Source organism: Pteronotus mesoamericanus, unplaced genomic scaffold (assembly GCF_021234165.1).
Source record: "Pteronotus mesoamericanus isolate MK-2021 breed Mesoamerican mustached bat unplaced genomic scaffold, CSHL_Meso_final contig_94, whole genome shotgun sequence".
In the NCBI taxonomy this organism is placed as follows: Eukaryota; Metazoa; Chordata; class Mammalia; order Chiroptera; family Mormoopidae; genus Pteronotus; species Pteronotus mesoamericanus.
In genome coordinates, this window is record NW_026555285.1 from 44,282,357 (window position 1) to 44,539,029 (window position 256,673).

A 256,673-nucleotide genomic window follows, 5' to 3' on the forward strand; every position below is an offset into this window, starting at 1 on the left:
ATAGAATATAAAATGGTGGAAAGAAGGACTCTGTGTATGTGAATGTGGATACCTCTTGGTTTAAAATTCTCAATTTGATGAGGAGCAGCATGTCCATTAAAATACATACATCATGTTTTGTGGAAATTAACCCAGGAATTGATTGCATTTCTTGAGGAAACGTATCACTATTTTTCAGTCTGTCTGCTTGTGGAATAATGTAGTTCATAACTCCTGTTACTTTTGGAATAGAATTTTTTTTTTTGATACATTCCATTTTCAATAGATGAACTTTGGAGAATTAGGTTATTTGGTAACTAAACTATATTGACCATAAACATGGCTTTTGGATCTTTTTCTTTGTTTTAATTTGAACTTCCTCAGTTTTCTTCATTCCAAGTGAAAAGATTCCTTCCCCATCATTCCTTTTAATCAAATATAAGCATGTCCGTTCCCTAAACTACCATTGGGGAATGACAAGGAAGGTTTTTACTTGAGATGTGGGGTCCAGAATGTCATACAGTTTTCTAGGTAAAGGTGAATGCTGAAAACTGTCCGAAACAGAAGTGGCTATGGGAAGTGACTTACACATTCAGGCACTAAGTCTCACGCGCTTCATAGCAACAGATTCTGAACATCTTGAACATCTTGAACAATGAACTTTTCAGAATTAGATAAGAAACAAATATTGAGGTTTGAGGGAAGGGGTTTCTAGCATCTCCAAACCATTAGAAAGAAAAACACTGATTTCATCAGCTTACATAGATACAAGTTAACATGTCGATAAATTAACAGTTAACTCATTCAATTGCCACAATACTTAGTAAGTCTAATTCACAGCCTCATTGAATTGGTTTAAACTGTTTCTTTACAACCCACCCACCATTTAGGGCGTTATCAAAAGCATTTAGCATTAGATTTTTGTTTGTATCTCATTCATACTAATGGAAATACAAAGGAGTATAAGAGGAAACTTTTGGAGGTGATGCATAAGTTTATTGCATAGATTGCGGTGGTTACATGGGTATACACTTACCTTCAAACACATCAAGTTGTAGACATTAAATATGTGCAGTTTTTGTATGTCAATCATACCTTAATAAAGTGGCTTTAGAAATTGGCACTCAGAAAATCCGTATTGCGCCTTGTTTTGGTACTTATTCTGGAATTGGAGAGGAAGTGTGACTCATTTGATTAATCAGTTGGAAAAAACAGAGACCCTGAGCCCTCCTGTACCAAATGCTTCACAAGCAGCCATTTGCTCTGGACCACAAGACAACTCACAAATATACTCATATTTTACTCCGAAATTATGTCCCAGGTACCGATTAGTCCATTTTAGATGATTAAGCCTCTGAATTTGAGGAAGATTCTAAAAGAAAAGCAGGCTGATAACTTTGTTTTTAGTTAACTCAGTTGTGAAGTATAACCTGCAACAGAGAAGTGCAGCAAATAAACAAAGAGTCCATTGCTGTTCTCATTGCCATCCAGCCCCACCAAAAAGAACGCTTTACGCACCCCGGAACTGCGTCTTTCCTTTCACCCAATTGCCACCACCTTCCACCTTCCCCAGGTGAAGAACTATTCTGACTTTGAACACTGTAGTTTAGGCATGACTATGTTTAAACTTTGTATAAATAGAATCATAAATATTCTTTGGGTCTGGCTTAAGTTCCTGAGAGTCACCTGTGTCGTTGATGTAATTTAATGACTTTCATTGCTTTGGAGCTTCTATTACATCACAGTTCATTTTCTTTCTGTTGTTGATGAGCATTTCGATTATTTCCAGTTTGGCGCTATTAGAAATGATGTTTCCAGGAATATCCTTGAACACAACATCTCTTGGAGCACATGTTTATGCATTTGGAGTAGAATTAATGGATCACAGGATATATATCTTGAGTAAATATTGTCCAACTGTCTTCAAAAGTCATTTTCCCAAAATATACTTTTTATACACACAGTAGTGCATAAGAGTTCCCACTGCACACTGGCCTTTCTAATGTTAGCCATTCTAGCGGGCGTCTAGGGGTATCTCATCGTGGTTTTAATTTGCGTTTTCCTGGTAACTAACAAGAGTGAGCACTTTTCCAGTTATTGGCCATTTGGATATTCTCTTTTGTGAAGTGCCCCTTGAAGTCTATTTCTCTAATTGGGTTTTCTGTGTTTTAATGAATGTTAGGAGTCCTTCAGATTCTGAGCACTGGTTCTCAGACTTCAGTCTGCATCAGAACCACTCCTTTTGGGTTTATTAAGACACTGGTCCCCACCCCCTAAGTTTCTGATTCAGTCAATATGAAGAAACAAGAATCTGCGTTTCTGACAAGGTCCAGGTGACGCTAATGCTGATGGCCCAGGGACCAAACTCTGAGAATCCATGTTCTGCAGTCCTTTTTTTTTAAAAAAAAAAAATTATTTTTAAATCATGTTTATTCTATTACAGCTGTCTCAGGTTTTTCCCCCTTTGCCCTCCTCCATCCATCCCACCCCGCCCCCACTCCCACAGTCAATTCCCACTGTGTTGTCCATGTCCATGGGTCATTCATACCTGTTCTTTGTCTAGTCCCTTCTCCTTCCCACCACTGTCCTCCTTCCCCAGCTCCTCTGGTCACTTTCAGTCTGCTCCTTGTTTCCGTGCCTATGGTTTATTTTGTTTGTTAGTTTATTTTGTTGAATAGATTCCACTTATAGGTGAGATCATATGGTATTTGTCTTTCACCAACTGACTTTATTTCACTTAGCATAATATTCTCCAGTTCCATCCATGATGTCGCAAAAGGTAGGAGTTCCTTCTTTCTTTTTTTAATATGCAGATTTTATTTATTTATTTATTTATTTATTTATTTATTTAAATGTAAGATCCAGCAGTGTTTTAAATGGAGCAGCAAAAGATGTTTCTTTTTCGTCCAGGGCAAAGCCACCTTTCAGAACACAAAAACCTCAACAATTTAATGCTTGTCCAAGCACAGGGCATAAGCTAATACTCTCTCCTTTTTCCCGGAAGTGGTCCAATTGGGTTTGCTTCAATAGCAACTATGTTAACCTGCCTGAAAACAGCCTATCTGCTTAGAACATTTGGTCCACCTGATGAATTCATCGGGAGAACCTGTCAGTCATGGGAGATATTTTTACGATCTCAGGAAAAGTCAGTGACTTTCAACACAGCAAGGACATGAGTCAGCAATCCCTCTAAGAACAAAAGTACAGAACTCTAAATGGAGATAAGCAATGTCATTTATTTCAACTGAATTTTGTTTCATTAAAAACTCCATGACAACAGTAACACAGAAATAAAAGACACATTTTTAAACTGTCTTTAACCTCTAAAGACAAACTAAATACACATACATTTCCAATATTCCCATTGTTTTAACAAACCTCACTATTACCATTGTTGTCATTTCAGTTTCGGGAAGTACTAACCTTGACTATTAAACAACTGACTGGTTCACTGGACTAGACATTAACTATGACACTTCTAGATATAAAATGTTCAACAGCTACTGCACTCAACTTATTTTGGTAGTTGGCTGTGTGTGCATGTTTTAAGGCTTGATTTTACAAAACATTTGTTCCTGGTGAACAGTCCGAAACCCTGCTCTATGAAGGCATATAGGTTAATATATGCAACTTGAGGGTGGCTGTCCCTTAGTCTGAGAGGTTATAAGAGTCCGCTTAAAACCAAGACTGTAGAACATTTAGCAACTTGACCTCAACGTACCATAGCCATCACCACCAAGAAAAACTAAAGACCCACATTCAAAGAAAGTATAGCAGGCTCTGGGATGTAGTGTGGTTTGTTCATTTACTCATCAGAAAGACCTAAACAAACTGCTATTTGTGGTCAAAAGTACACTAACCTGGGTAGGCTCATACACGTGAACCTTCTGGATGCACCATGAGACCACACTGTGTAATCACAAAGTCCACAATGATTTCCATTTTTGTGCACCATCACAGGACAGCCTGTGCATGCAATTTAGAGGGAAGTTCAATAAAGGCTACAGCAAAAGGTTTATAGTCAACCGAAGGCTAGCCAGCAGTGAACCAGAACCCTGAATAAGAGCACTACTACCTATTCAGGAATTACTGTTAGCAGTTCGGCTTTTCTTGACATCACCGTGCTGAGTCTAAAACCACAACAGTGCCCGTGTCAAAGTCGTAGAAATTTAAAGATGATCAATGGCCACACTTGTGTCCTTCGTTATCGAATCATCTCTCACGGCTTCTATTTTGAGAAAGCATTACTTTTCTCTTCCTTTTCTTTTGGAACATATAATTAAATATTGCCTTTCTGTATGTTAACTATATATAGCAGCTTGTCTGGGGGGTGGGGTGGGGGAGCAGACGTTCCCTATTATAATGCCACGTATACTGAAGTGTATTTTCTGGTTTTCCGACTAGTTTCATCTGTGCTATTTGCACCAGAGGCCTGTGAGGGGAAATAACGGATCCTAGGTGTGTAAGGAAAGTGGTAAGACAACAGGGTGACTTCAGACAGTTTTTCAAGTAAATAGAATCCCTGATAGAACTGGGGGGTAGTAAAAAAAAAAAAATCTCTTACAACTTCGTCTCATAGCTCACAAAATGAGCTTTGGCTCCGAGTCTCTTAAGGCACAAAACCTGGTAGACAGCTTTTATTGGTGGCCTGCACTTTTGATTTGGATAAGAAAAAAAAAAATACTATAACATATAAATATAAATAATAAGTAACTTTGTTAGAGCTTAAAATCATTGGGTGAAGTTGGAGGAAAAATGCAAATAAACTAACATCTTGTATGTGTCGATATTTGGTGCTCGTGTTAAAAAAAGTATGGTGTCGTTCAGACAGTGCAAAAGCTACTGGAAAAATGACTTCAGAATAGGCCTGACGTTGCAGTGGAATCACAGGGCTGTCTCAAAAATAGTGAAGGCCGCAGGCTGTACATTAGACGTGGTTGTCACCACAGGGCCATTCTGGGTAATATCTGGATAATTCCTTTTGAAGTACACCTGTAATGAAAAAAAAAAAAAGAAGACAGGCATAAAAAGAACATGTTTAAAGTTTTAAAGTCCTTCTCCCTAAGGCAATGCATTTCTATGTCCACTTCTTCCTGTGAAGCAAACTCATATCACTCATAGAAGCACAATTAAAAAAAAAAAAAATACAGGGATGCATTTATTCTATAAAGGAAGTAGCCCCATTAAAAACCCTCAGTGGGGCCAGGCTTAATGCCAAACAACCTGTAGATCCACTTCAGGTCTGATCGTTCTGATCCACAGATAGGTTTTATCACTACATTACACTGATAAGCAGAATCATTTTACTGAGTCAAAACCTGGAGATAAATTAAAAACAGGGTGACAAAGAGGCTGGGAAATCTAGCGTCTGCATGAGGGTTTCTCATTTTCACACACAAAATGAGCACAATAGATTTGGATGTTAATATCAGGTTGTAATCCCTGTATTTTTTAAACTCTGATTGACAAGTATTGAAACGGTGTCGTATATGTATGAAATATCCCGGCGTTTAATTTGTGCAGCAAAGCAGTTCCAGGGCCCATAGAAATGTGATCTGTGGACAGTGGGCACCGTAATGAAAAGAGAAGCAAAAGCCTTAACAATGACTCAACCAAGCAACTTCTCTAAAATGTAAGATGATACCAAATAATAGGGCAGTTCTTTGCCAGGCCTTTGAGTTCCTGAATTCTACCAATTTCTAGCTGAACTAGAAGAGATACGGGCTTTCTGATAAATGTATAATCAGCACATAAAGGAAATGAAATGCTGTCAAGTTCCTCTGTTCCGCAATCATCGGTTTTTAGTGGCTGTATCGTATCTTGGTTCCCTGACAGATGCACATAACAAAATGAAATAATGTCACGACTTGGGAGCTCTTATCTCAAAATGTGTTTGGGTGAAAAAGGCCTTCAAATGTAATTTTTTTTTTTTCAAAGACGAATGTGAAAAGTTTTGTGTGAGTCTTTAAAACAGAAAATGCACCGTCTGTCTGAGGCTGACAAGTGTCATGAGCTGGGTCTCTTAGTCATACGATTCCGGGTCTCTTTTAGAAAGCCAGGCTCCAAATATATTTGTGAGTGCTGTCAACAAAGTTATCATGGAGATAATGGCCTCCACGTACGAAAATGAAAAGCGCTGAGACGGCCACCTGCCTATGAAGTGTACCCTTTCTCTTGTTGCTTACATACCTACTCTTCCCAAAACGTCACTGTGTATGAAATACTATATGCTGTCACTTAAGGAGAAAAAGAAGAAATCCTTCAATAATGCTTGGACCCTACTGGGCAAACTCTGAGGCTGTTTCCATTAAAATGCGTGTATTCAAAAATAAGGCCTCTACTGGAGGCTCATTTATATCTTCTCCCTCCTCCACGTTTTAAAGATGGCCATATTTTGTGTGGTTATAGTTTATGTACCCGAAAAAAAAAAAACAAACCCAAAACCCATTTCTTGGTGAAATTACCAACAGCCAGAAGGCCTTTCTCACTCCCAGGCCACCTTGGCAGCTGCCCTTGGTGGGGGGGGGCCACCCCGCACCTAAGGCAGGCAGCTGGTGGCTGCAAAGAAGACAGAAGGATCACTGGAGTCGACCAACTCGAGGCTACGACTTGTTTTGAGAAACGGAAAGTGCGTGCTGGGGAGCCAGCAGACTCTGGGGATGATGAGACGAGGCAAAGCGAGGCTGGTCATCCTCGCCAACCACTGTCCCACCCCGAGGACATCTGAGGTAGAGTACAAGGCCACGTTGGCCAAGCCTGAGGTCCGCCACCACCACCATGGCCATGAGACTGCACTGGGCACAGCGTGAGGACGGCAATGATCACTGGCCCGCGTGACCGTGCCATCGCTAGAAGGGCGCCACACGGCCGGTGGGAAGCAGACGCTGCAGTGTCTTTGATACAACGGGCTGGAGCTTGGTTTAGAGAAAATAAATAAAAATAAATAAAAACAGCCCAAAGAACAAATGGAAAGTCATTTCATTTTCTGCTGCTCGAGTGTCCTCCCCAAATAAGCCAATTCCTTTCCTCATAACCCTCTTAATGTAACATATTGAATAAAGACTTTGCTATTATTAGCTACTGTTCACTAAAGCGGTCTTAGCTTCATGGCCTGAAATGCTAGAAACTGAATACTGAAAACGGGCTTCCTGTGTACAAAATCCTTTATTTGACCTTCCCTTTTCTCATCTGGTGCCAAGTCTCTCAATACAGCCTGCCCGCCAGGAGAGGTGCCAGAAGGCGGCTTGTTCATGGTGCAGGCTGTGCAGGGAGCTGGGGTGACCGAACGCTTGTTAGCGGGGTCCTTGTGTGCAGGCTAAGCCTACGGAGGGCGCCAGTCTCAGCTCTCTGTTCTGGGACTCGCTGCTGGTCCCAGAAAAATCACCTCTCTCCATGCTGGCTGCCTCATCTGTGAAATGAGACAATGACTTACCTCATAGGAACTAATTAATGGCTACAAACTGCAGGTTGAAAACCCGCCGAGCTAAGTGCTGGGTGTGGTTATGATGCTGCTCAGGAGGAGCGGCCCCCTCAGCCCACAGAAAGAAGCAGCATCGCCTCGCGTGAATGGTGAAGACAAAGCATCTGGGAGGCCCGGGTGGATCTTTTGATATTGTCCTCATGGAGCCCCAGTGTTGTCGCGGAGACACATTTAACCCGGTGAATGGGGTCAATCGGGAGCCAGAAAGGTAGTTAAAAGATTATGGAAGTTGGAGTACTGACTGGTGACCCTGAGCAGTAACTTAGTTAGGCTCTCCTGCCATTTGTCAAAAAGGGATGATGCCGACTCAGAACAGTTTGTGAAGATTAAAGGAGACAATGCCATAAAAGTTCAAGTTCAGGGCCAGAAGGAAGTTAGACCAGTGATTGTTTAGCTTCTTGTCCCTCTTCCCCTCCTTCTCTTGGGTTTGATTCATTGTAATTTCTCTAATACAGGCTGAACTTACACGGAGTGTTTAAAGCATAAATTGTCAATAAAGCTACCATCATGGAATGAGAGCTTATAAAATGCAGAAGGACAACAAAGCTCCCATGAATGGATAATGGCGAGTGTTTTTGTTAACATCATATCCATAGGGCGCTATTCAACATGTTGAATTCTGGCTCAAGACTCTGCCAGTTCGGTCTCCCTGAACTGTGTGGCCCAAGCTCAGTGCCAATACCCCTCAAACCAGTCTTTAGAACAGGGCTGATTTTGGCATACATGTTGGCATGCATATTGTCGAAGTTAAAGAATCCTGGAGAGTTAGGGAGGACTTCTGCTTTTAAGAGATCAGAAATAGATTTCCTCTCCCCATATACCCTCAGAAATCACCCTAAACAATAAGGATACTGTGAAGTTTATTTTTAAAGCCCATCTTTGATGAAATCAGGAGTCACCTGAAATCCCAAATGGCGAAATATTTGGAAGAGCTGCCTCTGCAACCGCACCCAATGGGGCTATGATGAGACAGGGAGAGGGCACTTAGGGGAGCGGACCTCAGGAATCACTCTCCTACCCACTGGCCAATTCTAAGGTGTGTCCATGAAGAATCACAGAGAATCACTGTCTTCCCCTGAAACATGTGTGCTGGTAAGCTCCTAGGAGAAGAGAGATTCTCAGATGCAAGGGGCGTCATAACTGCCCATCTCTGCAGCTAGGGAGGAGGGCCGGCTATGTGAATACACACTCAATTTTCCTCTTGCTCACACACACACATATTCTTTTTCTGAATCACAGGGAGCTTCCATGTTGAGTAGGGAGAACCCTCTTTACTCTAAAATAATGCCCTAGCCATAACTACCCTGCAAATATATGGTCTAGGAAAAACTCACTTAATTCAAAGGCCAGTAGTAGGACCCTTATAATAATAATGCAAAAGAAGTAGTACAGGATCTGTAAAATACACAAATAAAAAGTGAGGAAAAGGAACGAGGCAAGCACATGACAGATGAATACTTACTGAACAGGTGAAGATTATGAAGACTATATGTGATACAGTCAAAGAAAATATAGTAGAATAACCAATCTGTTGACAATTGAGATCTGGCTGTACAAGAAAATATGGCACAGCAACAGAAGATAATGAAATACGAGTTGAGAGAGGCCAAAGGTGAAATGGGAAAGAAAACTGAAAACATCAAAAAAATGGAAGTTTTACTGAAGGCAGCACAAAGAAGGTTAGCCGCTGGTGGGGGGTTGGGGGGAGGAATGAAACATGGAGGACAGGATTGAGAAAGCAAGAAAAATAACAGGAAATTAATTAAGAATCAAGGAGAAAACAACTTTATAAAACAGACAAAAGACAGATAACATATACATGTTACAGAAGAGAATCAAATAAAAAATTCAAAGACATAGTTCAGATAAACTTCCAGAAATAAAAGAAGACTTGAATCTGAAGACCAAAAGTGCACTGATATCCTAGGAAAAACTACCTTAAAAATTGAGGAAAGACATTCTTTGGATACCTAGGAAAGAGCAAATTACATCTAACTTGGCCATATACTTCTCTATATGAATAAACAATTCTGGAAGACCTTAGAACAAAGATGACCTGGAAATTTTATAACCAGAAAATTTAAATTAGAAATGTAGCCCTGGCTGGTATGGCTCAGTGGACTGAGCACCAGCTTGCAAACCAAAGGGTCGCTGGTTCAATTCTCAGTCAGGGCACATGCCCGGGTTGTGGGCCAGGTCTCCTGTAGTGGGCATGTAAGAGGCAACCACACATTGCTGCTTCTCTCCCTCTCTTTCTCCCACCCTTTCCCTTTCTCTAAAGATAAATAAAACCTTTTTTAAAAAATGCAGCAGGCACATATTTCATATATATGTTAAGCCAAGGATTCTAACCCCAGTGAACCTTCCTGTAAGCTGGTAAAGTACATTGTTATTCAGCCTTTTATTTTTACTGTCACCACAATATTAATTTCATTTCACTTTACATTGAGACTCAGTATGAATATCCATATTAACTGCACTGAAAGGAGTTTCACAAAATATTTACTATTACTATGAAAGATGCATTGCTATTTTTCTCCTATTCCATTCTTTTCTATTTCGTTTCTTAAACCACCCTGGTCATGACTGACTAAATGGATTTTGCAGCCCTGCTGATGGATCACCACCCAGAGTTTAGCCAACTAAGAGACGGTGAAAGTATTATTTAAATCAAGTAAAATAATAGAGATTTGAGTAAATTTAAAGATTTGAAAGTAAATAGAAGAAAACTAAACAACTAAAATTTGGTGATAAAACAAAGAGAGGGAAGATATGTTGTCACTGTTTATCAGGGGAGTCAAATAATAAAAAAGAAATAAAGTATTCCTAAAAGAAATGAAAAGAACATACATAAAGCAATAAGCAAAACCTCCAAATCACAGGCTACAAATTAAAAACTTAAAAAAAAAAAACCCACTAAAAACTGAAAGTATAACATGATAGAACTAAGAATGTACCTATAATCTCAATAAATGTAAATGGACTAATCTCATCTGTCTAAAAAAAGGCTAAGTAAGATTCAGTCTCAGAACTAAGCCTAACTACATGCCATTAACAGAAGATACATCTATGGTTTCATATTAAAAGATAATCAAAGACATACCTGACAAATGAAAAAAGTGACAGCAGGAGACTCCACTTTAGTTTTAAACCAGCTTGGATTCAGAGCCAGGAGCATTAAATGAATCCAAGAAAGGCACTTTAAAGTAGCAGAAAATAAAAAAAAAGTAGAAAACAGAATTCATAGTGAAAACACAAAACTGAAAATCATAGCACAAAATTACCAAAACAGAAACGACAGGCACTATATTAGGACTTGTTATAATCCATCTAAGTCCAACTCACATCAAATGGACCTAAATCAATACAGACAGAGAAGATCTAAATAACGTGATTAATTAAGTAGATCTAATTAAAGTTATTAAACTCTTTAAACAGACAGTAGCCCTACTTTTTAAATGACCAAAGAATATTAATAAAATTGCTTATATACTCAGTATAAAAAGTATTAATATTATACATATTGTTTTTGAATGGAAAGAGTACAGACAACATTTTTTGATCCCAAGGCAATTAAAGTCAACACTGATGAGTAAAATAGGAAACAAACATAAAGGTCCCTATTCACCAGAAAATTTCAAAGACCTCCTCCTCAAATAATTCTTGGGTCAAAGAGGAAATCAAAACCAAGTTGCAGTATCTCTACATAAAAACTACAACAAAAGCACCATACACCAGAGCCTGTAAGACGTAATGGGAATGATGTTCAAAGAACAGTTCATAGCCTTGAAATATTTGTATTAATAAATAAGAAAAAAGAAGGAAAACAAATGCATTTAGGAAGGAAATGACAATAAAATAAACCAAAGAAGGAAGGAATGAATAAAGATAGACACAGAACTGATAAACTATAAAACAGAATACAAAAACAAGTAAATCTGAGAGCTCCTTCTTTGGGAAAAAACACAAAAATCTTAACAGTTAATTAGAAGGAAAAAATGGGGAACAGGGAAGGAGGAAACATACATACTGTATTTTGCCATCTATAATGTGCACTCTTTTGCCCAATTTTGAGGGAAAACTAAGGATGCACATAATCTGGGTAGTACCTGAAATACCTTGTCTCTGCTCTTGTGTTTTGTAATCATTTGTTACATAAAATTTCTTGTACCATAATACGTTCACAAATAAATGCTAAAATTCCTTTATAATACAAAAAACAAGTATCTAAATATAAATACATACATACAAAATTGAATTAAAAAATTAAAACAACAGATTTTTTTTCCCTGAAAGTCTGGGCCAAAAACATGAGTGCGCATTATACGTGGCAAAGTATGGCACTAACTAGTCATTGAAAAGAGTGAGGTAACTATATGCATGGGTATAATCTGACATCTAATATTAAATTTAAAAAATAGAGAATAGCTTATCATTTGTACTTAACAGCCAGAGCGTCCACGCAGGCACAAGTTCTGGCCAATGTGCAGAATAACAGCAAAAGAACCGCCCCGGTGCCAGGGCTCCATTCTGGGCAGGCGCCATGAGGATGGGAGTGGCAGGGTGACTTGTTTTTTGAAAAAAACTAATTAAAAATGCCCTGGCTGGTGTGGCTTAGTGGACTGAGTGCCAGCCTGCAGACCAAAAAGTCACTGGTTCGATTCCCAGTCTGGGCACATGCCTGGGTTGAGGGCCAGATCCCCAACTGGGGGCATGTGAGAAGCAACCAATCTATGTTTCTTTTGCATATAGATGTTTCTCTCCTCTTTCTCCCTTCCTTCCCCTCTCTCTAAAAAGAAATAATAAAGTCTTTTTAAAAAAACTAATTAAAAAGATTTTGAATTTTGTAGCATTCAATGTATTATTTGTTAAAAAGCTAGTCGTTATACATAAATTTTAATCATTTAGTGTCTTTAAAGCTACTTAGAACTTTGGATACTTCTTTTGTGATTAGAGAGGGGAAAGAGTTCAATGCACAATCTTTAAAAAAAAAAAAAAGATCCAACTTTTATCATCGACAGGGAGCCTCCTTTTACATTTGGGAAGTGCTCTATCTTCTTCGAAGCACTAGAGCATACCGTCTCTTACCCGATCCTGGTCAGAACAGTGCAAAGAAGCTGGGCAGCTGAGGGCTACAGGTGAGGGGCAGCTGAGGGCAGCTTAGCGCTACAGGTGAGGACCCCAGGGCTCAGAGATGTTGGGTAACATATCGGCCCACCTGGCTCCTAAGGGAGGGCCTCTTTCTGCTGGTCTAGACTTCCAGAATCTAGGACCGGGGGATTTTACTTTCGGGTTGTATCTGGTGATGTCACGAAGAGATAAAATAGCATCTCTGCCACACGCTGGGGACTAAAGAACTCCAGAAACCTCAGTTCAGGTCTGCTTCGTCACAGAAGAGAGTGAATGACAGGCCTTCATCCTTTGTTACGGGCTGAACGGTGTCCCTCAAAATGTACCTGTGGACGTCCTGACCCTCCAATACTTCGGAATGCAACTGTATTCGGAGACAGGGTCCTTTAGGTTAAAAGGAAGTCATACTGGTGGGCCCCAATCCAATAATGACAGGTGTCCTTGTAAGAGAAGATTAGGACACAGACACACTGAGAGGAAAAACGATGTAAAGACACGGAGTGCCAGCCATGTATAAGCCAAGGAGAGCGGCCTCCAGCTTCCAGAGCGTGAAGAAAGAAATTTATTGTTTAATCAACTTATCCATGGCACTTTGTTATTGTAGCCCTAGAAAATTAACGTACCCTTCCACTTTACGTCTCCAAAATGTACGTTCTCTACAATGTCATGGTCTCATAAGACGGTCCACTGGAGAGTGATTCCGCGCCCGCACCGACATTTTCTCTGGAGCAACTATGTGCTCCAGAAAGTGTGACTTAGAGGTTAACTTTTCCCAGATGTTGAGTTTTCTTTTCAAACAAATGAATTCTAATCTGTTAGAGTGAAAAGCTCGCTGATTTAGCTAATAATCCTCTTGGTATTACAGTTTTAAACGATGCACTGATAGTGGATGCTTGCACATTTAGTTGACAGTCTGGCGGTTTGTTCTCTCAAGAGGACCAAACATACACAGAAATAATGCCAAGATGTTCGACTGGGATGAAAATCAAGATAAATATTTCCTCATGTCTTTTTGTGGGGGTGACCTGAGCCAGTGTAGGACTGACATCCAAGAGTCAGGATCTGCCACCATGGAAACTTGAGAGACTGGTTCCACCTTAGAAGCCACAAGAGACAAGGGGCAGCCTTTTCAAACTGGTCACAGTACGCAGAACCCAGGGCAGCTGCCGACAATTCCCTGCTGCTCTCCACTGACCGGCTCTGTGACCCAATCTCCTCATCCATGAAGTGGGATAAGAAAGAACCACCGTGTGGATTAAGTGGAATCGTGCATGTGAGAACCATGTGAAATAAATCGTCAAGAACTACACAAATGTCATTTACCATCAATACTGTTAAATTAGGTCTAAGATTACTGGACCAGGAATCAGGAGATTCCTAATTCTACAACCTATGTGCTTTTCTCTATGTATGCTACACTTGAATTAAAACATTTACCCAAACAACAGATTTCTATTGATAATTCTGTGTTTGCTACAAACTAGGGTAGTTTGCATATATATATATATGGCACCACTTTCCTTCTAAGGGGCCTTAGTTTTCTCATTTGTAAAATAAGAGTGTTGAACTATATTATCTGGGCCTATCTAAAATTCTATCACCTTTTCTCATTACTTAACACCTTGATAATATATAACAAATTTTCCAAATGGAGACTCTGATGCTTAGGCAGGGACATACCTTTTTGATGTAAAATGCCTGACATCAAAGAACAAAAGGGTTTGTGAGACTAGATTATACAGGGAATCCCAAAGGATCAATCGAGTCTTATGAGGGAAGCTTTGACTGGGAGACAATGTCGTAAATGAAGGCACTGTGAATTTCAGGAATTAAAAATAACAGTGTTCCAAGCGTAGCTTCCCCACATTCACATGCACTGTAGGTACTTGGGAAAAGTTCAGAACACAGACTTCGTCACCCGTAAACCTAAGGCTTAACTCCAATTCTGCCGATGATCCAGCTAGCGACAAAACCCCGGGCAACTTCCTTTCCTCCTCAAAGTCTCAGCCTCTCAAATGGGCACAATAGCAGAACCTGGTACCACAGTGCACAGCACACAAGTGTCAGGGTCTCCCCCTCCTTGCTCATCGTAGTAATTGGTCACCGAAGAAACTGAGTATCTCTGCTCTTCTCCATTTTTCCCTTAATACTGTCAACGATTAGAGCATGCCTACCATTTCCCTGGTAGATCTTTCTAGACCCAGTGAACAATAGTCCGCGTTTTTGTCCCCCAAACTTGTCAATTTCCCAGAGGTACCTTGACAGCATTTGCATCTCAAATGTGCCAAGCACCAATGAGAATGAAAGGCAACAGATCTGTAGAATGTGAGTGTTCTGCGCTGTATGACACTCTGCGCCCAAGGAGTCCAAGGGTACGAAAAGCCCAATCCGAAATCTCTCTCTCAGGCACATGTGAGCACGCACACAGCCCACACCCCTCCCCGACCACGTCTGCCGCTTCTCAGCAGACCTGACTTCAACCTGGGACGTGTTGTTAAGACCCAGCCATGAAGCTGTGTCTCTGGAGGCTTATAATTGAAAAGGGCACAGAGTACTCGTTACTGTAGCCTGTGGTGCCAGAGTGCGAGGAGGGAACCGTGGAGACGAACGCTAATTACAGCTCCCCGCGGTGCACTCACCTGTTTGGCTGTTTCGGTGAGGGCAGCAGCTTCTGCCTTGCCCAGTTGTTGTACCATCTTGTAAAAGAGGCTCTCTTTATTCTGCAGCAAAACATAGGGCTCATCATATTCCTTCAGTCTTCCTGAATCCAAAACCTGTTCATCAGCAGAAAGGACCCATTAGCACACAATGTTTGGCAGTAACATATTATAACTCAGACAATATTTCGGAAAGGGGCAGGAGAGGGAGAATAGAGAGAATCTATTTGGGTGGTAGGCCTGGCGGGTGTTTAAATGGTTTGATTACCCTGTTTTACTAGGCAGACAAAGGCCTGACCCGACCTTTTATTATTATAATGTTATAGGAAAGGGAGAAACTGAGAGTTTCAGGCTATGATTACCTGCACTCAGCAGCCCTGTGGCATTTCATATTCTGCCAACAGCATTTCGGGTTGTTGTCAGGAGTTAGAGTGGTTAGCTCTCAGACTCTGAGCTTTGGGGGCCATTTCTACCTACATTCAGAATTGCGAAGTTTCCTGATTTAAGAAAATCAAACTCAATTTATCTAAACAGTGGGACGACATCATACAAACCAGACGGTGGTGACCTGGCGGCAGGCAAAAGAATTGCCGAGCTGGCTTGACGGAATCCAAGCAATATTTGGAAAAGAAGCAAATGCCTGCGGGGTCCCTGGCCGCCAAGATGAAGGTGCTTCTTGCAGTTGGCTCTGGTTGCAGTTTATTATTCTGAGAGTGAAAGGCTACCCAAAGAGCTGCTACCGAAGCAGCTTGAGCCTAATGGCTCTCTGCACAGAAGAACTCTCTAGAAATCCAATTTTCTCTTTGGATAAGACTAAAGAAGCAGTTAAGAAACTGAGCTCCAAATTCCACTGATCGCGGCCCACGTAGCGCGCGGGGGCAGCCCTGCCTGAGCAGCCGCGGAGCCGACGGTCTGGTTTCACAGTTATCTTTCCCTGCTTCGCCATCCCCTGTGCGACAGCTGCTGCCTTCCGGCCGTTGCATCGCTCATTAGTGTGTCCACTGGACACTGAAAGGGAGAGGAAGCGGCTCTTTGTGCTGCATTTCTGCTTATTAGGGGCTTTGGTTAATGGCTTCAGAAGCGGGGGGGCGGGGGGGGGCGGGGGGGAGAAGAGTCTGAAGCAAGTGGCTCCAATGAGGTACCTAGGGAGGCGGTTCTGATGTGAAGTGGCACTTAGTTCTTCATTTAGGCCACATTTAGAGTGAATTCATCTTAAGAGAATATGCTGAAAATCTAAGCAGGACATAGGCTCTTTTTCCACATCGAGGTAGTACAGTTAATTCTGTCCTATTTCTTTAAAAAAAAAAAAATGAAAAACTTTTTAAACTTATTTTTAGAGAGAAGAGAACAGAGGGAGAAAGAGAGGGGATGGAGGGGGTGGGGGAAGAGAGAGAGGAGGGGGGAGAGAGAGAGAGAGTGTGAAACACTAATTTACAGCCTCTCACATGTGCCCTATGCTCCAAACCCACATCCCGGGCGTGTGCCCTGACTGGGAATCAAACCTGCGACCTTTCACTTTGTGGGATGACGCTCAACCAAATGAGCCACACGGGTCAGGGCTGTCCTGTGGTAGTACATGGAAAGTATTTATTAAGTATCTTATAAAGAGCATTTTCCTGTTACTCTTTTGTTTACTACTGTGAATCACTGCTAAGGGCAGCTTTCTCAAAAGAGTTCAGGAATAATTGAATCTGTCACATCCCCATAATAATTAAAATGTCCTATAATTTGGCATGACAATTTAGATGCCCTGAATGTGTAATTTACTTAAGCATAGTATTATAGAGAATAACCACTCCTCCTGATGTGGAAGGAAAAAAACCCGCAGTTTTAAAATACACGTCTCCCTCGTGCTAAAGGCTAAGTAAATAAGTGAATCGAATTACTTCATACAATGAAAAACTTTATATTCTGCAAAAGCAACAAGTGAGCTTTAAAAAATCACCACTTCACCCATATACCATTGGTGGAAAATGGGTTCTCTGGCTATTAAAGACTTCACATAATTTTTAATGGAGGTATTACTGATATTTTCTCTTTGTCCGACTTCCTATGTAATCAAATATGAGGGAATGGCAAATCTTTCCATTCTCTTGCATGTTTTCTGAAAACACAGGGATGCCACCTAGACGAGGTGTCCTCAGAACTGGCCAGTAGGAAAACCAGCAGAGCCAGAGGAAAAAAAAAAAAACAACAAATGCTCTCGCAAAGCAATAGCATTAACAACATAAATGACGGAAAGATCATGTCGGCCAAAATCTTTGGAGCCTTATACACGTCAGCAATTTAATAGCCGTACATTATACTCCACGAGGGGAGTTTCCAATCTTGCAGTGGGACACAGAACGGTGGCAATTTGTTCTAAGCTTGGTGGTTCACTTTTGACTTCTGTGAGAAATGCTTTAAAAATGTAACACAAACATACCTCTTTAATACCCTTTCACTATGCATTAAAACAAAATACTGTATCTTAACATGAACTGCATTAGCATAGCCCCACATGGAGGAATTCTCAGGACCTGAGGGGTGAGATGCCCCGGCACACAGACGCAGCGTAACAAAGGGCATGGCCTCCTTAAGGGAATGGAATCACCCATTACAAACACAGCAGCCTTGCGAATTTGAAGAGGAAAATAAAAATAGACATGGGTTGAACATTCGCTGTGCCACATGCTTTACACTCGTCACTGTTAATTCTAAAAACAGAGTAGACAAACACAACATAAAATTTCCTTCCTCCCATCCTCCCTTCCCCGCATCCAGTCAGTATTGAGTGAGTACCTAATACCACAGCACTGTTTTAGGAATGGGGGACTCAAAGACAAGCGTGACAAACGCTCGCAGCCAGAGACAAAGGCCGAGGTGTGGTTCAGTTAAAAAACTGGCTGAGGCTGCAGCATCAGTAGAGGGTAAGAGCTGGGATTTGAACCCAGGCCTGAACCTGTATTCTTTCCTTTCCATGTGTGTACCCAGAGGAAGACACTGTTTATTATCAAAAGTAAAATATTTGTTTATTTTTAGTATCAGGAGTACAATAAGGTAAGAATTTTAACATTTCAATTTTCTAAGATACCTTTCCACGTGGATGCTATCTTATATTAACTTTGCATAATTTAAGAAAATATGCCTACAAACATAAACATTTCCCCTCTCTGCTTTCCACTGCAATTTTATTATCGTCAGGGCTCCAATGATTTACTGTGTGCCCAAAATATGCTCACAGAAAAAGAACACCGATTTTATTAAACTATCACAATTAATCAAGAGCAAGGAACACACGGCCATAACACGTTTGAGGAAAATTTAAGTAAACTTTCATTAACTCTTGAATTTATCTGGCAAACATGCATTGCATACTGAACCGCAGTCACGTCAACCTGCTGGCCTGCTGTGGGCGGGGCAGAGGTATATAAGTCGCAACCCCTGCCCTTAGGGAGCCTACCACTGAAAGGACAGAGAGAAAAAAGTATCCCCAGTGTCTACACTGCAAGAAAAAAAAGCACAACAGAAGAGCGTTAGCCGCAGAAGAAATGACTTCCAGCCAGAGGCTGTGAGGACAAGCTTCAAGAAGGAGAGCAGGGAACTGGGCCATGAAGAATGGAGAGACTCGAACATACAGAAAGCGGGGTAGGTGGGGAGGGGTCGCTCCAGGCACAGGGGACAACATGGGCCAGAGGGCTGGAGGTGAGCATGCCAGCTCCTTAAGGGCAGGGTTAGGTGGTTTTCCTTGTTCACGGTGGCCTCTCTGGGTCCTGGCATTGTACATGACAAGTAACAAGCGCCCAGCACATGCTGGCTGAAAGTCACATACAAAGGAAACGAAATTCAGGGCATGACTGGGTGACTGCCCAGCGGTGTCGTTTGCCAAGAATACAGGGCGAGGTGCGGTGAAGGGCGGAAATGGCGTAGCTGTCTAACGCAGCATGATATAGGGATCATAGGGCAGTAGATACGGACTCGGAGGACCACGTGCCCCAGGTTGATGGCCATGGGCAAGAGGGAGAGGAAAAGTGGAGGGAGAGACAGACCGCGGTGGAGGACGGAGGCTGACACTCACTGATATCAAACCATCGGAAAAGAGAAAGAAGTCAGTGCCGCAGAGGCGAGCTCCAGAAACTGCGGGGGCCGCCTGGGGTTCCCCTGAAACAAGGCCAGCAACAGCCTTTTACCCACTTCACCTTTGCTCACTGGTTTGAGCAAAGATTCTAGCCCTTTTGGAACAAGTAAGCACAACACAACTCTCACTTTCCTTTTTGTACAGGTAAAGAGGTATAACTTTGAATTTTAATTTTTGCCCCCTTTAACACCTATAAGAAAAGGCCCCTGAAATCTCCCGCTGTGTCTCCATTCTCCCCAGAACCCCAGCTAAGCTGCAGCCTGAACCGCACACGCATGTCAGCGCGGAAGCAATCCCTTGGCTCCGGGATTTCTCCAGGAACGCCAACCCCAGATTGCTTGCCGCTCTCTGGAAGGTTAAGGAAAAACACATTATGGTGCATGAGTCAGTCAGTTACATAAGCTCAGTGAAGATGTGTTTATCGGGCCTGTGTATCTGCAAATATTCCAAGCAGCTGTCCTAGATATAAAAATTAAATGGGCCCATTGCAAAACAATTTAATCCATTTTAATTGGCAGGATGCCCTCAGTGATAGTGCGGTGGCTGCGGGGAGAGGTGGAGGGCCGTTCAGGGCGGAGGAAGCGCCTGGTGCTGGGAAAGAGGTGCCCGGGACAGCTTTCCACATGGTGACCGGCAATCGAGGGAGATCCCACGGGGCACCAGGCAGAGTGGGGCGGGGGAGGGTCTCAGCCTCAGAGGCCTGCTCCTGGCTGCCAGAGGACAAAGGGGCACAGGGACGGTTACCCGGCCTCGCAAGCTGAGTCCCTTGATGGGTAAAAGAGGCGCCCGTGATTTCCTCAGTGGCAAGGCAGTGTGGCAAGTTTTACTGAAAGTCCTTTCTTAGGCCTGAACATGGAAGTCGCTCTTCTCACCTGGGGAGGACGAAGACGAGGTCACAGTGGCCCCCGCAGCGGCTCCCCCCACCACCCGTGCTCCTGCGGGCGCCTGCGTGCCCCCCTCCCCCGGGAAGTAGTCTTCCTCCCAGACTGCATTTCCTGGGTTCACGTTAGTCATTCTTCCCTCTCTGAAAAAGTGGACAAAAATCTCCTGGCCTATTTTTGAAGGGGCTTTTCTCTACCGCAACGTTCTTACTGCAGCCGTGTAGGCTTATTAAAGAAAAGTGCCAAGAAGATGATAATTAGAATTTGAGTGCAACTCTGACTAGCTCGGAGTTGCTCTTGTCCTTCTCCAGGCAGGCACGTTAAACGGCCTCCAGTTTTGATTTCTACAGGGAAAACGACTAAGAAAAGGTCTGCGTCTGGGAGGAGCGGCGAAGGCTGCAAAACCACAAGATGGGCTACAAGCGGAGGAGGAGGACTCTGAGGTCTCGTAGCCCTGGCTGTGATTCTCTGGAGTCCATTCCCAAAGCGTTCTCAAAGGACTGGCGGTGGAAGCAGGGACCATGGACAACAACGCTGGGAGCGCAGCTACAGGTTTTCACGGGCTTCTTTTGCTCATGTGACCAGGGAGAGTCCCGGGGTGATATAAAGACTGGGGTGAGTGTGGGTTGGAGGAAAAGGCTGCGCTCTGGGCCAAAAGCAGGTCACAAGCAACCAGCTAATCCTAGAAACGACAGCGGAGAAGCTGTCTTGCATGCAGAGAGGGTGCTGAGTATTAGGAGAAAGAGGATTTCTAATGCGTCTGTCTTGCTCCACTGTTTTGTGGCAACTGAGCAAACGAGGGAGATTAAATTAGCTGTCATTACAACTACATCATGTTTAATAAAGTTAAAACTGAAGGAACATCTTTGTAAAATAGAATTCTAAGCCTAATACATTAATGACGCTTAATGAACCAAAACTGGGTAAATCCCTTTGGAGAGCCAACACATAAACAAAGCTATTAATTAGGTCACAGTTGTTTCCCAACAAGGCTTTTGTTTGATTTACTTACAGTAAACAAAACCATATGCATCCGTCTTTGTGCCGAAGTATTCACGGGGGCAACGAAATGTAATTATTACACCTTAAGCACTTGCAATTACACGACTTTGGGATGACAACACTGTTGGCTATGCCCCTCATTAGCATCTGTCACTTCCCCAGCCACTCCCAGGCTGGCCGCCGCCCTCAGCGGCAGTAGGCTTTGCAGCCCATTGACTTGTCTTTAAGTCCTTAAACCTTTCAAAATAACAGAAGAGACAGATCACTTGTTTCCTGGAAAGGAAATGGGTATTTCTAAAGAAAGCAAGAAAAACAAATTGCTTCAAAACTCAAAGGTTCTAGAAGGAACATTATATTCGTGGCACTTCCCCCTACTGAAGGCCGAATCGGTACTCAGAAGCTCTAGAATGAAACACGGGGTTTCCCCCGGGGGTGGATGGGGCAGAGGGAACAATCCCTCCACTCTGAAGCTAGGGAACGGATGTCTCGAGTCCCCTGGGTCTGATCCTGCCACCCCCCTATAGAGGAGTCAGCAACAGAAACCAGCTCTGACCGAAGTGCACATAAGTAGCCATGTCGACATCTCCTGGTGGGCTCCCCGCACACCCCAAACATCACGGAGGGCCTCGTGGCCAGAGAGTCCTAAACTAAAGGTCTCCCAAGACTGGAGTCGTGAGTGGGAAGGGCAGCTGCATGGAGAAGTGCAAGGGCCACCACAGAAACCAAGATCAGTCATCATGACGGTCATGCGCTCTTGAGAGAGCCCTTGCATGCCCTGTCTCCAAGTCGACTTCTCCTTCACTCTAGCCCGCTGGCCCTGCACCTAGAAGCCAGCACTGATTCCTCTCGCTTCCCTCGTACCCCACGTTGAGCACATCACACAGTCCGCTTGGTTTTACCTCATCCACCCCAAGGCCAACCACCTCCCTATCTCCACTGCTAGCACCTTGGTTGAAGCCACCGACATGTGGTGGGGATGGAGGGTGCAGCTGTCACAGCGAGAGTGAGCAGTGCCTTTGAAGAGTGGAAAGTTGAACACCATGATTTTAACTACAGAGAGGAAAATGGGACAGGCTGGAGAGGTAGGGAGGGGCCAGGCTATAAATCACTTTTGTAAAACCATGTTAAGGATTTGAATAGATATTGATCAAAAGAGAAAAAAATGGGAGGTTCTTGAAATTTAACTGGTAAGCACAGTATTAAACAAATGGATGCATTTTGATAATCGCAACAAAACTGACAGGTTAAGAGTCCATGGATCAAGTTCTGATGGATAAGTTTTAGGAGTGACCAGCTAAGAAGTCTGCCAAATTCTGTCCTCCTTTGCTACTTCCCTAGCTGACTGTACCTTCCACAGATGCTATTTCTAAGCACCAAATAATAAAAGGAAGCTGCTAACATCAATATTGTAACACTAAAACCCAGAAAATAAATCTATATGGTACATTAAGGAGCAGAGATTCTATTTGAAGGGGCCCCCAGCTGAGCTGGAGAGGAAGCCATCTTTCTGCATCTAAAGCGTGACAGTGACCGAAACGTCACAACATCATTCATTTACTGGGGGAGAAGGATGCCACAGCGGACAGTCCAAGAAATACAGTGCTAGAGAGGAGGACAACAAAGCAACAGGTAAACCAGAAAGGCAGAAATGAAAGGTTATTTTTTGAGTTGCATTCAAGAACACAAAACAAAGGATGCTGGAAGTTAAACACTGTTACTGGAATCTAACAGGTCCCGGGGCTGTGATGTTGGAAGGTCACACGGCCACTCACAGAGTCTGCTGGGGTGGCCTACCTCCTGCTGCGACGCTCCAGTCCAGATGACCAGCCGCGCTGCTTGGCGCGTAAAACATCCTTTTGGCCCTGACCGGTGTCACTCAGTTGGTTGGGCGTCAACCCGCCAAGTGAAAGGTCACTGCTTCGATTCCGGCTGGGGCACGTGTCTGGGCTGCATGTTTGGGGCCCCAGCTGGGGTGCATATGAGAGGCAACCAATCGATGTTTCTCTCTCACATTGATGTTCCTCTCCCTCTCTTTCTCCCTCCCCTCCCCTCTCTCTAAAAATAAATAAATAAATGAAAATCGTTAAAAAAAAAAAAAAGAAAACATCCTGTTGGTTGGAATCCCCCACTCCTGGGGTATATGCGGTCAGAGCTCACTCTTCTACGTGTCCAGCTCTGGGGGGTGATAAGGTGAGAGGCATCACTTCGACGCCGACAGTCTGGTGCCTTCCCAAGGCCCCTACTGATGATCCCAGCTGGCGATGCACGCGAAGCAGGGTGGGAGGCAGTGTTCCGGAGGCCACCCAGGAAGTCAGAAGAGAGAGCTCTATTACCACTGGACAGACATAAGGAAGTTTGGCTCGTAATGCTCATTTATTACTGATCATTGAACCGCTTTTGTACGGAGCATAAAAGTCGCTGGTTAACTTCATCTGCTGCCTCTCATGCACTGTGCGGGCCTTCTTTATCTGTTTACTTGTTCATTACTAACCAGAGCATCGCTGGACACAGGTGTCTAGTGACAACAGATAGACAGAAAGCTGTCCGTTGCCACAGGCTGGGGTTAACCTGAATGAAATAGCTTGCATTCTTTGGGCTTGTTTGCAGCTAACGGTTTCTTCTTGGAGGGGTGATTTCCTTTTCCTTTTAAAGCCACATTTGGAGGTCTACGAAAAGTGGGCAAGCAACGGGGAAAAAGAGAAAGAGAGGAGGAAAAAGAAGGGAGAGAAGGAGAGAGAAAAGGGAGGAACAAAGGAGATGCAAATAAGGAAAGAAAAGACTCAGTTACTAAGGAAGAAAGAGCCAACCATACCGGGGAGAAGATAGTAAACATATCCGGAGACTGAAGCTCAGAACCTGCCACGGTGCAGTACCCGGCTCTACCGTGGAAGGGACTTGCTGGCTGTTTGCCTGCACTCTCTCAGCCCCCAGCCTAGCCTCATCTGTGATACTGCAGCTGGGCCTCGGCACATTTCAGTTGCTCTTCGTTAGGCTCTGCCAGGAGGGCGCAGGAGAAGGAGACCGAAGGTGGGACAGAGAACACATGGTCCACCTAGTTCCTGCCATCTGGGCCAGCTTTGCCCCAGCAGCAGGACCTGGGTCCAGCCTCCACCTTCCATCGGCACACTGAGAACCAGCCTCCTGGGCTCCTTCCCGCACAAATGTGACCAGCAGCCGTGGCCCCTTCTCGGATGTCCGAGCTTCGACCCTTTGGGGCTCCCCTCCCAGCTCCCAGGTCTGGAGGTCCATGGGCGGGCATGGCAGCTGCTCTCTAAAATCATCACCTTGGTATTTCCTTTCCCTCTTCCAGCTTTCAAGTCTATGTATCAAATTTCCTATATTAAATCCTTCCTGTTGAAATACGTTGCTTTTCTGACTAGGCCCTTTCTCCCCAAAGACTCCCCTTTGACAACACAGCTTGTGATTATCCCAACAACTGAGAAATTCTGCAGCCATGCAGTCCAAGTGGAAGGCTCCATTTTTGATTAAGGGAATCTACGCTGCTGCAACAACAGGGACACAGCAGCACCGACTATGTTCTGTCGCTATGTAACATGAAGCTATCTCCTGGATTTGGAATATCTTCACGGTTGGCCATCTTACACAAAAATGACAGTACGAACAGTACAAATAAGCTTTCACTAGGAAAATGCAAAAGTAGCGGGTATAGTATTTTATAGCACATTCTAAACTAATGTATAGTTGAGTATGTGAGTTATTGTCAAGAATGGGAGGAAAACTTAACAGAAAATTAATTTTGTAGACTTCTATCCAGCTTAACAAGAAAGGATAAATGGAGAGGATGAACATACACAGGAACAAGAGGAATCCCAAAGGGGAGGCCTCACCATAATCTTGTCACTGTCGATAATGGTGTTCAGCCTGTGCGCGATGGTCAGCACGGTGCACTGGGCAAATTTCTCACGGATCTTTTTCTGTATTAACTCATCAGTTCTGGAATCAAAGAAGTGGAATTGGGTTCAGTAAAGACAGACTAAGACTTAAAGAGGTCATATGACAGTTTTATAATGATTTTAAAGATCAATACTTTAAGCAAGAGCTTGTTCTTTAAAATCTAAGAAAGTCTACTTAGAAATTTACTATTTTTCATTTAAAAAAACGAGATATTCTTCCCCTCAAATTGCTTGAAACTAGGAGGAGCTGAATTTAGGAATCCAGCCCTCTTTCGATGCTTAATAATATCATTAACACCATGTGACATGTTTTGGTTTCTTCCTCTGCCTACCAGAGTTAATGTTATCAAGGGATACCCTGGCGGCAAAGAGAGCACTTAGAAAAAACGCCTCACCGTCGCTAAATGTTTCTCATTTTACCACATTCAAAATTTGGATTCCAGGTTACAGGGAACTGAGCTCCGTACCTTAGATCCACATTTGCTGTCGCTTCGTCAATGATCAATATCCGATTTTTCCTGAGGAGAGCTCTGGCGAGGCACACCAGCTGTCTCTGTCCAACACTGAAGTTCGACCCGGATTCTGCTAATTCCGTATCCATTTTGCCAGGAAGCTCTTCGATGGTTTCCTTAAGTTGTACCTGCAGATACAGAACAAAGAATGCCATTTTCCTAAGCACACAGCTATTGAGGTAGACATCAGAGCTTTGAAATCCCTGGAACTTCTTCCGCGTCTTGCACGTATGGCCACGCAACAAGGACAGTTACTTCCAATTACTGTTCACTGAGAAAGATGGTGGAGTCAACTCAGGACAGAAATATTCTGACTTAAGGGCACAAACCGAATGGGAGTCAACACCCTTCCTGGTCGCCTGGTCGTCTGCTCATGTCCTGTCACTTTCATTAAGATGTATACAGCATGCTAAGTAAAATCATTCCTAAGGTAACATATAGCAATTTTAAAAATGTTCCTTTTTAAGTTTTCATCAAAATTTAACTACAAGCATTTACAGAGACAAAATCGTAGACCAATGATTGCCTAGAGAGGGTGAGCTGTAAAGGACACAGGGAGCTTTGCGGGGGTGAGAAAAATGTTCTAAAACTGGAGGGTTGTGATGGCTGTAGGGACCAGACATTCACCAGAATCACCGAGTCCCGCGAACCAGGTGGCAATATGTGGGCACGTAAACCATTCCTCAATCAATAAAGATGGAGCAATCCGCTCTACGCCCCCACCCGACACAACACCCGCCAGGAACCCTCCCCAGGGATTCGCAAAGGGAGTCTCTGAAAACTTGAAGGCATTTCTCCCAATGCAGTCGAAGCAGAAGAGTTGAAAAGATCTTATGGTTGAGTCAAGTTTCCCAAAGTCCATTTTGCACAGGAATTAGTACATTCATGGAAAAAAAAAGAAAAATCTTTTTTTTAATTATGGCAGGAAGTATGGCTCTTTAAAGATACAATCTTACCAGTACCTTGCTCTTTCGGAAGATTTTAAAATTTGAAAAATACGAATTCACACATTGGCACACTGCACTTCACACATCAGTAAATATGGAGTCTGTTTTGGCAATGGTTCTTTTCCCAAATTTAATCTCATATTATAGACCAGTCAGGTGCGCTTACTTCAACCTCATAAATGTCTTGCAGTGAATGAAAACTCATGAAAAACAGGGTGCAGCATAACATCTTACTTCCCCCACACTATGGAGGTAGATGGCGTTTATATTAATCTATCTCAAAAAAATTGTAAGTTTAAAAAAAAACCCTCTTAATCACCAAAGATAACCTGAAACTCTACAGAGCTCAGTTCAATGGATATTTGTTTTGGAGAAATTTTATAGAGCAAACTCAGGCTATCCTTGAGAGTTAATGAAGAAAAGTAAATACTCTTCAAGTTAAGAGATTAACAGATTGATGAGTGGAGGCCAATAAGCAGCAACACAGAATGATCATGTCAAATAGCAAATACCAAGGGCAAGTGGGCAATGTTTTCAAGGTATCCTCAACGCTGAGGCACTTCTGTGAACGCGGTCTGGAATTGCACTCACGATGGAAGTCCAGTCTCAGCAAATGGAAATTCCAAGTTAGGATTAACTATGGTATTGGTGTTTAGCATTAGCACGAAAGGTCCACAAAATCTAAACGTTAAGTTTTGAATTGTGGCGCAATGACTTGTACTGAAAATTACAAAATGAAGATGCCAACTTCATCAGCCCCCTTCCATTGTAAGGAAGAGTACTCACCGAGTATCTTTTTATGACACATACTATGCAGAGATCCACACCCCAGGTGACAGAACCCATCAAAAGTATGACAGTGGCAATGACTTTATGAGCTTTTCCTGCTGCATTGACTTCGGTAACACTTACGCATGCAAACTGGTCTTTCTTAAGACATATCCTGGCTGTGAAGAAAGAATCTCACCCCTGCCCCACACTGATCCCATCTTGTCACTAGCCGGGTTCGGACCATCTTTCAGGCCCTCCATATCTGCCTGACGAGGAAGAAGGGCTCTTCGGTGAAGAACAACAGCCATGTGACCCAGAAAACACTTTTCTGAGACTCTGTCTTCACTTAACACAAACGTGAAGGTTCTCTGTTAATGTTATTCCACGTCCATGTTATAGTTACGTCTCCGGAACCAGAAAAAGAGACCTAAGTAACATAGTAACTGGGAGTTGTAACTGGAGAATTTGAAAACATTGGATAATAGCATAACATTGCTAGGAAATTTCTTGAGTGAGATGACTATATATAAGAGAATGTTCTTGTTTTGATGAGGTATATATTTAAGGACGAGCATATAAAAGGGTGAATTGGGGCATTTAACGAAAACTCCTGCAACATACTTTCAAACAGTTCCACAAAATATAGATTGTAGATGGGAGAAACGGGAGAAAGTAAATGTGGCAAAATATTAACGACGAGTGAATTTAGGTGAAGGGCGTATGTGTGCTCATGAGCCAATTCCTTCGACTTCCCTATGATCTGGAAACTTGCAGATGAAACACTGGGACCTTGAGGCCAGGCTGCCTGGGCACGAGGCTCACCTGGTTCTGCCAACTGGGCAAGTTCCTGAGCATTTGCTGCATACGCTACCTAACCTATAAATAATACTGTAATATTATAATATTATTATAATATTATAGTAATACATAATACTGTAATATTATAATCATAAAGGTGCCTACCTCCTAACATTGTTGGAGTATAAAATTACCATGTGCCAAGTTTACAACAGTGCCTGATACAAAGCAAGAGATCAACAGATATTGACTATTATTAATAATGCTGTCTGCTAGCCTCTCTCTGTGTCCTGCTACATTTTTCCTCTTTGCATTTACCAGAACTAAAACTATATGCATATATAGGTATATATAAAATATAGTTTTGCATGTTTGGGCCTTTCACTGATAAACTGCTCCATCTTTAGCTGTTTCTTATGCTATATTTATAGAGCTGCCGTTTCTTTTTAGGTGCCCCAATCAGCACTAATTTCTAATGAACTTCCTTCAGTTTACAGATGGTGATTTTTCAGTATATATATATGAAAAATGTATTTTCTGCATGATTTTTAAAATAGCCAAGATGAGATGGGCAACATCTGTCAAGCTCTCTCCTTCTGAAAGTCCATCTCCACCAAGGAAGAAGGAGGAGGCAGAACAAAGAGGACTTAAGGGGGGGAGGGAAAAAAAAAGAAGCATCTTTTCCTTTTATGTGAATTCTAAAAGAGGAAAAACGTAGCACCCTTTTATTGACTCTTGAGACAACTCTGTGAGTTTGGGTTCCCATTTCCAGTTTGGCATCTCTCATAATCCAGCTGATGAGGGTTTTTAGTTCTCCTAAAATATGACTTCATTGCTTTCTGTGTTTTTCAATGAAAGATTTGGTAAATTTTCTAACAATCAGGATACCAACTCTTTCATTGAAAAATATACAAAAGAGAAGCACAGAGCTGGAGAGACTTCTCATACCAGGAGGTACCACTGAGTGCACAGGGCGATTCCAGGAGCAAGACACAGAAACCACTGGCTTCAAATTGTGAAATAAAAAATCACGCTTATTTTTATTCACAGAATGTTCCAAATGTAGCTTAAATAAAGGCAGGTCTTAGTATTATCCACCACTTCCACCTCATCACTTTTATAATTCTGAGAAGCTTCTAAATTTTGTTTAAATTTTGGCTCCTAGAGATGAAATAAATTTCAGCCAAGTTCTCAGGTAGTTTTTGACAGGGTTTGTCTCCCAATTAACATTTCTTCACTGTCTAGGGAACAATGTGTTTCTAGAGTGATTTTAATATCATCTGAGAATCTGTGAAGACAGCTCTCAAGCTCTGAAATAAATAGAAAAATAATTTACCAGTCAATCCTGTTTGTTTTTTAAGGCGTGTCACAATTTCACCATTAAACGTGCCCTGAGAGTTCGAGAGAGATAATCGCCCTACCTGTCTTTCTAGGTGATGGGAGACTGTTCTCCCCACCTCTGCTTTTCTAGAGTTTCACTGTGGAAAGACTCACCAACTCAAATGAAGTCAGAGGGCCCTTGCTGTTCACGCAGGAGAAGGCGTCGGGGTCGGCCCGATATAGGAAAGGAAAATCCCCACGGGTGCTGGGGAGCAAGGTGGGTGTGTGAGGACTCAGTGCCGACATGCCTTCGGAAACCAGAATTACTGGCAGGAAATTGTCGGGCATCCAAATACGCTTGCTCATAGTCAAAGCTCATCTATAAATTAAAGATTCCAGAGCTATCCCTGGAAGGGGGACATGAAATGGCAAACACGCAGATTCAGAGCAACAACTCCGTGAGCAAATGACGACGGGGTCTTGCATGTTTTTTGTTCTGTTTTGTTTTGCTTTGCTTTTTTTAAAGAAATGAGCTGAGCCCCACTTCTCTGAGATGAAGAGAATGTTAATAAACACTCAGTACATGTTTATTAAGTGCTTACTTTTTAAAAGCAAAAGACTGAGCTAGGTCCTCCGAGGGACGAGAAGTCTGTCTACGCTTTACAGGTCTAGATATGGCTCGTGCCATCCAGTAGCTTGGAATCAATTTGTAGAAGAACTAGGGCAGATACACAAAATAATTAGTATTAAATGGTACAACAGAGCAAGCCCCGTGAAAATAGGACTAAGAGGATTTCCAATGTTTTAATAATCTTGCACTGGGTTTTATTTATTAAATGCCAGTCAGCATCACCAACTTTCCATGCATCCTCATAAAACTTCAAAAGAAGTCTTCACTTCTATGTGATATATGACTAGCATAATTACAAAAAAGTAAAATGCATTTAAATACGTCCAATGTTTAATCAGATACAATCAAGAAAAATTTAATCAATGAGCTGAATAAAGATGCTGATGAAAGTTGTATATAAATATTTGAAATTAATGCTGCTTTTAAAATATATTTCAACATAAATAAAAATCCTGTGAGCAAAAAAAAAAAACAAAAACAAAAACAAGAAAACTACAAACCAACAACACCTTAACAGTCAAAACCATTTCATGCAAGGGAGAGGAAATTCAAAGAGGTAGTCCAAAGGAAAACACTACACGAATAACAGAAAATACTCTAGAAATGAACACTTTCCATATGAAAACACAGCAAAAGCTCCAGGGTTCTGTTATCTGCACTCACTCTGCAACATCAGAACATGTTTGTTAATAAATAATTATTACCACATGCTAACTGAATAGTTTCCCTTTATAAACACTTTTTTTTTTTAATACAACTTCAACGTATTTTCTTAGTATGGCCTCATTTGTCTTTCAGTTAATAATGAAAAGCTATCATTGTCTCCAGTTAGTAATTGTTCCCTAAGACCAGGGGAGTGAAACAAACGGGAGCCACTAGGTCACTAGTAGAAGCTGAACCCACAATCGTGACTTCTAGCTTCGTGCTCTGCTGTGGACAAGATAATGTATCCAATTGCTCTGGGTTCTAGGAAAAAGGTTAAAATGAAAACATGAGCCGCTGTATTTTTGGTTTTCATCATCATCAATATACACGTTTTACATGTATCCACGTCATCGATGTTCTCCCATGTGGTGAACGAGGTCAGTTAAACCAAAAAGCTCCCCCTTAAATACGTGCGATGCAATCAAGGATGTCTGCTGGGGCTAACAAGTTAATTACGTTTTCTGAATTACCTCTTGTAAGGCATTCCACAGTTCCTCATCTGTATGCTCATTAAAGGGATCCAGATTTTTCCTCATTGTTCCGGTGAATAAAACAGGTTCCTAAACACCGCAAAAACAGTGAAGGTTATTACTGTGGCCTCCTTTCCTTTGATTACAATGTGAACTTTCTGAACAGAATGGAAATTCAAAAAACCAAAAATTCACTATAATCATGAGTTATAAGGTTGCAAATGCTTGTTTACAGAACAGTCTCTCTATTATTAATAATATTCCATTGTACCGGGCACAGTCCAAAATATCTTCTGGGCCATTGAACATTAACAAAAGAAACTGCTCAAGTGTGTCATCTTAAAAAAGTGAAAAAGGAAGGTTTGATTTTTAATACGCCTTTCTGGTAGTGATACCTGCTCAAACAGGATAAAATAAGGATACAATGATTTGAGGAAGTTTACATTGAGAGCGCTCTATAAATTAATTGCCAATCCTGGTGTGATACTGGAAAAATACCAAGAGCATGACTAGCTGAAATTTGTGCCTCAAAGCAAAACTGTTAACTATTTTCACATTTGCATTGAAGATTAAACAAGGATATTTTCTCCATTGGTCAAGTGATCTTCTGGGATTGGGAATCTCTTCACGTGTCTGAATGGGACAACCTGTTTCTCGACCAAAGAGAATGTAAATTAATGGGGCCACTGGCACCTCTATTCCCAAAGGGATCACCTCCGATTTGCACCAGCTAATCCCCACGTTATCTTGTCTGTGCATCAGGGTTACAAGACGCACGGAACCTTGTTATTAACTGCAAGGGCTGGAAAACCTGAAACCCATTGCGACATGCGTCACACTGAAATTGTTTTCACTGAAATAGCTCTCCCTATTCATCTGCATTGGGAAAAACCACAATTAAATTACTCTTGAAATCCATGCCTCCTTCTGGGTTTCAAGAGACTCTTGTACCTGCGCTCGAGCAGGCGGTTTAAGTTTTCTTCCAAGAGGCCCTCGTAACCCAAGCTAGGAGGACAGGGGCAGCAGCGCAGGCCTGACCGGCCGTTTGCAATGAAGGTAGTAGAACAATGAGATGCAGAGCTCCGTGGACAAGAGGAGACCGGTCTCTTCCACTGGTGCTGGACTCAGGGCAACCACCAGCCTTCACTCTGGCCTGGCCTCGGGGCTGGGCTATTCACTTCTCAAAAGCCCCTGAGCGGAGAGGTTGAGAAGGTAGACTTTCTCTAGCTGTGAAGGAGAAACGACGCTCAGATAGCCCCCCAGACCCTCTCCTTTCCCTCCTGGCTCAGTTTCAAGACTGGTGAGGGGAAAATGGAGACAGAAGACAGATGGTGTGCCAGCAAAAAACATGTAGCCCTAAGCAAAATCCTAAATTAAAAAAAGATGCTACAAAGGGCGTTTTATTCGCACAAAGTTGATAAAGTGGTCCATGTGCCCCCAAAGTGTGGCAAATGACTGGTCGTGAGTCATTTCAAAATGATCGCTGGGTTGAACTGAAAAAATCCAGAGACCTTCCTTAAAACTACCAAAATTTAGGATCAAAGACGAAACCCTCTAAGCAATGGGTCAGAGTTCCCTGTCGGGAGCAACCATCATTGCACTTCAGATTTAAAGGGAAAAAGAAACTTCTACTCCAGGGAGTTGTCAGTGTTCAGATTCCAGCAACCTAGGCAATTTCTCTTCCTTTAGGTGTTTCCATGGGGTTTACAGAAGCGATGCGGCAGGGCTGGGCAGGGGCGGGGCGAGGTGGAGGCGCTGGCTGGAACCCCTCACTCCTTGCTCTGCTCTGAGTCCCGTTCCGCACGCCCACAGCGCCCTGCCCTGTCAGCAGTATTCCACTCTGGGGCCCAAGCCGAGAGACTGCAGGGACCAGTGTTTGCGGAGAAAAGGGGGCCGAGAGAGGGCAGGTGAAGGAATCAGCTGTGACCCTACTGGGCAAAGCGACAGATGGTCCCTTTGCTCACATTAAAGACAAGACAGGACAGGGTCCTGGTCCATCTCCGCTATATGACCTGAAAATCTTTCCCCTTGGGTTCCTCGCAGAGCAAATTCATAGTTGGTGAGAGGTCCAGGGTTTTATAAAGTACCCACCTGGTTTTTAAAGTACACTCTAGAGAGGGATTGCCAAACCTAACTGCAAAAAAGCTGCTTTGTTTTCATTTTTTAAATTTTCTACACAACTTATTGTGAGGTGATCAACATTCAATAACATATCCGTGTTCATCATTTGCTTCAATTCATGTCTTGACCAATTTTTTGTTTTTCTTTCCAAAATGTCGCATGCCACACCTGAGGCCGCGAAGAATTTTTAAACGACGGACCTTTCTTCCTTCGTCAGGCAAACACGGGACTCATGGCACAGCACGGGCACATTTGGGAATGGCGGTTTTGGTGGCTCAAGAGAACAGGCACGGGGACAGACGTTTAAAGTCCAACTATCTACTCCATCATCAGGGTCTGTCTCTTGTCACTTCCCCCGCCTTCTTCTCTTTAGGAAGCCCCTTGAAGTGGAAGAATCTCTCCAGAGATTGGGGGATTAAAGTGAGGTCCTTCGCAGGAAGGAGAGCCACTCACTTAGCCCCTGACCAACGCCCACAGCCTCCTTAGGCGGGGCCTGAAACAGAGGCCTCGGGTGCTCGGTGGGCTTTGCGGAGGTTCTGCCAGTCATCACCAAACCCCTGATGACCGTCACAAAAACAGAGAAATTAAGCTTAAGCATTTCCCAATGCAAAAGGGTCCCCACTTAACTCTTTAAGTCAGTCTAAAAGAGTATAGTAGGCAATTACTCATGTTAATTTAGCAGTATGAGATAGGGGAACATCGCTCAGTACATAAGAGTAATTATCTTTGTTAAGAGATGCCAAATATATATTCCAAAGTGAGTAAAATTTCAATCAAAACCTGTTCAATAAAAAGAATGATTTATTAAAACATTAACAGACTGAAGCTATGTTTTTCTTTAAAACCAACAGGCAATTCGTTAACAATGTCTGCTTCGCTGTGCGGATGTGTTTCATGCGCAGTGTTCATTTTGGTTTCTGCTCATTCTACATGCACCCACTTGCCAAATAAGAAACCATTCTACTATCTCCAAAAGGTAATAAAAGTGCTCACAGCAGACACTACTGCAAGAGCAGATAAGGGTCAGGTTAATTATCATTTCTGATAGATAGATATTATTACTTAAAGTTCCCACCTCCAAGCAATGAAGTTAATAAACTAATTTTATAAATAAGTGTTGTAAAAATGTTTGTAGGCAGAACATTTTAGGGTAGACACTGATGGTAGGACCCACAGCCTTCATGAAAATATACACTAAATTTATTAGGCAAAGTACTATATTTTTCCTGAAGGTACACAATTAAACCTCATCTAGTGAGAGTTAGCTGGCACAGTACAGTTAGAAAAGCAAATGCTTGCGTTCAACGTAGTATTTTAAATGGAGCATTTGTACCAAGCCTGTTTTTCATCTTGGTGTAAAGTGCACAGCTTTTTTCTCCTTTGTACCCTATTCAGTAGTAATTTTTTCCTTTGTTACGAACATAACACAAGTTCATATTAGGGGTGCGACCCCAAAATGGCCACTCTGAATCAAAGCATTTAGTGCCGTAAACTGATAGTCTCCTGACCCAACTGCACGACTGAAAATGACAATCCTACTCAACCTTTTGTACGTGCGACTGGAAGACAAGCCCGTCATTATCCTAAAAAGAAACCCTACCCGCTAACCTTCAGATACTTAAAACGACCTGGGACCGAGACAGAAACACGGACAAGTGGTTACAAACTAGGCAGATAAAGCACAACACTTTGCTTTACCTGCATCGTCTCAGTCCCAAACCAGGAAACTGCCCCCCATTAAAATATACCCTCAAGGGCGGCGCCTGCCGCTGTCCCCTCCAATCCGAGGGGCTACCTTTTCATTTCTAATCTAAGGACCTTTATTAAGGGCAGCTCATCTCCCTGTTTCCAGAACATTATCTTGGGTTCCCTTTTTTTTTTTTAAATCCCGTAGCCTCTGAATGAACCGATCATCACCCATATTCAGAAGAAAAGAACATTGTTCGCCAACAAAGGAAAAAGAATTTAAGTCGTGTAAAGTCCTCTTTCGATACAGAAAGGTCAGGGGCGCCGGGAGCAGCTCCACGGGCTTTAATGAAGACTTCAGTGTCCGAAACAAAGGCCCCACTGCATTAGGCTGGAATCCAGTTGTATTTCTTTACTAGTAACAGCATACCCACCTCTTCTCTCTTTGAGTTGTGTTCCCAACAGGAAAAAAAGAAGGGAAAGAAAACCAGGTAATAAAGAAGTCTTAAAGAGACAGCTCTGGCTCACCTTTTTCAGTCTGCTGAAGACAGCCCTGGCAATGCAAAGCCCACCAGAGCAGGACGGGCTGTGTAAAACACCTAGCTTTCGCTTTGTTTTAAAAGTCTAATAAATATTTTTTAAAAATGAATCTGTTTAATCATATAAAGATGATAGCGGTCCATCTGTGCCAATGGAATCCCTCTTTAACTGAAAACATTTTTTTATGCCCACCGGATGGGGGCTCAAAAGATAGAGAATCCATCCAAAGAAGTTTAGAAATATGTTTTTCCAGATCCTCTCAGATAAGCAAGCTACTCTCTGAATATAACCTTGGTGTTCTCTTCAGGGAACTTTAACTATTTCGGATTGTGGGCACAAAGGCCGCATATATTTTGGCTACCTGTTTTGTGTAAAAAAATTACTTAGGAACAGTACCTGCTTGAGAGTTCCCTCCAGGCCTAGTCCGACTGTTCGTATGGCACCTCGGCTCCTGTGGAGGTCTTTGCTGCTATCACGCCTCTCCCCATTCTGACTTGCTCACAGTGGAGTCAAGAGTGATGGGGATGAGGCTGGAAGAGGGAGACCAGCACAGAAGCTCACGGCTGGGCCCAGGATCACAGACCACAGCCAGCACGGAGCCAGGGAAGACCACGTGGGCCCAGCTCTCACACCTGTAAACAAGGCAACAGCACCGGGCCCTGCCTTTGCCAAGTCTGCTCGAAACCTCTTCAGTTCCCTACATCAGGCTCCTGAGACACAAGCGACACTGCTTCCTATTCGTCTCAGGACAAGTGGGACTTAAGTTTGCTGCGGCCACTGGGCCATGGCCGGGAGGGAGGGCTCTTAGCTCTGGCAAGGTGAGATTTTGAGTATCTTCTCCTGACCCTGACCAGCCCATGACATGTTAGGGGTAAGCCCATTTCCAAACTGATTTTCTTTTAGTGGCGAGTGCAACCTGAGTTTTAAGAGAAGTGAACAATTCAGTTTTTCAAAACCACCGAACGATCCAAATGAGGGACATAGCACTAGGAGAAACAGCTTTCAGGGTCGCGCTGTATTTATTTGTTTTTGTTATAGTTTAGGGGAATTCTCTGTGAGCAGGGTGGGAGGAAAAATGGGTAAACTATCTGATGAGAACATCATTTCATTCAACGAGCACCTACTGACAAGTACATAGAGAGAGAGAGATTTGGAGTTGATCAGTCCTGAGTTCTGAACCTACTGCGTGTTAGCTGTTTGAGTAGGGGCATGTTACTCGCCTCCCCACAATGCCAGGTCCTCAGTTCCTCCCTGGCAATGCGGTTAACCTTGCAGGACCACTGTGAGAATCCGGAAGGTCCATGAAGCCGGAGCCCGACCGCACAGGGGGACGGCGAGGGGTAGTCTCTATCAAGCTGCGCTTGAAGCCAGCGGATCATGAAATCAATTTTGTGCCTTGTGATCATCCTTCTGTCTTTTATATAAATGAGCACAGAATGAATATAACAGAAGATACAGTGCAGAGCACAGAGCAATATTATTTTGGGGAATTTTAGTCTGTGTGTGTGTGTGTGGGCGCACACAGGCATGAGAGCGACACAGAGCGGGTGTGCTGTGGACCGCAGTCGGCAGGGGCCCTCGTCCCCGACGGGTGGCAGGCGCAAGAGCCGGGGGGTCCTGTTGGGAAACTTGAACCCTGGCTCTGGGGCTTGCTTGTTAAGGGGGTTATGGTCACTTCCTGTGCCTCAGTTTTTCAATCGTGCACATGAGGAAAGAGGCCAAACCATGTTAAAGATTCCACAGGTGATAGGCATTATTATTCATACTTGTGTAACTTGGTCAGGAACTGCAAAAAGACCGCGGCCACGAAACAGAGACAGCAAACGTGTCAGGGGCCCTACAGGGGACTGCGCTGTATGAGACGGGTTCAGAGCGGTGCTCAGGAAAGGGTGGGAGGGCGGCCAGAAAACAAGACAAAAACAAGGGCCAGGCTTTGGTGTTCCTGTTGTGCCTTGTGGGACAAACATTGGACAGCTTTCTCCTCACCCGAGGACGCCTTTTCTTCTCTCTCTCTTGCTCTCTCTCTCTCTTTCATTTATTTTTTTATTTATTTAGGCTTCGCTCTTTAAATTTTTTTTTTTACATAAATTTTTCAATTTTTTGCTTCACTGTTTAAGTGTATATACACAATGGGATTTATGTTATAAATAATCAATGTAAAATCACCAGGGGACCACAAAAACGTAAGTAGAAATTAAACAGCAAAGTCCATCCAAAATGTTTTACTATTTTTACTTATGTAGCAATAAAAGCCAGTACCCCGCCCCCCGCCCCCATCCTTAATAATCATAGTTACGCTTTACTGAGTAGTGCTAAGATCCAGGCACAGGCCCCCACATATTTTCTCATCCAGTTCAACCTTCACAACTCCAGAAGACGGTAATTACGAGAGCGGGTGTCATGACAAGGACAGTGAACCTCGGAGGCCCTGCGAGTTCGTCGAGGCCACGAACCCCTAATGAGGCAGAGGCAGACGGGGTCTCCACTCCAGAGGTGCCTGCCTCCTGGGTGATATTCCGGGACCCTGTACACACTGCAGTCTCTTCTGACTCTCTCTCTTTAATCAACAAACACTGTGCCTTGGAGGCAAAGGCATATAAAGTGAAAAAAAAAAAAAAAGGTTCTGTGTTTACAATGGTTGGTGATCGTTATCTGCATGGATACAAAGCTCGGCACTGTTTTGTAAGCACGCGCTCTGGAGAACGTATAGAGAGCATGCTCAAAAGTAGGGTGGAAACTGATGGAACAGAACCAAAACCTGGTGATGTCAAGGTATATTTAGTCTTTGCTCAGATGTGCTTCCAAAACATTACTGGAAGAGCCAAGAGCCATCTAACGTTATTTCTTTATTTATACAGTTCTTTTATGTACACAAGCCTACAACCATTTCTTATGAAGGAGCATTAAAAGTAACACAGGACACGTTTCTAGATCCTTTCATCCAAGGATATGAAAGCATTTTCTAGACACGCCCTTTGTTTCTGCTGTGTAGATCTCTTTGGCCCATTTCAGAGATGGGTACAACCAAAACGTAAAACCTGGGAACTGAGACTCATATTTTACACTGGAATCACTAAGTCATGAACCTGAGAGCCAGAGGGACTCTTTCAATGTGCAGGGATTTCTTTCCGTTTTTCCTGAAAGGGATATCTTTAAAATGATTTTAAAAAATTCTGCTAAAATACACATAAAAGGTACTACCTTCACCACTTGAAGTGTACAGTTCAGAGGGGTTAGGCGCGCCGAGCGCTGTTGCGCAGCCTTTGCCATGCCCCACGCACAGAGCTCCTCCCATCGCACAACTGAGACTGCACTCCTTGACCAGCCTCCGTCTCCCCTCCCTGTCTCTATGGATTGGACCACACTAGGCCTCTCAGAGAAGTGGAGTCACATGGTACTATCCTATGGTGACTGTCTTATTTCACTCATCACGATGTCCTCGGGGCTCATCCATGTTGTAGCATGTGTCCAGATTTCCTTCCTTTTCAAAGGTGGAATATACTCCACCGCATGGATAGCTCACATCTTGTTTAAGCATTCATCCATGCATGAGCAAGGAGAATGCGTCCACCATATTGTGGATATGGTTCGGGTTTACGGACATCTCTTCAATCCTTTTGGGTTTATGCCCGAAGCAGAACTGCTGGGTCGTATGGTAAGTCTATTTTTAATTGCGTGAGGAACCTCTATCCTGCTTCCACGGTGGCTGCACCATCTTACATTCCCACCACCCATGCACAAGGGTTCCAATTTCTCTAATTTCCAACACTTGTTATTTTATTTTTTTTTTTTTTAATATACTAGTCAACGTAATGGGTGTGAGTTGGCATGTGATTGTAGTTCTGAAAAGAATATCTAGATTTCAAAATTGCTTGGAGCAATTCCAATTTTTTTAGAGGCCAGTGGTAGTTAGCAATCACCATACTCTCATAAGATACAAGTCCCCCTTCTCCTTCTCTTTGGGGACCATGTTCTATAGGCTTCCATACAAACAGGCATTTAAGAGCTCTTTATATCCACATTCACCTTGTCTCTAGAGGATATGTGTCTTTTCTCAGTTTCCCTTGATGGCCAGATGACTATACAGCATAAAACAAAACAAAACACCCTGCATTTAGAAACAATCAGCAAGTCTGGAGCTGCATGTGTCTCAGGGCCAGGGAAGAGGGCAGGATGGGCGATGCGAGGCCAGGGGCCAGGGGGCAGAGGGCCTCTGGTGCCCGTGGCTACACACCTGGAGGACAGTAATTGCTCCATAAATGTTTTCTGACCTTTTTTTAAAATCCTCACCTGAGAATATTTTTATTGATTTTCAGGAAGAGAAGAAGGGGGAGAGAGAGAGAAACATGGGCGGGCTGGCTGCCTCGTACAAGTATGTGCCCCGGCTAGGGATCAAACCCACAGCCCCGATGTGTGTCCTGGCTGGGGACTGCACCAACAACCGTTTTTGGTGTATGGGACGACACTCCAAACAACGGAGCCACCTGGCTAGGGCTGCGTTTCCTGAATTTATGTTGAGTGGATGAACCACAGGAAGGACAGGAGCTCTTCTCGTGCATATAAGCCAGTCTCCAGACCACTTCCTGAAAGTCATGCTTCTATTAAGCAGAAGAATAAAAGAAAATAAAATCAGAGCCCTGGAAGAGAAGGTGGATTTGGCCCTCCACCATCACAGCACGCGACGCTGCCCACATGCACTTACCTATTTAGCCCTAACGACAGGTTTTGGAGTTTGTATTTGCTAGCTGCTTTGTACCGGAGAGAAAAATGAGGTGCAGAGAGATGGAATTCCCTGTCTCACGTCCTTTCTCACTATTCTCTGCTGTCTCCCTGCTCTATATCTCTAACTAGTGGCTAGAGTTCAAAAGGGCTCCCCAATTCCCACAGGTGCACTCCACAACCCTCAAAGCTGCACAGTGTCCCCGAAAAGCCTTCATGGAGATAACTGCCTTCGAAAAGGCAGCTTCATTGCCTACAGCAAAATACCATCGTTAAGTCGCTTAAATCTATGTTTTCCTAGAGAAATCTCTCAAGTGCGACATGAACCATTTATCATTTTGTTCTCAGAATTCTCTGGTTATCGGCAGGTAAAACGGGGTACTTGGGGAAGTTTGAGTCCAGAAATCTATTTTGTTATTAAATCTGTTTCCCTCTTTCTCTCTCTCTCCCCGTTTCTCTCTCTCACACACGCACACATCCCCCGCCCCCCCAACAACAGAAGAACAAACAAACGAACAAAACCTGGCATCTGATGAAAATCTCTGTTGAAAATGCCTGCTGTTAAAAATACATTCTACTGGGAAAATGGATCACCCCTTTAATTTACTTTTAAAAAGCAATAAAATTAAAGGCAATTAAACTTGGGTTCCCTATAAAAAGAACGTGTGAGAGTGCTCTGACTTGCATACCTGAGGTATGATTGACATTTTCTTCCTTAAATCATGAAGTCCAATTTCAGTTGTCAAGATTTTATCAATCCAAATTTTACCTTCGGGTTCTGACAACCTAAAAAGGGCTGAGATGAGGGAACTTTTTCCAGCTCCTGTTCTTCCCACAATGCCAACCTGTAAAGAGATCCAAGAGAGATTAAGAAAAAAACAATACACAGCAGACCCAGGAGAAACCTTGGCTGCTGAAGATGAATTAAGGACGTTCTACACTCGATGTAGTCCGCGTTTCTCGTCTTTGACACTGCTGACATTTTGGGCCAGGTAACTCCTCATTGTGTGTGTATGGAGGCTGTCCTGTGCACTGTAGGGTGTTTGCCCGTCTCCCAGGGTCCTATCTACCAGATGCCAGTAGCACCCCCAAATTGTGGCAACCCAAAGTGTCAGATGCTGACAAATGTCCCTTGGGTGGGCAAGCTGTCCCTGGTTGAAATTCACTCTGTCTAAAGAAAAGTTAAAAACAAGAGAATCAATCTCCTGGCAGTGAAAAGCCAGCTGTCTTGTATGTGGTCAATGAGAAGCCAGCTTTTAAATTCGCTTTATACCTGTGGCTGGGTATTTCGAACCTTGAAATTTCTTGAGTAATTTTATTGATATGTCCAAAAGTCAAGTCAGAATGTTATACATAAACATCTGACTCGAATTCATTTCCCAGAATTCTAGCTTTTAAGAGGACTTGTTGTTTGGTAAAGAAACTAAATCACTTTTGGATGTTCAATATCTGGTTATGTTCTATCTTGAAAGGGTACACCTTAAAATTCTAAAATGTAGGTCTCAGTGTCTTAAAAGACAACGAGTAGCCAAAATTCACATACTGGAATCAACAACAACATAAGTAACATTTGTTATTTATATGAGGCCTTTCATCTGAGCAGTTCAAAAGGCATTTTACAAACCAATTAATAGTTATAAATTTCTCCTTGGGAAAGAAACGTGTCAAGTATCAGTCTAGTTATTAAAACTAAAGCATAGAGAAATTAAGTGCAATCACAATAAGATCAAAGAATCAATATAAAGCCTGTAAAATGCTGGTCAGGAATGAAACAGTATTGTAAAACCTGGCTGTTAGCCGTGTACCTTTAAATCTGTATGCAGAAACTGGCTTTTTTTTTTTTTTTTCTTTTTTAAACCAATGAGCTTGCTCAACTGAAAATTCCCTAGTGGGAGGTTCCCAAAGATGATATCTCTATTTAGGAATCTGGAATCAATGAGGGGGCATAAAACCTGCTTTCACTCATCTGTGAATTAATTCAGTAGCTTTCTAAAACTCAGAGCTTCCAACACAGAAGAACTAAACCTTTCCGAGCACTGATTATATGGTGGGAACTATATATATTTTCTCATTTGAATGCCTCCAAAGATTTAAAGCTTAATCTGTAAAATCAATAACAGCATTTCAAAAAAGAATTTATCTTTTTTTATATGTGAGCAAGGCAGCAAGTAACGAGGGAGGACACACATCTGCCAGTTTCCTCTGCTCCCATGCACACTCCATTGCCCCAGCAGACTTCACAAAACACATGTTCAAAGATGAAATTATTAGCAATTTCAAGATAGGGTCAGCTGGGCTTTCAACCAGGACTTTGTTGCACACCGGAGAAAAGTCAGCCCCACCTGTAATTCTTAAATGGTGTCATCGGGATTTGAACCCAAGATGCTGATTCCAGCATCTAGGCCCTGACCCACTATAAGCACACTCTCTCTTTTGACAATACTGCTTTTCTTACTGTATTAATGTTGCTTTTTCGTCTTCACCACTGCTTCCACGTCTGACTGGCTAATCACATGGCCAGCTGCTTGGGGCCAGCAGGCTGGCTGGCACTCTTTTTATCAGACTGCAATAAGCTCTCTTTCTGCCTCCTGGGTGGCTTTTCTAAACCATGTTCAAACTTCTGTAGATTTGAGTCTCCTCATTCTTACTAAAACACAATTTTTCTGTGTCCATACATCCTTTTTTTGATTGCGTATGTTGTCCAAACGATACGTCAGATTTTACTCAGCCATTTACCTGCTGCTGGAATGTAAGCCCTCTCTCATTTTCCTCTAACTCTACAACATTGCGAGGATTAGTATGCATCCCTTACTCAGGTGAAATGAACTGGCCTCCAATTTTACTGAAGAGAACAGAACATACAAGGTATGAAATCCTCCTCATCCAAATTCCCACTCCCTGTTCCTGGGCGGTTCCCCTGGAGACGCCGACTGACTCTGAGAAGGGAGTTCATTTGGGAGCGCTCTGGGCACCACCACCTGTGCAGGGAGGCGAGCGATCCTTTCTTTCCCCCTGCCCCAAATATGAGTTTAGAGAGGTTAAATATGATAAAAATGGCTTTAACTAATTTTATTATCTTTGTATTCATTTTGCACCTTAGGGTAAATCCTCCTCTGTGTTTTACGGTGGGCCACTTTCTGCTGACAGGTATGTCGCAGTGCACACGCGCATGGCTCAGGTGCTTTTCTATATGCTGGGTTGGCCAAAAAATCTGTTTAGTGTCTTCCATAAAATAAAAGACATGTTTTTCATTGTCACCAATAACGTTATTGATGCGGATATTTTGAGTATGTTGGCTCTCTCCTGCAACGTATACTGTTGATTGTTCCTCAGTTAATGTCTTGATTGGATCTCTATCAACTTCAATCGGTCCACCTGACCGTGGAGCATCATCCAGAGGAAAGTCTCTAGTACGAAACTTCACAAACCACTTTTGACCCATTGGCTCAGTCACAGCGCCTTCTCCATACGCAGCACAAATCTTTGTGTTTCAGCTGCAGTTTTACCTTTCTCGAAATAATAAAAGTACAATAGGCCAAAAATATTGCGTATTCTCTTCCCCTTCCAATATTAAAATGGCTGCATAAAAAAATTCCCCAATTTTGATAAGTGTGTCTGTTTGTTTAATGCACACTGATATGACAGCTGTCACAGTACAATCTAACAAAATTGGTTTTGAATGAAGTTAAAGACACCTAAGCACTACTAGAGCCAGCTTTTGGAAAAAAACAAATGAGCTTTTGGGCCAACCCAGTATTCCCGGTGTTCTCATATGTAAATCAACTCACATACAGACAGACAAGAAACCATGCCTCTGAGAATGTGCAGATGTTCCTGGACTGTCTATCGGCATTACTGAAACTGACCCATGTGTTCAAAGGGAAACAGCTGTAGATTTGTGGTCATTGGTCAACATGTGGCAGGGTCACTGGGGGCTGCGCACCGCTCCAGGACTGTGAGTGCCAAACTCAAGAAAGGATAGCGAGAAAAAAGAAAACCTGCCTCTATTTCTCTCTGCTGTTCACTCATCAAAACAAAGCCTGAGTCTGTCACAGGTCCCCAATGGATTTTACCAATTGTCCATGGAGAGTGGCACAGATATCAGTAAGTTTGTATTCATTGACACCAAAGGGGCACTTTGAGATAGTCCTATTTTAGCTGTTATGGAACCGCCCCTCCATGTTTTCCCAATTAGGCCAACGCTGGCCTCTGATGGCCACACCTGCATGGTAGACACTTGCCCTTGAATGGCTCTTCAGACGTCTAATTCCCCATGAGCGATACCCGATGCCCCGCCCACAACAGTCTCTTCTCCAGACTCCCCCACTTTAATCTCCTAACTTCTTGTTCAGGTTCACAGGCCCAAATTGTTTACCTTCTTCCTAGCTTTTTCCGATGCCAGCATGACCCCGAAGATTCTACTTCTGCAATGTTTCATGACCCCAGTTCTCTCATTATAACACCCGGTGATCGCCTGTGTGCAAGGCTGCATCACCGTTAAAAAATCAAAATAAAACCATCCCTTTTCTTAATCGTCATCATGGCAAGTAAATTGGAAAGTAAATGAATACTAGCAGTAACCCCAGCACTCTGATAAAACCGTTCTTAAGATGCTGATGTGTTTTCTTTCTGGGCTTGCGTGTGTGTGTGTTCTTAAAGATACTAGCTCATATATTTAAACAAAATAGGGTTGATATGTATACATTATTATAACCTGCTTTTGTTTAATATTTCATAACATTTATTTTAATGGCCACATAATATTACAGTATATGATCATTTATTCATCAAATCCCCTACTTGTAGATATTTTGCTATTACAACTCTGTGTCAAATAGCCTTAAGTTAAATCTTTGCAAACAACCTTAATTATTTCCTTAAGATACATCGCTAGATGTGAAACTGCTGAGAAACAGGTGTGAACATTTTCAAAGGCGGCTGTTAAGCACTGCCAAACTACCCTCCAGAAATATGTTATCAGTTTCCACTCCTACCCATTTCCCTGCACATTCACAAACATGGGTGTTATGATTTTGCTTTAACTGCCATAGGTTTCATTCCAAAGAGTGAACCCACTTTCCCCACTACGTCCTGCTAGGAGTGCACAATAGGGAGTGGCTTCCCGCCTCTCTCATCTTCCCACTACGGTCCATGTGCCCTCCCTTCTCAGGCTAAACTACCCAACGAAACCTCTGTGCTTCTCCATGCACCAGGAAGTCTCTTCTACAAAACTGTCCCAACTAACCGCTCCATCCTTAATCAGCTTCCTTGGAATTACTAGGTAGTTCCGAGAAGTAAAAGGGAAAATGGGTGTTATGTACCTGGTAGTCCATTTCCTTGAAGACTGAAGGTGCCTGCTCCTTCAGTCACTAACCCAGGGTGCGGGGCCTTTGCTGACGCTGGTCTCCTCGCCTGGAAAGCCTTTCACACGCATGTCCACCCACGGAAATCCTGACCACATGGCACAAATTCTATCTCAAAGGCCCAATTTCTTGGAAATGTTCTACCTGTCCCCTAACAGATGTCATCTTGTCTTCTAAACTTCCACAAAAACTGTGATCTCCTTATATCTTACCTAGCAGCCATAGTAGCAATTTTTTTTTTTTAATTCAAGAGCAGGACCTATTTCTTTCTTTTCTTTTTTTTTTTAAAAAGATTTAAAAAATTTTTCAGAGACAGGGGAAGGGAGGGAGAAAGAGACGGACAGAAATATCCCTGTGTGAAGAGAAACGTCGATCAGTTGCCTCTCACACACCCCTAGTTGGGGACCAGGCCCGCAACCCAGGCATGTGCCCTGACCAGGACTCAAACCGGCGACCCTTTAGTTCGCAGTCCAATGCTCAATCTGTAGAGCCACACCAGCCAGGGCCATAGGCGCTGTTTTGGTACTACCTTGTTTCTTCTGCTGAATGGGGTATGTTGACAGCAGAGTCTGTATTAGGCTCACTGTTGTAGCACAGGTATTACCTGTGGCCTCCTGCCCAAAAGAGGCATGTTGTTGAGGGTTGAGGAGTTTACCTCAGGCTGGAGAGATTTATGGAAAATCTGCTACCATATACTTTAGGTATATAACAAGCCAAACAGGGAAGACTTGTGTGGCAGATGGATCCCATCACCATAAATACGACTGCAAGGACCAAGCCCTGCTTGCCCATGGGGTAGACAGCCATTGCGGACGTCAGCGGAAGAGGTCAGGCTCAGTTCTCGCCGTGAGAACGAAAGTTCCCTTTGTCCAAGCGTTTCCTCTGTGCTGGTCTTGGGGCGAGCAGGCGCTTGATACGTCTTATCTTGTTTAAGGGGTATAACAGGCCTAGAGGTGACGTCCTATTACTTCCATTTTGCAAGGGAGAAGATAGAGGCTTGGTAAGATTAATTAACCTGCCTGAGATAACAGAGCCTAGAAGTGGCAGCGCTCAAACCCAGAGGTGTCTGCCTCCTGTCCGTTCTGCTCATGGCCTCCCTGTCACCTGGAAGGCCTGGCACCTGTGTCCTCCTGTGTGGCTAGAAGGGATGAAGTGCGGAGAGGTGGAGGTTAAAGGGAATGGCCTACCATGTGGACGGTGAAAGCACGAGGTCAGTGCAGGCAAGCGAAATGCGGTGGGTGGGGCAAAAGAGCAGACATCTCTGAGCAGAGAGGGAACCCGAGGTTGGACGGGCCCCCACATCCGGGGCTGGGAGAGAAAACTGCAGCTCCTGGTGCACATGGTACCTAGGAAGCGGTGCCATATGTTCCACACAGCGCCCTGCTTGAGGCAGGGAGGCTAATTTTTGAAAGGGCCCCAAGTGATATTGCTCCAGCCGGCTGCCTATGCCTCAGGCCCAGATGGGGCCCAGCCTGTCATGAAATACCTCCAGTCTCTGCAGGAGGCTGGTGCAGAGAAGGCCAGACAGAGGGGCACAAAGCTGCCCGTGATGAAGACAGCGTCTACTGAAAAGACGTAAATAAGTGCATCAGCTTGGAATCACACAGGATTAGGTAATAATGTAAAACCCCGATCTGCAGAATATACAAGTAAATAAATCAATAGGGTGGTAAGTGACACAGAACTTTCTAGAGCATCATGCTCAATCTTCGGGGTTGGGGTATTCCATGAGCTTTATTTCAAACCGCCAAAAGACATTTCGTAGAAATCATGGGCTCTAACTGGGGGTTGGGGGGGATCTTTCATGGGATTTTGAGCCGAGAGCTCGGGCGGGCCTGAGATTCTGCATTCCTAAGAAGCCCCGGGGTATGGAGGCGCTGCCAGCTCTGTCACCAAGTCTGAGCAGGAAGGAGCCAGGAGGCAGCATGGGAAGCAGGACCATCTGGGAGTGAGAGGACGGGTTTCTGAGAAAGTATTATGTAAAAAGGGACAAAATGTAGGAAACTAATATTTTTGCACATTATAGCAAGGTCTAGTACACATCTATAAAATGTATTATCCAAGTAATAGCTCTGAGCAGGAAAAAAAATAATAATAAACCAAAATCAATCTACTTCTAGAGCTGGAAAATGCTTTGAAATGGCCCAGTACTCTCTAAAATGATCAAATCAACCACAAAATCATCTAAATGAAAATGCAGCCAGTGTTTAGAATCTAACCAGGAAAGCCTAGGGTGCTATTTGCCTCATTTTGGTTCTTTATTTCCCTTGCTATTTCTTCTGTGCATTAGAATCCTGCTTAGTGCTTATTAGATTGTCTTGTTTACTACAACTTCCAGGAATCTGGACAGCAGGGGCAATAAATGAAAGGGTTTAATGAAGCGCCATTCTGCCGTGTTGACACATTCCCGTGTCCCCTGCAACGGCCTCTCCCAGTCAAACGTCCAACAGAAGGGGTGTCCCGGAATAACGGGGCTGGCACAGGTGCGGAGGCCTGGGGTCTTCCCAGGCAGAGTGAAATCAAACCATGGGTACGCCGGCTGGATGCCACCTCTGAATACACAAGTGGAGCCAAAGGTGATACTGTGAGTGGCCCGAGACACCCATCGAAGTCACGTTATCAGAGTTATGACAACTCCGTCTCCAAGTTCAATTCTCCCGCAGGCATTGTAGAATCTCAGCTAATCGTATGACTTGGGGGTTGTTTTTTAGATGGAAGAATTCAAACTTGCTAAGGTTCTAAGTTGTTACGACCAAGTTGCTTAGATAATTCATAGTGTCGGGTTTCAAGGGAAATTTAAAACGTGTGCAAATTAACAGAATTATATCTGGCCCAATAAGCCTGACGGCACATCGTCCGCCAGTGAGCAAACCCCGCTGGCGGTGCTCTGGGGGTCAGGGTCCCACCAGGAGCTGCAGTTACTGTTCTCCCGACACAGCGTCCTCACCTTCTTCCCCACCTGCAATAAGACTGGAAATAATGAGGAGCCGGCCTGTGCCACGTGACTCGCTAAAGCCGCTCCCTAGGTATCATTAGGGCATTAAGTGGAACGCTGATTCTTTCATGTCACAAGGGTATCATTCATTAAATTATGGCTATAGTCCACTAAATGGGCCTGTGGTGGGGAGAGAGCTTAAAAGAGCCGTTCTTAAGGTATTTAACACATCTAGGTAATGGGTTGTTTACAGGAGCTGTCTTGAGTGTCTGTTTGGGCTGCTGGTTGCCCGACACCTGCGTATTACTCACTCTGCCCGCCAGCAGTCCCTCGGCAGCCACTGCGTGCCCTGCAGAGTGCCATTTTCGGGGGGGACACAGGTGCAGATAAGATGCCCCCTGACCTGAATAAGCCTCAGCGTACTGTGAGCTCAGACCCCAAATGCCAAAGCATGGCATGAGTGCCATCTTTTATTTTTCTATTGTGGTAAAATACACATAACATGAAGTTGGCCAACGTAACCATTGTTTTAAGTGTACAGTTCAGTAGTGTTAAGTATACGCCCATTGTTGTGTACCAACCTCCAGAATTCTTTCTGCCTTGCAAAAAAAAAAAAAATCCTTTATTATCCACTGAACACGAATTCTGCACTCACCTCTCCTCACATCTCCCGGCAACCACCAGTCTGCTTTCTGTGTCTATGCGCCTGACTATTCTCCTAACCTCATATAAGCTGAATCACACAGTGTTTGCTCTTTTGTGCCTGGTTTATTTCATTTAGCATCATGTCCTCAAGGTTCGTCCATGTGTCAAAATTTCCTTTGTTTTTAAAGCTGAATAATATTCCATTGTATGGATCTATCACATTTTGTTTATCCATGTAATCCCTGATGGGCACTTGGGTTGCTTCCAACTTTTGGCTACTGTGACAAATCCTTCTATGAACATGGGTGCACTATAAATGTTATGTTAAAAGAATATGTAAGAAGCTATGGCAGAACTGAGGGTCTCCCAGAGGCAGATACATTAGAGTTGACTCTGAAAACAAGGGGGCTTTCACCAGCCCGCTAATGGAAGGAGAGGGTCTCAGAGGTCAAGGAGCCAGGAGGACTGGCTGCTTCGGGAGAACGTATACGCCACCCAAGTACAAGGCATGTACACACATTAGGAATCAAGGCGAAACAGGTAGGTGGGAGAAGCTTTCTACAGCCTCCTCCTTTCTGCTTTAACCACTTCTTCAGGAGCCTCTGCTGAGGGCCCCAAGTCCCATGCCTGTGGACTCAGACACTGGCAGGGCCCGGTCACACACCTCCTGTTGGTCCCCCACGTGTACCAACCCCTGCGCCCTTGGGTTTCCTTTCAGCGACTTTGGGTGAATCTCTGGGCCTTCCCTGCCTCCAGCTGGGGGCTCTGGCTTCAGAGTCCTAACGGGGTCATGGATTCTAGACTCTCCTCTAGTGGCTGAGCGCTGACCACACAGCCCCTGCTGGAGAGGACCTGGGGCCTTCTGTGGTTCCAGCAGTGGCTCGCCCAGGCCAGGAGCTGGCAGGATGACCCATAAAGATCAGATCGGTGTGTTAGAGAGAAGCAGTCTGCTGGTGGGAGGGCAGGGGAATGACAGCAAGGGATGGGTTAGAGAGGCCAGGTCTATGGAATGGGTCAAGGGACAGAGTAGGGCCAGAAGCGAAGGCTACCCTGGGGAGGAAAGAAGAGAAGGGCCTGGAAAATACAAAGAACTCAGCATCGATAGGAACTAGACATTGGAGGGCTAGTGACAAGGGGCCAGGGTTGACTTCTAAAACCTTAGGAATGAGAAATTAGATGTTGGATCGAGTGTCCTGGGTCAGGTGAAGGTCCCACACTATGGCCCAGGGCTCACCAACCAGCACAAGGCAGCGCACACCACAGGGAAAGAAATGTTTGTGTTCACATTCACCGCCAGTTTCCAGCAAAGATTTACCTATATTCACTGATCTAATCTGCATACGAGGAAGCCAAGACACAGGTGCAGCCGCTAAATCTTTGGTTGATTGACCAACGATAAAAAAAAATAAAATATTAAAGAAGCAAGATGGTTTAAACAAACCTTTTCTCTTGATTTAATGAGTGCTGTCAGGTGTTTCAATACCAGAGGCCCGTCTAAACTGTACGTGAAGTTAACATTGTCAAAGACAATCACTCCTTCATGGGGCCAGGTCGGCGGTGGGCGTTTCGGGTATTCCCACGGCGCTTCCTTCTCAAGGTCTGTATACTCCATCACCCTCTCTACCGAAATCATCTGAAAGACACGTGGCATCACACAGGTGAGGGATGGAGGGTCTTGTTGATGGATGTTCAGAGTTGCAACTGAACCACTCTATTTTCATACCTAGTTGGTTAAGGATATATCAGGTCTGAACATCCCTAAAGAAGAGAAGGAGGAGTTTGATGAAGGCTTGGATGATTTACCAACTTGTTTATCATCTTCTGACACTTTTACTTATGGCAACTTCCCTCAACGTTATATTAAAACTAAAAGAACTAGAGGCATGAATGCTAAGATGCCATTCATCCACTTTTCATGCCTGAATAAAAAACCAAGACATTTCATCAAAGGAAAGAATACTTCCAGCCACCAATCAGTAATTTATGCTACAGAAGTGCCGTCTATTATAGATGAATTAAACCAGATGATCGTCAAACCTTATTTTAATAGTCACTCTCTACTTGATGAGAAGAACAAAAGGAAAATAATTCGTTTTTATTGTTTCCTCTTTTTTAGGAGAAGTTGCGAATGTTAAGTTACATACTGACTAAGCGCTCCTAACCAAGGGTAACACGACACCTTTGACTAGCAATTCCAAAAGGGAGCTTGTCCTGCCAGAGAAATGAGACAGCAGCAAATTCAGGGGTTCAACAAGACAAGAATAAATGCTACAATGGGGCAGGGGGATACCCATTAATTAAACAAAAACACAGCCTCAAGGTACTGAAGTTTTCTTTTACCAGGAAAGAGGAATAAACCATTAAGAAACAAAAATAAACAGACTTCTAAGAAATTAGCTTGTATCCTCTCCAGAATTTCAGAACCTCTCTCCCACAGAGACATTTATGACATCTGAAGACAGCTTGTGATGAATATAAAACCTGCTGACATAGCACACACAAGGCTGAGAAAAAGATGTATATATTTTATTTTACATTAACTTTAAACAGATGGACGGAGGATCTAAAAAACTCTGTTAGCTACGATGTAAAAATAACAGTTTTAATATTTTACATAAGAAGTGCTTTTATGCTATTGAATGGCAAGGAGACTTGAAAAGGCTGAGGACGTTAAGATAAACATTACCATATTCTCAACTTCGGCGCTTTGCCTGACGCACCACTGGAACATCCCCATCAGCGTGAGGGCGTAGGACAGTGTCAGGCCAACCTGCCCAGCATCCAAAGCTAAATGAGGAAAAAGGAGGAGGATGGATAAAGTCAGTCCCTTTGTTAACCTGGAGTCTGGCTGCGTCTGTCACTTTACCAAGAAGACTCCTTCGAAATACTGAAACGTTTTGCACACAATAACGGTAAGAGCTACACTCTTAGTATCTGTTGATTGAGACCATGATATCAAAACGAACAAACAAACAAACAAGAAACCTATGAATTCACAGGCGCTACTCAATGAGTTTGTTAGTCCCAACAGAACTGACACACACTTGGCAGAATGGCACAGCGAGGAAGTCGTAATTTAGACTCTCCTCATTAGGTTTCAGGTACCATTATGCCATTTCACTTACTAGGTCCGAGGCCATGGCAGTTGGAAGCCCCTAGAAACAAAGCAATGGGTACTAAAAGCTAGTGCTTTCCAATCTAAAACATGGCTCTCATTGTTCCATCATCAAATACTGTGATGTGGTCATGCAAATCAATTCCAACCTGACACATGGCAAATGCTTCAGTACAAACTCACCAGGACCAAACAGTACACAGCATCAGACAAGGTGGCAAGAGCTTAATTTAACACTTGTAAATACACATCATAATCATGCCACAAATGGTGACTTCCCTCTGTACTTACTTTTTGCCAGAAGCAGGGACCCAAAGGTAACAACAGTGACAAAGATGGCGCAGATTGCATCCAGACGCACGGCGAACCATCGGGATGTGGTCAAAAACAAGAACCAAGCTTCTGATATGTGAACCACAGTGAGCACAACAAAAGAGCACAAAGACCACGTTAACTGCGTCGAACGAGGGGAAACGTTTGGCTCCGCTGAGCTGCTGAAGACGTCTACACAAAGGACGGCAGCAATGCTGCCCATCCAGGGAATGCGATGATTCCAGGAAGCTGAGTGTGATGTACTTAGGAATCAGCACAGTGGCTGTGTCGGGGGCGGGGGCTGAAATTTTTCAGCCCCCGGGTTATAAAGAGAAATGCAGTCGAACTACAGGACGTGGAAAAACGGCCTCAGCAGTGCACTTCTGGCAGAGCAAGGCCTCCACGGGAAGGCTGTCCGCCGCTCTCCCACAGCAGGGAGTGCAGCTCCTAGTCTGTTCCAGCACCTTCCACACCCACGACAGGGCCCCGCACCCAGTGTCAACTCCTTAGGAGCCTGTCTCTAAATGGCCATCTCACGAAAGGGATCTTGCCTGTGGCTTTCGAAGGGCCATTTTCTCTTCAAAAATACGATAAAGATTGGAAAGATAAGCCAGGATTTTACAGGCAAAGAAGCAATTCTGAAATTTCTACGTAGAAAAAAAGCTTCGTTGATTCAAATAATAATAGATGTCAAATGGGTGGCAAATCTGATCACTGAGAAACTGAGTCCCTTCTGCCACCCCGCATGCTCTGAAAAAAGAGTTGGCAACCTATGGCCTGTGGGTTAAGAATGGCCCGCCACCTGTTTCTGTAAATAAAGTTTTATTGGAACACAGCCATAGCCACTTGCTGATGTATTATCTTTGCCTATATTTGTGCTACAACGGCAAAGGTGAGTAGCTGCAACAGCACCGACATAGCACCCGGAGGCTAAAGTATTGACTCTCTGGCTCTTCACAGAAAGAATAAAGGGTGCTGAGTCCTGCCCCAAAGGGACAGAGAGTCACAGGGTCTGGTGATGGAAGGATGGCGCAAGCCAGTCAGGGGAAAGAGTGCCGTGGTGTGAATGGGGACAGGAGTCACGCCAAAGGGCAGGGGAGGAAGGGGAGGAGGTGCAGAGACAGGATGCGGGGCTGGCCTGAGGGAGAGCCCGCAAGGCCACCCGAGGGGGCGGCGAGCCTCGGAAAGCAGCATGTCCCCTGCTTTGAAACGGTTTCCAGAGACTTACGGACCTGAATGCAAATCCTGGTGGGCGTCAAACAGCTCCTGAAAGCGCTCTTCAGTTTTGTAGGCCCGGATGGTCCAGAGTCCCTGGAGAGAAGACGATAAGTGCGAAAACACCGGGCTCCGCGCTGGGGAGGCAGAGAAAGGCCAAGGTCAGAGCGAGTCAGTGGGACTCGCGCAGAGGAAAGCAGCTGCCCCCCTGCCCTGGGGTCGCACGTCCCAACAAACAGCACCGCCAGAGCATCCCAGCGGGGCTGCCCAGGGGAGAAGGGACTCCGCCACTTCTGGAGAGGACTCTCCACGTCCGCCTCAAGCCCCTGACCACACCACGCTTCCCTTTAACGGCCTGGAAATAAAAGCTGCTCCTTGAGCCTATCACTGACCAGATTCCAATCGCAGCTGGACTTAGGCAACTAAATTCCCCTTGGCTAACCCACCCATCGGGGGCCTCCGCAGACAGGGCTCCCTTCCCACTCTTCACCGACATCCCTCCGGGCGGGCATTATCGCTCACCCGTTTGTGAGTCAGCTGTGTCTGTACAGTTGATTCTCTGTTAGCACACCGCACCGAATTATGGTTAGCTATCTATGTGTCTGTCACCACCTTAGGTTATGAACTTGAGGGCTGGGACAAAGTCACTATATCCCCAAAAGTGGTAGGGTGCCCGGCCAGGCCAGGTGCACGGTAAGGAAGGTGGCTGGCCGCTCTGCTGCACCTCTGCCTCCTGGTAAATCGACGGGTGCCTGCTGGTGCTCCACCGGCCTCTGTATGGGTCACTGCATCCTGGGTATGACACTCCCCTTGTGCTCCAGCACCTGCGCAGCCAGGGTGTCTTTGAATAGTCTTAGTTTCAGCTCAAGGAGCCGGTCAATGTACCTATCTATGCAAAGCCTGGTAGGTGTCCCAGTTCTTGTAACTGCCCTGCTGGACACCTGTCCTGTGGCAATGACATCACCCTTTCACAACATGACTGGTCTTGGTGGCCATTCTCTTTTGAGTCGCTTCACGTTGGGTCTGCAGCCCGCTGTCACACGACCGGCTGTCCCCCCGAGAGCAGCCTGTGTGCGGGCCCCAGCGTCTGGCTCCTGCGTCGGGAACCAGAGGGCTGCGTGCCGCTGCGCAGGCTGTGAGCTGGGCCCTCTGTCTGCAGTGAGGAATAATCTCTGTCTTATCAACAGCAAGCGCTCACATAGAAGCTTGTTTCCTCGGCATCTCCTAGAGGAAGCCTGCTGGTAAAATCTGGGTGTGCGGAGGAAGGCGAGATCACTCATCTTATAGCAGGCAGCAGAGACTTCATGAAAGGGCAGGGAATAAGAATCAGGGAAAAACTCAAACTTGATTTGAGGGCCTCATTCCTTAGCCCGCCACCCGAGTGTCTGTCTGTGTGTCAGGTCGCTCCGTACTGACGTGCATGTGGGCACTGCACGTGCGTGCGTGCGTGCGTGTACGGGGAGCTGGGGGTGTGTTATGCCTCGTTAGCACCCACACTTCTACAAGCAAGGAGGGGGCAGGCTTCCATGTGTGACACCGGCGTGCTGGGCTCTGGGCTCTCTGACCAGCCACACGGCCTTGAGGTTCATTCCTAACTGGGGCTCCCTTGGGGCCCTAAGCTGTGACAGCGCTTAAAGGAGGAAAAAAACCCCAAAACTTCTCCAAACTCATTTTTTCTATTTATCCTACCGAGAGAGTGCTAAGAGCCCGGCATCGGACAGTGCAGAGAACTCACTAGAACCATGCTCTCTTGTGCAGAGCAAGTGTTGCAACATCAACTATTTGACCATAGACAGTTCTTCAGCTTGGACATCCTCACTTGCTTCCCTCATCAGGAGGACAAAGCGGCAGTTCATTATCCCAGAGGGTCCACTCTGTAAATCTGGGGTCATCTGGATTTGAACACCAGGGCACCCAAAGAACACGTCGCCGACTTGACCTCACACTCGAGGGCTCCAGCAGCACAGCAGGACTCCGGACCTGTGCAAAGCCACCTTCTCTCTGCCCCACCCCACCGAGGGCCAAGCGGGGAGCCGGGACGGGTGAACTGCAGCGTTTGCAAAGAAAATTCGCTGGCACAGAGGGAGGGGGGACGCTGGGGGCTCCGGCGCACCTGGCCTGCTGCCGTGGCCTCCTTCCCACCGACCAAGCTGGCCATCCTGTGACACCCACAGCGCCAGCCACCCATCCCAGGCACATGTAACCCTACATTTCACCAGACTGACAGCGGTGTTTTCCATGACCCCGAGGACCCTCTGGGACATGGAGTTGCAAATCTTCCCTGGCAAGGGGGAAGGCAGGGAACTGCGTGCAAGGACCCTGTGCTGATGGCCTCGCTGCAGGTTGTCACCAGTGCTCTGTGAGACCTGCTGGCTGTCACGTGCTCACCTGCCTCAGGTTCAAGGTTCCCATGCCTTTGGTAGAAGCCAGCAAGCACTTTTCAAGCCTCCACTCCAGTAATCCTCACAAGCACTCCAGGGGTGGGGCACTAAATCCTCAACAGAGTGAAAAACAGACGGAGGGATGAAGGTCGCTGCCCGAGATGGACTCAGTCAGCCCAAGTGTACAGTAGAGCTGAAAGACAGACCCAACTTTGGCTTCTTTCCAAGGTGGTGCTTTCAATCGCAGCCAGGGTATCTCAGAGAGCGAATAATCGGGGTGAAAGATGCCCCAATGTGACTAAGTGGACTTTTCTCCAGACTTTGCGGTTTATCTTTAGAAAACCCTAAAATCTTAATCCAACAGCCTTTCCCATTCGTGCACGTGTTAGGAAGCATCTCAGGTCGAACCAAGCGTCTAGGAGTCTGCAGGAGAACTCTGAAACAGCAGACCTGAGGATCGGGCCTTGAAAACAGGAGGCGCACGTGTTAACACCCCCCAGCGATGCCCGTGGCAGACGCTGCTGGAGGGACCTTCCAGACCCTTCCAGAAGGAACCTGAAGGTGGTGTCATCATTCAGGTATTGCTAAGTGAGTAGCGTTGGCTAGAGAAACACAACCACATGCCATCCTGCCTTTCTGCCCTTCTCTGCAACCGACCGTTGCGATGCTCACTGTTGCAAAAAACGAAAAACCACTAGGATCAACTACAGATTTGTCATTAAGACAGCTTCAGTGTCAGTCCAAGGTTCCGGAGCCAGTTAGGCAGTCATGACCCAAAAATACACCTCGGACTTGAGTGGTTCCTCAAAGCACAAGGATGAAGCAGCTTTGTGCCTTCCGGCCGTTGCAGTCGGGTGTCCCGCTTTCTGCTGGCAGCTCCAGCAGTGGTCTCAGGAGGTGCTATCAATTACTGTTTACAGGACACAGGGCAGTTGTTATTTATGGCGCAGACCACCCTGAGAGATAACAATCAACAGTTCTAATCAACTGGCCCCTACACTTGGTTACCTGGGTGCGTGGAGGAAAGAGTACCCAGATTTAACTTACTGTCCCAGTCTACTGAGGTGCAGGAAAACCCAAACATTCCATAGGGGCCACGCCAAGGTTCCCAGAGTCTCCAAATCAAACAGTGAGGAAACACTCTTACCGCCTCTTGAAAAGAGTCTCGTGCCCCTTTGCCTCCACTTCCATATGAATGGGAAGTGGCCCTGGCCCCAAGCAAAAGTCTCTCTCAAGTGTCCCTTCGGGAACACAACCTTCTTTAACGCACCGGAGACCTCCTTTGCAGCAAGACAGTTGAGTGACTCCATCTCATGAGTGGCCTCAAATCGTAACAGGACTGAAGCCTTGTTGTCTACATGAAAGAATGGTTGAAGCTTATCCCTTGCTCTGCCCTCTCCAAATCCTATCATCGCGACAAGTCATATCAACAGAATGTCATTCACATCTAGATGCCGCTGCTCCGCCATCCCATTCAAACAGCTCAGAAAACCAAACCTCACAGTAGGTTAGCTGGTTTTCTGGGTGACTGAAACGTTTTCTATAGCTTTTATGAAACTGTCACCCACTAGCCTTTATGCAAATACTTAGGACAAATGCTTCTCCAGAGTTTATCATTAAAAAAGAAACACCCATTTGCAACAACAAAAAACTCCTTTATCCTGATGAGCCTGTCTTTTTCCACTTGGTAGCCACAGAGGACCATGAGAATCAACGTTTTGCCTAGCTTCCAGAAAGCTAAGTTGGTATTAGTTTGCAGTAACTATCCATAGCTGGGGTTTCTGATACAAATATCTTCCTTCTTTATATGTTTTGGCTATCATCCTGGTAGATTTTTAAAAAATAAATTACTATCTATTCTCCTTATAATTTTTTTGTTTGAAGAATTAAATCTGTGCATCAATGAAGTAAGCTCCAAATCAGTCCATCCTCTGTGATCACCTGTAGAACAGAAGGATCAATAACAAAATACTTCCCTTTCCCTATTATACTAAAGCTAGGAAGCTGACGAGAGTACAAGACAAAACTGATCTCTCTCCTGTGTTCCTCCAAAGGGGATGATTTTCAGCACCCATTCATACGAACAGCCCAGGGGGAAAGAACGCCTCAGTGTAGCACTACACCAAACACTGGTGACCACAAAGACCGAAACGGAAAAAGACAGTGCGTATGTTTTCAAAACATTTAACAGCCACAACTTCCAGGCCATTTCCGGAGCCTGTGAAAATAATGTATTTTCCACATGTCTCTCTTCTGACACATGAGTGTACTTCTTGATGCCTCCGTTCCTTTCCCTCATCTTTTCCTTTCCTTAGTCATTTCTAGTAAATTTGGGGGTGGGGGGACATTCTCTGTTCCCCATCTATATTAGTTAAAACATAATGAAATATTTTATTATCTGAGAAAAGCATGTTTTGTCTGCTCTGTATTGGGAAGCCTGTCATGACCGGGACAGACGTGGTCCCTGCCTCAGGGTGCTCACAGTCCCGCGATTATTCCTCCACATGCATCCTCTGTTCTTGCCCTGTGCATTCAACTGAAAGCAGCACTTAGCAGGACACGAATCTATTTGCCTCAGAGGCCACGCTGACGAACGGTGGTTTTAACATTCAATTACTGGACGCTCACTGGGCGAGACACGTGGGAACGCAGTCTGCAGAGTTTAAGGAGCGCCCTCATCCTGACAAGGATGGACACGAGCTCACTTCCCTAGCCCAGCACGCAAGCCCCAGCACTCACTCGTCGATTCCAGGCGTTTGACGTCTCTTGATGTTTCTAAGAAATAGCTCCGAAGAATGAAGAAAATGATGCCAAGGGCCACCAGCGGTATCGCGATCCAAGGAATCACCGCCACCGCTACACCTATCACACCAATCACTTGTAGAAATGTCTGAAACAGCGAAAATAGAGACAGAGGTCTCCTGTGATATTGTGGTTTATAATAAAAATATATTTGGTATTTGACCCCATTTCTGGCACAGGGCTCCCAAAACCCTTGGCATTTCCTAAGTGTTGAGCGGTATCTGGGTGTGTTTTGTTACGTTAATGAAGTAACTTTAGGAAAGCACCCAAGGATCTGAACTGGTTGCCAATGAAGCCAACCTATGGTCAGAGGATTGAAACTTGGCGCCCCACCTTGATATCCAGGGAGAATAGAGGGGCTTGAGGTTGAATCAACTGCCAATGATCAATGACTTCCTCAATCATGACCATATAATGAAGCATCCATAAAACGCCTCAAAGACAGTCCCTTGCCCTTTTTTTTTTTTCAGAGAGCTTCCAAGCTGGAAAACCAGAATGCTTTGCCACTTTGATGAGCCCCAAGTTCCACAGGGACAGAAGCACCTTGAGCTTCATTTAGGACCTGGCCCTGTGTATCTCATCTGGCTATTGATTCATATCCTTAATAGGTTTTGTAATAAATCAGTGATCTAGTGAGTAAACAGGTCTTCTGAAGTTTTATGAGCTGTTCTAGCAAATTAATCAAACCCCAGGAGGGGGTCATGGGAACCTGTGATTTACAGCCAGTCAGTCAGAAACACAGGTAACAACCGGGCTTGCAACTTGAGTCTGAAGTGAAGGGTGGTCTTGTGGGACTAATCCCTTTACCTGTGGAATCAGATGCTATCTCAGGGTAGATAATGTTAGAAATGAGTTAAATTCTCAGACATCCTTCTGGCATCCAAGAATTGCTTGTTGGTGCTGGAAATGGGTCCAGGGACCCTTTTCATTTCCTTATCAAGAATTCTTGTCAAAAATAGATTTAATGAGTTGTTTTGTCAGGGTTAAATCTCTTGCTTCCAAAGAGTTGTTGCAAAAGCAGGAAATGCTTTCCCACCCAATGAAATAACAAAATCATAGGGATGGCCCTGATGATATTTACTGAATGCCCAACATGCCAATAAGAACTTTCTAGGAATTAGCCTTTTTGATACACTCAGCAGCCCCATGCCATAGGCATTGCTATTTTCCTTATTTAACAGATGAGAAAATTTGAGACTCAGAGGAGGGTTAAGACTTGAATCCCAAACTGTCATGAGTCAGTAGCTATTGCTAGGGAAATCAGCAAGTAGACCTCACAGATGAGGAATCAGGAGATTCAGCTATAAACATAAAGAAGTGGTTAACTGCAAATTTAATACTCAGAAAAGGAGGTAAAAATTAGTTTACCTTTGGAAAGGGGGTGGTCTGCTTTCTTGGTTTTCTCCCTACAGTTAATATTGACTGTGCGCTCACTGTGTATCTACCTGGCTGCACAGTAAATACTTCACACGCATTAGCACATTTAATCCTCACAATAGCCTTACTTAGTACTATTATCTCATTTGACAGATGGAGACACTGAGACACAGGAAGGGGAACTTGACCCCCACAGCAAAGCCTACGCCAGGGAGCCCATGTTGCCAGCCACTGTGATGTATGTGAGCTGACCCTAAGGTATGGCCAACTTTCTATTGCCCTGGAAAAAACCTTTTGACTTACTGGAGCCTCCTAATTTGCCTGTGATTTTCCCTGTCACACACGCTGCCTGCTGTGAAAACACGGTCGGACGGTGGGGACAGGCAGCCGCACACTGGCATGGGCCTCTGAGGTCTGACCGACTGCCCAAGGCACAGGGCACTTCAGAAGCACAGGGAAGAACACTGACGCCTGCGTAGACGGTCCTAGGAAGAAACTTATGACCAAATTTCACAGGCGTGTTTAACCAACACGGAGAGCGGCATGAGTAATTTGCAGGTGGCAATCGCCACTGATGGAACTTCTGACCGAGGAGAAGCCAGGCAGCCAAAATTCCCACAGGTTCTTTGGTGCCATCCTGGCACCGGCACCTGCATCTTCGACCTGCCAGCCCAGGGCCCTGCCCCGCGTGCCGCCTGGGGCGGCGGGCCCGGGCGCCATCTCCGAGGGAAGAACAGGCAAGGTAACCCTTTCTCACACTTAGCTTATCCTGTCACAGCTCTTCCGAATCAGTTTTCTCAGGGATCCTCACAACCACCTTGTGAATGAGCGAAGAAAGACGTGCCATTTCCATGTACCGATAAGGAACCAAGTCGCTGGGAGTGTGAGCGCGGGCCCGGCTCTCCCTGGAGGTTACTAGGTATTGTGGAGAAAGCCAGGGGCGCACAGTGCTCTTGGCCGTCTAGGAGGAGGATGGAGGATGGAGGAAACGCCCAGGGCTGAAACTCTGTGGCCAGGAGCCCTTGGAATCAAACTGCATTATCTCGATGCAGAGCCCTGTGCTTTTCCTGTTCCTTCCCGTCAGCACTGTGGCTACAGAGCCCGGAGGCAAGAGGAATGGAATTCTGAAGGCACACATTTCAGTATGACAGGGGAGGAAATGGGGCTTTCCCTGTCCTTCCTGTTAGGCCTACAGCTCAACAAGTCCTTATAGACACTGGATTAACTGATGCATCCCACCCTGCTACACCCATTAGGAAACAAGCTTCTTCCTTCCTGCTCTGGGGAGGGGACATTCCAGCCAATTCTATGTCTGGTCTTAAGGGAAGTAGCTAGGCTCGCCATCAACTTGTTACAGGGGAAGATGATAGCTGTGGCTTTTCTCTGGTTGTTCTATCTAAAGCCTATTTTGTTTGACCATGCACTTCTGAGATAAGAAGGACAAGAAACCTCAGGCGTGCTACAATGTCTGACCTCTCCGTATTTTTCTGCCCAACTCTAGGCCCTCCAAGATTGACAACCTCAGGAAACTGGAGGCAACTCAGCACTGTTTGTGAGGTTACTTTTCTTATTCCATGTCCTTTTTCTTCTTAGGAGAAAGCCTTGCTTCTTACTGAAGACATACCTGCCTTTGCTATTGCTGAGTGTTCAGGGAAGGGGAAGAAAAAAGGTGGTGGATCTCTGAAGCAATAAAGCCAAACCCAATGCCTGCCTACCAGTATTTCGTATTTGCAAAAGAGAGACGTTTTCTGTTTTGTGCATCGTGACCTGGTGTTGCTCTCCAGGGAATTACAAAAGCTCGAGTTTGCACTCCGTGGAATCTGAGGAACTTCAGCTGTGTCCACTCCAGGTTGGCCTTCCTGCTAACCAAGCATCCTGATCTGAAGTCAGGATGCCTAAGGTAGGGACCCGTCACCACCTACGCAGGGGCTGTCTAACAGGTACCTCTTATTCGCAGAAGCCTTGCTGTCCTTTGAGCAGCTGTTTGTGACAAACCACACAGGCGTCTAAATGACTATTGATAAGGAGTACAGAAGCAAAATGGGAAAGTGCTTATGAAAAATGTTAATGACTGCGGTTAAAAACCTGCCTAGTCAAAAACATTGAAAAATTGTATTGCTGTTTTATTGCTGGAGCCTAATGGTAAGTTTCCTCATAATACTGAAGCAGTCCCACAATTCTCTTAGATCGAATTGACAACCGATGAAATGTTGATTACCCTGCCCTCCCAAATGCTAAGGGTGGATAGTGTTTAATGAGGCTTCCCGTGTGTCCAACCTGTTGAGCATTTCACATGCCTTATGGAATCTCTTCCTCACATAAGATCTTCGGAGGGCTTATCTCCATTTACAAAGCAGGACACTAATGCTCAGAGAGGTTTAGTAATTTGCCCAAAGTCAGATAAATTCAGTCATTTTTGACCCCAAGCCTGTTCTTTAAATCTCTGCATAATATTATATCCCATATACATTTGTGATTCACATTTGAAAAAAATTAACATCTAAATTTGTTCCTATTTTACATTATTTTCCCTTTTTTCCTGCATTTTCTAGTTTTGTTGGGTTTCTTGTGGTTGTACTTGGTCTCTCCCATGAGGTAACCAGTCCTAGACTCCCAGTTAATTAGGGAATAATAAGTATTCTGTTCAGTTCATAGAGCAGAACTGATCATTAAACGATCTTCAAAATGTTTGCTAATAGAACACACTAACAGGTGTTAATTTAAAAGTTATTATTTAAATTTTTTTAAAAAAATTTCATAAGAGAGATGAGTTCTAAGCCCAGAAAGCAAAATGACTTGAAGGGGGTGAAAAAATAAAATAAAAAAGGTCCAAATTTAATTTTAATAAATACATAAACCCAAGGACTTAAAAGGAGGTTGAGTATTTTACATGCTCAATATCCATATTTGGATGGTGGAAAAAACATTAAAATTTCCCTGGGAAGTCTCTGCCTCTAGAATGAACATTGCATTCTAATATTACAGATTTTAACATATTCCTTTCACAAGTATAATTTTAAATACAAAGACCTGTTTGCCTGTTTGGCATTTAACTACCAAACTGCTTACAGTCCTGTAAGAATTCCTAGGTATCTACCCACAATTTACTTTAAACTTAATTCCATGGGATTCTGTTCCTGCTAGTCTTTGTGAAGCTTGTGCCAAAGAACATGTTTTCTATAAACAGCAGTAAAAATGTATTCTTCTTATTTTATGCAAATAAATATGTCATCCATACTTTTGGCTCCATTATTATTTGAACTCTTCCTTGCTTGCATACTTCTATTAGACACAAAGTAAAATATGTATTTAATCATAAGGCCACTTAATCGGTAGACAGTGCTTTTATTATTTGTTTCCAGTATTAAAAAATGAAATCAGGATCATTAAGATTGCGAACACCTCAAAGGGATTTCCAAGCTTTTAAATCTGCTGTCAGTCAGACTCTAAAGAATTCTGTTCCAAGCTGTGATAAATCCAAATCATCCAGATTGCCTTAAACTATTATTGATTTTGGAAAAGATATGACTTAAGTACAGTAAACAAAGCAAGATTCACTTCTTGGCTAGAAAACATGTCAAGATTTTCTTCTGATTCATAGAGAGAAAAAATGCCTAGCTTTTTGATCAGTAAGCTGTTTACTGATGTGGGTGTAGGAGAGATTCTTCTATCTATTTATTCTGGAAACATATAAGATAAAAAATAACCTTCAATAAAATGATTATCACAAAGATTGTGCCGTTGGCTCATACGAGATTCTTGTGGAGGCGGTGAAATTTTGTACAGGCTACACAAAATCCTAAAAGTATTAAGAAATAAAATGTAATTCCTATCAAATAATACTCCTTACCCTTCAATTACAGGATAAATAGAAGCACAGGGGAAACTATGGAAGGCTCTTAAACGTAACCTCCTAAACCTTAATGCCATCCTAGGGTTAATTTTATATCTGCAGGTGTGATAGGGCCCTTTGTCTGCTGTAGGGCGTTCAGAGACTGATTCTGGTTCCCGGAATTGATCACCTGTTTCTAAGACCTCATCCAACTCAGTTAACTCTGTTACATCACAACTTCACGAAACTTGGGTGTGTTTTATCTGTACAAAGAGATCTATACAAACACTAAGATTAAGCTTTCTAAACTCGTCATTTTCCTTGGAATACTCTCATCCTTCCTTTCACCCCTCGTCTGGCCTGGGATCTTTTCACATCCGCACCAGCTCTGGGACTTGCGTATACCTCGGGGCGTCCTCAGTCACGAGTCCTAGTTAACGCCGCCGAAGAGTGGAATGGGGGCGGGGTATGGCTTACCATTTCCTAACCAAGACAATACAGAACATTAGAGCAATGTGATGCACTTCTTCCCTCCTTTTTGATCAGCATATCTCATCGTTCGATAGCTCCCTTTCTACCTTCCTCTCAGGGGTAGAGTTTATGATGAAATTCAAGGCTGGAGTCCATCCGTAGGCTACTTTTAAAGGCACCTCTTAAAATAAGGGCACATAAAGGTAGAAGTAAAAGGCTGGAAAAATGCTCCCCTGCCCCCCAAGAAAACACTAACCAGAAGTAAGCTTTGGCGTGTCTATCTATTTGTATCACCATAAATATAGAAGCTTTAAGTTAGGAAGCATTCATAGAAACAAAGAAAAACATTTCATAAAAACAAAGGGTCACTTTATGTAGAAGATACTTTAAAAATCTAAATTTATAGAAGCTTAGTAACATAGTGACAAAATGTACACAGCAAAATCTGACAGGACCCAGTGGAAGTAGACAAAAGAGAGTTTAACCCATTTTTCTGACTGCATAAGTGACTGAACAAACAGGTAAATATCACTAGATATAGAAAAGATTCGAAAACATGATTAACAAACTTGCCCTAATTAAAACGTATACAATACTGCAGCCAATAACAATACATTCTTTTCAACTGCATGTGCTATGCAATAAAAGCACATACCAACAAAATTCAAGGGACAGGCATTGTGCAGAATGTGTTTTGACCTCAGTAGATTTAATGAGATAGTAGTAACAAAAAGGTAACTAGAAAGTCACTAAATGTTTAGAAATTCAGTGATACATTTCACTGCTAAATAACCCCTGGTTCAAAGAAATTATAATACGTTTTGAAAGTATTTTGACAGAAAAGAAAATGAATTTTACTAATATTAAAGTTGAAGAGCTCCAACTAAAGCTGTGTTTAGAGGTAAATTTATAGCTTTAAAGTTTTTTTGTTTTGTTTTTAAAGAAAGGCTACTGGTAATACATGGGAAATCTCTGTAACCTCCTTTATTTTGCTGTCAACCTAAAACTGCTCTATAAAAAAGTCTTATTAAAGAAGGCTAAAAGGGCCTATCTTAAGATAGAAAAAGAACAGCATATTAAACTAAAGTATGTAGTAGAATGGAAACCAGGTAAAAATAGACATTAATAAAACAGAAAACTAATTTCCAAGGAGAAAAATCAACAAACCCAAAATTTGGTTCTTTGAAAGCATCGATAAATAAACTCCTACCAACATTTATTGAGAAAAGAAGAGGAAAAGATTACCATTATCCTCAACTAAAAAAGGAGAAAACAAGAGATACCACATGCATTAAAAAGAGCATATAATAAACAGTGTCCTGATGAGTTAAAAATTTTTAATGCCAAATCAAATTTCTTGAATAATTACATACAAATAATGACAAAAGAAAAATAGAAAATATGGATAATTCTCTATCAATTTAAGAACCTAAATCCTTAATTTAAAAATTTCTCACAGAAAAGACTTTCAAGGCCAAGATGCCTTCACACGCAGATTATACATAAGAAGTCTTTAACAAATTCAGAGAAATGGACCCCAGCATTTTCGTGACATAAAAACCAGACAAAGACCTCAAAAGAAAGTAAAATGACAGACCTGTCTTAGGTACACTAAATAACATACCAATAAACTGAATCTAACAATAAAAAAGGATGGTACTTCACAATTGGACTTGGCTAAGCAAGTCCAAAATCTACTGGGCCGGCTATTAGAAAGGGTACGCAGGGTGCAGCTCTTGGGTGGGGGTGGACGCTGTTATTCACAAGCATGAGTTCTTTTTCTTCAAGGGAGCCTTACCCCTTAAGGCCTTTTCAACTGACTAAATCAGGCCCTCCCAGATAATCAACTGATTCTGGACTTTAATCACATCTACAAAGTCCCGACCCAGCAGCACCTAGATTACTGTTTGCTTGAGTAACTGGGAGATGCGGCCTAGCTACACTGATACTTAAAACTGACCGTCAACAAGAAGGAAACACTTCCCAACCCTTTTCAGAAGGCCAGCATAACTCTGATACCAAAAGCTGATTAGATATTTCAAGGAAAGCAAATGATGTAGCAATATCCCTCATGACCAACAGATACAAAAATTCCTGACAAAATATTAAATTGAGCAGAGTGATACCTAAACAAAGATTCTACATCATGACCAAGTGGAGTTTTTTCCAGCAACATAAGGTTAATTTAGCCTGCTAATAGGAATCACTGTAATTTTTGCCCATTTCTTAACTTCTGCATCTTCAACCCTCCTACTAGTATTAGTGTGGCTTGTTCTGAACGTCCTTCCTTATATAGAACTTTTGTTTGGCTAGCCTTCAACCTAGTCTCAAGGGGGGCTGTTCTGTGGCTTAGCTGTCATTTTGATGCAGTACTGGGGCAGATGAGCACAGCGTTTACCTCCTCTGCCATCTTGACAAAAAGTACTTCCTTGCAATTTATTTGTGGGGGCGGGGGGGGGAACCCTTGTCCTTTAGTTTTGTTTTGGAATTTGCCGATTGCCTGCCACGGTACCATTCATTTCCCATGTTCCTTTGTCCCTTGTATTTCCTATAGACTCACAGCCATGGGAAGCGTATAGAAGTGCACATGTCCAGACCCCACCCTAACGCAGTGAGCAGGACCGGTGTGGGTGCTGGGAATCTCTGCTTTTCCCCAGATCCCTGGGTGAGTCGGAGTCTGTTTGCCTCACGATGGAAACTGCCAACCCTCACTCTGCCCGTAGCCACAAGTCAGCCTCAGCCACAGGGAGCATCAGACACAGACTCCTAAGTCTCCAATCTCCAGGGGTGGGCAGTGTGTCTGTGTGGTGGGGATCACTGCAGGAAGAGGCCTTCGTTGGGCTTTGTGGGTTAGCTGAGACTCACAGCGGGAACTTTCGGGGATCCCCAGTGTGTGTGCCTTCCTCCTCTAACCCCGGTTAGGGAAACTTCTTATGTAATCAGGGCCTTCCCTGGCCTTAAGGGTATGTGTCAGGGTGGGGCAGGGAGGCTGGGGACTAGACGGCGAGCAACAGTCTTGTTGCTGTGGCCCCTGAGGACAAGTGTGCTGTCCACAGGGTGGGTGACTTCAGTCTGCGGACCACAAGCTGCTGACAGTGCCTCCTTCTGCTCTAGGCTGCTAAGGCAGAGGGGCCTGGGACACAAGCCCAAAGGCGGGGCTCTGTCCTTCTCTGCTCTTTCCCCTCCCCCACTCCTCAGGGCCAACTGTCCTCTGTCGACACATTCCACTGCCAACAGCCAGCACCGCGGTGCCACACGGCGGACAGAGAGGTCTTCCCATCGTCTTCATCAGATCGCTCTGCTACCCTGCTCTCCGCCTACCTGTGGCTCCTCATCCCCCCTTAAGAAAAGAGCCACACTCCTCCCCCTGGGGGACCAGGCCTCCGCCGCCGTCTGGCTCCTAACCTACCGCTTCCAGCACCTCCTCACTCTTTTCTCTTTCCTCCCCTCCACCCCGGCCTTCTGCCTGTCCCAGAATGGGACTGCTTCTTGCCTCAGGGTCTTTGCATTTATCACCTGGTCCTTCAGGAGCCTCGTTTGTCCTCTGGCTCCTCACGGGGCCAACCCAGCGCTCAAATCCCCACTGAAAATGCCCCTCCCCAAAGGCGCCTCCCCGGGGGACCTCCAGCGCCCTCGCATCGCTCCACCCTCTTATCCTAGTCCACTTTTCTTTACAGCAATTGGCATTATCTGAAATTATATTGTTGACTGGCTTGTCTCAGTCTTCTGCTCGTGGTTGTTTTGAGGGGAGGAGCTTCAATGTCCTTAGTTGCCAAAATATCTCAAGTGACAAGCACAGGTGTTCAATAAATATTTGAGTAAATCGACAGAGGGACGGATTCATGGATGAAAATGGCACTTTCTCTGTTCTGCCTCCACACGCGTGCACACACCCCACCCCCCAGGGAAGCACCCGTGGTTTCAGCCTGAGTCCTGCCTCAATTTGCACAGGTTTCTCTGCAGAAGTCACACAGAAGCTGCACCCAAAGGTCCTTTGGGGAGGCAGAGGGTCTTGTAGGACCAGGCACCCGACACGGGAATGTACTTCATAGGAACAGGGAGGTTTGGGGCCTCACGTTGGACACCTGGATCTCAAGTCCGACACTGGCTTTTACAGAAAATTATTGATGGCCAAGGGGCCCCACTGAGGGCGGACTGGGAATCAGAAAGTCGGTGAACCCTGGGGGGTGGGGGCTGCTGCTTCCAGGGAGCGGGACTTCCCAAGCCTCCCTGTTCTGCTCGAGACCCCAGACTGGAGGCTCCCGGAGCTCGCACACGCTGCCTCCTTCAGTTTCAAGAAGCCCAGAGCCTCCTAGTTTGCGTTGGTGCTGCTGCCAATGGCTCAGCGCAGGAGCCCGTCGGACAGACGGAGCGGGGGACCCCGCTAAGACCACTCTGCACCCTCTCTTTACTCCTGGATCCCACTTCGCTCCCAGACTTTCCTTTCTCCTTCCCGAGAAGGGACTCTAGAGGATGGAGGAGAGGAACATCTAACGTCCTGCCAGGCCGGCTTCAGCCCTGGGATGTTCAGAGCGGCCTTTCATTTCAAACCTCAGTTTCTGAGGCTCCCTACCCACGCCTGTTCAGTATGGAGGGAGGCTCCTGGCTGAGACAGACTGAGACACGGTGGCTCAGGTTGTAATTGCCCGTGGTGGGTCACGGGGCTCCCTTCAGGAAGAAGTGTCCACTGTCTTACAGGCAGTAAAAAGTCTGTCTGAGTTTTACTCAGCCAGCAAGTTTCTGTGGGGGAAGCCTTTTGCTCCAACCGCCGAATTTCAGGGCTGGACCAACCAAGGTCTTTGTCTGGTTCTTCCACGGGCAGCTTCTCCTGAGTGCTCGTCTGGGAACTGGCTTTTCTGCTTCCTCCTTTGCTAGGGCAAGCTGCTGTGGGGCCGGCTTCTTGCCATCGGGCCCCCTTCGCTGAATTTTGGATCCAGGGCAGCCAAGGTCTTCGTCAGACTCTTTCAGAGCGCTATGTCTCTTGTGTGCTAGTCTGGGGACTGGCTTGTCTGCTTCAACCTTTGCTGGGGACGCCAAAGGGCATCCGCAAAGGCCTGGTAGCCACCAGCCAGGCAGCAGGTCTCTGCGCCGGCCCGCCTGGTTTCCCTGCACCTTGGGCAGGGGATGTGGGAGTGACCAGGTGCAGAAGTCGGTGCCGCGGGGAAGAAAGTCAGAACTGATCACTCGTGCTGTGCACTGTCCTGCCAGGATGTCCGCTCTCACGCGTCTCGCCCAGGTCCTTGCTGAAGTCATATAAACTGCTCGGCATCCGAAGCACAGCCCTGGCCCGTCCCTTCTGTGAGTCCCCTCGAGAAGGGGTGTGGGCTGCAAAAGCCTCTCTGTGGGGCCTCGGACAGTAACCGCCGGGCACCCGAAACTCTCCCCAACTCCCAGAGAAAACCGAACCCGGCAGTGACTGCCATCAGGGCCCCTCCATCTCTCCCGCCACAGAGCCAAGGCTTCTTGCAGCCCCTCACTCCTGGGGCTCTAAGGAAACGCCTTCCAAGTTTTGGAAACCAGGCTGGTATAAACTGTTTCTTCGCCTGTCCCACGTTGGCCACGCCTCTCGAGTCCCCTTCATGCTGGTTTTTTCCGACCACACTGAACTCCAGCCCTCTGGTACTTTTACCCGGGTTAGAAAAAGGCCAAATGGTGAGGCAGGGTGACCAGGAGGCTCAGAGCCATGTTTTTGGATCCAAGGCTAGGCTCCCACCCGCCCAGCCTCCTGGGACCCTGCTTCCTTGGCCCTCCAGCCTCGGAGTCACCTCATCGCTCCCCGTGGTCCTTCGGTTCCTCCCAGGGATGGAGCCCTCCTCTTCCCCTAGCACTGAGCGGCTGGGCCTGGGACACGCCTGAGGGGACCCCGTGGATGTCTACAGGACAGCACAGTGAAGGTGACTGGCTGGCTTTGAAAGAGAGGTTCATGAGCCATGCTCGACGACTCTTCATCAAACTTCTCCATTTACCATTTGCCTACAAAATGCACTTGACTTTGGCAAAGGGGCCAACCACTAAAGGGTCAGGATGAAAGCTCTGCGTAGCCCGAAGGGGAATGTTACCCTGAAAAAGATAAGAGCCTTTCCAAACACTTGCTCGGGCATGGCCCTGGACGTGTCCCCAGCAGTGAGCAGCAGTGCCTTGCATCTCCGAGGGGGCCCCAGGCCACTGGCATTAAGTCTAACTAGGGTAGTTCTCAGGTGTGATGAACAAACCGAAAAGAACCATGGGGCAGCCAGGTGAGACTGTGCACACACCAGTACATCCTGTACAGAGGCCCAGCCTAGGCCTGCTGGCTGTACTGCACTTCCAGGGGACAGAGGACAGAGGACAAGTTACAGTGGATGTACAAGATCCAGTCAATCATCTCTCAGGCAACCACACAGATGGGTGCCCTGAAGAGAACTGGTAGGGAAGGTTCCCCCTGGGATACCACGTTTCCCTAGTTATGCTGCCATGCAAACCATGAGGTCATCACCACCCAGCGAGGCGACATAAGGAATCGGTGACTTCAGGCTCTCGAGGTTTTGTGGAGAGCAGGCCGGAGGCCCAGAGGCACCCTGCCCGGGCCCTCCCACCTGGGCCTCCCCACCCATGCCTTGGCCAAGCAGCCACGTGCTGTGGAGCTGGCCAGTGGGTTGGCACAGCCCTGGGAGCCACAGCAAGGCATGAGAACCCCACGTTCTGAGATTAGCACGAGAAACGGGACTGACCGAGGCTAGGTTTACGGCGCTGACCCTAAGTATCCAACAGCCAGAGAGGCAGGGGTTTGAGTGGCCTAGGGAACCGAGGGAGGCTCCTTGGCGGTGGGCCTGAGGGACAAGTGAGAGTGGGACCCATAGAGGGGAGGGAAGGCATTTCAGTTGGGAAGAGTAAAAGCAAAGACAAGCTCTTCTTGACCTTGACCTGCCTCAGATGCCAATTCATAGGACCCTCACGTTTTTAGAACGGAGGACCAAAAAACCAAGAGGTTCAGAAGCCTCCCCACAGTCAGCCAGGCAGGGGAGAGGTGTTCTGCTCAATGGCGGGGCTCTGGGTTTACAGCTGACAAGAATGTAAGGACGAGTTCATCACCTTTCACAGTGACGCCGCGAGAGGTGTCCAAGGTGCTCCAAGGCCAAGCGAGGGCTCTGAATGATTTCACAGAATGGGAATGAGGGGCCCCTACAAATATGAAACTGAAAACACGTTCATGACAGAATGACGTAACACAAAATGATAAGCCAATCCACACACTCCTTGTCCCCTCCCCAAGGAAGATAAGGACACAGACACCACCACAAATGGAGAAGAGGGGGTGCCCAGCAGCAGCCCAGGTGAGAAACTCAGGCAAAGCTGCACAGAGGTGTTGCTAAAAGACAGACAGGTGCAACTCTGCCCTTAGCACGGGCAGACCCATCGACAGAAGTCACATCTGGGGCACAAAACGGTGCAGCCAAAACCTTCCTAGCAATGAGAGACGACCTTCCCTAGGAGGGCGGCCCCTGTGGCTGACCTGTAATAAGCAAAGATGGGACACTTGTTTGCCGGGGCTGATGCAGAGGGAATGAATGCGACCGGGCGGGGTGGATCGCCTGCGCCGCCATGTCAGAAGTTGGGTAACCCCGGTTGAGAACCATCAGCACCTTCTTTCAGTCCTGAGCTGCCTGAACAGGCACGGTGCATGTTCAGACAAAGTCAGGACTCATCAGAGGCGATTACTTTTGGGGCGTGCCAGGAAGTAAAAGTGAAAGGGAGGCTCTAGAGAAGGTCTGTCCTGGCAGGTGGGCCAGCAGAAGACCACTTAAGATTCTCCAAAACTCCAGAGAGATGGCTGGTCTGGGAGCATCGCTCTGACCTGGGGGGGACACTGATACCTTCTCAGGACCTGGCTGGGCCTCTGGGGAAGGCAGAATAGCGTAGACAAATGATGGATCCACTTAAGAGGGCATGAGACTCACTTGGGGATCCATAAAACAATGTAAAAATACCTATAAGTGAATTCTTGGGCCAACCCTCAGAAGGCATCCAGACTTGGAGTGGGGCTCAGGCACCTGTACTTCTAAGAGGCTTCCTGGGCAGTTCTGACACAGTGGTCCATGGATAGGACCCAACTATGGTCTCAACTGGGCAACTTTGGAGAGTCAAAGGGGCAATATTAAAAACTGTTCCAGGTACAGGTGTGAACAGGGACTATTCAAGGAAAACAGAGGGGCACAGTTATCATAGGCATGCATCACGTTTGACACGGCCTAGCACATGCTGGTGGTGAACCCTGTGAAGAGTCACAGGCCAGAGTCCTACCTACTCACTCAGTGGTTCTGAGCAGGTCCTTCTACTCCTCAGAGCCTCAGTCTCCTCACACGGAAATGAGAGCAGTACAATGTTCTCTTTTGGCAAAGATTGTCCTGGGCCCGTTTCTGTCCTCTACAACCTTATCTTTTACAGTGTGCAAGTATTTTAAGTTGCTTTGTGGAGCATTATATTTGACTCTCAACTATTCCTTACTTTAGACAAGGCTTATATAATGTTGCGGAGCCTGGAACGGAGGAAACAGCAAGAGGACGCTACATGCCTATTTTGCCAGTTTGGTAAAACACTGTGCTCCTTTCTCCTCTTCCTGTGACACCAAGAGATGAGGGAAAAGGCAGAGGTTGAAAGTGCACACCCAGCAATACTTCTGTGTCGGTCTACTCTTTATTCTTGTGCCAGGACTTCCAGAGAGATTTCATCAAGAGCACGCAAGCGTTCCACGGACATTGTTGGTGCGGAAAATTTTTCTCTATTGCTGGTCACATCTCCATTCCCTTCTCCTGGGGGCTTAAATGATGCTTTGGGGACAGGCAACAAAATCTAAATGTTTACAAACTAAAACATCAAGCAAAAGAGGCTTTGTCCTTGGTGTGGTAGTTTGGGGTGTGAGTTTTTTCAATGCAATGAATGCTGCAAATCAAAACCACAATGTGTTATCACCTCACCTCTTTGTTAGATATCGCCTCATGCCTATTATAAAAAACAAAAACAAAAAAACAAGAAATAACAAGTATGGGCAAGAATGTGAAGAAAAAGAATCCTTGTGCACTGTTGGTGGAAGGAGTATGGAGGTTCCTCAAAACAGTAACAGAACTACAATACGATCCAGCAGTTCCACTTCTGGGTTATGTATTCAGAAAAACACGAAACACTAACTTGAAAAGATATGTGCACCTCCCTGTTCAATGTGGCATTATTAACAATAGCTATGATATATAAACAACCTCACCGCCTGTCAGTGGGTAAATGGGTAAAGGAAATGTGGTGTATACACACAATGGAATATTATTCAGCCATAAAAAAGGGAATTTTGCCATTTGTGACAACATGGACAGACTTCAAGGGCATTATGCTAAGTCAGACAGAGAAAGACAGATACTGTATGATCTCACACTCATATGTGGAAATCTAAAACAAAGCCACAAAGAAACCAAGCTCATACATACAGGGAAGAGACTGGTGGTTGGCGGAAGCAAGGGGGTAGGGGATGAAAGGGAACAAAACTTATATCCAGCTGCACGGAAGTCATGGGGATGCAATACATAGCATTGTGCTTATAGTTAACAATACTGTATTGCACATTTGGGAGTTGCTAAGAGAGTAGATCTTAACAGTACTCATCACAAGTGACAGATGTTAACTATTGTAGTGATCATTTTGCAATGTACACAAATATTAAATCATCATGTTGTACACCTAACACTAACATAATCTTGTATGTCAATTATACCTCAATCAAAAAAATTTTTTAGGAATATAAAAAGGCAAGCCGCAGACTGGAAAAATATATTCACAAAGGACTCATATTAAAAACACACACATGCGAGCACGCACACACACACATACACACATGTATAATTATATATATAAAATAAAACTATTATTACAAATATATACAACCCTGGCCAGGAGCCTCAGTCGATTGGAGCATCTTCCCATGCACCAAAAGGTTGTGGGTTCGATCCCCAGTTAGGGCACATAACTAGGTTGCAGGTTCGATCCCTGGTTGGGACACATATCGGAGGCAACCAGTCAATGTTCCTCTCTCACACTGATGTTTCTCTCTCTCCCTTCCTCCCTCTCTAAAATCAATAAACATACCCTCAAGTGAAGTTATATTTTCCTATATATCAAGTATAAAACATTTTTTTCAGTTTAAAAAAATCAGCAACCCAATTAACACACAAGAAAAAGATCTCAGTATCATTAATCATGAAGAAAATGCAAATTAAAACCACAGAGACCTGTCATACCCAGTAGAAAGGCTAAACTAAAAATAAAAAAAACTAATAATACTAAATGTTCCAAACATGTGGAGGAACTACAACTCTCATATAGTGCTGGTGGGTGTGCAAAATGGTGCAACTATCTTGAAATTTTTATATAATTTTTTTTAAGTTAACATACACCTACCTTATGACCCAGCAATTCCACTTCTAAGTATTTGATCCACTACTTAGCAGAATGAAAACATATGTCCACATAAGCACTTGGGCAGTAAAGTTTACTGCTAAAAAATGTCAACATGTCAACATCCCAAATGCCCATCAACTGGAGAACAGACCAATAAATAGTGCTATCTTCATACAATGGACTATCACTCAGAAAAAAGAAAAACCACCGAGACATGAGGCAACAACAGAGATGGCTCTCAAAACACACGCGGAGCCAAAGAAGGCGGCCACAGAAAAACATACTGCACTGGTTCCATTTATGTTTAAGTACCAAGAACAGGAAAACTTGCCTACGTGACAGAAGTCTAGGAGAAGTGTGGAAACTGACTGCGGAGGAAGAAGACGTTCCGGGAAGGCCCTTCCTCTCGTTTTGTGTGGTAGTCACTGGGGTGTACACAATTATCAAAACTCATCAAACTAAAAGAAGTTTATTTTATTGCATATAAGCTATACCTCAATAAAAATACCAATGGCTTAAAAAAATAAAGACACTGTTCCGTTCCTTGGGTCATGCTCCAGCAGGTGCTGGCAATGTATAAAATACAGTTGCAATGTCACAGGGTAGTTTTCTTGGGTACATTGTAGGGCACGTGTGAGGGCTACGGTAACCAGCCTGCATGTGCCGCCAACAAAAAATGGCTCCTGGGTCACATGTGACATACCTCCCGTAGGGTGCTGGCCCTCTGCTATGTGTACTAGTGGCTTGGAGACTCGATGCAGATAATAATCAGGGAACATGAAAGCAACCCATCTAGAGAAAGGCTGAGAGAAACAAATCAGCCACGAAGCTCACGCGCAGAAGACAACCACAAGAAAGTAGAGATGATAATTAATCACACACATTCCCATCAGATTTAAGAAATACAGCCATCCATAAAATAGCTCAAGTGCAAAGTTTTACCAAAACTGAAGCCAAGCTCTCCCAGACTACCCCCTTCTGGTTCATCTTATCAAGAAAGCCCATAGAGTAAACATAACTAAACAAACATAATCAAGAATAGCCTACTGGCGACTTAAAGGACCCCAAAGGAAGTAAATACAGGGTGGAACAAAAACAGATTTATAGTTTGTTCGTATGGAAGACAATACAATAATTAATAAATAATAATATAAGAACCAACTCCATCTTTCACGCACTCACAACTGTACCCAACTTTTGCCAACCCTCTGTTGAGCCATTTTCCTCCCCCTAGCAACAGCAGATCCTTTCGTCATTCCGAAGGACACAAGATGGCAAGGAGAGGAAGCCCCGTGAGAGGCCACCACTGTTTTGCAGTGGACACCATCCAAGAATTGCCACAATGTAAAGTCCTATGCTCTGCGCACCACCACCAAGCTTGATAAAAATGAGATCCTTATTATTTTTTGCCTTTTAGGTCTTAATTAGCTTCTTGTGTTGGACTACAAACATTATCATTGGCGCGCACATGCTGAGACAGACAAATTGGAACACTGGTTGCCAGCCTGGGAGGGTCCCCGGTGGTTAACTGTCACCATGCTGATGTGGACAGTGCTGCTGTCTAAGTGCGCTCCCCGTCACGCTGGGAAAACTCAACCAGCTCACACCTGTCATTAAAAAATAAAAAGGTAGAGGAAGCGAACGAGGGAGCTTGTGTGAATCGTATCACCCTGATCTCAGAAACCTGAGGGTCAAGTGCTTGTAAACATTTCCAGTAACCCCTATCATCAATTCTCCTTTCTAAGTAACAAGGAGACCCACTTTTAACTTGGCGGCTTGCATGAATCACTATCTCTGGGACTGGCATTTTCACGGAATAGTCCATCCCTGCAAATGCTCAGACTAAAACGCTTTTGTTGATTTTAAAAGCGTGAAAACACTGTGATTCAGTTAAAATGGCTGAGTTTACTTTTGAAGAGTCGGGTAAAACAGAGATCTTTCAAACAGGGGCAAGGCAGCCTCACTAACAATCTCTTTTGTCCCAGGGGGATTTGCGGGAGGGAGTGGGGGAAGGGGTCAACACACCATAGAAATCTCAAAATGACAAAGTCATTGTTCGGTGAAAGAGGCTGGAATGCTTTCTACACACTTTCTCTGACATCTCCACACAATGAAATGCAAGGGTCAGTGGTACTGAGACAAGTAAAGGCAGTTCCACTCTTTTGCTCCTATAAAAGCCAGTGACCCAACCTATTATGCCCGAGTCTTAAGGGCGCTTTGTTCTGCATATCCAGATGCGGCAGCTTTTTCTTTCGCGCTCTCCCTCTGGAAAGAAATAACTGAGGACACCGCCTTCCCATTTTCTTTTTCTTGGGCATTTTCACTTCATAAAGCTGCAGTCAATGTGTTTTGTGTGCAGTGAGGAGGGAATGACATGTCCCGTGGTGGTCCCCTCACTGCCTGCATTGGTGGCTCAAGTGGCCTCAGGATTATCCCTTTGTGTTCCAAGAAAGAATATGAAAAGTCAGTTATTTAAGCTCAGTCAAGCTGTTGATTTTTTTTTTTTTTTTGATGAGGCTGTGTGGGGAAGAAAGGTTTTGCAATTCAGTTTTCCTCAATAAATTACAGCATTTCTGCCGAGGGCAGCTGTGTGCAAGTTCACATGCTCAGAGCAGACCCCAATTTAAAAAAAAAAATGTTTAATGCCTAAATCCAACTTCTACATTCTAACCTTCCTTTTCACTTGCTTTGCTCATAGGAAGACTTGGCAAGGATGGTTCCAATGCCAGATTTCTGGATAATTAAGTCTCCTTATTTGATGTTATCTAGGACTGTGCAAGTTTCAGAAATTGTATGGAAATGAGAAATATTTAGTGCTTAACGGTCTGTTTTGAAAACAACCGATTTTGACTCAGCACATCTATATGGGGAAATGCCCTGTAAAATCTTAAGGGATAATACATCTAGAATCTCTGGGATGTAAACTCGTACTCTGATATCAATGGGCCACAGCGGTGGGAAATCAGGGACATCACTGGTCGCGCTTGCTTATTCCATAGTTTCTCCTGAAAACAGAAAGCAACATAGAATGACGCAGATCATCACACGCTGTTGGGTTTCCAGTAAACCTGGGGGCCCTGTAGTTGCCCCCAGTAGAGTCACAGCCCAGCAAAGCCACAGTGACACCCAGCAAGGAACAAAGTGGCCTGCTGCCCAGTGCTGAGAGGCTGATGCAGATGCTGACCGGAACCAGCAAGGGAAGAGGAAGGAGTCTTCTCCCACAAAGACCTTTTCCGGAGACCACAAACAGGAGACAAATCTAAACAGGCCAAGGTGCTCTTCAGAAGCGACTATGGGCACAGCCGGCAGCACCTACCAGGTTACTGGCCTTGCTGATTTTCAGTGAAGTCCACCAACTGGGAATAGTAACATCTTTAAAAAAGACAGACATGAACACACGTTCTTGTTTTCCCTTAAAACTACATGGTGAGCTGCCACGTACCTGCTCACAGACCGTGGATGGGGCCCACCTGTCTGTAAGTTCAACCGCAAATTCCTTAGAGGAGCTTTCGAGACCATGCAAAATGTAGACCTTGATTCACCAAAAGCCCTACGTAAACCATATGTTCCAGCCACGTGCTTTACAGCTGAAGATGTGTACCAAGCTACTTGATTCGGGAGGGTCACAGAGACAACGTAATTGGCTCCTTGAGGTCATGCATTTCTGTCCACACACGTGTACACACATATACAGATGACACTGTACTGACACGCTCTGTGGTTCAAAATCAAATTATCAGAACTTCCATTCTCACTTCACAGAAAAGAATGGTTCTGCCTACAATATAAAATCTCAGAATTGGGAGTTGAGGTTCTTTATTGATTTTCCAGAGTATTCAAATTTTACACTGTTACTTGGCCATTCGGGGGTTTTTGTTTTTTTAGAGAGAGAGGAAGGGAGGAAGAAAAAGAGGGAGAGAAACATCAGTGTGTGGCTGCTTCTAACGTGCTGCCACTGGGGACCTGGCCAGCAACGCAGGCATGAGCCCTACACGGGGAATCAAACCAGCGACCCTTTGGTTCTCAGGCCAGCACTCAAGCCACTGAGCCATGCCAGCCAGGGCCCATTCTGTTGAATTAAACTATAAGGTATATTTTTTCCATTAAAAAAATGATAGATTTATTGTATGCAATTTGTACATTTCTAGTATAGAACAATTTAATTTTTTACTTTAGCATAGCCATGCCATTTTCTATAAAGAATGCATTTCCAATTACTAGTATTAATACACTGTAGAACCACCCACTGTTCATAAAGTCTTACTATAAAGTTATGCTACTATTTTTAAACAAAATCTCAAGAAATGTGCATTTGCTTTCATCACAGGCAATTCTCCGTCTGTGTTCACACAGTACTCCTACAGAGCCATACGCATCATGCCCCAAACAAATGTGCATCAAATTATGTGTAAATATAGCCCCCCACTTCCTGAGAGTGCTGATGCTCATGCCCAAAACTTTTGTCGCAACTTCTCTGGTATTAGGGTTTGAGACCAGGCCTATCACAAAGGCAAGGGAGCGAGTTCTTGAAAAGAGAAGTTCTTAGACTAAATTTTACCAACCAGCAAAAATTTCCAAAAGCATTTCTGGAGAAGTGAAAGTAGGCCTGCACATGATGAATTAGACAGCCAGAAAAAAATAAAAGGCTGGTAGCACAATTTCAAAAAGACTTGTTTATCTCAAACACCACCGGGTCATACTATAGGGGCACTTCTATGACTTTTGCTGGGGAAAAGGCATAGATACCAGATGACCGATTATTAATGACACTCTCATTACGTGATCAAAAACCAGAAAAAAAAGCAGTCTGCTTCTCCCTAGTGTGCATAATGAGTAAAACTCAAAAATGGAAAAATAAAAGTCTCCCGTTTATCACTCACTAGCTGTGTGATCCTGGGAAAATTCTGTCGCTTCTCTGGGCCTCATTTCCCTGATCTGTGAGACCGGCACAGTAACTGTATGGACCTCATGGGGTTGCCAGGAATATGCAATAAGAGATTATACAATAAAGAACTTAAAAAAATGAGGCTGGACCCCGAGGAAGCCATCACTAAATGCTAGCTAGGGTTCCTGTTCTACGGGGTAATTTGGACTGTAAGGCTTTTTGTGCTGACTTTAGAATTCTTAGATCAGAGCAACTCCACTGTATTTAGAAAGTCAAGATATCTAAGGAGAAAAATTGAGTAAATTCAGCTTTGTGGAAAAAACCCTACATCATCTTTATTTTCACGTTGCCTCAGCCAGGTGCAGCCAGGTGCAGCCAGGTGCAGCCAGGTGTTTGGGAGCCATGTCCTAAAAAGGGAGGCTAAGACGCCCACCCTGGCTGCAGAGAAGCATTTCCCCACCTGCGTGTGAACAGTCTGCTTGGCCTCAGTGACTGAGCCGCTAAGTCCTGGTCTGCCTCGGTTTACAGAGCTGTGCTGTGGGTGAGGGGACACCACAGGAAACAGCCCCAGAGCCTTGCCTTCAAGAAACTCTGCATATATTGCTGATATAAGACACTTAAAAATTCTTTAAAGACAACCTGATGAGAAGTATCGAGTAAGTATCACACTTAGATCGCAGTGTTTGCCCACTGCTCCCAGACTGGAGCCCATACCCCCTCACCTCGGCCTGGGGAGCTCTGGGGTCCAGGCCTGCGTACGTCCGAGCCCCCACCTCCTGCACTCACTTGGCCGTCTCTGTCCCCGGGAGCATGCCACTTTGTTCCCCTCTTGGGCCCTGCACCTGCTCCAACTCCTCAGCGTGCTCCCCGCTGCCCACTGGCTGCGCCCAGATCTCTTTCGCGTGGCTGCTTCCTTCTTCTTTCTTAGACTCAAATGTCACCGTCCTCTGACCGCCATGTTTGAAGCAGTCCCCACCATCACTGCGAACACTTGCCTCTCTGTGCACCAGCGGCCACCAGAATATCATGATCGAAACCCACCAGTTTCCTACCAATCTCCTGCTGCAGACTCCCGGAAGCCAATACCCAGTTCACTGCTCTACACAGCCCGTCCTAGGAAAGTGCCTGGCGCACAGGAAGTGCTCCCTAAATACGGAGACTGGCTGGCTGGCTGGAAGTGAGGCTGAAATATGCTCAGCAGAGAACGAGACCCGTCGTTTCTAGAGTCCCTTCTTTTTGTGGAGCACAGAGCTAGTTTCAGTGCAGAACAGAATGATTCTTCACAAAGAGGGAAGAGGCCTGCTGGTCCTTAAAGGATGAAGAATTAATCTGAGGAGGAACTAAAGGAGTGCAAACACACACACACACACACACACACACACACACACACACACACACACACGAGCGCACCAACAGTCAGTCTAGCGGGCATGCAGAGTTTCCTCCCAGGAGCTGTAGAGAGAGTAAAGGGCTAGGAAATATGAATTTCACTCTCTAGGCTTCGGCTTCTTTGTAACACAGGTCACCAGCAAATGAAGCAAAGCAAATCTATTGAGACGTATAGCCTAAGACAGCGTCGCACTGCGAGAGAAGGCTGTGAGTCGCTGCTCCAGTGTGAGGGGACTGCCCTCAGCCAGCCTCGGAGGAAGTCGGAATCTGAGGATCCCCTGAAGGGTCTCCCCCACCTAAGACACATCAGAGTCTTTGGTTCAGGGGTGAAAATATACTTAAGCTCCGAAATGAGCAAGGTGTACTGGCATCTGAAAGCAAAGCACAAAGGGGCCTGCTGATCTCAGAGGATCGTGGGCATGTTAGTCTGTGCACCACAATATTCATCAGGCAAAGGCAGGGGAAACAAAGAACTAACAGAAGGCAGGCCTTTCTTACAATTATAAAATGTGAAATAAGTGATCTGGGATCCCATTTAAGGGAATGGGACGGAATAAGCTGAGGAAAAGTATATGAAATCAACACCTTAGAAGTATAAAAAATTTTTTAAATGATCAAGTATCTCTTAAGGTTTATCAAACACAGTAAAGAAAAAGCAGAATCGTGAAAAATGAGTTTGAACACACTTGGCACTAACTGTATCCTTTTCAACAAAACTGAACAACTCCCCCTTCTACCCCACTCTCAGCTGATGTCAGAACAGGGTTGTTCCCAAGTGGAAAGATGGCTTCTGGCAGCATCCGCTGTGACCTCTTCCTCTCACCTCGGATCAAAGGTCACTTCCTAGAAGCTTTTGCTGCCCTCCTGGACCAGGCGTCCTAACTGCCTGAGGTGCCCACCCCCGCTCCCCTTCCTCTGTGGCGCCCTGGCCTGCCGAACTCAGCAAGGGATCAACTTCTGGACGGCCCCCGCCCCCGCCATGAGGCTCACCGACCACTGCTTCTGAGGACCTCAGCTCGGGTCCTTGTTTACCGCAGGGAGGGTGGAGCGAGGGCCATGCCACCTGCCATCGTCACCATCACACGAACCACAAAACCCAGGGACCCAGCGACACCTCCCCAGACCCGACATTCCAAGTGGGCCCGGCCTCCGAGTCAAAGTCCTTCCAAGAGGAGTCCGCTCTCCTCTCTGCTCCCTCTGCTCCTCTCCGATCTTCAGCCTTTGCCGTCTGGCCTCCTGTCCTCAGCCTGCTCCAGCTGGCCCCTCACACCACCTAACCGCCCGATCCCACGGACAAGTGGCCGCTGACCCTGCCCTTGCATTTAGCGCCCCTCTCCTCCCTTGGTTTCCCCAGTACAGCTCCTCCTCTTGTTCTTGCTGGTCCTTCTTTATTTCCTCTGCTCGCCCCCCGCCTCTGTTTTCTCTGTAAGTAGCAAGGCTTCCATAAAGTACGATCCTGGTCCCTAAAATGCTTCCCTCTCTCTGGGCAATCGCGTCCACCCTCACAGAGTCAACGGCTCTCCGGCCGGTGGAGAACAGGCAGGCCCCACTCTCACCCCAGGCCGCTGTCCTCAACACCAGGCCCAAACCTCCAACCGCCGCCAGGAGGCTCCGCCGGGACGTCCCCACCTTCCGCAAGGGAACTAACGGGAGCTCTGCCTCCTGCTAAAGTCCATCCATTCTCCCATGCAGTCTCCTTCCTATTATGACTTTTCCCACGGCAACTCACTCTGCCCTTCTCACACAACTCACACACAGCTGACTTTCTCTCCATCTCCTCCAGGAGAGCGTGTCTCCTGGGCGATGGGGGTTAAACTTGACTCGACTCCACATCCCCAAGCCCAACACGGCAGCGCCCGGCACACAGGACAATGAATGCTTGTCAGACGGACAAAGATAAAGTCTCCGTCTTTTTCATCCCTACATCCCAGCACATAATAAAAGCTGAATATGGGAGTGGCGGGAAATGCAAAAAGGAAGATGCCACAGGAATGAGAAGAAACTGAAAGACTTACAGATCCACACATGACATATATAACAGAAATACTGTTCTCCTGTTGGGAGAAACTGCAAGATTTCTCATTATGTATCAGTTACTAATTTATTCACAAAACCACATATCTGGCCATCAAATATTACAAACAACAAACCTGTACTGTTAAAATTGTCATGAAGTTAATTTTAATCATTAATAAAATTAAATGCAAAACATGACAAATATTACATGTGTATGACAACTCTGTTCATTAACCCACCCGTTTACTATACCTGTTAATCACTGTTTAAAAAAATCGAAAACTAGATTGATGCTGCTGTGTATTGTGCTACGGTATTAGGAAGTCAGAGAAACACTTAAAAAATGCCGATTTTAAATAGTGTCTATGTGTTTCTGCTTGTTTGTTTACTCAAATACACTATTGTTGGAAGGCGAAAGTGCCAGTCAAAAAATTCCCCCAGTGGTATATCCGCAGTCTAAATAAAGATCTTTATACTACTTGTATCTTAATTCCTATTTTCATACAGATATTTATGTGAAGAACTATGCTCTAGCCTAAGTGACTTGGTTTCAGAACTACTGTTAATACTCAAAGCTGTTATGATTTTTGAAAATGCAAACAAACAAAACATGTTTGAACAACACTTTGATAAGCCAGATATGTACTGCCAGCCATTGGCTAACTTATCTGATAAGCCCAGGGCAACCCTGAGGTAACCTACAGACTGTTGCTATTTTGTATGGTATAAGTTATTTCCTATGATACATTCAAAAGCTTCCCCCATTTCTGGGCTACCCTTCCCAAATGCGTTCTCGGTCAAAAATTGGTCTTCCTGACCTTACCAGTGTGGCTCAGGTAGCTGGAGCATCGTCCCATTCACCAAAAGGTTGGGGGTTCGATCCCCAGTGAGGGCACATACCTAGGTTGCAGGTTTGATCCCTAGTCGGGGTGCGTATGAGAGGCAACCAATTGATATTTCTCTCTCACATCGATGTTTCTCACTCTAAAATCAATCAACAAACTTCAAATTTTTTTAAAAATTGGTCTTTCTACCTTCACTAGTGTTTCACGCCTGCATCAACTCAGTTACAAAACCCCATGCATTATCCCACTGTTTCTGCAGCTTCCTTGTTCGAAGGCAGGACAATAGTAAATAACACACATTTTCAAAATTAGCTGTCTCACTGTATGGTATTAGCATGGATATGAATAGTTAACTATACAAACAAAACAAAACAAACAATAAAATGCACAAATGTCTGTCCACACAAATATAAATCTTTTGTTGAAGTTCAAGGGAGACAGCTAGGTTAATAACTTTCATCTGACCAGAAAACTGGCTTGCATTTGGAAGAGGACTTTCCTGTCTCGGTCAGTCAGTCAGTGGAGCAGCAAAATCTTTCCCCACTTCTGACTTGCTCCTATAGAGTATCCCAACTCCAGCCACTATGGCACAAACTGGAGGGCTGTGTCCTCTAGTCTCTCCCCTCAATTTCTCAGCACCTAAAGGGCTAAAACACAGTGAACTTCTAATCCAATGGTCCACAGTTCTGAACTCTTACTTACAAAGCCAAAAAAAAACAAAACAAAACAAAAAAAACCCAAAATGATGACTCTTACTGAAGAAACAATCAAACATGCATGCTCTACATTAAAAAGTTCACATGAATAAATGTGACTATATTAGTTCTGTACCTACTTGATCTTAATTCTCCAGGAAAGCATGAGCCTGTGCATACTTTTAGGAAGGAAAAAAGGAAAAAAAAAAAACACATACTTTAAACAGGACAGTTTGAGTTTGAATATTCTGATAAGTGGAGGGCTTAACTCCCTCTTCACAAAGATATCTAAGCTCTGGATTTCAGTTTGCTTCCGATCTGTTACTATAAACCCTGCCAGGCTCTTCTGGCTGAAGGATACTAGATATGTGGATAGGCAAGGATCACTTTCTCCTCAAGATACCTCAAGGATGAATTCACAAGGAAATTCCCAGTTCTTGTTAAACTCAATTGTTTGCATTGCCTCCGCTGACAGGTTGAGGACTCATGTTCTGTTGAGCTGCTCGGAGCACAGGGGAGCTGCTGGTCACGAGGACGGTCACCCCAGGACTCGGACAAGAACCATTACCATTGGGGGCCTCCTGATGTCTGCAGCAAGTTTTGCTAAAGATGTTTAAAGCAAAGGCAGAGGGGCAATTTTCTACTCTCTCAACTCCGAAAGGGACTCACAAAACTCCTTAGAAGGGTCGAGGAGCTTGACAAAATCATTGCCACTTCCGATCACCAAGCCCTTGAGAGGGAGCTGTTGTTCACACAGGTGACGTCTGCGATACCTGCACATTGGACCTGACCAGTATCTCAACTTGAGACATTTATTAGCAGATTGAGACAAAGTGGGCCACATTTCCTTTAAAACACTAACATCGCACCTCCCCAGCCCCAGAAAAAACCCAAACTAGATCAACTTCTTAAGCACAGCGCTGAGGTGAGCCAAGCTGATCGTCATTTTGACCTTGCTTTGCTTTAATTCAGGAGCCTATTAAAAATGTAATAAGTAACCCTCTTCATTCGGCTCAGCTAGCAGAGCTAATAGGCTTCGAATTAATTTCCAGATGATGACTGTTAGAACTAACAGGTTTTAAACATTTGGTTGATTGGGGAAAATGAATTGAATATAATGTATTTGATTTGGGAAATTAGTTTTCATTCTATGTGCTAACCATAATAGTGTTTATTTTAAGTTTACATGATTCCATTAAGAGTCCCAGAACACCACCAGGTTGTGATCATCCTTAGAGTCCTATCCAACTTAAAAAAAAAAAAAATCAACTTACGTTTTGATTTTTGTAGGCCTTTGAGGGCAAGTGAAATTCATTTTTGTGGCTTTAATAAAAATTTTTGCTTGTTAATAAAGCAACAGGCCCCCAAACTTCAAAATATGATCCCTGCGATACCTCAAAGAAGCCTCCTCACTCACTGAAAGCAAATCCGCTGGAGAAGGGATAGGGCACAGAGTAAGATGAATCAGTTAACACATTGTTTGTGAAGTTTCACTTGATTCCTCCTGACTACCACTTAAACAATGAATGTTGGGAAATGTCCCTCAAAGAACCAACAACAATGGCAGGGATCAGAGCTTTTATATTTCGCTAATACTATTTTTAAAAGAAGTAAATATTTCTTCCTGAAGGGATTATAGGAACCCTTATTAAAGACACCTGCAAACAAAACAAGTGACATCAGATCTTTATCATAATTGATAACTGACCTATCCTTTATACGGAGCTCCTTCCTTAGAGACAATAATGTGGAGATTTACCTTTGCTGTTAGATTCAAGAAATCAGCTAATTGGGACTACTGGTATTCAACAATGATGAGATTCACCAAGATTAAGGGAGTGAATTTAAAAAAGGCCTTGCTCTCAGGTGAAATAAAAGCACAGTGAGCCTAGAATTTTTTCTCTTCAGGCTGAGAATATTTTATACTAAAATTAGGTAGCACCTATCCCTGTTTCTTCACCTGTCACGCAAAAATATGGACATGACATGTTTTCTCTATCTGCGTGCGAAGCCCAAGCCAACCCAGCTTTGGAAACTTAACCTTGGCCTCGCTTACAGTTGCAAAGAAAAGGGACCTTTCATAGACTCTTTCAGAGAGTAATTAAGAATCATGTCAAAAGGTGACACAAAGATCATGTTTTAGTGGAAGATTACTTCTTGGGGCTAAATTACATAGCTAAACCCAGCAGGACACGTTTATAAAATAAGTCTGCAGAAGGGAAAAGAAAATCAGACATGTTTGTTTGCAGTAAAAAGTATTCTGCCCGAGTCTCAGCTTCCTTCACGCTGGTCAACAGTAAATGGCCTTGCCCACTGGCTGGGCTGTTTGAAACCGGTCAGATGTCCGTTGCTGCATTTCTGTGTGACTAACAGGAGCACCTGCCATCATCGCAGGCCGACAACTGATTTTTTTGGACATAGGTAATTTTCCAAATTAGGTAATTCTGGCTCCTTTTATAGCAGTGGCTCCAGGAAGGGCAAAAAGGAGGGGGAACCATCAGGATCAAGCCGTAACTGCACACCCCAACTGCAGCATTTCGGCTGCCTGGCCTTTGGGTGAGCTCATGGTGAGAGGCCTCTAAGCTGGCACTTAGGAAACGTCGAAAAGGTTCATGAAGTGTTGGCAACAGTGGCTGCGACTTTAGAATACGTGCGGCCTTTGATTAATGCATTTCATTTCCAAAATAAACACTTGGAAATGAAGAAGAAAGTCCCCCAGCCTGAATCGCTGAAAAGGAGACAGAATTAAACAACCAAAAAAACATCCCAGATGAGCAACAACTCTGAATGAGGAGATGAGAGATGAGATGACCCAACAGTATTCTTTCAAAACCTCAAATGTACAGACAAAGCAAACACTTTATAGAAGGTATTTCTGTGGGATTGTTGGTTTTCCTTAAAAAAGACACCTTAAGACTTAGAGCAATCTACATGTGAAAGAAAAGCTGCCTAAAAAAAACAAAAGAAGACATTTTCTGAGATGACTTTGATCCTGTACTCAAATTATTATTGGCTTAATCAGATTTGCCTTTAAAGGCTTTGCATCTGCAATAACTCTCTCTATTATCCTTGTTAACAAAGTATTATTTTCACCTTATTATTACTAATCTTTTCTTTGTGAGTAACCACACCTGGTTTTATCCACAAAAAAAAAAAAAAAAAAAAACCGGTGCAGTAAATATTTTTCCTTTGTGGTAATACAATGCATAATTTAGTTAATCTAGGCTATCTTTCCGTGAGAGGTGATTGTTTCTATATTATGAAATGTGCTCACAGTAAAGTGAACTTCGCGCCAGATACCTGGAAGGCAGGTGGAGAACCACTTACCAAGCATGTAGCTGCTTTGAACCAACTCTGACAGGACTGTGTAGCCACTCCCACACACGAGGCATTACTCATGTTAACTCAGCCTCCGAGTCATCGCCTCGCCTTCCTTTGACAAACATGGCCTTTCATGAAGATAACCTGACACATCGCCAGGCGGCAAGGCCCACCCTGAGCCCCCATGAGTGAGCCCCGGAAAATGGGGAACTTCTGTTTTCCCCTGGAGAGCTGGACATTGCTGTTATGTTACCTGGGTGAAATCTAGGTATGTCAGGGGCAGCATGTCATCCATGTGTCCAATGTCTTTGGAGAAACGATTTAAAATCCTCCCTGCAAGAACAGGATATGAGAAATTACTCATTTCCCCAGATAGGTCCTTTAAGAGAAACAATTCACAAATAAATCAAAACAATATTTTAAATGCATATGTATTTAATATGTAACACATTCATATGAAATAAGCCAATGTCAGTGGTAAAGAAAAAGAAAACAGAATGATACCTAAAGAGGAACAAAAATACCACCAAATGGCAGGGGCTGGGGGCTGAAATAGGCCATGATTTTTAAAAGACGGGGGTGGGAAGGGGAATCTTGTGACAGTATCTGGAAATGTCAGTGGATTTGGGAAGGTTCCCTCCTTTTAGATCCCATCTCAGACTTCAGTCCAAGTGCTAAGTAAGTAAATAAACAATTGCATTTAAAATACATAAATTAATCCTAATTGTTACACTAATCTTGCTGTAGTTATCAGAATTAATTTTGCTAAGTGGCACTTTTTAAATAACTGTATTGATCAACTTTTTTTTTTGGTCCCCCCCCATAAAATGGTTCACAGTGCCTCACATTTTGGGAAAATCTGTAATCCTGCCATTTTCAAGCTGTGAGTTTATTTCTGGGGTAACAAGTTGTTATTTTCAGAAGTGCACTGGGTATGACAAACACAGACTGACCCTAACATCCAAGAAGACAAGAGGAATAGAGGCAGAAACACAGAAACATTTTCCAAGGATCAAAGATCATTTCTCACCACTGATTTTACTTCCCCCCTCAGAATCCAAGAAAAAAGTATATTCTAAAGGCTTCAGAATCAGAAGCTCAGAACTAATGTCTAATAAATATCTAGTCTTTCAAATGATTCAGTGCAAAAAACGTTGAAGCCCCACATACACACAGCCTATTTGGGTGTGGGCAAGTCTTGAGAAATGTGTTTCTCTAGGCTCTAAACTTCTGTAATTGATGCTGCAAGAAAACCACAAGGAGGTGAGACAGATGCAGGGCGCTCCTCCTAAAGGTGGTCAGAGGTGACTTCCTCCCAAGGCCCTTCCTACCAAGCCACCCCCTGGGCCACGCGGAGCAACAGGCTGGGAGCTGAGCTTCCACTGCTGGAGAAATGCTGACTCTGCAGTCCTCCCACAGGATGCCTGGGCTCAGCCAGAAAGCACAGGGTGTGCCTGAGCGCCAAGCCGGAGCACTGGAGGCTTTCACGCCTGGCCAGGCCACGCCTCAGCAAGCTGGGCCTCAATTTTTCTGTCCCAGGCTTCGGGATCATGGGCTCCAGAAACGGTCTTTCAGCGACACCTTTGGCAGCCCCAGTGACAACTGCTCTTTAGAGGGTAAGTCTGAGGATTAAACAGGTTCATGCATGTGAAAGAGCCCAGTTGCAATGCCAAACAGGTACTCAAAAGCAAAACAAAGAACTCAAGGTGAGGAAGTTACAGGGGTTCTACAGATGTCACCCGGAGAAGTCTCCCAGGCACCACCACATGGTCAACTGACCAAAATGCAGATTCCGATTCAGAAGCACTTGGACGGAGTTTGAGATTCAGCAGTTCTACCGGGCTCCCCGGTGATGCCCTTCTGCTGATTCCCAGACCACAGTTGGAGGGGCAAGGGATTCAGTTATTAACCAGTCAGTCGTACTTTGGGAACACTGACCTCAGATGGGCAATGCTTCCCATATTCTTTTGGATTCTGTGGCCTACCTATTTTTTAACTTCTCAAAGTATCAATAGCCAAATAAGGAAAATACGTCAAAAGAAATGTTAAAAACATAGTTTAGGTGCTTGTTATTTCTTCAGTAGAAAAATACAACTTTTTCACATACCCGGGATTCAGAAGCACTACAAGTATGGTTCAGCTTAAACAATGCTGAAAGCAATCTTCAAGTTAAAAAAAAAAAAAAGGGATAAAAAAGCTACACAGTGATGAAGAGCATGTGAAACCATCCGCTTTACCTTCTACCTGATGTGAGATCCCTCAGGTCTGAGAGAGCAGAGTTGGCAAAGAATGTAACATGCAAGGAAAACACAGCTGAGAAACACCCTCTCCCTACAAGGCCACCATCATCCCTGACCTGAATGTCAAAGACGATCAAAACTAAACTCTCATTCACCAACGAGCTGGGTATAGAAAATGCGAGATTAGAAGGTTCAGTAGTTACTTCCTTGCTCTAAGAAACAAGTATGAGAATGAATGGTGTTTGCAGAATAGTTCATGTGGCTTTGCGATAGACTGTTGTAATCAGAGCTGTGACTTCAAGTTCACAGCCTCATAGTCACAAAGTTTTCCCAAAGGTCTCCAAATTAAACCCTTACGATAAATCCCCTTCACACGCAGGCTACGCCTCTTCATTGGAGTGGCTTGTGGCCCCCGCTACAGGATCTCCAGGGATGCAGAGCCAAGGGGGGGTCCACCGTGACCAGAGGGCCCAGTCTGTTTTCTGACCGCTGGGCTAGGTCGCGCTTTCTTACATTAAGCCAACTCTTGCGTCCCGGAACACACAGCCTGTGCTGCTCATTCTATCCCTATAACCGTGTGAAGTGAATTTAATTCTTCCTGGCATGACAGTCCTTCACATACTCAAAGGAAGTTAATTATGTCCTTTCCAGACTTCTCACCACCAGCTAGTCCCTGGTGCTTTTGCTATCCCTCATAAGGCACGGTGTCCCAGTGCGGCCGATGCCTCCTGAGACAGCCTCCGATGGCCTGTCTCAGTTCATGCCTTGTGTCCAGGAATAAAATCAATTCCCCAGGTATGTGGGATCACCTTGGGGTAAAGCAGTAACACCGTCGCCCCATTCTGCACAGGATATGGCCAATCACGAAGCCCGCCATCACTGTAAGTTCCGGCGGCCAGATCACTTTTTAGACATGAACAAGTCAATAAGGTATTGTGTTATATATTTTAATTTTTCTATTATTCTTCTTCTAAAAGACTGTGCGGTACTTGTATAAAAAAGGTATAGAAGGGGAAGAGAGAATGAATGGGAAGATGGGGGGAGGGGAGGAATGGAGAGAAGGGGAAGAAGAGGATTGGAGCAAAGGGAGGAGGGGGCGGAGTATAGGAGGAGGAGAGGGGGCAGAAGGAGAGAAGGAAGGTGGGAGGGGTCTCCCTTGAAGTCAGTACTATCAGAGAACCACTCTGGGTCCTACTAACTGCCCTGGTTCCCATTCTTCTGTCCTGTCCATAAGATAGGATTTCATGAAACATTGTCATAGAACGTCTTGTCAAAACACAAATTCATTAAGTGTTCATGTTTAAGAACTGATTCCACAATTTAAGCTGGAATGAATTCTGACAACTCTTCCATATCCAGGATTCCTCCCATATCTAGAATTTCAGCTTATAAGTAAACTGTTATCTAAACCCTGGAAGTTCCCATGTCTAGTTTAAGCTCTATTCCTTTTTCTTTTCTTTTTTTTAAAGAGGTGTATCAAATATATCAAAATATTGAGGTATATGGTAAATCTCATAAAATCTGTCGATTCCAGGTGTATAACTCGATGAATTTTAGTAACTAAATGACATGGCCATCACCGTAAATCAGTTTTAAGGCATTTTTATCCCCTCATAAGATCCCCCGTACCCTTTAAAGTGACTATTTCCCACCCCCAGCCTCAGGCAACCACTGATCTACTTGTTTTCTCTGTAAATCTGCCTTTTCAAGACACATCACACACATGGAATTGTATAGTACGTGACCTTTGCCTAGCTTCTCTTGCTTATCTTAACGTCTTTGGGGTTTGTCATGACACAGCATGTTTTAGGAGTTCCTTCTGGACCCCATCCTTTAGCATGAAAGTGCTCTTAGGAACTGGCAAAAACAACCCTACGCTAGGCCACACCACTCCTGACACTGAGGGTCAGGAAGCCTTCGATACCGTGAACTTCTTTACAAGTGCCCGCATTTCGTTTCATTGATGGCTCTAGATCCCAACTCTTTTGGTAGGAATTGGCCATGGGTTTGAGGGCCCTGCAGAGTCCAAAGCTGGACTCTGGGTCCGGCGGTGGCGTGGGGAGGACAAGTCAAAGAATCCCCATCCTGCTGAGGGGCGGAACCTAACCCCAAGCAGCCCACCAGAGTCCCTCAGAAAGGGCAGAGAATGACCTGTTCCTTCCAGGCACAGTGCCACATGATGGGGCAAAGCTGCTGCAAAGGACAGCGTGTTCGGTGGAGCCCAAGAGGGCCCCTGGGCTGACAAGGACCACAGGGAGCCAAGCAGGGGGCTGAGCCAGTCTGGACTTCCGGTGTCACTCTACATCAATTACTAATTCCGCGCACCCCAGCCTGCGGGGAGGGGCAGGAGCTGCAGAAGTCTGCGAGCTCAGCAGCCCCAATGCCGCCACTGCAGCTAGAATAGGTCGGCAGTGAGGGGGCTGCTCCAGAATGTCACGAAGCTGAAAGAGCAGCAGGAATTGGGAAACCACCCCGGGAAAAACCGAAGTCCTCGTCCTCCTCCGGCACTCGGTAGCAACAGGCCTTCAGGCGACCGATCCACCCTCCACTGGGAGGCAAATCCCTTATCTGTACAACAGAGATGATAACATTTGCTTCCAATGCTTCACAGGAAAAGAAGATTATGAGGATAAAAGATATGCTTATGAAGGCGCCTTGTAAGCTGTCAAGCAGCACACCTGTGCAAGGTGTGAGTCACATTACCGTTATGGGACTGGAGAGCTTTGAGGGGCATGAAAGGTCTCCAGGCAGGGCCAGCAATTTCCAAGCTTCATCCTGCGAAGACTGAGATTTTACGAAGGTGCCTTGAAATGTGAGGCAGAAGAGGAAATGGCGGCCATGTTCGCCCAGGTCCGGAAACCCCACCCTTGTCCCTTACACTGCCTGTCTCCTCCCACCAGCCTCCTCCCAGACGGAGCCCCTTACACCCATCTGGACGTTCACACAGAGGGCTTTCCAGCCTCCCCTTGGGAACCAACGTAGGTAGGTCCCGACCCTAGCAACCCAGAAGCCTTGAGCAGAACAACCGCCAGATGTGCAAAAAAGAGATTGCTCAAGAAAGTTAGATGAATGGGTTTTATAAAGTAAATTTTCCAAATTACTAACTAGTCCTGTACGTAACAAACTCTTTATTTTAATCATTTTGGCAGAAACTTTCTCGTGTAGATACAGACTTTTGTCTTCTTAAACAAAAGACAAAGCATCAACTCACCCTATCTTGACAAATCCAGAACGAATATTTTGAGCATCAATAGTTGACCTGTTTTTAAATACGGGTCGTTTGGGGCTACTTGAGGTTACTTAAGGTGCACTCCTACACCACCCCGCCCCGGGCACTATGCCTTTATATCACTGCGCTTTGTGGCAGAAAAGCATTTTCTGCTGCCACGAGCCTGCCTCAGACCTCCAGCCTTGCTTTTAGTGATGGGGACTGAGGAGACCCTGCCACCACTAAGGGCCCAGAATAAGCCTCAATCTCCTAGACTGAGGGCCAAGAGGGAGCAATGTCATGTTTAAAGGCGCGGTTTCTCTGACTTTGATGAGAGACTGTTTCAGCTTGCTCCCTGGTCCCTGCACCCCCCCCGCCCCCCACCCCCCGTCCCCGAGACTGCTTCTCTCTCAGGACGCATCACAGTGGTTTGACTACTTTTCCTGTCTATTTGTCTTGAATTTACATCTAGATGACACACCCTTTGTAATCATGGACCACATTTCACATACGACCTAAAACAAAAAGCAAAGTGCACGGGGTCTGGGGGCCCTCAAAACAGAACTTGCTGAATACCATAATCGCAGGCTTTCCAACTTTATTTTTAACAAGGGGAAACCAGTGCAGATGGACCCAGACACAGAAACAAACAAATCTGTAAAATAAATGTTGAAAAAGCAGCTCTCACTGAAGGGAGACTAGGGACCCGGAAAGCTACTCAACGACCCTCGTCCTACAGGTCGGGGGGACAGAATGGGAAAGGTGAATTCTGATCACCACACGTCCCACTGAGGCACAGCCTTCAACCTGCAGCCACGTCTGCAAACCTTCCAGGATGCCCAGGGCTCCTGAGCACCCAGCTGGCATCAGACCAGCACGAGCCTGACACTCCCAAAAGCAGCGCTTCCCAAACTTGAACCTGGATGTGAATCTCCCAGGCATCTGGTTAAAATGCATGTTCTCAAGAGCTCTGGGTGGGGCCTGGGACTCCGTGCCTCTAACTGCTTCCTGGTGATGCCTAAGCTGCTGGTCCAGGCACCACACTGTGAGTAACAAGGAGGAATCTGGACATTTCTGATGATGGTCCCTTAGTCTTAAGAACTCATATGATAACCTTGTCACAGTTACAAATGTGTAACTACTGCCCTTTTTTCCCCCCCAAGAACTAAAGACCACTTGTCTTCTGTTTTATTCACACAAATTAAATGAGAATACAGGCAATAATTAAGGCCGCAGGGTCTGCCCCTTCCACTCACTGCTGCTTCCCCGGTGCCTGGACCAATGCCTGGTATACAGAAGGCACTAGAGCATAACTTTGAATGAATACATAAAACAAGCCCATCTGCTATACGTAACAAATGGTTTGTTTTCCAATTTCAGTCCCTACTTCCAGTGCCTGATATTTCATGCAGTCTCCTTGTGGCGGTTGTTTTCCCAATCCGGGGAAATTCATGTTGCAACATGTAGTGTCTGGTTCCTCAGACTCTCGACACTTTCCGGACGATGTTGTTGAATCGATTTCTTTGCGCTCCTTCGAAGGGCATATGATGTTTGCAGCTGCACACCGAGTTAGGTAGGGTGCAGCAATTTACAGAAGCCACCACAATGGCAGGGACACACGCATCTAAGAGAGGGGAGAATGGGGCGAGGAGCCTGTCGTCCGTAGGCGCTGGGTAGGTGGCAGCTGGCAGAGAAGACAGCAAGGAGCAGGTGTGGAGCAGACACAGATCACATGAGAATTAGAAAGCAGGCAGCAAGGGTGGATGAGAAGGACGCAGGGAAATGCAAGGCACTGACAATAACGTGATGGGTGATCAGATGCTGACGCAAAGTTCTGGCCTATCGCGGCCTAGGCTTAGAGAATTCCTCCAAAGCTGAGAAGTCCTCTTAGAGCTTAAAGGTCAAAGCACATAAGCGATGGCATTTGATTTAAATGGTAGCCCTGGCTGGTGTGGCTCAGTGGATTGAGAGCCAGCCTGAGAGCCAAAGGGTCATCGGTTCGATTCCCAGCCTAAGGCACATGCCTGGGTTGCGGGCCAGTCCCCAGTAGGGGGCGTGTGAGAGGCAACCACACATTAATGTTTCTCTCTCTTTCTCCCTCCCTTCCCCTCTCTAAAAATAAGAAAATAAATAAGTAAATAAATAAATAGCAGCCTTCAAAGGGTACAAGCTAATCCAGACCATTTTCTTAGTACCCAGGCCTGAGAGGGTAAGCTTGTCCCATGCTGAGGAAGAAGCCCACTGTGCCCTATGGACAGCACTGAAACGACCACTCTTCCCTGTCACAGCAAACAGGGGACGGAGGCACCTGCAGTTGCTGGTTTTCCTCTGGCTGCCCCACCCGCCTGCTCACACAGCAGGGGGCGCCAGCACCGAGGTCGGGGACAGGTTCCGGATGCGTCTCGGGCTTGCTACAGTGAGACAGGTCCGATGGGCAAAGAGCGGAGAAAGCCACCAGTGGGCTACCCTGAGGCACACACCTGCAGAGCGGTCCCGACAGCAGCGGTGGCCAGTTAACCACTTAACACTGTGGGCTGTTCCCGTCTCCTGGGAGTTAAGAGTCAGGACAGCAGGACATCAAGGGGGGACGGCAGGCTGTCCTCCAGCAACGCGAAAGAATGACTTTGTAGGACGGGCACGTTGTTTTCTCGAAGTCTGGTAGCCTCCTGCCTCTTCACATCATTAAGACATGCTAACAAGAGCAGTCTCAAGGTTTTATTCCATAACATAGATCATAGGCAATGAGTTTCAAAAAGACTCGTATTCTTTCCTTGTCTAATGAGATCTTTCTCATTGTTTCCCCACCTGGAAGACACCAGGAAGGGCTGCCCAGACACGATGACGCGTAAAATCCCAAACGTCCTCGAGACAAAGGGCAAGCTCACAATCTGGTCTCTACATCCAGCTATACATCGCCCTCCCTCTAGGTCACGCATTCTCTTACTTTGTACATGTTCTTCCCACTCGCCAATCAGACAAAGTATCTTTAACCCCTTGTCAGTGCTTGCTATTTACATTTTAAATTCAACCTAACTTGTTCTTTGGTGTATGCTGGGGATTATATAATCTAACATTGGTGTCAGACTAATAGTATACACATAAGTGAATACAGTACATACAGTGACGCACAGAATGCTGGGAGCACACACCTAGGTAGCACTGGACACGCACAAGGCAGGTGCCGATGAGACAGCCAGCCACGGCAACAGTGGGCGTCGCCACACGGTGTGAGTTACAGGGTTAGGCCAGGTTAGCCTAACAAGTTCTCATGGAGGAAACAATGCTTGAGAATTCGGAAGGAGGGCAGAGCCTGGGTTGACGGAGAGTGGAGAGTTTGTCCAGGTGGGAGGAATGAATGACATCTGTGAGGACTACAGAAGTGGGAAAGGACAAGAGGATGACAAATATTTGCCTAGCCGATGGAAAGAACATGACCTAGGTGTGCTAAGATTGGAGGGAACTTGGGTGCGGAATGGGAGTGGAGCGGGGCCTCCCCGAAGGGAAGAAGGAGGTCTAATTTCTCTCTTGCGTCAGTGTCTCTTCAAAGCCACGGGTGTAAGCGGGAAGCACTGAGGAGGGGCCCAGTGGAGGGAGGACGGAGGGACACCCACACATCTGAGCTAGGCTGCAGAAAGTCTGAGAGCTCCCCAGAAGGCAGCCAAGAGCAATTCCTTGTCAGCCTCCGTGCGCAGACAAGCGCATCACCGATGCACCACCACGCCGGCACCACGCACCAGAAAGCTGGGCGGGATTTTTCCTGGTGGTCGTTTTTGGCTCCCTCATGCCTGACCTCCACAGTACCACCCACCGCCACCACCACAGCACCACTGTGCCAGCAACTGTGGTAAGCACGGCATACACACCATCTCCAAATTCTGAGTGAGGTACTGTGCCCATTTCCCAAGAGGCTCAGAGACGGTAAAGAATTAACTCAAGGACACTCGGCTGTGAAGGAGCCAAGCTGGGGACTCCCACCCAGCATTGTAGAGATTCAGAAAGTTCATGTCAACACATTTAGAGCCACTTCTCTGGACACATCTGAAAGCTCTATTAAGTATCGACTAATAAGAAGAGCCAAGAAAGTTATAGGCAGAGCTGGTGTTAAGCTGGTAAGAATGGCAATAGTCAAACCAGCTCTTGACAAGCCAGGCCCTCTTCTGATTGGCTAATGCCTGCTCCACTGGATGCTCAATACTCTGTCACTTCTGGTGAGAAGAGTTTCAGGAATTCTCTCTTGGCCAACCATAATTAAAGTAAAACATTTAAAGTAACTCCACCTCAAAATTAAAATAGAGACATTACTGTAGGTTGGATGAATAAATTAATAAACAAATAAATGAGTGAAAGAACAAGGACATATGATCTATTGATTAGAAAAGTCCTGGGGCTTGAGCCCCACTGCAACCTGGGCCTTCACCCATGCTATGACCCAGCTCCTATTGGTAAGTATAGGACGGAATTAACCTTGAAGGAGGAATGAATACACCTCACAAATCGCCCCAGGACACCACTTCACTGCCTCAGCCACAAATGCTTTGCTACAGGAAGGGGTCGTTATTTAACATTTCGGAAGCACTGAAAAGAAAACAGTTGGGAAGCCAGTCCAGGCTGTGGCCTTTACCCTTGGAGCTCACACACAAACCACGCAGGATATCACACAGGATCTGGCTCACGGCTCACAGCCGTGAGTGTGGTACAGCCAGGAGTGTGCAGACCAGCGGATAGTAACAGGTAGAAGAATCTCTGGAACGCTGGCTCTGAACACAGTGGGTCTGATGAAAGCTACAGAGCATTTCCACTGGGAAATGCCCATGCATCTGTTTACTTACGATTTCAGGGGATTCCCTAAACCTTGAACCACAGGAAGTAGGGTGGCCATAGAGTTAAGTGGCCCAGACAAGAACCTCTGATTCTAAGAGAACAGGAAACCATGACAGGAATGCACCACGCTGTCTCCAAGAAAAGAATCTTTCCCTCAGCTGCCTTTCAAGCCTAGATGCACGGTCTCTATTTTACATAATCTCCAGAACCATGAGCACGAGGGACTTGAGACATCGAGCAGTCTCACCTCAGGCATGTGTTCAGAGATGGCGGCCGCCATGCCTATGTCTACAGCATTCAGCTAAGCAAAGAATCCCCACTTCCACAAAGGCGGCTGTCAGACTCCGTAACTGAGAAAACTTGGCCTGGAAATCACCATTCGGCGTGGGAAACCAACTCTTCCTACCTCCAATGCACACACCAGTTAAAAGTAATGCTCAGAAATAGGACAGCACAAACAATTTGGTGTGAGAACGTGACTAAACTTGAAGCCAATGGGCCCTCCCACTCCCCACCCTGTGGAAAGGAAGTGAAGGTGTCCCGGAGGCAGGTCAACCAACGCCCAAATCTGATCGTCAGCTCTGTCTCCAGCGTATCATTTTAATATCTGGGAACCGCCAACAGCTGTTACACAAAACCAGCTAGGCCGTGTTAAGTGTAAATGTGTGGACCTTTGTTGGGGGTGAGGGGTGGGGAGGGGAACACCATTTAAAAAAGAAGGGAAAAAAAATCATTTCCCCCTACTGTGTTACTTCTTTTCAAAATTTATGTAAAAGTTGTCAGAACTGGAAATACTTTCCTGAGGGTTATAATTCTACTTGTCGGTTATAAAAAGCGTAGGAGACACGTTACTTCCGAGCCAGGCCACTGTCTTTTTCCCACCCGGAATCCCGGCCCATTCAAATGCCCTACAACCCCTTCTGGTCCAGCTCCGGCTTCCCTCACAGTGCGCAGTACATCAGTCATCTCGTTGGCAAAACCAAAAGCCGCCTTTCCTTCCATCCTCGCTCTTTATGACTTTTTCTGTGGCAGCTCAGACTTCTATGGACACTTTTTTGAAAAAGTCACGTAAGCTGGTTTCTGAGATCTAGTTATTTCTTTTTCTTTTAAAATATGACCCTTTTCATTCCTGCTACCCTACACATTTCCTAAATACAAGGGTCTCCCCTCGTATTTCAAGGTTCTTGCCTCTCAGAACTCCATGCCTCCCACCGTGGTCATCTCATCGCTTCTCACGCTGCTGGCAGTTCTCTAAGGACAGACACCCAGCCCAGAACCGGCAAGCCCTCTGTTCTGCCCGCCTCCCACCCCATTTACTCTTCACTGTCAGCGCGTTCAGCTGGAGGGCCTCTCCCCCTGGACGTCTACTGTGCTTGTGAATGGATAACCGGAAGCTAAGGGAGCCAATCCACTGAATGAACATGTTTAATTGGCCAATAAATAACTTACAAAGGATTTCAACATTTAAAAAAAAAAAAAAAAGCTTCAATGACTTTGTCTGAGTCCCAAAGCAACTTTCTACACTTAAAAAAAAAGTAAATCCAGATTTATAGGGGTTGCTGAAGCTTTAGGGGTGCCCTGTGAGCGCTGAGCAACCACGACAGGTGGCCTGTGAGTAGCAAGGTGTAGCGGAGACCGAGCTGACTTCTTCCGTGCCAAGCAGGTTTTTTCTATCAAATAACTTCATTAGAACATAAGCTGTTCTTAGATTTTGGCAGAGGTAATTAAATAACAATTCAATGCCAATTAATCACAGTCAAATATGAGTCTGTGAGAGGACAACTCTATACTGATTGGAAGCTATTTAATGGTCAAATACTTGGCAGGATCTTAGTTCAACAATGATTCATTAAACCACACAATGGCCAGGCTGAACTCAAAGTGCAAGAATCGAAACTCTTGTTCTCCCACGGAAAGACATCAAACCTCCGTGTGATATTGTTCCCCCTCTCCCTTAGCAGGCTGCTCACCTGCGGGAAGCAGAGTGTGCTCAGCCGCTCCGAGACCACAGGCGTTCTCGCCCCCCGAGCTGGGCAACTGTTTTCTCCCCCACCGAGTAAAGGGCTGGACAGTTGGCCCCACCTACTTCAAGGGTTTCTTCACCCTGAGCAGGGAACAAAAGGAGAGACTGAGAACCTACCTCTCCCCCTAAGGAAGGGCAAGCTATGGCCATATCTCTAGCAGCGGGTGGTGACCCGCCATAAAAAGCCCTTGATCCGCACAACTGTGGGCCTGGCAAAAAACCCGTTCATCATTTTGGGTTTCCTGCACCTAACGTATCAACTTGGTTCCTTCAAATTAAATGGCCTTTATAACAGCTCCCCGTGAAAACCCAGAGGTCCACTGTAAGCGCTACTGATAATTCCTGAAGATTTTCCATCATGTTTCTCAGAAGGACTCTTTTACCTTCTTACAAGTTCATTTCTTCCTGTGGGGGAATGTATCAAGGGAAACGACACAGCTCTGTATTTGCTGGGGTTTTTTTTGTTGTTTTTTTTGTTTTTTGTTTTTTTTTTGCCTACACTAGTACTATAAGGACATCCATAGTGCCACAAATGTTGCTATTTTTAAAATGCATTATTTTTGTACTTCACTGCAGATTCAAATCTGAATTAAAGATTGTACAGTTTGGCCGAAAAAAGGCTTTATGGCATTGTACTGTGGATGCTGTCGACAATTTTATTTGCCTCTCTTTAGAGAGGGGTTCCTAGCCTGGCTTTGTTAAGTGCTGGGTCGGCACTAGTCTCATCATAGGTTTAAAAATAAAATTTTAAAAGGAAATGAATAAAATTAACTGTTGTCTCTTTTCTTGAGAACAAAATATGTACTAGGTCATTTTTTAGAACGGGAAGTCATGCTTCACTAAACAACCTTCCTCCCAAATTAAACTGATTATAATCAATCAAAGCTAAATACATATGAGACGGTTTTCATGAAAAAGAAACTTCGGGAAAAACTTACTACCAAACTATATTTCAACTTTGCTCATAAATTGGGCAACAGGAAGTAAAGGTCTAATTTCCTGGGTCTCACTGGGTACCGTGCATTAAATTCGCACGCAGGTCATAATGGGGAAGGTATGACACACTATGGATTTATTATTTCAAAAAATATATACGCTGTGAACCAAAACGGCAAAGTCTTAACATAAGGGCATACAAATAAAGCATTCAATAGCTGACTTTAATTATGAATATTAAGCCTCTTTTCGCGAGCCCCTCCGACATACGGCCCACGCTCTGGTTCACGCTGCTGCGGCTCAGTAGGGGCCCAGGAACAGCAGCCCTGCCTGACTCTCCTTCTCGGCAGCCTGCACCACATGACGCTTCTGAGACGGGGGTGGGGGATGGGGCGTCACACTGCATCTGTACACAAACACACCATAGCAAAACAAATTTTCCTGCAAATATAAGCAGTTTTACAGTCTATCAAAGTGGTGCCAAAAAGTAGATTTATTTGCATTAAGTGCTGACAGGAACGAAACGTTTCATCGGTAAATAAAGCACATTGTAACCCAATCATCAAATCAATCAAGTCATTAAAACGAGCCTGCATTCTTCAAGGAAATGGGGAGTTTAAGGGAAATAAAAAAGTCTTTGGTCGCCACGGAGAATGGATCTCCGAGGCAGCCAACAGTTACTGATCTGTCCCTCTCTTCTCCCCTGTGCCTACAAAGAAACGTCTTCGGGCTTCTTATCTTCTTCGTGTGTATTTAGCCATGTAAACGCCCCTACAGCGATTCCAGCTTCCCCACGAGCAGCCTATACATACAAATAAGAAAATAGGCCCTGTTTTTCTTTCCTCCTCCTTCGCCTCCTTCTTTTAGGCCCCAAACTGACAGAATATTATCACCTTTGTAGACTCTTGCAAATCGGCCCAGTAAGTGCAGGGCAGAAATGTGCTGAGAGTATAATATCCATTTATCTAACCTGCCAGCATGTAACGAAATTCAGGTAGGGTGCTTGCCACCTAAATTAATTTACTACTTGAAAAAGACTTCTTCTGCCAAGCCTGTCAAAAGGAAAAGAGGAAAGGAGTTAGGGAACTACAAATAAATCTAAACATGGGTTGTGTTTGATCTAATTTTCAAGTGTAGGCCAAGAAAGAGAGGACGCGTGCCAAGGAACGGGAACAGGAGAGAATAGCAACAAACCAACCTGCACTCCAAGCACGGCACCCACACACCCAGCCTTTCAGGGAAGTGGCTTTGGACGGGCCCAGGGGACCTAGCACTTGCTGCCACTGAGGGCTGGTGCCCAAAGTCACCTCCTACGATCTACTCAAGGAAATAAGGGATTCCACCAGCTGGCACTCATGAGGACTGCTACTGACAAAAACAGAGAGGAACAACAAGTGTTGGTGAGGTTGTGGAGAAGCTGGAACCCTGTGCACTGTTGGTGGGGATGCAAAACAGTGCAGCCGCTGTGGAAGACAGTATGGCAGGTCCTTGGAAAATTAAACGCAGAATGACCACAAGATCCAGCGATTCCCCTTCTGGGTGTGCACTGAGAGCAGGGTACCCATGTTCACAGCAACGTCGTTCACGTTCGCCAAAGGGTACAAGAGACCCCAAGTGTCCATCAGCGGGTTAATGGAAAGACAAAGTGTAGCATACACACACACACACACACACACTGGAGTATTCAGCCTCAAGAAAGAAAATGCTGGCACGGTGGGGCATGGGTGAACCTAGAGGACACTGCGCTAAGTGAAATTAGCCAATGACGAAAGGACAAATGCTCTATGATTCCACGTACATAGGTACCTAGAAAAGTCAAGTTCATAGAGACAGAAAGCAGCATCTTGGTTGGCAAAGGCTGGGGGGTGGGGACAGGGAGTTGGTATTTAATGGGCACAGCGTTTCGGTTCGGGAAGGTGAAAAATTCTGGAGATGGAGGGTGCTGACGGTCACACAACAAAATGAAGGTGCCTAGTGCCACTGACTGCACACGTACAAATGGTTAAGACAGTAAACTTTATGTTATGTGTATTTTACCATAATTTTTAAGGAAAAAAATTCAAACTTTATAGGCACCTTCTCTCAAACCCTATTGCAGCTGCCATGCCCATCTGCTCCATGGGGACACTTGGCACCCATGTGTCAGCACCAAAGAGGAGGCCACACCTGTTGCGGCAGCCACCTCTGTCACAATCCTGGTGTGGAAGACAAGAGGCTTGTGCATTTAGGGGGGCCAGGGAGCCCCGGAGTCCCACCCAGTTCTCCAGCGGTAGGGGAACTTTCTCTCCAGGAAAAATAGAGCAGGGCGAAGAGGAAGAAATCTGTCGGGCGGAAATGAGCAAAGGGAGCAGATGCCTGCTGACGGCAGAGACACACAAATGCCACCCACCACAGCGGGAGGGAAGGGAGAGAGGGTAGAATGAGTTAACGTGCTAGTCTGCCAAGTTTAGGCTGACCTTTAGGAAGTGCTATAGCAATTTACCTTCCTCTAAAGTGTTTTACACAATCAATGCTCTTGACCACTCTCTTGTCCACTCCCAAGACCTTGAAAAACCTTTCAAGTTAAGAGGCAAAATATGAATAAAAGTGGAATTCAGTCCTAACGGATGACATGACTAAATCAACACAAATCGAATTCATTGAAAGCCTCCCATTTTCTCTACAGTTTCAAGTCAAGGATGGACAGCCCCATCTGAACCCTGTACATAACACCCCAAAGCATGAGGAAGAGCCTTTGAGAAGAGCCTTTGCCCTCTGTGAGCAGATAATCTAAGAACGGGAAGCTAAGAGAAAACACCCAAATTAAACCAAAGTGGCCCTGGCTGGTGTGGCTCAAGGGATTGAGTACAGCCTGCAAACCAAAGCGTCACTGATTCGATTCCCAGTCAGGGCACACGCCTGGGTTGCAGGCCAGGTCCCCAGCACAGGGCGCATGAGAGGCAACCACACATTGATGATTCCCTCTCTTTCACCCTCCCTTCCCCTCTAAAAATAAATTTAAAAAATCTTTAAAAAAATAAAACAAAAGTGGATATGAATGGCAGAAGACAGGGAAGTACAGATCCTCCTCCACTTAGGATGGGATTATGTTCCAATAAACCCACCTGAAGGTGAAAATGCATTTCATACACCTAACCTACTGAACAGCATAGCCCAGCCTAGCCGACCCTAAACATGCTCAGAACACTTACACGAGCCTACAGTTGGGCATTTTGTAGACAAGACAGGAGGTCAAACACAAAACACAATACCCAAAACACCCCGGTGACACAGTACGCTGCAGAGCATCGGCAGTTTACCCCGGTGGCCGCGCAGCTGACCAGGAGCCGCGCTCACTGCCACTGTCCAGAGTGTGCACCACAAATCACTAGCCCGAAGAGCCCAATGCAAAATTCGAAGTACAGCTTCTATCGAATGCAGATCAACGTTCACACCATCGTAAAACTGAAACATCCTAAGTCGAACCACCACTAAGTCAAGGACTGTCTGCATGCACCCCCCCTCTGTACTTCCAGGGGACGTGTTTCTTGGGATGAAAAGCAAAGGTAAATGTATCCCTGGATCTAGGGAGGTGGAGATGAGACAGTATAAGTTAAACCAAGGAAAATACCACAGAATATTCTAGAAAAGAATACATAAAGTCATGTATTGAGAGAAGTGTGATCCTGAGGTCCATTGAAGTGATAGCCTGATGGGCAAGAAGATAGGAAATACACCTTCAAGTAAATGTGGGGGCAGAGGTGCAGGCAGTGGGGGCGGGGAGGAGGGGAGAGAGAGGGACAGATGGACAGAAGACAAGGAGCAAGGCAAACACCACCAAATGCCAAAGGCAATGTCACAAAGAGATTACTCCCAGGACCCTGGGGCCTCTCTTTCAGAATATATGTTACTGGTCCAGTTACGTCTGAACTTTTGTGGGGGGTGGGAGTGAGGGGGCAGGAAATGACGTGTCCAGAATAAGCAGACTCCTATCCGCAGAGGTCCTTACCCGGGAGATAGCATATGGCATCTGTTTTAATTTATACTTTTAAAGGCAATACATAAAATCATTCGCTAATGCGTTGTTTACCACAATGAAAAAACATTAGCTAACTATTTTCTCCCTGATGCAGAAACTGTCTGGAAACCCCTGGATACGCCTTAGTGGAAATTAAAGATCAAATCAAGAAACTCCTGATTCAGTCACCGATTTCCTTTAGCACTTAGCCCCCGCCAGGAGCCGCCAGCCAAATTCTGCACGTTACACTATTTTAAACTGTTTCGCGTGTGCTCGTGTGACATTTAATTTAGGCCCTTAGCAAAAGAGCCAACATAAAAGGGGACACTGGTGTCGAAGAATCAAAAAAAGTGAAATGAGAAGCAAAGAAGTGATAATTTCACAAACTCGGCCCAATGTTTCTTTCCCCAAACCCTACCTTTCAGAATCAGGTAAAATCCTATTAACGGCTATGCTTCTCACATAGAACAAACGTCAAGATGCTGCTGGCATTCTGAATGCTGAAGTGAGAAAAAGAAAATATTTTGACAATTATACTCAATTTAGCTTTTAATTTATTAGGCATAAAAACTGCCTGTATCTTGTGTGTAACTGTGGAGGTGCAATGGAGAGTGATAGCAACTGGGAGGTCTTACTTATCTCATCGGTGCAAAATATAAAAATTATATTTTAAAAAAATACCCCACTAGTTTCCAGGGCTGAAAGGATGTCAAACATTAGGTCATGAAAGCAGCTTCTATCTCTCGTTAAATGTCACCCTGTGTTTTAAAATAAAGCGAAACACAATGGGTTCTTTAAATGTTGATAAAATCATGATTTTTTTTTCAAACACAATTAAATGCAGAAAATTCATTATGCAGAAAAATGATTTGATAATTTTATAAATAGTTAAGGGACAGCAAGGCTTTGATTTTGGAGAAAGAGGCTGTTAAATAAAAAACACACAAACAGAAAGGCTAGGTAACTCCAGTTTGGACAGAGAGCACCATTTCTGAGACCACGGCCGGCACCAGTGGGCCGCGCAGAAAGCCCCGGCCAAGGTGTCTTCTTAAAGCCGCTGACCACGAAGCTGGATTCCTCAGAGGGGGTCCAGCCTCAAACTGAAGGCAAAAGGTTCCACATTGAATACGCTAACTCGGAGAAGACAGAGAGTTCTACAGCCCCCAGAACTAAACTGACCTAGCCTGAGCGCCCCTCCTTTCCCATTTCTCACCTACGGGTGGTCAACGTGCTGCCGAGAATGGAGGGGGTGGAGAATCAAACACCTGAAAATGTAATGAGTCACAGGGTGTGGCCCGGGGAGAGCCTGCGAAACGCCCAACCTGCAAACACCGTACCAGGTTCACACTGTGTCACTAAAATCGGTGCTGCTATTGTAAAAAGGTCCCCACGCTAGTGTGGAAAGCACACTTCAGCGCCAGTGAACACCAAAAGGGGCCAGGGGCCAAGGAAAGGAAAGCAGGGTCACGGTTATTATGCTCCGTATGGCTCCCTCTGGGGAGACGCCTGCACCCCTCGGGACAGGCATGAAGGCAGGCGGGGGCGGGGGGGGGTCTCTTTTCCAAGGCCCTCACTTCACACACCTACCTGCCCTGTCTTCCCCACCCTTCTCAACCCATCTCCCAGCCAGAAGTGAAGTCCTGCAGTAAGGAGCTGAAGCAAGAGACACCTATTGAGCAGGTAGCAATGGTGCGGTAATCCAAATCCATGATCCTGAAATCATCCAGGTGGGAACCTCAAGGAAGCCTGGGCGTGCCTGAGACTTCCTCACTGAGAACACAGGAGTGCTCCCACGGGGACCTGCCTAGGGCCGACTCGGCGGGGCCTCCACTGCGGAGGCCCCTTCCTCTCACAGAGTGACAGAGACACTGGTCACAGTGGCCTTCATTTGTTCCTACACAAAATCTTGCTGTTGTTTACATTATTTTAAAAGTAATCTAGAAAACGAAACCCACACTTTTAATGAGCAGCCTTTAAAAGTTCTATGTGGTAGAACTAACAATCTTGAAGGAAGATGAAGAAATAAATAATTCCTGTGTTTTAAAGGAAGAAAATAGCCCTGGCTGGTGTGGCTCAGTGGATTGAGTGCTGTCCTGCAAACCGAAGGGTTGCCGGTTCAATTCCCGGTCAGGGCACATGCCTGGGTTCCAGGCCAGGTCCCTGCTTGGGGGCGTGCTAAAGGCAACCGATCCATGCATCTGTTGCACATTGCCATTTCTCTCCCTTTCTTTCTCCTTCCCTTCCTCTCTCTCTAATAAAGTAAGTCAATAAAATCTTTAAAAAAAAAACAGTAACAGAAACATCAACAATAAAACGGGAATATCAGGGGCCAGAGATGCCCAGGGAGCTGACGTCCTTGCCCTGAAGGAGGGTTTCAGAGAGACACCCACACTCAGCAGATAGGAAGAAGAACTCCACTTCAGACAGGCTCTTCGGTCCCCATGCAGAACTTTCTTCAAAACCCGCTGTGGACAGTGAGAGCTCTTACTCGGGTCTTGTCCCATAAATCATCGGGTCTTGTCCCATAAATCATCTTAGGGACAGGCCTAAAGTGCTGCAGCGGGTTCACAAGACATGGGCCTTTGATCTTTGTGGCTTTGCCATGTATGTTTTTAAAATTCCTGGAATGCACCCAGGGAGGCAAACTGCTTGACAGAAAACACTATAAATATCCAAATAAATACATACATACAAACATCTGGAACCCTGATTAAGCACCAAAGTTTTCTTTTTTTTTTTTTTTCAGGGAAGAGGGGGGGCACCACTGAACAGCATTTTTATTTTTACAGAAAAAGGTCCCAATCTTTCCTGACGATAAACGCCCTCTGACACTAATAAAACTTCCAGAAAGCGCGAGTGTGTTCGTCTCCTGGTACAGGGACCTCCGCAGGCGCCTCCCGCGACTCAAATGCCGTTCCAGAGCCAACACGTTACTGCAGCTCACTTTTTAAACAATGGGTGGTTAGTTATGAAACTGCTAGCCATTATTTCTAACTACAAAAACAAATTAATATAAAGCAATATGCTGATCTCTCTTGGAGTTTCAAGTGAACTGTGCACGAGCAGAGATATTAACTCACATGCAATAATTTTCTGGGTTAAAGGTATAATAAAATATGTTTGTTTTCTCCTCTTTGCGAGGCACTTTGAACAGTAATAAAAAGTGAGAAAACAGAATTTGCCGCAGCTATACCTGGCTCGATTAAGTTAAAACCGAAGAATCGAATGGCCACAGACCAAGTGAACCAGGGGTCCGATAGTTACAAAACATGTGTCATGTTCAAATACCTTCGAGTTTAAAAAGAAACCCCTCCAAAATATCCTGTTCTACCCGACTATGAGGTTCTTCAATGAGCCAAAGCTCTGGCCATCACAGTCAGGCGTGTGATTAGGCAGCACACCAAACACAAAGACTGCCCACCACTCTAGGGACGGAGGTAGAAACCCTTCCCAACCCGGCATAGTCCCACCTGGCTCGGGGCCCCCTGCCCCTCACTCTTGCCAACACCCACCCCAGGCCAGCCAGCCAACCCTCCTTCCTAGCTTTCCCGGCCCTGCGCCACCCCAAACCCTGGTCAGGTCCACCAGGGGCGCTCTAACAGCGGCCCCGCCTCCCCGCCGCCCCGCCCCCGCCCCCACTCCGGCCACCTTGAACACACCTGGTCCCCTGGGCCTCTTCCTCCACGATACCCACCCTTCTCTGGGTGCTAATGGGGTGTCTAGCAGAAGACCCACAGGCTAGGATGACACTATGCCTGACCCATGATAAAGGGCTCCATGGGTGTATCTCAACAGATGGATGGAAGATTAGGTGAATGTGTTTAGAGAAAGGGGCATTTTCAGTATTTGGCCTGTTTAGACAGCAGACGTTATGGGAACTTCGTTCGGAAAACTGAGGCCAATGTGGAGACAGGCTGGCACTGACCACCCCAAGGGGCGATGAAAGAGATCACCAATGGTCAATGTCAATTAACGGGGGGGGGGGTGGTCAAATTCAAAACGAGGGAATGTTTCAGCTTATTCCTGTGGCAGCTGCAACCCAGAAACTTGGCCCTGAGACAAAAGGATGAGGGCACGCTGTGTGGGAGGTGGGCGAAAATACCCCGGCTCCAGGAGCCTCCCCTGCCTGGGCACCCCCCGGCCCATGCCAAAACTGCTTAAAACAGAAACTGTTTAAACTCAAGAAATGGAAGAATTCCTTTCTCTCTCCATCCCAAGTCCCTTCTGCGCAGCCTCAGGCTCCTCAGCCGTCCCGGCGTCGTACTCGATGGCACTTCCCCGCGCAGGTCACACCTGTGTGACTCCCTGTCATGGTTTTGGGGCAGAACGGCTGAGTGGCTAACCACGTCTATCCCACATGTGGCCACAGTGTCCCTCGGCACCACGCCGGCGGCAGCTCGGATGCCAAGCTCCTCCTGGACTCCATGCAGACCCCTGGCCTCCAGTGCTCGTTCCGCTGCCCAATCCGCTGCCCAAGTGAGGTGCAGTGTGTTGCCTCGCGTGTCCCCACACACCACCTCTCCCAAGGCCACTCAGAACAATTCCGCTTCCTCAGCTTCGCCCCAGTCTCCTTCTTCCCAAGTCTCTCCTCACCGTGATGCCAGCCCTAAATGTCTGACACATCACCGCTAGCCCAAGGCTCTCCCACCACCCCACATAACGGATCTGCCCCCTCGGCCCTGCATGTCCTCGACTGTGCCGAGGGGTTGTCTCCAGTCCCCCGTCACCCTCGGAGGGGAGGGCAGGCCTTGGACCTCCCCGTCTCTGAAGGAAAAGCAGCAAAGAGAATCTAAAGAAATAACGAGCTGGGGAAGACGCAGAGGAAAAGGAGCCCTCGTGCCCGGCTGGTGGGATTGTCAACCGGTACAGCCTCTGCGCAAAAGAGTAGGGAGGTTTCTCACAAAATGAAGCATAGAGCGACCAAGTGACCCAGCAATCCTCCTTCTGAGTATCTACCTGAAACGTGGGACCACCCTTACCCATAAAAACAGATGCACCCCTGTGTTCACTGCAGCGTCATTCACAATAGCCAGCGCTGGAAACGACCCAAGGGTCGCGTGATGGACGACCGGGTCATGAGGTTGCGGTACCTGCACAAACTGGAACACCGCTCGGACCTACCAAATGATGAGACACTGCCATGTGCAACAGCATGAATGGGTCCTGAGAGCGTCACGCTAAGGAAATAAGTCAGACAAAAAAAGCACAAGAACTATATGATCTCCCTCATATGCGGGATATAAAACAGAAAGCAACAAACAAACGAAAAACCTTGCAGGCACAAACAACAGCGAGGTGGGTGCCTGAGGGGAAGGGGGCGGGGGGAGGATGAGGAGGGTAAAAGGGGTGAAACACATGCTGACAGAAGGAGAGTCGCCTTTGGGTGGGGAGACACCAAGCAACACACAGAGGATCTATTATAAAACTATACACCTGAGATCTGTATAATGTTATTAACCAATGTTACATCAGTGAGTTTGATTTTAAAAGGACAGCCTAACACCACGCTACAGACGACCCAAGGACTTTGCAGGTGTAGTGAAACCTGACGTGGAACTGAAAGTTGCCTCCTTGCAAAAGTATACAGAACGAACAGCAAACCTTGTCAGTAGCCCAGGCTGCCAAAGACTACCCCGGTCCACAGAATAACTGCCTTTCTCGCATTCTTTCAACAATCTAAAAACTAAGGAGAGTGGTGAAGGGCTTGAAGAAGCTTTGAAATCTGTAAGGAAATCATTTAGCTGAACTTTGAAGGCAATCAGAAATCTCATTCAGAAGGATCTGCAAACGCTACCTGCCCATTACTCCTGGTAAAATCCAGCTGATGCGTTGGCAGGAATATTCTTGGCCTGGCATTTATGGATTTCCATGGCTAATTTTTGCATACTGGGTCTTCCCCCTTTTCCCTCCAAATGCATATTCTGGCCAACATTACCATCGCTCTCAGGCTATGTCTGCTATTGTCACCTACACGAACAAATATTCATCTCCTGAGAGCTCCACTGCACAGCCGTTCATGCATATTAGGGGGAAATCAGGCTTCTGCAGGACATCAAAGTCCTTTCAGACCATGACCTTAACTGTGCTCCTCACCGGCATTCGAAACGTGGTGGCATTAAATAACACCCGTGTAGGCTAGTAATGAAGCAAAAGCACGGCAGGACCCAGTCTCGGGGGCGGTCACGGGCTCCCCAGGCCTCAGACGAAATGTCCTTCCACTCAGCACAGAAACGCTTCCTTCCAGCTGAAGACGCCCACCGGTCACAAGTCTGAAATTGCTCATATCTCCTTCAGAAAGGAGCAAGAGAGCTTTAATTCACCAAGACGTTACGACTCGGAAGCAGCAAGCCGGCTGAAGGCTGCCTGCCCTGAGATGCCATCAGAACGTTAATGGGGAAAAGAGTCCAACACAGCGTTTTCCTTTCCTCAGACCAAAACTCACTGTGCCTTATCGTCGGCCTTGCTTGGTTCATTCACTCCCCGCGCCCCTCCCCCCCCACTATGTTTCTCTAACTCTGGGTGCGCTCTTAACCATCCGGGCGTTTTTGCCTAGCCTGTGTCCTCCAACTTGGCAATGAAAGCAAAGAGTTTCCAAAAAGTCGAAGAATTTAAGATGCCCCTAAGATGCAAAATTAAAAAAAGAGAACACGAGATATACCATGAATATAAAGCTCCATATACGAGCTCTCTGACTAAACTGCATAGTACACGGTTGAGACAAATGAACAATTTTTGATAAACAATCCTTAACATGTTTTAGATAATATTTGATAAGTACTTTTGGGGTGAGGCTGGGTAGGCAGAAAGGTGGGGGGGTGGGAGACCGCAGGCTGTGTGACTTCAACCCAGTGAAGGAGATGCTGGTCCAATCATCCACGGAGCCAGCCACGCCCCCAACGGCAAATGGCAGGCTTTGTTCAGGAAACCTATTTCCATGTGTGACTTTTTTTAAAAGACCATCAAAATGTAAAAGGACACCGGAAACAGGTTTCCCCACGAGCAAAGAAAACAGTGATACACTTAAATTATATACCTAAGTATACAACAAAGAACAAAAAGATGCCTACAATTAGAATTAGATCCTATGCTTATAAAGTGAACTGGCAAAAGTAACTGTCTTGTTAAAAAATATTGAGCCTTGTAGCCCTGGACAGTGTGGCTCAGTTGGCTGGAGCACCATCCCATGGACCAAAGGGTCATGGATTTGATTCCCAGTTGGACCTGCGCCTGGGCTGTGGGTTCAGCGTGTGCGGGCGAGCAGCTGATCAACGCTTCTCTCTCACATCGATGTTTCTCTCCCTCTCTTCCTCTCTCTCCATTCCCCTCTCTGAACATGCCCTAAGGTGAGGATTAAAAAAATATATATATATATATATATATATATATATATATATATATTTAGAGAGAGAGAGAGAGAGAGAGAGGCTTGCAAAGACATTAAATTTCCTAGACACTATTTTCCTGCAAATGTCCAAATATTGTTTGACTTCTATAGAGAGCAAACACAGGAAAGCAGGTAGCTGAAAAGTGAACCATGCACCAAAGCCTGGATAAACACAGAAGAAGGAGAAGTACTGTTTTCAAGCGGGACTTCATCGGGATTAACAACCTGTGGCTCCCGGCCACCACTGCCATGACCTCTAGGCCCATGGCAAGTTGGGTGCTAAGTCACCAGACACCAGTAACACGGTTCCTCTGAACTGGGCCCTCAGGAGAACTGACCCAGTCTTCCACAGAACCTCATTTCTTTAAGCCTGTACAAGAGCCAGATGGGATTCCTACAACCTCAAAAATCATTTTGCTGTTTTCCCAGCAGAAACCTTCTCAGGGCTCCATTCTGTCCACTCCAATGATTGAGACCTTGTTTGTCTCTCATGGAAAGTCTACATAAGCCCAATTAAACATTGGACTGCATTTTCAAAACAGCCTGCATAAAGGTAGTTTTGTCTTTATGCAAATGATTAAAGACATCACTGAATGGTTAACAGTATTTCTAATTGGATAGGATTTGAGATCTCTCTCTCTCTCTCTCTCTCTCTCTCTCATCTCCTCCCTCTCTCCCTCCTTCTCTTTAAGTTATAAAGTTCAGTCCCAGCCAGGACTTGAATGTCCAAGAAGAGCCCCCTACAACACTAGGATCCTACTTTATCTCTTACAGTCCTAATATACCATAAATTTCAAAGCTAGGATTTTCCTGACATATGATCAGTTATAAAACTATAAAAATTTTATTTTAAGAAGTCAAGACAATGTACTGGTGAAAAGTCTCTTTTGAGATGTGGCACCACACGAAGAGGTGAAAGTCACCATCTCATTTTCAGAAGCAGGAATCTTTCCTACAGGTGAAAGATTTTCACCTGTTCTAGGAAAACTGATGAAGGCAAGCAAGCTCACATATCGATAAAAGCTAGGTAACCGGAATGAGGGAGATGAAGACCGAAGAACCTGAAATATTTCTTACTTACTTGTTTGTGCCTCAAATTAAAACTTACAGGCCAACATACATACACACACACTCAGATACTCACATCCATCCATTGCACACACCTTGTAACACCTGTGTTATGTGATGGATTGTCCAGGTCATGCGAATGTTCTCAATTTTAGAAAATATTTCTGATTAATACGATGTCTACATTCATTTCATAGGAAATACTATACTACCCATAATCTAACCTTTACCTGCACAGCCACCATGATTGTGTAAAATATTCTAATACACAGCAATGGGTGACGTATCTTTAGAAAACGCCCATGCAGAGTTCAGAATACTGTATCTGGTTACCTTGTACAAAATTCCTAGCATGCTGGCAAATGGAGATGCTTAATAAATGTTGAGTTAAAATCTGTATGATGATTAATGATGAGGGGCAATCTGGTTTTGTTCCTTTTCGATTACAGGCACCCTATCACTGTGGCTAACCCCCCACCAAAAAAAAAACAAAACAAAACCGATGGTGACAACTACAAGAGGTTGGGTCACGGAGGAGAAAAAGGGTATGCACAGCTCTGGAGAAACGAGAGATTGCAGCAGACTTCCTGCAGCTTTGTTGCTATTGAAGATGAAATGGGACAATGGAAATGACAATGTTTTGATTAGTTTAAGCTGTCAGAAATTTATGATGTTGCCATAAAATGACAAGACATGAGGAAATATTTCAAATTTATTATACTCCGAGCTGATCTTCAGTTTGGGAACGAGATTATAACTGCCAACAGATGAAACCTCTATTATGCAACAGATCATGTGAACATTAGAGGGTACAGGAAAACTAATAGAATAATCCTCTGACATCTTTACAAACAACATGTTTTTGGTTTTCTTATGCTTTTATCTATCACATTATTTATAAGCAAGTTCTGCAGGATGATGGAACCCTTGAACTTCAGAGCGGAAGCCTCAAAGACAGTATTGAGGCTCAATACTGACTCAGGACTAGCGAGGCACTCCCTGCCTAACGACAACTAATGCAACCCCATGGCAAGTGTTAGCCCAGGAAGCTCTCTGTTTGCATTTAGGCCTCTCCACCCAAAACTACCGGTATGTATTTCTTCACATCCCACAATGCTATTCCACCCAGCCGATAATTTACAGCATTTAAATTGTCACTTTATTAATGCTAATTGGGCATATGTATAGAAGAGCTGTATTTGTTCTTTGGGGTTTAGGATTCATTTAACTGCTTTAAAAATACAATCAATAGATTGCAAGAACTAACCACAAATTTTGTTTTCTTCCCGGGCTGCTTTTAACCACACTGTGCACAAGCGTCAGGATGTTCATCTGATAGACATGCACAAGGGTTGCCCAGAATTAACTGCACTGAACAAGCCACGAAATGTCCCTCAAAACATCCCACAAATAAAACGTGAAGGCTCGACAATCTAAAACTGCCTTAGGTCAACTTTAACTTTCCCTTGTGAAATTTGCCATTTTTCATGTCTTTTGAAAAAGGTGAACACATAGAAGTTCTACATTTGACCGGTTATAGCATTTCAGGGGGGGGGGAAAAAAAAAAAGAAAGTTCCTGCTACTCCTAGGAAGTTACATCCACTTCCCTGGAATAATTCCAACATTCCATTTAAATAGAACTTATTTTATAAAAGTTCCTTAATTACACAATAGACCTGTAATAAACTTCAGCCGTATCATTTTCAAACAAAAAGTAAACCAGATGTTGGGTACTTATATGCAAAATTGAGCTCTCATTGTGAAACGAAATTAAATTAAAACGAAATCCAGGATGAAACCAAGCCCCAATGAAAACAAAAACAAAACAAGCAAACAAAAAATATGCTGTTTAATTTTGTTCTATGGCATGTTAGTCTTGGTCATTTACCTATTTTTCTTTGTGTATGAGAAAACACACATGCCCTTCCCCACTCCTCACTATTTTATCAAAATTAGCAATTTCATTTGGATTTTGTAAAAAAAAAAAAAAATGGGGACGGAGGAGGACAAAAGAAATCCCCAAATATTATCATGTCACTTAGTTAAAAATCAATCATTGCCATCTCTTTGCTAGGCACTGTTTTAAATGCTTTACATATACTAATTCTGGTTAGGACAATTAGTAGACTATCAGCCCCATTGTACGAGCAGCGCTAAGGCAGAGAGGGAGGTTAAGTAACTCAGCAAAGGTCTGTCCTGTTGTGGCAGGACTGCAATTCACTGTCAGAAGGGCTGACTCCAAAGTCTGCTGTCTTTACCACGGGGCCCCACGACCCCAAATCCCATGGTGGTTCAAAGCCACCCCTGGAAAATGAAGGGAAGCCATTCCGATTCGGTGGTGTAGGGAGTCAACTGTCACTTGATCTGCTAGTTAATTTTCTAACTATAAATTTGACATGTGTTTTAAAAAAAAAATCCAATGATATGAATCTTATTCGGTGTGACAATCTAATAAAAAGAGGTCTCTCTCATGCTCACCCCCACCCCCACCCCCCCACCCCCGCATCAATGCAGCTGAAGATAACGGTGCCTCTGCCAAGAGCCATGTTCCTGGCAGAACCAGGACTGAGCGGTGATGTCTCGACCTCTCTCTCAACCCCCTGCCCAATCATAGTTTTAAAATGTCTCTCTCAGAACATTGGCAGGAAACTCTCAGATATCCCACGCAGCAATTTTTTCACTGATATGTCTCCTAAAGCAAGGTACATAAAGGAAAGAATAAACAAGTGGGACCTCATCAAAATAAGAAGCTTCTGCATGGCGAAAGAAAACATCAGCAAAATGAAAAGGGAGCCAACCGTATGGGAAAATATATTCGCTAATGATACATCAGATAGAGGTTTGATCTCCAAGATATATAAAGAACTCACTCGACTCCACTCCAAGAAGACAAACGATCCAATCAAAAAATGGGCAAAGGACCTGGGCAGATGCTTTTCCAAGGAGGAGATACAGAGGGCCCAGAGGCATTTGAAAGGATGCTCAGCATCACTAGCCATCAGAGAAATGCAGATCAAAACCACCATGAGGTACCACCTCACACCGGTCAGAATGGCCATCATAAACAGATCCACAAACAACAGGTGCTGGCGAGGCTGTGGACAAAAGGGAACCCTAGTCCACTGTTGGTGGGAATGCAGACTGGTGCAGCCACTGTGGAAGGCAGTGTGGCATTTCCTCAGAAAGCTGAAAATGGAACTGCCTTTTGATCCAGCGATTCCCCTGCTGGGAATATACCCTAAGAACACCAAAACGCCAATACAAAAGAACCTATGCACCCCAATGTTCATAGCATCACAATTCACAATAGCCAAGTGTTGGAAGCAACCTAAGTGTCCATCAGTAGATGATTGGATCAAAAAGTAATGGTACATATACACAATGGAATACTACGCAGCAGAAAGGAAAAAAGAACTACTAAACTTTGCGACAGCATGGATGGAACTGGAGAGCATTATGCTAAGCGAAATAAGGCAGGGGGCGAAAGACAAATACCATATGATCTCACCTATAAGCAGAACCTAACCAACAACACAAAGATGCAAGGAAAATATGACCAGCAACACTGAAAGGAAAAGAAATCAACAGAGACAAGAGGGAAGAAGGGAGGGGCGGGCAGGGAAAGGGAAGGGAAGGGGAAAGTCAAGGAAGATATAGCAAGAACTCATGGACAAAACCAAAGGGGAAGAGCTGAGGGAGGGAAGGAGGGAGGGGGCAAGGGAAAGTGGTGGGGGGAGGCAGAGACAAATGTATTTAAAAATAAAGAAAGAAAGAAAAAAATAAAAATAAAATAAAATAAAATGTCTCTCAGCTGATATCAAATGAAACACAGACGTGAGCATTAAGGGGAGAGAAAGGATGAGCTATATTTTCTTAAAATATCCAGTGTTTACCCAGAACTTCAAAGGTCCTCATTTTGTCACCTACAATTTCAAACCCTAATCTTACCTCGAAAATGTATCTACTTCAATGGGTTATAAGAAGAACCAAGAGACACAGACCTGCCTGAGGGCCACAGGTCAATTAAGCCCTCAACTCCTACGGTGTCTCGTTTGTTGTGAAAGGAGAGGTGAGGGGTGGGGAAGCTGGCACCAAGGGGAATGAAGGCCTCTTCACTCAGTGTTTAGAATCTCCTAACGTTATGAGTTAACTCTGTTCGCCCGGTTTAAGGCTTGACAATTTGTTCAGCAGCAGCAGCTTATCTGATTGTACGGCAAACCACTGATTGCCCGGATTACCCGGGTGCTCCCTTTCTGTACCCTGGCTATTTATGTCAACAACTGTTTATTCAATCCTGAAGTCAAGAAAAACAGTTTTCTAGTAATGCTGATTACTCATCATCTCGAAATGTATGTTTGCTTTCCTCTCATTTACAGGACTAGGTCAAGACGAACATTGAAAAGCCAGCATCAATAAGGGGCACTGCTGTCTACAGGCTCGCTCATCGGTGGCACTCATTAAACCACATGGATTTCTTTTTGCATTTTGATGCTAAGTAAAAGGGAAAACAGAGAGAATTGATATAAGAATGAGATACAATGTTAAGATGTTAATACCATTTTATTCTCCAAAAAGCGAAGACTAATAATTTTATGGTTCCTGCCAAAGAAATAAAGTTTATGTGCCCAAGCCACTCCAACATCAGCGGGGGGTGGGGGGGGTTATATTAATAATAACTATATACAAGAGAGCAACTATTTATTTTGTAATTTATTTTTTATTATTTAAAGGGAATGAAAAAAATTAATCCATGATTCTGACATCTCAAAGCACCGCTGTTGATCTAGATATATGGAATTATATACATGCGAAGAAACAGGTTTAAGAACAAATCCGCATACACTGCGGTATCTGTTCAAATCTTTATGTAGAACAAAAAGAAGTGGGTGCCTCAAATAAATTGAAGGATGAGATCAGTCACTGCATCAAAAGAACGCTTCTAGAAACTTCCACTTGAAGTTCAGGGAGAATTCATTAACTAATTATTGACTTAAACATCCCCAAACTGGGACCTTAGGCTGAAAAATCAAGCAGGGCAGCAGCACCGGCTGCCCCAGATGTTAGCGACACCACCCAGCAGCACCTCCCTACCAGCAGCCAACCTGCATGCGGGGTTTTCCTATCCTGAGGAGCATGACCGTATTTGGAAAATGTCTGGATAAAGATTCTTAAACACGTAACAAGTCTAAAATAGATTTTCCAGGTGTTCAAGAAGTTGAAACATTTCCCCGTGTGATACAATCTATTAAAATGCAAATACAAAAAAAAAAAAAAAGAAATGAAAATATTTCCAGAACAGAGAACTTGATTTTATGATAGCTTTCCATTTAACCACCGTATTTTAATAAACTTCCACTCAAAGTGTACTTTGAAGCTTATTGTCTTTTTTTCTAGATATTAATAAGTTTCTTAGCTAAATGAAAAGGGAGTTTCTAAAAGATTAATCCCGGTTACCAAAAACAAGGACAGTGCTCAACAGTTCAACAGTTAATATCATGATAACATTACTTCTGGAGAAAATGCCATTGTACCAACTATCAAAGCACTTGTAACAACATACTTCTAAAAAGCCCAAAGAGAACTGCCAGTAGATACTTCAAGGACAACAATGAGAGGTCCCAGCTTCCCTCTCCTCTCCCTGACACTTTTCAGAGAGGAGTTCCAGCAACCAGGAAGTCCCTGATGGGTCAGGAATGGGAGGACAGCCCAGAGTCCAACAGAAATGGGGCTGTTTGGGGCAAGTTGAGAGATTCTGATCTCAAATAAAGAATCACTTACTTTTGTTTCCTAAATTCCGCTCACACTGCCCCTGCTGTGAGTTCACTTTGAAAACAACTCTTCTTGAAGTTCCAAAACACTTTTCGGAAATTGTATGAAATCCAGGCCAACTGCTTACCTAAACGGTTATGAAAAAGAAATATGCCATAGGACTATGCTTGTAAGCAAGTGTGTGTTGTGTATACGAGCACCAAGATCTCTGTTTAACATTTTGAGTCTGTATCTTTTCTACATGGAATCAGAACATTGGCACACTTTTTTTGGTGTTTGGTTTTGTAAAGAAACAACCCATTGGCTGCATTGTCTAAGTCTGCAAATATCCTGAACACAGGGACCTCCTACCTCAATGCTTGCGACCGTAACCAGCAATGAGGAGATAACCAACGAACGCTTCGCGGGCGAAAAAGCCCCGTTTTCTACCTGTTAGGAACTGGAGGCCAAGAGAAATGAAGTGGCCGGCACAGCCATTCCACAGCTGCGTTCCTAGCAGAACGGGGACACCCCAGCACCTTGACCTACATCTCAACTCCCTCTCCAGTTAACAGTTTTTAAAAGTCTGCTGGTGTTTTTAAATGGATGCAGTCCTCTCCCCATTTACTTAAGGGCATGTAGTTGATAAGGTAAAACTACAAGATACTAAACTAAACATTTAACCCACCCAGCGGCCAACATTCATCTTCAACACACAACTAAACCCCAAGGAAATGGGTTAGGTGTTCTGAGGGTTTCACCTCCTTGATCGGCAGACAACAGGACGTGGAACCCTGCCCACGACTTCCATGAACCACAGCTTCCACGATCCAATGGGTGTGGTCTTCCTCTTCAGGCCATCACGTAACAGAAAGAAGGTGTCGGCCATAAATAACCTCTTACTAATTCTACTTCTGAAAATAAATTATAGAGGAAACTCAATTTAATATGAAAACCAAGGCAAAATGACTAAATTCTCTTTCAACACTATCAAGTTCCATTGTTCTTCATGGGTGGGGGATAGAGAGATGCAAATACATTCCCGAAACTGTCCCTTCCTTCTTTCCAGCCTGCAGACACTTACTAATCAGCTACAAGGTGTCCAAGCCTGGGCTCACAGGCTTTCCTAGGAACACAACAGACATGCTCATAAAGAGCCCAAGGCTAGGACGAGAGACAGGCAGTCAACACATAATTACCTAAATTATCATTTAACTTGTAATTGTGGCAAGTACTACAAAGATGTGATTAAGAAACACAACTAAATTTTAAACTCGACGTGAAATGAAATGTCAGGCTCAATGTTGTAAATATCTGGATTTTCCCCATCATTTTCTTCACGGCAAAACAAAAAATAATGTTTAAAATAAAGGGGGTGGGGAAGAAACGACAACAGAAGAGGAAGATTTCAGTTATACAATGAAAATAAAAGTTTGCCCCATGGTCTCATAACATAGCTTCGAAATCACATCTTCTACGATGATCCAGATGAACAAATGATAAGAAGAAGAAATTCATAAAACAAAGTAGCAAATGCAAATAATCAACGGCGGTTCATTGTGGAAGGACACGAGCTTGGACTCTGAGCCCAAAAATGGAAAATGCCTGGGTCAAGAATTCAAAACTTAAAATAAACACAACAAATGCTGTTTTGGTGAAAGTGACTCATTTCACCAATTGTCCGAGACACCAACTCTTTGACGACTGTGGCTCACAGGAAGCATGACGCATCAGGGAGAAAACTGCAGAGGCCGGGACGTAGAATAAAATCCAAACCGAAGGACGCGCATCAACCAGGCATGAAAGGTCATTCACTGCCTGTGTTTGTCACAGGTAACTATTCATTGGTTTCTCTTCAGAATCTTATAATTTAAAATAGATACAAAAATAAAGTACCAGTACATTAACAGAAAAAAATCAAATCTTTCGGGGGAAGCACCTGGCATGACAACAAAACTGGACGGAATTTCAATCCAGCAAATCCGCACTGATTCCCACTTAGTGTCAGAAGACTACGCTTTCTACGTTTTGGGCTCTCGGTAATACACTTCTCAATATTTATCCATGTTGAAACTGGCCCAAAAAACTACCCCGGTTCCTCATGAAATGGTTGTTCAAAAGCAATGAACTATGTCATATGGAGGCTGATGCATTTTCTATCACAATAAAACTAAACTGCTGAAGTAATAAGGGTCGGGGGGAGGGACTCTTAAATGACAGGATTTGAATGGCTATAAATTATTTATAAAACTTGTAAGTTATTTATAAAATTATTTACTTTATAAAATACCATACATACATCACAAATCCCGTGTAACTCCATGTTAAGCAACTAACACCAGAAGCTGGGATTCACCAGAAAAGTCTCAAGCACCAAAGACTGCTCAGCACCAAGTTCTAAGATGTCAAACCAGTAAAAACCTAGGTGTTTAGGGGCATTAACGTCATAGTCACAAATATTAAAGAAGTGAACTTATGAGGTATGTATGTATCACAATACATCCATGATTGGCAAATAAAAAACAGAGGCAAAATACCATCATTACATTTTCCCGGGACAGCACATGATTACAAAAACAACCTTTGAACAAGGCACAAGCTTCCCAAATCTTATCTTTTAACATTGTATTGGATAACCACAAACACAGTGCTTTTTCTGTTACTAAGTAGTCAGTATTTCCATGTATGGTTATTATGGAGAAAAAAAAAAAACATGAAGAGTAATCAGAACATTCTAATAGATTAAAAATGTACACCAAAGTGGTGCAATATTTACCAGCCACAGACAAGTGCTCTAACAATCACCTTCATAGAGATTACTGACAAAATAACAATAGCGATCAAATATATGTAATTATGTAACTATTTAAACTCGTAACAAAGGCTTTTATGATACTATTAGCAGTAAATGAGCAACTCCCATAAAATATGACTTAATATCACTCTGATAAGAGTTTAAGTACATATAACCATTGTTATGTGAAAAAACATTATTTTTAATATGTGACAAGCCGACAGGATTTAATTACCACACCTACTTCAAACTATTAGCTGATTTCATTCAAACCTGAAAAAATAATATTTATGTGGCTATTGAGAATCATTATGATTGATGCAATCTTTTGTGTTGTTCCCTGTATAGTCACTTGCATTTGTTATTATTAACAAGGAAAAATGAAAGGGGAAATGTGTGTTTTTGTTTTGCAACAAAGCTTTTCTGATGATGACTAACTTCTTCCTTTGAACACAAAAAGCCTGTTAAACTAACTAATGCACTTATAAATATGTTCTTTACAATGAGCACTAAGCAAGAAAAGGCAGGAAAAAAAAAACAAAACCCTATAGGACTTAAGCCAGCATTAAAAGCAACCTAGGCTGGAGGAGGGCATGAAAGCTGTCGGGAGAGTTGTTATTCTTATTCTCAATTTCTTACAGCTCAGCTGCTCTCAAGGAAGAAAAGTCATAGTTTCTTTTAACCATATCCGCAAACAGATCTCACTTGAAAGGAAACACAGCGAGTGATTTGGCATGAATGGGCCCATTACCAATTTTCCAGCATCACTGCTGAATATTTATGCCGGTGACGAATGATGACACTGGCGAAATATTTTAACACGAAGCCTTGCCTTGTAAATCGTCTGAATGATGCTGTGTCAAAACAACACCTCCCATAAATCAGAGGCTTTAGGACCAGTATTTCTTGTTCGAACATGCTACCTGCTCAGCAGAATCACTTGTGTGAACAGGCATAGATTAATGTGTGCGAAGCAAAGCCATCTTACCTCCTAACTTATAGAGCTGTAATTTAACAGGTCTATTATCGTCAAGGTAATTTTGACAGTGCTGAAATATTATCCTTGTTAAAAATATGCATTTAGCACTAACTCCACTGGTCATTTGAACTGAATAGACAAATAGGTACCCTTACAATTATCTTTTTTTCTCTCCTGATGACTCTTTTCTCTGGCAAGGCAGCGGTATGTTGACATTTGATTTTATAAACAGCATAGCAGTACAGTTTTTCTGCTAGTCCAAAAAGCTCACCACGTTGCTTCTAGTTTACTTCTTCACAAGTTATTTATTTAACAACTCATAAGGATACTAAGGAGCCCATTTCCAGGTTGAAGAAACAGAGGAAAAGTTCAAGTCCTGCTCCCCACAGCCCTCAACTCCTACACAACATACATCCTAATCCAGGGTATTTTAGAGCTTTGTTCCCCACTCAGTCAAGCTGGAAATCTTAATCCTCGGGGCACTTCTAGATTTTTTATTAGGGAGGACACAAAAAAATGTCTCTCTTAAACTCCAGTGCAGCCCAGGCTGATGTGGCTCAGTGGACTGAGCACCGGCCTGCAAATCAAAGGGTCGCTGGTTCAATTCCCAGTCAGGGCACACATGCCTGGGTTGCAGATGCGGTCCCCAGGAGGGGGCGTGAGAGAGGCAACTGATTGATGTATCTCTCACACATTGATGTTTCTCTCCCTCTCATTCTCCCTCCCTTCCTCTCTCTAAAAATAAGAATAAAATATTTTTTAAAAACCCTCCAGTGCAAACATTACTTTCCCATACACTTCAATAGGTGCAAGTACCTTCCACCAGAAGACTAAAAATGGCAAAACATGTTAGCATGTTTCTTTTTCTATTTTTACAGTGTTTTAGCCCTAATTTAATTTGATCTGTAAAGAAGAAATTAAATGTATACTTTTTTTACACTGGATGAATAAATAAGCAAACACACACACATATACATACACCCTGCTCTGCAGAAAATCCAGTCCTATGAAACGAATACATGGGGTGCAGCCCAGGATTAATTTTGCCTTTCCCTGAGAGAATAAACAAACACATCACCCACCGACACTAGTGGCTCAGTTTCTTAAAGCCAAATTAACAAATTGAAAGCAAATAAACAAATATTTATCTGGAATTCATTACAATCAACACACTCGGCCAAGTGTTATGTCACCATAATGAGGCATGAAGAAAACAAGACGACTATCCACTCATCTCGTCTCCAAAACAAAGGGTGAAATTCTAGAGACGTCTGATAAGAATGCAACGTCCCTGCTGACTCTGATGGCGTGGAAGAAAACTGAAGAAACTGTGGTCCTATTTCTCCCTGAACTCAGGTTTGACTCAGGTCGTACAAATGACCATATTCTACCCTTTAGGAATTAAAACATATCCAGCAAAAATGTCAGCAGCTGCCTAGTCCAGTTACTGGATGAGAAGGTATCAGTTAAGAAATCCCAATAACCTAATTTGAAATACTAGCTATTCCAGGACAACAATGTGAGTCATTTTTTTTTTTTTTAATAAACACGAAGAGTTTAATGTTTCAAAGATGATAAACCACGACAGTGCTTTTAAAATCTCATATCGCCCCGACCAATGTGGCTCAGTTGGTTGGGCTTCATCCTGCCAAGAGGAAGGGTCGCCGGTTCTATTCCCGGGCAGAGCACATGCCTGGGTGTGGGTTCGGTCCCCGGACCGGGCACATAGGAGAGGCAATGAATCAGTGTTTCTCTCCCTCCCCCTCTCTCTAAATATAAATAAAGTATTTTTTAGTAAAATAAAATCTCATATTAACACTACAAACTACAAAGACCCAAGCTATAAAAATGGTATTTCCAAGAAAGCTCTAAAAAAAAAAAACAAAAAAAAAAAAAAAACCAACCAGGTTTTGCAATATCCCTGAAATAATGTAGATCATGCTGCCCTCTTGTGCCAGATGGAAAAAATAAAATGAATCTTGGCCCTGCTAGGAGATCAGGACTTACATTTAAAATGGATATCCTCTCTCAGTTTCTGAACGGCTTGCTGCTGATCTGGGATTTGTGTCACCTGTGTATTAAGATCTGATAGAACGGAAGTGGGGCCACAAGGACGGGTGACAGTGGCTGACTAGGAACAGGCAGACACAGCAGAGGGCACGGGGCCAGAGATGATGTCCGACTCAAGCTGCCATCAGGATGAGGAGGCGGCGTGGGGCGGCCGAAAACCGTGTGGCTCTTTAATACACACATGACACCATTATCAAAACACATCTCAGCATGTAAAAATTTAAAAAAAAAAAAATGGGTGAGAGGAAGGAAGGTTAAAAAAAAAAACAGAAAAAGGAAAAAGAAAACCAGCTTTTGCCACTCTCTAAGGCCACACACTAGTTGATTCATTTTACCCAAATAGTTAGTTTATTAGGCTATGACAGATCAGTAGACCATAAGCTTTTGCATTATAGAGACAACTAAACCAAGTAAACTTCATGCAAGCATTGCACGGGTTCAAAACGGAGACTAACATAGTCACGCAGCTTGGAGCAGCGAGACCTTCTCACCAATCAGCTCTCTGGAATGGCTACACTGCAGAGAAACTTCGCCATCGAGAGGAAACACACACCTCTCAGGTGGCCTTTGCGCTGCTCCTGAAATCCCGGTGAACGTGGGACGCCAGCAGAGCAGCCGTGGTTTCTGGACCCTGCCCTGAAGGCCTGATTCTCGGCCTCAGTGCAAAGCCTCCCCCACCGAATAACAAAGTGGGCGAAGATCTGGGAGGAAATATGGGGAGGGAGACAATTCACCTGGGGTGGGAGCACCTGCGAACGAGTGTGGAAGACATTGCTGTGGCCCAGGTCAGGGTCAAGGAGGAGATTCCGGAGGAGCGGGAACTGGAGGTGGGTGCGGACAGGAACTCCAGCAAGTCCCCCACAGACCCAAGCTGGGCCACGGTTCGGGTGGGCCCAGAGCCTCTGCCTGGTGTTTCTGGCGTCTGTGCCGCCCACTGCCCAAGTCCAGCTTGCTGGAAACTACAGGGGCCACAATGGTTGGACTTCCGGTTTTTCGACTTACTATTTTTCGTCCTTTAGAATGGGGCCAAAGCTGTACGTATTCGGTAGAATACTGAATTTTGATCTTTTCCCAGGCTGACGACGGACAGCACAATACTCTTGCATTATTGAGTCGTGAGATGCTGCTGCTGCCCAACCGTAGGCTGACGGAAGTGTGCTGAGCACGTTTAAGGTCGCGCAGGCTAAGCTCTGATGTTTGCTAGGTGAGTTATAGTAAATGCATTCTTGACTTTCAACAGTTTCAACTTATATGGGTTTATCGGACGTAATCTCTTAAATCGATAAGCATCTGTACACATTGACAAAAGGCCTATCTGTCCCCTTGGTTTTCTAAAAACTGGGAGATCATCAGGATCCTGACCTCAAAGGAAACGTGCTGACTCCTGAGTCTCCCAGAGAGCATGCTCTGGGTCACAAAGTGTTAAGAGAAAGATGGGCTTCCTGACCTCCATGCTGCTCAGAGGACCTGTGCTGTCACTCACTCATATACATTTACGGAACTTAAAAACCGAGCATGTCCACCTCTGCACTCTAGAAGAGATTTTCTAAAAATACTACATAACCTTTAAAGTCATAGAATCAACGATGTCAACTATGAGGCATAATTCATAGCTCTGGCTTGTTCTTTCCATTGGAGGAAGTACAAAAATGTTATCCAAGTGGAAATTTAAAATCAACCATACAAAAACAGTTCTTGAATCAAAAGCACCTTTTAATCTACGACTAAAAGCGTAAAGAATTCATAGCCCCCAACCATTTTGAGCACAGTAGGCCTATCTCTGGAGTACTTACTTGGGCTTCTATTTACTGGAAGGAATCAAGTCCTGACAATGGATATAGGAGGGGGAGGCAAGACAAGCGCTCCCGTGCTGCTCTAAGATTAGAAACCTTGGCGCAGATTTAGACTCGGTCCCAAATCGTTGAATAATAAATAACTCAGCACAGGAGGAAGCCCACAGTCTTGAACATGAAGAGCCCAGCTAACTGCAGTCATGAGCAGTCAGAGGCTGCGATAACGGACATTCAGTCCCACCGAACGCTCCAAACTTTGTGACTGTAGTTTTCACATTAGCTGGCAAAGTGCAGCAAGTTTACAGCCATAACGGTACATGAGTGTTCCGGTCGCTTTCTCGCTACAGCTACAGTAAGACTGTAGATTTGTGTGGGCCCCTGCCATTTACAGTTCCTTGTGCTTCGTGTAGCGTCTGGATGAAACAACATTTGTTGACTCAATCGACACAAGAGGCTTCCCAAAAGAGTTGGTTTTATCCTCCTAAAGGTCTTGTGAGGCAGGAAGGGTAGCGGCAATTGTTTGCATCTGACTTGTGAGAAGCTCTGACATGCGTCGCCACGAAAATGCATCAGTCCGTGTCCTAAGTGAGCACTGCGTTAAGCGCCGTGAATGCATCAGCCTGCTGAATTCCCACAATATCTCAAAGGGGTAGGTGCGCACTGCATTCTCGTGTCACAGATGAGGAAACCCAGACACAGAGAAACTAGGTAACTAGCACATATGTACTAATAGAACTATAACCAGCTATTACGCAGTAACTAGCACCAGGACAAAAGCCAGGCAGCTGGCTCTGGAGTCCATACTTTGAACCATGGCAACATCCTACTTGATGATTTGCCTCCCCAGCAGTACCTAGAGGCTCTGGGTCACATGGTAAGTTAATGGCCAGACCGAGGCTACTGCTGTGCTCCCTTCAACCCACCTCCCTCCCTCCAAGGGTTCTGTCAATTATTAGCTGCAAAAACAGAGCCACCCTGGGCCTTGTCACAAGTCTAGCCAACCCAACAGAATAGGGATGTAAGCCAGTGGCCTAATTCTTTCCAGGAGCCCAGGTCAGGAGGCTACTTTCAGAAATAAGACAAGCCAAAGGCTTTCGGGCGGAGGCATCAACCACGTGGAAACCACCAAGTACGCTCGTATCAACAAACTTACTACTGAAAACCCACCTGGCAGGTATGACAAGCCGCTGATAAGCAACCAAAAGTCTACTGCAAAACTATAGAGTTAACAACTTTTATTGAAGAGGATGTTTGCATTTCACTCCTCATGCATTTTAATGATTTTTCATGACCATTCTAGGTAAACCTCATAGAGCATATGCCAACAGCTCTGGTCTGGAAATGGATGGGCAATGAGAGAAGGAGGAACGCAGCTGGTCTCATGTGGAGAGATTCCTTGTAAGAAGATCCTTCCTGAAGGGTGGCCCCATTTAAAACTGTGTAATACAGCTCATGTCCAAGCAGCTAGTCAACTACATTTAAACATGTCTGCATGGAACGCACGGTGCTTCGTATGCCACAATGGATTCCTACATCATTCTGCAAAGTGAACATTCATTTATTTTTCCACACACACAAATGGGAGTGAAAGCTTGTATGGCTCTCTGTGTGGATTTCCTCTGCCAGGGAAGCTTCTGTTGGCGAGGTTTTTCATAGAAAATGGATCAACATGCCTAGCAATTGGATTCTAAGCATCGCCTCCGTTTTCAAGGCAATCAGACACTAAATGTGTGAACAAACCGTTATTTACCGAGATACTCGGTATTGGACTTACCTATTGGATTTCTATCGAAGAACAATACTGGAGCTTTCAAAATGGACTCAAACATTTTGTTGTGCAAAGTTTGTGAGGCGTTAACAAGGACGTAGAATACCCACAGAGATCTCACGATGCCAAAAATGACAGTTGCTCCAGTTAAACCTGAAACAAAGAAACGGCCCTCAGCCCAGCAGCTCGCATTTTCTCCAACAACTCTAAAGTGTGTCGGGCAGTCGAGAAGGATGTAACGCATCTTACTGCACAAGGCATCCGGAGTGTACTAAGAATTTAATGCATTTAGAAGATACACTTCTAAAGAAGAATATAAAAAAACTTTTTCCCCCAAAAAAAGAAATTACATGGGGAAAAAAAAAATCAGGTGTAAACTACAATTTCTTTGTAGTGTTTCCTAATTCAATGACAGGTTCAGAAAAAAAGACAATTCTAAAAAGTAGGTGATCTTTCCTCCTCTGTATTCCAAATCTTACTACTTACAACATGTGCCACGTCCTAAAATTGTGGTATGTTTTGATACCAGCATGTGGTATTAACAGGGAAGAAGAGGAATAATTGACCATTTCCTTGTAAAAATTGCCCAAGTCGCTTTAAAGAATATGAAAATACCATATTAAGTTGCAAGTAGAAAATCTCTTAATTGAATTGCAAGAAAATACAAATTAATTTTAACATAATGAATCTAAATGGGAAACGAATCTCTCACTGTTTTAACACAAACCAAGCATTTTAAATGAACATAATCATTTAAGATTATATATTTTACTAATGATATAAATGAATACCTACAGTGCACATAAAAATTAAAGTAGCTCTCCTAACATCTCTGAAACTCATAATGCCACATAAAGTGGGGATAACTTCCATAATAAATAATCCATTAAGTACGTTTCCCCCCCATGAGGTGACACATCACTCCTTCTTAAACTTTGAAACCTGGTCCAATTCCTAAATTCCATCAACAGGCATTTTCCTGAGCCCGCCGTCCCATGTGAGTACGACAGAGCCCTTCTCCTTCTTCCTTTAGATCTCCCATTGTCCTCCAATTCAGAAGGTAAACAGCTAATGGATTTAGATTTCTTAGCAAGGGATCAACAAAATAAATGCCAAGTTTCAATGAGTGGGTTTTGACAAACACAACTCACTCTATCTTCCAGGAAAGCCTGTATGAGTGTCTCTTGTAGGGATATTTAAAATTTCAGATGAGGATTTCCTTTGAAAGAGTATGTCCTGTTACATACATTCGAAGCGCCCTTGTGAAAACAGAGCGCTGTGTTAATATTAGTCTGGCAAGCCAGATGTCAAATTACTCGCACAGTTGGGAAGGCGATAACATTGTGATCTCAAGGTAAGAAAGAGGAGGCGGCCTAATTCCCAGACACTGGATTTCTCCCTGCTTAGCTTCCCTCTTAAGTAATTAGTGAAGCCCAAGAGATGAGCAGGAGGGGGAGGGGAGCTTTGCATACCTGTGAGGGAATAATGCTTTTCTTTGGGGGGCCTTGGAGCCAGAGGATTTCATCCAAGTTCAACAAAAGCTAGGGTTTATTCAGACAGAATTGGAACAATCCGAACCAGAGGGTGGGGATCCGTTTCTAATCCCCTTGCCCATCCATATAACAATATAAGATTTAGCGAAAGTAACCTATTAGAATAGACAATAGCCACATATTTCCAGTGGCTGATTTTCTGAATGCTCAATCCTGGTTTAACTTCCAAAATCCAGTACAGAGCAAATTAAGAGTCTTCATTGAATCTCGTTCTTCTAGTCGATTTTAAAAATAATTATTCTAATTAATTCACAGAGTAAATGCGACTCAGACTCTTAATCTGTTAAGACATTACTGAATTACTCCTGGAAGCCTAGTTACTCACACAGGCTCATTGTAAGCACCTCAGAGTCTCGTATAATAGACCCAATGATTACACTTTACCTGAATAAATTCCCAAGTACCAGTTAAGATCGAGCCTTTCAGTTTCATTTCCTTTTCCATTTACAGTGACGTTCAGGACTCTCTGTTTATTTGCCCTATGAAACAGGGAAGGAAAAAAAAATAGTAAGCTCAAGATGAAATTTAGATAAATACCAAAAAATAAACCCCCAAAACCCCACTTATCCTTGACTTGGGAGTCATGTTTGTTTAATGCTGGAAGATGACTCCCAGTTCACAGGGTCCTGGGTACGTCCACCTTATAAAAATTCAGTTTGAGCCCTGACCGGTGCAGCTCAGTGGGTTGAACATCATACAGCAAACTGAAGTGTCGCCGGTTCACTTCCTGATCAGGGCCCACGCCTGGGTTGCAGGCCAGATCCATGGTTGGGGGTGTGCAAGAGGCAACTGATTAATGCTTCTCTGGCACATCCATGTGTCTCTCCTTCCCCCCCCCCCCATCCCCTGTCTATAAAAATAAATACATAAAATCTTTAAAATGAAAAAAATTCCATTTGAACCATGCCCTTGAGTTCTCAAAATTGTCTGGGAAGACACTGCTGAGCATCAACATGAGTAGAGACACTCCACCAGCAAGAGCTTTCATTTTTCTTCAGGGAAACTGAGTGAGGATGTGAAGAGAAGGCTGAGCAAACTCCACGGGGCGCGCAGCTTTGCGGAGAGCTGAAGCTCCGTGTGACTTTTACAGCCCCTAGCGGCCAGACCAGAAATAACTCACCAGTAGGAAAGCCACCAGTCCTGAAGAACACAGAACACCTAGAGTAGGGGAAAAACACACACGTGAGTCAAACAAGAATGTTACCCGCCAACTGAAAAGCTCTCCCGCACTAAAATGGGTCATCCAAAAGCTCCAGAAAATGGAGACGGTCCTTCTAGCTCAGGTCTGGGTTCTGCCAAACCAGCATCCCAGATAGCAACAGGTCAAGTAAGTGCATATTACATATTTAAATCTTCAAAAGACATCCTTCATTTTCCCCCCCTGAGAAGTTAATGTACATGCAACACCAATTAAGCATCACTTATTTCAATCCCCACAAATAGCACGTTTCAGTACAAACTCAAATGGAGAGCAAAATACAGTAACAGAGTATAAATAAATACAGTATAAATATAAATATTACTGTAACTATCAAGCTAGAGGCACAAAAAAAAAAAACCCAAAAAAAAACAAATGTCCCGATTTACCTGAGCCATGATGTTTACTAGAACCAGGACAATGATGATAAACCAGTTAGCTCCGGCTGTGAAGTAGTTCCTATAGGCCTTGAGACCAATTTTTCCTTCAGAACGGCTCTCTTCAGGGAGTGTAACCTGTATACTCTCAACCTGGGAAGGAAAAAAGGCAGCAAGAGACAAAACTTTAAATAACCCTAAACTGTCCAAAATTCAACAAGGCACTTTATTGGCATGGCCGTGGTAAAACACGCTCATCTCACACACCGGCAGAGGTGCAGAATGGTACCTCTCCTAGGGAGAAGGGTGTGGAAATATCCAGCCATACCACCTACGCATTTACCCTGGGACCCAGCCATCCCGCCTCCAGGGATATTTAGAAGCAAGAAAACATCAGTTGCACGAGGATACTGTTGTGTGGCTTGGCTTAAAGTTGAACATCATGATTTCCGGCACAGGCCCAACACAACCAATTCACGTACAAAAGTAGAAGCGTGTTCCAAAATAGTACACAAAATGATAGGGAGCCAATGTGGCTCTCTAGACTGTTTGTGTCGCTCAGTAATGGAAACATGAAACACAGTAGGAGCTCGAACTATCAGCCAAATACAGGAAACCGAGCTGCAACAGCGACATGGAGTAATGAGAGTCTGAATACCGAGGGAAAGCACGTGATCCGAATCAGCTTGGTTCCTGAATTTTACGGAGTGATTCCTGTGTTTCACATGTAAGAGGCTCATCTGAATACGTGAACCATCCAGGCTCCTGGATTTGGGTAGCAGGGTTTGGATATGAAGGAATACCAGGAGGTATATTTAAGGGAAATCTTGTGCGTTTCTGCACTCACTATAGGTTCACAGGAGCCAAAGATGTCCCAGGTTGTGCTGCCCACAAGGGACTCAAAGACGGGTACGTTGTGGCTCCCGGTCTTGAAGGGTAAGAAAGGAAGATGGAACTCACTCTGAAGTGTCTATCGTGTGCCCGGACCTTTGCACATGCTACTTCTGGCCGACCACAAACCATCTCACCACGGGGAAAAATAATCTCCCCCGTCACCTACGGTGCCAGAACATCCTGACATAGAAGAAAAGCCACTGATTTAATGCAGCAGGATGCAGTCGGAGGGGGTCTTCCAATTAAGCCTCTGGGTGCAAAAGGGAAGCCTGGGGCCACCAGAGGAAGCTGGATTTACCTGTGATAAATTACAGGGTTCTAATAGCACCAATCAGTGTAAGCCACACACACCGAGGAATTTCCAGTGGTGTACTCACTACCGTGTCCCCAAGATCCTCCATCCCACACCCAAAGGAGGGCCCTAATCAGGCTGGCCCCCTTCATTCTGTCTGAATTCTACAAAGCCCATGGACGAAGCCCTGGGAGCCTAAGATCTACTTTGGGACAAATGGAGATGCAAAGAACGCAGCAGAATGGAGACCCACGAGGCCACCAAGGGTAGGCAGAACCAGGGCGTGTCACAAGATGGGCAACTCACAGCTTGGCTCTCGGGGCCACCGTCTTTCAGCGAGTGTCTAGAAGACTGTTGGGACCAAACCGAGGACTCTGAGAAGGTCCGATGCCGCACTCCGGGGCTTCCCAGGATGGAGGCTTGTTCGGCCTCCTCATTTTCCTTCTTTAAAAGGGCACCGAAATCTACCCTGGATTTCAGGAACTCGGTGTAAGTCCCCTTTTGCACCATTTTACCCTAAAATAAAAATAAAGAATGGGAGAGGAATACATTCTCATTTGATAATACTCATCAAGAAAAGTTAGCTGGTCTTAAAGTATGATGTTCCTAAGAAAATTATCCTTAGCCCTGGAATTCTGGCTGACAAATCTAGTTCAATTCAATTCGACACAGGCTGAACATTCTGCTTTCTGCTAAACCCCGTGTCACATGCTGGGCAACATGAAGAAACAGGTGATCATGTGTCGCAAATGGGGGTCATGATGTTAATGACCACGGTCCTTTAAGGAAGCCAAAAGTATAGTTGTCGGTAGGCGTATCAGAAGTCTTTGTAGACAAAATGGACATTGAGATAAGACTCATGTAATAAGCAGAATTTAAACTTAAAAGAACAGGGTCAATTGGGGAAGATACTCGGGGTGGGGGAGTGGAAATTGACACAGTTGGGCACACACACTCCTGCACAGGGAAGAGTCACTCATCCAGCCTTGGCCGGCCATTGTCAGAGCATCGTGTGCCCCACTGGGACTAGACCTGCGGGAACCAGCCCTGGACATGGAACCTGTAAGTGGCATCTTCATGGTCTTTCCTCTGAGACTGCCCCCAAAACTCGAGAAGTTCCCAACTATGAGTTCAACCTTCCACGTGGTACAGTAATGAAACGAGGCAGCCGTTAGACTGGGGTGGCTCTAACGCTTCAGCAGCCCGCGCAAGGAAACCAGCCCTCACCCGGGGTCAGCGTACTCAGACCTGAGAAAACGAAACTGAGGAACAATCACAAGCAGCCGCCCAGGCTTTCCCAAACCAGGCAACCGCATAAGTTACAGCCCCTCAAGTAACCGTTTTTGGATACGTGACATCCCTCATTACAGTTTCCTGTCCTTAAAAAGTTGTATTAAAAACTGCCCTGCCTGCTGTGGCTTAGTGCATTGACTGCCAGCCTGTGGACCAAAGGATCACCGGTTCAATTCCCAGTCAGGGCATATGCCTGGGTTGCAGGCCAGGTCCCCAGTAGGGGGCGCACAAGAGGCAACCACACATGGATGTTTCTCTCCCTCTTTCTCCCTCCCTTCCCTTCTCTCTAAAAATAAATAAATAAAATCTTGTTTAAAAAAGTTGTATAAAATAATGTGCAGACATTTTCACTATTTTCTCACCCTGCGGAGCAAGACTCGGATGATTTTATTCAGGGGTAAACAAACTATTAGGCAAAATCCCAGGCTGCAAAACAAATCAAAGAAGGGCAGCCCTGGGTAAGGCAGGTCGGGAGAAAAACGGCCCAGCCCCCCCGGCACCTCACTCCTCCTGTCCCCCCCAGGAGGCCCACGGACAGAAAGCCAACGAAGCTTCTGGGAACCACTTGATACTGCAGAATGAGACAATTACTTGTGATATACGGTGTCTTGTTCCACTCAGGAGACAAAAAGTCATATATCTCATTTAATGAAATTACTGCTTTCTACTTAGTTATCTGTGAGATGCACGAAGAAAGAGCTAGTGGTACAGAGATGGCAATTCCCTCAGCAGCCAAGCCCTGGCAATTCCAAGAGGGGACAAGGGGGCAGCCGACCCCTCTCTAGTGTGAGAGAGGGACCAAGTGAAGAGTAAGGATGAACCCAACTCATCCAGGGGACTCCCCAGGGCACAGATGTCTTGATAGTATTAATGTTGGGGGTGATGTCCTCAGAAGAAGCAATAAGGGGATCCCCAAAACATCTAGAAGTAGCTCAGAAGGTTATTATTCTACTGCCCTGACTCTGTGCTCACAGTATTGCCATACTAGTTTCACGCCTCTGCACAAGAACTTCATTATTCTCACGTGTGAGGAATCCGAGCTCCTTGTCCCTGGAAGAGTGATGAAGAGTCAATAGATGGAACTGCCCTTTTATATGCTTAAGGCAGAAATTCCAAGAGCCTGTTGGGACAGACAAGGGGTAAGGATGGAGGGGTGCTGAGGCACAAGGCCAACACGCCAGGCAGGGATGCGTCGACCACTAAGCCTTAACAATTCTCACTAACCTAACCTGTCCCCCACCAACCACACCAGCTGTTGTGGGTTGAATCTTGGCCCCAAGACACGTTCAAGTCCCAGACATGATCCCTGTGAATGTAACCTCATTTGGAAATAGGGTCTTTGTAGATGTAATCGAGTAGGGTGGGCCCTAAATCCAGTATGACTGATGTCCTTATAAAGAGAAGAGAAAGGAGACTCAGCTAGTGGGACACCACCACATGACAACAGAGGCAGAGACCGAAGTGCTGCATCGGCAAGCCACCAGAACACCGGAAGCGGAAAGAGGCAGGGAAGGACATTTCCCAGAGCCTTCAAGGACAGCATGGCTCTGTCAGCACCTTGACTTTGAACTGTAGCCTCCGCCAGAATGCTGACATCAAATTTCTGTGTTAAGCCACCCAGTTTGGGTGCTTCGTTAACTAGCCTAAGCCTATCCCTCCGCCTTCTGAACTTGACTAAGACTTCCAATGGTTTCTGCTGGTGCCTCTCCAGTGAACATCAAAGGGGTCTTCTAAGGTCAGGCATCAGACCACACGCTCCTCAGCTCTGGACTGTCAAGTGGCTTCCTACACACTTCCGGGCCTGCTGCCCGCCGCCCTCAGCCCATCTCTCTGCTCCCTCTGCCTGGGCCACGCTGGCTGTCCCGCCATTCCTTCCAGGGCCGTTCATTCCGCAGGACCCTGCCCCTGCAGCCCCTCCCCCAGGGGACTCAGGCCCCACCCCCACGTGGGGAGGCCGTCAAGATCTCAGCCCGTACCCTCCGTCGCTTTCATCCCATCTATCCCAAGGACGGAAGCCCTGATGGCAGGCACTTGCTTGTCTTACAGCTGCGCAGGGTCTCACACGTACCAGTGCGGTGAGTCTAGCAACCAACTACACGGGGCGCATGGGTGTCTCTAACCAGGGGGTGCTCAGTGAGGCCACCACGCCCCGTTACCAGCGGAAGACATTCTTTGGGGAAACTGCATATAACAATGAAATGGATACAAACATGTCTTCGTAGCTCTAATTTCCAAATAGCATACTTTGGCTTCAATCATGCAGGAGGAAAACAAACATTTCTAAATGAGAAAGCATTAATATTCTTAACAATTTCACTACAACAGTTACAATTTAATAACCGAGATAGCAGTTTTATATATTGTACTTTAGGGTATATGGCTTAGGATGCAATGGTGACATTTCTACGTGTCTTTGGATTCACCCTCAAAGGCACGGGCAGCAGCTCAGAGGGGAAAAAAAGAGAGAGAGATAAAAACTGAGGCGGAAGGACACAAGGAGAGTGACCTGCTGGGAGGCCTTGCCGTCAACACGCCTGAGAGCTAGGCGGCTCCACAGACTTCTAGAAATTACTTACATCTTTCAATATCAGAATCTGACTTGCAGCTTTTAGGTACTGCAACTGATGAGTCACCAAAATTGTGATCTTCTCGTGCAAGGTTTGACAAATACACCTATAAATGGAAGAGGTACAGTATGCAAAAACACATTAATGGGATGCTCTGAATAATGTACATTTTGAAAACATAAGGAGACAAAGACAACACAGTAGTCAAAGGTCTGTAGTGTAAATACTAATACTAATGCAAATTACATATAAATATAAATCAGTGAAACCAACTGGGTCCTCAAATTCACCAGCGGCAAAGTTGAGTCTAGTTCCACAAAGAAATTCTACAAAGCTGTCCTGGCAGGAGGTAGCTACTGCTGTTGTTTTTTCTGCACCAGAACTCAGCTTAACAATTTACATATTTTGTGGAGGAAAACAACTGAGCGATTCCAAGATACCACAACCTGACTGAACTGACATACTAATGACTTTATGACGGTGTAGGAATAGGAGAAAAAGAGGAAGCTAAGATATAAAAATGTGTGCATTTTTCTTAGTTTCCTAAGTGATTATTTATGATTTACAGTGTACATATAGCTAAAGAAAAAAAAAGTCTTAGATTCTCAGGAACCTTTGACAGGGTGCACTTTTTAGACACTTCTCCTAAATAATATTAGATAGAAAATAAATGTTAGTGCAGCTTCAATCAGACCCTACACTATTCCCAGTCCCATCTGGGAAGCACATCTTTTGTGAGGACTAAAAACCTGCTGAATGGGAAAACAAAAGAACAGAACCCAAATGGCCCCTATCACAGTGGAATCACCCGGTGGCTCAAAGGACACACCAATTCTCCCAGTGAAGACCCACCTCCGCGTTCAACCTTGATGTTTTCTGTGTTTTGTTGGGGTTTTTTTTTTTACAGTAACCCCCCCAAAGTACTCTACCATTTCAATGCAAACACCTAGGAACTCAGCCCCAGCTTCAACCTCCGATGGTCTGCAACCCCTTCGGGTAAGAGAGTGGCTGGTCCCGGGCCCCAGTGGCCGCAGGCAGGGCCCTGCGCACACACCCTCTGGTTGCACGAGTCACACACTTGCAAATCTCGGGAACAGGGCCCCGACTCCACTCGCGGAGGTGGGTCAGATGAAGAGCTGCAGAGGCACCCAGACTGGAGTTCAAATCCTGCCCAGCCCCGCCGCCTACTAACCCAACAGCGTCGGGCGAGCTACTCAACCTCTCGGAATCTCGGTTTGTTCATTTCAAAACACGGCTAATGCCAACTCACTGACACGCTCTGAGAAATAAAAACAACAATCCGCTCCGTGAACGCTAGCGCCATTCTCCATCTTCCTGTATCCCGTAAGTGCCCTCTGCTACGGAGTCCGGACTGAAAAGTCCTAAGGGGACACTTCTGAGACTGGGTCTGCGACCAGAAGCAAGACCTCAGGTACAGGTGCATACAGTATCACTCATTGATTAAGTCCAGAAGGATTACTTTTTTCCTGTTGACATGTCTCTGTTTGGCTCTTGTCAGGCTCACTACTGAAGCTTTTAATGGAATTCTTTCACCTTAATTCAGAATTACCTGCCACTAACCCCTGAGGGCAGATGTTCACCAAACCTGATAAGTTGCTATGTCTGAGATGGGTCAACTCAGAAGTTTTAAAACGTTCTCTTCCTAACATTCCATCATTGATTAGGTAACATAGTTACAGTGATATTGGAAGTGACTTTAAATTCTTCCTAAATTATGCTTTTTATTTAAAAAAGAGTAAAAAATTCTTCCCTGACTGATGTGGCTCAGTGGGTTGGATGTTGTCCCACAAGCCAAAAGGTAGCTGGTTCGATTCCCAGTCAGGGCACATGCCTGAGTTGCAGGCCAGGTCCCTGGTTGGGGATGCATGAGAGGCAACAGATCGATGTTTCCCTCTTACATTGCTGTTTCTCACTCCTCTCTTCCCCGTTCTCTAAAAATAGATACATAAAATCTAAATCAAATAAAACACAGAGAAACAAACTAAACTAAAACAAAAAGTAAAATAAAACAGAGTCACAGCCTTCATTTAATCAGCAAACATTTGTTGAGATGCCTGGCACTGTTCTAAGTGCTAAGGATACATCCACTGGTCAAGAAGACGCACGATACTCTGAGTCACACAGAGGAAGGCAGTATATGAGAGTAGAAAAGGCACTACAGAGTCGTGATGCGGGTTCCGAAGACAAAGCAAGGTGAGGGCTGGAGCTGGAGGTGACAGGTGGGCCAGGAGAGTATCTGGGGAAACATCATGGAAGAAGGTAGAACAGGTGCAGTGGTTCTGGATCAGAAACACACCGTGCGAAGGCGCTGTCAGGCACCCACAGCTCAGTGGGGCGTGGGCAGGCGTAAGGGTCAAGTGCAATCCCTCAAGGGATGTAGGAAGACAGGAAGCGCCCAACGCCCCCTAGAGGGACCAGAGGGACAGGGAGAAAGGCGGTGCTGGTGTCCTTCCTTTTTCTTCTTTGCCCTGGCGCTTGGACAGAAGGAGCACCATCTGCAAGGACAGACAGACAGGAGAGAGGGCTGGCCTCGTTCACAAGACTCCACGAGGGCCAGCGTGGTTGGAACTTGCACCGAGGTGGTGGGAGGAAATGCCGGAGAGGCAGACAACGGGGCGGAAGCCAAGAGCCTTGTCTGCCGTTTCAGGACTTTGAGCTGCTCCCTGAACAGGACGGGCGACGGGTCAGGAAAGGCGTGGAGCAGGGAGGGAGGTCTGATTGGACAGACCCGAGGAGCGCATGGTACAGGAGGCGGGGGTCTGGGAACAGGGGGCTTTCTACAATGCCACAGGGACCCGTGGCCGGAAAGAACTCGACTGGCCTCCTTAATCTGAGGGTCCCTACCCTCCTGTATGTGACAGGATCCGCTTACTGTCTATGACATCCACTTTGAGGACCTCACAAACCTTAATAACCTTGGGTATATAGTCATGACTCAAGTAAACTGTTAATGGCAAGTAAAAGTGTGATTCATTCACTTTTAATACAAAACACTTCCCATTACTAAGCTTCAACACGACTGCCATCTTTCATCGCATATTGTTCAATCCAATTTTCTGACTCATTGAGAACATTCTCCAGTTGCTGCTGAGTGATTTTCTAAATTGCATTCGTGTGTCCTGCCCAAAGTTTCCCTAAAGAACGTGGTTCTGATTAGCAAACAACAATTTTAACAAGCTTGCTTCTATCAAGTGAATATCCAACGTCATTAAACCCGAAAGGTGCGAGAGGACTTTATAAATACCTGTGTTCCAAGAACTTGGGAGAGCTTTTGTGATAAGCACACCGGTACTTAGCAATTAAAACCCCTCCTCTTTTCCCCCAGTGACATGAATTCAGTGGCCAGCAGAAACGGTTCCTGAGGAGACGGAAGATGTGTGCGGACCCACAAACCCGGGCGACAGACATGTGGGAGTTCAGGGCGGAGGCCCGCGGACCCCACTGGGTGTGGGGGCGGGGGGAAGGGAGGAATCCCTGTGCCGGCACCAGCACCCTGTCGCTAAGCTAGTACAAGCCACGAGGCACAGCTCGGCCTACGGGAAAATCCACTGAGTCACAGTCAGGATGGCGTGGGAGAGAGGCCAGGCCAGACGGCTAGACACAGGGCCATGCCAGGTGTCCGCTGGCCCTGCTGTCTGCACCCTGAAAAATTCAATGTACGACACACACTTTCTTTCTATTGTGATAAAACTTACGTAGAATAAAATGTACCATCTTCACCAGCACCACCATCCACCTCCAGAACTTTCCACCACGCCAGGAAATAACGCACTTTACACCTACACTCTGGTAGAAAAATGTGAGGGGACCTGCCCAGTGACCCATGCTTAGTGGGTGACCTCATATCCCAGCTCCTAGCCCTGGCTGGCGTGGCTCAGTTGGTTGGGTGTCATCCTGCAAAGCGAAAGGTCATAGGTTTGATTCCCGGTCAGGGCACAAGCCTGTGTTGTGGGCCAGGTCCCCGGTTGGGGGCCTATGATGGGCAACAAATTTTTCTCTCACACATCGATGTTTCTCTACCCTCTCCTTCTCTCTCCCTTCCCCACTCTAAAATAAATAAATTTTTTTTAAAAAAAATCCCAGCTTCTAGGGTGCTGTATCACACTGCTGACTCTGTTCAAATCTCCGTACCTCACTATTTAGGACCTGTTGTGAATAAACCGTGTGACCCTCCACCTCACCCCCAAACTCTCACGCTGATGCCGTAAGCCCCTCTACCTTAGAGTCTGGTAATGGGACCTTTAATGATTAAGTTAAAATGAGGTCGTGAGGGTCGGCCCCAATCCACTCTGACCAGTTTCCTTAAAAGAAGAGCAGATCGGGACATAAGTAGAGGGACAATAGGGGGGGTGGGGTGCAGGTGAGCAGAGCAACGACCACATGGGAACAGAGCAGGAAGACAGCCATCCACAGCTAAGGAGAGAGGCCTCCGGGGAAACCAAACCTGCAGACACCTTGGCCTTGGACTTCTAGCCTCCAGAAGGGTGAGAAAGTACGTTTCTGTCGTTTAATTCCCCTGGTCCGGGATCCTTTGTTACGGCCGCCTACTACGGGCTGCATGTTGGTGCCCTCTGAAATTCATACACTGAAACCTAGCCCCTCCCGGGGCGGTATGTGGAGGTGGGGCCTTTGGGAGGTGATCCGGTCCTGCCGGGGGAACCCCTGCGAATGGGATCCATGCGCTTAGGGAGGCAACCACAGAGAAGTGCCTTTCCCTTTGCACCACATGAGCCCACGACGGGAAGACGAGCCAGGTGGCAGGTCCTCAGACACCAACCCTGCCTTGATCTTCGACATCCCAGCCCCCGGAGCTGAGAGAAATCAATTTATGTCATTTATAAGCCACCCAGTCTATGGTGTAGGCTCCACACCCCTCCCAGCCTGCGCGACCACTGGGCATTCCCCACAAAACCCCACCCACAGAGAGCTTTCTGATCTAAGCTGAACCCCTAGAGCTGCCTGCTTCTACTTCCCTTCAGCATTTGTTACCCTTTACCAAAGCCCTTTAAGCCTCGAGGTGAGCCACGCTTTTGTCTTGACCAACTCTATGGAGAGACAAATCCCTTAGGGGCCGAAATGAGATCTCAACTTCTTGACTTCCCTCCTTTTGCCCAGTATGGATCTGTGCCCTCTCTGGCTTACTGTCCTCCTTTTGTAAACCAAGATGTGTTGTGCAGTCACGCTTGTAAGACAGCCTCTATTTCAGGGCACACAGTAGGACTTCAATACGTGCCACTGAAAGGGTTCATGGGGTTTAACAGGGTAAACAGCAGCAAGGTAACTGGGGGGCAGACGTGATACCATTCTAGCAAGAGCAAGTTCAGGATGCTCTCGAAAGGTCCGGCCTAGCAGAGGTGTCCAAACTTTTGGCATCTCCGGTCCGCACTGCAAGAAGAAGGGTTGTCTTGGGCCACACATTCAATCCATTGCAACACTGAATCACAAAAAAAAAAAAAATCTCATAATGTTTTAAGTAAATTCATGATTTTGTGTTGGGCCGCCTTCATAGACATCCTGAGCAGCATGCGGCCCATGGGCCGCAAGTTGGACACCACTGCTTAGAGGAGAAACGTCCATCAGCACACAGTAGGTTATCATATACACAGAAAAGAGATTCCGATTGTTCTAGTTCAGTGGCTCAGGGCCTAAGCAAAAGCCAAAGACAACAAATTCCAGGAACAGAAAGTGAGAGGCAGCAGTTAAGCCAGATTCTACGGCCCTGGTGTCAAATTCCAGTTAACTCTACATTGGTGGGTATTAAATGATTGAAGCCTTCCCCTGCGATGGAACAAATCATTCTTAAATTTCCAACCTACAGAATAATAAGCATAATCCAACACAGTCTTTCCATGGAAGACCAATGATGCTACTGAAAACATGACTTCTACTGCGTCCAAAACAACCATGGAGGAAAAGGACTGGCAACCAAGAACCAGGTCCCTGAGTCCCCGCTACAGATTTAAAATCTGTACGTCGTCCGTCTGGTTCTGGGATCCAGCTCCATCAACAGTGCCTTGCCTATCAACTGCAAGTGAGTTTGTGTGTGTCGGGGGCGGGGGGGGGAGCAACTTGCAAAATTTGCCGTTTATTTCTTAACTCCCTGAAGCATGTACTCCACTTGCCTCCACACACTGTAAGAGCCTTCATGTCTTTGTACATCTTGACCTCATATTTGTGCAAAATTTCTCTAAAATGGACTTTCTGTGGAGGGAAGGAAGGGGAAAGAGGGACAGCGAAGCAGAACAAGCTCAGTCTGCTGAGGCACCAGGGGTTTGCTGCGCAGGGTTCTCGGGAAGCAGAAAAGACGCAAAACACAAACAGACTCACAGCTGGAACAAGTGCTTGCCAACTTCTGCATCCACCGCGCTGAGGGGGTCATCTAGGAGGTAGATGTCTGCATCCTGATACACCGCCCTGGAATATGGAAAGAGGTATTATCAGGGAGAAGAACGTTGCCCCTGAGGCTCATCTCTGACAGTGTTCAACAGTTCAAATGCTGTTCATGCCAAAAGTCAACAAAACAATCCGAGACTAGCGTGTCGCGCAAAGCCCACGCACAGTGAGCAAGGTCTGCGTGTCCACCGTCCCTGGAAGCAGCAGAAGAGGCATGTGCAGAATGACAGCCAGAACGTGGCTTACCTGGCGAGGTTAACCCGGGCTTTCTGCCCTCCACTCAGCGTGGTTCCCCGATCTCCTATCACAGTTAGATCTCCATCCTCCAAAAGCTGCAAATCCTACACAGAAATGGGGGGGGTGCTTAAAATGTGTCCTCCCATCATTGTTCTGAACTTTTCACGCTAGTTCTTCATGCACGAATATGACCAACAAAAACGGATATATTTCATAGCGACTAAACTGTAACCGTGAAGCTTTCAAATAAACTCTCAGGGCATTTGGTTTGGTTTCATCCTGTAGTTTTTCACTGTGTTTGTGCCTTTAACCATTTTAACAGGTATCTACTGAACAGCGACTCTATGTCAGGCATTGTGGCGGGCGCCATGAATTCAGCACAGTGTAGAAAGAGCCTCTAGAGTTTAGGAAGATGATGAATGCTGGTCTAGGGGATAAAGTCAAGATTTCGGTCATGGGCAAGCTGAAATAACTGCTGCGATGCCAAGCTGCAGGCGGACATGCCCATCAGAAGGTCTGTGCTAGAGGTACAACTGTGAGCCTTGCTGGGGCACGCCTAGCTTGTAAAGGCACATGGCTTATTTTATCAAGAAACAAGCGTTTCTTGTCCTGACCAGTGTGGCTCAGTTGGTTGGGTGTCATCCCAGAAAGCGCTTTCACTTTGGTTCCATTCCCAGTCAGGGTGCATGCCCGGGTTACAGGTTCGGTCCCCCACATGGGGCGGATACGAGAGACAAGAGGCAACCGATAGAGGTTTCTCTCCCTCTCTTTCTCCCTCCCTTCCCCTCTCTCTAAAAATATGTAAATAAAATCTTTTGAAGAAAGGGAGGGAGGGAGGGTGGGTCAGTCTTAACTAGCCATTGTGCTGATCTCAGTCTCAGCTTCAGAGAAGGGATGACACTTGACCCCTGTCTTCACGTGGTACTGAAGGCACAATGACAGAGCAACAGACAAGATCTGTACAAGAAATAGAAGCAAAAAGAGCAGTCTGAGCAGGAAAAACCAAAATCCGTTCCAGGGATACTGAGCAGATCAATTGGACTTAGCAGATGCTTGTTCTACACAAGCCAGGAAAAACTCAAAGCAAAGAAAAATGAGAAGTTTTGATTTGAGAACCTGGGAAACTATCAAAAATTATATTTGAGTAACATTTAAGGAATAAATGGACAGATCAGAGCACCTAGAAAAAAAAGATGGCAAGAACATCCCCAAAATGACAGGATAACAATCACATTTAAATCATACATTAGACATTTTTAGTTAGATGACCTACAATCATTGCTAGATAGATCCTGGTATAAACAAGCATCAACCCAGAACACAGAGCAATACCTGTCTGCAAATGCAGCCACATTTCCTTCTCTCTCGGGCGAATCTGGGGGGAAAAGCAAGCGGCACATTGGCGTCTCCATGATAAACAAGCCTTTTATCTCCCTAAGTCTCATTTCCTCTCCTACAAAATGTGCTGCAGAAACAAGAACTCCTGGCTCAAGGACGCTGCAAGAATCAAAAAAGGAAGTGTATGAACAGCCTTAAGAAATGGAAAAAGGACATGAATTAATTTTTGTTACTGGTGACTGACCCATAGTTCCTGACCAAGCCAACAGTGGGGTCTCATTCACATTCTGACATGGTAGAATCATAACATGCAAAGCACGGCACCAGAAGAAGAAGAGGAACAGAGTATCAGCATGATGACCCATCTCTGACACCCACAAAGGCACAAAGGCACAAAGAGTCCCTGCATGTTCTAAGTTCACCCGGACAGCATCAAATGAAAGACAGCGATGGCTCCATCATGAAAATGCATTATTATTTCATATTATTTCTTTATTGAGCTAGGAAGTTAGAGACCATGTCTCGCTCTTGGTTTTCAGGGGGGGAAAAAAAGCAACAGTGAGCCATTTTAATATAGGTTCCCAGCCTTCTGCAAACACACACACACATGCGCGTGCACACAGAGGCAGCAACCTCGGCTTCTCTTTTACTGGGGACAACCCTGGGGAAGTGCTCTTAGTTTTTATGCCTTGATTTCACATCGTCTGGCTTCCCTTCTCAAAATAAAACCATGCTGCAGCACAGCAATCTTAGCCCTTTTCTAGAAAGGGCATGTACAAGCCACTCTTTCATTTACCACAGTGAGGAAATAAGAAATGGGCTCCCTCCGAGTCCAGGAGGACTGAGTGTGTCCATCGACTCTGCAAATGATTTATAGAGAAGCCTCCAATCAGAAAAAACACTGCAAAGACTGTGAAGGAACACCGGAGTCAGACTAATTTCCCCACCAGGGCTGTCTGATTTGGCTAGAGCAGCGACCTCCCACCAGAGAACCACGAGAATTTGTAAAACGTGCAACACCTGACCATTCAGTCCGGGGCACTGACCTCTTTTCCCTCAGACTGTCAAATAAAAAATGACAACAGCCGACACAACAACAGCCCTCTGGTATGAATGAATCAAATCTATACCTATTTTTTTGGTCAGCTCCGCACAAAATAATTTGGTGTGCCACAGGATTTTAGTGATTAGTTTATGGGTGCCATGAAGAAGAAACCGTTTGAAGGTCACTGGACTAGAGGGAAAAGCCTGACCTGAGCATATATGACACTTCTTCCAATGACTGGAAGGCATTCTTACTGTTCCCTCTAAATTAAGTGTAACCAATTATTTCATCTACAACGGCTTTCACTGAAAATCAGACACACAAGCCAGAGGAAAACCAGGCAGTGGCTATGCTGGTTAAATGTCATAGGGTCAGAAAGGCGCCCAGTGCCTTTTAGTGATGGCTGAGACTCCCAGGAGACATCCGCACGCAGGCTGCTGAGACAGTCATAAGGGCTACAGGTGAAGCCCAGGGGACGGGGCGCTGGATGCTGGGGTCCAAGAGCAGGCGCCCACGGAGCCTCTGTCCATAGCTTTCCCCCCATTTGGAACTGCCCTTCTTGTTGGTTAGAGCCTGCCCATCTCTCCAGGCCCAGCTCCAAAACCCTCTTCCAGGACCATCCCTGCATTTCCCCAGTGAGAAAGCGCGTTCTCTCTCTCTCTCTCTCTCTCTCTCTCTATCCCCCCAATTCCCTCTCTCTCTCTCTCTTTCTCTCTCCTGGTTCCTAAGGCTTCTGTTCGTACTTCTCATGAAGGACCCATCCTCTTCTGCTTCATGATCTGTACGCACACACACGCTTCTCTCCCCACCAGGCAGCTCCTGGGTGGTAAGATCTATGCGCCAAGCACTGGTCTGGATGCCTTACACTGAGTATCTCTAACCCTCACAACACGCTGCACAGTAAGTGCAGCCAGGCCTCCATACCCGCCGGTTTCATATCTGCAGATTAAATGGATCCCTGGACGGAAACAGAATTTTCCAAACATGGTTGGGAATCCACGAAGGCCCCCTGTGCACACGGTTCTACACCATTTGACAGAAGGGACCTGAGGAGCCGGGGATTTTGATATCCCGGGGGAGCAGGGGGTGGTTCCGGAACCAATACCCCACAGATACTGAGGAACATGTGTATTAGGCCCATTTCACAGATGAGGAAACTGAGACCAGGTGAGATTGCACAACTGGGCTGAGGACTCTCGGCTGTGAAAATGGAACGGCTGAAATCTGCACCCAGCTCATCTCAACTCACAGCCCATTGCTCTTTCTTCCACAACACGCTGTCCCCAGCGGTTAATGAAAAATATATTTGACTTGAAGGCCATACTCAAATAACTAAAGACTCAAAGGCCTCTCTATCTAGACACAGAAGGAGCAATAAACTTTGTCTCCGTATTTAGATTAACCTCAGGTGTCCCTTTTGTACTCATGATTTTTCATTTCCTATTACGTCATAAACGAGTGATGTATTATCCCAATTGAGAGATGAAAAATAAAGATCCAACAATAATTATTCTAATTATTAAAGCAATCTGAAAAGAAAATGTCCAAGCTGGCAGGAATGGGATGACTCTGAGAAGCAATAAGCCTGGGGACACGCCGGGGAGGTTGCAAAGACAAGGGAGCTACAAGGGAAAATATTAAACGAGAATTTACCATTGCTACATATACCTCTGAATACTGTATTTTGCCATGTACAATGCACTCCCGTGTATAATGTGCACCCACGTTTCTGGCCCAAACTTTCAGGAGGAAAAAAACTTTGGTTTTAATTTTTTTGATTCAATTATTTATTTATTTATATGTAGATACTTGTTTTCTGTGTTATAAAGGAATTTCAGCATTTATTTTTGAACATGTTATGGTATGAGAAATTTTATGTAACAAATAATTACAAAACACAAGAACAGACACAAGGTACAAGAAATTTTAAGTCCCAGTAACAAATTACTACTACCCATGTATAATGCATATCCTTATTTTTCCCTCAAAAATTTGGGCAAAACAGTGTGCATTATACACAGCAAAATACTGTAAATATTGTCTAAAAGTTTTTAAAAAGTCTTCAAGTGATAAAAGACTATATGCAAACAAATGTCACCTAATATATTGCTTGTGGTACAGTAATATACTTCTTGTTGATTAATGTAATCTACTATGTGTAGAGCACCTATATAAATATCAACTCAAATAACAGAAGTTATATAACTTAGATACCTTCTTTCTTAACATGTCACACTTTATGGATATGACTTTATCCAAAACTAGCTGCCCTTATAATTAAGAGCTAATATTTTTAACATTTTAACATTTGTAGAGTGTTTGTTATATCCCTAGCAACTGAGCACTTTGAAATCATTACTGCATTTCATCCTCCAAACCACCTTATGAGGTTGACAGTACTATTATCTCCACTTCCAGATGAAGAAACCAAGGCTTTGTAAGGGTCGAACAATTAGCCAAAATCACACACCTAATAAACAGGGAAACTGAGACTCAACCCCCGATCTGGCTGGCTCCGGAGCCCTGGGGTGACCCATCCCCCACCCCCACAGCACCTGATGTGATTGGGTTGTTCCCTAAATTACGTTCTATAACTCACCACGATGTCACCGAACGTGTCGTCTGCCTCAGTCGATGTTGATAGGCATGATTATCTCATTATCTCCCTATTTTATTACAGAAATGTTTTCAGCTCAATGAACTTAAAAGCTTACTTCAATTAAACAAATATAACACATCTAGTTGTTATTAATACTATATAAGAAATGGTATTTTTCCTCCAGGATTCGGGGGGTAACCCTAAGGAGAAACCTTCATTATACCTCTATGGAGGTATGGATATATAGAGAGAAAGGAGCTACAATAGTAACGATAGCTACCATTTACTAAAAAACTGGTGTGTTTGCATTTACAGGCATTATCTACAGGCTTTACAATACTCCTGCACCTCCCCCATTTAATAACACAGGAAACTAAGATAAAAACCTGGAGTAACTACAGGCGACCGCTCCTCTCCAAAGGCCCAGGGTTTGCTACTACCCACGCAGTCTCTGTGTCTGCGGCCCAGGGTCATCCCAGAACACCCCCAACGACCCAGGACTGGCTTATGCCACCCAGGGACACGTGGGTTCCAAAACGAGGCAAGCGAAGGACCTCACGGCTCACTAAGCGACCCCCGGCTAACCAGGGTCACAGCCGGCATTTCAGAACAGCAGCCAAGCCTCTCAGAAACCTCTGACTCAATGTCCTCATTTTGCAGCAGAAACATCAGAGGCCTAAGCAGGTAACAGGACAGGTCCAAAGGGACCATGGTCAAGTGACAAAGCCGGGGTCAGGACTCCATTCTTCACTTCTTCTCTACCCTGGGCCTCCCTTCCGACCCAAGCCCTGACTCCAAGTCCCTGTATCGTACAGAACAAGAGAACAGTCCACGTTTGCACATCAACTTATGCGCAGAAGAATCACCGTGCAGCCCAGCCCGGCAGGGACCACCCTTCCACCAGCGTCTGTGCGCCACACAGACTCCCGAGGGTGGGCAAAGCCCTAAGATGCTGCCTCAGTTACGGGTCCAGGCATCCCACATGGCGGTGGCAAAGGCATCGATCCTGGAGAAAACGCTGAATGTCAGCCACGGTTCCAACACCTGCTTTTCTCTAAAGATGCTCAAATACGCAGCTGCCCTAGGACCAGAACAGCAAGGTTCTGCAAGAAAGAGCCAGATACTGGCCTCTGTCTTTGGAGTCTGACCTGGCTATCAGGAATTGAATTTGACTGAGGTAAAGAGAAAATACCTGAGATCTTTTTATTCCACATCCCACATTCTGCCTTCATCACCCACCCAATTTTTAAAGTAGTTCTCCCTTACGTATTCTTCCTCAGTCAAGAGGCAGCACGGCACCATGGGAAAGCATAGAATCTGGTCGTGCAGACAAGAATCTGAACCTGAGCTGCAAACATTTAGGTGAACCGTTTCCTCTCTCTGAGTCTCAATTTTACCAACGATAAAATGAGGAGGAAAACACTGAAGACAGAGGCAAAATATTAAATATTCATATACCTTTGTGTGCACACATGAAAGAGAGAAATGATTAGCCTGTGAATTTGGGAGCTATTATTATTACTGCTTTACATTTGTTTCCCCTCTTTTCTCACACAGTATATATTTACTGTTTCATAAAAATCTAGCTCACTATGCTAACTTAACGTCATTTCTAAAAACACAGAAGCTCTCATTAACAGTAACCGAGGAAAAAATAAAGAAAAGCCTATTAGAACAAGCCATTATGTTTCATCTACATCGTCATAAAATGCTACTCACCTGATGCAATCTATGATTCAAGCCATTCAAGCCATTGTTCAAGCAAAATTCCTATTTCCTCACAAAGCCAGTTTGGAGCCTTCAATACCATACCTTTGAATGTCTGTCCCAGCCTTTTCCAAACAGCATAAAAGAACAGTCGGCTGTCCAGACTGCGCCGAGCACACCCCAGAGAGAGCCCTTGAACGCTACTATTCACCGATTTTTATAACCCAAAGCGAGTAACATCGTATTTATCAGTGTCTTTCTTTTTCTGGTTGCTAAATTATATTCTCCTATCAGGAAAGTTCAGTTTTTATCATTCGATCACTAATTTTTATTAAAATCTCAATGTGCAATTAAACATTTCCCCTTGCCCTTTTCTGTGGAGCTCAATGTCATTTCTGAACACAATCTCTCCCCTTGTGCAATGATGCAGTATTAAAAAGAAATTTTAAATCGTTGGGTTTTGTCTTTGTTTTCTTTTAAATACAATTCAAGTCAAAAACAAAGTGGAGTGAAAAAACCTATTGAACAAAAGAGACCCAGGAGACGAACTGACCAAGTGCAAAGTGCAGAGCCTGTGCTCAGTCTGATTCAAACTAACAGCTCACAAGATTTCTTGCCGAGATAACGAAATGAAAATGCTGACTAGAACATTGATGCTATTTAGGAATTTTGGTGATTTTTTTAGGTGTGACAGTATGATGGTGTTTTCCCCCAGGCTTTCTGATATCTTAGAGGTAACTAATGAACCATTCACAGGTGAACTAACAGGAGTCTAGGGCCTGCAGCAGGTAACCTGGGTGGGGGGCGAGGCTAGCGGAGGGCCGCAGAGACGACACTAGGCTGGTCGCCAGATTACAGGGCTGAAGCTGGGAACGGGTGCCCACACCGTCCTCTCCAGCTTTGCAAAATTGCCCATTTTAAAAAGGTTAAAAGTCAAATAAAACGTCACAAAATCAAACAAACCCAAAGGAAGAAAAGCATTCTGTGAATGTCATTATAAGATCAGGATTAAAACAGTAGCATATCCTATGTGATTAACCCTGAAGACGTATTAAATAGCATTTAGGTACCTTTGATGTTAAAAACTTTTAACAAACCTTGTAAATTAAACCAACGTTATTCTCTGAAATTCAAGCACATGCAATTCTAAAGTCACGACTCACCTTTTTCAAAGCGCACGCCTTTATCACTTGTTCATATCGTTCCTTTTCATATTTCTTTCCAAATAAAATATTACTCCTCACAGTTCCCGAAAACACCCAGGGCTGCTGAGACACATAGGCGATCCTTCCATGCACAGTGACCAGCCCCTGGCTCGGGGACAGCTCCCCCAGCACAGCACTCAACAGTGATGACTGGAAGACAGATGGCAAACACACGCAGGTTACGGCAACACTCAGGCCGAACAAGCCACTGCAGAACAGCCTCCCCCAGCCCCGGGGCTGGATAAATGGTATAGCCCTGTCATTTAAGTGGGATAAAGTACAACGCTGCAAGTTGCAATTTAAAAAAATTTAACATAACACTATTGGTCAGGGTAAACTAATGGTTAATAAGGGCTATTGATAAAATAGAGGATAGCCCTGGCCAGTGTGGCTCAGTGGGTTGGGTGCTGTCCCACAAAGCAAAGGGTCAAGGGTTCAATTCCCAATCAGGGGGCATGCCTGGGTTGTCGGTTCAGTCTCCAGTCAATGTGCGTGCCAAGAGGCAACCGATCGATATTTCTCCCTCGCACTGATGTTTCTCTCCCTCGTTTTCTCCCGCCCTTCCCCAATCCCTCGAATCAATAAAAGAAAACAAATTAATAAAATAAAATAGAGTATTAAAAAAACGCAAGTCACCCAAAAGTTTTGCTTAGCTAAAATGAATTGCTATACTCAACAAAGACAAATTAAGGATGCTTGACATTCTTAACTAACAGAGTGACCTGGAACGATAGATAGTTCATATGTCTGAGGTTTAACACAACCAGATATCCTTTACATGACAGATACTTGTTCCCTAAAAGCTATTTGTACATGATATATCCAATGCAGCAGAAAAAGACTATTGAAAGGAACTGTGAAGTAAGTCCTGTATCTGAAGAGCAAAATTCCATCGTAGACGAAAGAATCCCTATCATTGTCACAGCCTGTGTGTAGATGTCTGTGTTTTGCCATTTCAGAACACACAAGGCTAGATGCGCACGCACATTTCCTCCAAACCGGTTATGACACACAGACATGACACGTCTGTGCCTACATGAGCAGAGTGCTTACCACACGGAGCTGACATAATCTGCTTACATGTTTGTCTCACCCCATGACCAGCTTGCTTCTGGAGGTCTAAGGTGTCTGGGATCTACAGTATCTGTATCTTCCGCTCCCAGCGCCATGCCATGTGCATGGCTGCACGTTTACTAAGCATGTGCCAGTAAGACTTGGATAAGTTGGATGAGGAAATGTTTGAAGCTTTCTGGAAGAGCCTTTACAACCTCCAGACTTCCTGGAAGCCCCAAGAAGAAACAGAATAGGCTGCATCCAGATTTATTGGGCCATGCAACCCTCTTGCGAAATGAACACACCATGAAACACACTTTGAGAAATGCCATTCCAGATACACCCAATTCATGCTTATGTTACAGGCAGCTTTGGGCTCAACCCTGAGATTTTTTTTTTTTAAGATTTTATTTATTTATTTTTAGAGAGAGGGGAAGGGAGGGAGAAAGAAAGAGAAACACCAATGTGAGAGAGAAACATCAATCAACTGTTTCTCCTATGTGCCCTGACCGGGGACTGAACCTACAACCCAGACACATGCCCTGACCAGGAACCAAACCAGCGACCTTTCAGAGCGTGGGACGATGCTCCAACCCGCTGAGCCACACAGGTCACGGCTCAACCCTGAGACTTCACTATGGGATGTGGCATCGCATCGAGCTGCCAAAAGACACTCCAGCTTACCTTTCCCGCTCCTACAGGTCCAACCACAGCTAACAGCTCGCCAGGTCGGACAGTGAAGGAAAGGTCTTGCAGGGTTGGGGTTTCTGATACCTGCAAAGGAAAAGTTACAAAAAGGCGTCCATCTCAACAAAGCAACACCGATCCCTTCAACAAGTGGAGAAAATAATATCATGGTCATTGGTACGATAACCCACATCTCTCTCCTTCCCATTTTAAGATTCTGGGTCCTGGAGTCCTTTTCATCCAAGCACATCTCTTTGGGGGTTGGCACCAGCTCCCACTGCCATTAGGAAGACCAACTCTTTTAACATATAGTTCCACAGGGACATGGCTCTAGACACAGAGTACAAGTAGTAGAAGTGGCAGAGCACCTTCTCGCAAGGAAAACTTGACACGCACTCACAGCACACCTAACAGAACACTCTGTGTGGGAACTCTTCATCCTCCATAAATTGTCATAACCCTTGGTTTTACTCTTACTTCATTCATTCCCCACCAGGTGGCAGCATAAGGACACCGCAGGGCCGCATGGCACTAACAGGAAATCTCCGCCAATCCCTCTCCCTTTTCACCTGATAAAGACCAAGTCCCTTCCTGTCGTGGGTGAGAGGCCAGTCCGTGAGACCTTCCCCACCTACCTGTTGGGCAGTCTAGTGGAGCTGGTTAGAGGGCCCCTGTCTTTCTTCTCGGCTGCAACCCTTGCGCCTCAGCATCTCCCCAGGCCCCCATGTCTGTGCCCCTCCCCCTCCCCAGGGCTCTGCTACCTGACCTGGCACCCCCTAGTTATCCCCAAGCAGGCGGCATAATCCCTCCACAGACAATGCCGGCACAGCAGAACGGGGGGACCCTTAAGACAATGCGAGCTACAAAAAAGGCCTGAGAACATGTTACAATTCTTGGAAGAAGAACAAAACAGCTCATTTTACAATGTTGCATAATTGGGCACAAAAGAAATTTGGTCATGGGTCATACAAAGTGGGCGTTAGCTACCCCAGTGCTCCACCTACCTCAATGCATTCAATAGGGTGCATCTTTATAATGAATTTTCAGGGTGCTTTTTATAAACATTCTACAATGGATTATGATGAACAATGCCAAGCAGGAGGTAAATCTGACACATTTAGACAGGGCAGGTTACACAAGGCAACTTGTGCAAGCTTCCATGTGCAAAAGGAGCAATGACGTAGTTTCCTCTATCTGGGTATTGTTTTGCTGGAGATGGCAGACACTGAATTAAAACTAGGTGGCCCTGACTGGTGTGTGTTGTGGCTCAGTTGGTTGGGCGTCGTCCCACAACCCGAAAGAGTCGCTGGTTGATTCCTGGTCAGGGTGCACGCCAGGACTGCTAGCACAGCGGGATGCGGGGGGCACAACAGATTGATATTCCTCATACCAATGTTTCCCTCCCTTTTTTCCTCCCTCCCTTCCCTTCTCTCTAAATAAATAAATAAAATCTTTAAAAAAAAAAAAAAAAACACCTAGATGACCACTTTACTGGTGACATAATATTTGAAAGCCATGGGCATGAAAAGTCTCCAGCCGGGGTCCGCCAACCTGAGGGCCTCGGGCTGGTACTGGTTTGTGGCCTTTTAAGAACCAGGTTACACAGCAGGAGGTGAGCTTGCATGTAATGTGCTTGAATCGTCCTGAAACCATACCCCACCCCGCACCCCTCCCCATCCATGGAAAAGCTCTTGCCCAAAACCAGTCCCTGGTGCCAAAAAGGCCGCGGCCCACTGGTCTACAGCGTCTGGGCACCTGGACCACCAGTGAAGGGAGAGCCAGCGTGGCGGTGGGAAGGCGTGCTGGTCGGGCACTTATTTGCTCAGGCCCCAGTCGGACCTTCCCCTGCTGCCATCAGAGCTGCCAGCAGCTACCTGCCCTACAAACCTGTGAGTCAGTTCCAGCCCAGGCCTTGGACAGCACCGTCTGAGGCCAGGAGGCGGGATGGGGAGAAGCTGGGACCCACCAGCAGAACATCCGCCTGCCTCCAGCTGCCCTCCCATGACAGTCACGTCACCTCTGCAGAGCCAGCACCTACACACGGCCCTCACCCCTGGGCTCTCCTCCCCGAGTCCCTGTAGCCCCACTGGCGGGACTTGGTTTAGCTCTTGCTGTTGCTAATCTCTGGCTCCCCTCACCTGCCACCTATAGGACGAATTCCCTGCGTGGAATTCCCTCCCCTGCGGTGTGGGCTCTGTTCTCCAAGCCAACGCAGACGGGTGCAGAAGGCTGTGCCCTGGGGACCGTGGAACCAGGGAGAAGAGCCAGCCAGCTGTGGAGAAAAGGGGCTGCCCTGAGTGTGCAAGTTTGAGAACTTCCTGAGAGTGGTCCCTGGTTGTTGATTTTTTCTTTCCTCATTTGCGTAAATGTTACAAATAAACCAAGTGTTGGAAAGACCCTTGTGACTTTGCCACACACCTGCCAGCTTGCCACACACTGAAACCCTTAGCTGGGGACTCACTGGAGCCTACGATGCCCACCTGCTGCCTGCTCCCTGCTCTCGGCTGCCACCAAAGCAGCCAGCACCATGCAGCCCCTAGACTAGGGGAGCCCCCACCCCACCTCACAGCAGAGATCCAAACGGCCGCTTCATTCAGAACGTAGTAAGATGGTCTGGTGACAATCAAGATGAAAAAGGTACGCTTTACCCCTGCAAACTCTAGCATTACAAACTTAGATACTTCAGGTTCAAAATGTGGTGATACTCTGAAAGTTGTCCTCAAAATGAGATAGAAAACAACATGTCAAAAGCCTTAGGCTGATTTTATACTTAATCTCCATTAAACGCAAACCTTGTTCCTGGTTTTGAGAGGTTTCATAACGTGTTTTCAGTAAATGAGCAAGTCCCATTAGTGTAAAGTCCCCTAATTCTCTGTGAACTCTAAGCCAATTGTCTTTTAGCAGTCATGACCGTATAAGGGAGGATTTGTTACCTTATCCCAAAAAGCAGTAAAATCTTGCACATGTACTATCGCTTTACCATCTGATGGCAGCTGAGGGTCGTGCTGGTTTATCTCATCAAGCAACAGAAAGTCCTACAGAAATGGGAAAAACACAGAGTGTTTAAACTGCAGGAACAAAAACCACAAACGAAAATCAGCTTTCCTGGAGTTTGCAATAAAAAACTTTACACAGGGTACAAATCATCTTACCAACTGCATTTAAAGTGTCAGTTCACATCAGAACATACTATATAACACATAGGTCAGCCGACCATGGACAACACACATTTGTACTGTGCAGGTCCACTTATACATGGGTTATTTTTCAATAGACACTGTGAAGGTATTTATTTTCTCACCCTTATTATTTTCTCAATAACATTTTATTTTCTCTGTTATTTAACTGTAAGAATACAGCATATAATACATATATCATACAAAATATGTGTTAAATCGACTATGTTATCAGTAAGATTTCCGGTCAACTGTAGGCTATTAGTAATTAAGTCATATATTGGGTTGCCCAATAAGTTTGTTTGGTTTTTTCCATAGTATGGTTCTAGTAGTGCTTAGTTGTCTTTAACTTCATTCAAAACAATTTCAGTATTAGTATATGTAATATAATGTATAGTATATGAGTTATATAGATACAAGTTCTGGCATAAAAAATGCCCCTTTTTAATTACAAAATCAGAAGCATGTAATATCACACTCAAACACACCATAGGACATTTTAGGTGAGATGTTCAAATTAAAACTATAAATTATTACACCCATATTATTACCCTACCAACCACCCTCAAGCAGGCATTACTTTTGCCGGACCCTGTATGTTAAAGAGTTCATGGCCACAAGGCTATCTTGGAAGCTTTCTCCACAAGTGTACTAGTTCCCCTGAAGAGAAAATATGGCTCCCAACTTGCACACAGTTGGAACCTCGGCATTTTTATTGTTTTACTTCTGTGTTACTAACAGCAAACACAGGAGCGGGCAGGAAATGATTCCGTAACTATTTACTGTGCTGAGCAGCACGCGACACGCTGGGAACACCAGGGCCGGGCCGTTCCTGGGCCCTCAGGGGATCACGTGGGCCCAGGAGCGCAGGCTGGGACACGGGGCCAGCGGCCGAGGCCCCGCACGAGGGCCAGGGACCTGCTGTGGCCTTTCTCTGGGCCCTCAAGTACCCCCTGCTTCTCTCCTCACACAGTGTCAACATACCAGTGCTTGTCATTACTACCACTCAAGTTCTTGTTCTAAAGAGAAAGCATCTTACGAAGTGTCTAACACTTAAAAAGATATGTTATAAACATCTCAAAAAGGTCTTTTATAAACATCTTGTCACAACCTCTCGGCTGCAGGCATGGCCGAACAAGAGTGAGTCTGAGTCCCTGACACCATCCAGGATCACACCAGCCAGGGACTTACCGTGGAGAGAATTCTGTTCCCCCCAAAAGTTATGTTGAAGTCCTAACCACAGTTACCTCAAAATGTGGCTTCATTGGGAAGCAGGGCCATTGCAGAAGTAATCAATTAAGGGGTGGTCCTCCTGGAGCATGGTGGGCCCTAAATCCAGTGCGACTGGTCTTGTAAGAAGAGAGGGGAGGAGCAGACACAGAGCACAGGCAACAGACAGCCATGTGACAGAGATCGGAGCGACGTGCTTGTTTACAAGCCCAGGCACGCCAAGGGTCTGCAGCAACTACCCGAAGCTAGAAAAGGCAGGAATCCGCCCCCCGCAAGACTTTAGGGAGACCGTGGCCCTGTGGACACTTCGGTTGCAGGCTTCTGGCCTCCAGAACTGTGGGACAACAAATTCTTGTTGTTTTAAGCTGCCCAGGGTTGTAGCACTTCGTTCCCGCAGCCTTAGGAAACCCATCAGAACCTGGCAAGGATGTGTGCATGAGAGAAAACTAAAGTCCCTTGAGTATGCAGCTTTAACACAGACATTCTAGAACCCACAGGCAAGCCTAATCCTACCCCGTAGAGGAGGCAGCTGAAGTGAACACGTGCAAATGTTTGGGGAAGACAAAGCAGCACATAAACAAGTCACCTGCTACTCGTACAATCATAAACACCCTTAAAATGCTGGTCTATCTCCCCACAAAGCCACACATTTGATCCCAATGTTCTACTTCAAAAGAACAACTGGTTAAAAACTGGAAATGGAAACTTCTGTGTAGGAAAAAGGAAATGCGTGCCTGTGCCTTTTTCTTTCCCAGACCCAGCGAGAGGGAGGCGTGACCTGCTCCCTCCTTCTTTCACCCCCGACCCGCTGCCCGGGCTCAGGGAGAACCTGCTTGAGGGTGGGCGCTGCTACTCCTACCTGCCCAAGCCCACAGCTAGGCAGGGCGGCCAGCAGGGTAGGCTGGTGTGAGGCCCCCTCTCAGGCTTTAAACCTGTCACGGCTTGACTTCCCTCTGCACACCGCCTCCCCAGCAGTCAACCAAGCATCCACCCCTACCTGTTCTGCCACAATCCGCCCCTCTCTCCGGTGCTCCTCGCCTCTAGAAACAACATGAGTTTCAGAATCTCCCTCACTGCCGATCGTTGAACACTTGAAAGAACACTTCCTGGTTCCTTCCCCAGTGACTCGAACACCAGTGAACGGATCCCAAACAGTCCCTCCCTCCTGATCTCCTTAAAACGCCTCTGAGTATGTCCGACACGCTTACGACCTTTTAGTGACCCATCAGCACCTCAGTCCACGCTCCCAAAGTGGCCCCTGCCGTGATACCCTGAGTGCTAATCCTGCCCACCCTTCCGAGTCCATCCCAATCCTGACCCCACTAGGAAGCAGGTCGGGATGGCACCGGCTGGCAGTGCCCCCCCTGCCTCCGAATCCCCCCAGGAATTTTAAGTCCTAGAGAGAGTAGAGACTATGTCATCACACAGGGTCAACTCCAACTAATACCGTGCCTCACAGAGAGTCAGCGTATCAAGAGATCTGACCAAGGAATGAACAGACTCTATCTCGGGCTGGTTCAAAGGAGTCAAACCACTGACTTTATCACTACAGCCTTATGCAGTTAACACGCAACAAGCACAGATAATATACATGATAAATCGCACCTAAACAGAAAAAAAATTCTGATTTTGGCTTAAGCACATGACCATCACATAAAATGCAATAGTCGGTGTGCACACATTAAAGATCTCTCACTTTAAAAACAAAAAAAAAGAAGGCCTGTGTCCTGACCAGCGTGGCTAAGTTGTTTGGGCACCATCCCACAAAGCAAAAGGCCACTGGTTCAATTCCTGGCCAAGGCACATGCCTGGGTTGCAGGTTCGGTCCTAGGTCAGGACACATACGAGCGGCAACCGATTGATCTCTCTCTCTCACATTGATGTTTCGCTCCCTCTCTTTCCCCCTCCATTCTCCTCTCTCTAAAAATAAGTAAATAAAATCTTTTAAAAGAAGAAGAAAAACTACATACAAAGGAAGTAAATCTACCAGCCTACTGTAACAGGTCTGAGCGGAGAAAAAAGTCACAATCTTCCGGCTTGTAAAGGTGCCAGAAGTGCTCGGTGGATTTTTTGCCAGTACTCAGGCTGATGAAAAAGCTGAAATTAAATTGCCTTACGAGCCACGGAGTGCATACCCAGATCAGGTCATGCAGGAAAGTGTCAGACGCTGGAACTGAGCCTCAAAGATTGACTTCAAAGTGGTTGGGGGGCAAAAACCTAAGCAGAGACAAATTTTACTGGTTGTAGAAGCAGCTGAAGACTTTCAGTGCTTTGAAGTTAACACGAGATCTTTTATAATCCTATTGGATTCATTCAATGCCAAGATCATCAGTCTTCTCTCCTCAGTAAAAGAAAACTAAAACTGCCTGAGCCTGCAAGTCCCTAAGAAAGCCTTCATGTATCTGCACATGAAAGAGGAACGTGAAAAGCACGTAGGAAAAAGATGACGTGACACTATAAAGCCCACACGCAGGTTGGCCACGTGGGCGAGGATCACAGCACCATCTCCAAGGCAGAAAACTGTGGTTGAGATTCTTCTAAATATGCTCAGACTGCAAGTCCCTCAAGGAGGCCCCCGCCTCTGAGCCCCAGGCTGCAGGACACAGGGGTGCAGCGAGCGGTAAGCAGACAGCGTTTTCTCAACTGCGTGCCCGAACTCCTGGCCCACCTGCGGTCGGACCTGGCCGGGTTCTGGCGACCTATCAGTACACCCAGCAGATCCTTCTTCCTCTCCTGCTGCCATTTTCACCTTCGAATTGCATGTTAACACACCTGAGTGAGCAGCAGGGAAAGGAAGACCACTCCACACTGGCTCAGGTAATTACCCAGCAGTGCCTGCTTGCCCAAGGTTTCTCTCTCTCTCCTTTCAGTTACCCCCCAGTCAAATGCGGGCCGAAAATGTTAAGTGGAAAATTCCAGAAATAAACAATTCCTAAGTTTTAAGCGTAACTCCCTCCTACCTGGGACTTGACTCATCCCTTTATCTGGTGGTGCCCACCTCACTGTCCGCCATCACATGGGCGATGCCTCGTCTCACATCGTCGGAAGGGTGAGCACGATACAGTAAGGTATTACTACAATTGTTCTGTTGTATTGTCCGTTATTATTGTTAAGCTCTTACTTGCCTGGTTTATAAACTAGAGACCCAGAAGGGGGCGGGGGGATGTGGCATGTAACAGAAACAAGCCTCTTCCCAGAGCCGGGGTTGTGTGTTGGGAAATGCGCGCTGTGGCTAGGTGAGCTTCAAGCTCGTGTTTGTAACTTTGACTCCAGAGAAAAAGAAAGTCTACAGAGGCCTTTGGAGGAAGATTATATTGTTACAACACGTATGGAAACAGTCCACATGGCAGACGGTGCTAAGAAGGCAATGTTACAAGGGTTAAGACACCGGGGTCCTGGGCAGACTCTTAGTTCTATTACGTACAAGCTGAGGGAAGACGGGCACGCTAACTCACCTATTACAGAACATGTTTGCTCAACTCTAAGTGGGTACGCTCGTGCCTAGCTCATTCAATCGTTGTCCAGATAAATGAGACACTGCAAAAAGGCTTCTAGAGCACCCGGCCTGTGGACGCCACCAAAGGCACAGCAGCAGCAGGAAGGGAGCATTACTGCAGCACGATGTATATGCAAAGCTACCACCTGGAAAAGCTAGGCGCACCTTAATCCGTCACTGTGGTCCCAGTACCCTCCTGCACGCCCTCTTCCCAATGAGGAAGCTAGATAAAAGAACTGTTATTGAACTGCACGGAGCATCCCTTAACAAACCTGCTAGTACCTCCTGTCAGGAAAAGAAAATGATAAACGCGGGAGACCAGAACTGACCCCATATTAACTGATCTGTTTTATGGGTGATGCTTTTTTTTCTTTTTTAGTAGTATAGAAACTTCATCATTTAAAAAAAAACACAGAAAAAAAACCCTCTGCTTTTATAACAAGAACCCCCACCAGCACCAGCACCACCACCAAAAAAATACACGCCATGCTATCTGGCCTGACGAAGCATTTACTCCCGGGCATCCATCAATGAGGAGAAGCAGGAACAGAACGAGCTAGATTTCTGGTGACGCCCAGACCCTCAGGCTGGTGCCCAGACTCTCACCCGCAGGCGTCTCACCTTCGTGTTAGACCTAGTCACCAACACACGAATTCTTGATCACCTACTGCGCGCCAGGCCCTTAACCTGAGGACGCAAATCTCTGTCCCTAGCAATTTAGTGACGGTGAGCTAGTAAAAGGCAACAGCGGGCCTGGTGGAAATAAAAGAACGAATAAATAAAATTGATGGGAAGGGACCTGCTAGAAAGAAGCCGGGGCAGGAAGAGACCGTGAAAAGAGCACAGGGACAGAAAGGCAGAGCTCCGAGGGACAAGCTGAGAAGTCACAAGCCAAGCGTCCATGGAGGCAAGGGCCCATTTTCAAACAGGGAGAACTAGGGAGGGGCCAGCCTTCTTCCTGCCCACGGAGCAGGTCCCTCCTCCTCGGCGCAGAGAGGACTCCGATTCGCCGTAGGACCGCCCACAGCCCCTGCTCCACCATCCGTCCGTGCGGGACATGACCTCCGTTTCTCTGTCCTGCTCTCGCACATTTTAATCGCCCTGCGCACTATTTGTGATGCACCTACCTAGGCAAAAGGGGACAAGGGTGCATGACACTTTGGAATGCCTGCAGGTCACCTAACTGGAACACAGTGCCACTGAGTAAAGGGAGGCATGATTTTTGTCTTAAACTACAGCTTTAAAAAGTCATTTGTCACGGAACCTGGATTCTTCGGATGCTGACAATGGCCTCTGACACCTTCTCGATGGCTGTGGGGAAGAAGAGCGTGACGGTCAACCGCACAGCCCCGTAGAGTGTCACCGCCACGAACACACGGCTGGCTGTGATCACGTTGCCAAGGAGCACGTAGATGCTGAAGGTCATAAAAATGATGATCTTGCTTGAAACGAAAAATGATGCCAAATTCATTCCTCTAAGATAGGAACTCTTCAGAATCTTGGAAATTTCCTTCCTAGAAAAAGAGTAGGATGTAGGTTTTCAGGGAAGCATCAACGTCCAAGTCAGGAAATGAATCCAAGTGCGTTTGCACATGGCCTCCTTCTAAGAAGCAGACATGCTTTAAGATAACCATTCCTCAGTTCAAACCCTGGGGCTAGCTCCCCACGGGGACCACACACTCCATAACCGCTCACTCATCCAACCACCAACCAAATGAAGGCTACGGGTGCACTTCAGCATTTTGGGCCTATCGGGCTGGGTGTGAACAATCATTCACAAACACAGGTCGTGTGCCCGTACCTCGCTGAGGATGGAAAGATGCTGCCTGTCCCCTCCAGGAGCCCACGAATTCGTTACAGAAGAGAATAAGCAACCCAAAACTTGTGAGACACCAGGACATTAGACAGAAGCATCCTGCACACACCCCACGGGGGACACAGAGGAGAGGCATCTAACAGGGACAAGTGAAGTCAGGCTGAGTCACACGCACGTGGAGCCCGGGGGGCCGAGCCGGAGTTAGTAGGGGGTCAGAGAAGAACGAGAAGGAGAGGGCACTTGATTTTTTAAAACTGTGAACACAGGATGTGATATACGCAGCAAAAGCTTACCTCCTCAAGTTGGTAATAAGTTCTGCAAACGACTTTTCCCAGGCATACATTTTTATTATTCTGATGCCGGTTATAACTTCATTCATGGTTCTGATCCTGGCATCTGTGAAAGTGGCGGCCTTGCTCCTAAGGGGACAGAGGCGAGCGGTGAGCCAGGGCGACCGCCCCCTCCCTCCTCCGCAGAGGCTGCGGGCAGAGGCAGGGAGCAGGCCCCTACAGCTCGCCAGCGCTGGCGACACAGGCAGGTCCCCCTCGGAACACACACAGGCAAAGACCTCAGTTAGGGACCCAACAGTTCACCCCTGCTCAAAAGGGAATTTGGAGAACTTGCAAGAGCTGCTGAGGAAGATGTGAAATGAGCCAGATACAAACTGTCTGCTCAAGGTCATGCCGAGGTGGGTAGCGAAGGAAGAAAAAGCCCCCGAACTGAACAAGAACAGAATTGACTGCACTGTCATATACGAGGAATGAAGTGCTGGGGAGGAGAAAAGAGAGGGCTGTTTATTCCACTGGGAAAGGAAAGAGCAAAGAAGCTTCAGAATTCTGGTAGCCCTGGAACAGGCTTTGAAGGATCAGCAACACCTCTGCACGGTAACGAGCGGAAAGGATATTTCAAGCAGAGAAAAATACCAGTTACAGAGGCATAAAGGAAAGAACTCGGCGCTGCCTCCATCCACCCGACAACCTCGGCCGTGACCCACTTCCAACCCCCTGGGACCTGCCTCGGGTCTAACGCATCGCCGTCAGGCTCCCTGCCGTCAGCCGCTGTCAAGACTGCGGGACGCTATGAAGACATAAATAGTTAAGACCCACCTTGCCACCTATGAGGGCAGCTCATAACCTAATGGGAACAGCAAATTATAACAACAACAATGCACGCACTGTAAATGGCTCTTCCACAAGCCTAATAAAAGCATATGCAGCTAGAATTGGGCCCAAAAGCTCTCTACATGTATTACTGTTCAATAATTTTTAAATGACTTTGATGCGTATAAATTCTGCTTGAGTACACTCTGCTTAGGGAGGTATGGTGCCCAAAAAGCTAGCCAGGAGGAGGCTGCAAATCCCTTCGCCTTTCCTGCTCCAAGATTAGCTGTCAGCTCCAGGCTGGAGCCCCGCCCACTCAGCCTGGAGACTCTAAAACAACAGCAAAGAAGAGATCACAGAAAGTGTTTGTTTCATGTTGGAACAAAAGCATCCGGCAGTTACCAAATACATATTCCTATATTACCCATTCCCTATATACGTTGCTCTTACCGGAAGGAGGAGAAAAACTTTCCAATGCAGCTTTGCAAAGGCAGAAGAATAATCAGAACTGCCATTCCGGCAAGACAGGAGATTCCGATTTCCATCCACAGCAGGGCCGTGACCGCGATGGCCTGCAGTGGGCCTGCCCACAGAAAGTGCAAGAATATCGTTACCTGAGAAGAAAAAGTCAAAGCTTTTTTAGGACTGCTTAAAAGCAAAACCAGCGAGAGACACAGTACAAAACGATCAGCTCTGATCGGACGAAACAGACGAGACCCTAAACAGTAATGATCCCAGTGGGTTTTAAACCCGCGAAGGCAGAAAGTGAGCTCCCCTTCTGGGGCAACACAGGGCAGGCTGCAGGCACTTCTGGGGAGATCCTGACTATCCACGCTGGGAGGAAGTTCTCAACTTTGTCTTCCCCACATTTACCCTCAGGGCTTCCCCAGACTCTGCCTTACAATCACTCCCACCTCCCCGGGGCGCTCCAGCACCCAGGAAAGCCATTTACCTAACTCTCCAGTAATTACTCGTGTAATTATCTCCCTGATAGGCTGTGGCTCCCCCAGGGCAAAAGTCTTAGTCATCCTGGAAACGGAGTAGGAACCTTTGTTCACTGTTGATAAATGAATAACTGAAAGAGAAGGGACCTAGTGACAGACAGATCCGACCAGCAGCGAGAACACCCTGGGTCATGTGATATATTCCCAAGGCAAATGGCAAAGCAGGGTGTGCAGGCTGAGGAGAGGAGGCAGTTTCTCGCTGGGGACTACCCATTCGCGATTATTCATCGAAGGGTTCCTGCAGAGCAGGCACTGTGCAGGACACAGGGAGAAGACGAGTTCCTGTCCACCCGCAGATCAGCATCGGCAGGGGGAGGCAGACCACTCAGCCGGCAACCCCTGCCAAGGAGGGCCACTCCAGGCCAGCTGGACCGAGCTGGGCAGGAGCGCTACAGCCTGCCTGTTTACGACCGAATTATGCTGCGGGCGGCATCAGGAAAACAGAACACTCACCGACAGGGCAACACTGATTAAGTTGCACACAGAAGAAAGGAGAGTTCAATTTTAAAAAAAAAAAAAGTGTTTTTGTCCTCAACAGAATCCCGGCCTGCGCCAAAGGCTGGCACCTGACATTCCAAGAAGGTTAAGCCACGTAAGAAGGGTAGGGAAGGAAAAAGAACCGCTCCGGTGCAGCTCACCTGATCAAACTTGTTCACGTCATTGGACAGCAGGTTGACGATCTGGCCTGTGGTGGTCTTGCTCATGGCCACGTTACTCAGGCGAAGTGCCTGGAGGTGAGAGAGGCAAAGAGAATGACATCCCAGCGTGGCTACCAAGCCACGCTTAACGGAAACAGCTCAACGGAGCGCATGTCCATGGGGTTTTACGTGATGTTGAGACAGGCAAGATGACCCCCTGAAGGCAGGGCTCAGGGGACCCGGTTTAGCCGTCCACTCTGAGATGTGGTGGCAGCAAAGGAGTGGCGGCAGGTAGGGCAAAACCCCCCACTTCATTTTGTAATAAATGTGGACATGCCCAGTATTTTGTTTAACATTGATACTTAGAGGCCAACTAAAGTAATCTTGAGCCAGATTAGATAGATGAAAGTGAAGGAGTTGTCTAAAGGGAAAAATGTAGAGGAGTCTCAGACTGGCAACCTGGAATCGGTTATTAATTCGGAGTGTGACATCCTCTCAACACTTCCAGTCCTGGTTTCCTTGTTCTGCGGATGGAAATAACCCCTCACTCCACCTAGACCGCAGGTTTCCTACACGAGTAAGACCAGTGTGGCTCAGCTGGTTAGAGCATCGCTCTGTGACTGAAAGGAGGCAGGTTCCATTCCCTGCCAGGGCACATGCCTGGGTTGCAGGTTCAATCCCCAGTCGGGGGGCAGGCACGAGGCAGCCGATTGATGCTTCTCTCTCATATTGATGATTCATTCTCCCTCACTCTCTCCCTCTCCCTTCCCCATCTCTACATAAATCAATGGGCATGTCCTCAGATGAGGATTAAAAACAAGAGTAAAAAGACAAATATTTATTTTCTACCATGTAGAGGACATCAGTGGGACGAGATATACACGAGCACCTGTAATGCCATCGTGAACCGCACAGGAAGCGCAATGGCACAGGGGACCAGGGAAGGCTTCGCCGGGGTGGGTGGCACTGCGGGGCTCGGGGGCGGCCCTGGGACGCTGAAGGGCAGAAACAATGTGGAGAGACAAGACGGTCACCGTGGGTCCAAGGAAGAGCACGCAGAGAAGCCAGGGAAAAGCGACACATGGGAAGAACGCCCAACCTCCGGCTTGAGACGCAGGCTGGGAACCCGCTCAGGCGTTGGGAAGGCAACAAGGAAGAGCGAAAATTGGTTTTTTCTTACATTAGCGTGAGAAACTCAGCTTGAGGAAGATTAAACTGTAAATAGGCCAACAGATTCTCACAAGAAGGCAGAATTACTCCAGGCAAGATGCAACAAGTAGCAAGACAGCGCACTAGGGTTATGCGAGTGAAAGAAATGGCCAGACGTAATAAGAACACTGTGAAAAGTAAAAAATGCTACGCAGATAGAAGGGAATCGGTCACAAAACAGGAAGGAAGGAAGGAAGGCCCTACAGGAAAGAAATAGATTTTATTATGCCTTAATTACCAAACGCTATGCTGAAAATATTTTTAAAGCCAATATTCCATATAAATACATGTTAATCCCTCGTGCAGAAAACACATTATATATTTTAGAAGAGTAGATAGTTGACACCTAATTTTAACAATTAAACAAAGACAGAATGGCACATCAAACTTTTATTCTAAATTGATCGTTGTCAAAAATATCTCAAGCCACTATATCCAACTAGAACTGTCACTGACTATCACTGCTGCTGACAATAGAACTACAGGGTAATACGCTGAAGGTGACAGTTTGTGCAAAAGACAAAGTTTCCCTGGGGGCGCCGCCAGAGCTCCTTGTCACTCAGCTGTGTCTGTGACCAGGTACAGTGATGGACAAAGGGGCTCATTCTGGAGCAGACGTTGGCATAAGTTAATAATCACACTGCCGCCCACCGAGAAATTCCAGTTCTGTCCAAAGAAAATCAGTCACATTTCAAATGGGATTAAAAAAAATATCGTGGTGTATCATTAATCTTATTGAGGAAGGCAGAGCTTACACGCACACAGCGTCCACACTTCTGCTTCCCACCATGGAAGAGTAACAGGTGCCGGACTCGTGCTCCCTGTGAGCCTGTGAAACCGAACAAAACACACGGGGAGGCAGCTCCTTCCTGGCACGGAGCCAGGGCAGTGCAGGACTGCGCACCTGTGGGGAAGGGAGACACGGGCATGGAGCCCGGGCTGGCCCAGCTTTCTGCCCCAGGGGCATTTTCTGCTAAAGCAGACGGGCTGTTCCACGGAGCCCAAGAGAAGGCGGTGGCTGTTCCAAGTAGCAGGACGGCCTGGACTCTGTGGACCACAGTGGCAGAAGGGAGGCCCCAACAGGTTCGGTGGGGATGTCCCAAAGCTCCTCTCCAGGGCGTCATTGCCCACGGCCACAGCAAGACTGCCTAGGGCCACAGAGCGGGGGCTACGTGCTGGGGGGTGACTCCGGAGGTCAGCCGGTCATGCGGTGCCAGAAGACACTGGAGCTCTGCCCAACCAGAACAAAGGGAACAAAGGAGCACCTCGGACTGTCCGCTCCAACGCCACGGAGGCCACGTCTCAGTGCCGAAGATCACACTCCAGAGCAAGAGCCGTGCACTTCAACTAAATTCAAAATGGAAATGTCTACCCCAGATAGAGTAGATATATAGACAGCTAAGTATATAGATACCTAGACATCTACATAGATATGTAGACAGCTAGGCAGATACAGAGAGAGCTAGGCTAGAGTAGATATATAGATAGCTAGGCAGGCAGATATATAGGAGTAGATAGAGTAGATAGCTAGGCAGGCAGATAACCAGTAGATAAAGTAGATAGGTAAGAAGCCAGGAAAAAAGAACGAACCTAACAGACCCAATTCTGCCAGCAACTGTCTTTCAGAACTATACAGACTCTCTATAATGGAACCCTCATAACACCCAACACAGTAAAACAATTATTAGACATGCAAAGAAAATGTGATCCATAATCAAGAGGGAAAATGGCCGGCCATAGAAACAGACCCTGAGATGACGCAGGAATTAGGTGAGACGTACAAAACAACTACAATAGGTCCTCACTGTGTCATCCACAGGTTCAGTGACTTTAAGAAAAACACCGTATAATGAAAACAATTTTAGCATTGACATAAAGAACAGTTAAGTTCCTACGTTATAAAGAAATGGCACTGAATGAAACAAAATTATCCGAGGACCTGCAGTATTATAAATATGTCCAAGGAGTTAAAGGAAAATACAGTAATAACAAATGAATACATGAGTAATTTCAGGAAAGAGATGGACACAATCAAAAAGAACCAAATGTAAATTCTAGAGCCAAAAGATACAATATGCAAAATTCACTAGATAGCTTCAATAGCAGAAAATTTCCATTGATCTGTTCCAATTCATTAACCCTTTCTTCTATAGGTTACAACCTGAAGAACAAACAGTAAAATTTAAAAAAGAGAAGAAATAGAGCCTGAGTGTTCAGTAGGACAAAATCAAGCAATGAAACACATGTGTAATTGGAGATCTGGAATAAGACAACATAAAGGGAAGAAAAAAATACTTCAAGAAATAAAGGCTGAAATGTGTCCAAGTTAAAAAAACAAAACAAAACCCATATTACTTTGAATACCTAGGAATCTTAGCAAACCCCAAGAAGGATCAAAACAAAGAGACCTATGCCAAGGCACATCACAGTCAAATGCTAAAAACCAACAAGAGAAAGTCTTAGAAGCACCCCCGGAACTGACACTTTACATACAAAGGAACAGCAATACAACTGACAGCTGATTTATCAGAAACAACAGAGAGAAGAGTCTGTTCTTATCAGTTACATATTCGTTGGCGCTCCCAGTTGACTGAGTGCAAAGACCACACCATATTTATTTACGTCATTATGATCATAAAAACAGCTACCATTTATCGAGCACCTACTAACAGCCAGACACTGAGTATGAAACACTCTTACAAAGTAAGAATTATTCCTGTTTTGCAGATGAGGAAATAAGGTGGAAGTATTTCATGTCTGACAGAGGACAGGCACTCAGTCTTCTTAATAATGCAGTTAAGTTAACACTGTTTCTCAATGCAGAAAATTAAAGCTTGGTTGTACTAAAGTATGTGTGTTAAGAGTGTTTTGGTTTGTTGTTGTTTTTTAAGTTCACATCCAGTGTAGAAAAAAACAATGTGTGGATTTAATGCATCATTTTTACTAATGTTTTGTTTCCACATTTCCTTAAACTGACACGTAATAATGACCACTGTTTGGTCAAATTTGTTTTCCTCATGAAAACAAAACTGTTCCACCATGAGAACAATAAAAGGCAGACAAAACAAACTGGAATCAATACTTGCACTATATATGCCAGACCCAGGGTTAATACCGTCAATAAATCAAAAGCGCCTAAATGTCAATAAAAATAATAAAAGCCTGCCAATTAAAAAGAGAGGTGGGCTGCACACAAAGAACATGTGCAGAAAATTCATTAAGAAAAACACACATGACTAATAAAATCTGAAAATCTCAAATTCACCTACGTTAAAATAAACCGGTATTTTTTCACACAAACATTAGTGAAACTGGCAGAGATTTAAAAAAAAAAAAAAAAAAAAGTCCAATCTTGGCAAGAATGTGAGCCAGCTCATTTCATGGGAAAGAATGCAATGGAAATGAATGCACTCTAAGAACTTAAGGATGTCTTCAAAGTTTTAGCTTTAGTCACGTTCACTGCACTACTGGTAGTTTCTGTATAAAAACTGGGATTATCTCATTCTCGGTTGTATTAGCCTCCCCGTGGCCTCTGGGAACAAGCGCGTGAACTGTGGAACACAAACTCCATCAGGGCAGGGATCTGCTGACGGTTGGTCCCTCCGGTGGGTGGGCGTGAAAATTCCTCTGGAGTTCTAAGGAAACCGTGTAATCTAGGCCAAACATTCATTTCCTACAAGTTTTTTTTTTTTTTAAGTGCAACTAATAACTGTCACTCACTTGAAAAATAAACTCTTTCTCCTGTCCTCATGAGTTTAACCAGTAGAAGTAAAACACAAAATCTGAATGTGGGCAGGTAAATACCATCACCAAGGGAACCAGAAAAAAAAAAAAGAATGTTCTTTCCACAGAAGGAAGTTTTCCAGACTGGTAAAATGTGTTATCTCTTTAAGGATCCTGTCTTCATTATAATAAAAATCCTCCCAAACCCTTCTCTAATCATTCTTTCACACAAAGTTCGTCATCATCACCATCATGCAGGCTCCTCTTCACCAACACAATTTACCCAACATCAAGGACCCTCAGGGTATAGATGTCCCTCTCACAAGAGTAATCCAGATGGCCACGCCTTTGGATAAGACAAACGTTAAATATCCATGTTGTCCCTTGTTCTCCGGCTGTCCCTTCGGAAAACTCTCTCACCAATACCCATGACTACCTTGTCCCCAGACTGTCTCACCATCCTGACCCTGCTTCATAATATCTGAGGAAAAGTCAGAACAAAGAGGCTCGGGGTATGACCCTACAGGAGTGTCAGAACGAAAAACAAGTATTTGTGTCACTTATTTTGTACCTTTGGCTTACGTCCTGATTCCTGGCCCTATCCCAAATAATGTGTATCACATCAGGTGGTTTCTACGTTCACCGGGCAATGCTGCCGCAGGCAGCCATGATGAATGTGTTAAGCTCACTTGAAGCAGAAAATTGCTTGTATTTTTCCAATACTGTTGCTCAGGGTTGCCTAGCGATGCTGCCACACCTACTTTTATGACTGAGTAATTGAAAGCCCTTAATCTCCGTTTTTTGAGGGAAGGGCCCAGGGGCTGCGTAACCTCCTCCGTCCCTAAGCACAGAATGGGTGAAAACTCCCTCATCAGATCCCCTCTATGATTCCAAAGAGGTTCAAGGAAATGAAAAACAAAGTGCATACAAAACCAACTACCTGCTGCGCCCCAGAACCTGACAGCTCCACTGCCCCCTCCACTACACCCCACACCCCGATTTTCCCCAACTAGCATACCTGTGCAGAAAGCGCTCTGCAAGCCCTGATGGATTTGGCATTTACCTCCTGGGGGTGCCATCAGCTTCCTATTAACTCCATAGGCCACCTCTGTACCCTTAAACCACCATGACCTACCGAAGTCTAGAGGCCAGAAAGATGCACTCAGAGTTGACAGGTAAGCCTCCAAACACGAGAGGACTATGTGGACCCCAAGAACCACTTGCAGGGTGGGGCGGGGGGAGGGGCTACAATATTTGCTCTGAGGCCACATACTCAGGGACAGCTTCTCCACATCCTCAGACCTCATCACCTCTGAGAGCCACCAGTCCCTGAGGCTGGCTCTCCAATGCCCTGGGGACCCTAGGACTCACAGCCCTTGCAGGACGATGCACAGCCTGACCAGGCCCCCAGTGTGGAGACTGCGACACAGCGTCCCACAGTTTGCGAGTGACTATGCCATGTGTAAAACACTACTCTCCACTGTTGGGGGGGAGCCTGACATGCCCCCCAGACACTTGGGAACATTTCAGAAAATCTAAATGTTGCACTGAAAATGGGTGCCTTGGTGAGGGAGGGGGTAATCAACACGAGTTGCAGAATGAGTATAATTTAATTAATAAAGTACTAATACCTATTGCGAGGAATATGTCAGGCATTTGGACTAGTGTGTTCAAAGGGAGATCACATCCCCAGATAATGAAAGACCCTCACACTCAGACCCTCTCATCACCAATTTCTTTGTTGACAAGCTGTAAGTGACTAGTTGACCAAACAAGAGAAGGGGACAGAGAAATGAGCAACTCAGAACAGCCGTGGCAAAGGCACACTAGTTGGGCAACAGGAAGGAGGAATAATACGAGCATGAAACAGCCCACGAGAGAGAGAGAAAATAAATGAAGGATGCCCCCAACAGATGGAGAAGAAAAACAAATCTCTACCAATTTTTTTTTAAAAAATAATTTCGATCATGTATTTCTGTTTCTAAATAAAACGTTTTTTAAAAAAGTCTCATAATCTGCCGTCTCAAAAATGACATGCTTAATCATTAAAATGTACAGGTGAAGCCGTATGCTAGTCTTTTACAGCAACTAAACTTAGAACTATTCTGTCTGTAAAGAAGTTTCTAATTATTCTGCTTATGATGTGCCTCCCTTCAGAGCAGGTGTACAAGAGAGAACCAATACGCCTTCTACAAACGCACTCACTGTACATAATTTTACTGAGAATTAGTCAAAATGAGAGCATTTTACAAATGTGATTTCCCTTTTCCCTAGGGTTTTATATTTATCAAAGTACTACACCTGAGCAGGCTGGGAATGCAGCAAACCCAAAGTAATGAGTTGCATTACTCGTTGCCTTTCAAACACCACCTTAGAAGCTTTCAGAAAATGACAGTGTGTGTGCAGAAGGGAAAAATGACAAAGGTACAGGGGTGCTGTCTAAATACCTGGGCGTTCACAGCCCCCCTTGTTAGAACCAACCTTACCAACAGCAGCAATGCCTTAACTTCTATCATCAATGTGTATAAAGAAGTCAGGAGAAAAGTGCACAGAACAAGGAGGAAAACTACCTCCCAGGATGTGACCTGTCACCCTCTTTACCGAATCCCATTTTCCTAAGTCCCATATTCACCGACTCAACAGAGCAGAGCAAAAGCAGCTGGACCCCAGCAGGTGTTAGGGCAGAGAGATACTAAGGACAGAAAGAGTGACTCTATTTGTGTGTAAGCCAGTTGATAAAGGCCGAATTCTTTTTAGTGAAGTCCACAGGTTGCCTATAAAATTCTGTAGTGCCATGAATATTGACTAAATCTGTTGGTATGTCAAATTTTGGTTTTCCAGTTTTACTGGAATGTGAATTCATGTTCACAAATAGCGAGGTAGTTGAAAGAATCTAAAATGAGGCTTAAAGAGTACTGAGCACTGTCTTGCTGCAGTTCATTGTATCCAGATTCTAGGGGGGAAAAATGAGACTGGAAGCTGAAGGAAAAGAAAAAGAAAAAGAAAAGAAGAAAACATCAGCTGGCAGGTCCCAGAGGGAGGAGATGAGACCTGGGAAACACAACCAAGACCCAGCTGCTTGCTCAGAGCAGGGAGCCGCGGAGGGTAGAGCCGACTTGGCAATGCCGTCCTCTTCCTCCACAGCCAACTAACACGTTTGTCACCGCAGCTGAGGATCAGGGTGAAAGGTGACTTTTTCAAAGAATACCGAGTAAATGTATGACCCTAACCTATATGAAAAATGAAATTAACCTCGGGACATCATGCTCAGTGAAATAAGCCAGTCACCCAACGACATGTTCTGCATGACTGCACTCACATGAGGCACCCAGCTGGGCTCATTCAGGGACACCAAGTGGAGTGGAGGCTGCTGGGGCCAGGGGCGGGGGGTAAGGGGGGTTAGCTTCTAGTTGAGGGGGGCAGTTTTAGTTTCACAAGATAAAAAGGGTCCTGGAGACAGATGGTGGTGAAGGCCGCACGGTCGTGGGAACGCACCGAATGCCGCTAACCTGTACTCTCAAAAGTGGTCAACGGGGGCGATTTTATATTACGTGTACTTAACCACAATTAAAAATAAAAGACATGTTCATTTAAAAACAAAACGATGACCTTGGAAGACCTGGAAGAAAATAACGACCAACCAAAAATTCTAAACCTAGAGAAAGATCTTAAAAGAACAAAGGAGAAATAAAAACATTTCCAGACAAATAAGGAAAAAGGAGTTTTTTAATTAACCTAATCAGAACGTGAAAAACTAAATGGCAGCCACGATTTCGGCATACCTCCCAGGAAAAGGAATACAGATACTCAGGCTGCCCTTCCCTGGCCCCACCCCTGCCTGCTGGCCCCGCCCGTTCTCTAGAACAATCCCTCCGCCATCCAGGTGATAAGAATCCCTAGGGAACAGGTAAACTATGCCGATTTCCAGGCCTCTTCCTTAGAAATTCTGAGGACTACGTCTGGGGTTAGACCCAGGTCCTGGGTTTTTAATGAGCACAGGAATGACTCACGGCCAAGGCTGGTGACCCTCCTCCGCCTAGTACATGCCTGCATCCTGATCTGTCCTGCAAGGAAGAGAACAGGTGTGTCCCGCCCTGCCCTGTACTGCGCACACGCAGCTGCCCCGGCAAGTTCCACAAACCCCCAGCTGATGGAAGCTGGGACGAGACCGCCGCTCCCATCCATGGCTGAGGGACTGACAGGGGACCAGCCCCCGCCACCACCTCTGCCATCCGCAATGATACCACTGAGTTCAGGTCTCAGCTAACAGGCCACGCAAGACGGACCCCTGAGAGAAGGGACACTCACAAGGTGACCGCCGCCGCGGCCCTGGTTCTCTGCCAGGAGGCCCAATTCCAACTGCGGCCCCGAGCGGAGGAGGCAGGCGTCGGAAGCTTGGTCAGCGGATAGTGCGGAAGCAAGGCCATCAGACAGGAGTGCAGGGAGGGGGTCTTGGCAGGCGTGTGGGGGCACCTGGTACAAGGCTGGGGAGTGAGCCGCAAAGGCCTGGGTCAAGGCTGCCCAGGGCTGACCAGACGGGCGGCGCCCCGGAGACGCGAGCAAGCAGGACACAGCGACTGAGGGCTAAGCAGAGATGGGACACTGGATTCCTGAGCAGCCAGGGTGGAGAAACCTTAACAAGCCTGGCGTAAAGTTGAGACACCCCCAAAAGGCCATGTCTTAGAATTAAAGACCGTTCTGTAGGGTGGTGATTCTCACTGGGGTGATTTTGCTCCCCACCCCCGCTCCCCCGCTGATACACACCACATCATTAGTGATCAATGAAGTAAAAATCAAACCATAATGAGTGACCACATTATACCCTTATGAATAACTACACGTGTACCCAAAGGCCCCCCTCCGCTCTTCCCTAGCACACTAAAGCGCTGACAAGCTGCCCCCGCAGAAGATTGTCTTTGCGCCACCTGCACAGGCCCAAGGCAAGCTCCCATCGAATGTAAAACAGAAAAACGCAGGGAAAAAATGTGTTGCAAAGAAAGAAGTGCAAGTGTTAAACGGCGTTAAGAAGCACTGTGTTACTAGTTCACTCTAGTTCCATGAGAAGGTTAAAAAATACCGTTAGAAGAGAAAGTCCAACCAGAGTATCACATGTGTGCAGGCAGACCCTGTTTCCATAAACACCACACAGTTGCACTGTGACAATATTCTCAAGATGCTAGTACCGTGGCATTTTCAGAAAGCAAACATAACCAAACTAAAAGGCAAAATACCGCATTGAACCACATGAAATTGCTGTGTTTGCAAGCCCAAACCAGTGGAGTACCTACAATTTCACATTATCCAGCCTAAACATAAACCAAGAAAGAGTCTGTCTACATTGTAATCACTGTAGTAAAATTAGCTTTAAATAAAATCAAAACCAAGTTCTAGCTGAGACCTATGGCTATACCATCATCTGGCTGAGACACAAACAAAACTTTCTATCAGTTGCCTGTCCACCCTCCGTGGAGTTAACTCAGGGGGTGATGAAGGGGAAGGGACGGAGTGCCCGGGGGGGGGGGGGCGGGCGCCGCCGCGAGGTGACTGCTTCCCTGCTCCCCACGGGCACACTCAGAGACTGGTGAAATTCAGGCTCCGCTGGCTGCAAAAGGCTGCAGACATCACTCAGCGGAAGTCAGCAAGCCCGGCCAAGAGAAGACAGGTCTTCAGAGAAAGGCTTCAGGGAACAGGGAAGAGCCCTTCACCTGGAAAGAGGAAGAGTATCCAAATACATGAAATCTATTGTAAATGGCGTGGACACACAAGGAGCGTGCATTTTCCTCCAAAATACACAAGCCTCAAATTAGAACTATGGATGCTCCTCAACTGACCATGGGTTTATGTCCTAATAACCCCCTAGTAAGTTGGAAATATTCTAAGGCAACAATGCATCGAATACACCTACCCAACCGAATAGCCCCGTTTAGGGCCTCCTACCTTCAATGGGCTCAGAACATTCACATGAGCCTACGGATGGACAATTATCTGGAGGTTCACTTCAAAGGAACTGCCCTCCACTTCTCACCCGAACCAGAATGCACAGGTGGGCCTTTCGCAGACAGGACAGAAGGAGAAAATGGAAAACACAGCATTCAAAACCACTGGCAGCACAGGGCACTGCAGAGCAGTGCTGGCTGACTGCCGCGATGGCGTGGATGAAGGGGAGCCGCGCTCCCCGCCACTGCTCACCATCACAAAGAGTATCGTCCCGCATGCCGCTACCCAGGAAAAGATCAAAATTCAACATTGGATGCATGTTTTCTAGTGAACTCAAATGGTTTCCATACCATCGTAAAGTCGAAAAATCGTTAAACCATCTTTACGTTGGGGACCATCTGGACGTCACTTAAACAATTAGAAATGCACTCACTTAAGGTGAGTAAAAATATTTCTTTAAATAGAATATTGATCTATAGAAGGCATCCCCTTGCAATGTACTGGATAAATATCAGTAGTCGCGTCTCGGTATTCACGATAGTTATGTTCTAGAAAGTCACTGGGAACATGAGGAGTGAACATTAATTGCTCGAAGGGAAATACAGGGTTAGATCTCTGTCAGTCTATGCCAACAACATTTCCATCAACTAAGCAATACATACATACCTTGTTTCTGTTTATAGACAACTTACTTAATACATATCATTGGTTCCTAACACTGGACTCATGGCCAAAATCACTCATACGTGAACCAAACTCATCTAACACAGGTATTTCCCCATCAGGCACATCGGTCTTCCTGTGGTTAGGAATCCTGGGTAGTACTGGAGTGCTCTGCGTGGGACCACTCTAAACAGCAAAATCACCGCCCCCCCAAGAAAGCACAAAGATGCAGAGAACAGTCACGGAAGAGACCGTGAGAATGACACCTGTGTCCAGTAGGACAGCTGCAACAGGAAGGCAGGGCGTCATCTCGCTCAGCACCAGCTGGGAATGAACGAGGACTGACCGTGCAGATCTTCTCCTAAGACAGGTCTACAATGAAGGATAAAGGATGTTTGCGGGGAGTCGGCTCACCTTAGAAGTTGAAACACAGGACAAATACTCTCCCACGAGCTATCCTTCAGGTTACTCTAACAAGAGTGAAGACAAGGTCTTGGCCGAAGAAGTCTGGCCGCCCTGACTCAGCTGTACCAGGAAGTCCACCCCAGGGAACACACAGCAACAAACAGTGTCCGTGAGCTCAGTGACCGAGGGCTCTGGGTTTACCCAGCATTCAGAGCAAGCTGCTCGTCACCAGGATCCACTATGGCAGCCGCCACAGCTCTCCAATCGGGACACAAAGTCAGGGAGCCTGAGGGCCAATTAGGCCAAAGATCTTTAGGAAAAAATCTCTGTACTGCATGCATTTTATGATGAAAAAAAAAAACCAAAAAAAAACCTCTGTGAAATTGGACAAGAGCATCCTGGTTATTGAGACGGCTGTCCCGCCCCCACCTCCAGGGCTCTAGGCTGGGAAGTAGCCCTTTGAGATGTGAAGCTGGGCAGGTCCTCCTTCTCCTGTGTCCAGCTAAGAACAAAGCCAGGAAGTAAGCCACTGCCCCTGCTGTAGACGTGACGGCAGGCCATGCTGGCAACGTAGCCAGTGACTGCTGGTAACTTTTTACAGTGAGCAAGGACAGTGTTTAAAACACTATGGTGTGAGGGACTTGTTTTCTTATTGCCAATCTGCTGACTTTACGCCCCCCCCAAAAAAAAATACAGTCTGCGTTGCACAATCCCTTTATTTGGTAAAATGTTCTGACAAACGCCCTGAAGTTTGGAGGAACCTGAACAGACCACTATGAACTGTTGAAACAGACCGCCCGCTGCAACCACTGGTACAAACAAAATGTCGTATGTCATGAAAACGTTGCTTCACGTAGTCTTCAACTTAAACAGAAACATCAAACGACCAAGTGGCAATGTAAAACGATGTAGTCACTAGGGAGGACAGTACGGCAGCACCTCAAAAAATTAAACATAATATTACCGTGCAGTCCAACAACTCCACTTCTGGGGGCACACCCAGAAGAACTGCAAGCATGGGCTTGGAAAGATGTCACTGTGCACTCACGGGCACAGCAGCGTTATTCACAAGAGCCCAACGGTGGAAACAAACCACTGCCTCGGGAATGGAGAAACAATACGGGGCAGAGGCAGGCCTGCAGTGGACTCTCAGCCTTCAAAAGGAGTTACATTCCGGCACGTGCTACAATGTGAATGATCCTTGAAGACATTGTGCTACAAGACATAGGCCAGATACAAAATGACAAACGCTGTATGGTTCCACTTCTGTTAGGTACCCAGAGCAGGAGGTAGACTGCTAATGCCAGTGCGGAGAGCGGCTGGGGCGTGGGCGTTGAATGGGAACAGTTTCAGTTTGGGAAGATGAAAAAGTTCTGGCGCCCAACCGTGGTCATGGCTGCGCAACAATGGGAAATGTCCTCAGTGCCACTGAACGGTACGCTGAAGAAGGGTTAAAACGGTACATTTTACATCATGCACATTTTACCACGGTAAAAAAAAAATCAATGCTCAAAAGCCATATGTAAGTTTGCCAAAGCTGTGCCAAGGTAAACAAATGACAAATCATTTTTATATACGCTACATCCCACCAAGTCATTCAATATTGCAAACTGTGACTATGAGCTTAACAGCCATTCCATTTTTAACAGCCAACCTGATTTTCTCCCAGGGCGGGAATCTAGGAGGTAGGGCCTGAGCGGCAGCTTTAGCCCTAAGGAATCACCCCACCTGTGAGGAGGAAGTACCATATTTCTTCACCTCGGCCAGATTCTAGGTACAAGGCAGTGCATGAGGAAATCTGTCTTTCCCACATTTCTGGAATTTCAGGTTACGCCCATGGTTTAACCCAAGCAATTCTTGACTTAGTAAAGGGTCAATTCTTTTAGGCTCATCAAGCCGGCAAATGAATAACCATGGGAGACGTCTGCATGTGCCAAGTCAGATCGGCTTTCCCACAGGAGACGCTTTGTGCGGAGAGCAAGAACAGCAGGCAGACAACACCTGCGCAGCACAGGGCTTTCAGCCGCCGCCGCCACAGACCTGGCCTCCGTGTCTGAAGTCTTCACAGTCGAGTGCTAGGGAAACTTCCTATTTGTTTCGGGAGGCTAAGCCTGATCTGATCTGGAAATACTAAATCTAGATCATTCATAGAGAAATCTGAGTATTCTCCTAAATGGCAGAAAGGAATGCAGCAGAAGTAATAGAGGAGGTGATGATAACAACAATGAAGACCCCCTGACTGAGCAAAGACCCTGTGACTTGAGCGTACCAGCCCTGTGACCACTGCCACGTCACAGAAGGGGAAAGAAAAGCGGACTCCCATGCTGTGGCCTCCCACAGGCGATGAGATGCCGGGCCTCCGGAAGTCCCGCGATTCCAAGGGCATTACCATTCTGCTCAAAGGAACATGGGGAGAAGACATCTTGTGTTTTGCAAGAAGAGTAGTCACAAGAAACAGAAGCCCTATATAAGTAGCAACTAGGTAAAAGAGGCAATACTTACATTGTCGGGATTCATCTTTCAATGAGGATTTTATTTTTTTAATAAAAATTGTGTATATTCAAGATATACAGTATGATATTTTGACACACATATACATCAGGAAATGGATACTATAGTCCAACTAATTAACATATCCATCACCTTACATGGTTATCTGTTGGGGGTAAGGAGGGCATCAGAACAGTTAAGATCTACTCTTTTAAAAAAAATAGATTTTTTTTACTATTTATTTTTAGAGAGAGGGGAAGGGAGGGAAAGAGGGGGAGAAACATCAACGTGTGGTTGCCTCTCGTGAGCCCCTCACTGGGGGCCTGGCCTGCAACCCAGGCATGTGCCCTGACTGGGAATCAAACCAGCAACCCTTTGGTTTACAGGTTGACACTCAAATCCACTGAGCCACACCAGCCAAGACAAGGTCTACTCTCTTAGCAAACAGTATACCATACTGTTACATTGGGACTTATTTGGTTTTTTTGTTTCTTTGTTTTTGTTTCATTAAAGCAAACAGTCCAGGGCAAAGAAAATCTCTAGGATCAAGTTTATAAAGAGTTCTTCAGCTCCTGATACTGGTGCATCTGTGGCAACTCCTTTGTAAAGACACCTGAAATCCTCGCTCCTTTTATAAAAGTTAAGATCAGGGTAAATTAGGGGACAATTGCATGATATTTCTCAATATAGAAACAATGAACACATCAAATTGGGTCTTAATCACTAAAACTGCTATCCCGCAAAGTGAAGGAAAAGAAAATACTGTATATAATAAGCAACATAAAATAAATGAACTCATTCTTTCTCTCCAAAATTACTAAAACAATATAAAATTTAAAGTTTTACCCCAAACATCCATTTTTTTCTTTTATACTATTAAAGGCAGCCATAACTATAAAATATAGTGAGTGAGTCTATATTTGGCTTTCATTTATATTTTTCTTTAGTTAACAAAATTATATTGAACATAATTAAATGGTTCGTTTTTTAAAATATCATCATTCCCTTTCTCAAATATTCAGTACATCTTTTGTCCTAGATTTCATTTTATAGATCCAGCTTCACTGATGGTCACTTTTAAATACAACTTTGACATAAATGAAGGTGTTAACGAACAACAACAACAAAAGTTCCATAAATACACCCATGAGATTTAGGCATAAAAACTGAAAATTTGTCATGTCTAAACCAACCTGATACTCTTTCAAATTAGATTCCATTACAAATTTAGTATTTTGGCAACAGCCTGTGGTCAAATGCTATCAAAGGCAGTCCTGACTTGACCACTATAGAAAACTCACTATATATTGGTAAAGTTTGCGGAGGGGGGTGGGGGGCGGGGGGAGGCCTAATGCAAACATGAAGCTCCTCTAAGAAAGGTTTAAATGGTTCTATTTAAAAAATGTTTAGACTATGTAGAACTGTCCCCAAGTGCCTCTGATGCTTCAGGTGAGGCGCCCATTTTGATGTCAAATAACACTTACCTTCCGGTAAATCATATGGCACATGGCTACCCTTAGCCTCATGCCCGCACACTGAACGTGATAAAAGTACAGGTGATGCAGAATGGCCAAAACGAGTGTGCAGGAGCTCAGCACCGCGGCGTTGGCGTAGGCTGTGTGCAGGGCCACAGAGTCAGTGGCGTCGTTTTCAAAATAATTTATAATTTTCCCCAAAAATATAGGCTGGATTACTTTGGCGCCTTCCTAAAATTAAAAAAAAAAGGAGGGGGGACGGGGTGGAATCTTCATTAGAAATACAAGCTGTACCAGTTTTTCTTAACACAGCTCTACTATTATTAGCATATAAAAAAGGCTGCATCCATCACTATTCTAAAGGAAAACTACTTCCTTCTTCATGAGAAGCAGATAGGAGTCTCAACCTTAAGCCAAAATTAGACGTTCAAAGACAACAAAGCTTTGGTACACTGTGCTTGGTACACTGTAAGTGCTCAATAAACATTACAGCCGGTGCTTTGGAATGCATTAGCAAAATGTCAAATAAGCTATGGCCTCAGACGAATATGGAGAAAAATGACAAGAGAAGGGTGAAGAATTTGCCTACATACAGACGGCCTGGCCCGTTGCCTCTGCCCTCTCGGTGTCCCAGCCCAAAGGAAAGCCAAGACTGGGTCCCTAACAAGGGGCACACTCTTGCCACCTCCTGCTTCAAGACACTTTATGAACTAAGATAGTGGCGCAAACACAGAACAGAAGAGAGAACCCTCTGAGCGGTCCCACCCCAAATTCAACATGCCGGTCACTCAAGAGAATGACACCCAGCTTCCACCGGAATAGTAAAAAGAAAGTTTTGTTCAAGTATTAAAGGAACCAGGCCTGGGAGGTCCCAAGGCTATCAGCTCCATGGACTGTTGCTGTGATTCATCTCCAGCCTCTAGAACCTGGGATGTCCCCCCAAATTACTACCTCTTTGGAGTTAAAAATCAAACACGGTAAAAGCCAAGCTAGGAAATAACGTCATCTGTGGTTCTCTGTCAGGTACACATTGAGGGTGCTGGTTTTGAAAAATATCAATCATCTACTCCCCAAGGCAAAACTTAAACTCCTGCGCCAGTGAGTTGGGAGCCATTGGGCTTACTTCCTGTATGAGGTTTAGGGAAAGTACTTTTCTTCCCTAAGACTGAAGGCCAAGAAACAGCAAAACTTGCCCCTCCCGGGCAAATGGCCACTCCATCCCATAAACTACCAATACTTCCTCCCTTGTAAGGTGCACTTCTCCTCTATCAAAGAAAACCAAACACTCACTGCGAGTCCAAGTCACCAAAATTAAACATATAGGCCCTCGACACCATTTCCTCTGCAGACTTCTCCAAAGACAAAATGCCAAAAATTTGGAAATCTTTCAAGAACTTGAGCTGGAAACATGCATTTCCTTTTAAGCAATCCCCCCTTATTAACAGGGACATGTACACAACTGGCAGGTTTGCCTTGGATAGCTCTTTCCTACCCGTCTGAAGTGAGGAACCCATGCACAGAAGGGAGGGGGAGTCTAAAAAAATTAACAAGAAACAACAGTAACACGCCTTTTCTTCTCAACCGACTAATGGTGTCTTATCAGGATATTTATAGGAGGAAGTCCCCATCCCTCAAATGGATGTGACATTAATCCCCAACCCCACTGTCCTGCGTATGCATGTGCACACACATGTTCACAGGCTTCACCTTCCAAGAGCTCATGGAAGTTTCCATCCACCTTATAGAGGGAAGGGAACATGGTTGAGTTGAAGAATTATGAGTAAGATGATCAGATCTCAAGAACACAAAGACCCACTGTTACATTTCCAGCATGCCCTTCCATTCACCCTGAGAGGCACGAGTAATTTATGGGAGAACCTTAATACAGTGGGCCGTAAAACAGACTTTAGTAAGAGTTTACTGAGATTTAAAAAAAGCCAGAGGCTCACAAAAAAAAGAATGTCTAACTGCACGCACGGGCAGTCCCAACCCAGGTCTAGCCGGGGGCTGCCCAGGCCAGCAGCACGTGATCACGGGGTGGTCCGCCAGGAGCCCCGAGGTAACGCCAACCACCCCAAGCTTTCAAAGAACTTAGGGCTCTCTCTAGGAGTCAGTGTTGCCTGTTACTCAGCTCCTACTTACGCCTGATGTGGGTACAATTACAAGAGAATGTTGAGAATGTTGTCACCCATCATAGAGAACACTGATAATCGCAACAAGCCCCGTGCAAAAAGAGGGCGGGTCACTGCCATCTCGGCATCCTCACTCTTCTGCTGAGAGATGGAATTTAACCATCCAGTCAGGCAAGTAAGCTCACATGAGTAGTCATGGCCACACCGTCCCACTCATCTGCCCACTCTTGATCTCGATCCTCAACAAGTAAGAAACAGAACAACTGGGAAAATATGCATTATAAAACTTGAAAGTAACCAAATTAAAACCTTCTGGAAGATGATAGCTAACGCTGTTCTTTGCTATATAGGAAAGTTAAGAGTAAATCCTGAGTTCTTGTAGCAAAGACAAATTTTTTTTCCCTTTTTCTTTTGTTTTTATTGTATCTATGTGAAAAGATGTTAGCGGAACTTACTACAATAATTATTTCTTAATTATTTCTCAATAAAACTGGGGGGAGGGGGATTTTTTTTTAACTTTCCGGATAGCAGGAACAAGGTCAAGAATTATTCATGCAATCCCTTCATCTTCGAAACTAGTCTACGAACTGGTTAAAGTTCTTCCCACGAACCAACTAGAATGCAGTCCTTGTTCCTTCACAAGACTTCTCAACTGTGAAGCCATTAAGGCATTCCTAAAAGAGCCCAAATGAGCCCTGGCTAGTGTGGTTCAATGGATCGAGCACCAGCCTGAGAACCAAAAGGTCTCAATCCAGGCACACGCCTGGGTTGAGGGTCAGGTCTCCCGTTGCGAGAGGCAATGGATGAGTATTTCTTTCCCTCTCTTTCTCCTTCCCTTCCCCCCTCTCCAAACATAAAGAAAATCTTTAAAAATACAATACCATGGGCCGCAAGGCCCAAGGTTCTATAGACTCTCTGAGTCTATGAGGCAAAGAGGCAGATATTTCTTAATGGAATATTGGGTACCCAGCCTCCATAAGGCACCTGACAGGTGGGCCCGCCCCCCTGCTTCTCAGGCTAACTTACTACATGGCTGAATGCTGTGCTGAATGCTAAAACTTCCCCAGCGGGCACGGTCCTCCTCCGTGTTTCCCCATTCACTTGAAATGTTTCTTGCCCAACTTTACCACAAATGATTCCTGAGAAAAAAAATAAGACACAGGAAACAGACACAAGCTACCGCAGAGAAAATGCTTGAGCGAAACACACAGGCAGAAAAGAGTGAGCTTGTGGGGAAAAGATGTAGAGGCAGCTCATTTTTAGGCACATGGCACAGGAGACAAAGGCAGAGTTGGGAAGGATGAGAGACAAGGAGGAAAAGCAGGACGTCTCGGGAAACAGCATCAAGATGCTAGACATGCATTGCGTCCTCTTGCGACCAGTGGTTGTCCTGCGCACTGCACAGCGGCCTCGCCCTGGACGAGCCTGCAGGGAGACGCGGCTTGCGGGATGGGCAAGAAACTCACCCATCCAGCACCACCATCCTCCTCCTGCGCCACCGCGGCACCTGACAGGTTCCACAGGGATTCAGTCAGGGCTGCGCACCACAGGCCCCAAAACCCGCAGGAACCCCAAGTCCTGAGATTGAGGATGAAACTAAGACCCGACAACCTGCACAGCCGGGAAAATTAACTGTATTTACAAAATGAAAAAAAAAGTTGTTTTTAAAGCTGCCTCTAAAAGGAGAAGGGGGATAGAGTAGAAGGAACAAGAATAAAAGCTTTCTTTAAAAGCAGCCTCTTTCGTTCATTTGACTTTGGAACCAAAGAAAAAACATTACACTGAATTACAGAACAACTATGTTTTTAAGAAGCAGTTCCTAAAATGTCAGAGTAAGATGAAGCAAAGGTACCTAAATATATACCCATCCAGTTGTTGACATAACCACACAAAAAAAGTGATTAAAAGTGGTTTTAAATGAGATAATTTGAAAATACGTTCTCTATGTGATATACAGGGCTATACGACCTGCAAGAAAATCTTTTTTTTTTTTTTTTCAGAAGTCACATTATGGGTGAGAGTGTTGATACTGTAAGATAAAAAAATGAATAATTATGTTTTCATTGAGAACTGGAATTAGGCACAAGAGAGAGAACACTAGTGTCCTCATTATGGTTTGCACTGTCAATACCCAAAAGCACTCATGATTTTGTTTACCTTTTTTTTAAAAAAAGTGTATTTTAGCTTGGTCCAATCAAAGTAGAGAAACAATAACCAACCCCACAGCAATGATCTCCTCTAGCACCTGGACTATAGTCTCTACACACCATTTCCCACTAAAAGGAGCCAGGGCTACAAGGAGAAAGGGCTGATTCCAGGGCAGGGCAAGACCAGTACAAGAGCCAGAAATATCTTGTCACTCCAGAAAGCAAGGGATCTAGAAAGACTCTTAGAGTATGTGCAAGGGATTTAGGACTCCCACTGGCTAACGATGACCAAAGTTTGGCATTAGAAAAATAACTGTAATAAATTGAGGCACCTAAGAAATGCCGAAATCCATGAGCTCATACTGGTCCTCATAACACACACAACAAAAAATGCATTAACCCAGAGAAGAATGCTGGAGAACCCACTCACTATTTTGAAAACTAGTTAAAAAATTAAGAACGTTCCCTGCCCTTCCTATACGTACTGTACCTCAGAGAGACCAAAGTCTTAAAAATGGCAGTTTCTCTTTATTATGTTGCAATGAAGATAGGAAGAGTTAGAGTATCACCATTTTTGCAACCCCCTAATAAATTAATAGATCTTAAGCAATGATCACCAATAACTGTTAACATTACTTACACAAAAACGACAACGAGATGTTATGTACCTCTTCTGTAACTCATGAGGGAGGTAACACAACTCTACCTATGTAGTAATCTTGCCAAAGAGAAGGGGGAAAAACTGAGTCAGATGAAGCTTACAGATCTAACCACCAACTTAAGGTGTCAGAGACACATGGTTGGAAAGGCAGGGAGGTGAAGACAATGGTATAAATCCAGACTGTGGGCATTTCTACAAGGCAAACAACCTGGTTTCTTCAATTCAGGTAAGTAGATGATAGATATACAAAAACATAAGAACATACATATGTTCATACATAGCAGAGAGGGAAAAAGAGAGAGCTGGCAGGGAAATAGAAAAGGAACCAACATACCCTATATCAAGTAAATGTACCTTATATAGGTATGCCTTCAAACTACAATGAAAAAAGGAAAAACGACAAAGAAATGTGAATACTGTCTAGATGTTAATGATATTAAAATATCAAGACTGGTCATGAGTCAATAATACTGAAGCTGCTTACAAATACATAAGGGGGCTTGATTACCCTGCAGGGGAGGAAAGCAATTTTCCCTTTACCCTTCTGAGGTCTTGGATGAGATCTCCCATAATAAAAGATGAGATAACAAGAGAAAAACAAACAGAAGCTTATTAACCTGCATACCTCCAGTACATATGGGAGATGCCCAGAAAAACTGAGTAACTCCAAGCTACCACCTTAAATACCACCTTCAGCTAAAGACAAAAGAAAGGACAAGAGGGGCAGTTATGAGGGGTTAATAGGAAAGGCATGGTAAACAAGGGCACAGTTGGGTTTGCCTTGTGGATTTAAGTCTCTTAAGGGGCTCACCACCGATGAGACTCTCTAGTGATTTAGAGCCGCCCTTCTCCTCCCTGCATACAGGAGACCAACAGATGGAGACGCCCTTTACAAATGTAAACATCCCTTATGGAAGCATCACCCTCCCTGCCTGCATAGCTGCTCCCAGGTCTGCTGTTTCTCAAAAACTATCAGCTCAAATGGTCTTGGTGCCAAAGGGGCATATCCTGGGGCGGCATCTTCTGCTACCTGTCAATCCTATTCTACTTTTGTATGTTTGATATGTCCTTAAAAACGTAAAAGGGAAAACAAAAAACAAAAACAAAACACTGCAGGAAGCAACTGACAGAGGAGCACACAACTGTTGTCAGAAAAAACACACCCTCCCACGGTCACCGGGCCCCTGGGTGGGGCGGCGGCAGGAGAGAAAGTGTCAGGACGGAATGCAAAGGGCACTGGCCCAGGACGCAGAACGTTTTGCTTCAGGAACCAGATGGGCCTCTTCTAAGTCACAGGACCCAGAGCCTGTCCCCAGTTCTCCATGTCCTTCCCTGAGGACATACCTGCCTTGTCTCCCTGGGAGGAATCCTGGGACAACCACAGAAGCCAAGACACATAAAGTGCTCGGAAAGGGGCATAGGCTGGTTTCACAAAGGGTTCGCAGAACACACTGTTCTTCACAGGTGACCGTGGCAGAACGAGAAAATCCTGACAGAAGTTGTTCCAAAAGGCCAACTTTTCCAGACAGTAATTGGAAGTTTCACTTCTAGGCAGACTTTTATTTTAACCATTATGAACCCAATCCTTTTCAGAGGAGTCACTCACTTCTCCGACTTCTAAAGGAAAAAGGGATCAAGAAACATCACCCTTGAGGATTCGGGGTCATCACGATAGACATTGTGACGCTGATGCTGTGCACGTAGAACCAGCAGGGTGTACACAGCAGCTGCGCTCTGTGCTCTGCGGGTCTTCTGTTAGCTTTCCAGATGCTTCTTCCTTCTCTCCTTAGCTGTGTACCCCCATGGCTGCTCCCAGCGCACAGTTCCTTCAGTGGCCGCTCTTGGCCTCCTGGGTTGAACAGAAGTGAGGGACACTTGGAAGAAAGAGCTGGGAATGCCATACAAAGGCCCACAGTGGTCTCAATGAATCAGCCCTAAGTCAAAGCACTAACTCTACTCAGAGAACTTTGTTTGCCTATTTACCTCTGCCCAGGAGCTGAGTTCCAACACGAAGACTGACACAAATGTTGGCCTTCCTACAGCCTCCGCCTGGACCAAGACAGCCAACAGAAGGGGCCTCAGACAAAGGCCACGTCCATGACCAAGGCTAGCAGGTGCCTGGGCCCATTTCTTAGAGTCACTGGAATCGTCCACTCCTCCGCTCTCAGGGGAAGGGGCCTGGAGACCTCACAGCAACTCTTCGAGGCCACCCCACTGACACACCAGCCAGCAGAGACTTCCACTCTTGAAGAAAAGGCCCCAGGGCTGGGGAGGCGGCCTCTGTCCTGTTTGGCCCTAGAAAAGGCCTCAGGCTCCTACTCTTCACCCCGAGGGTTCTGGGCAGGCAGGCTGGCATATTCCCCACTGCCGTCCCCACAGAGGCGCCCACAGGAGCCGGGCGTGCCGGGGACTCACTGGCTGCTCCCTGCTAATCAGCACCTTATAAGAACAGCATGTTCACCATCAGCTGGCACCTGTTGCTCCAAGCGTCACAATCACTCCTCAATTCTCACCGGACAGAGGTTTTCACTGATTTGAGATCCTACCCTGAAAAGCCTTGCCCAGGACCAGCGTCGCCCAGGACCGGCGCCGCCCAGCGCCTCCCTGCAGCTGCCGCCGCAGCGCCTGCAGAGGCCCAGTCCACGCTCTGGGTGGTCACTGCACACCGCTCGGAAATCGTGGGGAATCCGCGTGCCTTGAGCTTTTTAGAAAATCCTACATTGACTTAAGATCATCCACTATCTAAAATACAAAGACCAACAAGCAGCACAGATAGAAGACCGCAAAATGGGAAGCTGCTTCAAGAAATCAATCATGAACCTGACATTCATTCCCTCTAACTCAGTTACTAGTTTTAATCACTGAAAACCCAAAACAGCACTTGACACTTACGAGTTCCACCCTAAGAAATAATTTCTCCCTAACGCCTCAGAAACACCAGCGGGTCAACAGGCAAGTCTTAGAAAACAGGAATATTTGTTGTGTTGGAGTTCACGCTTCTTTTGTCTGTCAGAAAGAAAAAAAAAAAAATCCAGTCTATGGCCATACGGCCCTGAACGTCTGATCTCGGAAGAAAAAAAATTCCAAGTTTACTTCTCATTGATCTCTAATGACTCTTAGTGGTCCTTGAACGCCACTGCCTCAGAACTAAGTGTTCTGCCGGTGAGTCTTCTAAACGCACAAGATCAGAATGAACATCACACGCTCGTCACCACGCTCATCTTGGGGCTCCAGGCCACTGTCTACTTTTAAACCCTAACCACCAAGATATGGGCCTGAACACAGTGTGAACGAGTGAGCACCCTCCTGGGAGAAGGCCCAGAGACTTCACGTCTGATTACCTGCTATCAGCATGGCCTGATTCCACCCAGCTGTCACCGTGAGGACCCCGGGCCTGATGCGCACCCTGCGACACCGAACAGAAATGCGGGTGACTGAGCTAGGGTTCTCGTCCTTGCTGAGCACATGAACGTCCAATCCCAGACTCGCTAAGATGCCAGCTTTCAGCAGGGAGCCAGGGGCCCTTGCTCAGTAACACCACAGAGAACGCTGAGTCCCATCCGATACCACGACCTCCCATCTCAAGGCGCCCTGAGGGTATAGATGGATGCCAACGTGGCCAGGGCAGCCACAGCTGCACCCACGTGGGGGCGGTAGTGAGTGGAAGGCGGCTTCCACAAGGCCACTGGTCCACCTGAGCGCGCCACAATGCTGCTGCTCCTGTCCACTCCCCGGCCGCGTCCAGCACCCAGGGGACGTGGCCGCCTGGGCTCCATCCCCATTCACACTCCGCCATCTGACTTCCTGCCCCGGGGAGTGTTAAGCATCTTACTTACGAGAGCCAGGCCAAGTCCAAGATGCCCTTTGTCTGAGCCTCTGAAGACACTGAACAAGCTATCAGTCATAGACATGGTCAGGCCCTGTCTCTTACGCCTTTTGTCACCCTGGGCACAATATGTAACCACTTGCCACCGTGCGTCTTTTCTAAAAGGGGCTCTCCCAGGCCTCTCCCCCTCATTGCAGCTGGCCAAAGGAATAAATGCACCATTACACGTCAAGTGTTCCTGGCAGTTTCTGACACACATTTTTCAAGCACTTACTGTTGTTGCTACACTAATAAAACCGCTGCTGCCGCCGAGGAAGCCCCTGCGGAAACTGCCACAAGCACTACCATTCCCACGTTTATGAACCGCTGCTGCTGTGGCTGCTGTTACCACGGAGGAGCACCAGTACTACTACCGCTGAGGACAAGCTCCCACGGTGGCCAGGGACGCTCCCCGCCACTTCTCCGCCATAACTACCCATCCTCCTGAAAGAGAGGCCCGGCCAGCTCTCTACCGGCGGCCTTCAGCACCCCCGTCCTAGGTGCCTGTGATCTCCCTACGGTGAGGCCTCACTGGGGCAATATCCCCTGCACCACGGAGGGGCCGATCCTCTCTCGGGGGGAACCCAGCTCCTGCGGCTCTACCTGTGTGATGGCTTCTCCCAAATTCTGCCCAGTAAAGGCCTGTAGCTCATGTGGAGCCGGGCTCTAGTCACCACCTGGGGCTGGGAGACGCCACGCCGAGGAGCCAGCAGCCCGTGACAGCAAGGAAATCTGAAGCTCGGCTCAAACCCAGGGCCATGGGCCACCCTTTGGGGGCCACCTGTCCTCAGCCTCTCCGGCACCTGGTAGCCACGGGAAACAAGAGCACCCAGAGCGGAGGGAGGCCTGCTCCAGGATTCCATTGCGCACAAGCCCCGAGGCCACTCACCCCATCCACCCACAGCCAGACACGGCGCGGGCCACAGGCCCATGCCCGAGGCCCCAGGTGTTCCTGGCAAGCAGAAGTCATGAGAGCGCTGCGGCGAGGTCCACAGTGACATTCGGTCAAGAAACGCTGCACACACAGGCCACAGTGACACCGGCCTACCACCCCGCTCATTTCAAACTGACGCGTCCACCTGTGCACGATCACCGCCAGGCTAGACAGCCTGCGGGGCTCAGCGCCCTGCCAGCCCCTGGTTGGGGCCCCCAGTTTGCACCTCCACCCCCCCTTCAGCGGGCCCCAGCAGCACCCCGGCGGTGGCAGCGGCGCCCTCTCAAAGCAGGCTCTCTGTCCACATACCTCTCTCCACCCTCTAGCACACAGGCCAACCTGCTTTTGCCATCAACAAAATCTTCAGTCTCCCAGGACCACGCAGCCTGCGAGCTGACAGACTCTTGGTTTTCTCCAGCCGTGCAGGGCAGAGCTCCCCTCCCTACTGCCTACCTGCTGCCCAGAGGGCCCTTCACCACAATGAGCCTTTTAAGCAAGAGCTCTGCCCCGCCACGTACAAATCACCTGGCCCACCCATCTGCCTCCTGTGACAACTCACCGCCCTTCTGCAGCTAAAACAACTGTTGCATAGCGAGCAACCGCGACGTCTCCCCCGACTAATCCCATGCCCACGGAGGGCCACCAACGTGCCGAGGGCAGTTCTAAGGCGCCCCACAGAGTATGAGGTAGGGGGGCAGATTTTCAGCAGGCCTCCCCAGAACAGGCAGGCTCAACACGCTGAGCCCCCAGGGAGAACAATGTCTTCCTGGAGGACCTTCATCAAGGCCCTTCAGGGGCATGGAGGTCACTGAGCCTATGGCTTTCTGCCTTCGGCCCTGCACTGCACATCCCCTTCCACACTGTTGGCCAGGCCAGGCCCCCGAGACCCCACCTTCCAACTAGCAACCAGGAACAAGGAACCAGAATGGGGGGCACACATTCTCGAGAATTCACGGTGAAGCCAGAGCGCCTGCAAAGAGCAGCGTTTGCTCATGGTACCGACCGGCTGCAACGGCGGCGGCAGCCCGAGACTGCGCTCCTGGGCGCTCCGGCCGACTCCCGCCCAGGTGCAAGGCCCCACTGCTGCCTTCCTGGAAGGGGAGAGGTGACAACACCCGCTTGGAAGAGTATTTGTCAGATTTGGCCTGGTTCACTCAACAGTTATTTGCTGAGCAGCTGCAAATGTCGTCAGTTATTCTGGATGCTGGTCCAAAGGTACTGCCTCCAAACCAGAAACACATGTTCCTTGAGGTTGAAGGATCTTCCCTCGGTCAGGGTTCACTCATTTGTATCATTTACAAGCATCAACAGTGCCTTGACCTGGTGTAGCATGTCTTTCCTTTTCACAACACTCTATTTTAATTAGTTAAAAATAACAATAATCCCTGAGGTCCAGTCACTTAAGTACTTGCCCATTCTAATGAGGAACATGGCCGACAGCTGAGCGACGTCATGTTTCCTAGACACGTCTCAGCCTCAGGCCTTCACTTGCCTCTCCCCCTCCCCTCCTCCTCCCCTCCCTCCCTCCCGCCCCATAGTTGCATCCATGGAAATGCCAGCCACACCCCCGAAAAAGTAATTCACTGCAGGTAAAAGCTTTTACCTCGATTAACGTAAAAATTCCCAAAACTAAATAGGATTTCCAGTAACACTTGATGATTGCTTTTGCTAAAGAGGGCTTCTGGGTGTCATTCTCAGCTCTCAAAACTTCTTTATCCCAGTACCTGCCAATGAGAAGCAAAGCACAGTGAGAACCAGTACCTTCTGACACAAGGCAAACTGGGGCAGGGAGTGGAGGAGGAGGGACCTGCCCGCCACCGGGCCTTGCGTGGCTGTCCCAGCAATGATGGCTGACCGTCTGCAGGACAGTGTGTGGTACAGCCCAAGACGGCAGGCAGGAGGACAGACAACTTCCCCCAGTGACAGCTCCTCCCCAGGCAGTTCTCGCCCCCAGGGCCTTTGGGGGGGCCCCTCTGCTTCCACAAATGCACAGGAAATAGGTTTCACACCCCCTCCCCCACAGCCAGCGCAGGGACAGCCTGAGGGGAAGGGAGTGTCCCATGGGGCGGCGGAGGGAGCAGACTCCCGTCCCAAAGGCAGGCAGCACCCCCTCCAAACCATTAGCCACCCACTTGAGAGGCTCTCCCTCCTCGCCCCCTCCTGCCTGCCTGCTGCCTACCTTTGCAGCTCTTCTCCAAGGTGCTTTGAGCGATCTTCTGGAAGCACTGAATACATGTCATCTTCTTCTAATCTCCGTTTGTGACCAATTTTAAACAAGGGGTTGAGCCACCTGTTGAAAATGAAGAGAGAAGGAATGACATCCCTCCAAACATACCCACAGGTCTAGTCAGGACCCTACTTTCATGAGTTTTGTTTTTTTAAAGTCTACTTCTTAAATATGTAGATGTGGGCAGGAAATGAGATGTTTCAGACACATGTTCATACACCCACACAGCACCCCCACCCCCGCCCCGTCGCCGCGAGGGCCTCGAAACGACAACATGCCCTCCAATGTCAAAGGACACTCTGTGCCCAGGTCACGGTTTTTTAACACCCTTCCTCCCATAAAGGAACCAGGGCTCCTTGAAGAAAGGACTGACTCCAAGGTTGGGCCGGTGTCGCAAGCACCTGAGAATTACTAGCTTTTTCTAACTGTAGTTTAAGTGCCTGATATTAAGCTTTTGATTGCTGAGGCATCCACTTCAAAGACATTCAACTCACACACAGGGCCAGCTACAGGACCGGATAAGAAGCCAGGCCTCCCTCCCATGACGCTCCCCTTTTCTCTTCCAGAAAACTCCGCTTGGCCTTGATAACTGACCATTTGGCTTTTCCCGTCCTGCGCTTTAATTCCCACACCTGTGTTTTAATTTAATCAATTAAGAACGAACCTGCAAAACCCCAGGCACGCCACCTGCAACCCCCATAAAGGCAGAACCCCCAGATCACACGCAAGATCTCTCCCCACCCCCCAACTCCAGGCCCTTGCTGTGTGGCCCCAGGCACGCCTTATACCCTCCAGGAATTGTGAGTCAACACCTTGACTTTCTTTTTTTCAAAGCTCCCTGGTGATCGCTGTTGAGGAGCGGCTGGCAAGCTTAAGAACCCCAAGGGCCGGCCCAGCCACAGGCCGGCTCCTAGAGGGGAAAGCCTTGAGGACTCACCTCCAGCCCAGCGGAGGCCCGGTGAGTAGTACCCCAAGCAGCCCTGGCAACGGCATCCCTGCCCGGCGACGAGACTAACACAGAACCGGCAGGGGAAGTACAAGGCGGGCCTGAAACATCTTACGCCATGAAATAAGGAAGAGCTCAAGGAGTCGTGACGGTATGCCCAAAGGACAGGGGAGCCAGGCTGCCGGGCTCCCACAACACAAATCTCGGACACACTGAGCACAGAAATAAGTAAACGGCAATGAGTCGTAACCCATTAAATAAGAAGAGTCCGTGCACAGACCCTTACTTCTATGTAAACGGGGGAGAAGGGAAAGCTCTTGCATTCTCAAATGCAACGATATATATTGAAGGAACAGTGGAGTTGGAAATTATCAATGGAAGTCAAAACCAGTGAGTGAAAATCTGATGTGGACGAGAATAGTCACATCAACTCAAATTATATCGCCACTGATTTTTTTTTAAATTTTTATTTATTTATTTTTATAGAGAGGGAAGGGAGGGGGAAAGGTAGGGAGAGAAACATCAATGTGAGAGAGAGAGACATCAACTGGTTGCCTCTTGCATGCCCCCAACTGGGGACCAACCTGCAACCCAGGCATGTGCCCTGACCAGGAATTGAACCAGTGACCTCTCAGTTCACAGGCCAATGCTCGATCCCCTGAGCCACCGCAGCCAGGGCCTGACTGCTTTTAAATTATGAAAGAAAAAGCAGTAACTTTATAAAGCACCCCCAAAACCCTAAGAAAATAACCCTATTGAATAAAAACCCTATTTTTTAAAAAAAAAGTCATTATCCATTATGCATTATTTAAATGGTAATGATTAATCTGCAGAGTCAGCCCGAAGATGAACATCATTTTCCTGCTTTTGCCAGGTAAGGAAACTTCTGAAGCCAGACAGCAACCCGTGAAAGCAGAAGTCACGTTCCTCTCTCTCATTTATCGCTCTCTCCCCAGCACAGTGCTAGATGCGGAGGAGGTGCTCAAGAGGTGTGTGTTGAACAAATGAGCATCTATGAGTCCTCTGGGGAGGAAGAAGAGAGACTGAGCTCCAGGCTGTGCAACTCGGGCAGCCTGGCACCTTGAAGGAGCCCGAAACCAGGGGCCAGAAGGCTGGATGCTGCCCCCTGCGATGGCACTGAGGACCCCTGAGTCCCCAGGGCCTCGATCACTGCCACCCCCACTTCATTTCTACAAGGTCCAGATTGTGCACCTCCACGACTTCTTGCCAGTCATTGGACATCGCCAGGTCTCAAAGTCCTTCCAAAGCAAAAGGATAAGTGGGTGAGCTTTACCCACCCCGTGTCAGGCCATTTATGATACAGCCATTCCCTGCAGACAACGTTCGGGCAGTCGGCGCCAGAACTTACCCAGGCGACGAGGCCAGCCAGCCCTGAGAGGCCCCTACCCTGTGAAGTCCCGCCTGGCCGGGAAGAGATGCTCCACATCGCTAATCATTACAGAAGCACAGATTAAAACCACAATGCAATGACCACCTCGCTCACACCCCACCTGCTCTGTGTGGACTTCCACAGCCTGCACAAAGGGCAGCCCAAACCCCAGCGGCTCTCTTGTCTTCTGGAACCTTCCTTCCTCGGGACTGTGTTGCACAGATTAGGGACGGGCTCCCAGGCCTCCACGATGCCCAATGACTGTGACCCTGCATGTGTCATCCTCACATTTATTTGGCCAGTCTGGCCCCCGCAGGCCACTGAGGTGAGGCTCAGACTAATCCCTAGGAGACACCTGTCCATCCCCTGCCATCAGATACCACCTAAATGCCCCCCAAATCCAGACCTCTGTGGCTAAGTGCCTACTCTCCATCTCCTTGCCACCAACAGGCTTTAAGGTCCGACCAAAACCGTTCTTCCCCTTCTCTGTAAATGGCTGCCCCATGAAGCCCACTGCTCCGACCAGAAACCTGGCAGTTGCCCTCAGCGCGCCCCCTCCCCTCGCCCCCCAAACTGCCACTTCCAAATTGCCGCACGCCCCCACGCACTTCCCAGCGTCTCTGCCTTCCCCGCCGAGGCCCAAGACGCCATCAGTTTCCAGTGCGGCCACAGCCTGCTATCTGGCCTGCCTGCTTCCACCCTCCGACCTCTCTATAGAAGAGCCAGAATGATCTCTTAAAATTACAAGACCATGCTGTCACCGCAGAACGCTGCCAAAGCGCCTGCCGGGGTGTCATTCATGGCCAAGTCCCTCCTAGCTCAACACCCCACGTCCTGCCCTCCCCCTGCCACGTCCTCCGACTCCCTGTCCCAGCCACGCTGGCCTGTTTCTGATTCCCTCTTCTAGGAACAAGTACGTTGCCCCGTCTCCTCCCACGACAGCACCGGCTCTGCTCCGGGTCTCAATCCAATTGTCTAGGGCCTGGGCTGTCTCGTCTAAAAGCACCAAACAGATCCTGATACCCTGATTTTATACCTTATTTCCCTCTTTGACCTTTCTTTCCCTATTTACTACAATCTGTTTTGTGAGAGAAAAAAATAATCCCCCCGTCTTTACTTTGTCCATCTCCCCTCCAGAACGAGAGCTCCCTGAAGAGAGAACGGGTTTTCTGTGCTGCAGCTGGGCCTGGCACACGGCACTCGCCCGTGACCCACCTAGTGCACTCCACACGTGCTGGCGAAGAAACGACTGGCTCTCCTCCAGCCAAGAACACTCGTGCACACAACCCTGTCTACGCCCGCAGGCAAAGGGAATATGCAGGTCAGTTAAAGTCAGCAAATCATTCAACAGATGCCCTAGCCCCACTCAAGTTAAGTCATTTACTGTTTTGAAAGGCCACTGTATTTTAAAGGACTTCTAGTGTGTATAATACACACTTTTTTGCCCAAGTGTGAGGGGGAAATTAGGGTGCGCATTATACATGGGTACGATGGTTACATGCCATGGCTATAGTAATGCCATGTATAATGCGCACAAACACACGAGTGTTGTGTTACACGAGGGAGCGCGTTATACGCAGCAAAATACGATCTGTGGTTGATTTTTTCCCCCTGGAGATTTTGCTAGCCCTGGTCACTGGAGGCTCTGTCAGGACAGGGCACCCTGGGTCAGAGCATCAGAAGGAATCCAAGAACAGGGACCGGGTGCAGGACAACGAAGAGGTGCACACGCGCAGGTCCCACCGTCCCTCGGCAGAACCTCCTTCCCCTGAGGCAGGGTTTCTCAAGCTCGGTTCCAGCGGCTGTGGGCTCGTTTGCTGTGGGGCCGCCCTGCGCACTGCACTCCATCCTTAGGGTGCCGGCACCACCTCCCAACCCCAGGCTGTGGTGACCTAACATGTCCCCAGACATTGCCAAGGTGGCAAAATCTCCTGGATCAGAAACACTGACCCGCTCATTTCATCTTGCTGGAAAAGCCACAGGACTTTACTTCAAATGCTGGCCCCAGAGAGGAGCTACAGGACCCTGGCAGCGGTCGCTTAGGCACCAAACCAAGGATCATGGCACAAACCCATTACTGCGTTCTCTGGTTCAACGGCCCTCCAGGACCTCACAGTCCAGTGGGCAAGGGACCTACGCAAAGCATTACAAAAGGTGGCCAGTGGGGTTGCGCACTATGCTCAGGATATGCTGCTTGGCTTTCTTGAGGTCTCTGTAGAGGTAAGGGATCAATACCCTGGCTTGCCAGTGACCCAGCTACTGTACAGCAGCAGTTCTCCAAGTGTGGTGCCCGAGCCCCGCCAGCATCCCCTGCCTTGTGAGCAATGCAAACTCTCAAGCCCCACCCAGAACCTCCAGGAGTGGAGCCCAACAGTCTGCTTCTCACCCAGTCATCCAGCTGATGCTGATGCGGGCCCACATGGCAGAACCTGCCGCAGGCAGAGTGTGCTTTCCAGGCCTCGCCTGGTACTTACGGCGACAGTTCCAACCCTGGCTAAACCTCAAGTCCCAACCTCAGCTCAGGGAGTCCTAAGACCAACAGGCATCTGGAGCCCCATCCCAAAGGACTGAGTCAGAGTAAGCCAGGATGCAAACCCAGCTGGAGGCCTTTTGGACTCCCACCCCCAGCCCCAGCCAGTTCTCGTCATTGGCCAGGTCTGGGGTCCATCTGCACATGGAAGAGAGGAAAACCTGTGCAGCTGCCCAGGGGTTGGGGGAGGGCTTTTCTGGAAAAGAAGCTTGAGTAAAGGCCAGAGGAATCATGGAACATCCACTGAGCGGACCAGGGAGGGGGAGAGAGAAGCTTCCCACCAAAACAGAACCGGTAGGCAAAGGCATATCGCCTGGGGGCAGTGAGTCCAGGATTGCACAGGGTTTGATGTGGTAACGGGGTAACCAAAGGTCTTGTGTTCTAAACTCAGGAATCTGGACTTTATCCTGAAGGTAAACGAGAAATAGTGAACGTGTTTAAGCCCCACTGTACATGGTGGGCTATGGAAGGCAAGGAACCCAGTTAAAAACTGAATTAGAAAGAAACCTTTAAGAAAGTGTGGCCAGGAAAATGAGCCACAGTCCTTCATACAAGTAAACTAGATCCAATTCCCTCTCCTAGACGTACTCGCTGTTAGTCACGCAAAGCTCACCTCCCCGCGCTGGTCCTCACTGTTAGACTCTACCGCTCTACCGTAAAGAGAAGCCAAGTGAACTGGAAATCAGAGTTTAAAATTCAACATCCTATTACTAATTTACTCTAGGGAGTCAAAACAAGAAAGCACTGCAACTCAAAATATCCTTTAAGAAAATACTTAGACCCTATTTAATATAAACTGAAGAAGCAACTCCATAGCAAATCCATTTAAATCTCTTAAAATTAGTATAACAGGGATATATATTAAAAACTCTGTACTTTATATACTAAATATATGAGAAATGATATTCATGAGCACTTTTGCTTACCAGCAAAATGCACATTAAATTCATTCTCATTAAAATAAGGTACTAGAAATGGATGGCTCCTTGACATACAGTAACGATGGAAATAATTGTCAGAGGAGGGAAAAAAGCTAAGATAAAGTAATAAAATTTGTATACAGATATTTTTTTAAAAATCAGAAAGTCCAACTCTAAATTGCTAAGGGCGATAAACTAGTATACAGGTGAACAATAAATAGAAAAAATCAACTGCATTACTATACCCTAATGCCCCTGAAGAGGCGGTGGCCTCTGGTGACAGCGACAGGCACCCCTCAGAGATGCTGTGGGTAGGGGCCAGGCCCCCACAGCAGAGCAAATGCTGTGGTAAATGAGGGTGCGCAGCCTTTTTTTCTGGTGGACGGTCTCGCCCTTCAGTTTGTAAAAAAGAAAACCCGCAACATCTGTGAAGCACAACAAAGCAAAGCACAGTGAAACAAGGTATTTCTGCACTTAAGAGACTAATTTCAAAGAGTCAAAAGTTTATTTTTTAATTTAATAATTAGCTCTAGAATGGAGAGACCTGGCAGACATCATTTTAACCAACTGGTAAAGGTTACCAGCCACAGTAAGGAGACAAGAGGACATCGGTTGCGTGTGGTGCACTGAACATTTACGTCTTGGTATTTCTGCTATGAGGAAGCATCAGACAAGCCCAAACTGAAGAACATTCTACAGAGGAATGATCTGCGTGGTCTTCCAAAATGTCAAGGACATGAGAGACTGCCAAGCTGTTCCATACTGAAGGACACTAAAGAGATATGACAACTAAATACTACACGTGATCCTGAGCCTAAAACAGGCGATACGGAAAAAATGGTTTTGCAGCCTGAGACGCAAATGGTAGAAATGTGTCAAAGTTAATTTCTGAATTTTGATGAGTATACGGTGATTATGCCAGAAAGTGTCCTTACTTTTAGGAAACACACTGAAATGATAAGGGTAATGGAGCAACATGTCTACAATCAACTTTCAAATACTTTGGATGAAACAGAAATAATGCAGGGGGGGGGGCAAATATGGCAGAATCTAATGTTAGGGAATCTGGGTGAAGGGTATATTGGGGTTCCAGGAACCACTTGCAATTCTTCTGTCAAGCTGAAGCTACATCAAAATAAAGACAAGACACTACCGGATTTTAAAGCATTTCATATACAGTAATCAAAACTCATGAAAAAAGAAATCACAGACATTCATACAAAGTATAAAAAAAAATTATAAAAGTAAAATGCAAAAATAAAGACAGAGAGAGAATCTTAAAACAAGAGAAAAGTAACTTCTTACACACAAGGGAACTCTGATAAGGCTATGAGCAGATTTCAGCAGCAGCTTTGCAAATCAGAAGGAAGTAGTTTGAAATATTCAAAGTGTTGAAAGAAAAAAAAAACTGCCAACCAAGAATACCCTACCCAGTGGTTGTCCTTCAGAATTGAGGGACACTTTTCCAGACAAACAAAAGCTAAAGGAGTTAATCATCATTTCACCGTCCTTACAAAAACTGCTGAAGGGAGTTCTTCAAGGTGAAATACAAGATGCTCACCTTTAGGTGAAATAGGAAAACATATGAAAGCATAAAGCTCAATGAAAAAGGCAAATACATATTTAAGTTCAGGATAACATTGTAATGCTGGTGGGTAATCCACTTCTAACTCTAGTACTAACATTTAAAGACTGAAGTGTTAAAAATAACCATAACTACAATAATCTGTTAATGTACACAGTGTAAAATGAGTTAACTGTGACATCAAAACATAAAATGTGAGAGAATATAAAAAGGTACTGTTTTTGTTGTTCAAAGTTAAGTTGGACTTGTAAATATGTTTTAGGTAAGCTTCACAGTAACCACAAAGTAAAAGCCTATGATAGATACACATCTGTCAAAGATATATCAAAGCGTGCCATTACAGAAAATCATCAAACAGCACAGTCACAAAGGAAGTGAGCTATAGAGGAAGGAACAAAACAATTACAAACAACCAGGAAACAATTAAAAATGGCAACAGTAAGTCCATAACTATAAATGATTACTTTAAACGTACATAGACTCTAATCTCTCCAATCAAAACAGAGTGGTTGAATGGATAAAAAACAAAGCGTATCTACACACTGCCTGCAAGAGACTTACTTAACACTTAGGGACACACACAGACTGAAAGTGGAAGGATAAGAAAAAGATACTCTTTCCAAATGGAAACCAAAAGGAAACAGGTGTAGCCATACTTGTATCAGACAAAATAAACTTTAAACCAAAGACTGTATGCAACAAGAGACAAAGAAGATCATTGAATAATGATAACAGGACCACTTTATTAAGAGAATACAGCGTTTGTAAATATTTTTTAAAGATTTTATTTATTTTTAAAGAGAGAGGGGAAAGGAGAAAGAGAGGGAGGGAAAACATCAATGTGCGGTTGCCTCTCACGCACCCCCTACTGGCCTGCAACCCAGGCCTGTGCCCTGACTGGGGATTGAATCAGCGACCCTTTGGTTGGCAGGCTGGCACTCAATCCACTGAGCCACACCAGCCAGTGCATGTTTGTAAGTATTTATGCATACAACATAGGAGCACCTAGGCGATTCCTTTGCACAAGTATCAGAGTGCACTTACACAAAGCTGGTGGTACCTCTTACTGCACACCAAGGCTCTAAGGTGCTCCTGGGCTAAAAACCTGCACAGCATGTTGCTATACAGGATACTGCAGGCAATTATAACATAACGGTAAGTATTTGCGCATCTAACCATAGAAAAGATACAGTAAAAAAATGGCATAAAAGATAAAAAATGGTACACCTCTACAGGGCACTTACCAGAAATGGCGCTTGCAGGACAGAAGCGGCTCTGGTTGAGCGAGTGGTGAGTGACTGTGAAGGGCAGGGACATTACTGCACACCACTGGGGACTTCATACACACTCTACAGTTAGGTTACACTAACCACATAAAAGAAGCTTTCTTTAACAATAAATTCACCTTAGTTCACTGAAACCCTATCAACTTTAGTTTTTTAACTTTCTGACTCTTCTGTAATAACACTTAGCTTAAAACACCAGCACAGTGTATAGTTATACAGAATTCTTTTCTTTCTTTATACTCGTACTCTATAAGGCTTTTTTTCTATTTAAAAATCACTTATTTTATACTTTTTTGTTAAAAACTAAAACACACACACACACACACACACACACACACACTAGCCTAGGCCGACACAGGGCCAGGCCGATCGATACCACTGTCTTCCCCCTCACGTCCTGTCCCGCCGGAAGGGCTTCGGGGGCAATAGCACGCATGGAGCTGTCACCTCCTGTGACAGCAACGCCGTCTTCTGGAAGCCCTCCTATGGGACCTGCCTGAGGCTCCCCTGGAGGAGGTGTCACTCTCTTCTGTCTGTGCTGGTCTGCTTGCTTTCTTTTTTACACCATACATCGGCTTGTAAGCAGATAATGCACCACAAACATGCCTCTCTATTACTCAAACCTTTCAAAGTGTTTAAGGAATTTGTTGAAGTCTGCAAAACCTTCTGCAAAAGCCTTCACTGAGAATTTTCTTGGGAGTTCTCCCCTTTCTCCTTCTGAAGTTGCCTTTCCTCCCACCTCTTCTTCAGTTATGCGTCCCTATTGCAGTTCCAACTCCTCATTAGTCAGTTCCTCTCATGAACCACCTCTAGGGGCTCCTCAATGTCACCCTCACCCATACCCAGGTCAAGGCCGTTGGCCATCTCAACCACAGCCTTGTTGACTTTTGCAACCTCCTCACCCTTGGCAAGTCCTCTGAAGTCAAGGACAAATCTCTTAAATGTCGTTCCCGATGCCATTCACATACTCCTTGGTGACATCACCTTACAGCCATGCAAGGTTCTTCATGCACTCACCATGTTGTCATCCTTCCAGGGTGGTGTCAGTGTCTTCTGTGTCCTCTTCAGTTGCGCCAATGGCCTACACAAAGGTCCTCCTCAGGTGCAATGCATTCACGCCATTACTACTCCTTGACCCACTGTTCGGACAAAGAGGTGGTGTTTGGGGGAAGACACACCCCTTTGACAGTGGGATTGATGTCACCAATAAAAGGAGGATGTCAAAGAGTTTTATTAACAATAAGCAAAACCTTGGAAGGTATGCAATTCTCCCACTAGTGCTTCTCCATTTCATTCGCACGGTAAACACAGAGGGCATCTTGGAAGGGCAGCTGGGTCATGCCCGACCTCTTACTGCTCCTGTAGGACACTGGCAGTGTGCTCGCTGTAGCCCGCAATGTTGCAAGCGAGGCTGTTCTCCGTCCTTAAAAGCCTTGATGCCTGGCGTTGACTTGGCCTCCTCATAGATGACAGTCCTTCCAGGCACTGTTTCCAGAACGCGGAGGTTTCATCCATACTGTTTGCTCTGGCAAGTAATTCCACACACCACCCTCCCTCCCGACTCAGCCTATCTCAAGTTTCCAAAAATTCTTCAGCTGCCTCACAGACTCACGGCTCACTCTCATATTATGTAATGAATAAGAATTCTTGAATTGTTTAAACCATACGGAGCCATCAGTCAACTCAACAGCACAGTTGGGTCCAGCCTTGTCTTTCAACATCACAAACAAACTTTTTGCTTTGGCCATGATCGTCACGGTGCTGAGAGGGACACAGTCCTGTGTCTGGTCTTCAGTCCAGGTCATTAGAAGTTCCTTCCGGTCTCACTGCCTTCAGTGCAGCAGATGCTTTAATAGCTTCCATCCCTTTGTTCTTGTTCTTCAAGATCATGGCGATGGTGCAATGGAACCTGCCTGGCTAGCAAGCAGCGGCTACCCCCGATCTTCTACTTTTGGAGTCCTTAGTCACGTTTAATTTTGTCTCCAGCTCAATCACTTGCCGTGACCTCTTACTGGCAACGTTAGAAGGGTATTCTTTATACTCAGGGGGCACGATGAACAAAACACGAGATTAAATCCAGCACAAGAGAAAACAACGTGATCAAGAGCAGCAGTGACCAGGAGGTGGCGGGGCTGCTGCCGGTGCCGCACGGCACGCTGTTAACAGCAGATGTGTTTCCATCAGAAAGAATACACTCTGGAATGAGGATGACAAGTATAGCATAGTGAATACATAAGCCAGTAACACAGTCTTTTATTGCCGGTACAAAGCACTAGGTACTGTACAGAATTACAGGAGACTACCAGCGCGGTGGGTTTGTTATACCAACATCGCCACCAACATGTGAGTGAGTCACGGCACGAAGACATGATGACGTCATGAGGCGAGGAGAATTTCTGCGCTGCCTTATAACCGTATGAAACCACCGTTGCATAGGTAGTCCTTCCTTGACCAAAATATTGTTAGGACGCGCTGAACTGTATACAGACCATTCCATCCAAGAGCAACAGATGCACATTCTTCTGAAGCGCACGGGGAACATCCTCCTGGATACACTTTGTGGTGGGCCACAAAACAGGTCTTAATAAAGTGAAGATTAAAACCATATCTAGCATCTTTTCCAATCACTTAAGAGTACGCAACTGGAAATCAATGACCAAAAAAATGAGAAAATTCACAAATACATGGAGCTCAAACAGCATGCTCCTGAACAACCAGTGGTTCAAACAAGAAATTTTTAAAAATCAAAAAACATCTTGAGACAAATAAAAATGTAGTAATTATCAAAACCACTGTGTTACAGCAAAAGCAGTTCTAGGATGGAAGTTCATAGGGACAAACACCCACATTAAAAAGAGCAAAGAATCTAACTTTATACCTCAAGGAACTACAACTTAGAAAAAGAACTAACTAAGCCCAAAAGTAATAAAAGGAAGGAAGTAACAAATATCAAAGCAGAAATAAATGAAACAGAAACTAAAAAGACAACAGAAAAGATCAATAAAACTAAGAGCTTGTGTTTTGAAAATACAAACGAAACAGACAAACCTTTTGTTGGATTTACCAAGAAAAAACTCAAGTAAAATTAGAGGACTCAGATAAAATTATAAATTAAAAAGAAAACATGACAACCATCACCACACAAATACAAAGAATCAAAGAAGATCACTACGCCCACAAACTAGACAAACCAGAAGAAATGGATACATTCCTAGAAACATATGCCCTACCAGGCCTGAATCATGAAGAAACAGAAAATCTAAACGGATCAATTACTAGTAAAAATATTCAATGAGAAATCAAAAACTGGCCAACAAACTCAAGTCTAGGATTGAATGGCTTCACTGACAAATTCTGCCAAACATTCAAAGAATTAATACCAATCCTTCTCAAACTCTTCCAAAAAAAACAGAAGAGTCGGAAACACCTCTAAAATCATGAGTGTGCAACACACACCAGATTTCGACTTCGCTGATTTTACACATGCAGCCACTATAGAAAACAGTATGTAAGTTCCTCAGAAAGGTACAAAGAACTACCAATATTGAGTATATGAAGGCAATGAAATCATTACCTCAGAGAGATATCTGTATTCACATGTTTATTGCAGCATTATTCACAATAATCAAGGTAAGGAAACAACGTATGCGCACCTCAACAAATAAATGGATAAAGAAAATGTGAGATAAATACATATACACACACGTATACACACTCACAGTGGAACATTATTCAACCTTTTAAAAGAAGGAAATCCTGTCATTTGGAACATGGATGAACCTGGAAGGCATTATGCTATGTGAAGTCAGTCAGACAAATAACTGCATGGTATCAGTTATATGTAGAATCTTTAAAAAAAGAAAAAAAAAGTCATACTCATAGAAAGAGCACAAAAGTAGTTGCCAGGGCTTGGTGGGGTTGGGGGAGATGTTTGGTAAAAGGGTAAACACTTTCAACTACACAATAAGTAAGGATTTAAGGTCTCACAGGATTACAGGGTGACTACAGTGGATAATACTGTAGTTCCTAATTGAAATTTGCTGACAATAAAACTTAAATGTACTGGCCCTAATAAAAAGGGGGGTAAAGCTGTGAAGCAGCAGAAGAGCTAATAACCTGGTGGGAGAGTGCTTTTGTTACGTGTACAGATATCACACCATCACAACGGACACTCCAAGTATCTTCCAATTTTGTCAGCTGTACCTCATACAGCTGGGGGTAAAAAACACCGGGGCTGGTGACTCCTAGGGACTTTTCCCCTGTGAGCGCGGGCCCCGATGATTCATGCTAACAAGGTGACTCACGGTGTCCCCCGAGAGTCAGTTTCTGCTAACAGATGACTCAGCCTGGGGCCGGCCCCCAGCAGAGAAGCCAATCACGTGAGTAAGAGCGATGGGCTTCTGAGCCACGGGATACCAGCCCACCCTCTGCAGAGGGGGCCAGAGATCAAGGTTGATCGCATGGCTAATGGATCAATCGATAGCACCTCCCCGGTGAAACCCCAATGGAAACTCTGAACACCAACCCCTGGGGGAGCTTCCCTGGTTGTCAACGCTCTGAGGCCTGTCACACGCTGACGTGTCAGGAGCGTGGCTCGGCCCGACTCCAGGAGGGTACGACGAAGCAGCTTCCATCCTTCCAAAACCTCTCCCTGGGCGACTCTCCCTTCGACGGCTTGGGAGTTGCTGAAATGAAACTGTAACTGTGTTCTCTGTGTCGTTCTAGTGAGTTTATTAAACCTGAGCCCGCCCAGTCTGTAGCCTTCTGGAGCGAGGATGGCATGGGGCCCCCCGACCCGCAGCTGGTGCCCAGGGGCGGGGCGCACGTGCACAGACAACAGTGCCTGTGAGGCTCAGAGCAGTCAGAACCCGGTGCCGGGTGGGGTGCGGGGGGCGCCTGCAGCTTGGGAGCGGGCACTCACGTGCCGGGCACCACCTCCTTAGCTTCCGATGGCCTGGGCCTCCACTCACCTACTTGCTCTCTGCTGACTGCCTCTTTCCCCCCACAGCGCCCCTGTGCCCCCCTCAGGTAACATAAAACTAGTCTTAGACCCGGAGGCCACCAGCCCATCGCTGTCACTTCTGCCAGCACGAAGGGAAAGGCGAGGAACGTCTTAAAAGCTGCCCCTCTCCCTGGTGGCCACGCGCTCTGACTGTAGGGTGGAGGGGTGGCAGTCTCACATTTCAATCGGCACTAAACTTGCCTGAGAGGTGCACTAAAAACCAATCCAGACCCCACCACTGGGGTCTTGATTCCATAGATTTAAGGGGGAGACGAAGAATCTGCATTTTAGACAAGTACACCTCTTGGGTTTGGCTGGGAACCACAGGCAGAATTAGGGTTCTAGAAAAGGCATGAAGGTAGGTGGTACGGGATTATTTGGTCAAAGGAAGTTGGAGCTAGGGCATACCTTTGAATATCTAGTACAGCTCCTATCCAGGACAGGAAGTAATAGGGGTAATCAGTGTTCATTATCTCTATGTATGATATGTACATTTGCATATGATTGTCATTTCCCATCATAAAAGAGAAGGGAGGGAAGGAGGAAGTCTGGGGCAAAATGCACACCCATATAGGTCTCAGATGTTTGATAAGCTTGCGGGTATTTTCCATAATAGTGACAGTCACCCAGCTACTAATACCTGTGTTATCCATCATGAGAAATAAAATTAATAGTAACTTTTTCTGTAATCAGCAATGAGTATACTTTTTTAATCTTTTAAATTTATAGCGATTAAGAAAAACGCATCAATCCTGATCCGTGTGGCTCAGTGGTTCGGGTGTCACCCTGCAACGTGAAAGGCCACTGGTTGGACTCCCGGTCAGGGCATGTGCCGAGGTTGCGGGTTCAGTGCCTGGTTGGGGCCACCAGAAGCAACCGATGGATGTTTCTCACAGCGATGTTTCTCTCCTTCTCTTTCTCCCTCCCTTTCCCTCTCTCTAAAAACAAATAAGTAAAATGTTTTTCTTTTTTTAAAAAGAAAGAAAAACAACACACGGGAAAGGAGTAGGGAAAGGAAAGGGAGATATAACACTGACCGATGCACTGCACCCCCAGCTTAGCTCACAATGCAATTCTTGGCCCATTTGTGAGTCTGGTCCTTCCTTCTCCTTTACTCCTCAGCTGTGATTTGACTGGATTACCTACACAGTTAGGTGAGACCACGCCACACTGAAGGGGCAGAGATGTGTGCCACTCGCACGGAAGACCCAGGCCTTAGAACTGTGAGCACACCTCCCCCACACTGTCCTCTTCCCAACCTGAGAACCTGGACAAGGTGGCAACCCAGCTTCAGCCAAGCAGCCCACGACCGGAGCCTGGCCTAGGTCCATGCCCACAACGCACCTGGAGATCCTGTTAACATGCAAGTTCTAACTGACTAAGTTTAGGATAGGGCCCGAGACTCTGCATTGCTCCCACAGCTGAGTGATGGCCAAGTGCCTGGTCCGCACACCACACCTGGGACAGCAAGTGTCTAGGCAGAACCACCCACCAAAGAGGGCGGTCACATGATGAGCAGTGGAAGACACCGGAAAGGACCCAAGCAGAAATAGCCGCCTGACTTTCTCACGTGACCCGTAACACAGTTTAACTTAGACCTATGATTAACTCCAGTGTTAACGTGCAGCTAGCAAACGAATGCAGGCACAGCTGCAGAAAGATTACTTAAGTGCGCACAACGTGATACGAGCTGGCTGGGTTCTACCAGAAACAGGATCTGCCACCCTGAGTCAGAGACGGGGCTATAAACAGTGATATCTCCCCAGCCAGTCACTGGCACAGCACGGAAACGGTGACGCTGGCCTAGGAGCAGAGGGCAGGAAGGTCACACGCGGGCCCTGGGTTCACACAGGCCACTGCCCACCATGCTGCTCTTCCGTGGAAGCCCATGCGGAAGTTGTTTACTCTCCCAGACCACAGGTAGGGCTAAGAGGTCATTAGTCTCTAAACCCTCGGCAAGGACTTGAATCCCCTCGGCCCTCGCTGCCCTTGCAGTCCGGTGTTTACACAGCCTGCGCACGGACAACACTGTGTTTGTCCCAGATCTGCAGGAAGCGAAGGAGACCTTGGCAGTCACCCCCAAGGACACGCAGAGACTTTCTGGTTTGCAGTGGAACTTTCTTGGGTTAAGGCTGAAGTTTACTTAATTGTATGTTCCTTTCCTATTTACATAACAGACATGAGGCCTAACAGAAACAGAGAGCTCAGTGTGACTCCGCTTCATGTGAGGCTGGATTCCCTGGGCTTCCATCCCCATGAGCCAAATGCCTGGGGAAGAGGCTGACCACCCACAAAACCCCCAGCCTCCCAAGACCGGACTGCAGGCATGGCCCGTGAACTCGAAGAAAAAGCCCCTTGACTTTGAATCCATGAGAAATCTAAACCATTGGATGTACTCACAGAGGTACAGGATGATTAAGCTCAAGCACCTGAGATGGAAAACATTCTCAAAGGCAGAGAAAAAAAGCACTTTCCAGCCCAGCCTCCACTGAAAGTACCATAAATTTCAGAGTCACACATGAAATCTGCATCAGTCCCCTCTACTTTTGGTGGACCATAAGCTCCACGACAACATGGGTTGTCTCCGCTTATTTTACTTCCCTAGAGTGCCCAGTATAATAAAAATATATGTGCTGGACAAACCTAAATACTTGCTACTTGACACAAAAATAATACATCAAGCCCTGGCCAGGTGGGTCAGTTGGTTGGAGTGTCATCCCATGCCCCAGAAAGTTGCAGGTTCGATCCCCGGTCGGGATGAGCGCAGAACACAACGAATGGATGTTTCTGTCTCATTCATTCATTCATTCTCTCTCTCTCTCTTCCCTCCCCCTCTAAAATCAATAAACATACCCTTGAGTGAGGATTGAAAATAATGAGAATGAGAATACATCAAATATGTGACTGCACTTATTTTGTACCCTCAAAACACAAAACAAAGATATTTAGCTATAAAAATTCAAGGAGATGAATCTATTGCAATCAATTCATTCTCCTCATTGAAAAGGAATTTATTCAGAACACGTCCCCGCATGTGGCATCTCCTCGCAACTTCCAAGCCTTTATTTCCAGTGTCCAAACAGAGAGCACATGTGCTACGAGTCTCGGACGTTTTCTTTTCCTGATAATCCTTTCGGCTTTGACAGTCCAGGGGAGAGAATTCCAGCGTACAGTTCCACCTTGCCCAGACTCTTTGCCACTCTGCCAACTTGGCTCAGGCCTAAGTCCTGAATAACATCCTCTGTTATTGCTTCCTCCTCTTCCTGGTCCCGTCTCTCAGGGTCAACACTCTTCGTGTCTCCCTCCCATAGTCCAGAGGTGTCTTCAACTCCCTGGAGGGGCAGGTCACTGAAAACACAGAAAGTTGACATGAAAGGCAACACTCCCCGGAAGGTAGCGCTGCTTCACTCCCTTGTGGTCCATGGAGCACTGAGGATCCAGAGACGTCGCTTTCGCCCCATGGAACGTCTTGCTTTCTCCAACGCCTCTTGCAAACGGCTCCTGGTTTTTCGCAACACGCCTGCTTCAGCTGTTCCTATTTCTCCCCAAGCTCCTCCCTCCTCTGGCCTGGCCACCAGATTTCTCTCTCTGTCCTCATACGGCAACATGATGCTCTATAGCGTCTCCTGTTACCACCATAACTTTTAACATTTAAGGTCCCACGGGAGCATTCTGACAGAGACGTCAGCTCCTGGCCAAGGACGCCCTAAGTGCCAATATTATTTTTTGGCAAATTGTGTAAGGTTCGGACGAGGTAAAGGACAGCTGGTGACACTGCTATGGTTTTACTGCGAGTAAAGGTTAAATCTGTTGAGCCGAGTCTTTCATTTAATTTTAATGATGTCACTGCCCTACATTCCTTTTTTTAAAAATATTTTATTTATTTTTAGAGAGAGGGGAAGAGAGGGAGAAAGAGAAGGAGAGAAACATCGATGTGAAAGAGAAACATCGACTGGTCACCTCTCGCATACACCCCAACTGGAGACCAAACCCACAACCCAGGCACGTGCCCTGACCAGGGATCAAACCCGCAACCTTTCACTCTGCAGGATGACAATCAACCCACTGAGCCACACCCGTCAAGGTGCCATCCTGCATTCTTAGAAGAAAAAGGCAAAAGGGTTACATTAATAAGTATGACTTGAGTCCCTATTTCTGGTAAATACCCATGAGCTAATAAATAACTGCAGTTGCTTAAGGTCCATAAACAAAGTATCCCCAAGGCCTCAGAGCCCCGAGGCAGGACTGAAGGTGTAACAGGAAACCCCCCAGCACCCCTGCTGGCCTTGAAAATAGGAAGCCATGCTTCCACACCAAATTAGTCCTTCTTTATAACCATCCCTCCCTTCTCTCTCCTAGGCAACTGGTTAGAGCCCTCAGCAGAGACTCCAGGCTTAGAATGTGGAATCTGTCAGCTACAGTCTGATGAGCAAAAAACAATTTGTACCTAAACATATAGGACCAGGATACTAAGTTTTATACACAATACTGAGAACAGCGGTTTAACATGATTAACGCCAATTTAAAATAGAATAACCTTTCTCCTGTTCTCCAAAATTAAGGAGGAAAGCTAATTCTAAGTCACACACTTTTCTAGTTGGGCAATACTATGTCCATGGGACAGAGTTTAGGAACATTCCAGCTGAACCACTTCCTTCTTTGAAGCATTAGGTCAACTGTGAACGTAGGAACCCCCAGCTTGGGTAGCTTCATGTTCAGAAAGAACAAAAACATTCTTTGAAAAGCCTCTGTACATAGTCTATTAAAGGGCTTATTCGGTCAGAAGTAAATCAAGAGAAGGAAAACTCTACCGTGCACCCTAGGACCTGTCAAAACAGCTTTCTTAATAATCTTGGTATCGTCTCCATTTGCTTTAAAAAATATTTCCTCTAACCACAAAAGCATGCAGAGGTGAAAAAATAAAATAAAAAGCAACTGCAAACAACAAATTTATATCAGACAGCAAAAAGAATGCTGCGTAGGCATGTTTTACAGATGGCCCATCCCTCCCAGCTCCATGCCTGCCTCACTCCACACAGTTTTAAACCAACGCCAGTCCCTACTGCCATTGACAGGCTCATCCAAGTCCTCCCGAAAAACCCCTCTGTTCCTCGCCCTCTGTGGAGGTCACCTCATCAGAAGGAAGAGGGAGGACGGAGGGAAGACAGACCACCCTGCACCCGCACACCCCAAAAGGGTTGCGAACAGTGAAAGGGCCACCCCCCAATATCCAGCCGTGTAACCCAAGGGCTGCCTCCTCTTTCTCCCTCCAAAGAGGCCGGAGTCAAGTGCGACCTTCCCCCCTCATCCCCGGGAAGCATCCCTCAAACACAGCATGTAACACCTTACTGATTAAAAAAAAAAAACTCAACAACAGAAATCGTAATATTCACTAGTTCAAACCAACTCATAAGCCCTTGCCCGCCACGCAACAGGAGGCAGACTCCTAGGTTCTAAGCCCAGACGGGGCGGGGGGGGGCCCTCTTTAATGGAGCTCACATTTAGGAAGGGGAGAGAGAAGACCAGCAAACTAAAAAGGCAGGTTCAAAACAAGGGTATCGACCACAGGAAATAAAGCAGGGAGACTTGGCTGACAGTGCGCGAGGCTACTGGGTACGGGGTGACGGGGCAGAGCTCCCGGACAAGGTCTGACGCAGCCCAAGACTCAGGAGCCTAGAGTGGGGTCCAGCAAAGGGAACGGCCAGTGCAGAAGGCAGACGCACTTACGGAACAACCCTGAAGTGGGAAGGCCTTCCCTCTAGATCTGCAGAGATCGCAAGGTCCTGGAGGAAAACCGCCAGCGTGGCTGACATCTTCCATCCACCCCGCAGGGCACACACCAACGTGTTCGACGGACGAATTAAAAAACTGGCTCGGGCTGGAACTGGACCGAGATCACACACTGTTCCTCGGCCACGTTGGAGCTGCCCCTCAGCCTCTGCCTAGTTTAGCAGACTCCCCTCCCCCAGCCCACCCCAAAAGCACCTGCATCCACTGATCACAACTCGCTACCGCGATGCAGCACTGGGTCATCTCGCAGCCCTTCCAGCCTCTGCACCCAGGGCGTCCCTGGATCCTGGAAAGCTCCCAGGGCCCCCCCCCCAACTCTGGCTTTCTGTGCAACTCGCTCTCCCAGCCTCACACTTCTCAAGCTGGCTCGACCCCCATCCATCTTCAAGAGACCCCTTCCGCTCGGGTCCCTCCAGCCACATGAACTGGACCACAAACGAGAGACATGCTCAGTAACTGTCACCGTTCCCCACCCCCCGCTCCCACAGCCCGGGAACCACTCAGCCCTGCCTCCCACCGCCTGGCCTTCTGGGTGCCACCCCAAGAACCACACGCTCTCCCTGTAGTTTTCACAGCCATCATCTTCCATAGAGAGCACAGGTCAGGGGTTATTTCCTGAGGACACCTGGTGAAGTGGGGGTAGTAGCAGGTGCTCACGCGCCATGACTCCCGATAAAAGCTTAGCGAATACTGACGGCACCTGCTCCACAGTTCCTGCCCCCGCTCCATGGCGGGGGGGCGTGGAGGGGGCATGGATTTATGGAATAGGAACATCAGCCCTGCCCCCCTCTATACACTAAGTTGTTTTGCTTTGGGCATGACATTTAACCTCTGTGCCTCAGTCCCCTCAGCTGGAGGCGATGCGCGTGCCCACACTTGGCAAACTGTTTATAAATGTTAATCACGGGCACGGTCACGCCCTACCTTGCTTATGGGAATTCGCTGAGAAGGTAAAAAACTGATCATGAAAGTGTCAGCAGGTCCTGGAGTGGTCAGAAAGGCTGTGCCCAAGAGGACAGGTCACTGTCTCTGACCTCAGAGAGGGAGGGGAGCTGAGGGAGAAAGAAGCGGGGAGAGGGGGCCAGGGCCTCCCCCGATGATCAACCAAAATCTTCAAAAATCCCCCAATGTCACCGTGCATGGATTTTTGTGAAACCAGCGGGGAAGGAAAAAGAAGGGGGACAGAGAAGAGAGAATTCAGAACACAGGAGACTCGGGAGGCAGAAAGAGGCCTGGGGAAGTGAGCAAGCCCAGCGCCGGCAGGAAGTGGGGGCCAGGACGGCAGCAGCCGCCTGCATTCCTGCCCTGTGGCTGCCGCCCTGGAGGGACACACTAGCTCGCTGGGGCCCACGCCGCTGCTCGCGCTCGCCCGGTCGGCCCTTCCGTATACGGGGTGCTCCATCAGTGTTCGTGCTCAGCTCTTCCTTCCTTAAAGTCCTCGCCAGGAATTCAATCTAAATATGGGAGCCGGAGGAAACCACAGAAGGGCTTTGAACCAGACCCTCGTACGACCCAGGGCTAGGCCGCTTCAGCCGGCCAGGGGCTCCGTTTTCTGCCTGTCACCAGCTCCCTGACAGCAAAACTTTTTCTAAGAGGATGAGCCTGCGGTGACAGGGAATGGGAATAGCCTGCCGGACACACTGCCTTTTCCACAGCCCCGGTCGGTAATAGCTGCTCTTTGCTCACTTTGTTCTGTCCTCTGTAGGAACGCCAGTTCCCAGAAATCAAAGGCGATGAACTGCCCTTTTCTAAGTCCCTGAGGGGGCTGCTCTTCAGGACTCCTTCCTGTTGCACCTCATCCTTCCTGGAGGGCCTCTTAGAAAATGTGCCTCCCTTACAGGAAAGAAATCCCTCCCAAGGAGCTATGCAAATGAGGTTGCAGCCTTGTGGAATTTCCCTTCCAAAAACTTCAATTCACCTTCAGAGGGGCCCTTAGGGAGCAGAAGGAGAGGGGTCCTGAGCTGCCTTACTCTGAAGGGACTAATCTTCTCTTTAAAATTTCTGCCTTAAGGAAAAATCTGAACTACAATATACGAAAAGGAAAGGAGAGTTTCAGTTTGCCTGAGAGAACAATAAAGTCACTTTTTTTTTTTTTTGCTATTAATACAGCATACACTAAGGACTTCTATGGGGTTTTCCCAAAAGCAAAATAATTTGATAAATGTGCATGCAGACTGTAAAAGAGAAAGTTCACAGGATGAGTGTGAGTTCCCTCAGAGGCTGAACGAGCAGAGCAGCCTACACTGAGCAGCCTTATGCCAAAGACGTACCGCCTGCAGCTGCGGCACCAATGGCAACCATGAGCGAGCTCCAGGGTGTGGCAGAGATACGCCCCTTTTTATTACAAAATCATAAGCACGTAATTCTGTAACAGAACACCACACTCAAGCACACCATATGCCATTTTAGAGGAAATGCTCAAATTGCTGTCCATCTCGTGCGAGACAGTCACGTACCCTACCAACCACACTCGGGCAGGCCTCACTTCTGCCGGACCGTGTATCTTCAATCGCAATGATTATAGTTGGACTGTCCAGACTGCCAGCCTAGGGAGACCACTCTCCTCCTACATAAAGCACTCTGGCTGGTTTATGGGGATGGGCTCCCCATCGAAAGGGTTTTAGGGATTCTACCTAAATTTAAAAAATAGGAGGCAGCAGGTCTTCTACGAGCAGGGCAACTAGGGGTTGAGGCTGTGGAGTCAGAATCCTTGGCAAGTGCAGTCTGAGAGCAAACTCCTATACAAAGCAGCTCTGCTCAGCGACAACCAGCAGCAGCAACTCCAGCAAAGATGTCTACCGGGCATGTGGGTGTCGCAGCTGCTGGGGCTGTGGTAACCAGGTGCTGCAGACGCTGCACTTCAACGACAGATTCATTCTCAGGGCTCTGCAGGCTGGACGTGCGAGATCCAGGTGCATGGGCGAAGGAGGGGAGATGCCGGGAGAAGCTGACTTGGGCAGCTTCAGCCACACCGCTCCGCTGCGACAACTGCTTTTGCAGGTGACTTCGGAGGAGGCAATAATACTGCCTTACAATGTTCAACGTGCTTCCACTGATAGTGACCCAGCTCTTAGTACAAATCACATTTCTCTTTGTTGCCTCCTTCTTCTTATTAGATTCTAATTTCTGCGGCAGAGTTACTAACAGGTCGCTTCCCCACTCATTCAACACTACAGTAGTTCCATGTGACCTCCCTGCTGACTTGCCCCACGTGATTGTAAGTGGGGGAGGAAAGGAAGTGGATAGGACTTTATTAGTTCATCACACTTAAAATGCAAGTTTTGGAACACACCTGAGTAGGTTTAATTTTCCCAACTTGCAGAAGAGGATCCCAAGGCCCAGAGTGATTAAGTGTCTTGCCCAAGGCCCCAACTAACCAGTGCAAGATCAAGGACTAGGCCCTGGATCTTCTGGCTCCGGTCTGACGTGCTCTCCATACTACCCAGCTTGCCCCTCTCTAAGGGGGAGGTGTCACAATTCCAAATTAGCAAAGGGGTTACTGAGAGCGTCCAAGGATGAGAATCTCCAAGGTCCCGGCACAGAGCAAGCCCCCTCCCTCGCCAGTTACCTGCCGAGTCCCCACGGGGAGGAATCAGCCCCGCTGTGCCAGCTCTTCTCCTTCTTTGAGAGGAACCTGAAAAGACTAAAGTAACAGCTTAAAATCACTGAATGCACCTACGAAGTGTGAGATGCGCAACCAGGTGCTGAGAGATCAAGATGTGAAAGACACTGGTTTCTGCCCTCACAGAGTTAACAATTTAGACTTTTAAAAAGTCACATGAACAAAGACTTAACACTTAAAAAAAAAAAAGACATAATAAAAGAGTGAATTTTGCAGTAATCCCCCATATCCATGTACTGAGGGCCAAATACACAGCAGTCAGTTACAGGTGCTCTACCAGGTAGCATCTACGAAGAACGCATCCCCTGCTTTACAGCTGACCACACTGTGCTGCTCAATGAACACTCGGAATTCATATAAATGCCACATTCAGATTCTGTGACACTGAGACCCCTCCAGGACCAGGGTAAAGTTTGAGGGCATTGATAAATCTCCTTTTTACTAATTTAAAATAGGACAGACATCTCTCCGAAGGGGAGGGGGGAGGGGGCAAAGGAGGGAGAGGGAGGGAGAGAGAGAAAGGAGGGTGCTCACTGCCTACCTGGTAATGGTGAAAGGTGACTTCAACAAGAGACATGAAAAAGAAGTAGCCAATTGGGTTTTTTATATCATCTGTCAAAATGAACAGGAATAAAAAAGGGGTTTGGGGATACACCCCAGGGACTGTGAGGTCAGTTGAATGTATGTCCAATACGACTCAACTGTCAGCATTGCTATCGATGCCCAAATTTGATCTCCAGCCCCGACTCCTTCCCTGAGCCCCTGATTCATGATCAGTTGCCACCTCAAACCCTCCAGCTGAATGTGTAGCAAGCATCTCAGATTTAACATGGTCAAAACCTAAGCCCTGGTCTTCCCTACCCGTTCCTCCTGCAGGCTCCAGCATCTCACCCAACGGTGACTCCATCCTTCCAGGTGCTTAGGCCAAACCTGAGCACGCAACTTTGACTCTCTCTTCCTCCCAAGTCCCACAGTCTGTCTAGCACCAAACACCCTCAGCTCCACCCTCAAATAAGCTCTTCCCTGAACCCAACTACTCACGACTCATCACGCCCACGTAAACAGCCTATTCCTTCACTGCCATGGCTTTTATGATAAAGACAACACATTCACTCTTTTACTCGACCAACCAACGTTCACCTGTCAGAGCTACAGCCGGGCAGACGCAGGGCTGCGAGCACCGCCGGCGTCCATGCGTGCAAGGATGTGGCTGGGACCCCAGCTGGGGCCTGCGACCTCCTAGGAATGAGGCTCCTGACAAGCCGCCCTGCCTCCCTGTGCTTGCATTTCCTCGTTTTTGAAATGAGCATTGACAGGGTGCCTCCCTCAAAGGATTGCTTGAGGACTGAGAGAGACATTCCAGGTAAAACAGTGAGCAAAATTCTGAGCCCACAGGAAGCATTCCATAGATGGCAGTGCGTATCAGCACTGTTCTCGAAATCGATCCATCTCTGAGGGCTACCGGCCTGTGTGAGTGCCCTTGAAGTGATTTAAAACACAGATCCCCACCTCCGACCCAGACCAACCACAACCAGAGTATCTGGGGGGAGGGAGGGGCGGGGGTCTGCGCCTGCGATTTTAACAGCATACCAGAAAATACTGCTGAAATAGGTAAACATGAGTTTTAACATCTGAAGAAAATACTAAGCTTACTCTCCGCTAACCTCCATTTTCAGCTATTTCTATGTACGTAATAATACGGGCATACCCAGAGATATTGTGGATTCAGCTCCAAACCACTACAATAAAGTGAGCCGTAATCTTTCGGCTGGTGGGGGGCCTTGCCTTCAATTCATAAAAAAAAAATGCACCACCACCCCGGCTGGTGTGGCTCAATGAGTTGGGCATCACCCCACAAACCGAAAGGTCACCAGTTCGAGTCCCAGGGCACAGAGCACATGCCTGGGTTGCGGGCCAGGTCCCAGGTTGGGGGCGTGCAAGAGGCAAGCAATCGCTGTTTCTCGTCTTCTGTTTCTCCCACACTCCCCCTCTCTCTAAAAATAAATAAATTAAATCTTTAAAAAATACGAAGATTTATAAATGCAACACCTGGGCAGCGCGATAAAACAGGGTATACCTGTGCAGATAAAGAGACCTTATACGGATTTATCTGTAAATGGCTCTAACACCTACCTTCCTGTCTTCAGACATCCCCTGGCCAAAGGAGGATCTGCCTCGGTCTGTGTGAGCTGCGTTCACTGTCACTGCCCGTCTTCCCATTTGAAGGCTCAGAGATCACTTGCATGGAGACACACAGTGTCTTGCAGGGCAGAAGGCAAGACCTGAGTCCATCCTCTTCCCAAGCCCAGCCTCTCCCACTGCTGCTACTGGCATCTACCTGGATGCCATTCATTGGCACAGAAACACAAAACACCTGCAGGAGCTCGGCGCTCACCCGAAGACGGGACCCACAGAAGCCTCCTCATGGTACGAGGGGCAGGGTTCCCAGGTCCCACGGAACAGTGACAAAGGGACAGTCAGGATGAAGGCTCAAGGAGCCCCTGTGCTCCGCTTCCCACAGAGCAGGTGTCCCCTGGGAGATGCACAAGGAGAGAGGGGAGCCCCCTGGAGGGGTGAGAAGGGCAAATTATCCACGTGACACATCTGAATCGTCGCTAGTTTCCACCTCCCCGGCCACCCCAATGTGGGACTATATAGACAAAATTTTAAAAATCAAGAATAAACCATAGGAGATAAAATTAGAGATTTTGTTACACTGTTTATTTCACTGCAGGGGCTTAGTAGTAAATTTTAATACACTTCTGGGGTGTTCCACATCTTCCTTGGGTTGGATTTATTGTATAAAATTGCCAAAACTCATCCAATTAAACCTTAAGAAAGCAGACCAGGCTGAGGCCAGAGAAAGAGACCTAGAAAGCTTCCCCAGCCTCAACCTACATTTGGATTTCCAACTGTTAATAAAGAACAGGCCTGACCAGTGTGGCTCAGTTGGTTGGGCTTTGTCCCTCAAAGCAAAAGGTCGTCAGTTCAATTCCCGGTCAGGGAACATGCTCGGGTTGCAGGTTCAGTCCCTTGTCGGGGCATATTTGAGAGGCAACGGATTGATGTTTCTCTCTCACATCAACGTTCCTCTCCCTCTCTTTCTCCCTCCCTTCCCCACTCTCTAAAAATAAATAAAGTCTTTTTTTTTTTTTTTTAAGAAAATAAAGAACAGCAGCAAGGAGATTCACACACGAGATATTCTGAAAAGGGTGCAAAAGTCCTAGCTTAAAAATAAACATTTCTATGCATTCATGACCAATATACAGCGGGCCAAACGCGGCCACCCTCTCCGGGCCATCCCAGCACTCAGCCGTCCGCGTTGCGTCCCCCCCATGTCATCAGCTTCCTCTGGGAAGAGTCCCCAGAGAGTGTGTCCTGACACCCGCCGCGGTTTCCACAACAGTGTCTGCCCTTCGGGGGAGCCGGTCAGGGAGGCAGGACTTAACCACTGTCGGAGGGGCCACAGGCCCCTGGCCCCAACCTCCCTGAACCCCCATCTCTGAGAACAGGTCCTTTGCTGCTAAGCCACAGCCTGCACCCCCAACCTGCTGACCTCGGGGATGAGGGTGGGCAGAGGGTTACAGAGCACAACACACACACACACACACACACACACACACACACACACACTGCCCAGCAGGAGAGATGTCACGGGGGAGAGTCTTGGGGGACATGGGCAAGCTCGTGCCCAACAGGACACAATTCACAAGCTTTGCCACTGATTTCCAATAATGGGAGAAAGGAAGAATTATTCAATAACCACGATGGGGAAATGGCCCCTTTTGGCAAAATATGAGGCCTCCCTTATATCAAACAGCACAAGAAATTCTAGCTGCCGTCATTGTTAGAAATGAAACAAGCAAGCTCAAAGAAAATACTAAAGGAGATTTAGACGGCGCTGGGATTTTTAAAAAGATACACTACAAAAGCAACAGGGGAAACCAAAAAGAAAAGCTCAGTATAATTAGTGATATATACATTTTAAAACCTCTGAACTAATTTAAGGGACAAATGAAAATCCGGAAAAATATTATAAGCCCTAGGACAAGTTATTTCGTAAGTGTCTCATAGGGGAAAAAAAAAATCCGTTAATAATTGAAAGAAATATAAATGGTCAACAGACACAAAAAAGTTCCATCACAAAAATTCAAATAAATTCAAATTAAAACACATTATTTTTAACCTTTGTACTTACAAAAAAATTTAATTCAGGTGCAAGCTGACAATGAAGTCAGCACATGAACCTCTGTTAAGAGGGGAAATTGGCCATATCCTATTGGAAAACAATTTGGACTTTCACTAGTTACTCTATTTCTAAGAATACAGAAAAAGGAAAGGCAACAAAAATATATAGACATGCATATACATTACATCATAATACATAGAAACAAACTGTTTTCAACAAAAGTGAAACTGTAAAACGGCAATCCTTAAATAGCATGTTTTGAAGATTATTTCATGCCGCATAAAGAAATGTTAACCATAGGAAATCAAGGGATCAGGATAGAAACTAGTTTCATAGAAAAAAAAAAAAAATGTGTGTGTACGCACAGGTGCACCTAAGACACCACTCCAGCATCAGCAGGTGTACTTGTGTCATAGAAACAAACCATCCTTACTCCCTTCTGCTCTGTCTGTAGTTTTCAGTTTCTTCCAGAAACAGAACAAAATATATACTCTTTTCAAAAATCCTCAACAGTTACCAAACAGCCAATAATGTACTACTCCTGTTAGACCCTCAAGTTCAAAATGTGCTGTGAAAACACCAAGACCCTAGTGAGCTAGTCACGGGCATCTTCCAGATTAAGTAGCTACCAGTTCATAAGCTTAGAAAGCAGATGAAATTTGAGAAGTTGAAGGCTCAGTCATTCTGTACAAGGTGGGCCTTGTTTCCTGGCGGCACTTCCTCCTGGCTGAGCTCATTTCCACTCTCCTGCCTGCAGCCAGAGAGGCACACGAGAAAACCACCCAGGTGTCCCAGACTTAAAAATCACTCAAACTGCAGGAGGTAAATACATACAGGATGGCAACTGTGGCCAGCCACTGACTTCACAAAGACTGGTCCCTTCTTTAAAACTGGAACACTGGAATGCCAGTGGGAGGAGTGGCTTACACTGCCAGCCAGTCTCAACTCTGTCAGAATCACCTGCCACACTGATTCAAACCACCCCCCGCCCCCCCTTCTCTAATTTTACAAAACTGATGTGGAATGGGTGGTGAACCTGCATTTCTAACAAGCTCCCTGATGACCTGTACCTGCCACACTTTGAGAACAGCTGCCCTAAGGCATGATAACAGGTGTTTCCTGTGGAGGATCTCCAACAGCGAGAGCTTTAGGAAACGCGCCAGCGGACAAGAACACAGGTGCGTTTAGAATAGCCTTCCCCATGCATTTAGGAACAGGCGTCCCAACAGAAGCAGCTCAGAACCAGGCAGCCTGGGTAGCTGCCTGTCTGGGCTTCAGTGCCTTCAGGAGTAAAACAGAGATAACACAGTTGCTCCTTCCCCTCCAGCCGGAAACCGTCCACGGAAGCCTACTCAAGTCATCCCTGAGAAGTCCTCGCCTCCCCACTGCCATGTACAAACGGTTCCAAAATCCACAAGTAGCCAGTGCTTCCAGAGTTCCTTGCCCTGCCTAAAGTTAAAAAGATGTTTGCCTACTTCATTGTAACTTATGGTAACCGCAGTCATATTCCTTGTTCTTCCCGCCTTTCATTGAGAGGAGGGCCACCAAAGAGCCAAGCGCTGTTCCCACAATGAATACACCACAACCAAAACAAGGGCAGAAGCACTCATCCCTTTGGAATGCCTTAGGTTTTCCCATTAACAATACACGAAAAAAGGAGGGGGGGGGTAATATCAGAATAGGTGGGAAAGATGAGAAGAGTGTTACAGTGGAGAAGCAAAAGATCTACCAACCAACCCAGTGTGATTAAAATCCCAAGGTTCACTCCCACCTGATTAGAAGTCCCAGGTGCTAGATGGAAAACTTAGCAGCTTCACTTCTGTGGGCTGTTTTTCACCCGTGTTTCCTCCCAGTTCAGGGACCCCTCAGTGATTTTAGAACCCTGGGCACGACCGCCCGCATCAAGATCCTGGACTGCTTCCCTAAGAGCTGGAGCCCCCTCCCTGACCTATACCCAAGCGTAGACCTCAAAAGTGGAAGTGGAAATATTCGCAGTAGGAAAACGGCTGGTCAACGTACTCCAGTCACGGCTGTGTGTGTCCCAGGCATAAGCAAACCGTGTTCAAGTGTTCCCATTCATCACATAAATAAGAGTGGTTTCTTACCCACGTGAAATTGGCCACAGCTAGCGACCAGGACTTGCGGTGACAAAGAGGAAGGAAGAGTGAGAGGGAGCGTGAGGCACAGAGATAGGATCGCGGACACACAGGGAACCCGGCAGACTTGCAACTAGGCTGTCACACAGGGAATGGAGGAAGAGGTGGGGACACTACTGGATCTTGGGCACCAGTTAGGCTTTGTCTAAAATTAGGTAAAAACAAGCTGTTCATAAGCTTCTTGCTTAGAAAGAAAAGGGCGCGGCTTTAGCGCAAAATCGCGAATCCCTGAGCGGTAAGAGGGAAACCGACTAAAGGTGGCGAGGGGGGAGATCCACTCCGTTCTCCCACTGGGCAACCTCCGTTCTCCTCTTCCCGGGCCCTGGAGGCTGGCGGGGCCGCGAGCAGCAAGGCAGGGAGCCGCTGCGCCGCCGCCGCCGCCAGGTCCCCGGATCGCCCTCCGCGCCCTGCTCCCACCCACCCCACGCGCCCGGGCGCAGTTGGGGACCACGCGGCCGGCGTGGGACGGCCCCTCCTGCAGCCAGAAGAATGGGCAGCACGCGCTGCCGCTCCCAGACTGAGTCTCCCACGCCCGAAGAGACCGGCAGCATCAGGCACGCGCCGAGCAGCGGCGGGGGGTCGCAGCTCGGGCCGGGGCGCTCACCAGAAAAACACGCGCGAGCAGAGGTTCGCGCCCTGCAGCGGATTGGGCTTTTTCGCCTCCGGGTACACCGGCAACATCTTGCCAGCCGGGCGGCCGAGAGCTGGGGTGGCGCTGCTACTGGCGGCGCGGACGCGGATGCTGCAGCTCCGGCAGCCACGCCGGTCCGCTCGACTGGAGCCGAAGAACCACCCGCTTCCGGACTCGCAGGGCTGGCGGCCCGCCCCGTCCCCGCCCCCACCTCCCGGGCCGAGCCGCCTCGGGGAGGCCCGCTGCGCGGCGCCGCCGGTCCTTGCCGCCGCCGCTCTTGTCGCCGCTGCCCCCGCCTGAAGCCGGGAATCGGGAGACGCGAGGCGCCCGGGTCCGCGGGAGGAGTGGGGTGGCTGGGCTGACGCTGCCGCCAGCCGGGCGTAGGTGCACACGAGGCCCGGCGCCGAGGCCCCCACGTGCTCACAGTTGGCCGCGCACTTGACCTAAGCTCGCACAACGAGCCGAGGCACGGACCCAACAATGGAGAGGGGGAGGTGCCGGCTCTGCGTGCCCTTCCAACCCAGAAACGCCCCCTCGCCTGCGACTTTCCGAAGCTGCGAGACGCCCGAGCCAGCGCCTTCTGGGCTCGCTGCCCTTATCAGGACCAAACAAGAGTGCCCTGGGAGGGCCTCCAACCTGAGGGAGAACATTTGACCTCGACAGCAGCGGGGTTTAGCACAGATTATCTTTGTAGAGCCACAACACCTAAAGAAAGCTAACGGAAGATTAGAAGAACTCAAGAATTTGGAAGATGGAAAGCACACTGTCTTAGGGGTGGGAGGAGGGCAGGGTTTTGGCATCTGACATGTTGCATTATACAGGGACCACTCTGAGCTCTCTGCTACCCTCACAGATCGGGAAAGAAATATGGAGAAAGAGAGAATGCCTTATGATTTCTTTCATCATGTTCTCAGAACCTAGCTGAGTAACAGTGGCACAGGGAACAGGTGTCTGAACGCACATTATGCGCATTTCTGGGGACCTTACCTCACTTTTAACGGTAATAACACCTGAGTCAAGAAGGTATTATCCCTGCTTTACAGATGAGAAAAGTGAGGCTCAAGGACAAGACTTCCCAGGGTCTTAGAGGCAGTAAGTGATGAAACCTGATTGAGACTCAACTCAGAGGAAAGCATGGCCTGTCTTAGTGATGGATGGTCAGCGTGCATGAAAGTGCCTGGCCCACACCACCAAGACACAGAGTTGAAGCAGCTCTACCTAATACATAGAAACAAACAGAGGGAGGCTGCCAAAATGAGGAGACGAAGAAACGTGGCCCAAATGAAAGAGCAGGTCGAAACTCCAGGAAAAGAACTAAACGAAATGGAAATAAGCCATCTCTATCAGATGCAGAGTTCAAAACACTGTTTATAAGGATACCCAAGGAACTTAGTGAGGACCTCAGCAGCATAAAAAGACCCGGTCAGAAACAAAGGGTACACTAATTAAAATACAGAAAAATTTACAGGGAAACAACAGTAGAATGGATAAAGCCAAGAATCAAATCAATGATCTGGAACATAAGGGAGCAAAAAACAATCACGCAGAACAAGAAGAAGAAAAAAGAATCCCAAAAAAATGAGGGTAGTATAAACAGCCTTTGGCATAACTTTAAGAGATCCAACATTCACCTCAAAGAGGTACCAGAAGGAAAAGAGAAAGAGCAAGAAATTGGAACTCTATCAGAAAAAAATAGTGAAAGAAAACTTCCGGAATTTGGTGAAGGAAATAGACACGAAGTCCAGGAAGCACAGAGAGTCCCAATTACGATGGATGCAAAAAGGCTCACCCCAAGACACATCATTATTAAAAGGCCAAAGGTTAAAGATAGAGACTCTTAAAAGCAGCGAGAGAAAAGTTAGTTACCGCAAGATTGCCAGATGGGAGCGGGGAGCAGGAGAATGGGTGAGAGGTGAGGGGACTAAGGAGTACAAACAGTATAGTTACAGGATAGCCGTGGGGGTGTAAAGTATGGCATAGGAGACAGAGCAGCCAAAGAACAGTCATGACCCATGGACATGAACGATGGTGGGGGCATTGCCTGAGGGAGTGGGGGTGCTGGGTGGGGGGGCAAAGGGGGAAAAATCAGGGCAAGTGTAGTAGCATAATCAATAAAATATAATTTAAAAAGGAAATAAAAAGAAAAGTGCCTAGAAGGCACTGGTTGAATGAATGGAGACCTGAATGAACAAAATCCTGGATTTGCACTCGTCAGCCTTCAGTTATTTTGTCCCCAGCAGTTTCTCATCTGTTGAACCATAAAAAAGAAAGAGCAAAGGATACAGGTTCATGGTGTTTACAAGATTACTTCATTATTCTCTGATAATTACCCATGTACCTCGGCTAGAATGGTGTTAATAATGGCTTTAAGTTTTTGTTATGCAAGGTGAATATGTTCTATGGAACTGGTTTACAGCAATGTGACTATAGTTCACAATATTGTGTATTTGAAGTTTCCTAAGAGAGTCAATGTTGAGTGTACTCAACATTAAAAAAGGGAAAATGGTTAAGACGTTAAGTGATGGATATATTGACTGGCTTGGTTGTGACTATTTCATAATGTAGATGTATAGTGAGTCATGAGGTTGTATATCTTAAATATATACAATGTTTAATTGTCAGTTATACCCCGATGAAGCTGTTTAGAGGATATTCTTGAGCTGGAATATGGAAGCCAAGGAGCCAGCTTTGTGTACCTCTCAGAGCAATAAAACCACCACCATCAACAAACTCCTTGGCGTTGGATAAGATAACTTAGGGGGAAGGAGTAGGTTTCAAAAAGAAGGAGAGAGTACACTTCTTGGATTTTCTTAGTAAGCGAGGAAAGGACACAAGGCAAACCTCAGCCCCAAGGTTAGGAGAGAGGCAGCTGAACCCATAGAGTCCCAGCTTCCTGGACCACAGGCCACCAAAGGAGCCTGTGCTGGGGAGCGAAACTTGAACTGTAATTGATGAGCTGCTGGCAACTCAGTGTAGACAAGTCTCAGAATTAAAAACTCCCCGCGGGAACCAGTCATGGGGGGACACCACAATAGTGTGAGATTTAACTCCAGGAGCTCCATTAGGTTCCTATAGTAAATATCAGAGAAAAATTTCCTCAGGCTCCCTGCAGGAGGAGGGAAAAAGAAGTCATTAAGAAATATTGCAGGTTCTTGAATAATATTCCATTATAATGATGAGATGCTGTAGGGAAGGAACTGTTGCTTGTATCAATCAGCCTACAATAAAATTGGTTTCCCCATATGGCACGTTTTGCTTAAAGTTGAGAACCTATCCAATACATTAAGTGGGGACTTACCATATAGTTCTTCAACCAGACCTGCCCTCGGGAAACCAGTTAAGCAAAGCCTACCCTGTGGGAGTATTACCTGAGCCTGACTCACCTGGGGAAAGAAAATTCCCAGCCCCAGCTGGCTCTCACCATCTGTCCCACACATGGGAGTGAGAGAAGGAAGAATGAGAAATACTTAGGAAGTTCCCCGTCCAAAAGGGCTCACTAACAGATTGGGACCTAATCGTTGTATGACTATAGAACTGCCTTCCCTACGTCTCAACAACACATTACAGAACGCCCCTTTGCAGCAGTTCCTTCAATATAGCACATCGTGTCTGGATGTCAAGAAAAAAATTACAAAGCATATGAAAAGGCAAAAAAAAAACAAAAAAACACAACACCACAATTTGAAGAGACGGTGCAAAAGCATGTTGGGATTATCAGACCAGGAAGTTGAAACAACTATGATTCATAACCTAATGGCTCTTTTGGAGAGAGCAGACAGCATGCAAGAACAGCTGGGCAATGTAGCAGAGAGATGGAAATCCTAAGAAAGAACCAAAAAGAAATGCTGGAGACAAAAAGCGCTGCAACGCAAATGAAAATGCCATTGATGGGCTCATTAGTAGCCTGGGCAGGGGAAGGAATCTCTGAGCTTGAGGATCTACTGATAGAATCCGCAAAGAACAAAAGGTAGAGAACAGAGACTAAAAAAACAGAATATCCAAGGGCTGTGAGATAGCTACAAAAGCTACAACAGATGCATAAACAGAATGCCAGAAAGAGAAGAAAGAGAGACAGGAACAAGGAATATTTGAAACAGTAATGACAGCATTTTTCCAAACTAATGGCAAACACCAAATCATAGACCCAGGAAGCTCAGGAAGCTCAGAGGACACCAAGCAGAATAAATGCAAAAACAAAACCAAACCAAACCTACACCTAAGCATATCATTTTCAAACTACAGAAAAATACCTTGCCTATAGAGGAACAAAGATAAGAATAACATCTTGTTCTCCTCGGAAACCATGTAAGCAAGAAGAGAATGAAGTGAACAATTGGAAGTGTTGAGAGAAAGAAACCACAGGCCTAGAATTCTGTCCTTAGTGAAATAATCTTTCAACAGTGAAGGAGAAATAAAGACTTCCTCAGACAAACAAAAATTGAGGGAATTTGTAGCAAGCAGGCCTGCCTTGCAAAAAAAATTTAAAAAAATACTGCCTGGCAAAAAATGTAAAAGATGTTTCTTAGAGAGAAAGAAGACAATATAGGTCAGAAACTCAGGTCAACATAAAGTCAGGAAGAGCATCAAAGAAAAAGTGACAGGACAGTAGCTCAAGAGGAACAGATAAAATGTATGGCAAACCTTGAAGAAAGTCCTTTCGTGGGGGCGTGGTGATGAAAGCAAGAGAGAAATTGTGAGGACTTCTAGCAGAGAGAGTTATTTGGCTCTGCCTGCCTTTTCTGTTCCTTTACTTGCCTTCCATGACAACCACATGTTGCCTGTCCCCTCACCTGTGGGCTCAGCGTCAGCCAGTTTTAGGCTCGTGCAGTGACTCATGTTGTCCACACTGATGGCAAATACCTTCTTTTGACTTAACTGCAGGTGCCTTCTGCACCTAGCATTTGACTCTCCCCGAGCTCTGGTAATTAAGGATATTCCGTTTTACTGTCTGCATTGGGTTTCACTGGACGCTGCCTAGGGATGTTTTTTTACTACTGACCACAGTCTGTCAGACAGAGGAACCAAGATGAGTTGGTCGTTTTGCGTAAGAAGCAAGTAGGAAATTGCAGCTGACCTTTGGCCCAAAGGAAGTGTGACCCTTTTCAAATGAGCTACTCTGTAAGGATGACATGGGACATTTAATCCCATGTCATGTATCTATGCAAAGGTCAAAATTAAACTAGGTGGTACAGCCTGCTAGTATCCATTGAGAGACGCCACTCTCTAAATTTAGACCTGTCACCGACTGGTGTGTATATGCGTACTTTTGTACTTTTTCATTTTTCAACAGCCAAGCTACTTGTCTTTTTTTCTTTTATCTCTTCTTTCCTTTTATATATATAATAGGAAAAAAAGATATATAGATATACATTTATTTTAGAGCAAGAGAGGGGAAGCGAAGAAGAGAGGGAGAGAAACATCGATCAGTTGCCTGTTGTATGTGCCCCAACCATGGACCAAACCCGCAGCCTAGGCATGTGCCCTGACCAGGAACCGAACCAGCAACTCTTCATTTTGCAGCACGACTCCCAAAAAACTGAGCCACACTGGTCAGGGTGTAAGTCTTTACTCATTAATCAAGACAGTCTAGTACAAACAGGGTGGAGCAAAAGCAGGTTTATACTTGTGAGTCAGGATAAAACAGAGTTTATTCTTTTATTATCATTTATTAATTGTTGTATCATTTCCCACAAGAACAGCCGCAAACCTGCTTTTGCCCCTCCCTGGGTTTGTGTGCCCCGGGGACCCCAGCCTTTACTCTGCTGTCATCAAGCCACTTTGCTTATTTCAAACTTACACTTACACGTGGCAACTGAAGATCAAGCATTGCCGTCCATCTCTGCCTATCAGTCAACTTGTCCAGTTTTTATCAAACAACCATTTCTATACTGTGTTGACACCTGTCTGTAGATCCATCTGAGTGTTTTATTACACTGTCCTGCGTTGTTTACAATGAGTAAATGAAAGATGGAGAAAGTTAATATGTTAATATTAGCAATCATGTAATAAAGGCAAAGATGACGAGAACATGAAGTGGACCATAAGAAGTACCTCTTTAGTTCGGTTTGCATGCATATGGGAAGTGAGCTAGTTGATTATAGGCTTAATCCTGAAGGAAAGAATTTTTTAAAAAATCTATGAAATACTTATCGCAGCTTTATTCATAACGGCCAAAGCTTAAAAGCAACTAAGGAGTTCTTCAGTAGGAGTATGGATAAATAAACCGTGGTACACTCAGGCAATGGAATATTAATCAGCATGAAAATTAATGAGCTTCCAAGCCAAGAAATGACATGGAGGACACTTAAAAGCATATTATGAAGTCCAAGAAGCCAATCTGAAAAGGCTATGTGCTGTATGGTTCTAACTATAGGACGTTCTCAAAAAGGCCGAACTATGGAGATGGGAAAAAGATCAATGGTTGCCAGGGGGTGGAGGGGGCGATGAGGGATGAATCGGTGGAATACAGAGGCTTTTCAGGACTACGAGAATACTCTGTATGTTATCATAATGACGGAAACGTCATTATATATTTGTCCAAACCCATAGAATACACATCAAGAGTGGACCCTAATGTAAACTAGGGACTTTGGGTGACTACTATGTGTCAATGTAGGTCTATCAATTGTCCCAAATGCACCACTCTGGTGCAGGGTATTGACAATGGGGGAGGCTATGTGTGTGTTTAGGGCAGAAGGTATATGGAAAATCTCTGTTCCTTCCCCTCAAAAAAAGAAAAATAAGAAAAGAAAAAAATCTATGGAATACTAGTACGATACTAGAGAAGATTATAAAACCAAAAGATGAAGTATTATAATAGAGGGAATGGAGAGATTTTTAAAAGTTATAGATTGAGATTGCATATCAATAAAGTATCCCATTGATCCCTCAGAGAATTTTACAAGCTAACACATCATCTGATAGAGATAAAGCTTTTTTCTATTCAATCGAAGTAGAAGGCCAGACAGCCTTTCTTTCATCAATTTTTTAAAAATAATTTATAAAACACTACCAAAATTATCATTATTATCTCCTTTTCATCCCTCGCAAATTACTATCAGCAGGTCCATTTTTCTTCATTAAATTTTTTTTTTTCTGTTTACAAAATGTGACTTCGGTTAAACTAAGAGAAATGGAATTTGAGTCACCGACCCTGAGAAGAAATACACCTGTCCAAAAAGACTCCTTGTGGTTTACTGGGCCCAGAATTACAATCGGAGTCCAGCAGCCATCGCGTACTGGGGGCCCCCCATCCTTGCCGCAGTTCGGGGAAAGGCCAGTGGCTGGGCTGCCAAGCCTGCCCTGGGGCCTGGCAGACTCGCCAGATCCTTACAAAGAAGGGCCTGCAAACCTATTTCAACTAGTGGGCTGACACCTGCCCAGTCCAATGAGAGCTGCACAGCTGTGTCTTCATTTGCATCTTCGTTCACCAATCAGAGCAGCTCCATAACCACCAATCAGGACAGTGCTATGTTGATCAAACTGTGCACATTTGGATTCCTCATTTGCATAAAAATAGACCAATTAGGGACCAGGGTGGGCACTTTACACAAGGAGGCTTCCCCTTTGGGGAGGGTGGGGCACACTTTTGTTTCCTCCAGAGATTAGGTTTTCCTGGTTTGCAAACTGTTTTACCTGAATGAAGTCTCCTTTTACTGCACCTGGGGGCTCTGGTTGGCAATGGATTGGTGGCAATGACCCTTTGTTGACAGAAATAAAAAATAAATTTATGAAGTTAATTTTCACTGCATGTTATGAATATTTAACCTTTGTTTTGGATTTTCATAGATGTATTATATGACTAAAAGCTAAAGTACTCTTTCTGTACACAAAGAATTTAAAATTGTTTTTTGTTTTCCATGAAAAGAATTCCCTTCATCACCTTTAGATATTTTACTCTCAATTGTACTCTCAGAGAAGCTATATGTGTAAAAGTAGCAAATATCATCAAAGTGGAATGTATGTTTCATACTCTCCTGGATTTTACAAACTTAATCTGTGTCTTCAATTCCTATCCTTACAGTCACACCTTTGGGTTAAGGCTTTTAGTATAATGTGGACAACAGAAATAAAATACATTATGTTTCAATATTAAAACAAAAAATGTTAACTGTTTTTGATGGGCATTTTTCTAAAATATATTGCTGATGTCCCTTCATTTTTAAGCATATGCAGACCTTAATTACAAGTGTCATTATTTATTTGGTATCATTACCAGCATATATTACCATATTTTGCTGTGTATAATGTGCATTTTGTTGCCCAAATTTTTGAGGGAAAAATAGGGATGCACATTATACAGGGGTAGTACCTGAAATAACTGTATCTGTTCTTGTGTTTTATAATTATTTGTTACATAAAATTTCTTGTACCATAGTATGTTCAAAAATAAATGCTAAAATTCCTTTATAATACAAAAAACAAGAATCTAAATACAAATGAATAAAAAATTGAATTAAAAAATTAAAATGAAAGATTTTTTTCCTGAAAGCTTGGGCTAAAAACGTGGGCATGCATTATACATGGCAGAATACAGTATTTTTCTATTTGGTACAATATTCTTGGGACCTAAAGAAAAATAGTTGTAGGGGTTCATGGATCTACTTACATATATTTAATATATAACTATTTAAACTTTTTAAATTTCATGTCTGCCTTTCTTTTTTTTTTCTTATCTTACTATTTACTACTTTTAAAGAGGCTTATAAAGTAAAATTGAATGGGCTTCACATAAGGAGCTGAGGACCTATGCTAGGAATAATAATGCTAGCATAGCGTGAGTTCGTATTTGTAATTTCGTCAGCTTAAATGCCCCTTGGTCTCTGTTGTTTCTGTGAGACTGAAGGTGTCCAAAGAACGGCAGCTGGGGAAGTACATGTTGTCATAGTGTGCGTTGGTCCACTAATGGCTTTATATTAAGCATCCTTGAATGATAAGTAAATTTTTCCTCTTTTTTAAGTATGAAACATTTCAAGAATGTGAAAAAATACCCCAAACTTTACTTCTATCTCAAAAAAATTTATATACAATCTTGGCATTTGCCTATATTTACTTCAGAATTTTCATTAAAGAAATGAGATATAGGGAAACGAACAAGAGAAGAGGAAAGGGAGCGGTGTGTGTGGAAGAAAACACGGAGTCACAGAAGTAAAGAGAATTGTTTTTGAAAGAAAACACTGGAGCCTATGCTTCTGAGAGGCCAGTACGTTGAAGACAGAAGCGTAAAGACGGGATTGGAAAAAGTGAGATTTGGGGGGGGAATTAAAGCAGTGCTTTAAAGAGAAGGAGATGGAAACCCTGTAAAACTTGTGTTGGGGAGAGAAGGGCTTGCGAAGGTGGCAAGCGATGACTGCCCACAACGCTTCCGACATGTCGCTGTGAAGAGGAGCAGGAAAAGAAAGAACTGCAGGAGCGGGAGCCCTGAGAGGGTGGGCACCCACGGTGCAGACTGTCCTACTGCCAACCTTTAATCCCATGGGTGCAGGGGGTGCCGTCTGTGCCCGCCCGTGGCCCTGGGCCTTCCCTGTTCACACTAGCCTGCCTTCCTGCAAGGCTGCCTGGGCACTTTCCCTGCCACCAGAGCCAGCTCTGCCCAAGTGCAAGACAGGCCAGAGGGGCAGGGGATTAATGCTTCCCTTTGCCTCCTCCCCCCGCCACAGGCACTGGTGGGTAAGTACCCACACTCACACCCTCCTCTGGTAAGTGGACTGTGAGGTCTGTGTTCCACACTGTCACCTAAATTTCCCCAGGATTATGCTCCAAGTTCACACTGGGAATATGGCTGTCAATGCAGCCTTGACTGGCTTCATTCCCTCTTCCCCACTCGGTCACTAACGTCTCCCGGGATCACCTGCCTGTAACCTACATGCATTACAATTCTTGCCTTAGGGGCACAAATTCAAACAACAAAAGACATTCATATGACAACATGAAACCATTATACCAGTTGTGTATAAGAACGCATGAAACTAAAAAACATTGGAAGAAAATTTTCCAAAATGGTAGCAAGTGAGTATTTATTTCTGTGTTGTGGGATTAGGGGTTAAAACTTTTCCCCAAAGAAAAAAAAGTTTTTTTAGAAAGACTGCTTTTAAAAAGATTTAAATATTTTAAAACTTAATCTATAAAAGTGCTAGAAATAAACATAGCTAATTTCTTTCTAATAATCTTGGCTCAGAGAGGACTTTCAAAAAAAGGCATAAACCCAGACACCATGGAGAACAAGACTGTTAAAATGGATTCGCTAAAAACAAGTTTGCTGCAGGGCAAAACTCACACCAAAACAATTAAAATATAAATGAAAAGGCAGAAAAGAGTAACTGCAAGTTATGCTGCAGGTAAAAGGAGTTATTCCCTTACTTTACAACAATATTGTAAAAGTCAGTCAGAAAAATACAACAACCCAATTGAAAATGGAACAAAAGATCCAAGAGGCTGTTCATGGGGGGTGGGGGGGATGCAAATATCGCTTATTAACTGGAGAAAAGATGCTCCCCTTTGCTTATAATTAAGGGAATGCAAATGAAAACAACAACGAGATACAATTTTTCACCTCACCGAGTGCAAAAGACCAAAAGTGTATAGTGTTGACTAGGCAACAGAAACAGGCACCTTTATATGCCCTAGCAAAAATTTTTGAAAAAAGCAATTATCAAAATTTTAATGGACATGTGGTCCAACACAACAATATACTTCTATCTAAAGAGAGAGTCATACATGGGTGTCGACATGGCTGAAGAAGGGTGCCATCACAGAGGGTGACCGTTGATTTAGGATGGGAGGGAAATGTACCTTGCCTTCAATAATTTCCTTTGATGAACTCAGAAGGTCTAAAGTATATAAATAATCTTATTAATTTAGAAAGGATAGGGAACATGCTTTTTCGCAACCATTTGGTAGCAACTACGCGAATAAGATTATTTTGATCATGCCTTTCTCAAAAATGTGTATACAGATGGGGCTGGAGCAGATTAGGAGGGGCAGAAACACATGCCGAGAATACAAAAAAATTAGAATAATTATTTTGTTGCAAAATAGATACAGATAACCAGATACCAGATAGCTCCTAATAAGGACAGTTTACCTGCATCCCACAAGATTTGACATGTAATATTTCATTTTTTTTCCACATCTTATTTGGGCATAAAGTATATTTTGTAAGATATGACTATGGCTACTCCCTTCTTTTAGGCAGTATTACCTGGTATGTAATTACTGTTTTTTTTCTTTCAACTTTATGGGTCCTTATGGTTTAGTTTTTGTCTCTCTTAAACAATACAGGGCTTGCCCTTGTTATTCACCCAACATGACAATTTCTTTCTCTTATTTGGTAAAATTAATCAATTTTAACTTGTTATAATAATTGATGTATTTGGACTATTCCAACCATCTTATTTCTTACTTTTTAAAATGCTGATTGTACTGTGACATTTAAGAGGAAAAAGGAAACAAAATTATGAAGGTATAATCCACATAGGATATCCATGTAGGATATCAGCAGGATGCGGCCTCAAGGTTTTTCCTCCTCTAGTTTCCCAAATCAAAAAGCGCAGCCCTTTGTCTAGACAGGTCGTTGATGGATTATGGATACAACCATTTTAAAACTTCATCTGAGGTAGATGAACGTGTCCTGCAGCCACTTAAAATGTTATCTGTGGAGGTAATGTTTGTTGTTCCTGTTCCTATCCTAGATGCAGTTTGGCAGCCAGTGTATTTCAAAATGTTTTGTTTGAATTTAATTTTGAAGTACTCTTTGTTTTTCACAAAAGCTTGGCACTGTCAGGAATGCCTTCTGACGTCGGTCTGTGGGCAATGGGTGTTGCTAACCTAAAGCTAAAAAGCCGAAATGACAGGCAACAAGCGTTTGTTTGGAATCAAAAAGAATTGCCATTTGAGCATCACAGATTCAGGCAGAAACCTAAATAGTGCCCTGACTAACGGGTAAAGGCAAGGGTTCTTCACGAGAAAAGGAAGGGAAATAATTACAGGAACAGAAGGAATTTCTGTTGGTGCTAACTAGCTGCAGTTCTTTTTGGCTGTACATGGCTGGTTTCTGCGTCTAAACTCCAAAAAGAGTCTTTGTGGTCCTCATGGTCAGAATGTCTGCTTTTCTATTAGCTTTACAAACAGTTGTTTCTAAGACAATGTTGGTTTGGCCCAGTTCAAAGGCTAATTTGGCAGTTCAAATATTCAAAACGGTCAAGGCACAAGGCATGCCAGTCGGTTCTGGAATGGCTTCTCTGGCTTTGTTTTAAAATGGCTCTACTTACTTCAACATGTCAGAGTTTTGTCTTTTCATGTGGTTTGATGCTCCCTTGGCTTTTAAAATCTAGGCTACCCTGTTTGAAATACAAAAATAATCACATGCATTGTTCAAGTGAATTAAGCATAGGACCTAAAATCGAGTCAAAGAAAGGGATTAGAATTATACATAGCTCTGAGGATCTGTTTTAAGATCTTTTTTAAGTTTTTACATTTTTTTATCCTCGCCTAAGGATATGACTTTTTAGAGACAGAGAAAAAGACAGCAGCATTTGCCTCCTCTGCGCACCCCAACTGCGGATCAAACGCACAACCGAGGTCTGTGCCCCACCTGGGAATCAAACCTACAGACTTCTGGTGTATGCGATGCTGCCCCAACCAGCAGAGCCATCCTTCCGGGCTGTTTTAGGCTCTTACTAAGTTCAAGACAGGACTCACTACATAATTCGTAGAGCCCAGTACAAAATAGAAATCTGGGGCTCATTGTTCAAACATGATTGAGACTTCCAAAACAATGAGGGCACTAGAGCAACGTCACGGCTTTCCCTAACATGGGGCCCCACCCACATTTGATCACATGGCAAAATGCACTTACATCTTACCTAAAACATGTTTTTTCCTGTTGGACCCATTTGCTGAGAGGATTATGCTGGTGAAATTACATGGCTACAGGTAACTTGTTTAGTTCGCAACTGGCTCTGAAATCTCTCTCTATAGATAGCCAATACAAATAGTATGTGTTTAGGAATTCCTGTGCAGTGAGAAAGTCAGACCTACTGCTTTCAAAGACAAAATTTTTGTAAACACTACAGTTGGCAGCGAATGGAGTTGCCACCGGTTATATGGCATCGATTTTAATTGAACTATTATAAATTTCCACATTGCAGTTTTCTTTTGATATTTTGAGACTGAAAATTGTTTTTTGATTTAAATACTGGTGTAGGCCCTTGAAACACTCAAGGCTCCATGTGACTAGACTAGTTGTCCCCATGGGAGAGCAGGCCAGCGCTCCCGTAATATATGTCTCCCTACCCCCCGCCCCACACACACCCAGAGGGTCGTTGAAGAAAACACACAGGACTGCAAAGCTCTGTTTGGTATAGAGGGCATTTATGGCCTTGTTTCTCTTGTGTTGTTCACCTAAAGTGAAGACTGAGTGTTCTAGTGTCTGGGAAAGGCTCTGGGTGAAGAAAATTTTGCTTTACTTTGTGGTATAAGATTATAAAGGATTGAAATCTTTTCTTTTTAATCATTTAACATATTTAAATAAAATGCTATGAAGCACCAGGTAGGCACGTGGACAGTGTACCTTCCCTCACATGACATCTTCTCAACAGCGGGTCCTGTTAGAGCCTCACCCAGGGCCAGTTTGGGGACTAATGCATTGTCATTGTCACTGCTCTCCCTCCCAGGCAGCCTATGTGGACACAGTATGATAGACTAGAAAATGTATGGCCGTGGAGCCAAAGGGATATGTTTTTTTAATTTAAACTTGGCCACTTGATTTGGTTTTCATGATTAGGTTGTTCTCTCAGAGAACATTTTTCTTACCTATAAAATGGAGATGGTAATATGCACCTCACAAGACTGTTAGAGGATTAAAATATATATATATGTAGATATGTATCTGTGTGTATAAACATATTTGTTTATATCTCTACATAGCTGTGTCTATTTATATGCACCTGTAAGTTTTGGCCCACAGGCACTCAATAAATAGCAGTTTCTAACTGTTGCTGTTGTTATTATAATTTTATTATTATTAATCACATAGATCTTGAATTTATGGCAGCCTCCCCAAGGAAAAAAGGCCTCTTTTTTCACTACTTATATTATCTCCCCAAAATTTGATCAGTAATATGTTAGAACAATCTAAATTTGGTCATGTGTACCTTAAGCATTTGTTGAGTGCCCCAAAGCCTTGCTTGATCAAAGAAGAGATATATCTGCCTTCGAAGAGTTTATTTTCTAGTTGGGCACAAAGATAAACACTAGAGGGACAACTGGAGAGCGAAGCGACCCAGAGTGTAACGGAACACTAGGCACTATGGTGCAGTGCCGCCTATCTTTGGGCGTTAACTAAGGAGATGATTGTTAGGGTTCAGGCTCTCAGGAGAGTCCCTAAATAAGGCCCGTGTACGTCACTGTTAAAGGAGTGAACTTTCTTTGCATGAGAACAAAATGTTAGGTAATGTTAGCAAATTATTTAACCCAGTTCAGCCCCAGTTTTCTGTCTGCAAAATGGAGATGGTGAGTCCTCCTGCATCAGATATAATGCCTTTAGCTGAAAATTACTCTAACCCAGTTCATTGGCTTAAACTAAATGGAATATATTGCCTGGCAAGGCACAGTTGTTATAGGAGTGGCTCGATAATATTTCTGGGGCCCCAGATCCTTTCTGCTTTGAAATCTTTGGCATGTCAGTTACCTTGACAACTGGGCACAAGAAGGCTGCAAAAACTCCACGCTTTTGACTTGTGTTTCTTTTTAAGAGAAAATTCCTCAGAAGGGCCCCCTGTTCACAGACTTAGCCTTACATCTCGTTGATTAAAATTGGATCACATGTCCCTTCCTGAATCAATCACTGGCAGGGGAAGAGATTTCCAGAAAAGCCTAGATTCACCTCCTGAGGTGGTTGTACCCACCTTTCCTAAATTGTAAGATTGCATGGAGCACGAACACCAGCACAAAATTGGGGCTGAGCCAGCAGGAAAGAAAGGTAACAATCTGATATTTTCTCACCTGTCCACTTGGCCTGGTACCTGCCCAGGCTCTGCCAGCTGGATGTACCCACACAAGACTCTGGCTCTTGTAATGATGTAATTATGCAAAGAGGCAGCCCTGGCTATAATCTAGTCTGGCACAGGTCAGTACCCCAGCCAGTGGCCAGAGACACAGTGGTAGTGGTTCTAACAACAGGGTCCAGGGTCCAGGAGCAAGGCGAGGGGCCCTGTCCATACCCAGCAGCAGCAAGGACACTGTCACAAGCCAGCTGGGACAGCACAGTTTCGTGCATATTTTCCTGTGGACATAGCCTCCACTCCTGGTTAGTCCTCCTCCTGGACATTCCATGAATTAGTCAGATGTTCTTAATGACCTTTCCCTGCTTATGTTAGTGGCTTGGATTCTGTTTCTTGTAACTCTGAACGTGATTATCAGTCTCTTTCTCAGGGGCTAAGTTGAATTGCTATGTGTGAAAAGACCATGAAGAATTAGATGTGCAAGTGGAGGACTTCATTTCAGTGACACTATCTTATAGCAATAATCGTGAGGAAATCCTCACAATTTTTAACTTTCTCACTTGGATAACTGAACTCAGAAGTTTTGATTCTTCTCTGAAAGGAGTTTTGCTTTACGTCTTGCAAATGAAGGCGTGGTCTTGTGCACTGAGGGAAACAACTGCTTCCTCAGGGTTTGTAACACCCACCTCTCTGCCCCTCCCCCATTGTGGTGGCCTCAGAAGGACCTCTTTTGGAGGAGGAAAGGGGAGGAGTTGCAGAGTGGAAACAAAAGTTCCACAATGGCCAGAGACAAGCTTCCTATTTCACAAAAAAGCCAAGTTACGGTCTCAGGATCCAATGAATCTGTGTGTGTGTCAGTGTTTGGATGCTGTTGAGGAACATGTTACAGTTTACGCAGACTGAAGATAAGGTGCTAATAACAGAGAAGGATAAAGGTTCCTACCAACCATGGGCGCTCATAAGTGAATATTATGGGCTGCAGTCTTGACTTTGCACTATCAGGCGGCCTTGACTGAACTTCATAAGAGTACAAGGCAGTCACACATCCACGAAGCAATGCCCACATGGAATGGTCACATGGACCTTTAGAAGGCTGAGGGCATCCGAAAGCCTCAGGGCCTAGAGGTAACTATGAGATGAACTATGATTAAATGGCATGTGCAACAGAGCAATGTCACAAGGCTGCAGGTATCTCCTGCAGCTCCTCCGCAGCTCAGGCCCTCTCCCTTTGCCGCTGGGATCTAGACTTGCCATTGAAGTCACTTCCAGTTAGCGCCCCAATCCATTACGTCTACCATCTTTTTCTATGTTGGCCGATCCTGGTGATCATAACAATGTTTTTTCTTGTTTCAATTTTCCTTCTGCTCCAAAGGACCCATGCGGGTAAACACAGCTCCTGAAACTATAGAATCACAAGACCCCCCTTTGAAGAAACTGTTCAGAATTGTTGTCAGGCATGGGCACTCAGCAAAGATTCAGCTGGAACTTTGAGTGAAGTAAAGATGCTCTTCAACTTACAATGGGGTTACATCCCCATAAATTGAAAATGTCATTAAGTTGCAAATGAACTGAACACACCTAACCTACCAACACCATAGCTCAGGCTAGCCTGCCTTCAATGCACTCAGGACACTTACATTAGCCTACAGTTGGGCAATTATCTCGGATTTCATCTCAAGAGTACTTGCCTTCCTCTTCTTCTCACCAGAAGCGGGAGACATGGATGGGCATTTTGTGGACATGAGCAGATGCAAAAACACAAAACACAATATCAAAGAGACACTGGCAGCAGAGTGCCCGTGGGGAAGTGAGTGTCTACCTTCCTGAGGGCACACCTGACCGAAGCCGCGGCTTGCTGCCACTGTCCAGCCTCACGAGAGAGTATCGTATCACCTGTCGCTCAACCAGCAAGAGATCCACATTCACAGTAGGCTTCTACTGAACGCATGCTGCTTTCACACCTTCATGAAGTTGGAAAATTGTAGGTTGAACCATCATAAAGTAGGGATCATCTGTACTCAGTCTTGCTTTTGGTAACAGCTGTCTCTTCTGAAGGGCAAAGACATATAAAGTGAGAGGTGCAGACTGTGACCATGACGCATTTGTCTTGTTTGCACGTGCCCCGCTCTCATACAGAGGAAGCCTAACATCTTTCTACCTGGAGTCCTTTTCTCTGCCATCTGAGCTCAAAGTCTAGTTCATAACTTTTATTATACCCTTTTATCTTTGAGTCACTTTTGGAATTAGTTTTCATGACCTTTGCAATTTTTTATTTTACTCATAAGAAGAAAAAAAGCAACATTTTAATTTCCCTTCAAATTGAAGCTTTGAAAATTAAAAGCAACTTTGCCTTGGCTCATTTTACCAACATATAAATGATTCCAAACTAAACGTGTATGTTTATCTTGAAATGCTGAATTATACAAGATTTTCAGAAGGACAATTTTTCAATGGTTCGAGGAACCTGTATCATACAGGAAATAGATGTTATCTTAACATACTAATTACATTGTTCCAAAGAATTCAATCTGATGTTGTGAACAAACATGTACCTTTATTATTTATAATAATTTTAAAGTTGCATAGATCCATGCCTTGCAAGCTTTTAAAGCTCACACAGATCCCCTGGGGATCTTGTTAAAATGCAGATCCTGATTCAGTAGTTCAGGGATGGGGCCTGGAATCAGTGTTTCTCGCCCTCTCCCAGGCAGCTGAAGCAGCTGTTCAGTTGAAGCAGCTGCTGCTGGCTCCTGAGCCACACAGGGGAGCAAGCACTTTACCTTAGCTTTAGTCATTATTGCAACTGAATTTTTTAAAGAATTTTCCAAAACTTAAAAATAGTGGCTATTCATGTTTTCCTCTTGCTACAAAGATGTCTTATTTTGTTTAAAACATGTTAAATAAATATTTCTGTCTCTGTAGTTACCAGTCTCTTGCTTTTAGATGAACAGGACTTATTAGCACAGGAATCTGGGGACTTTATCTGGTAAAGAAAACCTTTGTTTACTTGATATCCAGCTCAGGCCAAGGGCCAGCATTTGTAGAGCTGATTCAGGTCTCCATGGTAATTCCAGAGCTTTGCCACTTTTGTGAATAGGTGGGACAGGAAAACCCAGCAAAAAAAGCAACCTCACCAGTCAGCGTCTGTTTTTGTGGTGCTTCTCAGCTCCCAGCCTGGGAGGATACAGCCGCTGATGTCCAGGTTGTGCTCATAAGCTCACACACAGCTGAGATGGACATTAAAGACCCTTTATGGGCTTAACCCTATTTGGCAGCGTCTTAGCTCCCTCTTATGCGTGTGTTGCTCTATCAGAGGATTCCTCTTCCCCTTCAACAGTTTCTGATGGGATCTGCCGCCCCCTTGAACAGCTTCTGAAATTCTTGGGGCCTGTTGTCTAATCCCAGGGTTCACATGCTCATCCATATAATCCCTCTTGTCTTCCTGAACATCAGTGGGAATGGCCTAATGTCAGGACCTCTCTTATTACTGAAAGGAAAGACTCTCCTGTGCCATAGCAGGATGTCACTTTTGCACCTCTGTGATGCCTTAATGCCTTTGTTACTGTGTCACGCTTCCTCCCATACCACGTGGCAGGGAAGAAACAGGAGGCCACCCAAAGTGCAGAAGAGGAATGAAGAATGGAATTCTTACGTTTTTAGTTTGAAGGGCACTGGTGCCAGCATGAAGCGTGTAATTAGCAAAGCCGTTTAGTAAACCAAGCTTTCCTCCATGTGAGAGGGATTAAGACCCAAGCTGGAGGAGAGCAAAGGCTTGGGAATGAGAGGCAGAGAGTGGAGGATTCCTGTCACCAATCGTCACCACCCCAAACCTCCATGACGATGGGGGAGGTGGGGGAGATATGCTAGAACCTCAAGTGTGGCTCATGCCTCACCGCCTTATAGAAGCAGGTGAGCTGGCGGCTCTGTAGAGAGGACTCCCATGCCATCAGCAAGTGTTATGAGTAAAGTAGAAAAGCCCCGGATTCCCAGTTGGGGTCTGGAAAATCAAGAGAGGGCGAGGCAGCAGGCTTGCCGGGATCTGTGAGCCCAGATATGAGAATGTTGTAGAAAGATGTGAAGAAGCCTTTGCTGCCCAGCTGGGGAGTGGATGAGGAGTCAGTTACAACTTTTCTTTAAAATCCCACGGCAGTGTGGCTTTGAAAAACAGAATAAAGTTTAAAAATACCTGCCCAGGAAAGCTGAAACACAACTTTGCTGCAGTTTAAGAAGCCATAACAGATAGATAAACAAGAGTTCTTCTTAAAATCCAGATAATCTGATCTATAATCAGTTGAGATCTACGATCCCTATTCTTCATCCTCCACTTTTTTTTAAGATGGTATTTATTTTTGAGAGAGAGAGGAAGGGAGAGAGAAAGAGAGGGAGAGAAGCATCAATGTCAGAGAGAAACATTGATATGTTGCCTTACGCGCCCCAGCTGGGGACTGAACCCACAACCCAGGCACATGCCCTGACTGGGAATTGAACCAGTGAACTCTCTCTCAAGGGACAAAGCCCAACCCACTGAGCCACACCAGTGAGGACTCTTTAGCCTCCACTTTACAATGTAATAGACACTGTTTCCATGCTAATTACATCATCGTTGCCCATTAGCCAGGTGCCCAAACCCAGTTCTATATGTACCGTAATGTCTAGGCCCTTTCCTTTCCCATTTAGCTAATATCCAATCCTCTTCCTCAAAGGAAGGACACCAGGCCTTATTGCTCATTTCAGAAGGAACACGAAACACTTACCAAAAGGGTAAAAGAGCAACAAAACAAAACAAGCAAAAAAATAATCTTCTCAATAACTTCCCTGTGTGGAGCCTTTAGACGTAAGGGAGGAAGTTGGTCTCTTTCTTTTCATCAGGATCATCTCCAGGTGTAGCATGGAAAACAGGGCTTTAAGGTGAGGGAGTCCCCGTAATATTGTGGCAGGCCGTGCTGCGGGGAAACGGGAAGAAATCAAACCCTTTTCCGTCCCCATCAGCGGGCGTGGGAGCCCATAGAGCCCTAGATAAGTGAGGGGCACCGGGTTAGTTAAGGAAATGATTTCTTTCTTAAACATGGACATAGTCTGCGGTGGTCCCTTGGAAAATGACGCCTAGCCTCGGAAACCTGTAGTTCACCTCCCAAGAGAAGCCAGGCGAGTTTTACAGACCTACTTGTTCTATCAGCTCAAAGACAGAAAGAAACAGACCCTCATAAACCTCTCAAAGGCAGGGTCCTTAAAAGAAGCCCATCGTCCTGGAGACCCAGACGCAGACTAGGCCCAAGAGCCAACTGCATCAGAGCATTTTTCTCAGGCTCCCTACCCTACCAACCTGTGCCCCAAAGGACGCCCCACCACTCTAGACTGACTGAGACTAGAGACTTGCAGGACTGGCTAGGGGAAGAGAGAGTGGTTCAGCTGACGCGGCCTTTGTGGGGAGGGAGTTTTGCTACAGAATGGGTTGCCTGAAGGGGAGGGGTAGAGATTCCTGTGAAAAGGGGAGGCAGAGGGCCCCCAATAAAATACCCAGGGAAAGGGGGATGTTATCGGCACCGGGGAGTCCCCACAAAGAAACCTTTTTGCAAAGGGCCTAATTCTTTCAGAATCTGGAATAGACACCTAGTCCAAAACTTTAGCCATTAGCCTGCGGCACTGAAATGCCCTTTTGAATTCACTCCAACTCTTGAGTTAATTAAATTAGAGGCTCCCTGCCTAGTGTAGTGTTGCAGCTTTAGGGAGGGTGCAAGAAGAACAGGATGGTGAAGTGGGGAGGGGGAAGGGTCCCCTGCTTCTGCTCACTGACCTGCCTTGCGATAAAAAAAAAAATGTGAGTGGGACATACATATCATTACCTACTTGGTGGAAGGCCTGGCCTAGGAAAGGTTACCTGAGATAAAGGTCTGTGCCATTTCTCGTTCTTCCTTCCTCCCTTTTTCCCTCCCTCCCTCCCTTCCTTCCTTTCCCTCCTACCTGCCTGTCTGTCTGTCTATCTACCTACCTACCTACCATAGCTAAAATTTAAGCCAGATGATAGGAATTACAGGTTGGAAGACTTGTTATAGGGAAGAGATACACAGAGGAATAAATGGACCTTTCAGCAGAGGCCCGCGGTGAGATGACATTTCCACCCCACGTGAATGCTCCTGGAAATCCCTCACAGTTGAGGATGTATTCAAATCAGGTACTTCCGTTCCAGGACAGCTCTTTACTCAGCCTCTTGCAGACTTGCTCAATGAGTTCATGAGCAAAGTGGCAAAGGTGCTAGGGACAGAAGCTATGTTGGGACTCGGTAATACAGATTTCCTCTCACCAAGCTAAGTTGGCTGCTGTCCTACTGAGTGTCCAACTTGTCCACAGCAGCAGCAACCGATATGGCACCTCAGCTCAGCACCATACCTTGTGCCTGCAAACCACCCCGGCTACCTCGTGGCATGCCAACATCTTGGTCTTCTCCACTGTAGCTAGGGCAGCAATTTGTTCTCAGTGGAATAGACACATTCTGGACTTGACTTTGACTCCCCTGAGAGCCATGCTTGTACCAGCCCTATCATCTATGAGACTTACTGAATGTCTTATTCAAGGTCATGTATTCCATTCCAAAGTTGATTGTAGGCAAGAATCTCACTGATAGCAAAAGAAGTAATGCAGCTGGCCTTAAAGAACAGATTGTTGAAAACTCAGTTAGGTCCTCAAGCTGGGAGACGCCTTGACCCAGCTCTGTTGCCTTTATCTTGTGCATGAGCATTGAGCTGTAAATTTGTTCTGTGCTTCATCAGGTTACATCTAATTGCCCCAGGGTCATGACCTCCTTACCACATACTTTCTTCTAATTTCACCCTACCATCACCCAGACCTCTTTTTTTCCCCCACTCTCACCTGGTGGCTTTGTTCCCTCTGGGAGGCGGGGTGGGGAGCATCTCGTCTACATACCTACTTCCACACCCCTGTGCTCAGAACTGCTGCTTCTAGCCCCCAGAACTTCAAGAGAATAATAACTTCAGGTAATGGGGAAAGTTATGAAATAAATACAGTAAATAGGATAGAGTGTCTCTTTATAAGGCCATCAATCACTGGATTTAGGGCCCCCCCTAGTCAAGTATGCCCTCAACTCGATTACATCTACAAACACCCTATTTCCAAATAGCACCACATTCACAGGTAGGGGTGGAGGTGTTTGAACCTCAATATTCTCTTGAGGTGGGCACAGTTCAACCCACAACTGGAGGGAAGGCAGATAAATAAACAAGACACAAATGATAAGCAAACGTCACACAATCCTACTGTCATTTAAAAACCAAGCTGTAATAGCTCTCATAAACAGACAAATCGAGTGTAAATTAATGTGTTTTCATTTGGCGAAATAAATATCTTATACTTGGCATATATGGTGCTAGAAATAGACCCTCAATGGTGAATCAATGCTTGTCAAACTCTATGAGTAGACTAACGGATTTTAGACAGCATCACGTAAACCACGCCTAACATGAACAGGGCATAAATAAAACTTTGAAAGATGTCTCCTCTCTTCTTTTGGGATGGACCCCAAGACATAATTCTGGAATGGTCCTGTGTGTCCAGCCATTATTTCAGAGAATTTTGATTGCCAGTGGATTACATTCCAGTGGATTGCCAGAACTACATTCTGCCACTTGGAACGTTCTATCTCAAGTCAGTCTTTCATTAAAGAAGTACTCAGAGCACATAAAAGGACAGAGAGCTGAGACTCCATAAACTTTGCACAACAAATTGAGTGGACTATTTTTATGCTTGCTTGCTCAAATATTTGCCTAATAAGTGACTCTGTTTGTGGCAGAATTCCATCTGAAATTACCTGTCATTAAAATTCAATAGCAAAGCTGTAAGGGAGTAGTTAGCCTTTCTCTACTTCTTAACTTTTGGCAGCTACAGAATCTACCAAAAAGAATCAAATAGCTGTGCACAACCAAACTGCCTTGGCCAATGCCTAACGCCAGTACCGTGGGAACAGTGAAAGGCCAAGCACCAACAGTTACTGAGGCTGCATTCTGGTCACTCACCTTGGCCCTGACCCCAGCCTCCATTCTGAACTCTCTTATCTGGGCTTGATTCTGACCATTTTTGACGTCACCCTGGATCTGCACTTTCTTCTTTGCTTCTGGCCCCTTTGATTGATGCCTGGGGTTACGCTGTATGCTGCTTCTTTTATTTCAGTTTCCTTCTAGATGTTACCTTCTGGCACATCCTTGGCTTCAGGTGCTGCTGCTGTTAAAATCAAGTCCTATCCCCCTAGGAGTTTAGCTCAGGCCCCAGGAATCCCACCTGGGGCCAGGGCCCCTACTTCAATTTCTGGTTAGATCATTCGGACATTTTTTTACAAAGCCACAGAAAACCTTAAAGCCAGTTCTTATTCGAGTTGTGATATATTCCACATTAGTAGTCAGCATATTATGACACATTCATTCACTTACATTTCAAACTGAATTGAGGCAACCAAGAGGGGCTGACTTTAAACAGTAGGCATCAAAAGTTTACCAAGGAGGAGCACAGATTGAAAAGCACTGTGACCTGTGACTACACATTGGGATCTGAAGAGTTGATTGCACTCTCTAAACTACAAGACTCTGTATTTGCTCTAGAGCTCACCCCACTTAGAATTAGGAACCAAATTAAGTCAGAAATTACAGAAAAGATGCTATTCCAGCAAGGTCCACATTGTGTTTTCCTTTGAAAATTCAAAGATATGGATGACTTAGCAAAAACATTTTGATGAAAGAGGACTTTTTAGGTAAGTTTGATTTATAGTGCATTTATAGATTTAAATCACCATCTTCTATAAAGTGTCAGCAAAAAGCCAACACCATGCAAAGAAGACAAATCATAGCCCAATATCAAATATGTAAATGAGGATGTAAAGTATAAACAACATTGCTAAGATGTAAACAAGACTATCTTGCTGGCTCCCTGAACTGTGAATTCTTTAATACCTGAAAATAGAACGGGGTGGTCCTGTGTCCCTCAAGGGGTTGAATCAAGATCCTCAAGGTTGGGATTGACCTTGGACTGGGGACTAAGCATCTGCTCACAAGGGCCATGGAGTGAAATCTGATTCCTCCTGCTGTTTTGAAAAGACCCTGTACAATCCTCCCTTATGGAGGTTCAAAGATCTGCCCTCCAAATCATGTTGGGTGTTTGCCTTCCTATCACCCCTCCCTGGTGAAATCAGAGAGAGCTCCAGAAGTGTCATGGCTTTACAAGAAGGCACTTTGAGGGAGGATATAGAGGGAGGGAAGGGACTGACATTTTGCTGGGGCAGTTGTGGAAGTGTTTATGGGAATATTCGTTGCAATAAGGGTCCCAAAGAGAGTAACCACACGGGGTCCCACCTAAGAATTGCATCAAGTCCTGGACTGTCCAGGAGGAAGTGGTGGAGGGGGTGGGGCTGGTGAGAGAGACCTGTAATAGAGGCCTGAAGAGTGGACCACAGTGAGAGACACGGAGCACTGGCCCCACAGCTAAAGCATTGGGGGACAAAGGCCCCCACCTTAGTTTCCGGTGCATCAGGGAGTTTGCTCTTCTGGAGGAGAGAATACAGGTGGACAGGCTTTGTCTGGATGAAGAGGGGGATGTGGAACAAAGCAGGATAGGGCGGTGCAACGCAGAGGGCACACCAACCCAGCCGTTCGTACCTCTGTCTGGTTCCTAGGAGGATACACTAACCTGGAAAATAACGCTGCACTGCCAGAAAGTACCAGGAAACTGCCTCCTGAGCGACTTCCAGCAGAGTGCTAATGCACCGAGCCGCCAAAGGGCGGTTCTTCCAAGCCCTGAGTGAGTTTTTCCTGGAGCTGCTGTCCTAGAAGGAAAACAAACATGTTCCTGACAAGAGGCTGGACACAAACTCAACACCCCTGAGAGACAGCATGTGACATCCGGAGCACAGAGAGAGAGCCGAGGCCATTCACGAGCATGTCTGATGCTGCCTGGGGGTACCCAAGGAAGCTTGGAGAAGGTGGGGTTCCATGGATCTACAAATGGGGCCAGGCCAGGGACAGTTGCTAGGTTTCCATCCCCTGACTTTTCCCTAAGCCAATGTGGCAAAAAATAAAAAATAAATAAAAAACAAGCAAATAAACAAAACCAGTTAAGTGAGCCTGGACTCTTCCCTCGCTCTTAGTTTGTCACCCAGAGCTCAGCAACAGCCATGACCCCAGCTTCCGGTACTGCAAACATAGCTCTGGGAAGTTTGCAAGGAACAGGCTTCCAAAGTAGACCCTGGCAGGGGGCCTTTGATTATCCCTAAACTCCAGGACACCTGTAAGTATTCCAACCGTGGGGACCAGACCATGTGGTTAACTTGCTAGAGGGCACAGCTGTCCTTTCTTTTGGACTTTACAGTTCACACTATGAGGAGAATATCGGACATTCCCTTCACTGTTACAGGCATCTCAAACTCCGGAACTGGTTTTCTTACCACCAAACTGGAGTCCATTCTGGACAAATCTCTCCCTCTTTCTCTTTCTTTCGATTGCCCAACTGGCCTCCTAATAACTGACTGAGATTCAGCGGGCGTCTTTGACGCACGCTTTTCTTTTCTCCCTTAATCTTGTCAAGCAAGTACTCTGTTTATTTCTTCTTGGAAAATTTTTTGTTTATTTACTTGATTGTTTGTTTACTTACTAGAGAGAGGGGAAGGGGGAGAGAAAGAGGGGGAGAGAAAGAGAGGGAGAGAAACATCAGTGTGTGGTTGCCTATCCCATGCCCCCAACTGGAGACCTGGCCCACAACCCAGGTACGTGACCCTGACTGGGAATCGAACCGGTGACCCTTTGGTTTGTAGGCCAGCATTCAGTCCACTGAGCCACACCAGCCAGGGCTCCCTTGGCAAATCTTTACATCCAATTCTTTTCCCATTCCCTGGCCACCACAAAGTGAGTGGTTAGAGATAAAAGGAAATATAAGATTTAGTCCTTGTGATCAAGTTGGCATTGTGTTTTGGGCAACACATAGAGCTGGGAGAATCTGCATTATTTTGGTAGAATAGACTCTGAATGTGTTGCCTGAAAAGTTTTTGTTTTTGTTGGGCCTGGTTTTATTTTTCTACTGTCAATGCTATGGTGGGATTCTGGCTACTCTCCACAAGCCTTTCCTCAGGGAAGTGCCACTGAAGCCCAGTAACACAAAAAGTCTCTGCAAGGTCACACACTCAGAACCTAACATTCTGCGAAATGCATCCTTGGGCAAACGCGTTGTCCTGTGAACATCACAGAATGCAATTTTCCAAACCTAGATGGCATAGCCACCACTGCAACTGTATCTGCTATGTTTCTACGCGACAGGAAGACGACAGGTTTGTTTCCGCCAGCATCACCACCAACAGGCCGGTCATTGTTGTTTAAGCCCAGACAGCGGGCTTGTCTTTTTATAAAGCAATTGCCTGACTTAACCTTTTTAAACATTTTTATTAAGTTTATCGGGATGACATTGGTTCATAAAATTATCTAGATTTCAGAGGCACAATTTTATGATATGTCATCTGTATATTATATTGTGTGTTCACCACCCAAAGTCAAGTCCCCTTCAGTCACCATTAATTCCCCCCTCTACCCTCTTCTACTCCTCCCCCCTCTTTTCCCTCTGGTAATCATCCTACTGTTGTCTGTGTCTATGAGTTTTGTTTTTGTTTGTTTGTTTGTTTAATCCCTTCAACTTTTTGACCCAGACCCCCAAATCCCCTTCCCCCTGGCAGCTGTCAGTCTGTTCTCTGTATCTATGAGTCTGTTTCTATTTCTTTTCTTTATTTTGCTCATTAGATTCCACATGTAAATGAAATCATATGATATTTGTTTCTTTCTCTGAGTGGCTTATTTCACTTAGCATAATATTCTCCAGATCCTTCCATGCTGTTGCAAAAGGTAAGATCTCCTTTTTTACAGCCGAGTAGTATTCCATTGCGTAAAAAATGTACCACAGCTTTTTTATCCACTCATCTACTGATAGGCACTTGGGCTGCTTCCAAACCTTGGCTATTGTAAATAATGCTGCAGTGAATGTAGGGGTGCATATATTCTTTCGAATTAGTGTTTTGAGTTTCTTCAGACATATTCCCAGAAGTGTGAGAAGTGGAATCATAAGGTGGTTCAATTTTTAATTTTCAAGGTAACTCCATACTGATTCCCACAGTGGCTGCACCAGTCTGCATTCCCACCGAGAGTGCATGAGGGTTCCCTTTTCTCCACATCCTCGCCAGCACTTGCTGCGTGTTGATTTGTTGATGACAGCCATTCTGATAGGTATGAGGTGATATCTCATTGTGGTCTGAGTTTGCATTTCTCTGATGATTAGTGACATTGAGCTTCTTTTCATATGTTTATTGGCCATCTGTATGTCCTCTTTGAAGAAGTGTCTATTCAGGTCTGTTGCCCACTTTTTAACTAGATTGTTTGTTCTTTGGTGTTGAGTTGTATAATTTCTTTATAAATTTTGGATACTAACCCCTTATCAGGTGTATTGTTGGCAAATATGTTTTTCCATTGAGTGGGTTTTCTTTTTATTTCGCTAATGGCTTCCTTTGCTGTGCAAAATCTTTTCAATTTGATGTGGTCCTTTGATTGTGGAGGCGTCCACGTCAAAAAGTGTCCAACTCGACGATGGCTATCCCACCAGTCAGGACTAAAGGAAGAGCCAGGCCACCTCCGCCACTGGGCTCCTTTGTTTTAGAGATCTTGGTTGACTTCATAACTGAGCACTTGGCTACTTGCTTATCTTCTCTTTCCATGCTTTAAATTCCTACTCATGTTTTGAATTCACCAATAAAGAGTAAGCCTGAAAACCCTAGGTCCCAATCCTGGACCCCAGTTAAAGCAGAACCCCAGACCTAGGCCTCTTCCCTCTCCTTCTCCCCTTCTCCCTGCTCCATCCTTCCTCCCTGAAACTCCACTGTGTGGCCCCCTGGCGGGCTTGGTACACTTTGGGGCCTATAAGTAGTGAACATTTTTTCTTCATCAATGTTTTTTAATGGTTATTGCTGAAGGGTACTCATGATAAGAAGCACAATGGTTGGTCTGGGTTTTGAAAGGGGAGATGTCTGGGGGAAGCTCACTGGGGTTTGGGTGGGCGCCCCAGGAATTTCTAGTCAAAGCATTACTATAAACTACTCCCTAGGTACTGCTTTGCTAGCATTCCACAATTCCAATGTGTTCTGTTTTCATTTTCATTCCACTCAACATATTTTCTAATTTCCCTTTTGATTCCTTCTTTGGCCCATAGGTTATTTAAACATATATTATTAATTTCCAATATTTGGGGATTTTCCAGACATGTTTCTATCCCTGAACTTTATTCTGTGATGTGTTTCTTGGAAATTGGATTCTTTGGGGTCTTATATAATTCATTAGAAAGTTCTAGAGGAGTGCTTAGTTTAAACTAATTACTGAGGCACGATCTTCCTGCATATTCTACCCAAAGCCCATGAATTCGGGGCTTTTCAATTTGACCAGTGAGAACAGGCATGATTCCTTGCCCCGCGTAAGTGCCAGGACTTGTTCCCACTCAGCATGTCCTGATCAGCATTCCGGCAAATTCCTGAGGATTCTCTCTCTGTGCACTTCGTCAGTCACCTTGGTGTCCCCGAACACTCGGCTCCATCTCCGTGACTCAGAGAGCCCAGTGGGCTCTGCCTGGGCACCCGCTCTCTGCACTGTGGCCTGGCAACTATTTTAAGCAATAAGCTGGATGAGTTTGCGGGCTCAGCTTCTTGGTTTTCTATTTCTCAGAAGTCAGTGCCCTTCGTTGCCTGATGTCCGGTGTTTTCAAAGTTTCACATGCATCTTTCTGATTTGTTGTTCTTTTCCCACGTGGGAGGACAAATCCAGTCCCTGTTATTCCATCTTGACTGGAAGCAGCAATCGGTCAAAGTTATATTTTTGAAAATTAAATTTTATTAAAGGCAATAATAGGCAAAAATTAGATGAATCTCTCTCAGAACATTTCGGATTTCTTTTTTAAAAATAGTCTCCACCAATACCTGTTTCTCTAATGTTAAGTGATTCCTTAGGCTTGCTAGGGACCTGGAGAGAAATAAGTAAGACCAAAAGGCAAATATGTAGTAAAAGTTTCCCCAACTATCCATCTCTCTTTATTATTTAGGGATGATTCCTTAATCAAAAATAAGATTTTTGCCCTGGCTGGTGTGGCTCAGTGGATTGAGCATCAGCCTGCAAACCAGAAGGTCGCCAGTTCAGTTCCCAGTCAGGGCACATGCCTGGGTTGTGGGCCGGGTCCCCAGTAGGGGGCGCACAAGAGGCAACCACACATTGATGTTTCCCTCTCCCTCTCTTTCTCCCTCTCTTCCCCTCTCTCTGAAAATAAATAAATAAAATCTTTAAAAAAAAAAATTGTTCTTGTGGGCTCTTTCTCCCTCTCCTAGAGTTTCAGAAGCAGGGAAGGCAGAGAATCTTCCCTGTTCTCACCCACCAGCCCTGGAAAACACAATGACTGAGTCCCACATGCCAGAAGGAACTTCGGCAGCTGTGTACTCTGAAGCCTCAAGAACATGCAGAGGAGGGCAGGGGGATGAGGAGGGACTTGGGGGTTCAGAGATGCTCTGGCTGGGTGCCCGCTGGGGTGGGAGAGAGACAGCTGGGGCAGCTTTTCAGGCTCCCTAGCTTATCCTTGGGCAGGTCACTTGATGTTTCTGGTTTCATCTTCTCCTGTCTCTAGCTACAGACACAAGTCTGCTCAGCTGCATTGCTTTAAGAATAAAACATACTGAGGCTTGTGCTTAAAATCTGTATTTTCTCCCCAAATAATGAAATCATTACTCTGTATTTTTAAAACTAATTGACACTGATCCCCTCCCTGCTCACCTCTAAGGTGAATAGTTAACATTTTTATTGCTACTGTTATTACAGCACTGAAGTTATAAAAATTGCTTGTGTATTGGTTTAGCAAATAGCAACTGGATACATGAAGACCAGCTGTGCAATACTAATTGGAAACTGAGTAGATACAAAAACAGATGAGAATGGAGAGTTTCCTCTCCCAAACAAACAAAAACCCCTGACTAGTTTCACTTTCACAGTCCGTTTTAGTGCTCTCTGATAATCATTTACTACTTTGTATGTTCTGTTACTTAATTTGTTTTAAATCTGTCCCTTCAGTTCTCTGAGATCAAAGGGATGAGCAATGGGGTGAATGACTTCATCTCCTCCTTGTCCCCTCACAGAGCGTTGTGGTTTAAGGTTACCAGTCTAAGAAGGGAAATAATTCCTGGTTGTCGTCTTCAGAGCTTGAAATTCCATTGGGGTGGCAGGTTAAGGTCCTAGGGAGATGAATGTGTGTCAGGCACCAAAAGCCGGAAGAGACAGAAGGAGCAGGAGTAAGTTACATGAAGGAGCCATCACTGTCACCTCATTTAAGAGACATGGAAGCCCATCGGTATGACCTGCTTCATCAAGTCCACATACACGGTCACCCCACTTCCACTTTTCCAAGAAAGCACTTGAGCACCCACATTCCCCATTCACCAAAACAATGCAGTGTGCCCCCTTATTCTTGGAAAATCGTCACATCCAAGTCCCTCTACCCCCTGGGGTAGTGTTTTGAAACCCTGAGTCTTGCTCGGTCTTCCTCAGTGTGGAAGAATGGTTTTGAAAATACAAAGTCATGTTTTTCTGGACTGGATAGTGAATGTTGTAGTATTTGGTAGCAGGATCATATCACACAAGCATACACACACAGGCACTGAAGGTGGAATCTGAGATTGGTCATTACACTGCCTGCGCTGGAATGCAGCGATAACGTCCTTCCAGTGAACGGCCAGGGAAAAGGAGGACATGTAGTCTATGCAGTAGCAAAACGGATGCTTAATGTATGGCTGGTGATTGCCTAGGATGAAGTGCTTCTTGACAACAAGGCTTTGGGACGTGCAAGTTCAGAACACACAGAGAGTCCCAAACGAGATGGATGCAAAGAGGACCACTCCAAGACACATCATAATTAAAATGCCAAAGGTTAAAGATAAAGAGAGAATCTTAAAAGCAGCGAGAGAAAAGAAGTCACCGTAAGACCGTCAGGTGATTTCTCAAAAGAAACTTCGCAGGCTAGAAGAGATTGGCAAGAAATATTCAAAGTCGTAAAAAGCAGAGACCGGCCGCCAAAATTGCTTTACCCAGCAAACCTGTCATTTAGAATGGAAGGGTAGATAAAGAGCTTCCCAGACGAGAAAAAATTAAAGGAGTTCATCATCACCAAAACATTAATATGAAATGTCAAATGGACTTATTTAAGAAAAAGAAGATCAAAACTACGAACAATAAAATGGCAACAACAACAACAACAAAAACCTTTATCAACAACTGAATCTAAAAAACTAAGCAAACAAGAAGAACAGAGACAGAATCATGGATACAGAGAGCATTTTGATGGTTGCCAGATGCAGGGAGGGTGTGAGGGAGAATGGGCGAAGAGGCGAGGGGATTAAGTAGTACAAATAGGCAGTTACAAAATAGCCATGGGGATGTAAAGTACAACATAAGAAATGGAGCAGCCAAAGATCTTACACACGTGACCCATGGACATGAACAATGGTGGGGGGATTGTCTGAGGGAGTGGGGGGGCAGTGCTGGGTGGAGGGGGGCAAAGGGGGAAAAATCAGGACAACTGTAATAACATAATCATAAAATATAAAAAAAATAAAATCAATTTTATAGGATTTCTTTTAAATCCCAAATTTGTACACATCTAATGATTCAGCATCAATATATAAATGGAAAGTATATAGAATCAAAATATTATTTGATAAATCCACACTTGTAATTAGAGATTTCAACACATTCTCCCTAGAAACTCTAGATCAAATACAAAATTATTATGGATATAAAATTAGCAAGCTTGATCTAATAGATATAGAGAATTCTATGCCCAACAAATAGAAAATTAAGTACCTATGAAATATTTTAATGAGTTTATTAGGTCACAAAAGAATTAAAAGAATTGACATTATATGTAAAACTTTTTTTACCATAGTGCAGAAAATTAAAAATGAATTGCAAAGGAATAACCCTCAAAGACATATAGTATGAAACCACAACTGGTTTTTTGAAAGGGAAAATAGCATAGGTAAAGGTCTGGCAAAATTATTCAAGGGAGAAACAGAGAAAGAGAGAGAAGGCAAAACATTTAAATGTATGAAATTTTAAAAAATCATGATAGAATACTATAAAATAATTTGATGCAAATATTTTAATAAAATGCAGTATATTTTAGTAATATGTCATAAGTTTACTTCAATAATCCAAAGATGGTTTCATACCAGAAAATATAATTTATCATATAATGAATATAAGGAGAAAATCTACATGATTATATCAATAGATTATAATGTCATTTGATAAGATTCAACATGGACGCAAGATTAAATCTCCTTACTCCACCCAAAACTGTAAACTATGATTAGAGGGGAAATTTCTTAATCTATGAAAAGGAACCTACAGAAAATATATATCAAATGTCATCATATTTGAGGCATTAGAAAATATCACTTTAAAATCAGGAACTAGATAAAGATGTCCACTATCACCACTTCTATTGAATAGCTCTATCTTCCTTGCAAATAGCACAAGGACTTTAAAATTCTTT

The 256,673-nt window shown here is 45.5% G+C and overlaps 1 protein-coding gene across 2 annotated transcripts; it reads right to left on the bottom strand.

Annotated features, from left to right (window-relative positions):
* Positions 1-3,201: 3,201 nt before the first annotated feature.
* On the bottom strand, positions 3,202-224,265 carry ABCC4 (ATP binding cassette subfamily C member 4 (PEL blood group)). 2 transcript variants are annotated; one of them, XM_054586475.1, is made up of 31 exons: positions 224,038-224,265; positions 193,970-194,080; positions 193,394-193,514; positions 182,061-182,282; positions 166,150-166,239; positions 164,958-165,121; positions 163,701-163,826; positions 162,856-163,105; positions 156,623-156,724; positions 153,687-153,776; positions 151,908-152,099; positions 144,065-144,159; positions 143,753-143,839; positions 137,414-137,510; positions 133,851-134,060; positions 132,371-132,511; positions 131,904-131,941; positions 131,168-131,262; positions 129,237-129,383; positions 88,655-88,734; positions 59,086-59,236; positions 53,983-54,102; positions 52,730-52,840; positions 52,010-52,110; positions 50,765-50,956; positions 41,070-41,225; positions 31,315-31,404; positions 25,628-25,800; positions 25,095-25,200; positions 15,229-15,363; positions 3,202-4,971 (listed from the first exon to the last, which is right to left on the bottom strand). In XM_054586475.1, the coding sequence occupies exons 1-31, from the start codon at positions 224,112-224,114 to the stop codon at positions 4,864-4,866; spliced, it is 3,978 nt and encodes a 1,325-aa protein (XP_054442450.1). In that variant the 5' UTR covers positions 224,115-224,265; the 3' UTR covers positions 3,202-4,863. The 2 variants fall into 2 exon arrangements, with proteins under 2 accessions (XP_054442450.1, XP_054442451.1); XM_054586476.1 differs by lacking the exons at positions 59,086-59,236; positions 88,655-88,734.
* Positions 224,266-256,673: the final 32,408 nt, after the last annotated feature.

What these genes read in the sequence shown, in the direction of transcription:
- ABCC4 (XM_054586475.1), bottom strand. Translation starts at nt 224,114, where the DNA reads ATGTTGCCGGTGTACCCGGAGGCGAAAAAGCCCAATCCGCTGCAGGGC. An exon ending in CTTGGAGAAGAGCTGCAAAG is followed by an intron (nt 193,515 to 193,969) that starts GTAGGCAGCAGG and finishes TCTCATTGGCAG; the next exon opens with GTACTGGGATAAAGAAGTTT. An exon ending in TCATTAAATCAAGAGAAAAG is followed by an intron (nt 41,226 to 50,764) that starts GTTTGTTTAAAC and finishes ATCTCTTTACAG; the next exon opens with GTTGGCATTGTGGGAAGAAC.